Genomic DNA, 288358 nt, shown 5'->3' with positions numbered 1-288358 from the left:
TGATACAAACCCCCCAAAAATCAATTTTAATTCTTTAAGGTTCTGTATTTACGTTCAACCCTGTGTTCTTGAACGTAGCCCTGTTTCTTTGTGTTCTTGAACGTAGCCCTGTCTTTCATTTTTGTTCATTGATTTCACCTGTGTTTGTTACTCACCTGGTCTCATTAGCTCCTTATTTAGTTCAGTTCATTCTGTTTGTGCCTTGTGAGGTATTGTTCATTTTGACTCTACTAAGCCTTTTCCTAGCTCGTTTGTGAGAACCAGTTATAGCCTTCAGTCCTAGTTTTTGATTCTCCTGCCTGTTTGCCTACCTGTGTATGACCATTGCCTGCCTTTGACCACGATTCCTGCCTTTTGCGAAGGAGAAATAAACACCTGCCGCGCTCTGCGCGTGACTCTACACCTATTCATTACAAATTCCAGGTTGTAAGGCAACAAAATAGGAAAAATGCCAAGGGGGTTGAATACTTTCGCAAACCACTGTAGATTTGTAGGAAAAATAATAATTTGAATCCCTTTTTAGATGTAACTTTAAGTCAGCAAAATGTGAAAAAAATTAAAGCCAGACTACGGTTTGCAACTGCACATGGGGGCAAAGATCGTACTTTTTGGAGAAATGTCCTCTGGTCTGATGAAACAGAAATAGAACTGTTTGGCCATAATGACCATCGTTAAGTTTGGAGGAAAAAGGGGGATGCTTGCAAGCCGAAGAACACCATCCCAACCGTGAAGCACGGGGTGGCAGCATCATGCTGTGGGGGTGCTTTGCTGCAGGAGGGACTGGTGCACTTCACAAATTTGATGGCATCATGAGGAAGGAAAATTATGTGGATATATTGAAGCAACATCTCAAGACATCAGTCAGGTTCTTAAAGCTTGGTCGCAAATGGGTCTTCCAAATGGATAATGACCCCAAGCATACTTCCAAAGTTGTGGCAAAATAGCTTAAGGACAACAAATTCAAGGTATTGGAGTGGCCATCACAAAGCCCTGACCTCAATCCTATAGAAAATGTGTGGTCATAACTGAAAAAGCGTGTGCGAGCAAGGAGGCCCACAAAACTGATTCAGTTACACCAGCTCTGTCAGGAGGAATGGGAAAAAATTCACCCAACTTATTGTGGGAAGCTTGTGGAAGGCTACCCGAAATGTTTGACCCAAGTTAAACAATTTAAAGTCAATGCTACCAAATACTAATGTTGTGTATATAAACTTCTGACCCACTGGGAATGTGATGAAAGAAATAAAAGCTGAAATAAATAATTCTCTCTACTATTATTCTGACATTTCACATTCTTAAAATAAAGTGGTGATCCTCACTGACCTAAGACAGGGACGTTTTACTAGGATTAAATGTCAGGAATTGTGAAAAACTGAGTTTAAATGTATTTGGCTAAGGTGTATGTAAACTTCCGACTTCAACTGTAGATATTCTATAGGCACTGTATGGGCAGAATGAGGTAGATCTTAGTATAGCTTTAACAGCTCTTCCGCATTACACTTTTAGCCTTAATCGTTCATTAACATGTTTCATATACCATGTGCAGGCCTACTTTCTTTATCATACACACACTTTACCATGGTGCATGTTCATGTCACGTGTGCTCATTGTGTCTTCAGGAATCTGTTACTGTTTGACAAGATAATATATAATCTACATTATAATCTATGCAAATCTATTATCAAATCAACCTATCTGATTCATAATATAACCATTATCTTTCACAGAACCAATATCTGGTGCTACCCAGATGCACTGTAATGTGCAGTACTGCTTGTTCATTGTGTGTAGAATTTCTCTCATCTGTGTATGGTTCTCTCCCTGGTCTCTGCAGCGGAGGGCTCTCTTACTCCAGGTCTGTCTGCTGGTGCCATCGCTGGGATTGTGATTGGAGTATTGCTGGTTGTGGGAGTGGCAGTTGGTGTGGCAGTCTACTTCATGAAGAAAAAGAGGTGAGTAAAAAAATTATATTTTGTTGTAAGATAATTTTTCATTCTGAGACAAGACAGTTTGAAATCAGATTATTTTATTTAGGGATAAATAAAGAATGATATTACAGAAAATATTATTTATCAACTGTTTGAATGGAAAAGATTTACAATGGAATTCATTTCACTAGTGTATTCTTAATTTTTGGCATTTATCCTTGCTCTGTATGGTGTATTTGGGTTAAATTGATTGGGTAAGCTTTGAAATAGCTTTACTAGCTCAATGCTGTTTTGTCAGACAACCAAATAGTTAGCAGTTCTTTAAGATACAGTAGAGTAAACCAATGAAGTCTAATTTGTTTGTTGCTCAATTCTCTGTAGAATCAACCACCTGTAAATCTATGGCATAAAGCATTTGGTAGCTAAGCTAAGGGCCAAATCTGAGGTGGATCATTTTAGATGCATACTATAACAGTAGTATACATGTACATTGAAAAACAACGCAGGCCCAATAGTATCTGAAGGAGAATCAGTTATAAACGTCATTGCAATTTGCTATCAATCAATCAAATTGTATTTATAAAGCAATTTTTACATCAGCAGATGCCACAAAGTGCTATACAGAAACCTAGCCTAAAACCCCAAACAGCAAGCAATGCATATGTAGAAGTACGGTGGCTAGGAAAAACTCCCTAGAAAGGCAGAAACCTAGAGAGGAACCAGGCTCTGAGGGGTGGCCAGTCCCCTTTTGGCTGTTCCGGGTGGAGATTATAACAGTACATGGCCATTAAGGCCAGATTTTTCTCCAAGATGTTCATACGTTCATGGATGACCAGCAGGGTCAAAATATAATCACAGTGGTTGTAGAGGTTGCAACAGGTGAGTACATCAGGAGTAAATGTCACTTGGCATTTCATAAGCGGGCATTTAGAGGTTGAAATAGCAGGTGCGGTAGAGAGAGAGTTGTGGTTCTCCTTAGCTCAGCTGGTAGAGCACGGCGCTTGTAACGCCAGGGTAGTGGGTTCGATCCCCGGGAACACCCATACACAAAAATGTATGCATGCATGACTGTAAGTCGCTGTGGATAAAAGCGTCTGCTAAATGGCATTATTATTATTATTATTATTATTAAAACAGCAGGTCTGGGACAAGGTCGCACGTCCGGTGAAGAGGTCAGGGTTCCATAGCCGCAGGCAGAAGAGTGGAAACTGGAGCAGTAGCACGATGAGGTGGACTGGGGACAGCAAGGAGTCATCAGGCCAGGTAGTCCTGAGGCATGGTCCTAGGGCTCAGGTCCTCCGGGATGGGAGGGAGAGAGGGAGAGAGAGAATTAGAGGGAGCATACTTAAATTCACACAGGACACCGGATAAGACAGGAGAATAACACCAGATATAACAGACTGACCCTAGCCCCCCGGCACATACACTATTGCAGCATAGATACAGGAGGCTGAGACAGGGGGGGTCGGGAGACACTGTGGCCCTGTCTGATGATACCCCCAGACAGGGCCAACCAGGCAGGATATAACCCCACCTACTTTGCCAAAGCACAGCCCCCACACCACCAGAGGGATAGTCTCCCGAGTGGTGCAGTGGTCTAAGGCACTGCATCGCAGTGCTAGCTGTGCCACTAGAGATCCTGGTTCGAATCCAGGCTCTGTCGTAGCCGGCCGTGACCGGGAGACCCATGGGGCGGTGCACAATTGGCCCAGCGTCGTCCAGGGTAGGGGAGGGAATGGCCGGCAGGGATGTTGGTAGAGCATGGTGTTTGCAATGCCAGGGTTGTGGGTTCGATTCCCGCGGGGGGCCAGTATGTAAAATACATAAAAATATGTGACAAACTGTAAGTCGCTCTGGATAAGAGCGTCTGCTAAATAATGTAAATGTAAATGGATATCAACAGACCACCAACCTACTACCCTGAGACAAGGCTGAGTATAGCCCATGAAGGTCTCCTCCACTGCACAAGCCCGAGGGAGCAACAAACCGGACAGGAAGATCACGTCAGTGACTCAACCCACTCAAGTGATGCACCCCTCCTAGGGACGGCATGGAAAGCACCAGTAAGCCAGTGACTCAGCCCCCGTAATAGGGTCAGAGGCAGAGAATCCCAATGGAGAGACAGGAACTGGCCAGGCAGAGACTGCAAGGGCGGTTTGTCGCTCCAGTGCCTTTCCGTTCACCTTCGCACCCCTGGGCCAGACTACACTCAATCATAGGACCTACTGAAGAGATGAGTCTTCAGTAAAAACTTAAAGGTCGAGACCGAGTCTGCGTCTCTCACATGGATAGGCAGACCATTCCATAAAAATTGAGCTCTATAGGAGAAAGCCCTGCCTCCAGCTGTTTGCTTAGAAATTCTAGGGACAATAAGGAGGCCTGCGTCTTGTGACCGTAGCGTACGTGTAGGTATGTACAGCAGGACCAAATCGGAGAGATAGGTAGGAGCAAACCCATGTAATGCTTTGTAGGTTAGCAGTAAAATCTTGAAGTCAGCCCTAGCCTTAACAGGAAGCCAGAGGCTAGCACTGGAGTAATATGATCACATTTTTTGGTTCTAGTCAAGATTCTAGCAGCCGTGTTTAACACTAACTGAAGTTTATTCAGTGCTTTATCCGGGTAGCCGGAGAGTAGAGCATTACAGTAGTTTAATCTAGAAGTGACAAAAGCATGGATTAGCTTTTCTGCATCATTTTTGGACAAAAGGTTTCTGATTTTTGCAATGTTACAAAGATGGAAAAAAGCTGTCCTTGAAATATTCTTGATATGTTCGTCAAAAGAGAGATCAGGGTCCAGAGTAACGCCGAGGCCCTTCACAGTTTTTTTTTAGACGACTGTACAACCATCAAGATTAATTGTCAGATCAACAGAAGATCTCTTTGTTTCTTGGGACCTAGAACTAGCATCTCTGTTTTGTCCGAGTTTAAAAGTAAAAACTTTGCTGCCATCCACTTCCTTACGTCTGAAACACATGCTTCCAGGGTAGGCAATTTTGGGGCTTCACCATGTTTCATCGAAATGTAGAGCTGTGTGTTGTCCGCATAACAATGAAAGTTAACATTGTGTTTCCGAATGACATCACCAAGAGGTAAAATATATAGTGAAAACAATAGTCCTAAAACGGAACCTTGAGGAACACCGAAACATACAATTGATTTGTCAGAGGACAAACCATCCACAGAGACGAACTGATATCTTTCCGACAGATAAGATCTAAACCAGGCAAGAAGTTGTTCGTGTAGACCAATTAAGGTTTCCAATCTCTCCAAAAGAATGTGGTGATCGTTGGTTTCAAAAGCAGCACTAAGGTCTAGGAGCACGAGGACAGATGCAGAGCCTTGGTCTGATGCCATTAAAAGGTAATTTACCACCTTCACGAGTGCGGTCTCAGTGCTATGATGGGGTCTAAAACCAGACTGGAGCGTTTCGTATTAATTTTTTTTCTTCAGGAAGGCAGTGAGTTGCTGCGCAACAGCTTTTTCTAAAACATTTGAGTGGAATGGGAGATTCGATATAGGCCGATAGGTTTTTACATTTTCTGGGTCAAGGTTTGACTTTTTCAAGAGAGGCTTTATTACTGCCACTTTTAGTGAGTTTGGTACACATCCAGTGGATAGGGAGCCATTTATTATGTTCAACATAGGAGGGCCAAGCACAGGAAGTAGTTATTTCAGTAGTTTAGTTGGAATAGGGTCCAGTATGCAGCTTGAAGGTTTAGAGGCCATGACTATTTTCATGAATGTGTCAAGAGATATAGGATTCAAAAACTTGAGTGTCTCCATTGATCCTAGGTCCTGGCAGTTTTGTGCAGACTCAGGACAGCTGAGCTTTGGAGAAATACGCAGATTCAAAGAGGAGTCCGTAATTTGCTTTCTAATGATCATGATCTTTTCGTCGAATAAGTTTTCGTCATGAATTCATCACTGCTGAAGTGAAAGGCATCCTCTCTTGGGGAATGCTGCTTTTTAGTTAGCTTTGCGACAGTATCAAATAGAAATGTTGGATTGTTCTTATTCTCCTCAAGTATGTTGGAAAAATAGGATGATCGAGCAGCAGTGAGGGCTCTTCGATATTGCTCTGTACTTTCTTTCCAAGCTAGTAGGAAGACTTCCAGTTTGGTGGAGCGCCATTTCCGTTCCAATTTTCTGGAGGCTTGCTTCAGGGCACGGGTATTTTCTGTATACCAGGGAGCTAGTTTCCTGTGACAAATGTTTTTTGTTTTATGGTTTCGCCTGCATCTAGGATATTACGCAAGGTTAAATTTAGATCCTCAGTTCGGTCGTAAACTGATTTTTGTACTCCGACGTCCTTGAGCAATTGGAGGGGGGTCTGGAAGGGCCTCTAGGAATCTTTGGGTTGTCCGAGAATTTATAGCACGGCTTTTGATTGTCCTTGGTTGGGGTCTGAGCAGATGATTTGTTGCGTTGGCAAACGTAATAAAATGGTGGTCCGATAGTCCAGGGTTATGAGAAAAAACATTTATATCCACAATATTTATTCCACGGAACAAAACTAGATCCAGGGTATGACTGTGGCAATGAGTAGGTCCATAGACATGTTGGACAAAACCAACTTACTTACTTACTTACTTTATTGTCCCCATGGGGAAATTTTGTTGCAGTGTCATGTACACATTTAAAGTGGCGTTAAATACAAAACAAGATTGACAATACAACTTTCAATAACAGTCACGCACCAATAAAAGTAAGAAATAAGAAATAAAACATTTAAAACATTTAAAACAAAGACTAGCCTGCTGGCCTTACGGGGTCAATGGGAACATTTGCCCGAGCTATTTAAGAGGGATATCACACCTGGCACAAATGATTGTCTCGTTCTATTTTTCCTGCTGAGGGGTGCCCTATACCTACGCCCAGAGGGGAGTAATTCAATGTCCAGGTACAGGGGGTGACTTGGGTCTAAAATTATTTTGTGAGCCTTACGGAGGGCCCTGACCTTAAAGATCTCATCCAGGCCTGTCTGTTTGACTCCAAGTACCTTACTTGCTGTGGTAATAATCCTTCTCAGCATGTTTCTCTGACTGACTGAGTCGATGATGGCTCCGAAAGCCTTTTGGAGTGGGTCTGTGGACTTTTCCATGTGAATATTAAAGTCACCAACAATTTTTATATTATCTGCCATGACTGCAAGGTCCGATGGGAATTCAGGGAACTCAGTGAGGAACTCTGTATACGGCCCAGGATGCCTGTAAACAGTACCTATAAAAAGTGATTGAGTAGGCTGCATAGATTTCATGACTAGAAGCTCAAAATACGAAAACACAGTCATTTTTGGGGGGGGGTAAATTTACATTTGCTATCGTAAATGTTAGCAACACCTCCGCCTTTGCGGGATGCGCGGGGGATATGGTCACTAGTGTAACCAGGAGGAGAGGCCTCATTTAACACAGTAAATTCATCAGGCTTAAGCCATGTTTCAGTCAGGCCAATCACATCAAGATTATGATCAGTGATTAGTTAATTGACCATAACTGCCTTGGAAGTGAGGGATCTAACATTAAGTAGCCCTATTTTGAGATGTGAGAGATCACAATCTCTTTCAATAATGACAGGAATGGAGGAGGTCTTTATTCCAGTGAGATTGCTAAGGCAAACACTGCCATGTTTAGTTTTGCTCAACCTAGATCGAGGCACAGACACGGTCTCAATGGGGATAGCTGAGCTTGCTACACTGACTGTGCTAGTGGCAGACTCCACTAAATTGGCAGGTATGTTCTCTATGTGGTTAACCTCTACGGGATCCGTGTCCCTGTACCGGGACGGTTGCTGCTCAATATGCGATATGTGACTATAATGGTAAACAACGCCAACTTTCCGGGACATAGACATGTCTTATACGGTCAGAAAGCTTAAATTCTTGTTAATCTAACTGCAGTGTCCAATTTACAGTAGCTATTACAGCAAGAAAATACCATGCTATTGTTTGAGGATAGTGCACAACAAAACACTTTTGTCACGGCAACTGGTCTGGTACATTCACCTCTGAAGGTAAATAATGTACATTCACTAATCTTGCTCTTATTTGTCATCCTGAGGGTCCCAAAGAAAAAATGTAGCACAGTTTTGTTTGATAAAATCTATTTTTATATTCAAATGTAGGAACTGGGTTCTACAGTTTGATCCCCTGCTGTCTCTGGCTCTGAACAATTCTGAAAATGTGGGAAAACTCCTGGCATACATGATACAAAATATTGTGTAGTATTGTAATTCTTCACTAGATCAGTCTTAAACTTTGCACACATAATGCTGCCATCTTGTGGACAAAATCAAAATTACACAGATTCCTTCATCACTGTCTCAAATCAAATAAAATCAAATTGTATTGGTCACATGCGCCGAATACAACAGGTGCAGACATTACAGTGAAATGCTTACTTACAGCCCTTAACCAACAGTGCATTTATTTTTAACAAAAAAAGTAAAAATAAAACAACAACAAAAAAAGTGTTGAGAAAAAAAAGAGCAGAAGTAAAATAAAATAACAGTAGGGAGGCTATATATACAGGGGGGTACCGTTGCAGAGTCAATGTGCTGGGGCACCGGCTAGTTGAGGTAGTTGAGGTAATATGTACATGTGGGTAGAGTTAAAGTGACTATGCATAAATAATTAACAGAGTAGCAGCAGCGTAAAAAGGATGGGGTGGGGGGCAGTGCAAATAGTCTGGGTAGCCATGATTAGCTGTTCAGGAGTCTTATGGCTTGGGGGTAGAAGCTGTTGAGAAGTCTTTTGGACCTAGACTTGGCACTCCGGTACCGCTTGCCGTGCGGTAGCAGAGAGAACAGTCTATGACTAGGGTGGCTGGAGTCTTTGACAATTTTGAGGGCCTTCCTCTGACACCGCCTGGTATAGAGGTCCTGGATGGCAGGAAGCTTGCCTTGCGGTCAGAGGCCAAGCAGTTGCCATACCAGGCGGTGATGCAACCAGTCAGGATGCTCTCGATGGTGCAGCTGTATAATTTTTTGAGGATCTGAGGACCCATGCCAAATCTTTTCAGTCTCCTGAGGGGGAATAGGCTTTGTCGTGCCCTCTTCACGACTGTCTTGGTGTGTTTGGACCATGATAGTTCGTTGGTGATGTGGACACCAAGGAACTTGAAGCTCTCAACCTGTTCCACTACAGCCCCGTCGATGAGAATGGGGGCGTGCTCAGTCCTCTTTTTTTTCCTGTAGTCCACAATCATCTCCTTTGTCTTGGTCACGTTGAGGGAGAGGTTGTTGTCCTGGCACCACACGGCCAGGTCTCTGACCTCCTCCCTATAGGCTGTCTCATCATTGTCGTCGGCAAACTTAATGATGGTGTTGGAGTCGTGCCTGGCCATGCAGTCATGGGTGAACAGAGAGTACAGGAGGGGACTGAGCACGCACCCCTGAGGGGCCCCCGTGTTGAGGATCAGTGTGGCAGATGTGTTGTCTGGCCTTTCTCTTGCATTTCAAAGATGATGTAAAAAAATAAACAAAAATTGTTGGTTTGTATTGTCTTTTACCAGATCTAATGTGTTATATTCTTCTACATTCATTTCTCATTTCCACAAACTTCAAAGTGTGTCCTTTCAAATGGTACCAAGAATATGCATATCCTTGCTTCAGGTCCTGAGCTAAAGGCAGTTAGATTTGGGTATGTCATTTTAGGCAAACATTTTCAAGTAACCAAACACACATTAATGGAATCAGGTAAGTATTGTTTACGGCGGAGCCCGGCGAAGCACGAGGCTAGCTAGCTAGCGGGTAGCTACTGGTAACGTTTATTGGTAATTATCTGTTTAGTGCAACGGTGGAGAGTTGTTTCCAATGTTAATGTGCCAGCTAGCCAACGTTTAATTTTTGCTGCGTTATGAAAGGAACTAGACACGGACATGAATTATCTGTTTAGTGTGTTAACACACTCTTGGTAGTTTGTTGTAACCAAGTATTGGTGCTAAACTGTGTGTTATTGGATGCTAGCATGCTAGTTAGCTATGGCGTCATAGCTAGGCATCGTGGGCTGTTGTGGGTAGTTACTGTAGGTTGGCATTGTTTTTCGGCGGTGCCGGGAGTAGCACGAAGCTAGCTAGCTAGCCGTTCTTCAAACAAAGTCAACACAGTGGCCATTGCTAGCTAGCCAACACGACCAGCTAGCTGTACTGTAGTAGCTAAAATACAATATATCTGTGCTAGCTAGCCAACGTTTAATTATTGCTGCGTTATGATAGGAACTAGACACGGACACGAATTATCTGCTTAGTGTGTTAACACACTATTGGTGGTTTGTTGTGACCAAGTGTTGGTGCGAAACGGTGTGTTATTGGATGCTAGCATGCTAGTTAGCTATGGTGTCATAGTTAGCTAGCTGAATAAAGTGGGTTGAGTCTATTCCTTTAAACATTGAACCGCTGTGGTTCACAACAATTCTGATTTCTAAAGGTGGAAGTTGGTAGAGTTTTTGTTCGGGTGGTTCAGTGAAACAATTATAGTTTCTGAGGTAGAAGTTTTTGGTGAGAGGGCCCTGCTCTCTCCTCTCCCTGATGTTTAGCTCATTTCATTCCGATCTCCTCTGCATTATTGTAGCCATTTGCTACAGCCTGTCAACTATGCCTCTGCCTATCCCTGTTCTCTCTTCTCTGCACAGGCTACACAAACGCCCCACACCGCGTGGCTGCTGCCTCTCTAACCTGGTGGTCCCTGCACGCACCCCACACCTGGAGTTCCAGGTCTCAGGCAGCCTCTGGAACTGCCGTTCTGCTGCCAACAAAGCTGACTTCATCCCAGCCTATGCTAACCTCCAGTCCCTCGACTTCCTGGCGCTGACGGAAACATGGATTACCACTGAAAACACTGCTACTCCTACTGCTCTCTCCTCGTCTGACCATGTGTTCTCGCATACCCCGAGAGCATCTGGTCAGAGGGGTGGTGGCACAGGAATCCTCATCTCTCCCAAGTGGACATTCTCAATTTTTCCCCTAACCCATCTGTCTATCTCCTCATTTGAATTCCATGCTGTCACAGTCACTAGCCCATTTAAGCTTAATATCCTTGTCATCTATCGCCCTCCAGGTTCCCTTGGAGAGTTCATCAATGAGCTTGACGCCTTGATAAGTTCCTTTCCTGAGGATGGCTCACCCCTCACAGTTTTGGGGGATTTCAACCTCCCTATGTCCACATTTGACTCATTTCTCTCTGCCTCCTTCTTTCCACTTCTCTCCTCTTTTGACCTCACCCTCTCACCGTCCCCCCTACTCACAAGGCAGGCAATACGCTTGACCTCATCTTTACTAGATGCTGCTCTTCTACTAATCTCACTGCAACTCCCCTCCATGTCTCCGACCACTACTTTGTTTCCTTTTCTCTCTCGCTCTCCTCCCACACTACTCACTCTGCCCCTACACAGATGGTAATGCGACGCCGCAACCTTCGCTCTCTCTCTCCCACTACTCTCTCCTCTTCCATCCTATCATCTCTTCCCTCTGCTCAATCCTTCTCCCTCCAATCTCCTGATTCTGCCTCCTCAACCCTCCTCTCCTCCCTTTCTGCATCCTTTGACTCTCTGTGTCCCCTATCCTCCCGGCCGGCTCGGTCCTCCCCTCCAGCTCCGTGGCTTGATGACTCATTGCGAGCTCACAGAACAGAGCTCCGGGCAGGCGGAGCGGAAATAGAAGAAAACTAAACTCCCTGCCGACCTGGCATCTTTTCACTCCCTCCTCTCTACATTTTCTTCATCTGTTTCTGCTGCTAAGGCCACTTTCTACCACTCTAAATTCCAAGCATCTGCCTCTAACCCTAGGAAGCTCTTTGCCACTTTTTCCTCCCTGCTGAATCTGTGGATGACTTCGTCAACCACTTTGAAAAGAAGGTTGACGACATCCGATCCTCGTTTGTTAAGTCTAATGACACTGCTGGTCCTACTCACACTGCCCTACCCTATGCTTTGACTTCTTTCTCCCCTCTCTCTCCAGATAAAATCCTGCGACTTGTGACTGCAGGCCGCCCAACAACCTGCCCGCTTGACCCCATCCCCTCCTCTCTTCTCCAGACCATCTCCGGTGACCTTCTCCCCTACCTCACCTCGCTGATCAACTCATCCTTGACCGCTGGCCATGTCCCTTCCGTCTTCAAGAGAGCGAGAGTTGCTCCCCTTCTCAAAAAACCAACACTCGATCCCACTGATGTCAACAACTACAGACCAGTATCCCTTCTTTCTTTTCTATCCAAAACTATTGAGCGTGCCGTCTTTAGCCAACTCTCTTGTTATCTCTCTCAGAATGACCTTCTTGAAACCAGTCAGGTTTCAGGACTGGTCATTCAACTGAGACTGCTCTTCTCTGTGTCACGGAGGCTCTCCTCACTGCTAAAGCAAACTCTCTCTCCTCTGCTCTTGTCCTTCTAGACCTGTCTGCTGCCTTTGATACTGTGAACCATCAGATCCTCCTCTCCACCCTCTCCGAGCTGGGCATCTCCGGCGCGGCTCACTCCTGGATTGCGTCCTACCTGACCGGTCGCTCCTACCAAGTGGCGTGGCGAGAAGCTGTCTCCGCACCACGTGCTCTCACCACTGGTGTCCCCCAGGGCTCAGTTCTAGGCCCTCTCCTTTTCTCCCTATACACCAAGTCACTTGGCTCTGTCATATCCTCACATGGCCTCTCCTATCATTGCTACGCTGACGATACACAACTAATCTTCTCCTTTCCCCCTTCTGATAACCAGGTGGCGAATCGCATCTCTGCATGTCTGGCAGACATATCAGTATGGATGACGGATCACCACCTCAAGCTGAACCCTGGCAAGACGGAGCTGCTCTTCCTCCCGGGGAAGGACTGCCCGTTCCATGATCTCGCCATCACGGTTGACAACTCCGTTGTGTCCTCCTCCCAGAGTGCGAAGAGCCTTGGCGTGACCCTGGACAACACCCTGTCGTTCTCCGCTAACATCAAGGCGGTGACCCGCTCCTGCAGGTTCATGCTCTACAACATTCGGAGAGTACGACCCTGCCTTACACAGGAAGCGGCACAGGTCCTAATCCAGGCACTTGTCATCTCCCATCTGGACTACTGCAACTCGCTGTTGGCTGGCCTCCCTGCCTGTGCCATTAAACCCCTACAACTCATCCAGAATGCCGCAGCCCGTCTGGTGTTCAACCTTCCCAAGTTCTCTCACGTCACCCCCCTCCTCCGCACACTCCACTGGCTTCCAGTTGAAGCTCGCATCCGTAACAAGACCATGGTGCTTGCCTATGGAGCAGTGAGGGGAACGGCACCTCTGTACCTTCGGGCTCTGATCAGTCCCTACACCCAAACGAGGGCATTGCGTTCATCCACCTCTGGCCTGCTGGCTCCCCTTCCTCTGCGGAAGCATAGTTCCCGCTCAGCCCAGTCAAAACTGTTCGCTGCTCTGGCACCCCAATGGTGGAACAAGCTCCCTCACGACGCCAGGACAGCGGAGTCACTCACCACCTTCCGGAGACATTTGAAACCCCCACCTCTTTAAGGATTACCTGGGATAGGATAAAGTAATCCTTCTCCCCCCCCCCCCCCCACCCCCAAAAAAAAATTGTGAAGTGGTTTTCCCACTGGCTATAGGGTGAATGCACCAATTTGTGAGTCGCTCTGGATTAGAGCGTCTGCTAAATGACGTAAATGTGCCCTTGAGCAAGGCACTTAACCCTAATTGCTCCTGTAAGTCGCTCTGGATAAGAGCGTCTGCTAAATGACTAAAATGTAATGTAATGAATCAGATATGCAGTCATGAGTCATAATAAGAGAGGGTTTCAAAATAAATAGTAATTAACAATGTGTGAAGGCAGTGGAAAGGTCAATTGAAGGGCAGTTGTCCATTTCCTATAGGTCATTGTAGACAGATAACAACCAAAGTATTGCTCCGCCGCATGAAGGGGAGATATAGTGAGTATAGTTTACAGCAAACAGAGTTTAGAATCTGAAAACAGATTGGCCCTCACTGTATTTGGCTGGCAGGGCTGGTTGTCAATGGTTGTTATGAACAAATATAATTCTACAGAATTTGTTGGTGGTTCAATGGTGTGCACTTGCCTCATCTAAAGTAGGCTTACATGTGTCTCTGCAAATAACAATAATAATTTCTCAAAGATACTGACTGCTCCCTAATTTACATTAGTTTCTTCAAGAAAGAATCCTCCAGTGGAAGGAGTGTTGGCAACAGTAAGTATGAGTTCTGTGTCTCACATGCATCCATTGATTTAGTAAATTAATAATTGATGTACACTACCTGTCAAACGTTTGGACACACCTACTCATTCAAGGCTTTTTCTTTATTTTTACTATTTTTTACATTGTAAAATAATAGTGAAGACATCAAAACTATGAAATAACACATATGGAATCATGTAGTAAACAAAAACGTGTTAAACCAATCAAATTATATTTTATATTTGAGATTCTTCAAATAGCCACCCTTTGCCTTGATGACAGCTTTGCACACTCTTGGCATTCTCTCAACCAACTTCACCTGGAATGCTTTTCCAACAGTCTTGAAGGAGTTCCCACATATGCTGAACACTTGTTGGCTGCTTTTCATTCACTCTGCGGTCCCACTCATCCCAAACCATCTCAACTGGGTTGAGGTTGGGGGATAGTGGAGGCCAGGTCATCTGATGCAGCACTCCATCACTCTCCTTCTTGGTAAAATAGCCCTTATACAGCCTGGAGGTGTGTTGGGTCATTGTCCTGTTGAAAAACAAATGATAGTCCCACTAAGCCCAAACCGTATCGCTGCAGAATGCTGTGGTTGCCATGCTGGTTAAGTATGCCTTGAATTCTAAATAAATCACAGACAGTGTCGCCAGCAAAGCACCCCCACACCATAACACCTCCTACTCCATGCTTTATGGTGGGAAATACACATGCAGAGATCATCCGTTCACCCACACCGCGTCTCACAAAGACATGGCGGTCGGAACCAAAAATCTCAAATTTGGATTCCAGACCAAAGGACAAATTTCCACCGGTCTAATGTCCATTGCTCGTGTTTCTTGGCCCAAGCAGGTCTGTTCTTCTTATTGGTGTCCTTTAGCAGTGGTTTCTTTGCAGAAATTCTACCATGAAGGCGTGATTCACACAGTCCCCTCTGAACAGTTGATGTTGCGATGTGTCTGTTACTTGAACTCTGTGAAGCATTTATTTGGGCTGCAGTTTCTGAGGCTGGTACAGTGGGGGAAAAAAGTATTTAGTCAGCCACCAATTGTGCAAGTTCTCCCACTTAAAAAGATGAGAGAGGCCTGTAATTTTCATCATAGGTACACGTCAACTATGACAGACAAAATGAGAAAAAAAATCCAGAAAATCAGATTGTAGGATTTTTTATGAATTTATTTGCAAATTATGGTGGAAAATAAGTATTTGGTCAATAACAAAAGTTTCTCAATACTTTGTTATATACTCTTTGTTGGCAATGACACAGGTCAAACGTTTTCTGTATGTCTTTACAAGGTTTTCACACACTGTTGCTGGTATTTTGGCCCATTCCTCCATGCAGATCTCCTCTAGAGCAGTGATGTTTTGGGGCTGTCGCTGGGCAACACAGACTTTCAACTCCCTCCAAAGATTTTCTATGGGGTTGAGATCTGGAGACTGGCTAGGCCACTCCAGGACCTTGAAATGCTTCTTACGAAGCCACTCCCTCGTTGCCCGGGCGGTGTGTTTGGGATCATTGTCATGCTGAAAGACCCAGCCACGTTTCATCTTCAATGCCCTTGCTGATGGAAGGAGGTTTTCAATCAAAATCTCACGATACATGGCCCCATTCATTCTTTCCTTTACATGGATCAGTCGTCCTGGTCCCTTTGCAGAAAAACAGCCCCAAAGCATGATGTTTCCACCCCCATGCTTCACAGTAGGTATGGTGTTCTTTGGATGCAACTCAGCATTCTTTGTCCTCCAAACACGACGAGTTGAGTTTTTACCAAAAAGTTATATTTTGGTTTCATCTGACCATATGACATTCTCCCAATCCTCTTCTGGATCATCCAAATGCACTCTAGCAAACTTCAGACGGGCCTGGACATGTACTGGCTTAAGCAGGGGGACACGTCTGCACTGCAGGATTTGAGTCCCTGGCGGCGTAGTGTGTTACTGATGATAGGCTTTGTTACTTTGGTCCCAGCTCTCTGCAGGTCATTCACTAGGTCCCCCCGTGTGGTTCTGTGATTTTTGCTCACCATTCTTGTGATCATTTTGACCCCACGGGGTGAGATCTTACGTGGAGCCCCAGATCGAGGGAGATTATCAGTGGTCTTGTATGTCTTCCATTTCCTAATAATTGCTCCCACAGTTGATTTCTTCAAACCAAGCTGCTTACCTATTGCAGATTCAGTCTTCCCAGCCTGGTGCAGGTCTACAATTTTGTTTCTGGTGTCCTTTGACAGCTCTTTGGTCTTGGCCATAGTGGAGTTTGGAGTGTGACTGTTTGAGGTTGTGGACAGGTGTCTTTTATACTAATAACAAGTTCAAACAGGTGCCATTAATACAGGTAACGAGTGGAGGACAGAGGAGCCTCTTAAAGAAGAAGTTACAGGTCTGTGAGAGCCAGAAATCTTGCTTGTTTGTTGGTGACCAAATACTTATTTTACACCATAATTTGCAAATAAATTCATTAAAAATCCTACAATGTGATTTTCTGGATTTCCTTTTCTCAATTTGTCTGTCATAGTTGACGTGTACCTATGATGAAAATTACAGGCATCTCTCATCTTTTTAAGTGGGAGAACTTGCACAATTGGTGGCTGACTAAATACTTTTTTCCCCCACTGTAACTCTAATGAACTTCTCCTCTGCAGCAGAGGTAACTCTGGGTCTTCCATTCCTGTGGCGGTCCTCATTATAGCCAGTTTCATGATAGCGCTTGATGGTTTTTGCGACTGCACATGAAGAAACTTTAAACGTTCTTAATTTTCCGTATTGACTGACCTTCATGTCTTAAAGTAATGATGGACTGTTGTTTCTCTTTCCTTATGTGAGCTGTTCTTGCCATAATATGGACTTGGTCTTTTACCAAATAGGGCTATCTTCTGTATACCCGCCCTACCTTGTCACAACACAACTGATTGGCTCAAACGCATTAAGAAGGAAAGAAATTCCACAAATTAACTTTTAAGAAGGCACACCTGTTAATTGAAATGCATTCCAGGTGACTACCTTATGTAGCTGGTTGAGAGAATGCCAAGAGTGTGCAAAGCTGTCATCAAGGCAAAGGGTGGCTACTTTGAAGAATCTCAAATATAAAACATATTTTGATTTGTTTAACACTTAATTGGTTACTACACGATTCCACGTGTTATTTCATAGTTTTGATGTCTTCACTATTATTCTACAATGTTGAAAATAGTAAAAAATAAAGAAAAACCCTTGAATGAGTAGGTGTGTCCAAACTGTTTACTGGTACTGTATATGCCCACCTGATGACCTTCTGGCCTACATTTACTTCTGCTCTATCTACTACCACTCTCTAATAGTAAATGGATCTCCATATCTCTACCCACTGGGCACACACTGGTTGAATCAACGTTGTTTCCACGTCATTTCAATGAAATTACGTTGAATCAATGCGGAATAGATGTTGAATTGACATATGTGCCCAATGGGTAGTTCCCAGCTCTCTAAATAAATAATTTCCTCTGTCTACGTGGGCAAACAATCTCTCTGCTCCTGCTTACCATAATTTTCTACACAGACACACAAAATATTAACAAATGATAACCTACTAATGTTAAGCATCATGCCTGTAATCTAAGGCAATGCTTTCAATGAAGGTGTGAGTATAGACACTCAAAGTTAATCAGCGCTTCAGGACTGTGAAGCCTAAATACTGTAAACTACAGCCCCATCTCTAACTGCAGTTTGTGTGTCATTTAAACAGGTACAAGCTCTGCTAACGGAGGGGGACCAGGAGGAAACCAGGTACTATGCACTGTCATGTCATGTATTTCGGTTTTCATAGCTTCCATAGTACATTTGTGTATCTCTCCCAAGTGGACATTCTACATTTTTCCCCTAACCCATCTGTCTATCTCCTCATTTGAATTCCATGCTGTCACAGTCACTAGCCCATTTAAGCTTAATATCCTTGTCATCTATTGCCCTCCAGGTTCCCTTGGAGAGTTCATCAATGAGCTTGACGCCTTGATAAGTTCCTTTCCTGAGGATGGCTCACCCCTCACAGTTCTGGGGGATTTCAACCTTTCCACTCCTCTCCTCTTTTGACCTCACCCTCTCACCGTCCCCCCCTACTCACAAGGCAGGCAATACGCTTGACCTCATCTTTACTAGATGCTGTTCTTCTACTAATCTCAAATGCAACTCCCCTCCATGTCTCCGACCACTACTTTGTATCCTTTTCTCTCTCGCTCTCCTCCAACACTACTCACTCTTCCCCTACACAGATGGTAATGCGCCGTCGCAACCTTCACTCTCTCTCTCCCGCTACTCTCTCCTCTTCCATCCTATCATCTCTTCCCTCTGCTCAATCCTTCTCCCTCCAATCTCCTGATTCTGCCTCCTCAACCCTCCTCTCCTCCCTTTCTGCATCCTTTGACTGTCTATGTCCCCTATCCTCCCGGCCGGCTCGGTCCTCCCCTCCAGCTCCGTGGCTTGATGACTCATTGCGAGCTCACAGAACAGAGCTCCGGGCAGCTGAGCAGAAATGGAAGAAAACTAGACTCCCTGCGGACCTGGCATCTTTTCACTCCCTCCTCTCTACATTTTCTTCATCTGTTTCTGCTGCTAAGGCCACATTCTACCACGCTAAATTCCAAGCATCTGCCTCTAACCCTAGGAAGCTCTTTGCCACATTCTCCTCCCTGCTGAATCCCCCCCCTCCTCCCTCTCTGTGGATGACTTCGTCAACCACTTTGAAAAGAAGGTTGACGACATCCGATCCTCGTTTGTTAAGTCAAATGACACTGCTGGTCCTGCTCACACTGCCCTACCCTATGCTTTGACTTCTTTCTCCCCTCTCTCTCCAGATAAAATCTTGCGATTTGTGACTGCAGGTCGCCCAACAACCTGCCCGCTTGACCCTATCCCCTCCTCTCTTCTCCAGACCATGTCCGGTGACCTTCTCCCCTACCTCACCTCGCTGATCAACTCATCCTTGACCGCTGGCTATGTCTCTTCCGTCTTCAAGAGAGCGAGAGTTGCACCCCTTCTCAAAAAACCAACACTCGATCCCTCTGATGTCAACAACTACAGACCAGTATCCCTTCTTTCTTTTCTCTCCAAAACTATTGAGCGTGCCGTCTTTAGCCAACTCTCTTGCTATCTCTCTCAGAATTACCTTCTTGATCCAAACCAGTCAGGTTTCAAGACTGGTCATTCAACTGAGACTGCTCTTCTCTGTGTCACGGAGGCTCTCCGCATTGCTAAAGCTAACTCTCTCTCCTCTGCTCTTGTCCTTCTAGACCTGTCTGCTGCCTTTGATACTGTGAACCATCAGATCCTCCTCTCCACCCTCTCCGAGCTGGGCATCTCTGGCGCGGCTCACTCTTGGATTGCGTCCTACCTGACCGGTCGCTCCCTACCAAGTGGCGTGGCGAAGCTGTCTCCGCACCACGTGCTCTCACCACTGGTGTCCCCCAGGGCTCAGTTCTAGGCCCTCTCCTATTCTCGCTATACACCAAGTCACTTGGCTCTGTCATATCCTCACATGGCCTCTCCTATCATTGCTACGCTGACGACACACAACTAATCTTCTCCTTTCCCCCTTCTGATAACCAGGTGGCGAATCGCATCTCTGCATGTCTGGCAGACATAACAGTATGGATGACGGATCACCACCTCAAGCTGAACCTTGGCAAGACGGAGCTGCTCTTCCTCCCGGGGAAGGACTGCCTGTTCCATGATCTCGCCATCACGGTTGACAACTCCGTTGTGTCCTCCTCCCAGAGTGCGAAGAGCCTTGGCGTGACCCTGGACAACACCCTGTCGTTCTCCGCTAACATCAAGGCTGTGACCCGATCCTGTAGGTTCATGCTCTACAACATTCGGAGCGTACGACCCTGCCTTACACAGGAAGTGGCACAGGTCCTAATCCAGGCACTTGTCATATCCCGTCTGCATTACAGCAACTCGCTGTTGGCTGGGCTCCCTGCCTGTGCCATTAAACCCCTACAACTCATCCAGAATGCCGCAGCCCGTCTGGTGTTCAACCTTCCCAAGTTCTCTCACGTCACCTCCCACCTCCGCACACTCCACTGGCTTCCAGTTGAAGCTCGCATCCGTTACAAGACCATGGTGCTTGCCTATGGAGCAGTGAGGGGAACGGCACCTCTGTACCTTCGGGCTCTGATCAGTCCCTACACCCAAACGAGGGCATTGCGTTCATCCACCTCTGGCCTGCTGGCTCCCCTTCCTCTGCGGAAGCATAGTTCCCGCTCAGCCCAGTCAAAACTGTTCGCTGCTCTGGCACCCCAATGGTGGAACAAGCTCCCTCACGACGCCAGGACAGCGGAGTCACTCACCACCTTCCGGAGACATTTGAAACCCCACCTCTTTAAGGATTACCTGGGATAGGATAAAGTAATCCTTCTACCCCCCCCAAAAAAAATTGTGAAGTGGTTTTCCCACTGGCTATAGGGTGAATGCACCAATTTGTGACTCGCTCTGGATTAGAGCGTCTGCTAAATGACGTAAATGTGCCCTTGAGCAAGGCACTTAACCCTAATTGCTCCTGTAAGTCGCTCTGGATAAGAGCGTCTGCCAAATGACTAAAATGTAATGTAAATGTTCTCTCACGTCACCCCCCTCCTCCACACACTCCACTGGCTTCCAGTTGAAGCTCGCATCTGTTACAAGACCATGGTGCTTGCCTATGGAGCTGTGAGGGGAACGGCACCTCCGTACCTTCAGGCTCTGATCAGTCCCTACACCCAAACGAGGGCATTGCGTTCATCCACCTCTGGCCTGCTGGCTCCCCTTCCTCTGCGGAAGCATAGTTCCCGCTCAGCCCAGTCAAAACTGTTCGCTGCTCTGGCACCCCAATGGTGGAACAAGCTCCCTCACGACGCCAGGAAAGCGGAGTCACTCACCACCTTCCGGAGACATTTGAAACCCCATCTCTTTAAGGAATACCTGGGATAGGATAAAGTAATCCTTCTACCCCTCCCTTACCCCAACCCACCCCCCCTCAAAAAAATAAATAATAATAATAATAACACATTGTAAAGTGGTTATCCCACTGGCTATAGGGTGAATGCACCAATTTGTAAGTCGCTCTGGATAAGAGTGTCTGCTAAATGACGAAAATGTAAATGTAAATGTATCTGATATGGATGTAGGCTAATATGTAATACCAATGTATAGCACATTCGTTATTGACAATATTGACATACTGCAGGTTCACAGATAAGCAACTGGCCTGCTTTTATTCCTTTGATTCTGCCATTTTGAGTAAAAAGAGCTGCACACTGGGCTACTTGTATTGTATCATAGCTTGTCTGGCTATCAGAGATCCTGATCACTTTAGTAAATATCAGCGTTGTGTAAGACTGAAGAGAATAATGATAATAATTGCAAATAGCCTCGTCACAGTGTAGATAAAGATGGGTCAATATAATAGTTATAATAACAATATGATAATATAATAGTTGACATACACTAGGTTACCAAAAGTATGTGGACACCTGCTCGTCGAACATCTCATTCCAAAATCATGGGCATTAATATGGAGTTGGTCCCCCCTTTGCTGCTATAACAGCTTCCACTTTTCTGGGAAAGCTTTCCACTAGATGTTGGAACATTGCTGCGGGGACTTGCTTCCTTTCAGCCACAAGAGCATTAGTGAGGTTGGGCACTTATGTTGGGCGATTAGGCCTGGCTTGCAGTTGGCGTTCCAAAGGTGTTCGATGGGGTTGAGGTCAGGGCTCTGTGCAGTCCAGTCAAGTTCTTCCACAATGATCTCGACAAACAATTTCTGTATGGACCTTGCTTTGTGCACAGGGGCATTGTAATACAGAAACAGGAAAGAAAGGGCCTTCCCCAAACTGTTGTCACAAAGTTGGAAGCACAGAATTGTCTAGAATGTCATTGTATGTTGTAGCATTAAGATTTCCCTTCACTGGAACTAAGGGGCCTAGCCCGAACCATGAAAAACAGCCCCAGACCATTATTCCTCCTCCACCAAACTTTACAGTTGGCACTATTCATTGGGGCAGGTAGTGTTCTTAGGCTTGTGTGCGGCTGCTCGGCAACATAAACCAATTTCATGAAGCTCCCGACGAACAGTTCTTGTGCTGAAGTTGCTTCCAGAGGCAGTTTGGAACTCTGTAGTGAGTGTTGCAACCGAGGACAGACGATATTTACGCGCTACACGCTTCAGCACTCGCCGGTCCCATTCTGTGAGCTGTGTCTGTTTGTCAATAACTGCTGGTGCGCAATGTCTAATATTAAAGAAGTCTCGAGGTATTGCTCTCCTGAGTTAGAATACCTCATGATAAGCTGTAAACCACACTATCTACCAAGAGAGTTCTCATCTATATTATTCGTAGCCGTCTATTTACCACCACAAACCGATGCTTGCACTAAGACCGCACTTAACGAGCTGTATAAGGCCATAAGCAAACAATAAAATGCTCATCCTAGTGGCCGGGGACTTTAATGCAGGCAAACTTAAATCTGTTTTACTTCAATTCTACCAGCATGTCACATGTGCAACCAGAAAAAAAAAACTCTAGACCACCTTTACTCCACACACAGAGATACATACAAAGCTCTCCCTCGCCCTCCATTTGGCAAATCTGACCATAATTCTATCCTCCCGATTCCTGCTTACCAGCAAACACTAAAGCAGGAAGTACCAGTGACTCGCTCAATATGGAAGTGGTCAGATGACGCAGATGCTACGTTACAGGACTGTTTTGCTAGCACAGACTGGAATATGCTCCGGGATTCATCCAATGGCATTCAGGAGTATACCACCTCATTCACCGGCTTCATCAATAAGTGCATCGACGAAGTCGTCCCCACAGTGACCGTACATATATTTCCCAACCAGAAGCCATGGATTATAGGGAACATCCGCACCGAGCTAAAGGCTAGAGCTGCCGCTTTCAAGGAGCGGGACACTAATCCAGACATTTATAAGAAATCAAGCTATGCCCTCAGACGAACCATTAAACAGGCAAAGCGTCAATTCAGGACTAAGTTGAATCATACTACACCGTCTCTGATGCTCGTCGGATGTGGCAGGGCTTGAAAAATATTACGGACTACAAAGGGAAACCCAGCTGGAAGCTGCCCAGTGACACAATCCTACCAAACAAGCTAAATGCCTTTTGTGTTCGCTTCGAGGCAAGCAACACTGAAGCATGCATGAGAGCACCAGCTGTGTGATCACGCTCTCCGTAGCCGATGTGAGCAAGACCTTTAAACAGGTCAACATACCCAAAGCTGCGGGACCAGACGGATAACAGGACGTGTACTCGAAAAATGTACGGACCAACTGGCAAGTGTCTTCAATGACACTTTCAACCTCTCCTTGACTGAGTCTGTAATACCTACATGTTTCAAACAGACCACCATAGTCCCTGTGCCCAAGAAAGTGAAGGTAACCTGCTTAAAGGATTACTGCCCCGTAGCCCTCACGTTGGTAGCCATGAAGTGCTTTGAAAGGCTGGTCATGGCTCACATCAACACCATCATGCCGGAAACCCTAGACCCACTCCAATTCGCATACCGCCCCAACAGATCCACATATGACGCAATCTCAATCGCACTCCACACTGCCCTTTCCCACCTGGACAAAAGGAACACCTATGTGAGAATGCTGTTCATTGACTACAGCTCAGCGTTCAACACCATAGTGCCCAAAAAGCTCATCACTAAGCTAAGGACCCTGGGACTAAACACCTCCCTCTGCAACTGGATCCTGGACTTCCTGACGGACCTCCCCCAGGTGGTAAGGGTAGGCAACAACACATCTGCCATGCTGATCCTCAACACTGGGGCCCCTCAGTGGTGCGTGTTAGTCCCCTCCTGTACTCCCTGTTCACCCACGACTGTGTGGCCAAGCACGACTCTAACACCATCATCAAGTTTGCTGACGACACAACAGTGGTAGGCCTGATCACCGACAATGATGAGACAGTCTATTGGGAGGAGGTCAGAGACCTGGCAGTGTGGTGCCAGGACAACAACCTCTCCCTCAATGTGAGCAAGACATAGGAGCTGAATGTGGAATATAGCAATAGGAGGTCCGAATAGGCCCCCATTAACATCGACGGGGCTGAAGTGGAGCTGGTCAAGAGTTTTTCAAGTTCCTTGGTGTCCACATCACCAACAAACTGTCATGGTCCAAACACACCAAGACAGTTGTGAAGAGGGCACGACAACACCTTTTCCCCATCAGGAGACTGAAAAGATTTGGCATGGGTCCCCAGATCCTCAAAAAGGTATACAGCTGCACCATCGAGAGCATCCAGACCGGTTGCATCCCCACCTAGTATGGCAATTGCTCGCATCTGACCATAAGGCACTACAGAGGGTAGTACGTACGGCCCAGTACATCACTGGGGCCAAGCTTCCTGACATCCATTACCTACATAAGGGACCGAAACGGCGGGGCCTGTATGATTGGTGGGACTCACCATATGGCAAACGGACGGCCCCTTACTAGACGTCCGCGACGGCCCCAGGTCGAGCCCCCGGGCCCCGCCCCTCGCGAAGTCGCGAAACGAAGTCTCCAGGACCTTCGCTTTCCGGGATATGAATTGTTCTTTTTTTGGGGCAAATTCCTGCAGTACCGGACAGTTCCACAATGTGGCGATGAGCGTCATATTGCAAATGGACGTTTCATCAGCCAAATGGACTTGGCTGTTTCTCGTAAACGGTACCGGCTTTGAAAGCGAAACTCGGTGAGCGGGGGGGCGGCCAGATGTGCTTTTAGCCTGAAGACAAGATGGCGTCGAGGACGCGACGCTCTTCGAGTTAATGCACATTTTCTGGGAGTAGATGTCAAAAACGGTCATGCAGCGCTAATTTGACCGCTGCGCGTCAAAGTACACGACCCTACGGAGTAAGGAAAAATGGAACCAGCAATTTAACTGTCGTCATTTACGAGAGATCGTAAAACGTCACATTGACGATGAAAAAACTATTTTTTTTTTGGTAGAAAACACTTATAGGCCCATTTGAGGCGTGTTAAGGCGCATCCGTTAAGGCAGGTTTCGGAGCTCTACGTGATTTCTTTGATTTTATGTGATTTTCTGGGTAAAATTTGTCCATCTTTAACTAGTTATGTACATTTGCAACACTGATATGTATGTGTCCATTTGCCATTACGTATATTGCCAGTGCCAATATGTTGTAATGGAATTGGACAGTGCCAATATGTTGTAATGCAATTGGACAGTGCCAATATGTTGTAATGCAATTGGACAGTGCCAATATGTTGTAATGCAATTGGACAAACTAACACAAGTACTCTTTTGAGACCCAAATAACCACCCCAGAAGCCCAGGACACAGAGAAAGCACCCATAGAGACATGCTGTAGCCTGACAAGCGCTCACACTAGCCATCAGACCTCCGAAAAAAACTCACACGCACAGCCAAGCTGGAGTGATACGGTGTGGGGCTTACAGACGCACAGAGCCTGCAATAGTTACCTGAATTGGAACCGTCAAAGAACCGTCAGACCTAGAGCTCTGAAACTTAAAAAAACGGTTCTAGAGCTTAAGCCGGTTCTGCACAGTGAGTTTCGTGGCTCTAGGAGGTTCTCCGGCCGAGAAACAGCCTCGTACATTTGCAATAAGTTCCATTCATTTTTATCATCAAGAATATTACGACATTTAGAAAAGTCCCAGAATCACAAGGCTGGGTGCATTGAAACAGGCCCGGCCCATAGAAACGGAACATAAAAGTCTCTGGCCGATAGCTCGTTCAGGGACCCCGTAGCGACCCCTGAAATAAGTGATTTTTCAGCACTAATTAAGGTCGCTGCGCGGGCTCCGAATGACCTATCAAGCCGAATCTCTGGATTCTGGTTCGCCTCAGCTGGGCCTACACATAATGTCAGAATCGGACCCGCAGGTTGAACGTAACTACGTGTTTTATGGTTTTTTATGGTTTTGAACAGAAAGCGCTATGTGTTTTGGTCCGGTTCTGACATATGTGATAGGTGGCTTCTAAACGAGTTGAACAAAGTGAGTTTGGTGTCAGATTGTATCCGTTTGGTGTCAGTATGACATTTTTTTGGAGTGATGGCTGAGTTGATGGCTGACTGTCCAATTGCAGTAGAAAGTATTGGCAGTGGCAATATGTCATTTGGCAAATGGACACTCTCCATCACCCAAACAGGGAGTTACCATCACCAAGTTGTCATGCTGAAACCATCACTGAAAGGCAAATGGATGGCATCACTGTAGTCTCTAGGCCGTTCCGAGTTCAACAAGGTGCCTCACTTGACCGTAGCTCGCTCGGGCTGACCGCAGCGTCAGTGCAAATAAGTAGGCCCGGAGTGAAGCCTGACTAGTAGTGATTTCAACATGATTGGACATTTTGCGGCCTCTGGGTCTCACAGAGACGCGCCGTTTTCGACTATCTCATCGGGGGGAGGTTGGGGTGGCCAAGCCGCAGAGTTATTCTAGCTGCGTGCAGCGGTTCATTCAGTCTGACCCATCCAAGTTGTTCCCCCACAGGATAACATGGGTATACATGTAATGCTCTAACTCTGCTCCTGTTTATGCGATTTGCAAAATTCCCTTTGCCACGTGATCAGGGTCACCTGTAGCTCCTCTGATATGAATATGAATACAGTACATGGTCCCCTTCATATACTAAAACAGAAGTATGTCCTGGGGTGAAATAAAAAAAACGGGCTTTCTGAAATCAACACTGAGAGGCAAATGGATGGCATCACTGTAATCTCGAGGCCGCTCCGAGTTCAACGAGGTGCTCCACTTGACCGTAGGTCGCTCGGGCTGACCGCAGTGACTGTGCAAAGAAAAAAGGCCCAAAATGAAGCCTTGACCTCAATTTATATGCTTTTGGGCCACAGCGAGAGAACCGTTGAGGCTAGAAACACAATTCAACCACAGGAACGCTCCTAAGGTCCTCCCGATCCGCGCAAGCCTACCCGTGACCATGTGGAATTAACCCTTAACAGTGACAACAGCGTGCATTTATTCACACTCATTTCCCCCCATAGAATTACATTGCCTGCTGCCCTAACTTCAACTTGATGCCTATGTGGGTTTTGATTGCCATATCAAACTGTCTTATTTGTCAACCCATCAGGCCACTATAAGGATTACCTGTGTTGAGTTTAAGCTTCCTGGAGCAACCGGAAGTGTTAAGATTGACCCTAAACATGGTTTAGATTGACCCAACCTGCAGATTATGAAAACACTACATTCAACCCTCTGTAAAAAATGCAGTTTTTCTCGGATTGACCATGAAATATTGCCAATGCCAGTATAACATATTGGCATTGGCAATTTTTCATATGGCAAACGTACAAGTACATTTGGAATATGTTTGAATGGGCCTTTATTATGAGCCAAATGGACATGCTGAAATCAACACCTATGACTAAGGGAGAGGTTCCACTGTCATTTGTTGGCCAGCCCGAGTTCAATAATCTTGAAAGTTTGGCTTTTAAGCTTTGTAAGAGCATGTTACAGCATGTCCAATTGGTGGTTATAAATGCCCATTGTAGATATTGCTATTGGACAGTGTCCATTACACATCATTCATTACCAGTCATATTATGATGGAGACTGTCCATTAGTCATATGTTTAAGCAGTGACTGACCATTACCAAATGGACATGCTGAAATCAACACCAATGAGTAATGGAGAGGATACACTATCATTTCTTGGCCAGCCCCAGTTGAGTAAGCTTTACATTTGTGCATTTCAGCTTTGTAAGAGCATATTACAGCATGTCCATTTGGCTCATAATAAAGGCCCATTCAAACTTATTGCAAATGTACTTGTACGTTTGCCATATGAAACATTGCCAATGCCAATATGTTATACTGGCATTGGCAATGTTTCATATGGCAAATGGACATTGTACATTTGCCATATGAAACATTGCCAATGCCAACATGTTATACTGACATTGGCAATATTTCATATGGCAAACGTACAAGTACATTTGGAATATGTTTGAATGGGCCTTTATTATGAGCCAAATGGACATGCTGAAATCAACACCAATGACTAAGGGAGAGGACCCACTATCACTTCTAGGCCATCACGAGTTCAGTGAGCTTTACATTTGGGCAATTCAGCTTTGTAATAGCAAATTACAGCATGTCCAATTCATGATCCATTGTAAGATATTGCTATTACCCATAATTCATTGCCAGTCTTAACATGTTATACTGCTATTGGACAGTGTCCATTTGTTATGTGATGTATTGCCAGTGCCAACATATCCAGTATAACAGGGATATGAGGGGATTGAGGGAGTGGAACCTAACATACTGATATATATATATATATATATATATATATATACCATTTTGTCATTATACAGGCCATTTGGACATGGTTCACTTACTTTGGCTTTGGAACTGACTTCCTATGATCATATCTGGCAAATGGACATGACACTGATTTGGTACTTTCAAGACTTACATATGCCATTTAACCCTCCCGTTGTCCTAGGGTCAAAATGACCCGCCACTGTGTTGAACCAACTTTATTTAATTTTTATATTTTTTGGATCATTTGTGAGAAGGAGGCAGTGATACTTTCTTTAAATTTCTACGAAGTTTTTAGGAACACTCATTTCCACCCTCAAATTTGACTTAAAAGTACATTTGTAATATGCTCACAAAATATTAATATCGCTTGCCCCCTTCAGGATTTTTGAGTTACTACACTGGCATTTGTCATATGAAATTCGCAATAAGTTATACGGCAAATGGCGGCATTTGAGTGGTATTTTTAATTGTCTGTATTTTTCGCCCATTGCCAATAAGTTCCCATGTTATTTTGTCCAAAAAACAGGTGTTTTCCCTTCTTTGTCACGCACCTTCCCCCCTCACAGGGGAACACCACGATCTTGGTCGTTGTGGATCGGTTTTCGAAGGCCTGCCGTCTAATTCCTATGCCAGGTCTCCCTACAGCCCTACAAACTGCTGACGCCCTGTTCACACACGCCTTCCGGCACTACGGGGTACCTGAGGATATAGTGTCAGATCGGGGTCCCCAGTTCACCTCTAGAGTCTGGAGGGCGTTCATGGAACGTCTGGGGGTCTCGATTAGCCTTACCTCAGGATTTCACCACGAGAGTAATGGGCAGGTGGAGAGAGTAAACCAGGATGTGGGTAGGTTTCTGAGGTCCTATTGCCAGGACCAGCAGGGGGAGTGGTCGGGTTATATCCCCTGGGCAGAGATAGCCCAGAACTCACTTCGCCACTCCTCTACTAACCTTACCCCTTTTCAGTGTGTGTTAGGTTATCAGCCGGTCCTGGCACCTTGGCATCAGAGCCAGATCGAAGCTCCTGCGGTGGATGAGTGGTTTCGGTGCTTGGAAGAGACCTTGAATGCTGCTCATGTACACCTGCAGCGGGCTATCAGGCGACAAAAGGCGAGCGCCGATCGCCACCGCAGTGAGGCTCCGGTGTATGCACCGAGGGATCGGGTCTGGCTCTCGACCCGAAACCTGCCCCTTCGCCTGCCCTGCCGGAAGCTGGGTCGGCGGTTTGTGGGGCCATTTAAAGTCCTGAGGAGATTGAACAAGGTTTGTTATAGGTTACAACGTCCTATTAATTACCGTATTAACCCCTCGTTCCATGGGTCTCTCCTCAGGCCGGTAGTAGCTGGTCCACTCCAGGAGTCTGAGGAACGGGAGGTTTCTCTGCCCCCACTGGACATCGAGGGGGCTACAGCGTACTCGGTCAGTTCCATCTTGGATTCGAGGCGTCGGGTGGGGGGCCTGCAGTATCTCGTGGAGTGGGAGGGGTACGGAACGGTGCTGGGTCCCTAGGAGGGACATCCTAGATCCCTCCATGTTGAGGGATTTCCACCAGAGTCATCTGACCCACCCTGCTCCGAGTCCTCCGAGGCCGGGGTCGGCGCACGGCTGGAGCCGCGCGTCAAGGGGGGGGGGGTACTGTCACGGATTCAGCCGAGGCTGCCCCTCCTCCTTGCTCGGGCAGGCTTTGGCGTTCGTCGTCACCGGAGTACTAGCTGCTACCAATCCATGTTTCCATGTTCGACTTGTTACAGTTAGGGAAAAAAGTATTTGATCCCCTGCTGATTTTGTACGTTTGCCCACTGACAAAGATATGATCAGTCTATAATTTTAATGGTAGGTTTATTTGAAGAGTGAGAGACAGAATAACAACAAAACAATCCAGAAAAACACATGTCAAAAATGTTATGAATTGATTTGTATTTTAATGAGGGAAATAAGTATTTGACCCCTCTGCAAAACATGACTTAGTACTTGGTGGCAAAACCCTTGTTGGCAATCACAGAGGTCAGACGTTTCTTGTAGTTGGCCACCAGGTTTGCACACATCTCAGGAGGGATTTTGTCCCACTCCTCTTTATAGATCTTCTCCAAGTCATTAAAGTTTCGAGGCTGACGTTTGGCAACTCGAACCTTCAGCTCCCTCCACAGATTTTCTATGGGATTAAGGTCTGGAGACTGGCTAAGCCACTTCAGGACCTTAATGTGCTTCTTCTTGAGCCACTCCTTTGTTGCCTTGGCCGTGTGTTTAGGGTCAATGTCATGCTGGAACACCCAACCTCGACCGATTTTCAATGCCCTTGCTGATGGAAGGAGGTTCTCACCCAAGATTTGACGGTACATGGCCCCGTCCATCGTCCCTTTGATGCAGTGAAGTTGTCCTGTCCCCTTAGCAGAAAAACATCCCCAAAGCATAATGTTTCTACCTCCATGTTTGACGGTGGGGATGGTGTTCTTAGGGTCATAGGCAGCATTCCTCATCCTCCAAACACAGCGAGTTGAGTTGATGCCAAAGAGCTCGATTTTGGTCTCTTCTGACCACAACACTTTCACCCAGTTCTCCTCTGAATCATTCAGATGTTCATTGGCAAACTTCAGACAGTATATATGCTTTCTTGAGCAGGGGGACCTTGCGGGCGCTGCAGGATTTCAGTCCTTCACGGCGTAGTGTGTTACCAATTGTTTTCTTGGTGACTATGGTCCCAGCTGCCTTGAGATCATTGACAAGATCCTCCCGTGTAGTTCTGGGCTGATTCCTCACCGTTCTCATGATCATTGCAACTCCACGAGGTGAGATCTTGCATGGAGCCCCTGGCCGAGGGAGATTGACAGTTATTTTGTGTTTCTTCCATTTGCGAATAATCGCACCAACTGTTGTCACCTTCTCACGAAGCTGCTTGGCGATAGTCTTGTAGCCCATTCCAGCCTTGTGTAGGTCTACAATCTTGTCCCTGAGATCCTTGGAGAGCTCTTTGGTCTTGGCCATGGTGGAGAGTTTGGAATCTGATTGATTGATTGCTTCTGTGGACAGATGTCATTCATACAGGTAACAATCTGAGATTAGGAGCACTCCCATTAAGAGTGTGCTCCTAATCTCAGCTCGCTACCTTTATAAAAGACACCTGGGAGCCAGAAATCTTTCCGATTGAGAGGGGGTCATATATTTATTTCCCTCATTAAAATGCAAATCAATTTATAACATTTTTGACATGCGTTTTTCTGAATTGTTGTGTTGTTATTCTGTCTCTCACTGTTCAAATAAACCTACCATTAAAATTATAGACTGATCATTTCTTTGTCAGTGGGCAATCGTACAAAATCAGCAGGGGATCAAATACTTTTTTCCCTCACTGTATGTCTTTATTGTGTACACCTGTTTCCCATTATGTAGTATTGTCTTCCCTATTTAACCCTCTGTTTTACACTGTGTGTTGTGTGTGATTGTTATTGTTATCGGCAGTCTTTAGTGTGCGGGTAATTTCCTCCATGTGTGGAGATTGTGTATTCTCAGATTACTTTCTAGTAAAGTGCGTTTTCTGATCAGCTCTGTGTCCTGCGTTTGACTTCGCCCACCGCATTTCACTGACGCCTTTTGACATTCCCACAATAAGTTGGGTGAATTTTGGCCCATTCCTCCTGACAGAGCTGGTGTAACTGAGTCAGGTTTGTAGGCTTCCTTGCTCAAACACACTTTTCAAATCAAATCAAATCAAATTTTATTGGCCATATGCGCCGAATACAACAGGTGCAGACATTACAGTGAAATGCTTACTTACAGCCCTTAACCAACAGTGCATTTATTTTAAATAAAAAAGTAAAATAAAACTAAAAAGTGTTGAGAAAAAAAGAGCAGAAGACAAATTAAATAACAGTAGGGAGGCTATACAGTCGGGAGAACAAGTATTTGATACACTGTCAATTTTGCAGGTTTTCCTACTTACAAAGCATGTAGAGGTCTGTAATTTTTTTATCATAGGTACACTTCAACTGTGAGAGACGGAATCTAAAACAAAAATCCAGAAAATCACATTGTATGATTTTTAAGTAATTAATTTGCATTTTATTGCATGACATAAGTATTTGATACATCAGAAAAGCAGAACTTAATATTTTGTACAGAAACCTTTGTTTGCAATTACAGAGATCATACGTTTCCTGTAGGTCTTGACCAGGTTTGCACACACTGCAGCAGGGATTTTGGCCCACTCCTCCATACAGACCTTCTCCAGATCCTTCAGGTTTCGGGGCTGTTGCTGGGCAATACAGACTTTCAGCTCCCTCCAAAGATGTTCTATTGGGTTCAGGTCTGGAGACTGGCTAGGCCACTCCAGGACCTTGAGATGCTTCTTACGGAGCCACTCCTTAGTTGCCCTGGCTGTGTGTTTCGGGTCGTTGTCATGCTGGAAGACCCAGCCACGACCCATCTTCAATGCTCTTACTGAGGGAAGGAGGTTGTTGGCCAAGATCTCGCGATACATGGCCCCATCCATCCTCCCCTCAATACGGTGCAGTCGTCCTGTCCCCTTTGCAGAAAAGCATCCCCAAAGAATGATGTTTCCACCTCATGCTTCATGGTTGGGATGGTGTTCTTGGGGTTGTACTCATCCTTCTTCTTCCTCCAAACACGGCGAGTGGAGTTTAGACCAAAAAGCTCTATTTTTGTCTCATCAGACCACATGACCTTCTCCCATTCCTCCTCTGGATCATCCAGATGGTCATTGGCAAACTTCAGACGGGCCTGGACATGCGCTGGCTTGAGCAGGGGGACCTTGCGTGCGCTGCAGGATTTTAATCAATGACGGCGTAGTGTGTTACTAATGGTTTTCTTTGAGACTGTGGTCCCAGCTCTCTTCAGGTCATTGACCAGGTCCTGCCGTGTAGTTCTGGGCTGATCCCTCACCTTCCTCATGATCCTTGATGCCCCACAAGGTGAGATCTTGCATGGAGCCCCAGACCGAGGGTGATTGACCGTCATCTTGAACTTTTTCCATTTTCTAATAATTGCGCCAACAGTTGTTGCCTTCTCACCAAGCTGCTTGCCTATTGTCCTGTAGCCTATCCCAGCCTTGTGCAGGTCTACAATTTTATTCCTGATGTCCTTACACAGCTCTCTGGTCTTGGCCATTGTGGAGAGGTTGGAGTCTGTTTGATTGAGTGTGTGGACAGGTGTCTTTTATACAGGTAACGAGTTCAAACAGGTGCAGTTAATACAGGTAATGAGTGGAGAACAGGAGGGCTTTTTAAAGAAAAACGAACAGTTCTGTGAGAGCCGGAATTCTTACAGGTTGGTAGGTGATCAAATACCTATGTCATGCAATAAAATGCAAATGCTACTTAAAAATCATACAATGTGATTTTCTGGATTTTTGTTTTAGATTCCGTCTCTCACAGTTGAAGTGTACCTATGATAAAAATTACAGACCTCTACATGCTTTGTAAGTAGGAAAACCTGCAAAATGTATCAAATACTTGTTCTCCCCACTGTATATACAGGGGGGTACCGGTGCAGAGTCAATGTGTGGGGGCACCGGCTAGTTGAGGTAGTTGAAGTAATATGTACATGTGGGTAGGGTTAGTGACTATGCATAAATCATTAATAGAGTAGTAGCAGCGTAAAAAGATGGGATGGGGGGTGGGGGTGGGGGGGCAGTGCAAATAGTCTGGGTAGCCATGATTAGCTGTTCAGGAGTCTTATGGCTTGGGGGTAGAAGCTGTTGAGAAGTCTTTTGGACCTAGAATTGGCACTCCGGTACCACTTGCCGTGCAGTAGCAGAGAGAACAGTCTATGACTAGGGTGGCTGGAGTCTTTGACAATTTTGAGGGCCTTCCTCTGACAACGCCTGGTATAGAGGTCCTGGATGGCAGGAAGCTTGGCCCCAGTGATGTACTGGGCCGTACACACTACCCTCTGTAGTGCCTTGCGGTCGGAGGCCAAGCAGTTGCCATACCAGGCGGTGATGCAACCAGTCAGGATGCTCTCGATGGTGCAGCTGTATAATTTTTTGAGGATCTGAGGACCCATGCCAAATCTTTTCAGTCTCCTGAGGTGGAATAGGCTTTGTCGTGCCCTCTTCACGACTGTCTTGGTGTGTTTGGACCATGATAGTTCGTTGGTGATTTGGACACCAAGGAACTTGAAGCTCTCAACCTGTTCCACTACAGCCCTGTCGATGAGAATGGGGGCGTGCGCAGTCCTCTTTTTTTTCTGTAGTCCACAATCATCTCCTTTGTCTTGGTCACGTTGAGGGAGAGGTTGTTATCCTGGCACCACACGGCCAGATCTCTGACCTCTTCCCTATAGGCTGTCTCATCGTTGTCGGTGATCAGGCCTACCACTGTTGTGTCGTCGGCAAACTTAATGATGGTGTTGGAGTCGTGCCTGGCCATGCAGTCATGGGTGAACAGGGAGTACAGAAGGGGACTGAGCACGCACCCCTGAGGGGCCCCCGTGTTGAGGATTAGTGTGGCAGATGTGTTGTTACCTACCCTTACCACCTGGGGGCGGCCCGTCAGGAAGTCCAGGATCCAGTTGCAGAGGGAGGTGTTTAGTCCCAGGATCCTTAGCTTAGTGATGAGCTTTGAGGGCACTATGGTGTTGAATGCTGAGCTGTAGTAAATTAATAGCATTCTCACATAGGTGTTCCTCTTGTCCAGGTGGGAAAGGGCAGTGTGGAGTGCAATAGAGATTGCATCATCTGTGGTTCTGTTGGGGCGGTATGGCAAATTGGAGTGGGTCTAGGGTTTCTGGGATAATGGTGTTGATGTGAGCCATGACCAGCCTTTCAAAGCACTTCATGGCTACAGACGTCAGTGCTACGGGTCGGTAGTCATTTAGGCAGGTTATCTTAGTTTCCTTGGGCACTGGGACTATGGTGGTCTGCTTGAAACATGTTGGTATTACAGACTCAGTCAGGGACATGTTGAAAATGTCAGTGAAGACACTTGCCAGTTGGTCAGCACATGCTCGGAGTACACGTCCTGTGAATGTTGACCTGCTTAAAAGTCTTACTCACATCGGCTACGGAGAGCGTGATCACATAGTCATCCGGAACAGCTGATGCTCTCATGCATGCTTAAATGTTGCTTGCCTCGAAGCGAGCATAGAAGTGGTTTAGCTCGTCTGGAAGTCTTGTGTCACTGGGTAGCTCACGGCTGTGCTTCCCTTTGTAGTCTGTAATAGTTTTCAAGCCCTGACACATCCGACGAGCGTCAGAGCCGGTGTAGTACGATTCAATCTTAGTCCTGTATTGACTCTTTGCCTGTTTGATTGTTCGTCGGAGGGCATAGCGGGATTTCTTATAAGCGTCCGGGTTAGAGTCCCGCTCCTTGAAAGCGGCAGCTCTACCCTTTAGCTCAGTGCGGATGTTTCTTGTAATCCATGGCTTCTGGTTGGGGTATGTACGTACGGTCACTGTGGGGACGACATTATCGATGCACTTATTGATGAAGCCTGTGACTGATGTGATGTACTCCTCAATGCTATCGGAAGAATCCCCGAACATATTCCAGTCTGTGCTAGCAAAACAGTCCTGTAGCTTAGCATCTGCGTCATCTGGCCACTTTTTTATTAACCGAGTCACTGTTGCTTCCTGCTTTAGTTTTTGCTTATAAATAGGAATCAGGAAGATAGAGTTATATTCAGATTTGCCAAATTGAGGGCGAGGGAGAGCTTTGTACGCGTCTCTGTGTGTGGAGTAAAGCGGGCCGCTGTCCCGTCGTCTTCCCTCGGTCGCGACAGGTGAATAACTCTGGGCGCTGGGGTTTGGGTGGCTGGATCCGGTCGCTCAGCTGGTTCAGCAGGGTCGGGTCCTCTCCTCTCCAGGCGCTGGATGACCTGGAGAACCCGATCCATTGCTTCGCCCAAGCTGGCTAACATGTGGGAATGCTCCCGGAATCGCTCAACGACTCCAGGCATATTCCCCACTCCTGCTGACACCATGCTGTTGGGTGTGTGATTCTGTAGCGGGTGATTTGGACGGAGTCAGGCGCAGGAGGGGTAAATCACATAATAAATGGTTTATTCGGCAAATACAGCGGTACACAGCAATGCGTAAAACACTACAGTGTGGTATTGTTTTATTTATTTTTATTTATTTTACCTTATTTAACTAGGAAAGTCAGTTAAGAACAAATTCTTATTTACAATGACGGCCTACACCAGCCAAACCCGGACGACGCTGGGCCAATTGTGGTATAACGGTTCACTGGAGAAAACAAAACACACGGGTGAATATCCCGGCGATACAATACATAAAGCTCTACCGAGCTATCGTCACCTCCACAATAAACAATCACACACAAAGACATGGGGGGCAGAGGGAATACTTATACAGGTACTGATGAGGGGAAATGAACCAGGTGTGTCTAAAAACAAGACAAATCAAATGGAATGATGAGATGAGGAGCGGAAGTGGCTAGAAGGCCGGTGATGATGAATGCCGAAGCCTGCCCGAACAAAGAGAGGAGGCAGCTTCAGAGGAAGTCGTGACACTTACTCACTCTCAGCGGTAGAGTAGGAGATTTTCTTTTTTTTTTTTTGTGTGTTTTCATACACAGTGTCACGCCCTGGCTCTGGGACTCTGTTATGTTGAGCCAGGGTGGGTTGTTTCTATGTGTTTTGTGTGCTAGGTTGTTTATCTAGTTCATTTGTTTCTATGTTGGCCGGTGTGGTTCTCAATCAGAGGCAACGTGAATCAGCTGTTGCTTGTTGTCTCTGATTGGGAACCATACTTAGGTAGCCTGTTTTGCCACAGTGTTTGTGGGATCTTGTTCCGTGTTTGGTTAGTGTCTATTGCCAAGGACGTCACGTATCGTTTTGTTGTTTTGTTCGTGTGATCATTAAAAATAAAAGTATGTTCACTCATCACGCTGCGCATTGGTCCACTTCCTCCAGCGATCGTGACAGAAGATCCCACCATAACTGGACCAAGCAGCGTGTCCAGGAGCCAACGCCAGAGGTGACTCTGATGGATATCCACTTCGACTGGGTCAAGCAGCGTGAGGAGGAGAGAGGCTGGACTTGGGAGCAGAGGAGCGAGAGTCTGGCGAGAGCCATGGAGGCCTGGCCCACGGGGAGGAGAGACGCCCAGACATTTTTTAGGGGGGGGCTCACGCCGTGGACGACGGGGCAGCAGGAGGCCGGGATAGAGTGGTTCAGCGGGTTGGCAAAGGAGGCCGCCAGGTTACGGGAGTCACTGGTCACCAGGGGGAAGGAGAATGTAGAGGCATGGCGAGAGGTACTGGGGTGTGTTGCCAGTCCGGTCCGGCCCGTTCCTGATCCCCGCGTAGGGCCAGTGGTGTGTGTCCCCAGTACGGTCTGGCTTGTTCCTGTCCCTCGCACCGAGCCTGTGGTGCGCGTTGCCAGCCCGGTCCGGCATGTTCCTGCCCCTCGCACCAAGCCTGTGGTGCGCGTCGCCAGCCCGGTCCGGCCTGTTCCTGCCCCTTGCACCAAGCCAGTGGTGCGCGTCGCCAGCCCGGTCCGGCCCGTTCCTGCTTCCCGCACCAAGCCAGTGGTGCGCGTCGTCAGCCCGTTTTGGTCCGTTCCTGCTCCCCGCACCAAGCCAGTGGTGCGCTTCGTCAGCCCGGTTCGGACCGGGCTGACGACGCGCACCACAGGCTTGGCCTGTTCTTGCTCCCCGCACCAAGCCAGTGGTGCGCTTCGTCAGCCCGGTTCGGCCCGTCCCTGCTCCCCGCACCAAGCCAATGTTGCGCGTCGTCAGCCCGGTCCGGCCTATTCCTGCTCCCCGCACCAAGCCTGTGGTGTGCGTCATCAGTCCGGCACAGCCCGTGCCTGGGTCACTGGTGCCTGGTCAGGTACCGGTTAGCTGCTCCACATCGGAGCCTGAGCGATCCACTCCACCGATGTCCAGTCCAGATCCAGCCAGCAGGGCCAGACCGGACCAGGGGCGCTATGGGGGGTTTGTTGGAGGGTGGGGGTCAAGCCCGGAGCCGGAACCGCCTCCGAGGAGGAATGCCCACCCGGCCCTCCCCTGTTCGGTTTATGTTGGCCGGTGTGGTTCTCAATCAGAGGCAACGTGAATCAGCTGTTGCTTGTTGTCTCTGATTGAAAACCATACTTAGGTAGCCTGTTTTGCCACAGTGTTTGTGGGATCTTGTTCCGTGTTTGGTTAGTGTCTATTGCCAAGGACGTCACGTATCGTTTTGTTCGTGTTATCATTAAAAATAAAAGTATGTTCGCATTCCACGCTGCGCCTTGGTCCTCTGTGTTCGACGATCGTGACACACAGGTAACGGGTTCTTGTACACAGGTGATGAGTCCTCATATACAGGTTGTTGAGAGCCTGGAAGAGATCCACTAATAGAAACGGTTGTATAGAGCTGCTGTTTTGTCTTCTACATGAGCAGCAACAGTATTTAGAATTACCTTAAACCTTCTTACAATCAATTATCATATTATGAATAAAGCTGTAACTATTGCATATTATTTGTCTGCAGTTTGACTGTCTTTGCATTTCTCAGAGGATGGAAGAAAAACGTACAATACATTCTTATATACAGTGCCTTCAGAAAGACACCTTGACTTTTTCCACATTTTGTTACGTTACAGCCTTATTCTAAAATTGTTTAAATTGTTTTTTTCCCCTCATTAATCTACACACAATACCCCATAATGTCAAAGCAAAAACAGGTTTTTAGAAATTAAAAACGGAAATATAACATTTACTAAATGTATTCACACCCTTTACTCAGTACTTTATTGAAGTTCCTTTGGCAGTGATTACAGCCTCAAGTCTTCTTGGGTATGACGCTACAAGCTTGTCACACCTGTATTTGGGGAGTTTCTCCCATTCTTCTCTGCAGATCCTCTCAAGCTCTGTCAGGTTGGATGGGGAGCGTTGTTGCACAGCTATTTTCAGGTCTCTCCAGAGATGTTTGATCGGGTTCAAGGACATTCAGAGACTTGTCCCAAAGCCACTCCTAAATTGTCTTGGCTTTGTGCTTAGGGTCGTTGACCTGTTGGAAGGTGAACCTTCGCCCCAGTCTGAGGTCCTGAGCACTCCGGAGCAGGTTTTCATCAAGGATCCCTCTGTACCTTGCTCCGTTCATCTTTGCCTCAATCCTGACTAGTCTCCCAGTCCCTGCCGCTGAAAAACACCCCACAGCATGATGCTGACACCACTGTGTTTCACCGTAAGGATGGTGCCAGGTTTCCTCCAGAGATGATGCTTGGCGGACAGTTCTAGGAAGTGGTTCCAAACCTCTTCCATTTAAGATTGATGGAGACCAATGTGTTCTTAGGGACCTTCAATGCTGCAGACATTTTTTGGTACCCTTCCCCAGATCTGTGCCTCGACACAATCCTGTCTCGGAGCTCTACGGACAATTCCTTTGACATCATGGCTTTGTTTTTGCTCTGACATGTACTGTCAACTGTGGGACTTTATATAGATAGGTGTGTGCCTTTCCAAATCATGTCCAATCAATTGAATTTACCACAGGTGGACTCCAATCAAGTTGTAGAAACATTTCAAGGATGATCAATGGAAACAGGATGCACCTGAGCTCAATTTCGAGTCTCACATCAAAGGGTCTGAATACTTATGTAAATAAGGTATTTCCGTTTTTTATTTTTAATACAATTGCAAAAAATTCTAAAAACCTGTTTTCACTTTGTCATTATAGGGTATTGTGTGTAGATTAATTAGGAAAATTGTTTATTTAATCAATTTTAGAATAAGACTGTAAGGTAACAAAATGTGGAAAAGGGAAGGGGTCTAAATGCATAGATTGTATCTGATACATTCTTTCTATCGATTTATGACATTATTCTGGTTAGCAAGGCTTTATTATTTAGTGGTTCCTCAATTAAAAGTTTCAAGTTTCTGCCATGACCATTTGTGGTAGATTGTGGCAAATTGTGGCAATTTGTGTCATTCTGTCATTGCACCACACCATCACAAGGGGGAGTTAGAACGCTGATCTATCGGTAGTCTGAACTGTGGCACAATTTGACTATCTTTTCATAAATTAATGGAGGTGTGAATGTTTCAGTCCTGCATCAGGCAACAACAAAAAATAGCTGCCGGGTGGTCCCGGAGTTGAGAGAGAACTTGAGTAAATACAATGGCGCAATTACACTGACGATTTTCAAAAAATAGGCATGGTGTGCTTTTGGTTTCTCTCCCTCTAAAAACAGACAGAAATAATTATAAATAACAAACTGGCTTTATTTACCACAGTGTGAAAGAGTGATAGCTCCTCTATATCCTTCTTTGCTGACTACAGACAATAGGCTTTTATTCAGATTTTCCTGCATTCATTAATTTGTCTGCATGTCTATTCAACACTTGGATAAAAAGAAACCATGCCATGATTTAAGAACAAATATTATTATTTTTCACAATGCAATGCGTCACATTGACAACTCAAATCGCTTTAAAGAGCCTTCTAATATTAAACAACAAATAAATATACTAAAACAATAAACTTCAAAAATAGTCCATTCATCACTGGAAAAGGATGTCATCCACCATGCCTGGTTGCAGGCTCACAGCTGGCTTCTCTCTGAAACCACACATCCATCTGAAGGAGAAGCTTTATCCTTTGGAACCACACAACTACCAGGTGGACAGTAGGCCTCTTGAAGCGATAGAGGAAATCAACAAGATCCACAAGTATTCTTTCACAATAGCTGGCCTTATGTTATCTGCAGTTTGAGATGCACTGTTCCACTCTGTGGTGGATAACATCCACTTTTCGTTTATGTAATGGGCTGTAAGGCACAAGTATCATATTTTTCTAAAATCGTCAGTCCACATGTCATGTGTAATTGCGCCATTGTATTTACCCAAGTTCTCTCTCAACTCCCGGACCACCCGCCAGCTGATTTGTTTTGTCTGATGCAGGACTCTAGTGCGATAGGAGAGAGACTGACTGAAACATTCACGCCTCCATTAATTTACAAAATTATATCGGTGGTTCGATCCCCGGGACCACCCATACACAAAAAATGTATGCACGCATGACTGTAAGTCGCTTTGGATAAAAGCGTCTGCTAAATGGCATATTATATTATATTATATTATAGTCTAATAGCTGGGCTAGGCGTGAAAAATCCCCCAATTTGTGCCACAGTTTAGACTACCGATAGATGCTGCGGTCAGTCAGAGTTGAGTCCTATTGTAAAGTGTAGGCTAATGGCCAATAAAGGGCAAACTTGCAATGTATTCGATGCTTAAGTACTCTAAAGTTTAACATTTCTAAGTCAATATTACAGACCAGATTTACCCTAATGAAAAATGCATCAACCCCTACATATATTAATTTATTATAATTCACATAATAATTCAAACGAAATTAGCTGTAGTGAGAGGAGAGACTGCATGCTAAAGACAATCAGAAATAATGTGTCTTTAACCCTGCATTATAATATAACCTATTTTGAACGAAAGCCAGGAATGAGTGAGTCACTCATTTACATTACATTACATTTACGTCATTTAGCAGACGCTCTTATCCAGAGCGACTTACAAATAGGTGCATTGACCTTATAGCCAGTGGGATAACCACTTTACAATATGTTTTTTTTTTTTGTGGGGGGGTGGGGTAAGGGGGGGTAGAAGGATTACTTCATCCTATCCCAAGTATTCCTTAAAGAGGTGGGGTTTCAACTGTCACTCAGCCTTATGCTGTTCCTGCTTCTGTTGCTTATTTTAGTGTTTGTTTAATATCAATCTGATTCTGTGATCACCAAGCCTCAAGCAACAGCAAAATGTCGGATAAAGCAATTTCACAAATCCGTCTGTTCTTAAACTTTGCTATGCTGTATTAAAGGCATTAAAATTTTGTTTCATTAGAACAGACTCTCTGGAATTACTTATACTTTATTTAGTATTGTTTACACTGTTCCAAACTGGCAGATCAATTATATTGTAATCTAACAGCACCTGTTTGTCATGCAACAGTATCTCTTGCGCTTTTGACAATTACTTTTCCTCTGTCCCGTGCGCACACTCAAAAACAGACACTTTTTTCCTACTTTGTCACAAGAAGCTGTAACTGGACCGTATTACTTACTAAAACTGTTGTTACACTTTAAGGTTTTTATTCTAAGAGAAACGAAAATGGTCTGTTATATTCCATTATATTCTTAAAATATATGTGTTGACTGAATATACACAAGTGATGTGTGCTAACTTAACAAGTTGATGGCGAAGCCATAAGGCCTCCGCTACTAAGCACAGATTTAAAAAAAGAATTAAAAAAAGGTTTAACATATTTTCAAGTCCTGAGCTATTTTTAATGTAGGTGTTTTATTTATTACATTTACTTGTGGAATGTTACCGAATAGATAACAACAAGAGAATCAGGCAGAGAATGGAGTGAAAGTGCACTGTACTGTAAGTATGCAACAACGCAGTGGGCCAGGTGCAAATGGTTTAGCAGCCTTTCCAATAAATTGGAAGACAAAAGAAGCCATCCACCCTTGATGGGCTATCAGCAGAACATTTACATTTAAGTCATTTAGCAAACGCTCTTATCCAGAGCGACTTACAGTTAGTGAATGCATACGTTTTCTTTTATCATACTGGCCTCCCGTGGGAAACAAACCCACATCCCTGCTGGCCAAACCCTCCACTACCTTGGACGACGCTGGACCAATTTTGCGCCGCCCATGGGTCTCCCGGTTGCGGCCGGCTGCGACAGAGCCTGGCCTCGAACCAGGATCTCTAGTGGCACAGCTAGCACTGCGATGCAGTGCCTTAGACAATAGTCTCTTGCCGAGTTTAGGGACTTTAATTGTATTATATATGTTTCCCATGCCAATAAAGCCCCTTAAATTGAAATTGAAATTGTTTTAATGGATGTTTGCGAGGCAGAGCCATATTTTACAGAGCCATATTTTCCTAACGGAAACCCTGAGGCCTACATAGGCTACTGTAAAATGCATTTTCATTTTTCTTGGAATAGAAACACCATAATATTAATCAATTTAATTGAGCTACATTTCTAACAGTATAAACAGCACAACACATAAAATAATAATGTACAAACAAATTATATTCAATCCCATATAGTCTTTTCTAACAAAAAAAATGTTTTACAGTCTCTAGTACAGCAATATTAAAAACAGTCCAATGCATTCGTGAATTAAATCTCTTTAGCCGACGTTATGGTTTATTCATTGATTAATTATTCAAGGCTCACTTTGTTATTTCGTTTTATAACTAAAATGCTTGACTGTATTTGATTGATTGATATACTGTATATTGAAGTAGGCCTTTACGCCAAAAAGTAAGTTATACTAAAACAGCTACAGTAAACAGGACTTTTAGGCCTACAGCTCCATGACATTCCAATAACTTAGCTTCTCAAAGATGCCCTCTGGTGGTCAAAATAGCATTATGGCAACAATGGCTGACAGTAAAATACTATGATGTCATGCACTCCAACATGCCATACGATTCTGCAGCACACTGCAAGCGGTGCTGCAGTATGACGCAACTTTTAAAGGAAGAACCATTGTACCAAACATTAGGAACACCTTCCTAATATTGAGTTGCCCCCCAATGTTGAATTCAGTGCTTCGCACAGTTGTGTCATGTTTGTTGGATGTCCTTTGGGTGGTGGACCATTATTAATACACACGGGAAACTGTTGAGCGTGAAAAACCAGCGTTGCAGTTCTTGGCACAATCCGGTGCACCTGGAACCTACTACCATACCCTGTTCAAAGGCACTTAAATCGTTTGTCTTGCCCATTCCCCCTCTGAATGGCACACATACACAATCTATGTCTCAGTTTTCTCAAGGCTCCTACCCTACATCTACACTGGCTGCCTGTGAGTTTTATAATTAATTTTAAGATTATTCTATTGGTTTTTAAATTAATCCATGATTGTGCACCCCAATACATGTCAGACATGCTTTTAAGTTATGTACCCAGTAGGTCCCTCAGGTCCTCTGGCAATGGCCTTTTAACTATCCCAAAGCCTAGGACCAAGATGCATGGAGAGGCAGCATATAGTTTTTATGCCCCAGCATCTGGAATAGCCTGCCAGAGAACCTAACGGGGGCTGAAACAGTGGACATACTGTATTTAAAAGAGATCTTAAAACACATATTTTTAGGTTTGCTTTTCCTTAGGGTGCTTTTTAGTTGTTCAGTTTGTGTCATTCTTTTGTTTTTTATCTTATGTTTGTTGTGTAGTAAATATTTCAGCTTTTATTTTAATAGTTTTTTTGTTATTTTTTCTGTAAAGCACATTGTGTTGCATTCCATGTCTGAAATGTGCTGTATAAATAAAGCTTGATTTGATTTGATTTACACTGATTGAAGTGGATATAACAAGTGACATCAATAAGGGATCATAGCTTTCACCTGGATTCACCTGGTCAGTCCATGTCATGGAAAGAGCAAGTGTTCTTAATGTTTTGTATACTCAGTGTAGATCTAGTTGAGTTACCCCCTCACCAGCATCTGCCATCAAAAGTAGGCAGTCTTGATTCATTAGAAATGTAATCCACATAAAGAGAACAACTATTCCAAAGCAAATGAATGACAGAACCATATCCAATACCAGAGTATAATTAAGCAATAAGGCACCTCGGGGGTTTGTGATATATGGAAAATATACCACGGCTAAGGGCTGTTCTTAGGGACACTGCAACATGGAGTGCCTGGATACAGCCTTTAGCCGTGGTATATTGCCCATATACCACAAACCCCCGAGGTGCCTTATTGCTATTATAAACTGGTTACCAATTTAATCAGAGCAGTAAAAATAAATGTTTTGTCATCAGTATTCAGGGCTTGAACCACCCAGTTATGATGGGTTATATGGTATTGAATCTTGTTATTTCTAAGCAGATGAAGCTTCCAGTAGCAGGCAGGCACTACAGGAAGCACTATCAAGATGACTACAGGAACTACATGGTGAAAGGTCAACAACCAGACCGGGCTCACTGGACAGATGTTGGCGATTTTACATACATTTGTGCACCTTCATCTACAGCTAGAATCCTTAGTTGCTACATAAATTTTTGGACTTATAAATTAATGATATGTACCTATTGATTGTTTGTAAACAAAGTAAATGTAAACTGAATAGCCTCATTACATGGTTAAAATCATACATTTGATATCATGGATGGTCAGTCTTTGAATCCATAGCTCTGTTTATGAATTTCAGAGTGGTTGCATTTCTCCAGCGCTATCCCTCAGCTTTTCATCAAAATAGGGGCGGGGTTAGCACTGTTGTTGTTTCAACTGCTCATTGCCCCTTTAAATCTCTCTTGAGAGTATTGCAATGGTGAGCGAAATTACTGCAGCGTGTTCCATCTCTTCTGACTTTTTTAAATGTCTGTGATTCAGACTGAAGGCCTGTCTCCACAATAAGTTTAGAAGACAAGGCTACAATAAGAGTGGTCTACAGTAACACCTGATATGAGGAATAAATATTACATGTATTCATGAGTTACACTGCATGGAGGAACAAATGACCAATCTTCCCTATTTGTATCACAAACTCCACCTCCACTAACACTAATAAGGAAGCTGTGTGGGGTTTTACCTTTACTGAGCATGATAACAATGTTGCCCTCTATTGCTTTGCAGGCTTTGACTGATAAACATAGTGGACTTTGGTCTTGGGGTATTTTCCAATAGTAAATTAAGCACAATTTACATTAATTTGAGATGATATATTATATATAATACACATCTGCGCTCTATAATCCTTCTCTAACGCTGACATCAATGTAGGATCTTTTAGAACCATCACCCAGCATTGTAGGAATGAATGAACTGTCATTAGGTCATATCAACATATTACTGGTCACACTTGACACAAAGAACAACAAAGTTGATGTAGAAATAGATGTCAATCTTTATTATTCTGTTTATACATCATTTAAAGCATTTAAGTATACAGCTTCTGTGCGTTTTTGGCACTATAATTGACAATACAATACAGTACACAAAAAAAGGTTAATTTACTATTTACAGTACAGTCCCCACCCCTACCACCAGAGGACAACCTTATCATTATGCTTTAATTTATTAAGTTACAGTACAGTATTGTGTTATCTACTTTTTATTAGCATGTTTTTTGTTACTAAAAGTACACAATAAAGCAGACAATCAAACGTAGCATGAAGGTATTGATTATGCACATTATATTACAGATCCACACTGGGTGTTATCATGCAGGTTTTACATGTGTTGATGATGGAACTCATTAGATAATGGTGGTTGAATGAAGGTATTTTCCATTGACTTCTTTTACTGTTAGATTGAAGATGAGGGAGAAAAGAAAGGAACATTAACTTCCATTTATCAGCTATAATACAGAATGAATACCATTTCACAAATAAGACATAAATCAATTGTTTTTACAGTATTACAGTCACATGGTGCCATGTGGTCTAGTACAAACTTACCATTATCCCAGTATCATAGGTACTCTTGAAGTCCTGCATTTCATAATTTGGGATAAAGCTTAAATTAAAAAGGCATTACATAGAAGTCAACAGCCACACCAACAGTTGCCATGACAACATATGAAACCTCAAAGTCCTAAACAAACTTTTACAGCGATCATATGTTAATGAATCATCTGAATAGGCCAGAGACTGAATAGCTGTCATTGAGCCAAAATGATTTAAAAAAAAAACATTTTTAGACGCTCTTATCCAGAGCGACTTACAGTTAGTGAGTGCATACATTTTTATATTTTTTTCATACTGGCCCCCCATGGGAATCAAATCCACAACCCTGGCGTTGCAAACGCCATGCTCTACCAACTGAGCTACATCCCTGCCGGCCATTCCCTTCCCTACCTTGGACGACGCTGGACCAATTGTGCGCCGCCCATGTGTCTCCCAGTCGCGGCCGGCTGCGACAGAGCCTGGACTCAAACCAGGATCTCTAGTGGCACAGCTAGCACTGCGATGCAGTGCCTTTGTCACGGTTTCGGCCGAGGCTGCTCCTTCTCCTTGTTCGGGCAGGCTTCGGCGGTCGTCGTCTCCGGAGTACTAGCTGCCACCGTTCGTTGTTTCTGTGTTTGTTTGGTTTGGTCTGTTTTGGTACACCTGTTTCTCATTTTGTCTTGATTATGTGTCCTTTAAGTTCTCGTTGTTTCTGTCTTGTGGTTGTGTGTAGTTGTTCCTTTGTCAGCTGGTGCTTCCAGTCAGTTAGTGCTCTATTTTGTATTGGATAGAGAGTCCGCACTTGTTGTGCGTGTTTGCTGTGTTTTGCATTTATACGCTGTGTGTGTTATTTTTCTCGTGCCTCCGGCTCTGTTTGTAGCCGTTCATTTTGTGGACTTTACTTAAGTATTTTTGACTAGCATCTGCGTCCTGCATCTGATTCCTACACCACACCTACGCCCGCTCTGACAGCCTTAGACCACTGCTCCACTCGGGAGTCATTGATGCATTGGCTCTGCATTGGTTCTACATAAAACAAGAAATACACATTGAAAAGTTGCTGTTTAGAAAATTACAAGAACATAGTATTACAGTGGTTTGACAGTTTACAGTGCTTTTGAAATACAACCAGGCCTTCATTGTGACCTGTTTTAATCAATGTGAAACAGAGCCTACATTTTCTATCAACTGCAGTGAATTTTATTTTACTCACCCATTTTTCCTGATGAAGAACACTGCAACACCAACTGCCCCTCCCACATCCATTAGTACTCCAATCACAATCCCAACGATGGCACCAGCAGGCAGACCTGGTGATAAAGAGTCCTCCACTGCAGAGACCAGAGAAAGAACCATGCAGAGATGAAAGGCTACACAGTGAACAGGAAGTACTGCACAATACAGTACATCTGGGTAACAATTACAACACAACAACGACAACTAAAGGACTTATTTTAAAGCAAGTTTGAATTGCTAAAATAATATACGAGTAAATCATCTTGCATTAAAAAATGTAATTACTATCTATTTACTATAACATATTGTCTTTAAAACTTTGGCTAACCTTACCTTTTACTGACAGTTTATGGACCACGTATATTTAGATTCCAGTGACATAATTACAAATCAAATCAAATCAATCCTTGCTTCCCACGGGGGGCCATTATGAAAATGTATGCACTCACTAAAACTTTAATTTGCTCTGGATAAGAGTGTCTGCTAAATGACCAGGGGCGGTGTGTTCATTAGGGCGATATGGGCGACGCACTGCCAAACGGGAAAAGCAAGGGATTTTTTTTCTAATCAATTATATCACGGCAACAGTAGTTATCAGTGTTCTAATCTAGACGTCTGATCTGCCACTAAATGTCCAATCAGGCTAAAGTCGTGCTTCAAATGGCCCCGCCCGTTTTGGGGCGATTTCAGTCAGGTTGAAAATCGCCCAGAAGTCTCTCATAGCCTCTCATGTAAAATCTTTTTTTTCAAATATCAGAGCTTTCAATACAATCTCTATGGGTTTCTGAGGGCTTGCACTTACGCGCTTTCGTCATACGTAACATAACCATGAACATAACTAAGAAAAGAGCGGGTAGCAGCGTCAATCAATTCACGTACTACTATCAAGATGGCTATAGCGTTCAGTGCAACTCGATTGTCTCTTTGAAAGAAGTTCACATCAAAGACCATTCAAAACGAGCTACTGGAGTGTATGCTAGCGGTCATGAGGGAACATATTGTGGAGGAGGTGAAGTCGGCGAACTTCGTAGCTATCCAAGCTGACGAGACCACGGACGTTTCTACACATACACAGCTGGTGCTGAGGTACATAGATAGCAACCACAGAGTGCAGGAGCGCTTTTTTGAGTTCCTTCCCATCTCGGAATCAACCTCAGTCTCAATCGCCAGTGTGCTTTTGGAGAGACTGAAACTGAGAGTCAAACTCATTGCGCAAGCTTACGATGGAGCCAGTGTGATGAGGGGAGAGAAGGCTGGTGTGCAGCAAAAGGTACGTGAGCATTTCAAGAATGCCCATTACGTGCATTGCTATGTGCATCAGCTGAATTTTATGCCTGATTTCAATGAGAAAGTCATTGACCGCTTTGCTGCATTGAAAGAGAGAAGAGAACAGTTTCAGTACAAGTAATGTAGCCTCTCTCTCTCTTTGTCCCTCCCTGTCTGTCTCTTTAACACACACACGCCCAAATCAGTTCACAGTTGATGTTGTTTAAAATAGTTATTTTTCATTTAAAAAAAAGTAAAACTTTTTTTTTACAAATCTATACAATTGGCCAGAATATGGTTGTTCATATTTACAAATCTATACAATTGGCCAGAATATGGTTGTTCATTTTTACAAAGCCATACAGATAGCTGTGTTTACCTTTTCTAGAAATTATTTTCAAATTCTGTTTTCAGGCAAAATGTCTATCACTGTTCATTTTCACAAATCTATACAAGAGGGCAGAATATGGAAGTGTATAAACATTTCCTATTACCAATAACTTGCATCAATGTTTTCAGTAGCCTCTATCAAAAGCTCCTGCTTGCTTGTTGTGAATTATGCTCAGGTGCACATATTTCCAATTCAACCATGAGGCCTTTTTGAAGCAAGTAATGTGTATATCAGTATTGACTAATATGCTGCCCCTGTCTTCATGTTGTTGCTGGACTTATCTTTTTTAAAATGTGTGTAGGTCACCTAAATCATCAGAAAAATTGCCCCCCCTGAGAATTTTTTCAGGAGCCGCCACTGTAAATGACTAAAATGTAATGTATAAATGTACCTATATCCACAGTAAAACGAGTCCCATATCGACATAACCTGAAAGGCCGCTCAGCAAGGAAGAAGCCACTGCTCCAAAACCGCCATAAAAAAGCCAGACTACGGTTTGCAACTGCACATGGGGACAAAGATCGTACTTTTTGGAGAAATGTATTTTGGTCTGATGAAACAAAAATAGAACTGTTTGGCCATAATGACCATTGTTATGTTTGGAGGAAAAGGGGGGTTGCTTGCAAGCCGAAGAACACCTCAATCCTATAGAATATTTGTGGGCAGAACTGAAAAAGCGTATGCGAGCAAGGAGGCCTACAAACCTGACTCAGTTACACCAGCTCTGTCAGGAGGAATGGGCCAAAATTCACCCAACTTATTGTGGGAAGCTTGTGGAAGGCTACCCGAAACGTTTGACCCAAGTTAAACAATTTAAAGGCAATGCTACCAAATACTAATTGAGTGTATGTAAACTTCTGACCCACTGGGAATGTGATGAAAGAAATAAAAGCTTAAATAAATAATTCTCTCTACTATTATTCTGACATTTCATTCTTAAAACAAAGTGGTGATCCTAACTGACCTAAGACAGGTAATTTTTACTAGGATTACATGTCAGGAATTGTCAAAAATTTAGTTTAAATTTATTTGGCTAAGGTGTATGTAAACTTCCGACTTCAACTGTATTTGGCTAAGGTGCATGTAAACTTCCGACTTCAACTGTAGGTATTCCTCTTGTCCAGGTGGGAAACGGCAGTGTGGAGTGCAATAGAGATTGCATCATCTGTGGATCTGTTGGGGCAGTATGCAAATTGGAGTGGGTCCAGGGTTTCTGGAATAATTGTGTTGATGTGAGCCATGACCAGCCTTTCAAAGCACTTCAGGGCTACAGATGTGAGTGCTACGAGTTGGTAGTAATTTAGGTAGGTTACCTTAGTGTTCTTGGGCACAGGGACTGTCGTGGTCTGCTTGAAACATGTTGGTATTACAGACTCATGTCAAAAATGTTATACATTGATTTGCGTTTTAATTAGGGAAATAAGTATTTGACCCCATCTCAATCAGAGTGATTTCTGGCTCCCAGGTGTCTTTTATACAGGTAACGAGCTGAGATTAGGAGCACACTCTTAAAGGGAGTGCTCCTAATCTCAGCTTTTTACCTGTATAAAAGACACCTGTCCACAGAAGCAATCAATCAATTAGATTCCAAACTCTCCACCATGGCCAAGACCAAAGAGCTCTCCAAGGATGTCAGGGACAAGATTGTAGACCTACACAAGGCTGGAATGGGCTACAAGACCATAACCAAGCAGCTTGGTGAGAAGGTGACAACAGTTGGTGCTATTATTTGCAAATGGAAGAAATACAAAAGGACTGTCAATCTCCCTCGACTTTGGGCTCCATGCAAGATCTCACCTCGTGGAGTTGCAATGATCATGAGAACGGTGAGGAATCAGCCCAGAACTACACGGGAGGATCTTGTCAATGATCTCAAGGCAGCCGGGACCATAGTCACCAAGAAAACAATTGGCAACACACTACGCCGTGAAGGACTGAAATCCTTCAGCACCCGCAAGGTCCCCCAGCTCAAGAAAGCACATATACATGCCGGTCTGAAGTTTGCCAATGAACATCTGAATGATTGAGAGGAGAACTGGGTGAAAGTGTTGTGGTCAGATGAGACCAAAATGGAGCTCTTTGGCATCAACTCAACTCGCCGTGTTTGGAGGAGGAGGAATGCTGCCTATGACCCCAAGAACACCATCCCCACCGTCAAACATGGAGGTGGAAACATTATGCTTTGGGGGTGTTTTTCTGCTAAGGGGACAGGACAACTTCACCGCATCAAAGGGACGATGGACGGGGCCATGTACTGTCAAATCTTGGGTGAGAACCTCCTTCCCTCAGCCAGGGCATTGAAAATGGGTCGTGGATGGGTATTCCAGCATGACAATAAACCAAAACACACGGCCAAGGCAACAAAGGAGTGGTTCAAGAAGAAGCACATTAAGGTCCTGGAGTGGCCTAGCCAGTCTCCAGACCTTAATCCCATAGAAAATCTGTGGAGGGAGCTGAAGGTTCGAGTTGCCAAACATCAGTCTCAAAACCTTAATGACTTGGAGAAGATCTGCAAAGAGGAGTGGGACAAAATCCCTCCTGAGATGTGTGCAAACCTGGTGGCCAACTACAAGAAACGTCTGACCTCTGTGATTGCCAACAAGGGTTTTGCCACCAAGTACTAAGTCATGTTTTGCAGAGGGGTCAAATACTTATTTCCCTCATTAAAATGCAAATCAATGTATAACATTTTTGACATGCGTTTTTCTGGATTTTGTTGTTGTTATTCTGTCTCCCACTGTTCAAATAAACCTACCATTAAAATTATAGACTTATCATTTCTTTGTCAGTGGGAAAACGTACAAAATCAGCAGTGGATCAAATACATTTTTTCCTTCACTGTACATATGAGATGAGTAGTGCAAGATATGTAAACATTATTAAAGTGACTAGTGTTCCATTTCTTAAATTGGCCAGTGATTTCAATAGGCAGCAGCAGCCTCGAATGTGCTAGTGATGGCTATTTAACAGTCTGATGGCCTTGAGATAGAAGCTGTTTTTCATTCTCTCGGTCCCAGCTTTGATGCACCTGTACTGACCTCTCCTTCTGGATGATAGCGGGGTGAACAGGCAGTGGCTCGCGTGGTTGATGTCCTTGATGATCTTTTTGGCCTTCCTGTGACATCGGGTGCTGTAGGTGTCCTGGAGTGCGGATAGTTTGCCCCCGGTAATGCGTTCGGCAGACCGCACCACCCTCTGGAGAGCCCTGCGGCTGCGGGCGGTGCAGTTGCCGTACCAGGCGGTACCGACAACCTCTCCGTGGACGGGATAGGTTGTCGGGAGAGGTCGTGTTTTTCTCTAGCTGGAGGTAAGCAGGAGGTAAGCTTCTCATATGGTGTTGAGTAAAGCTTAACCATGTATTAGATCGTAGGTAGGTAGTTAGCTGTAGTTAGGTATTGTATTTATTATAGGTTAGTATTGTTGTTATTGTAGGTTTCCGTAGGTAATTGTAGGTTAGTATCGAAGCACGAGGCTAGCTAGCTAGCGGGTAGCTACTGGTATCGATTAGCAACGCTGGAGAGCTGTTTCCAATGTTAATGTAGTCCTAGCCAACGTTTAATTTTTGCTGCGTTATGCGTTATGAAAGGAACTAGACACGGACTTGAATTATCTGTTTAGTGTGCTAACACACTCTTGGCAGTTTGTTGTAACCAAGTATTGATGCTAAATTGTGTGTTAATGGATGCTAGCTTGCAAGTTAGCTACGGCGTCATAGCTAGGCATCGTGGGTTGTTGTGGGTAGTTACTGTGTCTTGGCAGTGCCGGCTGTAGCACGAAGCGAGCTACCTAGCCGTTTTTTCGAACAGAGTCAGAGTCAACACAATAGCCATTGTGTGCCGGGTGTAGCACGAAGCTAGCTAGCTAGCCGTTCTTCAAACAAAGTCAACACAGTGGCCATTGCTAGCTAGCCAACACGACCAGCTAACTGTACGGTAGTAGCTAAATACAATATACTTGTCCTAGCTAGCCAACGTCTAATCATTGCTGCGTCATGAAAGGAACTTGACACAGACACGAATGATCTGTTTAGTGTGTTATCACACTATTGGTGGTTTGTTGTGACCAAGTGTTGGTGCTATACGGTGTGTTATTGTTATTGGATGCTAGCTTGCTAGTTAGCTATGGTGTCATAGTTGAATAAAGTGGGTTGAGTCTATTCCTTTAAACATTGAACCGCTGTGGTTCACAACAATTCTGATTTCCTAAAGGTGGAAGTTGGGAGAGTTTTTGTTCGGGTGGTTCAGTGAAACAATTTTAGTTTCTGAGGTAGAAGTTTTTGGTGAGGGGAGGCCCTGCTCTCTCCGCTCCCAGATGCTTAGCTCATTTCATTCCGATCTCCTCTGCATTTTTGTAGCCATTTGCTACAGCCTGTCAACTATGCCTCTGCCTATCCCTGTTCTCTCCTCTCTGCACAGGCTACACAAACGCACCACACCGCGTGGCTGCTGCCTCTCTAACCTGGTGGTCCCTGCACGCACCACCCACGTGGAGTTCCAGGTCGCAGGCAGCCTCTGGAACTGCCGTTCTGCTGCCAACAAAGCTGACTTCATCCCAGCCTATGCCAACCTCCAGTCCCTCGACTTCCTGGCGCTGACGGAAACATGGATCACCACTGAAAACATTGCTACTCCTACTGCTCTCTCCTCGTCTGACCATGTGTTCTCGCATACCCCGAGAGCATCTGGTCAGAGGGGTGGTGGTACAGGAATCCTCATCTCTCCCAAGTGGACATTCTCAATTTTTCCCCTAACCCATCTGTCTATCTCCTCATTTGAATTCCATGCTGTCACAGTCACTAGCCCATTTAAGCTTAATATCCTTGTCATCTATCGCCCTCCAGGTTCCCTTGGAGAGTTCATCAATGAGCTTGACGCCTTGATAAGTTCCTTCCCTGAGGATGGCTCACCCCTCACAGTTTTGGGGGATTTCAACCTCCCTATGTCCACATTTGACTCATTTCTCTCTGCCTCCTTCTTTCCACTCCTCTCCTCTTTTGACCTCACCCTCTCACCGTCCCCCCTACTCACAAGGCAGGCAATACGCTTGACCTCATCTTCACTAGATGCTGCTCCTCTACTAATCTCACTGCAACTCCCCTCCATGTCTCCGACCACTACTTTGTTTCCTTTTCTCTCTCGCTCTCCTCCCACACTACTCACTCTGCCCCTACACAGATGGTAATGCGCCGCCGCAACCTTCGCTCTCTCTCTCCCACTACTCTCTCCTCTTCCATCCTATCATCTCTTCCCTCTGCTCAATCCTTCTCCCTCCAATCTCCTGATTCTGCCTCCTCAACCCTCCTCTCCTCCCTTTCTGCATCCTTTGACTCTCTGTGTCCCCTATCCTCCCGGCCGGCTCGGTCCTCCCCTCCAGCTCCGTGGCTTGATGACTCATTGCGAGCTCACAAAACAGAGCTCCGGGCAGCGGAGCGGAAATGGAAGAAAACTAAACTCCCTGCCGACCTGGCATCTTTTCACTCCCTCCTCTCTACATTTTCTTCATCTGTTTCTGCTGCTAAGGCCACCTTCTACCACTCTAAATTCCAAGCATCTGTCTCTAACCCTAGGAAGCTCTTGGCCACATTTTCCTCCCTCCTGAATCCTCCTCCCCCCCCCCTCCTCTCTCTCTGTGGATGACTCCGTCAACCACTTTGAAAAGAAGGTTGACGACATCCGATCCTCGTTTGTTAAGTCTAATGACACTGCTGGTCCTGCTCACACTGCCCTACCCTATGCTTTGACTTCTTTCTCCCCTCTCTCTCCAGATAAAATCTTGCGACTTGTGACTGCAGGCCGCCCAACAACCTGCCCGCTTGACCCCATCCCCTCCTCCCTTCTCCAGACCATCTCCGGTGACCTTCTCCCCTACCTCACCTCGCTGATCAACTCATCCTTGACCGCTGGCCATGTCCCTTCCGTCTTCAAGAGAGCGAGAGTTGCTCCCCTTCTCAAAAAACCAACACTCGACCCCACTGATGTCAACAACTACAGACCAGTATCCCTTCTTTCTTTTCTTTCCAAAACTATTGAGCGTGCCGTCTTTAGCCAACTCTCTTGCTATCTCTCTCAGAATGACCTTCTTGATCCAAACCAATCAGGTTTCAGGACTGGTCATTCAACTGAGACTGCTCTTCTCTGTGTCACGGAGACTCTCCGCACTGCTAAAGCTAACTCTCTCTCCTCTGCTCTTGTCCTTCTAGACCTGTCTGCTGCCTTTGATACTGTGAACCATCAGATCCTCCTCTCCACCCTCTCCGAGCTGGGCATCTCCGGCGCGGCTCACTCCTGGATTGCGTCCTACCTGACCGGTCGCTCCTACCAAGTGGCGTGGCGAGAAGCTGTCTCCGCACCACGTGCTCTCACCACTGGTGTCCCCCAGGGCTCAGTTCTAGGCCCTCTCCTTTTCTCCCTATACACCAAGTCACTTGGCTCTGTCATATCCTCACATGGCCTTTCATATCATTGCTACGCTGACGACACACAACTAATCTTCTCCTTTCCCCCTTCTGATAACCAGGTGGCGAATCGCATCTCTGCATGTCTGGCAGACATATCAGTATGGATGACGGATCACCACCTCAAGCTGAACCCCTGGCAAGACGGAGCTGCTCTTCCTCCCGGGAAGGACTGCCCGTTCCATGATCTCGCCATCACGGTTGACAACTCCGCTGTGTCCTCCTCCCAGAGTGCGAAGAGCCTAGGCGTGACCCTGGACAACACCCTGTCGTTCTCCGCCAACATCAAGGCGGTGACCCGCTCCTGCAGGTTCATGCTCTACAACATTCGGAGAGTACGACCCTGCCTTACACAGGAAGCGGCACAGGTCCTAATCCAGGCACTTGTCATCTCCCCGTCTGGACTACTGCAACTCGCTGTTGGCTGGCCTCCCTGCCTGTGCCATTAAACCCCAACAACTCATCCAGAATGCCGCAGCCCGTCTGGTGTTCAACCTTCCCAAGTTCTCTCACGTCACCCCCTCCTCCGCACACTCCACTGGCTTCCAGTTGAAGCTCGCATCCGCTACAAGACCATGGTGCTTGCCTATGGAGCAGTGAGGGGAACGGCACCTCTGTACCTTCAGGCTCTGATCAGTCCCTACACCCAAACGAGGGCATTGCGTTCATCCACCTCTGGCCTGCTGGCTCCCTTCCTCTGCGGAAGCATAGCTCCCGCTCAGCCCAGTCAAAACTGTTCGCTGCTCTGGCACCCCAATGGTGGAACAAGCTCCCTCACGACGCCAGGACAGCGGAGTCACTCACCACCTTCCGGAGACATTTGAAACCCCACCTCTTTAAGGAATACCTGGGATAGGATAAAGTAATCCTTCTCACCCCCCCAAATTGTAAAGTGGTTATCCCACTGGCTATAGGGTGAACGCACCAATTTGTGAGTCGCTCTGGCTAAGAGCGTCTGCTAAATGACGTTAATGTGCCCTTGAGCAAGGCACTTAACCCTAATTGCTCCTGTAAGTCGCTCTGGAAAAGAGCGTCTGCTAAATGACTAAAATGTAAATGTAATACAGCCCGACAGGATGCTCTCAATTGTGCATCTGTAAAAGTTTGTAAGGGTTTTAGGTGCCAAGCCAAATTTCTTCACCTGAGGTTGAAGAGGCTCTGTTGCACCTTCTTCACCACACTGTCTGCGTAGGTGGACCATTTCAGTTTGTCAGTGATGTGTAAGCCAAGGAGCTTGAAGCTTTCCACCTTCTCCACTGTGGTCCTGTCGATGTGGATAGGGGGGTGCACCCCCTGCTGTTTCCTGAAGTCCACGATCTTCTCCTTTGTTTTGTTGACGTTGAGTGAGAGGTTATCTTCCTGGCACCACACTCCCAGAGCCCTCACCTCCTCCCTGTAGCCTGTCTTGTCATTGTTGGTAATCAAGCCTACTACTATTGTGTCGTCTGCAAACTTGATAATTGAGTTGGAGGCGTGCTTGGCCACGCAGTCATGGGTGAACAGGGAGTACAGGAGGGGACTGAGCACGCACCCTTGTCTGGTTCATCCTTGGGAGCAATTTCCAAACGCCTGAAGGTACCACGTTCACCTGTACACACAATAGTACGCAAGTATAAACACCATGGGACCACGCAGCCGTCATACCGCTCAGGAAGGAGATGGGTTCTGTCTCCTAGAGATGAACGTACTTTGGTGTGAAAAGTTTAAATCAATCCCAGAACAACAGCAAAGGACCTTGTGAAGATGCTAGAGGAAACAGTATCTATATCCACAGTAAAACGAGTCCTATATCGACATAACCTGAAAGACGGCTCAGCAAGGAAGAAGCCACTGCTCCAAAAATGCCATAGAAAAGCCAGACTACGGTTTGCAACTTCACAAGGGGACAAAGATCGTACTTTTTGGAGAAATGTCTTCTGGTCTGATGAAACAAAAATAAAACTGTTTGACCATAATGACCATCGTTATGTTTGGAGGAAAAAGGGTGTTGCTTGCAAGTGTCGTAGAAATATTTGACTCAAAAGTAGTCAACTCAAAAATATCTCTCAAGAAACTGGAGCCTGTGAATCCAAAAATTTGACTTTTATTATCTAATAACGAAAGCCGAGCAGTTCCATGGAATGGCTGCCTTCCTTTGGCTTAGAGATCCTTTTTATACACACACAAATGCACAAACATACTTCCATGGCATATTCAGTTACCCCCTTATAGCTAATTCCTAACTTATTTTAGTTCTGCACCACCCTTCTTTTCCAACGTCCAGCTGTCACACAATGTCCACTCCAAAAGGTCATGAATGCTTTTTTCTATATGAAGCCTCTCATTCTATCATTCTATTGGCTGCGTGGCCTAGGCCCCTTCTTAAAAAATAACTAATGTAATGCATACAATGTGTCCATAATAAGCCCATGGGCCACAGTTTGAGAGCCCCTGTGACAGAGCACATTCATTTAAACATAGTCATATACCACAAGGCTCATTAAAGCATGCATCTGGATTATAAAATATCAAACATGTTTATTATATTTTACCTTTGGCATCTCCCTACATTTGCCTTAATGACACATAAAATAATTCTATATAATCCCCCCTTTGGGACTTTATATAGTCCCAACAATACATAGATTAATTGTAAAAATGAATATAAGCATGTGCATTTACTTATTCCTAACCTTGCCATATGTGGTTACATTTTACGTGCATATATTTAAACCAATATATCTTCCTCATTACTTGACCCATCCTGATGAGGACCCAGAGCCCAGTCAGGTATTGATTACAAGTCTGGAAGGTTTTCCTCTAAATTAACCTCCACATTTTTCTATTGGGCTTTGTAACCATGGCAAGCCCATCCACCCCCAGGAACAACTCCATACAAACATTCAGAATTCCCAAATGGACAGTACATTGGTCCTCCTTTAACATTTACACAATTTCCCATATTAATTTACATATTGTCCTGGAGCTCCCTGAACTGGGTGTATTTCTTTGGCTGAACTAGTAACAATGATCTATACAGTCATTTGTTTTACTGTGGTTTGGATCAACAAACAATTTTAACAGAGGTAGTATACAGCAAAATACCATTCCCATTACTACAAGTGCTATGCCTATCATGATTGCCATCTTTGTAAACATTGCTCCTCACTTCTGTTTAGTTGTAGCATTTCCCATATATGTATTAGTATCCTAACACATCAAAATATGCAACTCTATCTTAACAATAATATCTAGGACATGTTAATGTCACGCCCTGGCTCTGGGACTCTGTTATGTTGAGCCAGGGTGTGTAGTTTCTATGTGTTTTGTGTTCTAGGTTCATTATCTAGCTCATGTGTTTCTGTGTTGGCCAGGGTGGTTCTCAATCAGAGGCAACGAGTATCAGCTGTTGCTTGTTGTCTCTGATTGGGAACCATACTTAGGCAGCCTGTTTTCCACAGTGTTTTGTGGGATCTTGTTCCGTGTTGGTTTTGTGTATGTAACCAAGGACTTCACGTATCGTTTTGTTGTTTTTGTTCGTGTGGTACTTTAAATAAATAAGTATGTTCGCATTCCATGCTGCGCCTTGGTCTACTATTTATAACGACCGTGACAGAAGATCCCACCAATACAGGACCAAGCAGCGTGCCCAGGAGCAGACAGCCTGGACGTGGGAGTAGATATTGGACAGGCAGGGGTCCTGGACTTGGGAGGAAATCCAGGCCGGGATGGATCGCCGTCCGTGGGAGGAGACGGTGGAGGCGCGCCGGAGAAAGGAGCAGCGGCGCCAACCGGGCCATCGTCGGACAGGCGAGAGGCACCCCCAATAAATTTTTAGGGGGGGCACATGGCATGGACGACGGGGCTGCTGGAGGGAGATAAGGGGCGAGTTAGTGGACGAGGAGAGAAGGCCACCGGGTTACGGGAGCCATTGGCGAGTAGAGGGAAGGAAGATGTAGAGGCACGGCGAGAGGTACTGAGGTGTGTTGCCAGTCCGGTCCGGCCCGTTCCTGATCCCCGTGTAAGGCCAGTGGTGTGTGTTCCCAGTACGGCCCGGCCTGTTCCTGCTCCCCGCACCAAGCCAATGGTGCGCGTCGTCAGCCCGGTCCGGCCCATTCCTGCTCCCCGCACCAAGCCTGTGGTGCGCATCGTCAGCCCGGTCCGGCCCGTTCCTGCTCCCCGCACCAAGCCAGGGGTGCGCGTCGTCAGCCTGGTCCGGCCCGTTCCTGCTCCCCGCACCAAGCCTGTGGTGCGCTTCGTCAGCCCGGTTCGGCCCGTCCCTGCTCCCTGAACCAAGCCTGTGGTGCGCGTCGTCAGTCCGGCACAGCCCGTGCCTGGGTCACCGGTGCCTGGTCAGGTACCGGTCAGCTGCTCCACATCGGAGCCTAAGCAATCCGCTCCACCGATGTCCAGTCCAGCTCCAGCCAGCGGGGCCAGACCGGACCAGGGGCGCTACGGGGGGATTGTTGGAGGGTGGTGGTCAAGCCTGGAGCCGGAACCGCCTCCGAGGAGGAATGCCCACCCGGCCCCCCCCTGTTCGGTTTTTGTTTGGTGCGGTCACAGTCCGCGCCTTTGGGGGGGGGTACTGTCACGCCCTGGCTCTGGGACTCTGTTATGTTGAGCCAGGGTGTGTAGTTTCTATGTGTTTTGTGTTCTAGGTTCATTATCTAGCTCATGTGTTTCTGTGTTGGCCGGGGTGGTTCTCAATCAGAGGCAACGAGTATCAGCTGTTGCTTGTTGTCTCTGATTGGGACCATACTTAGGCAGCCTGTTTTCCACAGTGTTTTGTGGGATCTTGTTCCGTGTTGGTTTTGTGTATGTAACCAAGGACTTCACAAATCGTTTTGTTGTTTTTGTTCGTGTGGTACTTTAAATACATAAGTATGTTCGCATTCCACGCTGCGCCTTGGTCTACTATTTATAACGATCGTGACAGTTAAGAATGGTGTCAATATCTTTAGCTTACATAACCTTTTTCACCCATATCACAAGTATTATAACAATCAAAATTATCAATATCTAATCCATTAATTGCAATGTCAACATCACTAGGCATTAATATTAATAACTTATTCAGATCAATCAGTCCACTTATAATTTATAATCATAATCAAATTAATTACCCAAAACAACTTTAGAATGACAATTCTTAATTAGTCACCTTGGTTCCATCACTCAAAGTTTTCACCTTGGCACATATTGACACTGGCGAAATGTATATTTATATTATCATAATTCTAGCATTAACTTCCTCATAACAAGAATTACAACAGATCAGTATCTTAATGCATTCCTAGTATAAATTACTATACATTTAGCAGTGTATAATACCTCCTTAATCAACATACTACCTCAACTAACACTCCCTTCCTCTACTGGCACTCAATCTTCTGGCGTCTTCATTATGTTCTTCAGATAGCTTCATAGTTCATCTTGGAATGCCCATGGCAATGTCCCAATTCCAATGTCACACCTGAATCACCTCACCTCTACCCCCATTCTGTTTTGTCCATTTGCAAACCAGTATACCCAAACTACGAAGAACGATGCATTTGCATAGACCTCTCTCCTCCTGCTCACTCCACATGGACTCCTGTCACATTCTTGAGAGAAAAGGCACAAAAGAGAAGGCAATTGATTGTTTTGATTTGATGCTGGATTCAGGTCTCCTGACAGAGGTGGTGTCAGACAGGAACTTCTTCAACGCCTTTGTTGTTCCTTTTCAGCCGGGTAGAGGGTTTTTGGTTTTTATTGAGGTTTACACCGTTCTGGACCGAATTATCTCTGCTTATGCATTACGACACCAGCCGTAGTAACCTCAGGAAAGGACAGATCATAACAGTTTAGTTTAGTTAATTTCCAATCCAAAACATCCCTATTAACATTGTCTACATGACAAATCATTATGTTTCATCACTCATTCTTAATACCCATTTCTATCTAATGCCTGATAGATTTTCCTTTGAGGGGTCCCTGTATTCCAAAGGCTATCTGTTTAAACACCCCCTAGTTTCACATTCTTCCTTGAATTCTCCCAAATTATATAACCCAATTGTTTTATTGTAACATTCCTATATTTTTGCTCATACTCTATTTGACATTACTCTGGTGTTTCCCTTTCCTTGTTCCTATTCTAACAATTGCTTACACTTCTCTCCTCATCCTGGTTGATCATAAAATTGTTTATATCTAGGATTTCCTAAATATTACAAACATTCTGCTGGCCAATATGGTCTTTCCGAGTTCCTTATATGACAAAAGTTGTAGTTGAATCATAACACAGTCCTAGTAACTGTGAAGATTTTGAACTACTGTTAATTCTTTAAACGGAGATGTGATGCATATTATACTATTTTCTTTATTTAATTGTAATATAATATATTGTACTCATCTTTATCAATCATTGTTTAACGGCTCCTTCAATTCCCTTTCTTCTGTATTTGTTATAGCTCTAACATGTACAGGGTTTAGTGCACTTTCCCAAGGAATAACTACTCCAATAACACTTCCCCCTGGAAATCTAACACCAAATACTACATCAAATTGTTTATCTAAGTCTTGGACTGTTCTCCTTATGTCTATGATTCACCTGTCTCTTTCTTTCATTATCTTATGGTCACACTACCCCATGTGACTTCCCCATACTCTTTGTGCTGGTTCCTCACACACCAATAATATTTTAACCCTTGTATTTTAATAGTGATCCCTTCCTGCATTTTAGTTATGGTTCCTGCCTGTGCAAGAATATACATTCTAATCCTGTCTATATCCCTTCTATGTCTTGTTCTTCTGCTCTTTATTATTATCAGTACTCCATTCCCCTTATTCTCAGAGAACTAGTCAAGTGCAGAGAAATCATGATAAGGACATCTGGTGCGTCTTGGAGGTCTGGAATCTCTCGGCGGTCTGGAATCTCTCGGCGGTCTGGAAGGTCTTGAAAGTCTCTTAATCATCAGTTCCCTCACTCTGGTACAATGGTTTAGATAATACCCGATCACGCTCCCCTCTATCCGTACTGCCGTTGGTGAAACCTGGACAACGATGTATGGTCACTTTAGCTGTTAACCTTCCTCCGTCACTAGGGTCTCCGGATCAGCCAGAGTCCCTCTCAATCTATCGACATCGGTCTGCGAAGAGTGTCCTTCTACCAGCTAACCCATAGGGAAGCTCGGAGTTACTGCTGCAAAGACACACAAGCACAGACACACACAAAAGACAACAATGCTACCCAATGGCTGAGATTGGAACACTCCTATAGTGGGAAACATGGATCTAAGTATCTGTCTCCACCACTTTTACCATCATTAAGGTAGCCAACAACACCTGGTACAGGCCCCTCCACATAGGGTCTTTTCAGCTCTTTCTTCTGTAGTCTTTTGCTATCACATAGTCTCCATGGCGCAGAGAATGCTCAGACTCTCCTACTCAGTTGGGCAAAGTTATCTTCACCCATGAAAAGAAAATCTTAAGAGCATTGTTAGGTTAGGTGAGACACACTATGCTACTTATGTCCTCATCATCCGTCAAGAGAAGCCTTGAGATTATGAAGCACACCTGCTTCCAGCTAATTTCATAGACAGACCTCCTCTACACCCTGCCTCCTATCACAAAAACAAACTAGATTTAACCTAACCCATAACACATTATTACTACTGCTCATATCCTTAATACAATTTGCATATCTTACCACAAAAACATTAAAACCATTAAACCATTAAAACTCCTGTAAGCCCAAAAACCATTAAAACCCCTGTAAAACCCCTGTAAGCCCAAAAAAACAAAAATCGTAACACCTTCCCCCCTTTGGACACATGCATCACATCGTGATTCATGTGTTCAAAAAACAAAACAACAACAATATTGCTTGTTAAACCAAAAATAATAACTTAACTTAAAATGACAACCCTTGATGATATCTTACCCAATTGCATTCAATAACATTATTCAAGGATATCTCTCCCTCAATACTAACTCTCCCACTTCATCTTTGTCCTGTTTGGGATGATATATAGGATTAATGCAAAACAATATACTTATTTTATAATTCCTTATTATAAACAACCCCTAATTCAGCATTCCTCCAAGGGTTACAGTGTGGATGATCAGGCCACACCATGAAGCCAGGACAGACTGCAGAGGTCATTGAAATCATTCAATGAATTGTTTCATCCAATAGTATACTACTCTTAACAACCATCAAAACATTTAATAAATGTTGCATCCCGAGTGTACAGTAAGTCCTTAGTACAGCTCTTTTCAAAATAAATCACACATATTTACTTATCCCTCAGTAAATAAAAACCCAAATTACATGTGTATGCCCCTTTAAGATATTTTACTTCCATCCCGTCAAAAAACCCCAAATAGAAATAAAAATCCTATACAGCTAACATTTCATACTAAGTAGTTTGTTTGTGGTCATTCGAACACCATATAGTAAAACAATAAACAAACAAAAAATGGCCAGGCCTTATTTATAGTCTCAGAAATTATTTCAAAGAAAAGAGAATCACTTCCCCCTTTTTTCTGGAAGAAAAAGTACAAATTTAGTTGGTTTCCATTTTGATACCTCTTAATCAGTCCACACAATCTAAATTCGAAATTCTCACTCTCTTGCCACATCTCCTGATCCCTCCTTTCCGACATCCCTCCAGAACATCACTTGTGACTACTCCCTTCTCCGGTGTATTCCACAATTCAGCGCACATAAAACGAAATAAAATCCCATAAGATTTAAACCCCTAGGCTTTTCCTTAGCCGCACTGCTACCACTCAATCACTCCATGTCACAGATTCTGCCGAGGCTGCCCCTCCTCCTTGCTCGGGCAGGTTTCGGCGTTCGTCGTCACTGGAGTACTAGCTGCTGCCGATCTATGTTCCATGTTCTATGTCTACCTGTTGTTGTCAGACTAACCCAGAGCTCCCTGTTGCTAATATGTGTATTGACATTATGTTTCCAGAATTTTCTCCCCATTCCCAGCATAAGACGCTAGTAGATTCAGGCGCGTCTGGGAATTTTATTGATCGCCAGTATGCACGTAGCCTAGGGATTCCCATAGTGTCTGTTGATAAACCTTTCCCTGTTCACGCATTAGATAGTCACCCGTTAGGGTCAGGCATAATCAGGGAGGTCACCGCTCCACTGCTGATGATGACGCAGGGGGGTCATGAGGAGAGGATTAGCCTCTATCTGATTGATTCTCCTGCGCATCCTGTGGTGTTGGGACTTCCCTAGTTAGCCATTCATGACCCCACAATTTCATGGCAACAGAGGGCTCTCAAGGGATGGTCCGGTCAGTGTTCAGGGAGGTGTTTAGGAGTTTCCTTGGGGGCAACTTCGGTGGAAAGTCCAAACCAGGTTTCCACCATGCACATTCCATCCGAGTATGCCGATTTGGCCATCGCCTTCAGTAAAAAGAGGGCGACTAAATTACCACCCCATCGTCCGGTGGATTGTGCGATAAATCTCCAGGTAGGAGCTGCACTTCCCTGGAGTCACGTGTATCCTTTGTCTCAGGAGGAGAAGGCAGCTATGGAGACATATGTCACCGAATCTCTGAGGCAGGGATACATTCGGCCATCCACTTCACCCGTTTCCTCAAGTTTCTTTTTTGTGAAGAAGAAAGATGGTGGGTTACGCCCGTGCATTGATTACCGTGGCCTAAATAAGATTACCATCAAGTACAGCTATCCATTACCTCTGATAGCTAGTATGACGGAATCATTGCACGGGGCACGCTTCTTCACAAAATTGGATCTCAGGAGCGCGTACAACCTAGTGCGTATCTGCGAGGGAGATGAGTGGAAGACGGCATTTAGTACCACCTCTGGACATTTTGAGTATCTGGTCATGCCATACGGGTTAATGAATGCTCCCTCAGTTTTCCAATCATTTGTGGATGAGATTTTCAGGAACCTGCACGGACAAGGGGTAGTGGTGTATATTGATGACATCCTTATATACTCCGCTACACGGGCCGAGCATGTGTCCCTGGTGCGTAAGGTGCTTGGAAGACTGTTGGAGCATGACCTGTATGCTAAGGCAGAGAAATGCCTGTTCTTCCAGGAGTCCATCTCTTTCTTGGGGTACCATATGTCCGCATCAGGGGTGAGGATGGAGAGTTACCACATTTCGGCCGTGCGTAATTGGGCGACTCCTACCACGGTAAAGGAGGTGCAGCGATTTTTGGGTTTTGCCAATTACTACCGGAGATTTATCCGGGGCTTTGGTCAGGTAGCAGCTCCCATTACCTCGTTACTGAAGGGGGGGCCGGTGCGTCTGCGGTGGTCAGCTGAGGCGGACAGGGCTTTTAGTCGTCTGAAGGACCTGTTTACCTCGGCTCCAGTGCTGGCTCATCCGGACCCCTCCTTAGCCTTCACGGTTGAGGTGGATGCGTCCGAGGCTGGAATAGGCGCTGTACTGTCTCAGCGCTCGGGTATGCCACCTAAACTCCGCCCCTGTGCCTTCTTTTCGAAGAAGCTCAGCCCGGCGGTGCGCAACTATGATGTGGGGGACCGGGAGCTGTTGGCTGTGGTCGAAGCTCTGAAAGCGTGGCGACATTGGCTTGAGGGGGCTAAACACCCTTTTCTCATTTTGACTGACCACCGCAATCTGGAGTACATCCGGGCAGCGAGGAGATTAAACCCTCGCCAGGCAAGGTGGTCCATGTTTCTCACCTGTTTTGTTTTCACCCTTTCTTACAGGCCAGGTTCCCAGAACGCTAAGGCAGATGCTCTGTCCCGACTGTATGACACGGAAGGGAGTTCCGTGGAGCCCACTCCCATACTTCCGGCGTCGTGTCTGGTGGCACCGGTGGTGTGGGAGGTTGACGCGGAGATCGAGCGGGCGTTGCGTAACGAACCCACTCCTCCCCAGTGTCCAGAGTGTCGTGTGTACGTACCGCTGGATGTCCGCGATCGGTTGCTCTATTGGGCTCACACGTCACCCTCCTCTGGGCATCCTGGCATAGGTCGGACAGTGCACTGTCTTAGTGAGAAGTACTGGTGGCCCACCTTAGCTAAGGACGTGAGGGTTTATGTTTCCTCCTGCTCGGTGTGCGCCCAGTGTAAGGCTCCTAGACACCTGCCCAGAGGGAAATTGCAACCTCTACCCGTTCCACAACGACCATGGTCCCACCAATCGGTGGACTTCCAGGAGTCTGAGATACGGGAGGTTCCTCCGCTCCCGCTGGACATCGAGGGGGCACCGGCATACTCGGTTCGTTCCATATTGGATTCGAGGCGTCTGGTGGGGGGCCTGCAGTATCTCGTGGAGTGGGAGGGGTACGGTCCGGAGGAACGGTGCTGGGTTCCTAGGAGGGATATCCTCGATCCCTCCATGTTGAGGGATTTCCACCGCAATCATCCCACTCGCCCCGCGCCGCGTCCTCCTGGCCGTCCCCGAGGCCGGTGTCGACGCACGGCTGGAGCCGCGCGTCAGGGGGGGTACTGTCACGGATTCTGCCGAGGCTGCCCCTCCTCCTTGTTCGGGAAGGTTTCGGCGTTCGTCGTCACCGGAGTACTAGCTGCTGCCGATCTATGTTCCATGTTCTATGTCTACCTGTTGTTGTCAGATTGTATCACACCTGTTGCCCATCTTGTAATTACTCCGCCCCTATTTAACCCTGTGGCTCCCATTGTGTTCTGTGCGTGTTTGTTGTTTTGTTTTCGGATGTCGTTTGGTGAGCGGGTTTATTCCTCCCTGCATGGAGGTTTATTTTTTCTTTACGTGTGTTAGTAAAGATACGTTTTCTTTGAGCTCTGTGTCCTGCGTCTGACTTCGTCTACCGCATTACACTGACACCGTGACACTCCAACATGCTTCGTGACATCGAAAACTCAAATATGCTATCCCTTGCCTCGTTGGTTGTACTTTCCCACATGCCTGTGACCCCCCTTTTACCAAAATAGTTTACTAATGTGATGTTGGTTTCCCCATTACCTTCTGTGGACATACCCCTTCCTTAACTATTATTTGTCCCTCTGATCTGCATTTAATCTGGACCCCCATTCTACACAGTGTATCTCTTCCTACTAAATTAACTGGAATTTGTTCTGACACTATATGTACACATGGAGCTTTTTCCTGCTTCTTATTCTACTGGAACTGTCATATGTATTAACTACGTTTGTCATGAAAATTCTACTGGCTCTGCATCTTTGCCTGACATGGGGTTGGTGAGAGGCATAATTTGGATTTACACATGAGTAAGTTGCTCCAGTATCTATCATCATTGGGGTGCCTCTATTCTTCACCTGAACCTTTAGCATAGGTTCTTCATCAGCCTGCATAGTTACTGCCGCTAGCTGACCCTCCCCTTTAGGATTCTCTGGGCACCCCTAGTATCCATTATTTTTCTGGGTTTTTTATTGTCCTTCTGTGTCTTAATTTTGCTTTTTACAGATAATAATAATAATAATAATAATAATAATAATAATAATAATAATAATAATAATAATAATAATAATAATAATAATAAAATGCCATTTAGCAGACGCTTTTATCCAAAGCGACCTACAGTCATGCGTGCATACATTTTTGTATATGGGTGGTCCCGGGGATCGAACCCAATACCCTGGCGTTACAAGCACCATTCTCTACCAGCTGAGCTACAGAGGACCACAGATGAGCGTATAGTGCCTTTTTCTGATAATGTTATAATTGTAGCCTATTGCATTACTTTAGTTTAAAATATAAGTTGGTTTATTCAACAAATCTAGAACCCACTATAAATTGGTGCTATTCCCTCAGCATAATAGCCAAAGCTCCTTGCATCCCCTGGTTCACGTAACGAAAATAAATTATCGTTCTAGAATTCACCAACTATTCACATACATCACTGGTGTCACGCAAACTATAGAATAAAGTAATAACAATTAGAATTTGTCACATAAATGTTTTCCATCCAACTATTCAAACTTGCTTCAAATATCTCTTTCAGCTCGATACAGTCAAGCAAGTACGACTCTCTTTTACCCGAGAACTAGATCATGGCATTAGTAAAGTCTATTCACAACCCAACAATAACTAATAGTATATTTATATTCATATTATTAAAATACCTTACTTTCATTCCAGTCTACCTAAACAATTCAAATTATGGCCACAACTCTATCGCAATTGCCAGTCCGCTATTCAAATGTATGTAACTGTCCTTTCTGATTAGACTATAGTCACTCCTCCTTCTTTCCCATTGAATAAGTGAGTCCTTCAGTCTGAAAAGACGCAGGCTGCTAAATCGTCCAGTCTTATCCTGAATGTTCCGTCAATCTAAACAACCCACAACCATAGTTGAACTATACTTATAAAACCTAGACTCTAATCAGCGATGCAGAATCTATGCTTTATTGAAATGACAAGTTAATCCTCCTTTATTCCAATGATAATGGTCAGTAGTTTTAGTATCTGGCACATACCACACTTTGTCAGAAAATGGCTTTGAAGGACACAGATCTCACACGCTCAACGTAAACAACTTAGCAGTCAACGAGTCAAACCCACATTCATTGATTTGGAAACAGATCTAATAACCTAACCAAATGAATTATATTTTCTCCCTAATATACTAAAATTCCTTGACTATATCACCTCTGCTTCTGAAATAATAGATAGCTTATTATAATGTTTAATTCTACCACATGCCCTATGTACTTTCTCCCATCCCCACGTACGTCTACGTGTTTGGGCGTACAAGTCAACACCTATAATTTTATCCAATCCCTCGTAATAAATTACACTCCCATAAAATTCATTCTATTCTAATATATTCACATCTACCAAACCATTCATGTTTCTAATGATTCTTTATTGCCACAAATCAATTAATCACAATCTAGTTTCAGCGGAACGAACAACAAATTACCCAAATCCTTCCTCTCAGTCATAGAATCCTCCCAGAATCATATAGGCTGGTCACTATTCACTGATCTTACAAAATTATATGACAGGCATTGTTGTACGAAACTCCAAGATATCATTTACAAGAAAAGCTTATTATTCCAACGTATATATAATTATCATACACACCTCTATATCTCATCATTCAAACTTCAGAGTGTGACTCATTTCCACCATTTTTTACCACTCTCATTCCATATTTATACAATGTTGTTCTCAAACGCGCTTAATTACTGTTTGTATAACCTACAGGAATATTTTATTCTATCAAAGGGCCCAAATTTGGAATGTTAACCCTATCCCAGTTATTATTTTACTGTAGTCAATTTATCATAATACTACATCACCTCTAAAGTTTCTAAATATAATGTCAGAAACATACCCTAAAAGATTGATCAAAATACAATGCATAGACTTCATATGATCACACCGGTACACGTGACCTGTTCCTCCAACAGGATTCCTCATGTAATGTGAATTTTCCACTCAGTTGGTAAACATATATCCACATCCATATTCTTATTTTTCCTATTGCGAGATTAGGCATGCCCTTTCTCCACCAGGCAGAAGCCCTCTTTCTCTGATTCACTTCCTCGACACAGAGAAAGAGCGATACTTGTACAGGATTTTGCCTACCTAAGCAGTCCTAAAAAACGATTCACTTCCTCGACACGTTTTATAGCGGTATTCGTAGGGCTTTCTAACATGTTATTGTTTGATCGCTCAACCATCTGGACAGCCGCCCGCGCAGAAATGACCCAGACAAAGTGATCAGCAAGATGAATCAAGTGAATCGACCGAATCGAACAGACGCATCAGATGAGCAGCCGAGTGACCCCGATGATTGAATGCACGAATTGAGCAATCGAATCAAACAGATCGATCAGATTGTCCAGATGAGCAACCTGAATGAGACAGATGAATCATCCAACTTGATCACAACCAATCAAATCACAATCGATCAAACAAAATGACCAGCAGGACGAACAATTGAATCAAATGATTTGAACAAATGGTTCAGACGAATAACCGAGTGACATCGACATGTATTTTTAAATTCAAAAGCTCCCAGTCTCTAATTTTCTGGTTCTTAAATTTGGAGAAACCTACTTGGTTTTCTGCAGCTGAGGCCGTGCCCCGGATCGAACCACACAAACTTCATACTATATAAGTAAGAACTTGGCTTACCTTTTAAAAGCGGCCGCTTTTGTTTGTATGGTCCGTCCAAACCGTTTCATAACTGCAGATGTACACCGTCTCTGGCCCCTGTTTTCAATTCCTGGCAAAACTCGCCAAATATGTCGTAGAAATATTTTACTCAAAAGTAGTCAACTCAAAAATATCTCTCAAGAAACTGGAGCCTGTGAATCCAAAAATTAGACTTGTATTGTCTAATAACGAAAGCAGAGCAGTTCCATGGAACGGCTGCCTTCCTTTGGCTTAGAGCTCCTTTTTATACACACACAAATGCACAAACATACTTCCATGGCATATTCAGTTACCCAATTATGGCAAATTCCTATCTTATTTTAGTTCTGCACCACCCTTATTTTCCAACGTCCAGCTATCACACAATGTCCACTCCAAAAGGTCATGAATGCTTTTTTCTATATGATGCCTCTCATTCTATCATTCTATTGGCTGCGTGGCCTAGGCCCCTTCTTAAAAAAGAACTAATGTAATGCATACAATGTGTCCATACTAAGCCCATGGGCCACAGTTTGAGAGCCCCTGTGACAGAGCACATTCATTTAAACATAGTCATATACCACAAGGCTCATTAAAGCATGCATCTGGATTATAAAATATCAAACATGTTTATTATATTTTACCTTTGGCATCTCCCTACATTTGCCTTAATGATACATAAAATAATTCTATACAAGCCGAAGAACACCATCGAACCGTGAAGCACAGGGGTGGCAGCATCATGCTGTGGGGGTGCTTTGCTGCAGGAGGGACTGGTGCACGTCACAAAATAGATGGCATCATGAGGAAGGAAAATTATGTGGATATATTGAAGCAACATCTCAAGACATCAGTCAGGAAGTTAAAGCTTGGTCGCAAATGGGTCTTCCAAATGGACAATGACCCCAAGCATACTTCCAAAGTTGTGGCAAAATGGCTTAAGGAAAACAAAGTCAAGGTATTGGAGTGGCCATCACAAAGCCCTGACCTCAATCCTATAGAACATTTGTGGGCAGAACTGAAAAAGCGTGTACGAGCAAGGAGGCCTACAAACCTGACTCAGTTACACCAGCTCTGTCAGGAGGAATGGGCCAAAATTCAACCAACTTATTGTGGGAAGCTTGTGGAAAGCTACCCGAAACGTTTGACCCAAGTTAAACAATTTAAAGGCAATGCTACCAAATACTAATTGAGTGTTTGACCCACTGGGAATGTGATGAAAGAAATAAAAGCTGAAATAAATAATTCTCTCTACTATTATTCTGACATTTCATTCTTAAAAATAAGTGGTGATCCTAACTGACCTAAAACAGGGAATTTTTACTAGGATTAAATGTAAGGAATTCTCAAAAACTGAGTTTAAATGTATTTGGCTAAGATGTATGTAAACTTCCGACTTCAACTGTAGGTATTCAAATCAAATCAAATCGAATTTCATTGGCCACATGCGCCGAATACAACAGGTGCAGACATTACAGTGAAATGCTTACATACAGCCCTTAACCAACAGTGCATTTATTAAATAAAAAAAAGTTGAATAAAACAACAAAAAAGTGTTGAGAAAAAAAGAGCAGAAGTAAAATAAAATAACAGTAGGGAGGCTATATATACAGGGGGGGTACCGGTGCAGAGTCAATGTGCGGGGGCACCGGCTAGTTGAGGTAGTTTAAGTAATATGTACATGTGGGTAGAGTTAAAGTGACTATGCATAAATAATTAACAGAGTAGCAGCAGCATAAAAAGATGGGGTGGGGGGGGCAGTGCAAAAAGTCCGGGTAGCCATGATTAGCTGTTCAGGAGTCTTATGGCTTGGGGGTAGAAGCTGTTGAGAAGTCTTTTCGACCTAGACTTGGCACTCTGGTACCACTTGCCGTGCGGTAGCAGAGAGAACAGTCTATGACTAGGGTGGCTGGAGTCTTTGACAATTTTGAGGGCCTTACTCTGACACCGCCTGGTAGAGAGGTCCTGGATGGCAGGAAGCTTGGCCCCATTGATGTACTGGGCCGTACGCACTACCCTCTGTAGTGCCTTGCGGTCGGAGGCCAAGCAGTTGCCATACCAGGCGGTGATGCAACCAGTCAGGATGCTCTCGATGGTGCAGCTGTAGAACTTTTTGAGGATCTGAGGACCCATGCCAAATCTTTTCAGTCTCCTGAGGGGGAATAGGCTTTGTCGTGCCCTCTTCACGACTCTTGGTGTGTTTGGACCATGATAGTTCGTTGGTGAGAGCTTCAAGGAACTTGAAGCTCTCAACCTGTTCAACTACAGCCCCGTCGATGAGAATGAGGGCGTGCTCAGTCCTCTTTGTTTTCCTGTAGTCCACAATTATCCCCTTTGTCTTGGTCACGTTGAGGGAGAGGTTGTTATCCTGGCACCACACGGCCAGGTCTCTAACCTCCTCCCTATAGGCTGTCTCATCGTTGTCTTTGATCAGGCCTACCACTGTTGTGTCGTCAGCAAACGTAATGATGGTGTTGGAGTCGTTCCTGGCCATGCAGTCATGAGTGAACAGGGAGTACAGGAGGGGACTGAGCACGCACCCCTGAGAGGCCCCCGTGTAGAGGATCAGTGTGGCAGATATGTTGTTACCTACCCTTACCACCTGGGGGCGGCCCGTCAGGAAGTCCAGGATCCAGTTGCAGAGGGAGGTGTTTAGTCCCAGGATCCTTACCTTAGTGATGAGCTTTGAGGGCACTATGGTGTTGAATGCTGAGCTGTAGTCAATGAATAGCATTCTCACGTAGGTGTTCCTCTTGTCCAGGTGGGAAAGGGCAGTGTGGAGTGCAATAGAGATTGCATCATCTGTGGATCTGTTGGGGCGGTATGCAAATTGGAGTGTGTCTAGGGTTTCTGGGATAATGGTGTTGATGTGAGCCATGACCAGCCTTTCAAAGCACTTCATGGCTACAGACGTCAGTGCTACGGGTCAGTAGTCATTTAGGCAGGTTATCTTAGAGTCCTTGGGCACAGGGACTATGGTGGTCTGCTTGAAACATGTTGGTATTACAGACTCAGTCAGGGACATGTTGAAAATGTCAGTGAAGACACTTGCCAGTTGGTCAGCACATGCTCAGAGTACACGTCCTGGTAATCCGTCTGGCCCTGCGGCCTTGTGAATGTTGACCTGCTTAAAAGCCTTGCCACGTCCGACGAGCGTCGGAGCCGGTGTAGTACGATTCAATTTTAGTCCTGTATTGACGCTTTGCTTGTTTGATATTTCGTCGGAGGGCATAGTTGGATTTCTTATAAGCGTCCGGATTAGTGTCCCACTCCTTGAAAGCGGCAGCTCTACCCTTTAGCTTAGTGCGGATGTTGCCTGTAATACATGGCTTCTGGTTGGGGTATGTACATACGGTCACTGTGGAGACGACGTCATCAATGCACTTATTGATGAAGCCAGTGACTGATGTGGTGTACTCCTCAATGCCATCGGAAGAATCCCGGAACATATTCCAGTCTGTGCTAGCAAAACAGTCCTGTAGCGTAGTTTCCGCGTCATCTGACCACTTCCATATTGAGGGAGTCACTGGTACTCCCTGCTTTAGTTTTTGCTCGTATGCAGGAATCAGGAGGATGGAATTATGGCCAGATTAGCCAAATGGAGGGCGAGGGAGAGCTTTGTACGCGTCTCTGTGTGTGGAGTAAAGTTGGTCTAGAGGTTTATTTCCTCTGGTTGCACATGTGACATGCTGGTAGAAATGAGGTAAAACGGATTTAAGTTTGCCTGCCGCTTCTGGATGAGCAAAACACCATTTGTAGACACGTCTGAAATTGTGGACTCAATCAGAATGAGGGCAAGATCAGGAAACAGGATACATGTTAGAACCAGGTATAAACAAGGCTTTAGAACCAACACCCAGCTTTCTAGGAATGAATTACCTGAATATCATTAGCTCATATAAACATCACACTTGACACAAACAACAGAGTTGATGGAGAAATAGATGGCAATCTTTATTAATCATTCTGTTTTACTTCATATAAAGCAATAAAGTACTCCAGCTTCTTTGCCTTTTTGGATCCACACTCCACAATACAGTGTACAATAAATAATTATATTTACTATTTAAATTAGATTGTGAACATTTACCAACCCCCCCCCCCCACACACACACACACACACACTTTCATAAGAAGCTAAAGCAGACAATAAAACCACATAAATGTATTGATTATTTACATGATATTACAGATCCACACTGGGTGTTATCATGCAGGTTTTACATGTGTTGATGATGGAATTCACTAGAGAATGGTGGTTGAATGGAGGTACTGTATTTTCCAATGACTTCTTTTAGATTTCTTACATTTTTAGTAATTTAGCAGATGCTCTTATCCAGAGCTACTTACAGTTAGTGAGTGCATACATTTTTGGAATCGAACCCACAACCCTGGCGTTGCAAATGCCATGCTCTACCAACTGAGCTACATCCCTGCCGGCCATTCCCTCCCCTACCCTGGACGACGCTGGGCCAATTGTGCACCGCCCCATGCGTCTCCCGGTCGCGGCCGTCTACGACAGAGCCTTTACTGTTAGATTGGTGAGGGAGAAAAGAAAGGAACATTAACTTCCATTTATCAGCAGTGACACAGCATGAAGACCTTACAAACAACACATAAATACATTTTTTACAGTATTGCAGTCACATGGTACCTTGTGGTCTAACATAAAACTTACCATTATCCTAGTATCATAGATATTCTTGGAGTCCTGTATTTCATAATTAGAGATAAACAAATGGCATTACATAAAAGGCAACAGCCACACCAACAGTTGCCATGACAAAATATGAAACCAAAGTCCTAAAAACTTTGATAGTGATCATATGTTAATGAATAACATGAAAGGGCCAGAGACTGAAGTGCCATAACAAAAACTTCCTGGAGAAGACTGTCATAACCAAACAGTCTTGGCATACAGTATTTTTTAACACTGTACATCAGCAAAGTTATCCTGGTTATTACAGTAAGTCTGTAGTAGACACATCCCAGGTGACCAGGTCTTACTTACTGTCAGGGGTAAAGGTGGAGATTGATTTTGTCTTGTGTTCTCATACACAGGTGATGGGTTCGCATATACATGTTGCTGAGAGCCTGTAGAAGATGCACAAGTAAAGCGGGTTGCACAGATGCTGATAGTTTGTTATAATTAGGAAGGTGTCCTTAATTAACTCAGTCAGTGAGTGTACAAAACATGGTGTTACTAGATCATGTAATTTGTCTGAATTCATTTTTCTGTGGAAACTGTAAATTGCTCTGGTTAAGAGTGTGTGCTAAATGATTAAGGGCTCCATTCAATCAGATCTGCTTTAGCCAACATCCGCATTATGGTTGGTTTAAGCGGTGTCGGGTTGGAACTGCATTAGAGCTGTCAAATCCACAAGCGGCTCCTCGCATTATACCTAAAGCGAACATTGCCATTGGCTGCACGGAGTCGCATTAAGAGAAATACCATGCAGCCTTCTTTACAAATTTGAGCACTGGAATGGGAGATGTAATCTACACCCGGATTAGGCTGATAAAAATCCTCATTATTTTAATGATTTTCAATTTGAGTCATTATTTCTATATAGCCTACACTTTCTCGTTCTGAACTTCTAACGTGAGTGGGATGAGTGTGGCTTTGTGACAATGATCACAAGAGCAGCTGCTTACCAATTTCACAGCTCCAATGCAGTTACACCTCCAACCTGCCAAAACATCAGCTAGGCGGGTGTTGGCTATCACCGGTTAATGCTTCATCTGATTGAATCTAGGCCTAAAATGTCAATGTAAATGTGGAGTAAACAAACATAAATACACTGCTCGAAAAAATAAAGGGAACACTAAAATAACACATCCTAGATCTGAATGAAACAAATAATCTTATTAAATACTTTTTTCTTTACATAGTTGAATGTGCTGACAACAAAATCACACTGGATTTGGAGTCACCCTCAAAATTAAAGTGGAAAACCACACTACAGGCTGATCCAACTTTGATGTAATGTCCTTAAACAAATCAAAATGAGGCTCAGTAGTGTGTGTGGCCTCCACGTGCCTGTATGACCTCCCTACAACGCCTGGGCATGCTCCTGATGAGGTGGCGGATGGTCTCCTGAGGGATCTCCTCCCAGACCTGGACTAAAGCATCCGCCAACTCCTGGACAGTCTGTGGTGCAACGTGGCGTTGGTGGATGGAGCGAGACATGATGTCCCAGATGTGCTCAATTGGATTCAGGTCTGGGGAACGGGCGGGCCAGTCCATAGCATCAATGCCTTCCTCTTGCAGGAACTGCTGACACACTCCAGCCACATGAGGTCTAGCATTGTCTTGCATTAGGAGGAACCCAGGGCCAACCGCACAAGCATATGGTCTCACAAGGGGTCTGAGGATCTCATCTCGGTACCTAATGGCAGTCAGGCTACCTCTGGTGAGCACATGGAGGGCTGTGCAGCCCCCCAAGGAAATGCCACCCCACATCATGACTGACCCACCGCCAAACCGGTCATGCTGGAGGATGTTGCAGGCAGCAGAACGTTCTCCACGGCATCTCCAGACTCTGTCACGTCTGTCACATGTGCTCAGTGTGAACCTGCTTTCATCTGTGAAGAGCACAGGGCGCCAGTGGCGAATTTGCCAATCTTGGTGTTCTCTGGCAAATGCCAAACGTCCTGCACGGTGTTGGGCTGTATGCACAATCCCCACCTGTGGACGTCGGGCCCTCATACCACCCTCATGGAGTCTGTTTCTGACCATTTGAGCAGACACATGTACATTTGTGGCCTGCTGGAGGTCATTTTGCAGGGCTCTGGCAGTGCTCCTCCTGCTCCTCCTTGCACAAAGGCGGAGGTAGCAGTCCTGCTGCTGGGTTGTTGCCCTCCTACGGCCTCCTCCACGTCTCCTGATGTACTGGCCTGTCTCCTGGTAGCGCCTCCATGCTCTGGACACTACGCTGACAGACACAGCAAACCTTCTTGCCACAGCTCGCATTGATGTGCCATCCTGGATGAGCTGCACTACCTGAGCCACTTGTGTGGGTTGTAAACTCCGTCTCATGCTACCACTAGAGTGAAAGCACCACCAGCATTCAAAAGTGACCAAAACATCAGCCAGTAAGCATAGGAACTGAGAAGTGGTCTGTGGTCACCATCTCAAAACCATTCCTTTATTGGGGGTGTCTTGCTAATTGCCTATAATTTCCACCTGTTGTCTATTCCATTTGCACAACAGCATGTGAAATGTATTGTCAATCAGTGTTGCTTCCTAAGTGGACAGTTTGATTTCACAGAAGTGTGATTGACTTGGAGTTACATTGTGTTGTTTAAGTGTTCCCTTTATTTTTTTGAGCAGTGTATATATATATTATTAGACATAGCCGCGGGAAGTAGTTTGGGGCGGGGGTACAGAATAAAAAATGGTGCCCGTGCTGAAAGGTCTATATTCGTCCGCTAATACAGGACTAGTAAATGCCCAGTGCACTACTTTTGTGATAAAAAAAATAATAATGTTTTTGAGTTTTTACCAGCATTTGTAACTTGAGTCTGATAATTATCTGTACAAAACAGTTAATCTAATAATACCTGTCGAATATAAAAATACTTGCTTGATATATATTTTCTAGTTTCTTGAAATACTTTGCAAAGGCAACTTATTTTATGTGAAAACTGAAATGATCTATTCATTCCTTTTAGTAGATGCTCTTAACCAGAGCAACCTACAGCAGTGAGTGCATACATTTTCATACTGGTCCCCCGAGGGAATCAAACCCACAACCCTAGCACTGCAAGCGACATGCTCTACCAACTGAGCCATATCATCACATCACATCATCACAAACCACTTGATGTCCTTTGATTCCCTTGGAGAGTTCATCAATGAGCTTGACGCCTTGATAAGTTCCTTTCCTGAGGATGGCTCACAGTTCTGGGTGACTTTAACCTCCCTACATATACCTTTGACTCATTTCTCTCTGCCTCCTTCTTTCCACTCCTTTCCTCTTTTGACCTCACCCTCACACCGTTCCCCCCCCTACTCACAAGGCAGGCAATATGCTTGAACTCATCTTTACTAGATGCTGTTCTTCTACTAATCCGTCGCAACCTTCGCTCTCTCTCTCCCGCTACTCTCTCCTCTTCCATCCTATCATCTCTTCCCTCTGCTAAATCCTTCTCCCTCCAATCTCCTGATTCTGCCTCCTCAACCCTCCTCCCTCTCTGAATCTTTTGACTCTCTATGTCCCCTATCCTCCCGGCCGGCTCGGTCCTCCCCTCCTGCTCCGTGGCTTGACGATTCATTGTGAGCTCACAGAACAGGGCTCCCGGCAGCCGAGCGGAAATGGAGGAAAACTAGACTCCCTGCGGACCTGTCATCTTTCCACTCCCTCCTCTCTACATTCTCTTCCTCCTTTTCTGCTGCTAAAGCCACTTTCTACCACTCTATATTTCAAGCCTCTGCCTCTAACCCTAGGAAGCTCTTTGCCACCTTCTCCTCCCTGCTGAATCCTCCTCCTCCCCCTCCCTCCTCCCTCTCTGTGGATGACTTCGTCAACCACTTTGAAAAGAAGGTTGACGACATCCGATCCTCGTTTAATAAGTCAAATGACACCGCTGGTCCTGCTCACACTGCCCTACCCTATGCTTTGACTTCTTTCTCCCCTCTCTCTCCAGATGAAATCTTGCGACTTGTGACGGCCGGCCGCCCAACAACCTGCCCGCTTGACCCTATTCCCTCCTCTCTTCTCCAGACCATTTCCGGAGACCTTCTCCCTAACCTCATCTCACTCATCAACTCATCCTGTCCGCTGGCTATGTCCCTTCCATCTTCAAGAAAGCGAGAGTTGCACCCCTCCTCAAAAAACCTACACTCGATCCCTCCGATGTCAACAACTACAGACCAGTATCCCTTCTTTCTTTTCTCTCCAAAACTCTTGAGTGTGCCGTCTATAGCCAACTCTCCTGCTATCTCTCTCAGAATGACCTTCTTGATCCAAACCAGTCAGGTTTCAAGACTGGTCATTCAACTGAGACTGCTCTTCTCTGTGTCACGGAGACTCTCCACACTGCTAAAGCTAACTCTCTCTCCTCTGCTCTCATCCTTCTAGACCTATCTGCTGCCTTTGATACTGTGAACCATCAGATCCTCCTCTCCACCCTCTCCGAGTTGGGCATCTCCGGCGCGGCTCACTCTTGGATTGCATCCTACCTGACCGGTCGCTCCTACCAGGTGGCGTGGTGAGAATCTGTTTCCGCACCATAAAAAAACAATTTGTAAAGTGGTTGTCCCACTGGCTATCATAAGGTGAATGCACCAATTTGTAAGTCGCTCTGGATAAGAGCATCTGCTAAATGACGTAAATGTAAATGTAAATGTCTCAATGTACTCAATTACTGTGCATTGTTTTTCTTCATGGTGATGGAAAGTCTACACGTACAAACTTCGATGACCAGGCTATGTACAATACAGTAATGTACATTTACATTAAGTGGTTCGTAAGCATGGTAAATTAATACTTCACAAAAAGTGGTTGTTTTCCATGTTATTTGATCAAGAAGAATATTTAATTTGATGTGGATGTTTGGTGTCTTTGCCCATTACTTTGCACCTTTTGATGTACCTTTTGAAGTAAATGTTTGAGGACAGGATTTTGTTCTTTCTGGATTCCATTAGAATGATAATCACAGAGAAAGGGACAGGGCAACAACTCTTACAAGTCCAACTATTGAATCCTGCAAGATACTGTTCTTAATTATAAAACTACCTTTTCTGCCAAAGCAGAGATGCTGAAAACATTTTTTTGCCGGCGATACCGACATCTATATTGGTTTGCTAATACTAGTAAAGGGCCAGTGGAATACTTTTGTGATTAAAAAATATATAATATTTTTTTGTATTTATTCTGATTTTTCAGGGGGTGATGCAGCACCCTCAGCACCCCTACTTCCCACGGCTATGTAGTTAGATATGCCTGTAAGATTTAATATACAGTACAGTATGCGGTTACCTCCTTGATGGACTGGGTCAGCATTGGTTCTGAATGCAACAAGAAATAAACAATGAAAGGTTACTGTTTAGAAAATTAAAATAACATAATATTACAGTGCGTTTAACAGTTTACAGTGCTTTTGAAATACATACAGGTCATATTTGTGACCAGTTTTGTTCAATGTGAACAGTGAGCCTAAATGTTCTACTAACTGCAGGGAAGTTTCTTAACTCACCCGTTTTTCCTGAGGAAGAAGACTGAAACACCAACTGCCACTCCCACAACCAGCAACCCTCCAAACACAATCCCAGCGATGGCACCAGAAGACAGTCCATCTGGTGATAAAGAGCCCTCCACTGAAGAGACCAGAGAGAGAATCATGTAGAGACGAGAGAAAGGCTACAGACAACAAGCAGTACTACACAATACAGTGCAAATGGGTGACATCTGCTAAATGATTAAAATGTAAATGTAAAGACCCTAGTTGAAAACAACTTTGAAATGCAAAACTTCATAAGTAGAACTTTAACTATATATTTATTATGTAAATTATTGTCTTTAAAGCTTCAGGTAACTTTACCTTTTACTGACAGTTTATGAACCTCAGATGTTTTGATTCTAGTGACATCATTTGTTGCTGTACAGGTGTAATCCCCACTGTCAGAGTATTCACTCTTCTCTTTAGGGAACTCAGGTGAATGTCCAGGTATCTCTGTTCCATTGAGCATCCAGGTGTAGTTGGCAGGTGGGTTGGAGTCAGCAGAGCAGGTCAATGTAAACTTCTGTCCTACTTCTATTTCAGTTGGACCCTTGATTTCCATACCATCAGGTCCATCTGTAACACAGAGATCACCTGTTAGTCATAGCTACAAGTGTATTAGTTTGTAATCAGTGTGACGTTGGAGTCATAATGGTTGGTGTAAAGTTTGTGTTCATTCATTGTTACATTTTTTTAATGTGCACCTATTGATGGTACAGTTGATACATTTATCTGGTACATTTATCCCCAGGCTTATAGGGAAGTACTTACAGATTACATTCACAGTGTCACTGGCATTTTTAGAGCTGACAGGGTTGCTGACTCCACACAGGTATTCTCCACTGTCTGTTCTATTCGCAGAGTTTATAAACAGCACTCTGTTATTCTCAGAGAAGATGATATTGTCACCAGAATACAGAGGCTGACCAACCATCATCCACTCTCTGCTGATGATGGAGCCAGAAGCATCACATGTTAAGGTGACAGAATTCCCCTCGATGATTGGAGGATTTGGGGAAGTTGTTATGGTAGCACCAGATATTGGTTCTGTGAAGGATAATGGTTATATTATGAATCAGATAGGTTGGTTTGATAATACAGATTGTAGTCTAGATTATAATGTAGATGATATATAAACACAACCAGTCATGATGTTTTCATCTTAATCTTACTGCGAGGAACACTTAATTCTGCAGAACTTAATATTACAACAGCCTACATGTGAGAAATACAGTCAGTGTCCAGACTACAGTTACAATTCCAACCAGGGCCGGCGCCAGAACGAATCAGTTGGACGGGCCTTTGATTTCCATAGGCGGGCACGTATTTTCACAGGACCTCCTATGTGTGTGCGTGCTTGCACGTTGACAGTTTTGTTAATGGGTGTAATAGTAAAGACCATAGGCAGGCTCGCGGGTTTCAAGTTTGGGGAAGTTTATAATTTATCCTACCATTTCTACCATCTGCGTGCCAGTTATGATTATTTTTATATGCTCATTTTCATGGAACAGTTTCATTTAAATAATAACGTTTTTGTATCTCAAAATCATTTTCAACTGGTTAATCATAAAAATCTGAAGTAAAATTATAAAAATCTAAAAGTTAAAATTCAACAATGGCGAGAGCACCATCCTCTGCAATATGGACACATTGATACACTGGGATTCATTGGCGGCTAAAGAAATGTTGCAACAGTGCATGAGAGCATAGAACTCAGAGATAGTTTATAGGCCAATGCAGCAGTAGGCCTATAACTTCCCTCAATCGTCAACTAAGTAAAATACATAGGCCTAAAGCCGACAAATAAAAACAGTGGAAAATATCCGTATTAAAATTCTGGTTCTTTCAATCACATTCATCTCTCTACTCTTCCTGTCTGCCTCCCTTTCTATCTGTCTTGACTTGAGCTATTGCTAGTGAAATGCAACATTGTATCAAATCATCACTGGGTCCGGCCAGAAGCTGTCACTAGCGAACTTGTAACATTGTATCAACTAGATCATCAGATCATCAGATCATTATACAGTGGGGAAAAAAAGTATTTAGTCAGCCACCAATTGTGAAAGTTCTCCCACTTAAAAAGATGAGAGAGGCCTTTAATTTTTATCATAGGTACACGTCAACTATGACAGACAAAATGAGAAAAAAAAATCCAGAAAATCACATTGTAGGATTTTTTATGAATTTATTTGCAAATTATGGTGGAAAATAAGTATTTGGTCAATAACAAAAGTTTCTCAATACTTTGTTATATACCCTTTGTTGGCAATGACACAGGTCAAACGTTTTCTGTAAGTCTTCACAAGGTTTTCACACACTATTTTGGCCCATTCCTCCATGCAGATCTCCTCTAGAGCAGTGATGTTTTGGGGCTGTCGCTGGGCAACACGGACTTTCAACTCCCTCAAAGATTTTCTATGGGGTTGAGATCTGGAGACTGGCTAGGCCACTCCAGGACCTTGAAATGCTTCTTACGAAGCCACTCCTTCATTGCCCGGGCGGTGTGTTTGGGATCATTGTCATGCTGAAAGACCCAGCCACGTTTCATCTTCAATGCCCTTGCTGATGGAAGGAGGTTTTCACTCAAAATCTCACGATACATGGCCCCATTCATTCTTTCCTTTACACGGATCAGTCGTCCTGGTCCCTTTGCAGAAAAACAGCCCCAAAGCATGATGTTTACACCCCCATGCTTCACAGTAGGTATGGTGTTCTTTGGATGCAACTCAGCATTCTTTGTCCTCCAAACACGACGAGTTGAGTTTTTACCAAAAAGTTATATTTTGGTTTCATCTGACCATATGACATTCTCCCAATCCTCTTCTGGATCATCCAAATGCACTCTAGCAAACTTCAGACGGGCCTGGACATGTACTGGCTTAAGCAGGGGGACACGTCTGGCACTGCAGGATTTGAGTCCCTGGCGGCGTAGTGTGTTACTGATGGTAGGCTTTGTTACTTTGGTCCCAGCTCTCTGCAGGTCATTCACTAGGTCCCCCTGTGTGGTTCTGGGATTTTTGCTCACCGTTCTTGTGATCATTTTGACCCCACCGGGTGAGATCTTGCGTGGAGCCCCAGATCGAGGGAGATTATCAGTGGTCTTGTATGTCTTCCATTTCCTAATAATTGCTCCCACAGTTGATTTCTTCAAACCAAGCTGCTTACCTATTGCAGATTCAGTCTTCCCAGCCTGGTGCAGGTCTACAATTTTGCTTCTGGTGTCCTTTGGTCTTGGCCATAGTGGAGTTTGGAGTGTGACTGTTTGAGGTTGTGGACAGGTGTCCTGTGATTTTGTCTGTCATAGTTGACGTGTACCTATGATGAAAATTACAGGCCTCTCTCATCTTTTTAAGTGGGAGAACTTGCACAATTGGTGGCTGACTAAATACTTTTTTCCCCCACTGTATTTTGCTCTTTCAAACCGAGGCTTGGTGATTATCGAAGCCGGGAGTGCTGGAAAGATCTTTCAAATATTGAGGAACTATCATTCGCAATAGATGTTCAAAAAACAGACTTTGTTGACTTGTGTGAGGTGAAGAAAAAATGACTGAGAAGCTCAGTTTATTAGTGGTGTACATGGTGAATTAATACAATCAGAAATCAGGCATTGCCAAATGGGCACTCTCCTACATTTGCATTCATTCTGGAGAGAGACGCTGCATATCTTCGCCACACACCCCTCCCCTTCTTCTTGATGCAACATTTTAAATTATACTCAAGACACATTATCTTCACACATATTTTAGACGCTTTTCACTGACAGCCACAACTCAGTCAGCTAGGCCTATTGCCATGCGCACTACCCAAATTGCGGCCTTCCCAAATATTCATAGGCCTACACACTTGTACAGAAATACCTTATTTACATAAGTATTCAGACCCTTTCGAAAATGAGCTCAGGTGCATCCTGTTTCTATTGATCATCCTTGAGATGTTTCTACAACTTGATTGGAGTCCACCTGTTGTAAGTTAAATTGATTGGACATGATTTGGAAAGGCACACAGCTGTCTATATAAGGTCCCACAGTTGACAGGGCATGTCAGAGCAAAAACCAAGCCATGAGGTCTGGGAGAAAATATTTACTAAATAAACTAAAGTTTAAAAAAATAACAATAACGAGGCTATATTCTGTACAGGGGTTAAAGGTACCAATTCAATGTGCGGGGGTACAGGTTAGTCGAGGTAATTTAGGTAATTTGTACATGTAGGCAGTGGTAAAGTGACTATGCATGGATAATAAACAGCGAGTAGCAGCAGTGAAAAAAACAAATAGGGGGGCGGGAGACTAGTCAGGATCAAGGCAAAAATGAACGAAGCAAAGTACAGAGAGATCATTGATGAAAACCTGCTCCAGAGTGCTCAGGACCTCAGACTGGGGTGAAGGTTCACCTTCCAACAGGACAACGACTCTAAGCACACAGCCAAGACAACGCAAAAATAATTCATCAATTTTCAAATAAGGCTGTAATGTAACAAAATGTGGAAAGATCAAGGGGTCTGAATACTTTCCGAATGCACTGTATATATATATTTTTATTTATTTATATTACAATTGTCTCAGAACATGGCAGCACGGAGGGCTGTACACGGAGGGCTACAATCTCTCATGGCTCAAAGTGGAAGAGAGATTGACTTCATCACTACTTGTTTTTGTAAGAAGTGTTGACATGATGAATGCACCAAGTTTTCTGTTTAAACTACTAGCACATAGCTCGGACACCCATATATACTCCACAAGACTTGCCTGAACAAAGGGGCTGAATGTAAAAAAATAGTATTTCAAGTATTTATTTTGTTGATGATTTCTTTTGTTTTTCATACTGGCCCCCCGTGGGAATCGAACCCACAACCCTGGCGTTGCAAACGCCATGCTCTACCAACTGAGCTACATCCCTGCCGGCCATTCCCTCCCCTACCCTGGACGACGCTGGGCCAATTGTGCGCCACCCCATGGGTCTCCCGGTCGCGGCCGGCTACGACAGAGCCTGGATTTTAATCACACTTTGTAACATAATACAATTTGAAGAAATCCAAGGGATATGAATACTTTTGCAAGGCACTGTAATATCTAGGGGGTTACAATTAGTTAAAATATGCCACCAGAGGGGAGGGATCGACGAGCTCTATCCTTCAAAACCCAATGTGCAAACTATTGGCAGTCTCACAAGAATATGTACTAATCAATAAATAAAAAACATCTTAAACATTGTGACTATATGACTGTAAGAGTACTGTAGGCTATGAGGTGCAGCTGCTACAACACAACAGAAAGTACTCACCATACACCTTCACTGTTGTGTCTCCAGTTAGTAAATCTCCCACAGCTGGTGTAATGGTCAGTCTGTACTCTCCAGTGTCATGCAGGGAGAGATTCCTGAGCTCCAGAGATCCAGTGGATCTGTTCAGAAAGATCCTGTGTTTGTATCCAGACCCTATAGTATCACTACCAGGTAGAGGCCTGGTCGATATTATAGTGGTGGACACATTTAATATCCAGGCTATTGTTATAAATGGCAGGTCTGGTGGATCAATGGTTGTAGTAAATATCACACTCTTTCCTAATGCTCCTTTCAGGGGGCCGTCTGGTAACACTCCTGCTCCATAACAAAACCCTGAGGAGACAGGGTTAGGTAAGAAGACTGACAGTAGATTAATATTTCAACTAATTACATTTAAAAATCAAGATATAATATTTAGAATGTAGGCGCTGATCCTAGTCATAAATTGTAGACAACAAAGGAAATAGCCTATAGCCTATAAGAGCATGTTTTCATTTGGAATTTCTGAAACATTTTACAAGCAGCATCATCCAACTAGTAGGCTAGTCACATTCACAGAGACAATAGTATGTATCTCCACACATCACATAATTGAGTTAATCGTTCTTACCTAAAACAGCCAGAATACATGATATAAGTAAAAACATAGACTTGGGAGAATCCATTCGAACCGCAGAATATGAGATATGCTGAAGTTGAACACACCCAGTTGTAAAACCTCCCAGCTACACAGGCACTCTCTGGGATATTTCCAGCAGCTTAAGTACAATGATCATTTCAATGATATGGTCATTTACCTAACCCAAACTATAGGCTGAAGTTGTAGCCCTAGTTCATTACTTTTGTTGCTGTTATCTTTTGTAAACAAACACGTTTAAAACTAATGTCGATCTCATGGAGTCTCAGCCCAACACGGCTTTGTCTACGAGAGAGTGGTGAGAGTGAGAGTGTAGCTCTGTCTGACCCAATGATTTGTATAAACCCACAATGTTTGTCTGGTGGACGAGGTTGACATCTGCTGTTTGAAACAGGGTGACTGCACCAACAATTTCAGACTTTCTCCGCCCCCTTTTCATTTAATGGCCTAGTGCAGTCAAAATGCAGTTTTCCTGTGTTTTGTGTCATATTTGTACAACAGCTGATGAAACTAACACTGTAAAAGTGTGAAAACTATAACTTCTGGTTGAAAATACAATCTACACAGGACCCTTTAATCAGCATGTTTTGCATGGGTGGTTATGTCCTGCCTGGTGACAGCAGTTAAAGGAGCTCAAAGTTACAGGAGCTCTATGTATTATTTTGCATTGTAATTTCCCTCCACTGAGACTGACTATCAATCCAGTGAAAGAAAAAGTTATTTCAATTTATGCTCCGATGTGCCTCGCAAGTAATAGACTATAACAATGGACCTATTACCAATGTTATCATATACAGTGAGGGAAAAAAGTATTTGATCCCCTGTTGATTTTGTACGTTTGCCCACTGACAAAGAAATGATCAGTCTATGATTTTAATGGTAGGTTTATTTGAACAGTGAGAGACAGAATAACAACAAAAAAATCCAGAAAAACGCATGTCAAAAATGTTATAAATTGATTTGCATTTTAATGAGGGAAATAAGTATTTGACCCCTCTGCAAAACATGACTTAGTACTTTGGGGCAAAACCCTTGTTGGCAATCACAGAGGTCAGACGTTTCTTGTAGTTGCGTTACGAAAGAAACTAGACACGGACATGAATTATCTGTTTAGTGTGTTAACACACTCTTGGTGGTTTGTTGTAACCAAGTATTGGTGCTAAACTGTGTGTTATTGGATGCTAGCATGCTAGTTAGCTATGGCGTCATAGCTAGGCATCGTGGGCTGTTGTGGTTAGTTACTGTGGGTTGGCACTGTTGTTCGGCGGTGCCGGGGGTAGCACGAAGCTAGCTGGCTAGCCGTTCTTCAAACAAGGTCAACACAGTGGCCATTGCTAGCTAGCCAACAGACACGGACACGAATTATCTGCTTAGTGTGTTAACACACTATTGGTGGTTTGTTGTGACCAAGTGTTGGCGCTAAACTGTGTGTTTTTGGATGCAAGTGTTGGTGCTAAACTGTGTGTTTTTGGATGCTAGCATGCTAGTTAGCTATGGTGTCATAGTTAGCTAGCTGAATAAAGTGGGTTGAGTCTATTCCTTTAAACATTGAACCGCTGTGGTTCACAACAATTCTGATTTCTAAAGGTGGAAGTTGGTAGAGTTTTTGTTCGGGTGGTTCAGTGAAACAATTATAGTTGTTAGAAGTAGAAGTTCTTGGTGAGGGAGGCCCTGCTCTCTACTGTCCCAGATGTTTAGTTCATTTCATTCCGATCTCCTCTGCATTATTCTAGCCATTTGCTACAGCCTGTCAACTATGCCTCTGCCTATCCCTGTTCTCTCCTCTCTGCACAGGCTACACAAACGCCCCACACCGCGTGGCTGCTGCCTCTCTAACCTGGTGGTCCCTGCACGCACCCCACACCTGGAGTTCCAGGTCTCAGGCAGCCTCTGGAACTGCCGTTCTGCTGCCAACAAAGCTGACTTCATCCCAGCCTATGCTAATCTCCAGTCCCTCGACTTCCTGGCGCTGACGGAAACATGGATTACCACTGAAAACACTGCTACTCCTACTGCTCTCTCCTCGTCTGACCATGTGTTCTCGCATACCCCGAGAGCATCTGGTCAGAGGGGTGGTGGCACAGGAATCCTCATCTCTCCCAAGTGGACATTCTCAATTTTTCCCCTAACCCATCTGTCTATCTCCTCATTTGAATTCCATGCTGTCACAGTCACTAGCCCATTTAAGCTTAATATCCTTGTCATCTATCGCCCTCCAGGTTCCCTTGGAGAGTTCATCAATGAGCTTGACGCCTTGATAAGTTCCTTTCCTGAGGATGGCTCACCCCTCACAGTTTTGGGGGATTTCAACCTCCCTATGTCCACATTTGACTCATTTCTCTCTGCCTCCTTCTTTCCACTTCTCTCCTCTTTTGACCTCACCCTCTCACCGTCCCCCCCTACTCACAAGGCAGGCAATACGCTTGACCTCATCTTCACTAGATGCTGCTCTTCTACTCTCCTCCCACACTACTCACTCTGCCCCTACACAGATGGTAATGCGCCGCCGCAACCTTCGCTCTCTCTCTCCCACTACTCTCTCCTCTTCCATCCTATCATCTCTTCCCTCTGCTCAATCCTTCTCCCTCCAATCTCCTGATTCTGCCTCCTCAACCCTCCTCTCCTCCCATTCTGCATCCTTTGACTCTCTGTGTCCCCTATCCTCCCGGCCGGCTCGGTCCTCCCCTCCAGCTCCGTGGCTTGACGACTCATTGCGAGCTCACAGAACAGAGCTCCGGGCAGCGGAGCGGAAATGGAAGAAAACTAAACTCCCTGCCGACCTGGCTTCTTTTCACTCCCTCCTCTCTACATTTTCTTCATCTGTTTCTGCTGCTAAGGCCACTTTCTACCACTCTAAATTCCAAACATCTGCCTCTAACCCTAGGAAGCTCTTTGCCACATTTTCCTCCCTCCTATATCCTCCCCCCCGCCCCCCTCCTCCTCTCTCTGTGGATGACTTCGTCAACCACTTTGAAAAGAAGGTTGACGACATCCGATCCTCGTTTGTTAAGTCTAATGACACTGCTGGTCCTACTCACACTGCCCTACCCTATGCTTTGACTTCTTTCTCCCCTCTCTCTCTCTGTGTCCCCTATCCTCCCGGCCGGCTCGGTCCTCCCCTCCAGCTCCGTGGCTTGACGACTCATTGCGAGCTCACAGAACAGAGCTCCGGGCAGCGGAGCAGAAATGGAAGAAAACTAAACTCCCTGCCGACCTGGCTTCTTTTCACTCCCTCCTCTCTACATTTTCTTCATCTGTTTCTGCTGCTAAGGCCACTTTCTACCACTCTAAATTCCAAACATCTGCCTCTAACCCTAGGAAGCTCTTTGCCACATTTTCCTCCCTCCTATATCCTCCCCCCCCCCGCCCCCCCCCCTCCTCTCTCTCTGTGGATGACTTCGTCAACCACTTTGAAAAGAAGGTTGACGACATCCGATCCTCGTTTGTTAAGTCTAATGACACTGCTGGTCCTACTCACACTGCCCTACCCTATGCTTTGACTTCTTTCTCCCTCTCTCTCCAGATAAAATCCTGCGACTTGTGACTGCAGGCCGCCCAACAACCTGCCCGCTTGACCCCATCCCCTCCTCTCTTCTCCAGACCATCTCCGGTGACCTTCTCCCCCTACCTCACCTCGCTGATCAACTCATCCTTGACCGCTGGCCATGTCCCTTCCGTCTTCAAGAGAGCGAGAGTTGCTCCCCTTCTCAAGAAACCAACACTCGATCCCACTGATGTCAACAACTACAGACCAGTATCCCTTCTTTCTTTTCTTTCCAAAACTATTGAGCGTGCCGTCTTTAGCCAACTCTCTTGCTATCTCTCTCAGAATGACCTTCTTGATCCAAACCAGTCAGGTTTCAGGACTGGTCATTCAACTGAGACTGCTCTTCTCTGTGTCACGGAGGCTCTCCGCACTGCTAAAGCTAACTCTCTCTCCTCTGCTCTTGTCCTTCTAGACCTGTCTGCTGCCTTTGATACTGTGAACCATCAGATCCTCCTCTCCACCCTCTCCGAGCTGGGCATCTCCGGCGCGGCTCACTCTTGGATTGCGTCCTACCTGACCGGTCGCTCCTACCAAGTGGCGTGGCGAGAAGCTGTCTCCGCACCACGTGCTCTCACCACTGGTGTCCCCCAGGGCTCAGTTCTAGGCCCTCTCCTTTTCTCCCTATACACCAAGTCACTTGGCTCTGTCATATCCTCACATGGCCTCTCCTATCATTGCTACGCTGACGATACACAACTAATCTTCTCCTTTCCCCCTTCTGATAACCAGGTGGCGAATCGCATCTCTGCATGTCTGGCAGACATATCAGTATGGATGACGGATCACCACCTCAAGCTGAACCCTGGCAAGACGGAGCTGCTCTTCCTCCCGGGGAAGGACTGCCCGTTCCATGATCTCGCCATCACGGTTGACAACTCCGCTGTGTCCTCCTCCCAGAGTGCGAAGAGCCTAGGCGTGACCCTGGACAACACCCTGTCGTTCTCCGCCAACATCAAGGCGGTGACCCGCTCCTGCAGGTTCATGCTCTATAACATTCGGAGAGTACGACCCTGCCTTACACAGGAAGCGGCACAGGTCCTAATCCAGGCACTTGTCATCTCCCGTCTGGACTACTGCAACTCGCTGTTGGCTGGCCTCCCTGCCTGTGCCATTAAACCCCTACAACTCATCCAGAATGCCGCAGCCCGTCTGGTGTTCAACCTTCTCAAGATCTCTCACGTCACCCCCCTCCTCCGCACACTCCACTGGCTTCCAGTTGAAGCTCGCATCCGCTACAAGACCATGGTGCTTGCCTATGGAGCAGTGAGGGGAACGGCACCTCTGTACCTTCGGGCTCTGATCAGTCCCTACACCCAAACGAGGGCATTGCGTTCATCCACCTCTGGCCTGCTGGCTCCCTTCCTCTGCGGAAGCATAGTTCCCGCTCAGCCCAGTCAAAACTGTTCGCTGCTCTGGCACCCCAATGGTGGAACAAGCTCCCTCACGACGCCAGGACAGCGGAGTCACTCACCACCTTCCGGAGACATTTGAAACCCCACCTCTTTAAGGAATACCTGGGATAGGATAAAGTAATCCTTCTACCCCCCCAAAAAAAAATTGTAAAGTGGTTATCCCACTGGCTATAGGGTGAACGCACCAATTGGTGAGTCGTTCTGGATAAGAGCGTCTGCTAAATGACGTTAATGTGCCCTTGAGCAAGGCACTTAACCCTAATTGCTCCTGTAAGTCGCTCTGGATAAGAGCGTCTGCTAAATGACTAAAATGTAATGTAATGTAATGTAATGTAATGTAAATGTAGTTGGCCACCAGGTTTGCACACATCTCAGGAGGGATTTTGTCCCACTCCTCTTTGCAGATCTTCTCCAAGTCATTAAGGTTTCGAGCCTGACATTTGGCAACTCGAACCTTCAGCTCCCTCCACAGATTTTCTATGGGATTAAGGTCTGGAGACTGGCTAGGCCACTCCAGGACCTTAATGTGCTTCTTCTTGAGCCAATCCTTTGTTGCCTTGGCCGTGTGTTTTGGGTCATTGTCATGCTGGAATACCCATCCACGACCCATTTTCAATGCCCTGGCTGAGGGAAGGAGGTTCTCACCCAAGATTTGACGGTACATGGCCCCGTCCATCGTGCCTTTGATGCAGTGAAGTTGTCCTGTCCCCTTAGCAGAAAAACACCCCCAAAGCATAATGTTTCCACCTCCATGTTTGACGGTGGGGATGGTGTTCTTGGGGTCATAGGCAGCATTCCTCCTCCTCCAAACACGGCGAGTTGAGTTGATGCCAAAGAGCTCGATTTTGGTCTCATCCGACCACAACACTTTCACCCAGTTCTCCTCTGAATCATTCAGATGTTCATTGGCAAACTTCAGACGGGCCTGTATATGTGCTTTCTTGAGCAGGGGGACCTTGCGGGCGCTGCAAGATTTCAGTCCTTCACGGCGTAGGGTGTTACCAATTGTTTTCTTGGTGACTATGGTCCCAGCTGCCTTGAGATCATTGACAAGATCCTCCCGTGTAGTTCTGGGCTGATTCCTCACCGTTCTCATGATCATTGCAACTCCAGGAGGTGAGATCTTGCATGGAGCCCCAGGCCGAGGGAGATTGACAGTTATTTTGTGTTTCTTCCATTTGCGAATAATCACACCAACTGTTGTCACCTTCTCACCAAGCTGCTTGGCGATGGTCTTGTAGCCCATTCCAGCCTTGTGTAGGTCTACAATCTTGTCCCTAACATCCTTGGAGAGCTCTTTGGTCTTGGCCATGGTGGAGAGTTTGGAATCTGATTGATTGATTGCTTCTTTGGACAGGTGTCTTTTATACAGGTAACAAGCTGAGATTAGGAGCACTCCCTTTAAGGGAGTTTTTGGGAGCCAGAAATCTTTCTGATTGAGAGGGGATCAAATACTTATTTCCCTCATTAAAATGCAAATCAATTTATAACATTGTTGACATGCGTTTTTCTTGATTGTTTTGTTGTTATTCTGTCTCTCACTGTTCAAATAAACCTACCATTAAAATTATAGACTGATCATTTCTTTGTCAGTGGGCAAACGTACAAAATCAGCAGGGAATCAAATACTTTTTTCCCTCACTGTACATGATTGACAAATACTTATGGGAATGTCACTAATATCAGGTGTCATACAAAGGTGAAGAGATATCGTGCCATTCATATGGTACAATTTATTTATTCATTATAAAGACAGCTCTGTAAAAGTGATCCAAACTGAATAACAATTTATTTATGTCAATTGCACTTTTCTCTGCATACTTCTCCTTTTTTACATCCATTATCCGTCTTAAAACTGGCAATCTAAGGTTTCTACATCAATTTTTGGACTTATAAGTTAATGATATGTACCAATTGATTCTTAAAGAATATAACTTATAAATGCCTCATGAGCTTAGTTCAACTGTAGTTCCCCATCAGATCCCAAAAGCTTGTTTTACTCCAATGTTTGTAAACAAATGCAATGTAATTAAACACTATATTGCCTCAAAACATGGTTAGAACTAATCTTTTGATATCATGGATGGTCAGTTCTTGCATCCATAGCTCTGTTTATGAATTTGAGAGTGGATGCATTTCTCCAGCCCCATCCCTCAGCTTTTTATTCAAAATAGGGGTGTAGATTATGCTTAGTTATTGTTTCAACCGCTGATTGCCCCTTTAAATCGGTCCTTAGAATATTGCAATGGTGAGAGAAATTACTGCAGCGTGTTCCATCTCTTCTGATTTATTAAATGTCTGTGATTCAGACTGAAGGTATGTCTCCACAATAAGTATAGAAGACAAGGCTACAATAAGAGTGCTTTACAGTAATATTAAAACCTGTTATGAGGAAGAAATGTTAAATGTATTCATGAATTACATCACTGCATTGAGTATTAAATGACCAAATTTCCCCATTTGTAGCACTAACTCCACCTCCATTACCACTAATAAGGAAGCTGTGTCGGGTTTTACCTTCACTGAGCCTGTTCAACAATGTTGCCCTCTATTGCATTGCAGGCTTTGACTGATAAACATAGTGGACTTTGGTCTTGGGGTATTTTCCGATAGTAATTGAAGCACAATTTACATTCATTTGAGATTATATATTATATATAATAAACATATGTGCTTTATAATCCTTCTCTAACACTAACATATTTTGGAACCATCACCCAGCTTTGTAGGAATTAATTAACTGAATGTCATTAGGTCACATCAACATATTACTTGTCACACTTGACACAAAGAACAACTAATTTGATGGAGAAATAGATGTAAATCTTTATTATTCTGTTTTTACATAATTTAAAACATTTAAGTATACAGCTTCTGTGCCTTTTGCACCATAATTGACAATACAGTACAGCAAAAAAGTGTATTTACAGTACAGTCCCCACCACTACCACCAGAGGACACCCTTATCATTATGCTTACATTTTTGATGTTACAGTATTGTATTATCTACTTTTTATTAGCATGTTATTTTGTTACTAAAAGTACACAATAAAGCAGACAATCAAACATAGCATGAATGTATTGATTATTCACATTATATTACAGATCCACACTGGGTGTTATCATGCAGGTGTTCTATGTGTTGATGATGGAACTCACTGGAGAATGGTGGTTGAATGAAGATCTCTTCCATTGACTTCTTTTACTGTTAGATTGAAGATAAGGGAGAAAAGAAAGGAACTTTAACTTCCATTTATCAGCTATAATAGGGCATGAATACCATTTAACAAATAACACATATATCTATTGTTTTTTACAGTATTACAGTCACATGGTGCCATGTGGTTTAGCACAAACTTCCTATTATTCTAGTATCATAGGTACTCTAGAAGTCATGCACTTTATAATTTGGGATAAAGCTTAAATTAAAAAAGGCATTACATAGAAGTCAACAGCCACACCAACAGTTATCATGACAAAATATGAAACCTCAAAGTCCTAAACAAAATTTTACAGCGATCATATGTTAATGAATAACCTACATAGGCCAGAGACTGAATAGCTGTCATTGATTCGAAACTAAAACTTCCTGGATAACACTTTCATAGGCAAACTTTGCATGCATAACTTTTTCACACTGTACATCTTGTTGAGCAAATTGATCTTGTTTATTACAGTACGACTGTAGTGGAATACAGACATGCAGAGACATCCCAGGTGACCAGGGCTTACTTACTGTCAGGGGTAGATTTGGAGATTGATTTTGTCTTGTGTTCTCATATACAGGTTGTTGTGAGCCTATAAGAGATTCACAAATAGTAGGGGTTGTATAGATGATGCTACAGTATCTTGTCTGCGTTTGTTTGCATAAGCATTGTTACAGTATTAAGCATTAGTGGTTACATTATTAAGTCATAGGTGTGTTGTACTATATCATGTAATTTGTCTGAATCCATGTGTCACGATCGTCTAACAGAGATGAGGACCAAGGCGCAGCGTTGCAGGCAAACATACTCTTTATTAGAGACACGATCAAAAAACAACAAAAACGATAACGTGACAGTTCACGGTCTAACACAACAGACTAGAAACAAGATCCCACAAACTCTGTGGGGAAACAGGCTGCTAAAGTATGGTTCTCAATCAGAGACAACAAGCAACAGCTGAATCACGTTGCCTCTGATTGAGAACCACACTGGCCAACATAGACAAACAATACTAGAATGTGAAACCTAGAACAAAACACATATACTTTACACACCCTGGCTCAACATATCAGAGTCCCCAGAGCCAGGGCGTGACAGTACCCCCCCCCTAAAGGCGCGGACTCCGACCGCGCCCACCAAATACCACAGGGGAGGGACCGGGTGGGCACTCCGCTTAGGCGGCGGATCCGGCTCCGGGCCTGATCCCGCTCCCTCTCCAACCCCCCAAAGTACCCCTGGTCCGGTCTGGCCCCGCTGGCCGGAGCTGGACTGCACACTGGTGGAGCGGATTGCTCTAGCTCCGGCGTGAAGCATCTGACCGGTGCCGGACCAGCAACCAGTGGAACAGGCACGGGCCGTGCCGGACTGACGACGCACAACACTGGCTTGGTGTGGGGAGCAGGAGCGGGCCGAGCCGGCCTGACGAAACGCACCACTGACTTGGTGCGGGGAGCAGGAGCGGGCCAGACCGGGCTGACGAAGCGCACCACTGACTTGGTGCGGGGAGCAGGAACGGGCCGAGCCGGGCTGACGCAAACGCACCACTGACTTGGTGCGGGAGCAGGAGCGGGCCGGACCGGTTGACGGACGCACCACTGACTTGGTGCGGGGAGCAGGAATGGGCCGGACAGGGCTGACGACGCGCACCACTGACTTGGTGCGGGGAGCAGGAATGGGCCGGACCGGGCTGACGACGCGCACCACTGACTTGGTGCGGGGAGCAGGAATGGGCCGGACCGGGCTGATGACGCGCACCACTGACTTGGTGCGGGGAGCAGGAGCGGGCCGGACCGGGCTGACGAAGCGCACCACAGGCTTGGTGCGGGGAGCAGGAACAGGCCGGGCCGAGCTGGCGACGCGCACCGTAGACTTGGTGCGAGTGGCAGGAACAGGCCGGACCGTACTGGGAACACACACCACTGGCCCTACGTGGGGATCAGGAACAGGCCGGACCGGACTGGCAACACACCCCAGTACCTCTCGCCGTGCCTCTACACCTTCCATCCCCTCTTCGACCAGTGGCCCCCGTAACCTGGCGGCCTCTGCCAACCCGCTGGGCCGCTCTACTCGCGGCCTCCTGCTGCCCCGACGTCGTGAGCCCCCCTAAAAATTTTCTGGGAGTCTCTCTTCCCGTGGGCCAGGCCTCTATAGTTCTCGCCCAACTCTCGCTCTTCTGCTTCCAATTCCCGCCATTCAGCTCCTCATTCGGCTTGACCCAGTCGAAACTCTTCCTCCACTGTTCCCAAGTCCACCCTCTCTGCTCCTCACTAGGCTGCTTGGTCCAGTTCTGGTGGGATCTTCTGTCACGATCGTCTAACAGAGATGAGGACCAAGGCGCAGCGTTGCAGGCAAACATACTCTTTATTAGAGACACGATCAAAAAACAACAAAAACGATAACGTGACAGTTCACGGTCTAACACAACAGACTAGAAACAAGATCCCACAAACTCTGTGGGGAAACAGGCTGCTAAAGTATGGTTCTCAATCAGAGACAACAAGCAACAGCTGAATCACGTTGCCTCTGATTGAGAACCACACTGGCAAACATAGACAAACAATACTAGAATGTGAAACCTAGAACAAAACACATATACTTTACACACCCTGGCTCAACATATTAGAGTCCCCAGAGCCAGGGCGTGACACCATGTCATTTCTTTGTGGAAACTGTTGTTTCACTATTGTTTCTGTTTAAAACAAGAAATAAACATTGAAAGGTTGCTGTTTAGAAAATTATAAGAACATAGTATTACAGTGATTTGACAGTTTACAGTGCTTTTGAAATACAACCAATCTTTGTGACCAGTTGTAATCAATGTGAAAACAGAGCCTACATCTTCTACCACAAAATATACTTGATTGACAAATACTTATGGGAATGTCACTAATATCAGGTGTCATACAAAGGTGAAGAGATATCGTGCCATTCATATGGTACAATTTATTTATTCATTATAAAGACAGCTCTGTAAAAGTGATCCAAACTGAATAACAATTTATTTATGTCAATTGCACTTTTCTCTGCATACTTCTCCTTTTTTACATCCATTATCCGTCTTAAAACTGGCAATCTAAGGTTTCTACATCAATTTTTGGACTTATAAGTTAATGATATGTACCAATTGATTCTTAAAGAATATAACTTATAAATGCCTCATGAGCTTAGTTCAACTGTAGTTCCCCATCAGATCCCAAAAGCTTGTTTTACTCCAATGTTTGTAAACAAATGCAATGTAATTAAACACTATATTGCCTCAAAACATGGTTAGAACTAATCTTTTGATATCATGGATGGTCAGTTCTTGCATCCATAGCTCTGTTTATGAATTTGAGAGTGGATGCATTTCTCCAGCCCCATCCCTCAGCTTTTTATTCAAAATAGGGGTGTAGATTATGCTTAGTTATTGTTTCAACCGCTGATTGCCCCTTTAAATCGGTCCTTAGAATATTGCAATGGTGAGAGAAATTACTGCAGCGTGTTCCATCTCTTCTGATTTATTAAATGTCTGTGATTCAGACTGAAGGTATGTCTCCACAATAAGTATAGAAGACAAGGCTACAATAAGAGTGCTTTACAGTAATATTAAAACCTGTTATGAGGAAGAAATGTTAAATGTATTCATGAATTACATCACTGCATTGAGTATTAAATGACCAAATTTCCCCATTTGTAGCACTAACTCCACCTCCATTACCACTAATAAGGAAGCTGTGTCGGGTTTTACCTTCACTGAGCCTGTTCAACAATGTTGCCCTCTATTGCATTGCAGGCTTTGACTGATAAACATAGTGGACTTTGGTCTTGGGGTATTTTCCGATAGTAATTGAAGCACAATTTACATTCATTTGAGATTATATATTATATATAATAAACATATGTGCTTTATAATCCTTCTCTAACACTAACATATTTTGGAACCATCACCCAGCTTTGTAGGAATTAATTAACTGAATGTCATTAGGTCACATCAACATATTACTTGTCACACTTGACACAAAGAACAACTAATTTGATGGAGAAATAGATGTAAATCTTTATTATTCTGTTTTTACATAATTTAAAACATTTAAGTATACAGCTTCTGTGCCTTTTTGCACCATAATTGACAATACAGTACAGCAAAAAAGTGTATTTACAGTACAGTCCCCACCACTACCACCAGAGGACACCCTTATCATTATGCTTACATTTTTGATGTTACAGTATTGTATTATCTACTTTTTATTAGCATGTTATTTTGTTACTAAAAGTACACAATAAAGCAGACAATCAAACATAGCATGAATGTATTGATTATTCACATTATATTACAGATCCACACTGGGTGTTATCATGCAGGTGTTCTATGTGTTGATGATGGAACTCACTGGAGAATGGTGGTTGAATGAAGATCTCTTCCATTGACTTCTTTTACTGTTAGATTGAAGATAAGGGAGAAAAGAAAGGAACTTTAACTTCCATTTATCAGCTATAATAGGGCATGAATACCATTTAACAAATAACACATATATCTATTGTTTTTTACAGTATTACAGTCACATGGTGCCATGTGGTTTAGCACAAACTTCCTATTATTCTAGTATCATAGGTACTCTAGAAGTCATGCACTTTATAATTTGGGATAAAGCTTAAATTAAAAAAGGCATTACATAGAAGTCAACAGCCACACCAACAGTTATCATGACAAAATATGAAACCTCAAAGTCCTAAACAAAATTTTACAGCGATCATATGTTAATGAATAACCTACATAGGCCAGAGACTGAATAGCTGTCATTGATTCGAAACTAAAACTTCCTGGATAACACTTTCATAGGCAAACTTTGCATGCATAACTTTTTCACACTGTACATCTTGTTGAGCAAATTGATCTTGTTTATTACAGTACGACTGTAGTGGAATACAGACATGCAGAGACATCCCAGGTGACCAGGGCTTACTTACTGTCAGGGGTAGATTTGGAGATTGATTTTGTCTTGTGTTCTCATATACAGGTTGTTGTGAGCCTATAAGAGATTCACAAATAGTAGGGGTTGTATAGATGATGCTACAGTATCTTGTCTGCGTTTGTTTGCATAAGCATTGTTACAGTATTAAGCATTAGTGGTTACATTATTAAGTCATAGGTGTGTTGTACTATATCATGTAATTTGTCTGAATCCATGTGTCACGATCGTCTAACAGAGATGAGGACCAAGGCGCAGCGTTGCAGGCAAACATACTCTTTATTAGAGACACGATCAAAAAACAACAAAAACGATAACGTGACAGTTCACGGTCTAACACAACAGACTAGAAACAAGATCCCACAAACTCTGTGGGGAAACAGGCTGCTAAAGTATGGTTCTCAATCAGAGACAACAAGCAACAGCTGAATCACGTTGCCTCTGATTGAGAACCACACTGGCCAACATAGACAAACAATACTAGAATGTGAAACCTAGAACAAAACACATATACTTTACACACCCTGGCTCAACATATCAGAGTCCCCAGAGCCAGGGCGTGACAGTACCCCCCTAAAGGCGCGGACTCCGACCGCGCCCACCAATACTACAGGGAGGGACCGGGTGGGCACTCCGCTTAGGCGGCGGATCCGGCTCGGGCCTGATCCCGCTCCCTCTCCAACCCCCAAAGTACCCTGGTCTGGTCTGGCCCCGCTGGCCGGAGCTGGACTGCACACTGGTGGAGCGGATTGCTCTAGCTCCGGCGTGAAGCATCTGACCGGTGCCGGACCAGCAACCAGTGGAACAGGCACGGGCCGTGCCGGACTGACGACGCACAACACTGGCTTGGTGTGGGGAGCAGGAGCGGGCCGAGCCGGCCTGACGAAACGCACCACTGACTTGGTGCGGGGAGCAGGAGCGGGCCAGACCGGGCTGACGAAGCGCACCACTGACTTGGTGCGGGGAGCAGGAACGGGCCGAGCCGGGCTGACGAAACGCACCACTGACTTGGTGCGGGGAGCAGGAGCGGGCCGGACCGGGCTGACGAAGCGCACCACTGACTTGGTGCGGGGAGCAGGAATGGGCCGGACAGGGCTGACGACGCGCACCACTGACTTGGTGCGGGGAGCAGGAATGGGCCGGACCGGGCTGACGACGCGCACCACTGACTTGGTGCGGGGAGCAGGAATGGGCCGGACCGGGCTGATGACGCGCACCACTGACTTGGTGCGGGGAGCAGGAGCGGGCCGGACCGGGCTGACGAAGCGCACCACAGGCTTGGTGCGGGGAGCAGGAACAGGCCGGGCCGAGCTGGCGACGCGCACCGTAGACTTGGTGCGAGTGGCAGGAACAGGCCGGACCGTACTGGGAACACACACCACTGGCCCTACGTGGGGATCAGGAACAGGCCGGACCGGACTGGCAACACACCCCAGTACCTCTCGCCGTGCCTCTACACCTTCCATCCCCTCTTCGACCAGTGGCCCCCGTAACCTGGCGGCCTCTGCCAACCCGCTGGGCCGCTCTATCGCGGCCTCCTGCTGCCCCGACGTCGTGAGCCCCCCCCTAAAAATTTTCTGGGAGTCTCTCTTCCCCGTGGGCCAGGCCTCTATAGTTCTCGCCCAACTCTCGCTCTTCTGCTTCCAATTCCCGCCATTCAGCTCCTCATTCGGCTTGACCCAGTCGAAACTCTTCCTCCACTGTTCCCAAGTCCACCCTCTCTGCTCCTCACTAGGCTGCTTGGTCCAGTTCTGGTGGGATCTTCTGTCACGATCGTCTAACAGAGATGAGGACCAAGGCGCAGCGTTGCAGGCAAACATACTCTTTATTAGAGACACGATCAAAAAACAACAAAAACGATAACGTGACAGTTCACGGTCTAACACAACAGACTAGAAACAAGATCCCACAAACTCTGTGGGGAAACAGGCTGCTAAAGTATGGTTCTCAATCAGAGACAACAAGCAACAGCTGAATCACGTTGCCTCTGATTGAGAACCACACTGGCAAACATAGACAAACAATACTAGAATGTGAAACCTAGAACAAAACACATATACTTTACACACCCTGGCTCAACATATTAGAGTCCCCAGAGCCAGGGCGTGACACCATGTCATTTCTTTGTGGAAACTGTTGTTTCACTATTGTTTCTGTTTAAAACAAGAAATAAACATTGAAAGGTTGCTGTTTAGAAAATTATAAGAACATAGTATTACAGTGATTTGACAGTTTACAGTGCTTTTGAAATACAACCAATCTTTGTGACCAGTTGTAATCAATGTGAAAACAGAGCCTACATCTTCTACCACAAAATATACTTGATTGACAAATACTTATGGGAATGTCACTAATATCAGGCGTCATACAAAGGTGAAGAGATATCAATGCCATTCATAAGGTACATTTGTGAATATTGAAGAATACTGAAAATGTTTATTTATTTTTTATAAAGATAGCTCTATAAAAGTGATCCACAACTGAATAACAATTTATTTATATCCATTGCACTTTTCTCTGCGTACTTCTCCTTTTTTAGATCAATTATCCCTCTTAAAACGGGCAATCTAAGGTTTCTACATCCATTTTTGGTCTGTCTCCACAATAAAGGTCTGTCTCCACAATAAATATAGAAGACAAGGCTGAAATAAGAGCGCTTTACAGTAACACCAAAACCTGTTATGAGGAAGAAATATTAAATGTATTCATCACTGCAAAAATGAATAAATGACCAAACTTCCCCATTTGCAGCACAAACTCCACCTCCAAAACCACTAATAAGGAAGCTGTGTCTGGTTTTACATTCACTGAGCCTGTTCAACAATGTTGCCCTCTATTGGTTTGCAGGCTTTGACTGATAAACATAGTGGACTTTGGTCTTGGGATATTTTCCGATAGTAAATGAAGCACAATTTACATTCATTTGAGATTATACAGTGGGGAAAAAAAGTATTTAGTCAGCCACCAATTGTGCAAGTTCTCCCACTTAAAAAGATGAGAGAGGCCTGTAAGTTTCATCATAGGTACACGTCAACTATGACAGACAAAATGAGATTTTTTTTCTCCAGAAAATCACATTGTAGGATTTTTAATGAATTGATTTGCAAATTATGGTGGAAAATAAGTATTTGGTCAATAACAAAAGTTTCTCAAGACTTTGTTATATACCCTTTGTTGGCAATGACACAGGTCAAACGTTTTCTGTAAGTCTTCACAAGGTTTTCACACACTGTTGCTGGTATTTTGGCCCATTCCTCCATGCAGATCTCCTCTAGAGCAGTGATGTTTTGGGGCTGTCGCTGGAAAACACAGACTTTCAACTCCCTCCAAAGATTTTCTATGGGGTTGAGATCTGGAGACTGGCTAGGCCACTCCAGGACCTTGAAATGCTTCTTACGAAGCCACTCCTTCATTGCCCGGGCGGTGTGTTTGGGATCATTGTCATGCTGAAAGACCCAGCCACGTTTCATCTTCAATGCCCTTGCTGATGGAAGGAGGTTTTCACTCAAAATCTCACGATACATGGCCCCATTCATTCTTTCCTTTACACGGATCAGTCGTCCTGGTCCCTTTGCAGAAAAACAGCCCCAAAGCATGATGTTTCCACCCCCATGCTTCACAGTAGGTATGGTGTTCTTTGGATGCAACTCAGCATTCTTTGTCCTCCAAACACGACGAGTTGAGTTTTTACCAAAAAGTTCTATTTTGGTTTCATCTGACCATATGACATTCTCCCAATCCTCTTCTGGATCATCCAAATGCACTCTAGCAAACTTCAGATGGGCCTGGACATGTACTGGCTTAAGCAGGGGGACACGTCTCGCACTGCAGGATTTGAGTCCCTGGCGGCGTAGTGTGTTACTGATGGTAGGCTTTGTTACTTTGGTCCCAGCTCTCTACAGGTCATCCACTAGGTCCCCCCGTGTGGTTCTGGGATTTTTGCTCACCGTTCTTGTGATCATTTTGACCCCACGGGGTGAGATCTTGCGTGGAGCCCCAGATCGAGGGAGATTATCAGTGGTCTTGTATGTCTTCCATTTCCTAATAATTGCTCCCACAGTTGATTTCTTCAAACCAAGCTGCTTACCTATTGCAGATTCAGTCTTCCCAGCCTGGTGCAGGTCTACAGTTTTGTTTCTGGTGTCCTTTGACAGCTCTTTGGTCTTGGCCATAGTGGAGTTTGGAGTGTGACTGTTTGAGGTTGTGGACAGGTGTCTTTTATACTGATAACAAGTTCAAACAGGTGCCATTAATACAGGTAACGAGTGGAGGACAGAGGAGCCTCTTAAAGAAGAAGTTACAGGTCTGTGAGAGCCAGAAATCTTGCTTGTTTGTAGGTGACCAAATACTTATTTTCCACCATAATTTGCAAATAAATTCATAAAAAATCCTACAATGTGATTTTCTGCATTTTTTTTCTCAATTTGTCTGTCATAGTTGACGTGTACCTATTATGAAAATTACAGGCCTCTCTCATCTTTTTAAGTGGGAGAACTTGCACAATTGGTGGCTGACTAAATGCTTTTTTCCCCCACTGTATATTATATGTAATAAACATCTGTGCTTAATAATCCTTCTCTAACACTGACATCACTGTAGGATCTTTTAGAACTATCACCCAGCTTTGTAGGAATGAATTAACTGAATGTCATCAGGTCATATCAACATATTCAACTCACACTTGACACAATGAACAACAAAGTTGATGGAGAAATAGATGTCAATCTTTATTATTCTGTTTTTACATCATTTAAAGCATTTAAGTATCCAGCTTCTGTGCCTTTTTGCACCATAATTGACAATACAGTACACCAAAAAAGTGTATTTACAGTACAGTCCCCACCACTACCAAAAGAGGACAACCTTATCATTATGCTTTAATGTATTAAGTTACAGTATTGTGTTATCTACTTTTTATGAACATGTTATTGTTTTACTAAAAGTACACAATAGAGCAGACAATCAAACGTAGCATGAATGTAATGATTATGTACACGATACTACAGATCCACACTGGGTGTTACCATGCAGGTGTTCTATGTGTTGATGATGGAACTCACTAGAGAATGATGGTTGAATGAAGATCTCTTCCATTGACTTCTTTTACTGTTAGATTGAAGGTGAGGTTGAAAAAAATGACCTTTAACTTCCATTTATCAGCTATAATACAGCATGAATACCATTTTACAAATCACACATGAATCAATTGTTTTTACAGTATTAAGCAGGTGTCGTTTACAGGGCGCTTAATCAAGAGATGACTACATTAACTACATGAATGGTCATTATCAACGTTGACCTAAATGGCTCAATCAAAATGCAGATAATTAAGAAGAGGTAGACATGCAGATATAAAGTAAGAGACTCACAGCTGATGTTAGGGTTAGTGTCTAGTTGTCACTGTTGATGTCGTTGGACACAATACACATGAACAGCACCTTGTCATACCGGGTCACACTGACTATGGTGAGAATACATCTTCCATCACCAAACTGAACTCCATCACTGGCTGTGACTTCAGAGCTGCCATTCAGCCAGCGGTAAGATAAGGGGGAGGAGCCAGAGGAAGAGCAGGACAGACTCACAGAGCTATTGAACTCCACTAAATCTGTGTTGTTGGGAGTTATTGTGACGTTGGATTATTTGCACTGGGGGTTACATTTTAGCAGACAGTCTTATCCAGAGCAACTACAGTTAAGTGCTTTGCTCAAGGGCACATCGACAGATTTTTCACCTAGTCTTCTCAGGGATTCAAACCAGCACACCTTTTGGTTACTGGCCCAACGCTCTTAACCGCTTGGCTACCTGCCACCCATTTAAAAACATAACAACTTTCTCTTTCCTTGGTAGCCTATTTCATCCAAAGCCATACAATATTCAGGGCTTGGCTTCAGTATCACACATTTTCATCAACACAGCAGAATGGAACACCTAAAAATACCTGTAAGTGTCATTCAGAAGAGCTCAACAGTGGTATTAATAACAAATAGACTTGGAACCAACAGGACCTAACTGCTCCATATCTCAAACAAATGTTCAATAAAGCAGTTATCATAACTTGGGAGCCAAGTAGGTCATCACAAGTTGACCATGACTATCTTCATTCTGAGTGATGCTGAATTTGTCTATTAGAAAATGTACCTAACACACCTTTACTTCATCAATGATGCTGACATTAATAAAAAGATTTGTGCACAACGCATAAAAATAACATATTTGGGAATTGGAAGAGATGGACAGAAGTAATGGTTCACACTGAGTTTTTTAAAGTTTTTTTATTTCACCTTTATTTAACCAGGTAAGCCAGTTGAGAACAAGTTCTCATTTACAACTGCGACCTGGCCAAGATAAAGCCAAGCAGTGCGATAAAAACAACAACAACACAGAGTTACATATGGAATAAACAAAACGTACAGTCAATAACACAATAGAAAATATATATACAGTGTGTGCAAATGTAGTAAGTTATGGAGGTAAGGCAATAAATAGGCCACAGTGCAAAATAATTACAATTTAGTATTAACACTGGAGTGATAGATGTGCAGAAGATGATGTGCATATTGAGATACTGGGGTGCAAATTAGCAAAATAAATAACAATGTAAATAACAATATGGGGATGAGGTAGTTGGGTGGGCTAATTACAGATGGGCTGTGTACAGGTGCAGTGATCGGTAAGCTGCTCTGACAACTTATGCTTCAAGTTAGTGAGGGAGATAAGTGTCTCCAGCTTCAGAGATTTTTGCAGTTCGTTTCAGTCATTTGCAGCAGAGAACTGGAAGGAATGGCGCCCAAAGGAGGTGTTGGCTTTGGGGATGACCAGTGAGATATACCTGCTGGAACGCATAATACGGGTGGGTGTTGCTATGGTGACCAATGAGCTATGATAAGGCGGGGATTTGCCTAGAAGTGATTTATAGATGACATGGAGCCAGTGGGTTTGGCGACGAATATGTAGTGAGGGCCAGCCAATGAGAGCCTACAGGTCACAATGGTGGGTTGTATATGGGGCTTTGGTGACAAAACGGATGGCACTGTGATAGACTACATCCAATTTGCTGAGTAGAGTGTTGGAAGCTATTTTGTAAATGACATCGCCGAAGTCAAGGATCGGTAGGATAGTCAGTTTTACGAGGGCCTGTTTAGCAGCATGAATGAAGGAGGCTTTGTTGCGAAATAGGAAGCCGATTCTAGATTTAACTTTGGATTTGAGATGCTTAATGTGAGTCTGGAAGGAGAGTTTACGGTCTAACCAGAAACCTAGGTATTTGTAGTTGTCCACATATTCTAAGTCAGACCCGCCTAGAGTAGTGATTCTAGTCGAGCGGGCGGGTGCAAGCAGCGTTCGATTGAAAAGCATGCATTTAGTTTTACTAGGGTTTAAGAGAAGTTGGAGGCTACGGAAGGAGTGTTGTATGGCATTGAATCTCGTTTGGAGTTTTGTTAACACAGTGTCTAATGAAGGGCCAGATGTATACAAAATGGTGTCGTCTGCGTAGAGGTGGATATGAGAGTTACCAGCAGCAAGAGCGACATCATTGATATACACAGAGAATAGAGTCGGGCCGAGAATTGAACCCTGTGGCACCCCCATAGAGACTGCCAGAGGTCCAGACAACAGGCCCTCCGATTTGACACATTGAACTCTATCTGAGAAGTAGTTGGTGAACCAGGCGAGGCAGTCATTTGAGAAACCAAGGCTATTTAGTCTGCCAATAAGAATGCGGTGATTGACAGAGTCAAAAGCCTTGGCCAGGTCGATGAAGACGGCTGCACAGTACTGTCTTTTATCGATTCCGTTTATTATATCGTTTAGGACCTTGAGCGAGGCTGAGGTGCACCCATGACCAGCTCGGAAACCAGATTGCATAGCGGAGAAGGTACGGTGGGATTCGAAATGGTCGGTGATCTGTTTGTTAACTTGGCTTTCAAATACTTTTGAAAGGCAGGGCAGGATGGATATAGGTCTGTAACAGTTTGGATCTAGAGTATCACCCCCTTTGAAGAGGGGGATGACCGCGGCAGCTTTCCAATCTCTGGGGATCTCAGATGATACGAAAGAGAGGATAAACAATCTAGTAATAGGGGTTGCGACAATTTTGGCGGCTAATTTTAGAAAGAAAGGGTCCAGATTGTCTAGCCCAGCTGATTTGTAGGGGTCCAAATTTTGCAGCTCTTTCAGGACATCAGCTATCTGAATTTGGGTGAAGGAGAAGCGGGGGGGACATGGGCAAGTTGCAGCGGAGGGTGCAGAGCTGGTGGCCGGGGTAGGGGTAGTCAGGTGGAAAGCATGGCCAGCCGTAGCAAAATGCTTATTGAAATTCTCGATTATCGTAGATTTATCGGTGGTTTTGACAGTGTTTCCTAGCCTCAGTAAAGTGGGTAGCTGGGAGGAGGTGCTCTTATTCTCCATGGACTTGACAGTGTCCCAATTTTTTTGGGAGTTAGTGCAACAGGATGCAAATTTCTGTTTGAAAAAGCTAGCCTTTGCTTTCCTAACTGATTGTGTATATTGGTTCCTGACTTCCCTGAAAAGTTGCATATCGCGGGGCTGTTCGATGCTAATGCAGTATGCCACAGGATGTTTTTGTGCTGGTCAAGGGCAGTTAAGTCTGGGGTGAACCAGGGGCTATATCTGTTCTTAGTTCTGAATTTTTTGAATGGGGCATGCTTATTTAAGATGGAGAGGAAAGCACTTTTAAAGAACATCCAGGCATCCTCTACTGACGGAATGAGGTCAATATCCATCCAGGAAACCCGGGCCAGGTCAATTAGAAAGGCCTGCTCGCTGAAGTGTTTTAGGGAGCGTTTGACAGTGATGAGGGGTGGTCGTTTGACCGCGGACCCATTACGGATGCAGGCAATGAGGCAGTGATCGCTGAGATCCTGGTTGAAGACAACAGATGTGTATTTAGAGGGTAAATTAGTCAGGATGATATCTATGAGGGAAATAAGTATTTAACAACCTCTCAATCAGAAAGATTTCTGGCTCCCAGGTGTCTTTTATACAGGTAACGAGCTGAGATTAGGAGCACACACTTAAAAGGAGTGCTACTAATCTCAGCTTGTTACCTGTATAAAAGACACCTGTCCACAGAAGCAATCAATCAATCAGATTCCAAACTCTCCACCATGGCCAAGACCAAAGAGCTCTCCAAGGATGTCAGGGACAAGATTGTAGACCTACACAAGGCTGGAACGGGCTACAAGACCATCGCCAAGCAGCTTGGTGAGAAGGTGACAAAAGTTGATGCGATTATTCGCAAATGAAAGAAACACAAAATAACTGTCAATCTCCCTCGGCCTGGGGCTCCATGCAAGATCTCACCTCGTGGAGTTGCAATGATGATGAGACGGTGTGGAATCAGCCCAGAACTACACGGGAGGATCTTGTCAATGATCTCAAGGCAGCTGGGACCATAGTCACCAAGAAAACAATTGGTAACACACTACGCCGTGAAGGACTGAAATCCTGCAGCGCCCGCAAGGTCCCCCTGCTCGAGAAAGCACATTCAGTGAGGAAAAAAAGTATTTGATCCCCTGCTGATTTTGTATGTTTGCCCACTGACAAAGACATGATCAGTCTATAATTTTAATGGTAGGTTTATTTGAACAGTGAGAGACAGAATAACAACAAATAAATTCAGAAAAACACATGTCAAAAATGTTATAAATTGATTTGCATTTTAATGAGGGAAATAAGTATTTGACCCCTCTGCAAAACATGACTTAGTACTTGGTGGCAAAACCCTTGTTGGCAATCACAGAGGTCAGACGTTTCTTGTAGTTGGCCACCAGGTTTGCACATATCTCAGGAGGGATTTTGTTCCACTCCTCTTTGCAGATAGAACTGGGTGAAAGTGTTGTGGTCAGATGAGACCAAAATCGAGCTCTTTGGCAGTGGGACAAAATCCCTCCTGAGATGTGTGCAAACCTGGTGGCCAACTACAAGATTGAGAGAATGCCAAGAGTGTGCAAAGCTGTCATCAAGGCAAAGGGTCGCTATTTTGAAGAATCTAAAATCTAAAATATATTTTGATTTGTTTAACACTTTTTTGGTTACTACATGATTCCATATGTGTTATTTCATAGTTTTGATGTCTTCACTATTATTCTACAATGTAGAAAATAGTGAAAATAAAGAAAAACCCTTGAATGAGTAGGTGTGTCCAAACCTTTGACTGGTACTGTATATACTGAACAAACACTTTACATACTGACCAAGACTTTACACTATATATAGGGGCAGTACTCAGTGACATTACTTCCTGAAACAGGAGGTAAAAATATATAACATATGTTCACAATATTTACATTCAAAGTCTCAAAATATATGATCATACACAAAGAATGTGGTCAATATTTACAGTAATATATATGCACACAATATTCAATTAGGATTAAAAAACACAATAAGATCCCAGAAAAGCTAATTTCTTAAAATGTTGTGCACAAATTTGTTTACAGCCCTGTTAGTGAGCATTTCTCCTTTGCCAAGATAATCCATCCTCCTGACAGGTGTGGCATATCAAGAAGCTGATTAAACGGCATGATCATTACACATGTGCACCTTGTGCTGGGGACAATAGAAGGCCACTCTAAAATGTGCAGTTTTGTCACACAACACATTGCCACAGATGTCTCATGTTTTGAGGGAGTGTGCAATTGGCATGCTGACTGCAGGAATGTCCACCAGAGCTGTTTTCAGATAATTGAATGTTCATTTCTCTACCATAAGCTGCCTCCAACTTCGTTTTAGTGAATTTGGCAGTACGTCCAACCGGCCTCACAACCGCAGACCACGTGTAACCACGCCAGCCCAGGACCTCCACATCCGGCTTCTTCACTTGCGAGATCATCTGAGACCAGTCACCTGGACAGCTGAGTGAAACTGTGGGTTTGCACAACCAAATAATTTCTGCACAAAATGTCAGAAACCGTCTCAGGGAAGCTCATCTGCGTGCTCGCCATCCTCACCAGGGTCTTGACATGAATGCAGTTCGGTGTCGCAACCGACTTCAGTGGGCAAATGCTCACCTTCGATGGCCACTGGCACACTTAAGAAGTGTGCGCTTCACGGATGAATCCCAGTTTCAACTGTACCGGGCAGATGGCAGACGTATGGCATTGTGTGGGAGAGCGGTTTGCTGATGTCAGCGTTGTGAACAGAGTGCCCCATGGTGGCGGTGGGGTTATGTTATGGGCTGGCTACGGACAACGAACACAATTGCATTTTATCGATAGCAAGTTGAATGCACAGAGATACCCTGACGAGATCCTGAGGCCCATTGTCGTGCCATTCATCTGCCGCCATCACCTCATCTTTCAGCATGATAATAGACGGCCCCATGTCGCAAGGATCTGTACAAAATTCCTGGAAGCTGAAAATGTCCCAGTTCTTCCATGGCCTGCATACTCTCCAGACATGTCACTCATTGAGCATATTTGGGATGCTCTGGATCGATGTGTATGACAGCATGTTTCAGGTCCCGATGATATCCAGCAACTTCGCCAAGCCATTGAAGAGGAGTGGGACAACATTCCACAAGCAACAATCAACAGCCTAATCAACTCTATGCGAAGGAGATGTGTCACTCTGCATGAATCAAATGGTGGTCACTGCTTTTCTGATCCACGCCCCTACTTTCTTTAATGTATCTGTGACCAAAAGATGCATATCTGTAATCCCAGTCATGTCTTTAAAGCTTACTTTACCTTTTTCTGAAAGTTTATGGACCACAGATCCTTTGATTCCAGTGATATCAGGTGTAAACTTGATGTGGAAAATTATCACTATACTTATTAAAAATCAAAGTTCTTCCAAAGTTTTTGTAGAATCAAGATAGACTTTATTACATAGAGTAACGGAAGCCAAGCTGGTCTGCAGAGCACCTCTCGTCTACCTCCCAGCTCTCCGTTTACATAGTCATATTCACATACAGTGAGGGAAAAAAGTATTTGATCGCCTGCTGATTTTCTACGTTTGCCCACTGACAAAGAAATGATCAGTCTATAATTTTAATGGTAGGTTTATTTGAACAGTGAGAGACAGAATAACAACAAAAAAATCCAGAAAAACGCATGTCAAAAATGTTATAAATTGATTTGCATTTTAATGAGGGAAATAAGTATTTGACCCACTCTCAATCTGAAAGATTTTGGATCCCAGGTGTCTTTTATACAAGTAACAAACTGAGATTAGGAGCACTCCCTTTAAGAGTGTGCTCCTAATCTCAGTTTATTACCAGGACTGAAATCCTGCTGCGCCAGCAAGGTCCCCCTGCTCAAGAAAGCACATATACAGGCCTGTCTGAAGTTTGCCAATGAACATCTGAATGATTCAGAGGAGAACTGGGTGAAAGTGTTGTGGTCAGATGAGACCAAAATCGAGCTCTTTGGCATCAACTCAACTCGCCGTGTTTGGAGGAGGAGTAATGCTGCCTATGACCCCAAGAACACCATCCCCACCGTCAAACATGGAGGTGGCAACATTATGCTTTGGGGGTGTTTTTCAGCTAAGGGGACAGGACAACTTCACCGCATCAAAGGGACGATGGACAGGGCCATGTACTGTCAAATATTGGGTGAGAACCTCCTTCCCTCAGCCAGGGCATTGAAAATGGGTCGTGGATGGGTATTCCAGCATGACAATGACCCAAAACACATGGCCACGGCAACAAAGGAGTGGCTCAAGAAGAAGCACATTAAGGTCCTGGAGTGGCCTAGCCAGTCTCCAGACCTTAATCCCATAGAAAATCTGTGTAGGGAGCTGAAGGTTTGAGTTGCCAAACGTCAGCCTCGAAACCTTAATGACTTGAAGAAGATCTGCAAAGAGGAGTGGGACAAAATTCCTCCTGAGATGTGTGCAAAACTGGTGGCCAACTACAAGAAACGTCTGACCTCTGTGATTGTCAACAAGGGTTCTGCCACCAAGTACAAAATCATGTTTTGCAGAGGGGTCAAATACTTACAGTGGGGAAAAAAAGTATTTAGTCAGCCACCAATTGTGTAAGTTCTCCCACTTAAAAAGATGAGAGAGGCCTGTAATTTTCATCATAGGTACACGTCAACTATGACAGACAAATTGAGAAAAGAAAATCCAGAAAATCACATTGTAGGATTTTTAATGAATTTATTTGCAAATTATGGTGGAAAATAAGTATTTGTTCACCTACAAACAAGCAATATTTCTGGCTCTCACAGACCTGTAACTTCTTCTTTAAGAGGCTCCTCTGTCCTCCACTCGTTACCTGTATAAATGGCACCTGTTTGAACTTGTTATCAGTATAAAAGACACCTGTCCACAACCTCAAACAGTCACACTCAAAACTCCACTATGGCCAAGACCAAAGAGCTGTCAAAGGACACCAGAAACAAAATTGTAGACCTGCACCAGGCTGGGAAGACTGAATCTGCAATAGGTAAGCAGCTTGATTTGAAGAAATCAACTGTGGAATCAATTATTAGGAAATGGAAGACATACAAGACCACTGATAATCTCCCTCGATCTGGGGCTCCACGCAAGATCTCACCCCGTGGGGTCAAAATGATCACAAGAACGGTGAGCAAAAATCCCAGAACCACACGGGGGGGACCTAGTGAATGACCTGCAGAGAGCTGGGACCAAAGTAACAAAGCCTACCATCAGTAAAACACTACGCTGCCAGGGACTCAAATCCTGCAGTGCCAGACGTGTCCCCCTGCTTAAGCCAGTAAATGTCCAGGCCTGTCTGAAGTTTGCTGGAGTGCATTTGGATGATCCAGAAGAGGATTGGGAGAATGTCATATGGTCAGATGAAACCAAAATATAACTTTTTGGTAAAGACTCAACTCGTCGTGTTTGGAGGACAAAGAATGCTGAGTTGCATCCAAAGAACACCATACCTACTGTGAAGCATGGGGGTGGAAACATCATGCTTTGGGGCTGTTTTTCTGCAAAGGGACCAGGACGACTGATCCGTGTAAAGGAAAGAATGAATGGGGCCATGTATCGTGAGATTTTGAGTGAAAACCTCCTTCCATCAGCAAGGGCATTGAAGATGAAACATGGCTGGGTCTTTCAGCATGACAATGATCCCAAACATACCGCCCGGGCAACGAAGGAGTGTCTTCGTAAGAAGCATTTCAAGGTCCTGAAGTGGCCTAGCCAGTCTCCAGATCTCAACCCCATAGAAAATCTTTGGAGGGAGTTGAAAGTCTGTGTTGCCCAGCGACAGCCCCAAAACATCACTGCTCTAGAGGAGATCTGCATGGAGGAATGGGCCAAAATACCAGCAACAGTGTGTGAAAACCTTGTGAAGACTTACAGAAAACGTTTGACCTGTGTCATTGCCAACAAAGGGTGTAGTGTATTGAGATTATGACGTTGTTAATGTTTTAAGTGGAACCAGAGAGAATGTTGATTTTAGTATCAAGAGGGAATGTTTTAGTGTAACGCCACATACAACAGACAGGAAGTATGTTGTAGACAGGGGAGACTGGTGATTGGCCAGAAGAGGGAGCATCTTTTTGCATTGTTTATAAATAGGGGGAAAAACGAAGGAGAAGGCAGAGCAGCCATTCTGAGGCGTCGCTCTCCGGGTGTCATGTCACCTGTCACTTATGCTGAAGCTTGTGATCTGAATAAACTTATGATCAAGGATTCAGTATGAGCAGACTCCTTTGTTTATCAGCAATAATTGCCACCACTCACTCGATACGACAAATGGCGCCCAACGTGGGGCTGGTCTGCACCTCTCCTTTGTTTCAGTCAGCCGCCAGGCTAACTCGCTTTGAAGCATGGCCAGACAAGGGTGAGTTTTTCTTACCGCTTCGGAGCTTGTTGGATTGGATACGACTTGTGTACACTGGAGAGATGTACCATTACGACCGTGCCTCGGGTGGCGTTATTGCTGTTGACTAGGAGGCTGAAGTAAAATATTCTAAATTTGGTTGATGTGTAAACGGTAAAGTCTAGAACAAATGGATTGGTAGAGAATAAAGGCTGGAATACGTATGCATATTTAGGGCACCGTGAATCTGGTAAAGACCTCGAAGCGAGGCGATTCTTTAGGAATGGGCCATAAAATCCTTGCAACGCGTTCGGTGGGGTAAGGTTGATTCTGGGAATTATAAACTGGACGGATTATATGTATGTTATGCTCATTTTATAGTTGACGAAGTATATGTGTGGGATAACCTCTCTATGATTATCCAGAACTTACGGCAGCATAAAGTTAGACGGGGATAATTGGACAATGATTTGGCCATGGTGCAGGTTACTTAGGGCTGGGTAGGCCGCAGTTAGCTAAAGGCTAAGGCTAATGTTAATGCTAAATGCTGAATTGGGTTTCATGCTACATGGTACATAGTGGCTAATGCTAAGGCTAATTGTGTTGTGTGCTACATGCTAACGTATCCTTAGAGACCCCATTGCGATGGATTAAAGTCTCTTAAAATATGTCTGTGTGTGTGGAAGTCAAAGTTCTGCGCAAATGTGAGCTCTGTTATGTGTAATTGTGTGAGTATAAGGTATAAAATAGTGAAGCTGTAGCGTAATGCTATCGTTCTATTGTCCGGGAATCGTATCATTGAATGCATTTGCGCATGCGTTTAATTTTGCGACACTACACTACAGAAAGGGGGAGTTTATGGCACGAGATTAGGACACGTTTTGGTTTACGGCACTAAACTACACCACGAGGGGATGCTAAAACTACAACAAAGGGGATTGTGGGTACAGGGTCATATCTCTGTGGGGCCTGCGTGTCGCAGGGAGAGAAATAGACACAGACGAGGAAACAACGAGAAGATATATTTTGACACGAGTATTCTAGTTTAAACGGCGGATGGTTAAAGATGAAACTTGTTTTGTGACCTATTGAATTGATAAATTATATATATGTTGACGGAGTATAATGAATTAAATTAAATGACGGATTAAAATAAAATAAAAATGTTTTTGAGCGATCTATTTAGTTCTGAGTTTAGTCTTAGAGTGAATAATGTAGAACGAACGAATATTGAATGGTTGGAAATACTCAGTGATTGCATTAACTACTAAAGTCTTTTTCTGTGTATGTTCTTCTGTCATATGAGAGGAGCAATAGGACTAGACAACAGACGAGAGAGAGAGGAGATACATGAAGTGCTGACGTGCGTCACGTGACAAGGTGTGACGCAGGCAGAGGATCAGATATCAGGCTAGTTCACAAAATCATCCCTTACAAAATCTTCTTTGATGTTTTGACAATTTTACATAGGCTTGGCAAATACTATTTCATTAAAAATTGCATTTTGGAGGCTATGTGCATCACTTGGGTTAATTACAGATGTGTTGGGAATCGAGGACTGACATTATTCTGTAAATTTAAGATAATTAGGGGTATAGAGCAAGGCGTTACAGGCTTTGTTTTTGGGATTGCTTTGAAGTTGACTAACTTACATTTACTTGCATTTGATGGGTTGTGGTAAGATAGCCAACACTAATTGATAAATTGGTGACATAGGATATAGGAATAAAAATTGGTTTTAATTATTCATGATTTTTAATTGATTTATTTAAAATTAAATTAAAATAAAAGTTTTTTTTTTTTTTAGGAGTTGTTTGGTTATATTAATAATTAGAGGGGGGAAGCCATAGGCTATATAGTCTAAAATAAGATAATTCATAATAAAGGAATATAAAAGAGTAGTTACAATGGGGAGAAAGGACAGCAAGGCTATATGAAGGTGATTACACCGATTGATATAGTACAAAATAGTGACCCTTTAACTAAAGTATTGCGAGGTTATCCGGCAAGTGAAACAAAAGTTGCCCTTCATTCTCAAACAAAAACTGATAAAAGATTCCAGCGATAAGATAACCAAAGCTATAGAGATAAGGCTAAAAAGTAGAGCTTAGGGATGTTTATCCTCAGCTTCCAGTGATCATCCAGGAGGGTGATTATTGCATCAGAGATGAAGATGAACGAATAATAGATAGAGGGCAAGCAGAAACGACGATGAAGATGAATCAAAACTCCAGAAGGAAGAAAATGAGATGTCTGGAAGAGAAGATTGAGGTCAAGAAAAGGCCACTAGTAAGAAGATGATGGAAGATGATATTTCGAGGACAGAACTTAGAATGTAAGCTGTTGAAGAATACTGATATGTCAACGACGAGAAGGAACAGGACCAAGAAACTCTCTGAAAACTCAATCAAATACAACTTACAACTGGAGAAGAAGGAGAAGAGAAGCTTTGGTTATGAAGAATCAGAGTGAACCAAATCAACAATCACTGTTACAACTTCAACTGAACAAGATCAAACGCAATTGTACCAGTCACCAAGGGGGTACCAGGTGTTCCATATCCACAGCCAGTTTCTGGACAGACACAGAATTGGAGAGGAAGAGGACGAGAAGGCTTAGAAGGAGGAGGAAGATTTCAGCTGCACTTCTGGCAACTTTCAGAAGACTGTTATAATTGTGGACAGATTGGGTACTTTACCTGTGAGTGCAACAAGTCAGGAGGAAAAACAGAGAACATTTTTAAGGAAGATACAGGGGCAATTCAAGATCACCTGTTCTCCAGGTGAACCCTAAAGATTCTAGAGTGCCTAGAAGATCCGGAAGGGGGGTGTCAGCTGATAGCATCGATTAGAGAAGAAGAGAAAATAGCTAACAATTGAAGTATAACCAGAGGACTATGAGAAGTGATAGTGAATAGTGTAAAAACGTATCTGTGTTGAGCCTAAAGAGGTTAAACATCTCACTATGTAAAATTAACTAATTAGGATAGGGATTTGAGGTAGTAAAACAGTTAATTACTCTTAAGATACTAATATTAGTGCATATACCTATTGCATTATTGGAAAGAGATGCATTGTGTAAATTGAACTGTACAATAGGATGTACACTAAACGGCTGTCTGGTAGAACATTTTAAAAAGTAGGGTTTTTGGGAATCGTATTTGCTTAAAAAGATAATATCATAGGAAGGATGATAATATATTAGACTGCCTATTAGACAATCTGTCTGAAAATAAACTTAAAAGGGGTGACTGTTATTCGGGGTTACATTCTTACACCAAGAGATTTCAGGCTAGGCTAAAAGGTGTTTAGTCGTTTGCCAAGACTGTGTGTAAAAAAAGTCAGAAGCAGGTGGGGACTTTCCCAATCACATATTCTAAAATTTGGTGGTAAAGGGATTTTGTGAATAAATCAGTGGAAAAGGGTTTTAAAGGTTAGGAGGAAAATATTAGATTAAAATAAGTTAGGAGAACTAGGTTGAAGGAACTCTAAGACAGTAAGCTAAGTTTCAAAGTTAGTAGTAAGAGAGAGAGAACAGTAATGAAGGACATTTTAGAGTTTAGTGGGAAGATATGGTAGGAGTTTAGATCTGTTAGGAGCAGATGCATTGAGAAAGTATGTGTTGCTGAATGATAAGAGAAGATTGAGGGTGATTGAGTATCTATATTTACAGTTCCAGCAGGGAGATCAAGGTAATTATAGGTGTATTTTTTTTATAATCAAAAGTTTGAAAGTCAGGGATTAGAGATAGGACTGAGATTTGGGAAAAAGTGACACTAGTGGTGATAGATGGAAGTACAATTAAAGACAACTTTTCTTTGGGGAAACTAGAAATAACTAAGGACATTAACACTTCAGTCTATTAAAACAAAAGTGAGAAGCAATTTAACTCTTTCAACATTGATAGTTATTAAAGCCATAAATATATCGCATTTGATTATAAGGGAACCAATAGCTCCAGCACCCATTTTAGGGGAACGCTGTTTTTAGGGTTAGGATGGGGACGTTCCTCCCACATGGAGAGATAATTATGGAGAAGACGTATACTTATCTAGTGCAAGCATTAGAATTTGTTCCGGTTAAGAATTATTGGTTAAAAGGCTATGTAATTCATAAAGTAACGCTTATGATGGAAGATTTGAGGTCTGTTGTAGCCTCCACAGTCATTGAGGGAGTTCAGGAGGAGTAGATTACAGTAGCCACTCCAACAGTAGATAATACACAGAGGATAACGGGAACTTTCGCACTAGAAATAATTAAGGTTAATACATCAACTACTTTAATGGTAACTTTGGAAGGGATTAATGATACGATGGCAATAAGCAAATGTAGGAAGTATGACATCGACAACAACTTTTCTGAAATTAAAGGGGGTAGCAAGACGAATAGGGTTAAAATAGGAGAACAGATAGTAGTAGAGAGAATATAGATTCATCATGGAGGACAGGATGAGGTCTTTGATTTTAATGACAGACAAGGAGAGGTATCTGATCAGTACCGCTCGTTAGGGAAGAGAGAAACTATATGCATGTGGTTTGATTCTTCTGTTGTGAAAGTTAGAGATAGATGGCAGGTAGGAATCTTTGGTTCCAGCGGTTAACTCATTCTGTAATATCAGTGAGGAATCTTGAGGGTCCATGTCTGGTGAGAATTCCACCACCAAACATGTTAGAGACGGTCGCTCGACCTCTATCAAGTATGTGTCAATCTTATGCTTTGTCATGACTGTGGTATCAGCAACAATCAGTAACCGATAAAATAATGTCATTGTCAAAACATTTGTTTAAGTCTAGGTTTAGGTGGTATTGGGTTAAGTGAATTAACTTGGGTGCATTTGTTAGATGGAAAGTAAAATCAGGTAACAGCAAACACTGAAGTAGTGGAGGTGAAACCAGTGAGGGCTAAAAGTTGTTTGTTCTAATAAAACATATGATATAAGGGGTATGTTTATGGGAATATCAGATTGTGATGTTATATGATAACTTTGGGTATGCATGACCTTAAGGGTAATAATGAGAAATATGTAACTTTTTATGTTCCAGGTAGTAGGAACAGCAGGACTTTGATGGTTAAAAGATTAGCTTTTGCCTGACAATGTGACTATGGGGAATTTTAGAGATATTTGGAGGGTTTGTGGTGATAAAGCATATATATTCTTACCCTATGGATAGACAGGATGTTGTTACATGTCAACGTTGAAGCTTCCATATGAGGTTTCTACCATTATAAGAGGGGTAGCACCGGACACAGAAATCTGAAGCTAGGTTTGAAATTGGATGAAAAGAGACATGGCTACATGTCATAGTCTTCAAGCCTTATTATTGAAGGATAAATCTAAGGGAGAAGGGGGGACTTTTTCCATGGTATGGTGTAACATTTGGGAAGATCATATTGATAATATTAGGTATACTTTGAGTCCAGATAGTTCCGATAATATCACGAGTGTTATATATGCATTGAAGAATATAAGGGATGCGTTTGGGAGATCTGAGAAGACTTGGTTGCAAGATCAGGTAGGCCAGTAGGGGCAGTGATGGGTTACATTTAATGGCAGCTTTGATAACACTGTGATGTTTGTAATTTGTTACTGACCTTTGAGAAAGCTATGATATTGAGATAGGTTGGAGAGTGATGCCTGGAGACAACACTCAGATGCCGGTGTTGACTGTTCCTGATCTGGATAAAGATGGACAAGTGGAACTGAATGGATAAATATCATTTTTGATGTTTTGATCATTTTTCCCCAATTTTATTTTTTTCCAATATTGGTGTGATTTGTAGTATGATTTATGAATCAAAGGGGGGAATGGGTTTATGTGATTCATACATCATTTATATATCATTTTTATATTCTTAGTTGATATTGATGGTCAATTTGAAAGTGTTGTTTTGCAAAAGATACTGTTTGGTCTTTTTCTTTTCTTTCAGAAGCATTTGGGGAACATATGGAGATTGAAATACTCAAACAACGACATGGGAAGGGACAATATGACTGGAGGAGATGAAACAAGGAGGGTGTGGCCGATTCCATCATCAACAGTCCATTGGAAGAGGAGACTACGGGGAGATGAAGTGTAGTGGACTACATTCCAGTGTCTGCAATGAAATATAGACATGTATAATACATAATTGTGTCATATTCTTAGGTATTAATTTTTGTAGAATGATGTTTGATGTTATTGAATACATGTGAGGATCTTAGATGTTTTTGTTTATTTCGTGAATGTTTAGGGACAGGGAATTTAGGCAGGGAGAGGTTCACTGTAGGGTCCAATGGGTTGACCAGCCTTACAATGGATATTTATTGGATAGGATTTTGTTTGCAGGTGCTTACATGTGTATTTAATTGCATCATAGTTTCAAATGCATTTACATGGTTTATGAGTTTATCTGGAGTACCGAAGGTGGTTGCCTGGGGCAGAGGGACCGTGAGAGAATTTTACTGTCTTGATTGATGGATGGAAGGTTGCCGGACAGTTTTTCGCTCTTACACTCCATAAAGATTTGTTCATATTTCATAGTAATGTATTCATACTTCATAAACAGTTGTTCATATTTCATAGAAAGGTATTTACACTCTAGAGGAGAATGGTTTTTGGTTTAATGTTAAAGATACTCAACAAGATAAATTGTTACTGGTCATAATCCTATTCTGTTTGTTTTCGAGACTTAGTTCGTCTCGAAGGGGGGAATATGTAGTGTATTGAGATTATGACGTTGTTAATGTTTTAAGTGGAACCAGAGAGAATGTTGATTTTAGTATCAAGAGGGAATGTTTTAGTGTAACGCCACATACAACAGACAGGAAGTGTGTTGTAGACAGGGGAGACTGGTGATTGGCCAGAAGAGGGAGCATCTTTTTGCATTGTTTATAAATAGGGGGAAAAACGAAGGAGAAGGCAGAGCAGCCATTCTGAGGCGTCGCTCTCCGGGTGTCATGTCACCTGTCACTTATGCTGAAGCTTGTGATCTGAATAAACTTATGATCAAGGATTCAGTATGAGCGGACTCCTTTGTTTATCAGCAATAATTGCCACCACTCACTCGATACGACAAGGGTATATAACAAAGTATTGAGAAACTTTTGTTATTGACCAAATACTTATTTTCCACCATAATTTGCTAATATATTCATTAAAAATCCTACAATGTGATTTTCTGGATTCTTTTTTCTCATTTTTCTCATTTCAATTACAGGCCTCTCTCATCTTTTTAAGTGGGAGAACTCGCACAATTGGTGGCTGACTAAATACTTTTTTCCCCCACTGTATTTCCCTCATTAAAATGCAAATCAATTTATAACATTTTTGACATGCGTCTTTCTGGATTTTTTTGTTGTTATTCTGTCTCTTACTGTTCAAATAAACCTACCATTAAAATTATAGACTAATCATGTCTTTTTCAGTGGGCAAACGTACAAAATCAGCAGGGGATCAAATACTTTTTTCCCTCACTGTACATCTTAGCTTAAAGCCCCTTCCTCTTGGGTTCCCCCACCACCATCCTCAGTTTCCCCCTCTCGACCGCTCCGCCCACTTCCTTTGTCTATGATAGCGGCTAAATTAGACTTTTATTCAGTTTAGAATCAATAGTAGTACCATCAAACAAGCCCTTATCATGCACAAATAATCATGTTCAGTTTAAACTCTGTTCAACCCCGGCTCACCCTGGCTTGACCTGAAGATTGATTGTTGGACATGACAGGTCCACACTCAATCTTTCAAACATACCCAAACCCACTCCTCTCTTCCCTACCATCATGCTGTAATTACACATGATTAGTCTAAACTCTGTTCAACTCTGGCTCCACTCTCAGGACTTTGTTTTGAGGAGAGAGGCACAAGGCAACAGTCTGGTTTCAGTCTCTGATAAGGTTGGACAGCCATGGATTAGGTAAGAGCGAGGAATTCGACCCGAGGTCAGATCCCCACTTCACACACACACAAACCCAGCAAAAGGAACCAATCATGTTCCTGCCCAGCAACAGAGAGTACCCATGTCTAATTTTGACTCCATGTTTGTCATGTCTGTAATTAACTTTGTTTATCTCATAGTTTACAGAAAAATCTTCATCAATCTCCACTGTCAGAGTGTTCACTCTTCTCTTTAGTGAACTCAGGTGAATGTCCATGAATCTCTGTTCCATTGAGCATCCAGGTGTAGTTGAAAGGTGGGTTGGAGTCAACAGAGCAGGTCAATGTAAACTTCTGTCCTACTTCTATTTCATTTTGACCTTTGATTTCTATACCATCAGGTCCATCTGTAACACAGAGATCACCTGTTAGTCATAGCTAGAGGTTTATCAGTTTGTGTGCACCTGTTGATGGTACAGTTGGTACATTTATCTGGTACATTTATCCCCAGGCTTATAGGGAAGTACTTACAGATTACATTCACTGTGTCACTGGCATTTTCAGAGATGACAGGGTTGCTGACTCTGCACAGGTATTCTCCACTGTCTGTTCTCTTCACAGGGTTTATGGACAGCACTCTGTTATTCTCAGAGAAGATGATATTGTCACCGGAAGACAGAGGCTGACAATCCTTCATCCACTCTCTGGTGATGTTGAAGCCAGCAGCATCGCAGGTTAAGGTGACAGAGCCACCCCCCCCCCCGATGATTAGTAGGTTTGGGGTAATTGTGATAGTAGCACCAGATACTGTTTCAGTGAAAAGTGTACAAAATGAGATAATACTAATTATTGTGGTTTGGAAAAAAGAACATGAGAAACAGGTTAGTTTTATGTTCATGTTACATTACCATGGACAGACGTGGAGCTCGAGAACCAGCACCGTTGGGGCAGGGCCCTCTCGAGGGGTCCTAAGCAAATCTTTTAAAATTAATAGCTGATATGCCCCGTCATAAAAGCTAATTAGGCTGTTAGTAGGTTATTTCATCATCTAACTTATTTATAATACGCGCTAACGCATACAGAGCCAAGTTTGAGCGAAGTATGTAGAAGTTGTGCAACATTTCTTCATGCAATCGTGTGTGAAAACAGAGTTTTACTTCATAGCCTATTATGAGGCATGTCTTACCTTGCTTCAAAGTAGCCTATAGCCAAAATCCGACCATAGAAACATTTAGGGAATTATTTTATAAATATTCCTCATATGCAATTGAAACCAGCATTTCTCTCTTGTTCTTTAACTTTTTGTGTAATTTTTCTTTTGTTGTCCAGAAGCCAAAGGCACAATCCTACACTCTTAGAAAAAAGTGTTCCAAAAGGGTTCTACGGCTGTCCCCATAGGATAACCCTTTTTGGTTCCAGGTAGAACTCATTTTGGTTCCAGGTAAAACGGTTTCTACATGGAACCCAAAAGGGTTCTACCTGGAACCAAAAAGGGTTCTTCATAGGGTTTTCCCATCTCTAACAGAGTTGCATCACTAACATAGTTGTTGCATTTTTCACAGAGATTTTCACCTCTGTCACATGAAACCGCTGGCATCAGTTGCCCATTAGAATGTTGTTTTCCCGCTTACTGCCTATTACATTGCCTGCTTCATTATAGTAGCTGTATGTTTAAAAATGGCCTATAGCCTCTTGGCTGTGAGACGATTGAAAAAATGCACTATGAATATTGAAAAGGCTTGGCTAAACAATCTGTTTTCATTATTGTAGAATAATTTTCTTGAAAAATAATTTTCATGTTGTTTTGGTGCTGTATGAAGTAGACTGTTAGTAGTTTTAAACTAACAAACCATACTAAATACATACATTAGGGGTGTAACGATTCGTTTTAACAACGATTCGATTTGTATCACGATTCGTGGTTGTCGATACGATTCAAGGACGATATTGGTTCATTTAGAACGATACGATCCGAAACGATTCAGTGACTTGAAATCGATTCAGTAACCTTTTAGCCAAAAATTCAACCAGTGTGACTGAAATAAATACCTGGTAACCAGTTGCATTTTAATGGCTGGCAATAGTCTTGATATTTTTAACAGTGTTTCATGACTCCATGCAGACCATCTGGTATTATGAAACTTACCAAAAGTCTCACAAGTCCGTCTGTTATGGCCTGTGCGGTTCGGTCAGCACCCAATTCAATCAGTCCAATAAAGTCCGAAGTAAACTCTCCGTTGCTGGACACAGACACAATGTAAACTATTTCCTGCTCAGTTTTTGTGATGTCCTCAGATCCATCAAAAAGCATTCAGTAAATGAACATCCTCAGAATAGGAAGACATGGGACGTGCGTGTTTAGCTTTATGGAAAGAGAAAAATATTAAACAGAGCTTGCCGCTGTTCGCCATCTGGAACGTAGGCGACTGGACATTTATTCTCGGCTAGCTTTTAGCAATGGCTTGCGCCACATTCGTGTGCTCCTTGCTCTTTTCATGTTTGTCAAATAAAGGATGGTTGAAATTCTTTGAGCCTTTATAAAATGCACCTGTTTTGTCTGCTAGATGTGGATTTGAGCGGCAAATCTTGCACCACATTTCAGTGCGCTCATCGTTAGCTTCAAGCCACTTTTCCGAAAAAAGTATTTTCTTCGGCTCTGGCTCCAGTTGGCGTTTCTTTGTAGGTGGCGAAACGCCAAAGAAGCTTCTTAATGTCTGTTGCTTTTTGGACATCCCTGACAGTAGTTGACAAGCAACATGTCATGTGTAAGGTTAGATGAGAAGATCGGTCAAGTACGCAAAGGCGCGTAGTAACACAAGTGGCATTACGCATTCCTGATTTTTGTCGCGCTTGCGTATCTGCGTACCAGTTATGTGCACCCCTGCATATAAAGTCTGACGTGCTTAAATCCAATGGGTTATTTCCTAGTATCGATACAATCGATTTATTACATTTTAAAACGATGTTAGATCGATATATGTTGTCCAAAACGCCAACTCGCCGAGCACAGATCGATGTAGTTGGATCATATGAATATAAATCGATACATCGATGTAGTAGATGGATCGTTACACCCCTAATATACATAAATAAATTAATAATCATTTTGAAGACCCTGGTCCTCCCAGCAGCAGCCAGCCAGCAGCCCAGGCAGCTGCCAGTCCCAGGCCAGGGGGGACCTCAAGGGGGTACAGCGACAGACAGCTGTACATTGCTTTATAAAATAAGCAACACCAGCTCAGACCAATTCCAGGATTTAATGAAATCGTATAACATATTGTCTATATATACATTTGCCATGTTTTACAGTGTCAAATAATGTTTTTTGGTACATCATCGTTGAAAACGTTTATTAAATATTTATATGCAGGAACAGGGGGCCCCTAGGTGCGTGGGCCCTGGGGTGGTCACCAGGGTTGCGGTCAATTCCATTTAAGATCTAGTAAATTCAGGAAGTACACTTAATTTCATGGTTTTCAATTAGTAAAAATGTAAATTTGAATTGGAGTTTGGTTCACTTTTTGAATTGACTGGAATCTAAATGGAATTGACCCCAACCCTGGTGGTAACACCCATGGCCCTCGCACTAGCTCTGCTTCTGACCATGGATCATGTATGTAGTAGAGTGTCAAGAGATATCCATCAAATAAATTGTAACTGCACCATTAAAGACTAGAGTAACTGCATTTCAACAAGCACATTGTGTTTTTTGTTTTGTATTGTTTTTATGAATGGAAGTACGTTAAATTCACATTAGTTGACAACTCAATACAATATCAATGCACATTTAACATTCAGTGACATCTTTTGGAACTCAGGGTGTACTCACCATAGACATTCAGTGAAGTATCTGCTAACTGCATAAAATCAGACTCTCCTACCATCACTCTGTATTCTCCACTGTCAGCCAGGGTCAGTTTCCTGAGCTCCAGAGATCCAGTGCTATTGTCCAGACTGATCCTACCAAAATATCCCGCTCTGGTCACAGGACCTTCAGAACTGAAAAAGTCAACAATGGTGACAGCGGGATCACCAAATGTCCAAGTGTGGTTGGATTGATGGTGGTTTTGAAAATCACATTTCCTCCCAATGTTCCATTCACAGGTCCAGGTGGAAGCACTTCTAGACCAGCACCATATCCTGAGGAAATGACAACAGGGTTTGATTATAATGTCTCCAAAACAAACACAAAATGCTGTAATCAAAGACATAAGTGGAACGTTTTCAAATAAGTTCTTTAACGATCTTATAAAATAATTATTTTATCAAGAACATTTTTGAAGCCACTATGTTAGCCACTGTGCCTAGTGGAATAACTATTTTTTGTGAGAGAAAATATTAAGCAGCATTTGTCACCACCTGAAAGGGATAGTTCACCCAAATTACAAAATTACATATTGGATTCTTTACAATGTAAGCCATCTATGGACAAGGTCTGACAGCAATCCGTTAAACATTTAATTAAATGTGTATGGCCTTAGAGATGGATATGAACATCATCGAAACTACGTCTATGACTATTGACAAAGAACCTGCTATTTATTGAAGGACAATTCCTACTGTCATGGGAGAGGACAAGAATATATTACATTAACACAGAATTGATGGTCCTAAAATTTCAGAAGGATCAAGAAAGGGTTTGGAAATTATGAAATGTTTTACCCCTTGGTGTCAAAATTGACCCCATGTTGGTGCTTTTAGGGTTAACCTATGTGTGGCTGTATTTTATTGAGTGCAGCAGATAAGGTCTCACCTGAGAGTATTGCCATGGTAAGAAAGACAACAGCAGATGCCACCATCTCTTCTGATGTAACAAATGTCTGTGATTCAGACTAGTTATATCCCTACAAATAAGTACTACATTGGAGACAGGGCTTCAATAAAAGCGGTCTACAGTAACACCAAAACCTGATATGAGGAAGAAATATTGAGATAAAATGTTTTGATGAGTTACATCACTGCATGAAGGAACAAGTGACCAAACTCCACTATTGGAACACTACAATCCACCTCCACTAATACTAATAAGGAAGCTGTGGGGGGTTTTACATTCACTGAGTCTGTTGCCCTCTATTGCTTTGCAGGCTTTGACTGATAAAGATAGTGGACTTTGGTCTTGAGGTATTTTCTGATAATAGATGATATTTCTATATCTAATAAAAGTTAGTGCTTTATACTCCTTCTCTAACACTGACATCACTGTAGGATCACTTAGAACCAACACCCAGCTGTGTATGAATGAATGAACTGAATGTAATTAGGCCATATCAACATTATACTGGTCACACTTGACACGAAGAACAACAACGTTGATGGAGAAAAGTAACCGTTATTATTAATTCTGATTTTTACATCATGTAAAGCAATACATTACTCCAGCTTCTTTGCCTTTTTGACTCCACACTTCACAATACAGTGTTCTATAAATACTTGTATTGACTATTTACATTATATTGTTAACATTACATCCTCCACATGCTTTGATCAGTTACTGTAATGTTTTATATACTTTACTTAACAAGGTTCTGGTTTTCAATATGAATAAAGTAAACAATAAAGCAGATTATCAAACATAAGATATATTTATTGATTATGTGCATTATATTACAGATCCACACTGGGTGTTATCATGCAGGTTTTCTATGTGTTGATGATGGATTTGACTTGATTGCTGGAGGTGGTGTGGAAGACCAAACTAAATGAAACATATATTATATATATAGAAATGTTTGACCATACTGGTTCTAGATATGTGCCAAAATGCTGATCAATTTTACAAATGTGTGTAAACTATCCCTTTAATGAACTCTGCAATAAAACAATAAAAACAGAACTAAAGTCAAGGTTGGGCATTTGTCATCTCTAGTGTGTGGTTTTTACACTAGTGTGTGGTTTTGGATAGTGAAGTTTTGACACGTTCTGGCTTGCACTCTGTAACTGGCCACTTACGGCCATATAGGGGCCTTTTCCTATGTATGCAGTGGTGGTTGACATTAGTGTGAGAGTTATTCAAATCAAATCAAATTTTATTGGTCACATGCGCCGAATACAACAGGTGCAGACATTGCAGTGAAATGCTTACTTACAGCCCTTAACCAACAGTGCATTTATTTTAAACAAAAAAAGTAAGAATAAAACAACAACAAAAAAAGTGTTGAGAAAAAAAGAGCAGAAGTAAAAATAAAGTGACAGTAGGGAGGCTATATATACAGTAAAATAAAGTGACAGTAGGGAGGCTATATATACAGGGGGGTACCGTTGCAGAGTCAATGTGCGGGGGCACCGGCTAGTTGAGGTAGTTGAGGTAATATGTACATGTGGGTAGAGTTAAAGTGACTATGCATAAATACTTAACAGAGTAGCAGCAGCGTAAAAAGCATGGGGTGGGGGGCAGTGCAAATAGTCCGGGTAGCCATGATTAGCTGTTCAGGAGTCTTATGGCTTGGGGTAGAAGCTGTTGAGAAGTCTTTTGGACCTAGACTTGGCACTCCGGTACCGCTTGCCGTGCGGTAGCAGAGAGAACAGTCTATGACTAGGGTGGCTGGAGTCTTTGACAATTTTGAGGGCCTTCCTCTGACACCGCCTGGTATAGAGGTCCTGGATGGCAGGGAGCTTTGCCCCAGTGATGTACTGGGCCGTCCGCACTACCCTCTGTAGTGCCTTGCGGTCAGAGGCCAAGCAGTTGCCATACCAGGCGGTGATGCAAACAGTCAGGATGCTCTCGATGGTGCAGCTGTAGAATTTTTTGAGGATCTGAGGACCCATGCCAAATCTTTTTAGTCTCCTGAGGGGGAATAAGCTTTGTCGTGCCCTCTTCACGACTGTCTTGGTGTGTTTGGACCATGATAGTTCGTTGGTGATGTGGACACCAAGGAACTTGAAGCTCTCAACCTGTTCCACTACAGCCCCGTCGATGAGAATTGGGGCGTGCTCAGTCCTCTTTTTTTTCCTGTAGTCCACAATCATCTCCTTTGTCTTGGTCACGTTGAGGGAGAGGTTGTTGTCCTGGCACCACACGGCCAGATCTCTGACCTCCTCCCTATAGGCTGTCTCATCGTTGTCGGTGATCAGGCCTACCACTGTTGTGTCGTCGGCAAACTTAATGATGGTGTTGGAGTCGTGCCTGGCCATGCAGTCATGGGTGAACAGAGAGTACAGGAGGGGACTGAGCATGCACCCTGAGGGGCCCCCGTGTTGAGGATCAGTGTGGCAGATGTGTTGTTACCTACCCCTTACCACCTGGGGCGGCCCGTCAGGAAGTCCAGGATCCAGTTGCAGAGGGAGGTGTTTAGTCCCAGGATCCTTAGCTTAGTGATGAGCTTAGAGGGCACTATGGTGTTGAATGCTGAGCTGTAGTCAATGAATAGCATTGTCACGTAGGTGTTCCTCTTGTCCAGGTGGGAAAGGGCAGTGTGGAGTGCGATAGAGATTGCATCATCTGTGGATCTGTTGGGGCGGTATGCAAATTGGAGTGGGTCTAGGGTTTCTGGGATTATGCTGTTGATGTGAGCCATGACCAGTCTTTCAAAGCACTTCATGGCTACAGACGTCAGTGCTACGGGTCGGTAGTCATTTAGGCAGGTTATCTTAGAGTTCTTGGGCACGGGGACTATGGTGGTCTGCTTGAAACATGTTAGTATTACAGACTCAGTCAGGGACATGTTGAAAATGTCAGTGAAGACACTTGCCAGCTGGTCAGCACATGCTCGGAGTACACGTCCTGGTAATCCGTCTGGCCCTGCGGCCTTGTGAATGTTGACCTGCTTAAAAGTCTTACTCACATCGGCTACGGAGAGCGTGATCACATAGTCATCCGGAACAGCTGGTGCTCTCATGCATGCTTCAGTGTTGCTTGCATCGAAGCGAGCATAGAGGTGGTTTAGCTCGTCTGGTAGGCTTGTGTCACTGGGCAGCTCGCGGCTGTGCTTCCCTTTGTAGTCTGTAATAGTTTTCAAGCCCTGCCACATCCGATGAGCGTCAGAGCCAGTGTAGTATGATTCAATCTTAGACCTGTATTGACTCTTTGCCTGTTTGATGGTTCGTCAGAGGTCATAGCGGGATTTCTTATAAGCGTCCGGGTTAGAGTCCCGTTCGTTGAAAGCGGCAGCTCTACCCTTTAGCTCAGTGCAGATGTTTCCTGTAATCCATGGCTTCTGGTTGGGGTATGTACGTACGGTCACTGTGGGGACGACATCATCGATGCACTTATTGATGAAGCCAGTGACTGATGTGGTGTACTCCTCAATGCTGTCTGAAGAATCCCGGAACATGTTCCAGTCTGTGCTAGCAAAACAGTCCTGTAGCTTAGCATCTGCGTCATCTGACCACTTTTTTATTAACCGAATCACTGGTGCTTCCTGCTTCAGTTTTTGCTTATAAGCAGGAATCAGGAGGATAGAGTTATGGTCAGATTTGCCAAATGGAGGGCGAGGGAGAGCTTTGTATGCGTCTCTGTGTGTGGAGTAAAGGTGGTCTAGAGTTTTTTTCCCTCTGGTTGCACATTTAACATGCTGGTAGAAATTAGGTAGAACGGATTTAAGTTTCCCTGCATTAAAGTCCCCGGCCACTAGGAGCGCTGCATCTGGATGAGCGTTTTCCTGTTGATTAATGGCCTTGTACAACTCATTCAGTGCAATCTTAATGCCAGCATTGGTTTGTGGTGGTAAATAGACAGCTATGAAAAATATAGATGAAAACTCTCTTGGTAAATAGTGTGGTCTACAGCTTATCATAAGATACTCTACCTCAGGCGAGCAAAACCTCGAGACTTCCTTAGTATTTGATTTTGTGCACCAGCTGTTGTTTACAAATATACAGAGACCGCCTCCCCTTGTCTTACCAGAGTCAGACGTTCTGTCCTGCCGATGTAGCGTATAGCCTGCTAGCTGAATGTTATCATTGTTGTCGTTCAGCCACGACTCCGTGAAACATAAGATATTACAGTTTTTAATGTCCCGTTGGTAGGATAACCGTAATCTTAAATCGTCCATTTTATTCTCAAAAGCTTGAACGTTGGCTAATAGGATTGATGGGAGAGGCAGTTTACTCGCTCGCCGTCGGATCCTTACAAGGCACCCGGATCTGCGTCCCGCGATATCTCCGTCTCTTCCTCACGCGAATGACGGGGATCTGGGCCTTGTCGGGTGTCTGTAGGATATCCATCGCGACCGCCTCGTTGAAGAAAAAATCTTCGTCCAATGCGAGGTGAGTAATCGCTGTCCTGATATCCAGAAGCTCTTTTTGGTTATAAGAGACGATGGCAGAAACATTATGTACAAAATAAATTACAAATAACGCGGAAAAACACACATAATAGTACAATTGGTTAGAGGGCTGTAAAACGGCAGCCATCTTCTCCGGCGCTGGATCTGCAGAGAAGATCAGAGATGTGTGTGGGAATTGTATGTCTGCATCTTTCTCAAAGGCTTTTCAAGTATGTTATTCACACCATGAGAAGCTAGCGATCCCTTATTGCAGGGTTTCCCAAACTCAGTCCTGGGGCACCCCCTGGGTGCATGTTTTGGTTTTTACCCTGGCACTACACAGCTGATTCAAATAATCAAACTTGATGGTGAGCTGGGCAGGAGGACTGAACTCTGTTGAGCAGGAAATAGTGAGGTCTGACCAGAGACATTAGAGAAAGCAAGACACCCCACTACCTCATTTTTTTTAGGTCAGGGTGGGGCCACTCCGGTCTACTTATGCCCCCGCCACACTGGCGCACGCAAGAGAGGGAAACACCCAATTACACAGACAGGAACCTTGACAATTTTTTCCAATGGTAAACTGCCTGAGTAAGACATCTTCATTTACCCACCATGTTTGTTCTGACCCTGATCCATACAGTACATCTACATTTAAGTTATCGACCTTTCGACCTTTTGGCCCTACGCTCTTAACCGCTAGCCTACCTGCCGCCCTAAAGGGGTCTAGAAGGGTTATCTAGAGGGGTCACCTTCATTGTGGTGTTTTCTGAACCTTCTGCGACACGTTTGAAAACCATTGTAAGCCCATTAAAACATCAAATGTCCAATCAATATCATGGTCAAGTCCAAGAGGCAAAATTCAACCAGCTAGAGTGTTCAACAAGTGTAGGTCATATGAGCCTGTAGAATAACTTGAGGAGTAATTGGATAAAACATACAGTTGCATACAGTTTGTTAATGAAAATGGACTCACAGCTGATAGTGAGGGTTAGAGGCTGGCTGGTTCTATTACTGACAGGGTCGAACCAATTATATGTATTAATCCTAGATGACTGACAAGGGGGCCGCTGTTTTGAAACCATTGCGCAGGCATTTTGGTAATCCTCCATAGTTAAACATATTCTGAAAGCTATAGAAATCCATTTATTATTGTCTACATTAATTTTTGACAAGTATATTCTATTTCAGACACCTTAATGCACTTTTAAATTCAATTTTGTGAACTGAATTTTTTTTAAAGTAATTTTTTGGGAGAGTAATAAGGTTACTGTCTCCACTACAACAAATAAATACTTAAGTACATGTAATTTTGTCCTTGAAACATTTTATTGAATACTGTAGAATTCCATTCATTCCTATGGAGGACTGTTCCTTCTGAGGAGTACCAATATGGTGGCAGGTGGATTCAAAGCCTCTCATTGGCCAGCGACTTACAGTTAGTGCATACATTATTATTTTCATACTTGCCCCCCGTGGGAATCGAACCCACAACCCTCGCGTTGCAAACGCCATGCTCTATCAACTGAGCTACCTTCCTGCCTGCCATTCCCTCCCCTACCCTGGACGACGCTGGGCCAATTGTGCGCCGCCCCATTGGTCTCCCGAGTGGCGCAGTGGTCTAAGGCACTGCATCGCAGTGCTAGCTGTGCCACTAGAGATCCTGGTTCGAATCCAGGCTCTGCTGTAGCTGGCGCAACCGGGAGACCAATGGGGCGGCGCACAATTGGCCCAGCGTCGTCCAGGGTAGGGGAGGGAATGGCAGGCAGGGAGGTAGCTCAGTTGATAGAGCATGGCGTTTGCAACGCCAGGGTTGTGGGTTCGATTCCCACGGGGGGCCAGTATGAAAATAATAATGTATGCACTAACTGTAAGTCGCTCTGGATAAGAGCGTCTGCTAAATGACGTAAATGTAAATGTAAATCAGCAATCCAGGGTTTATACACATCATTGGGTTGAACACAGTACAGCTGAATGGTCCCGGGTCATACGAGGTCACACTGACTATGGCGAGAGTGCTGTTTCCATCAACAAGCTGAACTCCATCACTGGCTGTGACCTCAGAGCTGCCATTCAGTCAGCGGTAAGAGAGGGAGGAGGCAGAGGAGGAGCAGGACAAACTGACAGAGCTGTTGAACTCCACTAAATCTGTGTTGTAGGGAGTTATTGTCACATTGTAGACTCGCTCTGTGGGTTAAAAACAGAATAACTACTTTATCTTTGCTTAGAAGACAATTTCTGAAGAATGTACAATTTCTGAACACATTGTTTCATCATACACTACTAACTAAAATACATGAGATCATTAGAAACAAATGAAGTGGAGAAATGGCACTGTGCCCAGACAACTGACTGGATTTGAGAAACAGCAGCTCATTAAACTGTAAATGACAAACAGCTACACCCTCACATGGCCTGAACATATACAATCTATACAGATTCTTGGATGTTTCTTATTTCACCACAGAGGGAAAGTGTACTTTATGTCAAAACCATTTCCTACATTTCCTAGATCTAAATCAGTAGTACTCACCATATACCTCCAGTCTTGTTTCCCCACTCAGCTCTGATCCTTCTTTAAGAAAAGGCTTACTTTGTATTTCGTACCCGTCAACAGGGCCAGGTCCCTGAGTTCCAGAGATCCAGTGGTTTTGTCCAGAGTGATCCTGTCTTCATATCCAGGCCGGATGTTGTCACGAGTGATGGTAGCGATGATTACGTTGAGGACACATTCTCCTCTGGATCAACCGTTGTGGTGAATGTGACATTTTCTCCTACCTCAGCAACCAGGGGGCCATCTGGTAACATACGTAATCCATAGCAAAACCCTGGAGATTCAACAACAGAACAGATTTGGGTATTTCTTCATAATGTATGTTACATGCACATTACAGGAGTGATCCTGTCACTGTATCCCAGTTCACTGGTGTCAGAGGACAGGTTATTACATTGGTACCAATAACTTTTAAGGCTACTGATGTAAATGGATGAGATGTTAGCATATTGTGGTTTACATTCTCTCCTACAGCTCAACGTACAGCTTCAGAGGGAAACATGTTGGCTTGCCTGAATAATGGCAATTATAAATAATTAATTGAATGTCCTTTTTATTATGAGTCAAACAGCAGTCCATAAAGTCAGTCAATTAAAAGATGACATTATGCAGAAGCAAATTGTTAGATCAAGGTTATCAACAGTTGAACAGGAAATTCCTAGAAGATGTAGATGATAGCCCTGACACCTTACTCTCCCCTGTCATTATGTAAACAATTCAATGTCCCTCTTTGACTTCCTTCTTTCTGTAATTTGCTGAGAACAGCAGGTAAAAAGTCACCCGAGAGTATTGCCATGGTGAAAATGATTACTGCAGCTGCTTCCGTGTCAAGTGTCTCTGAAAAAAGAGTGAATCTGCCCATAATTTACCATGGCGAGGATGAAGGGTCATTCAGTACAGGGACACATAAATAATTGGGTTATTTGATGGTTACGTCACTGTAGATTCTACAGTGATGTAACCATCAAATAACCCAACTCTTTAGGAGTCCCTGTACTGAATGAACGGCAGTGTAGAACGCCAGCTCTGTAGTAATTTATTAACTGAATGTCAGAAGGTCATTTCCACATGATGTATGGCAACAAAGAATTAGTCTCTTATCAGAAGAAGCTCTCCACATAGAAAAGCCTAAATATCATAAACTAACAATATATGAATAATCTTACAGCCATATACATTTACAATGTCAGAATTGTAGGTGTTCTTAACAATAAAGTGTTGGTATACTAATATTTATGTAAATAAATAGGGAATCTTTAGTTTATGTTTTAGGCTGGTAATTACACTTCACAGTACATTATTGGTCACACTTGACACCGAGAATGAAATAATTCATGGAAAATATCTGCCAATGTTAATTAATGAGTTGCACCCCCCCTCTTTCCCTCAGAACAGCCTCAATTCATTGGGGCTTGGACTCTACAAGGTGTCAAAAGCGTTCCACGGGGATGCTGGTCCATGTTGACTCCAATTTTTCCCACGGTTGTGTCAAATTGGCTGGATGTCCTTTGGGTGGTGGACCATTCTTATTTTTTAGGGGGTAGATCAGCTTTAATATTGCAGATAGATTGTGGCTTCTATTAATGTAATTGTCTGCATCATTTCCTATCCCCCATATATATATATATATATTATTTTTGTAAAAATTCCCCTAACCCTACCACCCCTCCATAATTGGAGTAAACTAATGGACAACAATACTTAGGCTTCCACTTCCAGCTTATACATACTACATACATTTCACGGACAGTATATTTTACATTAGTCATATTTTGTTTGTTTTTGGCCAAGTCTTCAGCTACCCTCAACCTTTCCCATCTATCTCTGAAGACCATCCAGTTTTGATTTCTAACTGCCATATATTTTTCCACTGTGCTGTGATGTTTTACAAAAGTTCTGAACCTTTCTATTCTCATATTTTCTACAGATTGTAAATTAAAGATAAACACCTTTGCTTAGAGTATTATTATATTATTGATCGATTGACTATGACTTATCAAATCACCAAGCACTGCATTCTTGATATTTGTATTTGTATTTATTAAGGATCCAGCAACATTAAGGCAGTTATATACAATTTAAAATATTACATGACATTACATTTCATAACACGTTTCACAACACATTAAGTGTGTTCCCTCAGGCCACTACTCTACTATCACATATCTACAATACAAAATCCATGTGTACGTGTGTGTAGACTGCATGTCTTATCATGTGTATCTCTGCCTGTGTGTGTGTCTCTTCACAGTCCCAGCTGTTCCGTAAGGTGTATTTTTATCTGTTTTATCTGTTTTTACTGCTTGCACCTGATGTGGAATAGAGTTCAGTGTAGCCATGGCTCTATGTAGTACTGTGCGCATCCCATAGTCTGTTCTTGACTTGGGGATTGTGAAGAGACCTTTGGTGGCATGTCTTGTGGGGCATGCATGGGTGTCCGAGCTGTGTGATAGTAGTTTAAACAGACAGCTCGTTAAATTCAGCATGTCAACACTTCTTACAAAAACAAGTAGTGATGAAGTCAATCTCTCCTCCACTTTGAGCCATGAGAGATTTACATACATATTATTAATGTTAGCGCTCCGTTTATATTTGAGGGCCAGCCGTGCTGCCCTGTTCTGAGACATTTGTCATTTTCCATGGTCCCTCTTTGTGGCACCTGACCAGATGACAAAACTAGTGAAAGATTTGTCCCAAATACAATGCTTTTAGTTTTAGAAATATTTAGGACTAACTTATTCCTTTTTGATATACACGGGAAACTGTTGAGCGTGAAAACCCCAGCAGTGTTGCAGTTCTTGACACAAATCAGTCCGCCTGGCACCTACTACCATACAACATTTAATGGCACTTAAATATTTTGTCTTGCTCATTCACGCTCTAAATGGCACACATACACAATCCATGTCTCAATTGTCTCAAGGCTTAAAAATCCTTCTTTAACCTCTATGGGATCGATGTCCCATATACAGGATGGTTGAGCTAACGTGCGCTAATGTGAATAGCATGACTGTTGTAAGTAACAGCCTTATATGGGCAGAAAGTTTAAATTCTTGTAAATCTAACTGCACTGTCCAATTTACAGTAGCTATTACAGTGAAAAAATACCATTGCTATTGTTTGAGGAGAGTGCACAACAACAAAAAACTTATCAGGGCAACTGGTTTGATACATTCACCTCGGAAGGTAAATAATGTACTTACATTCAGTAATCTTGCTCTGATTTGTCATCCTGAGGGTCCCAGAGATAAAACATAGCATAGTTTTGTTTGATAAAATCACATTTTATATTCAAATGTATGAACTAGGTTCTACAGTTTGAACCCCTGCTGTCTGGCTCCACACCCACCCCGCCCGTCCATCTAGATGTGTGAAAGTTAGTGTATAAGCTAATGATCCATCATGTATGACATTCCTGGGAGTATGTAAACTTACATTTTGTATTACCATATAATTTTTGTATGTTCTCTATAGTTATGTACTTGAAAATGTATCAATTGACCAATTCGGCACATTTGGGCAGACTTGATACAAAATAGTCCAGTATTGCGATGCTTCACTGGATCAATCTACAACTTTGTGCACACACTGCTGCCATCTAGTGGCCAAAATCTAAATAGTTCCTAAACTCATTTATGATATTATGGCCTTTCTCTTGCATTTCAAAGGTGATTTAACAAAAAAATAAATAGAAAACGCATGTTTTTTTGTTTGTATTATTTTTTACCAGATCTAATGTGTTATATTCTCCTACATTAATTTCACATTTCCACAAACTTCAAAGTGTTTCCTTTCAAATATATCAAGAATATGCCTATACTTGCTTCAGGTCCTGCGCTACAGGCAGTTAGATTTGTGTATGTCATTTTAGGCGACAATGGAAAAAAAGAGTACGATCCTTAAGAGGTTAACCTGTTTCTTCCCCTTCATCTATACTGATTGAAGTGGATTTAGCAAGTGACATCAATAAGGGATCATAGCTTTCAGCTGGATTCACATGGTCAATTAGTCATGGTAAAAAGCAGGTGTCCATAATGTTTTGTGAACTCAGTGTATATGTGACTTATCACCTGAATTCGGTCTTATGTAGCAAAAATTTGAAATTGTGTTTTTTACATTGGATAAAAGTAGAGACTCAGAGCTAGAAAATTGTATATCATAAACTGCAGTTTAGGAACAATGGGAAAGTAATTCTGCTTTGAATGTTGCTAAACTTATAAACCCACTTTTGAAAAAATTTCCCTTGAATGTTTTGGTACACCTACTGTAGAGCTCTTCTTTGCCTACACACCCATTTAGCATCGTTCGCACCCTCTTAAGCCTTTGCCCCACCCATCTCTTTAAGGATTCACATGGGAAGCCATGTGCTAAACAGAGTGAGTAGTGTAGTAAACAACCAAAGATTTCAAGACTAAAAGTGATAAAAGTAGTAGCCTACAATAAGGAAAAACACCAGGTAAAAATACACTTTATCTAGTCCTTGGCCTATATCCTAATCTGACTTTGGTGCAGGTTGTTCTTCACATTACCGTCTCTGGTAAACACATTCTATATCAAATAAAAACAATGTGTATTTGTCACATGCACAGAATACAGAAGGTGTAAACGGTACAGTGAAATTGTTACTTGCATATTTGCACAGTAGCAATATCAAAAACAGAAAGTCAATCAATCAATCAATTTTATTTTATATAGCCCTTCTTACATCAGCTAATATCTCGAAGTGCTGTACAGAAACCCAGCCTAAAACCCCAAACAGCTAGTAATGCAGGTGTAGAAGCACGGTGGCTAGGAAAAACTCCCTAGAAAGGCGAAAACCTAGGAAGAAACCTAGAGAGGAACCAGGCTATGAGGGGTGGCCAGTCCTCTTCTGGCTGTGCCGGGTGGAGTATATAACAGAACCATGCCAAGATGTTCAAAAATGTTCATAAGTGACAAGCATGGTCAAATAATAATCAGGAATAAATCTCAGTTGGCTTTTCATAGCCGATCATTAAGAGTTGAAAACAGCAGGTCTGGGACAGGTAGGGGTTCCATAACCGCAGGCAGAACAGTTGAAACTGGAATAGCAGCAAGGCCAGGCGGACTGGGGACAGCAAGGAGTCACCACGGCCGGTAGTCCCGACGTATGGTCCTAGGGCTCAGGTCTCTCAGTTGGCTTTTCATAGCCGATCATTAAGAGTTGAAAACAGCAGGTCTGGGACAGGTAGGGGTTTCGTAGCCGCAGGCAGAACAGTTGAAACTGGAATAGCAGCAAGGCCAGGCGGACTGGGGACAGCAAGGTGTCATCATGCCCGGTAGTCCTGACGTATGGTCCTAGGGCTCAGGTTCTCAGAGAGAAAGAGAGAACGAGAGAATTAGAGAGAGCATACTTAAATTCACACAGGACACTGGATAAGACAGGAGAAGTACTCCAGGTATAACCAACTAACCCCAGCCCCCCGACACATAAACTACTGCAGCATAAATACTGGAGGCTGAGACAGGAGCGGTCCGGAGACACTGTGGCCCCATCCGAAGAAACCCCGGACAGGGCCAAACAGGAAGGATATAACCCCACCCACTCCGCCAAAGCACAGCCCCCGCACCACTAGAGGGATATCCCCAACCACCAACTTACAATCCTGAGACAAGGCCGAGTATAGCCCACAGAGGTCTCCACCACAGCACAAACCAAGGGGGGCGCCAACCCAGACAGGAAGATCACGTCAGTAACTCAACCCACTCAAGTGACGCACCCCTCCCAGGGACGGCATGAAAGAGCACCAGCAAGCCAGTGACTCAGCCCCTGCAACAGGGTTAGAGGCAGAGAACCCCAGTGGAGAGGGGAACCGGCCCGGCAGAGACAGCAAGGGCTGTTCGTTGCTCCAGCCTTTCCGTTCACCTTCACACTCCTGGGCCAGACTACACTCAATCATATGACCTACTGAAGAGATAAGTCTTCAGTAAAGACTTAAAGGTTGAGACCAAGTCTGCGTCTCTCACATGGGTAGGCAGACTGTTCCATAAAAATGGAGATCTATAGGAGAAAGCCCTGCCTCCCGCTGTTTGCTTAGAAATTCTAGGGACAATTAGGAGGCCTGCGTCTTGTGACCGTAGCGTACGTATTGGTATGTACGGCAGGACCAACTCGGAAAGATAGGTAGGAGCAAGCCCATGTAACGCTTTATAGGTTAACAGTAAAACCTTGAAATCAGCCCTTGCCTTAACAGGAAGCCAGTGTAGGGAAGCTAGCACTGGAGTAATATGATCAAATTTCTTGGTTCTAGTCAGGATTCTAGCAGCCGTATTTAGCACTAACTGAAGTTTATTTAGTGCTTTATCCGGGTAGCCGGAAAATAGAGCATTGCAGTAGTCTAACCTAGAAGTAACAAATGCATGGATTAATTTTTCTGCATCATTTTTGGACAGAAAATTTCTGATTTTTGCAATGTTACGTAGATGGAAAAAAGCTGTCCTTGAAACAGTCTTGATATGTTCGTCAAAAGAGAGATCAGGGTCAAGAGTAACGCCTAGGTCCTTCACAGTTTTATTTGAGACGACTTTACAACCATCAAGATGAATTGTCAGATTTAACAGAAGATCTCTTTGTTTCTTGGGACCTAGAACAAGCATCTCTGTTTTGTCCGAGTTTAAAAGTAAAAAGTTTTCAGCCATCCACTTCCTTATGTCTGAAACACAGGCTTCTAGCGAGGGCAATTTTGGGGCTTCACCATGTTTCATTGAAATGTACAGCTGTGTGTCATCCGCATAGCAGTGAAAGTTAACATTATGTTTTCGAATAACATCCCCAAGAGGTAAAATATATAGTGAAAACAATAGTGGTCCTAAAACGGAACCTTGAGGAACACCGAAATGTACAGTTGATTTGTCGGAGGACAGACCATTCACAGAGACAAACTGATATCTTTCCGACAGGTAGGATCTAAACCAGGCCAGAACTTGTCCGTGTAGACCAATTTGGGTTTCCAGTCTCTCCAAAAGAATGTGGTGATCGATGGTGTCAAAGGCAGCACTAAGGTCTAGTAGCACGAGGACAGATGCAGAGCCTCGGTCTGACGCCATTAAAAGGTCATTTACCACCTTCACAAGTGCAGTCTCAGTGCTATGATGGGGTCTAAAACCAGACTGAAGCATTTCGTATACATTGTTTGTCTTCAGAAAGGCAGTGAGTTGCTGCGCAACAGCTTTTTCTAAAATTTTTGAGAGGAATGGAAGATTCGATATAGGCCGATAGTTTTTTATATTTTCCGGGTCAAGGTTTGGCTTTTTCAAGAGAGGCTTTATCACTGCCACTTTTAGTGAGTTTGGTACACATCCGGTGGATAGAGAGGTGTTTATTATGTTCAACATAGAAGGGCCAAGCACAGGAAGCAGCTCCTTCAGCAGTTTAGTAGGAATAGGATCCAGTATGCAGCTTGAAGGTTTAGAGGCCATGATTATTTTCATCATTGTGTCAAGAGATATAGTACTAAAACACTTGTGTCTCTCCCGATCCCAGGCCCTCACAGAGCTGTGCAGATCCAGGACAGCTAAGCCCTGGAGGAATACGCAGATTCAAAGAGGAGTCCGTAATTTGCTTTCTAATGGTCATGATCTTTTCCTCAAAGAAGTTCATGAATTTATCACTGCTGAAGTGAAAGCCATCCTCTCTTGGGGAATGCTGCTTTTTAGTTAGCTTTGCAACAGTATCAAAAAGAAATTTTGGATTGTTCTTATTTTCCTCGATTAAGTTGGAAAAGTAGGATGATCGAGCAGCAGTGAGGGCTCTTCGGTACTGCACGGTACTGTCTTTCCAAGCTAGTCGGAAGACTTCCAGTTTGGTGTGGCGCCATTTCCGTTCCAATTTCCTGGAAGCTTGCTTCAAAGCTCGGGTATTTTCTGTATACCAGGGAGCTAGTTTCTTATGACAAATGTTTTTCGTTTTTAGGGGTGCAACTGCATCTAGGGTATTGCGCAAGGTTAAATTGAGTTCCTCAGTTAAGTGGTTAACTGATTTTTGTCCTCTGACGTCCTTGGGTAGGCAGAAGGAGTCTGGAAGGGCATCAATGAATTTTTGTGTTGTCTGAGAATTTATAGCACGACTTTTGATGCTCCTTGGTTGGGGTCTGAGCAGATTATTTGTTGCGATTGCAAACGTAATAAAATGGTGGTCCGATAGTCCAGGATTTTGTGGAAAAACATTAAGATCTACAACATTTATTCCATGGGACAAAACTAGGTCCAGAGTATGACTGTGGCAGTGAGTAGGTCCAGAGACATGTTGGACAAAACCCACTGAGTCGATAATGGCTCCGAAAGACTTTTGGAGTGGGTCTGTGGACTTCTCCATGTGAATATTAAAATCACCAAAAATTAGAATATGATCTGCTATGACTACAAGGTCTGATAGGAATTCAGGAAACTCAGAGAGGAACGCTGTATATGGCCCAGGAGGCCTGTAAACAGTAGCTATAAAAAGTGATTGAGTAGGCTGCATAGATTTCATGACTAGAAGCTCAAAAGATGAAAACGCCATTTTTTTTTGTAAATTGAAATTTGCTATCGTAAATGTTAGCAACACCTCCGCCTTTGCGGGATGCACGGGGAATATGGTCACTAGTGTAACCAGGAGGTGAGGCCTCATTTAACACAGCAAATTCATCAGGCTTAAGCCATGTTTCAGTCAGGCCAATCACATCAAGATTATGATCAGTGATTAGTTCATTGACTATGACTGCCTTTGAAGTGAGGGATCTAACATTAAGTAACCCTATTTTGAGATGTGAGGTATCACGATCTCTTTCAATAATGGCAGGAATGGAGGAGGTCTTTATCCTAATAAGATTGCTAGGGTGAACACCGCCATGTTTAGTTTTGCCCAACCTAGGTCGAGGCACAGACACAGTCTCAATGGGTATGGCTGAGCTGACTACACTGACTGTGCTATTGGCAGACTCCACTAAGCTGGCAGGTTGGCTAACAGCCTGCTGCCTGGCCTGCACCCTATTTCACTGTGGGGCTAGAGGAGTTAGAGCCCTATCTATGTTGGTAGATAAGAGGAGAGCACCCCTCCAGCTAGGATGGAGTCCGTCACTCCTCAGCAGGTCAGGCTTGGTCCTGTTTGTGGGTGAGTCCCAGAAAGAGGGCCAATTATCCACAAATGTTATCTTTTGGGAGGGGCAGAAAACAGTTTTCAACCAGCGATTAAGTGCTGAGACTCTGCTGTAGAGCTCGTCACTTCCCCCTAACTGGGAGGGGGGCCAGAGACAATTACTCGATGCCGACACATCTTTCTAGCTGATTTACACGCTGAAGCTATGTTGCATTTGGTGACCTCTGACTGTTTCATCCTAACATCGTTGGTGCCGACGTGGATAACAATATCTCTATACTCTCTACACTCGCCAGTTTTAGCTTTAGCCAGCACCATCTTTAGATTAGCCTTAACGTCGGTAGCCCTGCCCCCTGGTAAACAGTGTATGATCGCTGGGTGATTCGTTTTAAGTCTAATACTGCGGGTAATGGAGTCGCCAATGACTAGGGTTTTCAATTTGTCAGAGCTAATGGTGGGAGCCTTCGGCGTCTCAGACCCCGTAACGGGAGGAGTAGAGACTAGAGAAGACTCAGACTCAGACTCCGACTCGCTACATAATGGGGAAAACCGGTTGAAGGTTTCTGTCGGCTGAATGAGCGACACCGGTTGAGCATTCCAACAGTATTTCCCTCCAGAAGCCATGAGAAAGTTGTCCGGCTGCGGGGACTGTGCGGGGGGGATTTATACTAACGTTACTGTCTGTACTTACTGGTGGCACAGACGCTGTTTCTTCCTTTCCTACACTGAAATTACCCTTGCCTAACGATTGCGTCTGAAGCTGGGCTTGTAGCACAGCTATTCTCGCCGTAAGGCGATCGTTCTCCTGTATATTATGAGTACAGCGACTGCAATTAGAAGACATCAGGTTAATGTTACTACTTAGCTTCGGCTGTTGAAGATGTTGATGAACCATGTCCAGATAAAGCGTCCGGAGTGAAAAAGTTGAATAAGGGAAAAAAGTTGCGATGGAAAAAAGGAAAATAACGTAAAGTTGGCAGCTAAAACGCACAGGAAAATGACTCTTCTGTCTCGGGATAAACGTCCGGGGTGAAAAAGTTTAACGAAAAAAGATGAGTGAGGACAAAACTAAAAAGTTGGTAAATTTGTTGAACACAGAGATTGATTAAACGTTTATTAAAAGTAAAACGTGAATAGTTTGGCAGGTAGCCAAGTAGCAACAAACAGCACAGCAGCACGGAGACAATGCGGAAGCGAGACGGAAGTCACGTAGTGAGGACCAGCCAACAAGGGATTGTATTGTATTGGAAAGTGTCCAGATATTTTATAAACATTAGATGACGCTTACCTAAACACTTGTCTAAATTGATGGGTCATGTGAAATAAATGCTATAACACCCAGCCACATCTTTGTAAGTGCATCAACAACACTGTTGATCACTGTATCTTCCCCATCACTGTCATCAGAAAACTCTATAATGTCTGTAATGATGAAATGTCATAGTATTGTGAGGAAAGAGGTAGAGTTACTAGATACTGTAATTAGTTTGGGGCCATGAAGTCTACATTCCATATGTCAAAGTAGATTAGTGAGGTTTAGGGTAGTGTGATTGATGGACAGGATGTAGTGACCAGGGGGCAAAGGGTAATAATAACAGAGAAAGGGAGGCCTATGATGGTTTCCAGATGTATGTGAAAGGAAGATGACCAAGGGTATATGAATGAGAGTGTTTCCTTTGTTAGGTAGTTGGAAACAGCAAACGGCAAAGCTCTGTCCTTTGGTGTCTCTAACCCGGTACCGATCATTAAACATTTGCATTAACTGTCTACAAATTGTCTAAGTACATCCTTACATTCGTAATCACTTGATACATAGAAACTCATCATAACAGATTGGCGTCTTAACGAACAGGATGCGGTTTGCAGCTCAACTAACAGGTAAGCAGACTTTCATTTTATCATTATGTTAAAATCTGCTTATCTGTGGTAGAGCTGAACTGTAACGAATGTTTAAAATTCAATATTTTTAAAGGGGGACGATGAGTTGTATTGAGTTATGTAATGAGATGTAAGGAGTTAATTAAATTTGACGATAATAGGCTGCTATTATTCTAAACAGGGTTTGGTCTGAGTAAAAGACCAAACATAAAACAGAAGTAGTAGAATGGGTTTTAACAACATTGGGTGTAGGCTCTTTTATTATGATAAGTTAGATTTGTGTCCTAAAGTAAGGTAGATGGGTTATGTCAGTCCTGTGACAACAGGATAGACATTAGAGTCCTCAGCGATAAACGTCTTTGGTAGACTAACGTAGAAAGATGTGAGGTTCGAGTCCTCAGCGATAAACGTCTTTGGTAGACAAACTTAGAAAGATGCGAGGTTTGTGTCCTCAACATGACGAGATTATGGAGTGTACGACATTATAAAATAGAATCAGAGGTTCAAGTCCTTGGTAGTAGGTTCGAGGCCTACAGTTGAAGTTTAAAAAATACTTAATAGAAGGTTATAAAGGCCCTATCAGGTATTTTGGTGTAGGTTTGAGGCCTACAGTTGAAGGTTACAGTCCTTAGTGCAGAGTTGTGAGGTTCGAGGCCCCAACAGAGCAGGAATCCTTTATTGTGATGTTTAATTCATAAATGGTAAAAAAAAAAACATTATGAATGAGTGGGTTTAAGGCTCTTTTTGAATTAACATTTTAATGAATTACTCAAAATGGCTAGGAGAGGGAGCCAATGACATGTAACATATTGAATCATAGCGCCAAAAAAACGACAAATAGGAACTACATTTTAATACATTTTCAGAAGTGGATTGTGTTTAATTACTAACATTGAATGTTACTAACATTGCATTAAATAATAATAGTGATAGGTAAGCATAGAGGTGAAAATGAATATCCTCAGGAGAGTAGTTAAAAGGGGTAAATAGAGCTTGATGTTATTTTAGAAAGTAGTGGAAGAGTCTGTGTTTTCTGGGACAGGCATGGCAGTGTCCTTGGAAATTACCGTATGTTTTTTTTTTGGTTCCGCTGAGAGAATGAATGGGAGGCTGATTTGGGTTGAATGAGGATTGTTAAACTAACTGAAGTATTCTTTGATGTGAGTATCTATACGTTTCTAACGGTCTATATCGAGTTCATGACAAATGTGAAGATATGATCCATTTTATGTATGGGTAGGTGATTATTAGAGGTTTCATAAAATAATAATTGGAATAATAATTATATATTGGCTAATTAGGATTTTACTAGTTGACTGCTAATTTATTTATTTTGAGCACGTGAGAGATTTGCAAAGAAACACTTGAAATAATTTTTTAAGGTTATTTTCTTGTAATTTTGTCGTTATTATGTACCAGAGGTTAAGACTACAAACCATTGTAGTTGGGCTATTTGGGGGACTTATTGTCTTTTCGAAAGGCATCGGTTCCATGGTACTGACTAAAATCTGGGTTTTGGAGTGTAATTCACATGATTGTATGTGATGCTTGAGCGGATAATACAAAGTATTTGGTTTGGTATTACTTGTAGCCTAAGTAGAAAGGATAGTTACCTACATCTGCTATATTCTGATAATGGAGAAGTGAACGTCTTATATCGTAATAAATAAACTGAACCAAACATGATGTTACTACGGCAATTTAGGATGGTTAATGTTGTGACGTTAGTTTTTAAACCCTATGATAGAGGTAAATGTAGAACGCTGTTTGAAAATGTGTTATTTGGTCTGCTAGTAAAAAAAAAAGGTAGAATTTCCATGTTTTGTCTGCGAGTGTTAGCAACTGGGTCTCGCTGAAACATGAGAAGGTTGTAAGGGACATAATGGGTTAAGTTAAGTCATAGGAAGTTGAATGTTTGGTGTCAAAGGGCTAGCTAGTTAGCGGTGAGAGCTAGTGCGGTTTTCATTAAGTGACGTCACTTGCTATGCGACATGGAGGTCGTTGTTTAAACTTTACATTTACGTCATTTGGTGGACGCTCTTGTCCGGAGCAAATTGCAGTTGGTGAGTGCATGCATACTTTTTTCAAACTGGCCTCCATGGGAATCGAACACACAACCCTGGCGTTGCAAGCGTAGTGCTATACCAAATGAGCTACACTGGGTTTTTGCTTTGAAAGGAACGCAGATTTTGTATGGTGTTTTGATGGTAAATGTTGTCTATGTGTAGAGGGTCCCTGGTTCGAGCCCAGGGAGGGACAGAAAGCAAAACTATTATATTGATGATATTGACCTAGATCACAAGGTGAATTGATTGTTTTAACACCTCATAGCGAATAGTTTAACATAGTAATTAAAAGTTGCATATAGGTGAATAGATGTTTTATTTGTTTTGACTATAACTTTAAAATAATTTGTCATCTGTTGAGGTACCGTTATTTGGAAAGTTAACAATAGAGTATGATAGATATTGTAGAGGGTTTACAAAGTAAGTAAGTTCATTGGGTGATGAGACATGGGGAAAGGTTGAATTGGATTGTTTGAAGAAGGGAAGTAGGTTAATTGGGAGATGAGAAATGTTGAATTGGATGGTTTAAGTAGAGTGGTATTAAAATAATGCTTTCTAGTTAGGTGAATGAAAATATGTTTATAAGTAGTAGAGGTTTGTGGATGGAATTTACTAATGACATAATTTGGTAAGAGGATGAAAAAGAAAGTGGTGCTAGTTGGGCTATATTGAGATGTACAGGACGCAGAGGGTAATGTGAAGAACATGTCTAGATAGTTAAATATAGAACGCTCTTTGACACATTTTAATTATTATTAGTAAATTCTATAGTTTGTTTAGAGAACAATGAGTTATGCAGACAGTTAATTAATTCTAGAAACGATAATATGTTTCTGGTACGTTGAACAATGGGAGATAGTTTTTACTATTTGGCAGATAGAGTAGTAAACATTTTTTGTATGTTCTGAAGTTATTAAACAATACGTTTTTGTTTTAAGACATCAATGCAACAAGTGGAGGAGATTACATTACTGAAAAGGGGTTATAGGTTTATATTAGAAGGTGTGGTGTTGTCACGGTTTACTAGGCCAGAACCCAGAAGCAGACCAGGACAAGGTAAATTGAAACAAAGGTGAGTGTTTATTTAATAGACCCACGAGTGAGGCTGAATAATCCAGGGAACAGAGCGGGTGGCGTGGATGGGTTGTCGAGGGTGCAGTGGTAGGTCCAGTAATGGCTCGGCAGCCGCCGACCATCAGGCAGAGGTTGGGTGAAGGTTCCGGGTGAGTGACTGCAGATAGAACAAAACGGAGGTAAGTATACAGCAAGTCAAAAAGGTGCAAAACAACAAAACTAACGCTAGAAGTTCCAAGGCTGATACACGGACAAACATACTGTTCATGGCTAACGATCCGGCAGGGAATGGACGTTAGGACAGAGCCTAAGAAGGGTGATGATCAGGACCAGGTGTGCAGATTGCTGATGGGATGCAGGTGCGGGAATCAAGAGAGCTCCCGCCTGGCAACGTTGCCCGGCAACCAGGCAGGGAGCGTTCCAGAACCCTCGGGAAACTGGAGATCCCGAGCAGAAAAACTAGTACACAGACAGGAACCGACTCAGACTGCCGGGATCGTTACAGGTGTACTTAATGAAACGTGTTATTATCTAGTGTCTTCTAAGCGGGAGTTTTTTTTTCAGGATTGATGGAAGTCTCCTATAGTATTATGTTAGGGGTAAAGTAGGACACAACATATCAAACAATTTTTTAATCGATGCTGGGTATAAGATATCTAGTCTTACTTAAGAGGAGTACGTGATTGTATTGGATAATGTATGAAATTTGACATTTAGAGGGAAGTTAGGAACAATAAAAGGGGTAACTGATATTTCCTAGGTTGTTGATACAGTAAACAATAATGCATTATTTGATATGGGATCACAAGGAGCAGAGTTAAGGGTTCAATAATCATTGGGAGATTTAAAGAGGATGAAGTCTGAAGAGTAATCAATTAAACATCATCATGATAAACTCAGAGGAATTTTGAGTGGTTTACATTTTTTGAGAGGTTTTATATAGTCTTTTTATGGAGTAGTTATGAGGAATTAGATTGATAAAAATGATTATTGATGAGATAGGACTGTGGATATATGTATCATGTTTTGTGTGTAGTTACTATCTTTGGATTGTTGATTATAGGTTAACGAAATGTATACTTTCTCTTCCAGGAACATGGGGATTTCTTTATATCTCATTGGGATGTTTCAAAAGTCTGTAGGCTAGGGAACTAGTTAGTTAAATTAAGTAGTCTTATTTTTAGGTTGTAATAGGGAGCTACCAAATTATATAAGGCCTGGCCATGTTTGTTTTATTTGTTTTTCAAATGGGTTTTTCAAATAAACACACAACACACCTAGTATGATGTTATAAAGGGTTGTTATTTTAATTTAAGGGGGGTTTCAACAGGTCAAAGGTGATAAGTCTTAAAGGAGCACACACAGTGAATTTTATGACGTTTTTTTCTTTTTGACTGAGTTTTAGGTATACATGATTTCTTATGAGAATAAATGTCATGAGGATTTAATGTACACTTGGGGTACATAACATTTATTAGATGTTTTGAATGTTGGTAATGATTAGTATACTATTTGATGGAACAATTTGTTGAATGATTTCAATAACCTCTGAACTTTGTTCTGACTTTCTGGTGTGATCTGATCATCCACACTAGTAATCCTAGAAACAAGGGCTGAGGAATTTAAGATAGTTAATTTTACTGAGTTGAGGGTAATTTATTAAAACTTACTATTGTGAAGTGGTTTATAATTTCATTTTAATATATATGATTTGGGCTATATAATAACAAGGGAGAGAGAGAGCCATCCTGAATGAGGGATACCTGTTGATAGTTAATTATACTAATCTTGGATTATTTTACGGGATAGAAGTAAATTGAGGTATTATCAAAGGTTGTCTTTTTAATTTAATTTTCATTATGATTTAATAAACAATGTTGGTGATTTGTTTTTGAAAGCATGAATCACGTTGTGACTCATGTGTTCAAAAAAGGGGGTAGTAATTGTCACGGTTTCGGCCGAGGCTGCTCCTCCTCCTGGTTTGGGCAGGCTTCGGCGGTCGTCGTCCCCGGAGTACTAAATGCCACCGATCTATGTTTCATGTTCGTTTGGTTTTGTCTTGATGTTGTACACCTGTGTCTAGTTAGTCCTCGTTAGTGTCCTATTTAGTTCTCGTTGTGTGTGTCTGTGTTTGTGTGTGATTGCTCTTCTGTTTTGGTGTTTGAGCTACGTACTTCCCTCCAGTGTTTGGAGAGGTTTTCGCACATGTTAGTGCGCCGTTTGTTTGACGCCTGTGTGCGCCGTTATTTCGCCTCCGGGCTTATTGTGCTCATTTACTACGTGAATATTTCACTAAAGTCTTTTGGACTGAGCTTCTGCATCCTGCGCTTGATTCCTGCACCACACCCACCTTCAGCACCCCTTGACAGAATCACACACCAATTGAATGGAATCAGCAGGATCAACAGTCACGCCTGAGTTGCTCGAGGAGCATGTCCGCGGCCAGGATGACCAGATACGACAACTGGGGACCGCTCTACAGGACGTCATCAACACCCTGCACCGATGGGAGGCCAGAGGGGTACCCACACCTCCACCTACCCTGCCAACCCCATCGGCCGGTCCACCAGTCCCAGGTCCGGAACCCAGGGGGATTCGGCTCTCGCTCCCGAGGGCGTATGACGGAACAGCTGCCGGGTGTCAGGGGTTCCTCCTGCAGGTGGAGCTCTACCTGGCCACTGTACACCCGGTGCCCTCGGGACACGAGAGCGTTTCCGCCCTCATCTCCTGTCTCACGGGCAAGGCGTTGGAATGGGCCAACGCCGAGTGGAGGACGATGGACGCCACCACCATCTCCTACGCCGAGTTCTCCCGTCGCTTCAAGGCCATGTTCGACCATCCACCTGAGGGCAAAGCGGCGGGGGAGCGTCTAGTCCACCTGAGACAGGGGAGGAGGAGCGCACAGGCGTTTGCGCTGGAGTTCCGGACTCTAGCGGCGGACGCAGTGTGGAATGAACGGGCCCTCATCGACCATTTTCGATGTAGCCTACGGGAGGACGTTCAACGTGAGTTGGCCTGCAGGGATACCAATCTCACCTTCGACCAGTTGGTCGATATGTCCATCCGTCTGGACACCCTGCTGGCCACCCGTGGACGTCCCGAGGGGGGTCCGTCCATTCCGCCCTCCGGCACCGCCGAGCCCTATGGAGCTCGGGGGTGCCGGCGCTAGAGAAAGGAGGAGGAGGAGCCCGAGGGGGCCTGTCTCCTGCACCAAGTGCGGTCGTGGAGGGCACACTGCGGCCAGGTGCTGGGGAGGGTTCTCCGGGGGAGAAGACAACAGGCCACGCACTGGGGAGCCCTCCCAGGTGAGTAGACGCCCCACTTACCCAGAGCTCTCTGTTGCGCACTTTTGTATACCTGTTTGTTTTCCACAGGTTGCACCTCCTTCCCAGCATAAGGCGCTAGTAGATTCAGGCGCAGCTGGGAATTTTGTTGATCGGAAGTTTTGTTTAGATTTAGGGATCCCTCTCCTACCTGTTGACAAACCTTTTCCCGTTCATGCCTTAGATAGCCGCCCGTTGGGGTCGGGGTTGATTAGGGGAGATCACAGCACCACTTAGGATGTGTGCGCAGGGGGGGTCATGAAGAGACTATACAGCTGTATCTGATCGACTCTCCTGCGTACCCAGTGGTGCTGGGAATTCCCTGGTTAAGCACCCATAACCCTGCTATTTCGTGGCAACAGAGGGCTCTCGATGGGTGGTCTGCTCAGTGCGAGGGGCGATGTCTGGGTGTTTCCGTGGGGCGACTTCGGTGGAAAGTCCAAACCAAGTGCCCGCACTGCACATTCCGCCTGAATATGGTGATTTAGCTCTCGTGTTTAGTAAAACTAGGGCGACGCAGTTGCCTCCTCATAGACAGGGGGATTGTGCGATTGATCTCCAGGCAGGAGCAGCGCTCCCACGGAGCCACGTGTATCCTTTGTCTCAAGAGGAGAGAAAAGCTATGGAGACTTACATAGCCGAATCTTTGAGACAGGGATACATTCGGCCCTCCACTTCTCCCGCCTCCTCGAGCTTCTTTTTTGTGAAGAAAAAAGATGGAGGGTTGCGCCCGTGCATTGATTACCGTGGTCTCAATCAGATTACAGTGAAATAAAGTTATCCACTCCCTCTGATTGCGACCATGACGGAGTCATTGCATGGAGCGCGGTTTTTCACAAAACTGGATCTCAGGAGCGCGTATAACTTGGTGCGCATTAGGGAGGGCGCGAATGGAAAACAGCGTTTAGTACCACGTCAGGTCATTTCGAGTATCTCGTCATGCCATATGGGTTGATGAATGCTCCATCAGTCTTCCAATCCTTCGTAGATTACATTTTCCGGGATATGCAGGGGCAAGGGGTGGTCGTGTACATTGATGACATTCTGGTGTACTCGTCTACCCGAGCCGAGCATATAACCCTGGTGCGTCGTGTATTGAGGAGGCTGTTGGAGCACGACCTATATGTCAAGGAAGAGAAATGTCTGTTTTTCCAGGAGTCGGTCTCCTTTTTGGGTTATCGGTTGTCCGCGTCAGGGGTGAGAATGGAGGTGGATCGTGTGTCCGCTGTGCGTAATTGGCAAACCCCAACCACTGTCAAAGAGGTGCAGCAGTTCTTGGGCTTTGCGAATTACTACCGGAGGTTTATCCGGGGCTTTGGACAGGTGGCAGCTCCCATCACGTCCCTTCTGAAAGGGGGTCCGGTGCGCCTGCAGTGGTCAGCTGATGCGGACAGGGCCTTTAGGAGACTGAAGTACCTGTTTACGTCGGCTCCGGTGCTGGCGCATCCGGATCCCGCATTACCCTTTCAGGTTGAGGTGGACGCGTCTGAGGCTGGTATAGGGGCCGTTCTCTCTCAACGGTCCGGCACGCCACCTAAACTCCGCCCCTGTGCTTTTTACTCAAAAAAGCTCAGCCCGGCGGAGCGTAATTATGACGTCGGGGACAGGGAGCTGTTAGCTGTAGTTCAGGCCCTTAAGGTGTGGAGGCATTGGCTTGAGGGGGCTCAACACCCTTTCCTCATTTTGACGGACCATCGGAACCTGGAGTACATCCGGGCAGCGAGGAAACTGAACCCTCGCCAGGCTCGATGGAGTATGTTTCTCACCAGGTTCGTATTTAAAATCACGTACATCCCTGGGTCCCAGAATGGTAAGGCAGATGCGCTGTCCCGGCGGTATGACACGGAGGAGAGGTCCGTTGAGCCTACTCCCATACTACCGGAGTCTTGTCTTGTGGCACCGGTGGTGTGGGAGGTCGATGCCGAAATCGAGCGAGCGTTGCGTACCGACCCCAGCCCTCCACAGTGTCCTGAGGGTCGGAAGTACGTTCCGCTCGAGATTCAGGATCGACTCATTTACTGGGCTCACACGTCACCCTCCTCTGGACATCCGGGTATTGGCCGGACAGTGCATTGTCTTAGCACTAAATACTGGTGGCCCACGTTAGCCAGGGATGTGAGGGTTTATGTCTCCTCCTGCTCGGTGCCCAGTGTAAGGCGCCCAGACACCTGCCCAGGGGTAAGTTACAACCCCTGCCCGTTCCACAACGACCATGGTCCCACCTCTCGGTGGATTTTGTGACAGACCTTCCCCTCTCTCAGGGGAATACCACCATCCTGGTCGTTGTGGACCGGTTCTCTAAGGCCTGTCGTCTTCTCCCTATGTCGGGTCTGCCTACTGCCCTAAAATCGCAGAGGCCCTATTTACCCACGTCTTCCAGCATTACGGGGTACCCGAGGATATAGTGTCTGATCGAGGCCCCCAGTTTACCTCCCGAGTATGGAGAGGGTTCATGGAGCATTTGGGGGTCTCGGTTAGCCTTACCTCAGGGTACCACCCGGAGAGTAATGGGCAGGTAGAACGTGTCAACCAGGATGTGGGTAGGTTTCTGAGGTCGTATTGCCAGGACCGGCCTGAGGAGTGGTCTCAGTACATTCCCTGGGCCGAGATGGCCCAGAACTCTCTCCGCCACTCCTCTACCAACCTAACCCCCTTCCAATGTGTGTTAGGTTACCAGCCGGTTCTGGCACCTTGGCAGCAGAGCCAGCTCGAGGCCCCTGCGGTGGATGATTGGATGAGGCGCTCGGAGGAGACGTGGAACGCTGCCCACGTCCATCTGCAGCGGGCCATCCGTTTTCACAAGGCGAGCGCCGATCTCCACCGCAGTGAGGGGCCGGTGTATGCACCCGGAGATCGAGTCTGGCTCTCTACCAGAAACCTACCCCTCCGCCTGCCCTGCCGGAAGCTGGGTCGGCGGTTTGTGGGGCGTTTTAAAGTCCTGAGAAGATTGAACGAGGTGTGTTATAGGTTACATCTACCTGTTGAATATAAGAATATTAACCCCTCGTTCCATGTGTCTCTTCTCAGGCCGGTGGTAGCTGGTCCACTCCAGGAAGGTGAGATAGTAGAGACTCCTCCGCCCCCACTGGACATCGAGGGGGCTCCGGCGTACACCGTTTGGTCCATCTTGGACTCAAGACGCCGGATGGGGGGTCTCCAGTGTCTCGTGGAGTGGGAGGGGTACGGCCCGGAGGAGCGGTGCTGGGTGCCGCGGAGGGACATCCTAGACCCATCTCTCCTGTCGGAGTTCCACCGGGACCATCCCGCGCGCCCTGCTCCGCGTCCTCCTGGTCGTCCCCGAGGCCGGGGTCAAGGGGGGGGTACTGTCACGGTTTCGGCCGAGGCTGCTCCTCCTCCTGGTTCGGGCAGGCTTCGGCGGTCGTCGTCCCCGGAGTACTAGCTGCCACCGATCTATGTTTCATGTTCGTTTGGTTTTGTCTTGATGTTGTACAACTGTGTCTAGTTAGTCCTCGTTAGTGTCCTATTTAGTTCTCGTTGTGTGTGTCTGTGTTTGTGTGTGATTGCTCTTCTGTTTTGGTGTTTGAGCTACGTACTTCCCTACAGTGTTTGGAGAGGTTTTCGCACATGTTAGTGCGCCGTTTGTTTGACGCCTGTGTGCGCCGTTATTTCGCCTCCGGGCTTATTGTGCTCATTTACTACGTGAATATTTCACTAAAGTCTTTTGGACTGAGCTTCTGCGTCCTGCGCTTGATTCCTGCACCACACCCACCTTCAGCACCCCTTGACAGTAATGATGGTAATAGGATTTATTGGTACATTTGCGTATAGTATTAAGAATATGAGCAGTAGTAATTAATGTGTTATGGGTTAGATTAAATGTTTTAGGGGAAAATGTATTTGTGGTAGAAGGAAGAATTTATAGGAGGCCTTTCTATGACATTAGTAGACTGCAACAAGCTGCAAGAATGTGCACTTCCTAATGTAAAAGGCTTATCAGGACTGATAAGAAGACAGGATGAAGTAGCATGCTGTGTCTCAACTAACAATTTTATGAAGATTTTCTTTCAAAAGATGAAGGATTTTTGGCTAGACCTACCAGAAGAATCTGTACATTTTCTGCGACTTGGAGACTATGTGGTGGTAAAGGATTAAGGAAGTCAGAGATGGACAACGCCCAAGTGGGAAGGTTAGTAATAGGTGTTGATGGCTACCTTGATGGAGGGGCAAGTAAGAGAGAGAGATTCCTAGATCTATATGTACCATTGTAGGACTTTTCTAACGCAAAGGAGGAAGATGGCACCGCTTCGGCGGAGCATTGTTTTGTTTTGTCTGTGTGTTTTTGCAGCAGAGACTATTGGTATGCTGATAGAAGGACACACTCCACAGAGAACTAGTGAAGGAAGAACGTTCATGCATCATCACACAGTCTACACCAACGGAGGTATGGATAGAGGGGAGATTGAACAGGTATCATGTCAACCAATGCTACAGATGGCTACGAGGAAGCTGCTGATCTAGAGATGAGGATACGGTTGATGACAATTATCAGGTGATGGAGGACGATGTCAGAGGAAGGATACTGATGAGCTGTGGGTTATGGCTGATTACCTCAGTGGAGGCACAGAGCTATAGACCTCCAATAATTTCAAGATTTCCAGATTTTCAGGAATGAACTGGTTGTCATTCCATTCGGTTATATGTATTTAAAGGGTTTATATAATAGAAATTGGGAAGTATATAAAAAATGGGTATTAGGAATAATTGTTCAAACATAATAATTTGTCATAAGGTAAATGTTTATAGGGATTTATTAGTTTAGAAATGAAATCAATTAAACTGTTGTGTTTTTGTCTTCTAGTGAGGTAAATACAGATGGTATCTTGATGCATAATAAGGGATAATTTGGCATAGAATGGTGTGTACCTATATAATAAATAAAAGTAGCAACATATGAACCGGCTGAATATGAATATCAGAGGCGTTGAAGACGTTTTTGTAAAATACAATTTCTACATGCAACTGGTCTACAATAACCAATCGAAGATATCAAAGGATTTTCTCATGTTTTATATTAAAGGAGTGGGAAAGGAGTCCACCATTGAGTGAGAATGGAGAAAGATCTGTTCAAATGCAACATTGCTCATGTTGTTGGTATACTGGTTGGCAAATGGAGTAGACAATGAGGTTATGGAGTTGGTGGTGAATCGAATGAGACATTGTAGTTGTGACTTTGTAATGGGAAAGTCATTTTTGAACTATGAAGCTGTCTGAAGAACATAATGAAGAGACGCCAGAATATTTAAGTGCCGGTGGAGAAAAAGGGGTTGCTTAGCTGTATTGATAATAAAATTGGATTTATCTAAATTTGATAATTTGGGTAGTAGGTATATACACTGCTAAATTGATAGTATTAAGAATGCACTGAGATAATGATCTGTATTTATTTTCAGGATGAGGAAAGTCATAATTGAAGTATGAATGTTTATAATGTATGTTAATATAAGTAGACATTCTGAAAATTGTAATGGGTGATTAAGTTGAGAGTTTTAATTTTCAGTGATAAGGATAAAGTGAATAAGGATTGTCATTTTAAATTTGGTTGAGTTAAGTAATTTGGTTGGTTATAAGTTATAAGATCCATCTACAAGCATTCGGACTGTTGAACTGGACTGACCAGGTGCTCTGATTCTCCGCACCTTAGCACACAGACATATACAGTGGGGAAAAAAAGTATTTAGTCAGCCACCAATTGTGCATGTTCTCCCACTTAAAAAGATGAAAGAGGCCTGTAATTTTCATCATAGGTACACGTCAACTATGACAGACAAAATGAGAAAAAAAATCCAGAAAATCACATTGTAGGATTTTTAATGAAGTTATTTGCAAATTATGGTGGAAAATAAGTATTTGGTCAATAACAAAAGTTTCTCAATACTTTGTTATATACCTCTTTGTTGGCAATGACACTGGTCAAACGTTTTATGTAAGTCTTCACAAGGTTTTCACACACTGTTGCTGGTATTTTGACCCATTCCTCCATGCAGATGTCCTCTAGAGCAGTGATGATTTGGGGCTGTCACTGGGCAACACGGACTTTCAACTCCCTCCAAAGATTTTCTATGGGGTTGAGATCTGGAGACTGGCTAGGCCACTCCAGGACCTTGAAATGCTTCTTACGAAGCCACTCCTTCGTTGCCCGGGCGGTGTGTTTGGGATCATTGTCATGCTGAAAGACCCAGCCACGTTTCATCTTCAATGCCCTTGCTGATGGAAGGAGATTTTCACTCAAAATCTCACGATACATGGCCCCATTCATTCTTTCCTTTACACGGATCAGTCGTCCTGGTCCCTTTGCAGAAAAACAGCCCCAAAGCATGATGTTTCCACCCCCATGCTTCACAGTAGGTATGGTGTTCTTTGGATGCAACTCAGCATTATTTGTCCTCCAAACACGACGATTTGAGTTTTTACCAAAAAGTTCTCTTTTGGTTTCATCTGACCATATGACATTCTCCCAATCCTCTTCTGGATCATCCAAATGCACTCTAGCAAACTTCAGACGGGCCTGGACATGTACTGGCTTAAGCAGGGGGACACGTCTGGCACAGCAGGATTTGAGTCCCTGGCGGTGTAGTGTGTTACTGATGGTAGGCTTTGTTACTTTAGTCCCAGCTCTCTGCAGGTCATTCACTAGGTCCCCCCGTGTGGTTCTGGGATTTTTGCTCACCGTTCTTGTGATCATTTTGACCACAAGGGGTGAGATCTTGCGTGGAGACCCAGATCGAGGGAGATTATCAGTGGTCTTGTATGTCTTCCATTTCCTAATAATTGCTCCCACAGTTGATTTCTTCAAACCAAGCTGCTTACCTATTGCAGATTCAGTCTTCCCAGCCTGGTGCAGGTCTACAATTTTGTTTCTGGTGTCCTTTGACAGCTCTTTGGTCTTGGCCATAGTGGAGTTTGGAGTGTGACTGTTTGAAGTTGTGGACAGGTGACTTTTATACTGATAACAAGTTCAAACAGGTGCCATTAATACAGGTAACGAGTGGAGGACAGAGGAGCCTCTTAAAGAAGAAGTTACAGGTCTGTGAGAGCCAGAAATCTTGCTTGTTGTAGGTGACCAAATACTTATTTTCCACCATAATTTGCAAATAAATTCATTGAAAATCCTACAATGTGATTTTCTGGAAAAAATATTCTCAATTTGTCTGTCATAGTTGACGTGTACCTATGATGAAAATTACAGGCCTCTCTCATCTTTTTAAGTTGGAGAACTTGCACAATTGGTGGCTGACTAAATACTTTTTTTCCCCACTGTACATGCACGCTACACATGTATCACAACTGCTGCTACCAGACTTATTTTACTGCTCAATTTATACACTCCATCCATGAATGATTGTATATTCTATATGTGTATATTCTATAATAACCGTTTGTGTTTTATACTCCCTAACACTGACATCACTGTAGGATAATTTAGAACTGGATTGTGACGGTCATGGCATTTTGGATGACGGTACAGTGGCTTGCGAAAGTATTCACCCCCCTTGGCATTTTTTTTAAGGGGGGGGGGGGTTTGTATCGTTTGATTTACACAACATGCCTACCACTTTGAAGATGCAAAATATTTGTTCTTGTGAAACAAACAAGAAATAAGACCAGAAAACTTGAGCTTGCATAACTATTCATCTCGGGGTAATGAGAGGTGTTGGGTTTGCACCAGACATAGCATTTTCCTTAATGGCCAAAAAGCTCAATTTTAGTCTCATCTGACCAGAGTACCTTCTTCCATATGTTTGGGGAGTCTCCCACATGCCTTTTGGTGAACACCAAACATGTTTGCTTATTTTTTTCTTTAACCTCTTAAGGATCGGACCCTTTTTTTCCATTTCCGCCTAAAATGACATACCCAAATCTAACTGCCTCTAGCTCAGAACCTGAAGCAAGGATATGCATATTCTTGATACCATTTGAAAGGAAACACTTTGAAGTTTGTGGAAATGTGAAATTAATGTAGGAGAATATAACACATTGGATATGGTAAAAGATAATACAAACAAAAAAACATGAGTTGTCCCAAAAAAAATCATAATCTTTGAAATGCAAGAGAAAGGCCTCAATATAATATTGCAGTTTAGGCGCAATTTAGATGATGGCCACTAGATGGCTGCAGTGTGTACAAAGTTTCAGATTGAACCAGTGAAGCATTGCAATATGGGACTATTTTGTTTAAAGTCTGCCCAAATGTGCCGAATTGGTCAATTGATACATTTTCAAGTACATAACCATAGAGAACATACAAAAATCATATGGTAATACAAATGTAAATTTACACACTCCCAGGAATGTCATACATGATGGATCATTAGCTTATACACTAACTTTCACACATCTAGATGGCCTGGCGGGATGAGGGTGAAGCCAGAGACAGCAGGTGTTCAAACTGTAGAACCCAGTTCATACATTTGAATATAAAAATTGATTTTATCAAACAAAACTAAGCTACAAGTTTTTTGTTGTTGTGCACTCTCCTCAAACAATAGCATGGTATTTTTTCACTGTAATAGCTCCTGAGTGGCGCAGTGGTCTAAGGCACTGCATCGCAGTGCTAACTGTGCCACTAGAGATCCTGGTTCGAATCCAGGCTCTGTCGCACCCGGCTGCGACTGGGAGACTCATGGGCGGCGCACAATTGGCCCAGCGTCATCCAGGGTAGGGGAGGGAATGGCCGGCAGGGATGTAGCTCAGTTGATAGAGCATGGTGTTTGCAACGCCAGGGTTGTGGGTTCAATTCCCATCGGGGGCCAGTATAAAAATATATATAAAAATATATATGTATTCACTAACTGTAAGTCGATCTGGATAAGAGCATCTGCTAAATGACAAAAATGTAAATTGGACAGTGCAGATAGATTAACAATAATTTAAGCTTTCTGCCCATATATGTCCTGGAAAGTTTGTTGTTACTTACAACAGTCATGCTATTCACATTAGCGCACGTTAGCTCAACCGTCCCATATACGGGACACCGATCCCGTAGAGGTTAAGCAATGGCTTTTTTCTGGCCACTCTTCCGTAAAGCTCTGTGGAGTGTACGGTTTGAAGTGGTCCTACGGACAGATAATCCAATCTCCGCTGTGGAGCTTTGCAGCGCCTTTAGGGTTATCTTTGGTCTCTTTGTTGCCTCTCTGATTAATGCTCTCCTTGCCTGGGCCGTGAGTTTTGGTGGGCGGCCCTCTCTTGGCAGGTTTGTTGTGGTGCCATATTCTTTCCATTTTTAATAATGGATTTAAATGGTGCTCCGTGGGATGTTCATAGTTTCTGATATTTTTTAAAAACCCAACCCTGATCTGTACTTCTCCACAACTTTGTCGCTGACCTGTTTGGAGAGCTCCTTGGTCTTCATGGAGCCGCTTGCTTGGTGGTGCCCCTTGCTTAGTGGTGTTGCAGACTCTGGGGCCTTTCAGAACAGGTGTATATATACTGAGATCATGTGAGAGATCATGTGACACTTAGATTGCACACAGGTGGACTTTATTTAACAAATTATGTGACTTCTGAAGGTAATTGGTTGCACCAGATCTTATTTAGGGGCTTCATAGCAAAGGGGGTGAATACATATGCACGCACTACTTTTTCATTATTTATTTTTTTGAATTTTTTGAAACAAGTTATTTTTTTCATTTCACTTCACCAATTTGGACTATTTTGTGTATATCCATTACATGAAATCCAAATGCAAATCCATTTAAATTACAGGTTGTAATGCAACAAAATAGGAAAACGCCAAGGGGGATGAATACTTTTGCAAGGCACTATAATATCATGATATGTAGCTATTGATTCTTTAAGAATATAACTTATAAATGCCTCATGAGCTTAGTTCAACTTTCGTTCCCCATCAGAACCCAAAATCTTGTTTTACTCCAATGTTTGTAAACAAAGTAAACGTAAACAAACACTATATAGCCTCAAAATATGATGAAAACTATACTTTTGATATCGTGGATGGTCAGTCCTTGCAGTCATAGCTCTTTTTATGAGTTTGATACCGGTTGCATTTCTCCAGTCCCATCCCTCATCTTTTTATCAAAATAGGGGCGGGGATTACACTTTGTTATTGTTTCAACTGCTGATTTCCCCTTTAAGTCTCTCCTGAGAGTATTGCAATGGTGAGAGACATTACTGCAGTGTCTTTCATATCTTCTGATGTTTGAAAAGTCTGTGATTCAGACTGTAGGTTATAGAAGTCAAGACTACAATAAGAGTGTTCTAAAGTAACACCTGATATGAGGAAGAAAAATTACATTTATTCATGAGTTACATCACTGCATGGAGGAACAAATGACCAAACTTCTCTATTTGTAGCACAAACTCCACCTCCACTAACTCTAATAAGGTAGTTGTATGCGGTTTTACATTCACTTAGTCTGTTTGACAATGTTGCCCTCTGTTGCTTTGCAGGCTTTGACTGATAAACACAGTGGACTTTGATCTTGGGGTATTTTCCGATAGTAAATGAAGCACAATTTACATTCATTTGAGATTATATACAATAAACATCTTCGCTTTATAATCCTTCTCTAACACTGAAATCACTGTAGGATCTTTTAGAACCATCACCCAGCTTTGTAGGAATGAATTAACTGAATGTCATCAGGTCATATCAACATATTACTGGTCACACTTGACACAAAGAACAACAAAGTTGATGGAGAAATAGATGTAAATCTTTATTATTCTGTTTTTTTACATCATTAAAAGCATTTAAGTATCCAGCTTCTGTGCCTGTTTGGCACCATAATTGACAATACAGTACACAAAAAAAGTGTATTTACTATTTACACTATAGTCCCTACCACTTCCAGAGGACAACCTTATCATTATACTTTAATTTATGAAGTTACAGTACAGTATTGTATTATCTACTTTTTATCAGCATGTTATTTTGTTATTAAAAGTACACAATAAAGCAAACTAACATAAATGTATTGATTATGTACATTACATTTCAGATCCACACTGGGCATTATCATAGGGGTTTTCTCTGTGTTGATGGTGAAACTCACAGGAGAATGGTGATTGAATGGAGGTCTTTTGCATTGACTTCTCTTACTGTTAGATTGAAGGTAAGCAAGAACAGAAAGCAACATTAACTTCCATTTATCAGCAGTGACACAACAAGAAGACCACTTTACAAATATCACATAAATCAATGGTTTTGATGGTGTCACATGGTGCTGTGTGGTCTAACTCAAACTTACCATTATCTTCGTATCATAGGTACTTCTAAAGTCCTGCATTTCCTAATTTGTGATGAAGCTTAAATTAAAAAAGATTACACAGAAGGAACAGCCACAACAACAGTTGCCATGACAAAAAAATGAAACCTCACAGTCCTGAAGAAACCTTTATAGTGATCATACGCTAATGCATATTGTAAATGGCTGTTATTGAGTCAAAAATGGAAACTTCCTGGATAACACTATCATAGGTAAACAGTCATCGCATACTGAATTTCTTGTTAAGCAAAGTCATCTTTATTACAGTGAGACTGTAGTAGAATACAAACATGCACGGACACATCCCAGGTAACCAGGTCTTACTTACTGTCAGGGGTCTGGGCAGAGATTTATTTGGTTGTGGGTTCTCACATAAAGCTGATGGGTTCTCATATACAGGTTGTTGAGAGCCTGTAAGAGATACACAAATCAAGGGGTTGTATAAATGCTTATATCTTGTTTGCATTTGTCTGCATACGCATTGTTACATTATAAAGCAATGTCATAGTGGTGTTGTGCTATATCATGTAATTTATCTGAATCCATTTAATTATTTTGTGGAAACTGTAAGTTGCTCTTGATAATAGTTTCTGCTAATTCACTAAACATAAATGTGGAGTACACAAACATTTTAAAACATTATTAATTAGATATGACATAACGACCCGTAAGATTAGAGATACAGTATGCGTACCTCCTCGATGCATTGGCTCAGCATTGGTTCTATATACAACAAGAAATAAACGTGGAAAGGTTGCTGTTTAGAAAGTTATTAGAACATAATATTACAGTGCTTTTGACAGTTTACAGTGAAGTAATAAGAACATAATATTACAGTGCTTTTGACAGTTCACAGTGAAGTAATAAGAACATAATATTACAGTGCTTTTGACAGTTCACAGTGAAGTAATAAGAACATAATATTACAGTGCTTTTGACAGTTTACAGTGCTTTTTAAATACAACCAGGCCCTGTTGGTGACCAGTTTTAATCAATGTGTAAACTGAGCCAACATGTTCTACAAACTGCAGTGATAGAAAATACGCTTGTTTGACTGAAACATATTTTTTTACTCACGCATATTTCCTGATGAAGAACACTGCAACACCAACAGCTCCTCCCGCAACCAGCAATATTCCAATCACAATCCCAACGATGGCACCAGCAGGCAGACCTGGTGATAAAGAGTCCTCCACTGCAGAGACCAGAGAAAGAACCAGAGATGCAGAGATGGCGAAAGAACCAGAGATGCAGAGATGAGAGAGAGGCTACCCAGTGAATAGGCAGTACTCCACAATATACTACATCTGGGTGACACCACAACAAAGAAAACTAAAGGAATGATTTCAAAACAAGTTTGAATTGCTAAAATAATATATGAGTAAATCATCTTATATCAAACCATTTAATAACTATCTCATATTGTTTTTACAGCTTCTGATAACTTTACCTTTTACTGACAGTTTAAGGACCACAGATGTTTTGGTCACAGTGACATAATTTGTTGCTGTACAGGTGTAATTCCCACGGTCAGAGTATTCACTATTTTCCTTAGTGAACTCATGTGAATGTCCAGGTATCTCTGTTTCATTGAGCATCCAGGTGTAACGAGCAGGCGGGTTGGAGTCAGCAGAGCAGGTCAATGTTAACTTCTGTCCTAGTTCTATTTCAGTTGGACCCTTGATTTCCATACCATCAGGTCCATCTGTAACACAGATCACCATTCCAATTAGAGGTAGCCATGTGTTTGTTATTTGGTAATCAGTGTGATGTTACACACTCAAACTGTTATACAGTGGGGAAAAAAAGTATTTAGTCAGCCACCAATTGTGCAAGTTCTCCCACTTAAAAAGATGAGAGAGTAATGTAATTTTCATCATAGGTACACGTCAACTATGACAGACAAAATGAGAAAAATAAATCCAGAAAATCACATTGTAGAATGGATCCTCAAATAACCTTTTGGGGTTAATTTTTGAACTAAAAATGCAAAAAAATATATATATAGGTTAAAACACAGTAATTGTAACCCCAGGCTTATAGCAGAGTAGACCTACTTACAGTTTACAATGAGAATGTGTTTAGCATCAGCGGTGCTGATGGGGTTGCTGACTCTACACAGGTATTGTCCACTGTCTGTTCTCTTCACAGGGTTTATGGACAGCACTCTATTATCCTCAGAGATTATTATGTTGCCACCAGCAGACAGAAGCTGACCATCCTTCATCCACTCTCTGGTGGTGATGGAGCCAGAAGCATCACAGGTTGAGGTGACAGAACTCCCCTCGATGATTGGAGGATTTGGGTAAGTTGTTATGGTAGCAACAGATATTGGTTCGGTGAAGGATAATGGTTATATGAATCAGAGAGGTTGGTTTGATAATACAGATTGTAGCCTAGATTATAATGTATACCGAACAAAAATATAAACGCAACTTTTAAAGTGTTGATCCCATGTTTCATGAGCTGAAATAAAAAATCCCAGAAATGTTCCAAAAATGTATTTCTCTCAAATTGTGTGCACAAATTTGTTTACATCTGTCACGCCTACTCCCGCTCCCTCTCCCTCTCTCCAGCGCTCGACGTCGCCGGTCTACTAACCACCGGCACTGGCAACCATTATTACGCACACCTGGACTTCATCATCACCTTGATTACCTTCCCTTTATTTAGCCCTCAGTAGCCTCAATCATCAGGCAGTATTGGTTTGTTTTCATGTTCAGTATGCATCTCCTGTTTTGTTCATTTGCCTGGCATCATTGTTATTAAACTCTCCTTCTGCACATGCTTCTACTCCCTGCGTATACGTGACAACATCCATGTTAGTGAGCATTTCTCCTTTGCCAAGATAATCCATCCAGCTGACATGTGTGGCATATCAAGAAGCTGATTAAACAGCATGATCATTACTATTCTGTAGTATTTTTGTCTGTAATGAAGCCCTTTTGTGGGGAAAAACTCATTCTGATTAGCTGCGCCTGGCTATGACCTTCCAGGCACACCCATTGCTGCGCCCCTGCCCAGTCATGTGAAATCCATAGATTAGGGCCTAATGAATGTATTTCAATTGACTGATTTCCTTCTATGAACTTTAACTCAGTCAAATCTTTGAAACTGTTGCATGTTGCTTTTATATTTTTGTTCAGTATAGATGATATATTATCTTGTCAAACAGTAACAGTTTCCTGAAGACACGATGAGCACACGTGAAATAATCAATGACATGCAACACTGTAAAGGTTGTGATAAAGAAAGTAAGCCTGTACATGGTACAGTATATGGAAAATGTGAATAAATTATTAAGGTTAGAAGTGTAATCGATGCGGAAGAGCTCTCAAAGCTATGACAACACCTCCTTGATTATCTGTTCATCCTCCTCATATGGATACTATTCAGGCCATTGGTAACAAAGAGGTGATCATGTTGGGTGGTTTGCTTTTTCCTCATTGTGCTTGCAATGCCAGGGTTGTGGGTTCGATTCCTACGTGGGACCAGTACGAAAAAGTACCAAAACGTATGCACTCACTACTGTAAGTCGCTCTGGATAAGAGCATCTGCTAAATGACTAGAATGTTTTTTTAAAAGAGCAATGGTCAGTTACTACATACAATGCTCACACAGAAAATGTCCTCACAACCAGAGCAACCAACCCCGCTTGGAATAACCCATATACAGTATTCAGTACAGTATCAGCTAATAATCCAATGCCATCTGCTTTGTCTCACGTGCCACTCATAGGTCTCTCTTTTCATATGTAGGTTCTCTGTTGAAAGAGACTATCTGTTCTACTACATGGAGAACAAGGCTACCCGCCAAATGTACACATTGGAAGGAAAAGGACAAAGGTGTCTCTAGGACTGGAGCACAAACCTCAAACATTTCAGTCAGTTCAGCCATGACTCCCCAGAACCAGTCTCTCTCTTTCCTCCCATGACTTTCTCCATCTCCTCTCTGTCACTTACCCAGCACAGTGATGTCAGAGGGCTCAGATGTCTGGTACCTCAGGGTTCTGGTATTATGGGCACAGCAGCTGTAGCTACCACTCTGATTGGCCTGGATGTTCTCCAGCCTGAGTTCTGGTCCCATATTGGACAGCAGTGTTCCATTCAGAGCCCACTGAAACTGGGCTGGAGGACTGGACTCAGAGGAGCAGGACAGAGTGAGGTCTGACCCTGATCCATACAGTACATCTAGACGGTCACCTTCATTCTTGTGTTTTCTGGACCAACTGTAATGAATGGTCCATGTTTAACACCAGCATTAAAGAGGGGAGGTTGTTGTTCAAATGACCCATTTAAGATGTCATGTTATCATTAGTGTATCTATCTAGCTAGCTTCAGTGTTCCATCACCAGCAATCATCCACCCAACACATACAGTAGGCAGGATGGATTCAACAGAAATATAAGCAACATCTTAGGGGCAAAAGGATGAAGTGATAAAATAAAAGCATAAAACATTAATTCATGCCACAGGACTGTTTTCCTAAGCAGGTGTTGGTGATATACACGGGGACCAGTATGAAAAAAGTTTGAAAATGTATGCACTCACTACTGTAAATCGCTCTGGATTACTAAAATGGAAATGTAATGTAAAAATGCAATAAGGTTTTAACCTAAGCATCGGACATTATTGGCAATATGTGCAGATATTCTTCAGCAGTTAGAGTTAAGCAGACAGGTACTGCAGGAAGCAAAATCAAGAGATGACTACAGTACTGTACGTGAACTATATGGTGAAAGGGAAACTACGTTTAAATACAGTGCCCTCCGTAAGTATTGGGACAGTGACACATTTTTTGTTGTTTTGGCGCTGTACTCCAGCACTTTGGATTTGAATGATACAATGACTATGAGGTTAAAGTGCACACTTCCAGCTTTTATTTTAGGGTATTTTTATCCATATCGGGTGAACTGTTTAGAAATTACAGCACAAATATTATACCCATCCAAAAATGCTAACCTCCCTGTTTTTTAATGGTGAGAGGTTAGCATGTCTTGGGAGTATGATATGTGCGTCAGTGACTTTCTCACTCATCATGATTCCCGATTCATTCAGGACTATCCGTAATCATGGTAGCATCCACATTAAGGTAGAAGTGTTTAGAAACATATTATTTTCTTATTTACAATAAAAGTGACTCCAAAATGACAAAATACATTATTTACCATTCATTTCTATTCAAATCAAATCAAATCAAATCAAATCAAATTTTATTGGTCACATGCGCCGAATACAACAAGTGCAGACATTACAGTGAAATGCTTACTTACAGCCCTTAACCAACAGTGCGTTTATTTTAAACAAAAAAAGTAAGAATAAAACAACAACAAAAAAAAAGTGTTGAGAAAAACAAAGAGCAGAAGTAAAATAAAGTGACAGTAGGGAGGCTATATATACAGGGGGGTAACGGTGCAGAGTCAATGTGCGGGGGGCACCGGCTAGTTGAGGTAGTTGAGGTAATATGTACATGTGGGTAGAGTTAAAGTGACTATGCATAAATACTTAACAGAGTAGCAGCAGCGTAAAAGGATGGGGTGGGGGGCAGTGCAAATAGTCCGGGTAGCCATGATTAGCTGTTCAGGAGTCTTATGGCTTGTGGGTAGAAGCTGTTGAGAAGTCTTTTGGACCTAGACTTGGCACTCCGGTACCGCTTGCCGTGCGGTAGCAGAGAGAACAGTCTATGACTAGGGTGGCTGGAGTCTTTGACAATTTTGAGGGCCTTCCTCTGACACCGCCTGGTATAGAGGTCTTGGATGGCAGGGAGCTTTGCCCCAGTGATGTACTGGGCCGTACGCACTACCCTCTGTAGTGCCTTGCGGTCAGAGGCCAAGCAGTTGCCATACCAGGCGGTGATGCAACCAGTCAGGATGCTCTCGATGGTGCAGCTGTAGAATTTTTTTGAGGATCTGAGGACCCATGCCAAATCTTTTTAGTCTCCTGAGGGGGAATAGGCTTTGTCGTGCCCTCTTCACGACTGTCTTGGTGTGCTTGGACCATGATAGTTCGTTGGTGATGTGGACACCAAGGAACTTGAAGCTCTCAACCTGTTCCACTACAGCCCCGTCGATGAGAATGGGGGCGTGCTCAGTCCTCTTTTTTTCCTGTAGTCCACAATCATCTCCTTTGTCTTGGTCACGTTGAGGGAGAGGTTGTTGTCCTGGCACCACACGGCCAGATCTCTGACCTCCTCCCTATAGGCTGTCTCATCGTTGTCGGTGATCAGGCCTACCACTGTTGTGTCGTCGGCAAACTTAATGATGGTGTTGGAGTCGTGCCTGGCCATGCAGTCATGGGTGAACAGAGAGTACAGGAGGGGACTGAGCACGCACCCCTGAGGGGCCCCCGTGTTGAGGATCAGTGTGGCAGATGTGTTGTTACCTACCCTTACCACCTGGGGGGCGGCCCGTCAGGAAGTCCAGGATCCAGTTGCAGAGGGAGGTGTTTAGTCCCAGGATCCTTAGCTTAGTGATGAGCTTAGAGGGCACTATGGTGTTGAATGCTGAGCTGTAGTCAATGAATAGCATTCTCACGTAGGTGTTCCTCTTGTCCAGGTGGGAAAGGGCAGTGTGGAGTGCGATAGAGATTGCATCATCTGTGGATCTGTTGGGGCGGTATGCAAATTGGAGTGGGTCTAGGGTTTCTGGGATTATGCTGTTGATGTGAGCCATGACCAGTCTTTCAAAGCACTTCATGGCTACAGACGTCAGTGCCACGGGTCGGTAGTCATTTAGGCAGGTTATCTTAGAGTTCTTGGGCACGGGGACTATGGTGGTCTGCTTGAAACATGTTGGTATTACAGACTCGGTCAGGGACATGTTGAAAATGTCAGTGAAGACACTTGCCAGTTGGTCAGCACATGCTCGGAGTACACGCCCTGGTAATCCGTCTGGCCCAGCGGCCTTGTGAATGTTGACTTGCTTAAAAGTCTTACTCACATCGGCTACGGAGAGCGTGATCACATAGTCGTCCGGAACAGCTGGTGCTCTCATGCATGCTTCAGTGTTGCTTGCCTCGAAGCGAGCATAGAAGTGGTTTAGCTCGTCTGGTAGGCTTGTGTCACTGGGCAGCTCGCGGCTGTGCTTCCCTTTGTAGTCTGTAATAGTTTTCAAGCCCTGCCACATCCGACGAGCGTCAGAGCCAGTGTAGTATGATTCAATCTTAGACCTGTATTGACTCTTTGCCTGTTTGATGGTTCGTCGGAGGTCATAGCGGGATTTCTTATAAGCTTCCGGGTTAGAGTCCCGTTCCTTGAAAGCGGCAGCTCTACCCTTTAGCTCAGTGCGGATGTTGCCTGTAATCCATGGCTTCTGGTTGGGGTATGTACGTACGGTCACTGTGGGGACGACATCATCGATGCACTTATTGATGAAGCCAGTGACTGATGTGGTGTACTCCTCAATGCTGTCTGAAGAATCCCGGAACATGTTCCAGTCTGTGCTAGCAAAACAGTCCTGTAGCTTGGCATCTGCGTCATCTGACCACTTTTTTATTAACCGAATCACTGGTGCTTCCTGCTTCAGTTTTTGCTTATAAGCAGGAATCAGGAGGATAGAGTTATGGTCAGATTTGCCAAATGGAGGGCGAGGGAGAGCTTTGTATGCGTCTCTGTGTGTGGAGTAAAGGTGGTCTAGAGTTTTTTTCCCTCTGGTTGCACATTTGACATGCTGGTAGAAATTAGGTAGAACGGATTTAAGTTTCCCTGCATTAAAGTCCCCGGCCACTAGGAGCGCTGCATCTGGATGAGCGTTTTCCTGTTGATTAATGGCCTTGTACAACTCATTCAGTGCAATCTTAATGCCAGCATTGGTTTGTGGTGGTAAATAGACAGCTATGAAAAATATAGCTGAAAACTCTCTTGGTAAATAGTGTGGTCTACAGCTTATCATAAGATACTCTACCTCAGGCGAGCAAAACCTCGAGACTTCCTTAGTATTTGATTTTGTACACCAGCTGTTGTTTACAAATATACAGAGACCGCCACCCTTTGTCTTACCGGAGCCAGCCGTTCTGTCCTGCCGATGTAGCGTGTAGCCTGCTAGCTGAATGGTATCATTGTTGTCGTTCAGCCACGACTCCGTGAAACATAAGATATTACAGTTTTTAATGTCCCGTTGGTAGGATAACCGTAATCTTAAATCGTCAATTTTATTCTCAAAAGATTGAACGTTGGCTAATAGTATTGATGGGAGAGGCAGTTTACTCGCTCGCCGTCGGATCCTTACAAGGCACCCCCGACCTACGTCCACGATATCTCCGTCTCTTCCTCAGGCGAATGACGGGGATCTGGGCCTTGCCGGGTGTCTGTAGAATATCCTTCGCGTCCGACTCGTTGAAGAAAAAGTCTTCGTCCAATGCGAGGTGAGTAATCGCTGTCCTGATATCCAGAAGCTCTTTTTGGTTATAAGAGACGATGGCATAAACATTATGTACAAAATAAATTACAAATAACGCGGAAAAACACACATAATAGTACAATTGGTTAGAGGGCTGTAAAACGGCAGCCATCTTCTCCGGCGCTGTTAACTATCGATCATTTTATTGGGCATAAAATAATGTGAAACAGTCAAATCAAACAGCAAATGAATCCAACAAGTTTGTAATCATTGCGTGCTAGGAATATGGGAACAAATACTACACTTTTGACTACTTTACACAAGTGAATTTGTTCCAATACTTTTTGTCCCCTAAAATGGGGGACTATGTACAAAAAGTGCTGTAATTTCTAAACGGTTCAACCAATATGCATTGTAATAACCTCATGGTAATTGTATCATTTAAAATTAAATGTGCTGAAGTACAGAGCCAAAGGAAGAAAATATTTTACGCTGTCATATTACATTGTTTTAAGATGGTCATACTATGGATCATTTAGCTATTTGATGTAGAATTGTAGGACCTTTTAGGTTAAAAAAAATAAAGATGTAATATTGATTTTGGCCTTAGAAACGCATTGAATAACACTTTCATTAACGGCAAAAAGGACAGTCAAAAAATGTATAATAAGAAACAAGGTGTTGATATAAGAAAGCTCAGGAAATATATATACAGTGGGGAAAAAAAGTATTTAGTCAGCCACCAACTGTGCATGTTCTCCCACTTAAAAAGATGAGAGAGGCCTGTAATTTTCATCAAAGGTACACGTCAACTCTGACAGACAAAATGAGGAAAAGAAATCCAGAAAATCACATTGTAGGATTTTTTATGAATTTATTTGCAAATTATGGTGGAAAATAAGTATTTGGTCAATAACAAAAGTTTCTCAATACTTTGTTATATACCCTTTGTTGGCAATGACACAGGTCAAACGTTTTCTGTAAGTCTTCACAAGGTTTTCACACACTGTTGCTGGTATTTTGGCCCATTCCTCCATGCAGATCTCCTCTAGAGCAGTGATGTTTTGGGGCTGTCGCTGGGCAACACAGACTTTCAACTCCCTCCAAAGATTTTCTATGGGGTTGAGATCTGGAGACTGGCTAGGCCACTCCAGGACCTTGAAATGCTTCTTACGAAGCCACTCCTTCGTTGCCCGGGCGGTGTGTTTGGGATCATTGTCATGCTGAAAGACCCAGCCACGTTTCATCTTCAATGCCCTTGCTGATGGAAGGAGGTTTTCACTCAAAATCTCACGATACATGGCCCCATTCATTCTTTCCTTTACACGGATCAGTCGTCCTGGTCCCTTTGCAGAAAAACAGCCCCAAAGCATGATGTTTCCACCCCCATGCTTCACAGTAGGTATGGTGTTCTTTGGATGCAACTCAGCATTCTTTGTCCTCCAAACACGACGAGTTGAGTTTTTACCAAAAAGTTCTATTTTGGTTTCATCTGACCATATGACATTCTCCCAATCCTCTTCTGGATCATCCAAATGCACTCTAGCAAACTTCAGACGGGCCTGGACATGTACTGGCTTAAGCAGGGGGACACGTCTGGCACTGCAGGATTTGAGTCCCTGGCGGCGTAGTGTGTTACTGATGGTAGGCTTTGTTACTTTGGTCCCAGCTCTCTGCAGGTCATTCACTAGGTCCCCCCGTGTGGTTCTGGGATTTTTGCTCACCGTTCTTGTGATCATTTTAACCCCACGGGGTGAGATCTTGCGTGGAGACCCAGATCGAGGGAGATTATCAGTGGTCTTGTATGTCTTCCATTTCCTAATAATTGCTCCCACAGTTGATTTCTTCAAACCAAGCTGCTTACCTATTGCAGATTCAGTCTTCCCAGCCTGGTGCAGGTCTACAATTTTGTTTCTGGTGTCCTTTGACAGCTCTTTGGTCTTGGCCATAGTGGAGTTTGGAGTGTGACTGTTTGAGGTTGTGGACAGGTGTCTTTTATACTGATAACAAGTTCAAACAGGTGCCATTAATACAGGTAACGAGTGGAGGACAGAGGAGCCTCTTAAAGAAGAAGTTACAGGTCTGTGAGAGCCAGAAATCTTGCTTGTTTGTAGGTGACCAAATACTTATTTTCCACCATAATTTGCAAATAAATTCATAAAAAATCCTACAATGTGATTTTCTGATTTTTTTTTCTCAATTTGTCTGTCATAGTTGACGTGTACCTATGATGAAAATTACAGGCCTCTCTCATCTTTTTAAGTGGGAGAACTTGCAAAATTGGTGGCTGACTACATACTTTTTTTCCCCACTGTATATATATGTATGTACAGTGCCTTCGGAAAGTATTCAGACCCCTTAACCTTTTCCACTTTGTTACAGCGTTATTCTAAAATGGCTTTAAAAAAGTACAAAATCCTCAGCAATCTACACACAATACCCCATAGTGACAAAGCAAAAACAGGTTTTGAGAATTTCTTTGCAAATTTATAAAAAATAAAAAACAGAAAGCTTATTTAAATAAGTATTCAGACCCTTTGCTTTTAGACTCGAAATTGAGCTCAGGTGCATCCTGTTTCCATTGATCATCCTTGAGATGTTTCTACAATTTGATTGGAGTCCACATGTGGTAAATTCAATTGATTTGTCACGATTTGGAAAGCCACACACCTGTCTATATAAGGTCTCACAGTTGTCAAAGTCCTGAGTAATTCCACGTAATGACAAAGTGAAAACAGGTTTTTATACATTTTTGCAAAAGTATTACAAATAAAAAACTGAACTGTCTCACATACATAACTATTCAGACCCTTTACTCAGTACTTTGTTGAAGTACCTTTGGCAGTAATTACAGCCTCAAGTCTTCTTCGGTATGACGCTCCAAGCTTGGCACACCTGTATTTGCGGAGTTTCTCCCATTCTTCTCTGCAGATCCTCTCAAGTTCTGTCAGGTTGGATGGGGAGCGTCGCTGCACAGCTATTTTCAGGTCTCTCCAGAGATGTTCGATCGGGTTCAAGTCCGGGCTCTGGCTAGCCCACTCAAGGACATTCCAAGACTTGTCCTTAAGCCACTCCTGCGTTGTCTTGGCTGTGTGCTTAGGGTTGTTGTCCTGTTGGAAGGTGAACCTTCGCCCTAGTCTGAGGTCCTGAGCACTCTTGAGCAGGTTTTCATCAAGGATTTCTCTGTACATTTCTCCGTTAATCATTCCCAATGCCATGTGTTTCCCCTATTGTATGATGTGCTAATACCTTTCAGTCAACGTTTATTTTCAGGGATAGATTTTATTTTAACGTTACCACCCACCAGCATGGCATTGTTCATTAATCAGATACACCTGAAAAGTTTTTCCTCTTTGCGCGACGCAACTGAGCAAAACATCGTTTCACCTAGCCTATACGTTTCAGCAAATTTGTGTTTTTACACCTCCACTTTTTTTTTTACCAGAAAATTAACAATCCATTGAATAATTTGTCAATTTTAATTAATTGAGATTGTCTCCATTAAAATATACACTGATCAAAAATATAAAATGCAACATGCAACAATTTCAATACTAGTTCATGTAAGGAAATCAGACATGCATCTGTTGGTGAGAGACAGATACATACAGTGGGGGAAAAAAGTATTTAGTCAGCCACCAATTGTGCAAGTTCTCCCACTTAAAAAGATGAGAGAGGCCTGTAATTTTCATCATAGGTACACGTCAACTATGACAGACAAAATGAGAAAAAAATAAATCCAGAAAATCACATTGTAGGATTTTTTATGAATTTATTTGCAAATTATGGTGGAAAATAAGTATTTGGTCAATAACAAAAGTTTCTCAATACTTTGTTATATACCCTTTGTTGGCAATGACACAGGTCAAACGTTTTCTGTAAGTCTTCACAAGGTTTTCACACACTGTTGCTGGTATTTTGGCCCATTCCTCCATGCAGATCTCCTCTAGAGCGATGATGTTTTGGGGCTGTCGCTGGGCAACACAGACTTTCAACTCCCTCCCAAGATTTTCTATGGGGTTGAGATCTGCAGACTGGCTAGGCCACTCCAGGACCTTGAAATGCTTCTTACGAAGCCACTCCTTCGTTGCCCGGGCAGTGTGTTTGGGATCATTGTCATGCTGAAAGACCCAGCCACGTTTCATCTTCAATGCCCTTACTGATGGAAGGAGGTTTTCACTCAAAATCTCACGATACATGGCCCCATTCATTCTTTCCTTTACACGGATCAGTCGTCCTGGTCCCTTTGCAGAAAAACAGCCCCAAAGCATGATGTTTCCACCCCCATGCTTCACAGTAGATATGGTGTTCTTTGGATGCAACTCAGCATTTGTCCTCCAAACACGACGAGTTGAGTTTTTACCAAAAAGTTATATTTTGGTTTCATCTGACCATATGACATTCTCCCAATCCTCTTCTGGATCATCCAAATGCACTCTAGCAAACTTCAGACGGGCCTGGACATGTACTGGCTTAAGCAGGGGGACACGTCTGGCACTGCAGGATTTACCTGGCATTTTGCAACCCTGCTCCCCCCATCGCCCAAAGATAAATGGCTTTGACTACTAAAATCTTGCTTCACTACATGCTTCACTGCTTTGATTGGTTCAGCAAAACCACAAGTGTCTACCCTATAATGAACAGGCACCCTTGAAAGACAATTTTAAAAACGTGTTTATTTTGTTGTGCTGTTACATTTGTATTGGTATTTTGTGTCCGATGCGCTCAGGGTGTTACATGCCATTTGTGACGTGCGTCATGAGCAAAGTCATTGCATCATATAATTTTACTTCCCATTTTACATTTTAGTCATTTAACAGACACTCTTATCCAGAGCGACTTACAGTTAGTGAGTGCATACATTTTCATACTCTTTTCATACTTCCCCTGTGAGAACCATGAGCACAGGCTGACTTGGATTTGCTGTACCGCAGCCGGCGCATGCCAGCATTCTACCTACCAAAGTGTGCTCTGTCTCTATAACAATGTAGAAAAATGCATGTCTCTTATGGAACTTATGGAAGAAGCCAAAACTTGAGATAATGTTATGTTTCCCAGCAAGAAAACCAAAAATGTTGCTCACACAGAAGGGGGAACTAACAAAGAGTCACTGACAATGACCAAAACGCGACCGATGGGGTTCTAAGAGTTCTGATAGACACTCATGGGGATGTCCACTGAAAGTTGACTAGCAACAACAACTGGGACCTAAAAGACACCCACCATGAGCACCCACTAAATTTGCCCAAGAAGAGGCAAACAAAATAAAAACCCACACCAAATTCAAAGACCGAAAGCAAACCAAAAAGTGGAGCAAAACAAAAAACGTGAATATCAGATAAAGGATATTAAATTTTTTATCAAATAGTGCACGCCAACTAAAAGTCTAAACTAAAGGTGGTCACCACCAACAGAAAACAACTTCCATTTCAAAACATGATCAACTTAAATGCGTCACAACTTAAATGCATCACCTTCTCATTTTAAATTTACATTTACGTAATTTAGCAGACGCTCTTATCCAGAGCGACTTACAAATTGGTGCATTCACCTTATAGCCAGTTGGATAACCACTTTACAATATGTTTTTTCTTTTTTTCTTTTGGGGGGTGGGGTAAGGGGGGGTAGAAGGATTACTTTATCATATCCCAGGTATTCCTTAAAGAGGTGGGGTTTCAAGTGTCTCCGGAAGGTGGTGAGTGACTCCGCTGTCCTAGCGTCGTGAGGGAGCTTGTTCCACCATTGGGGTGCCAGAGCAGCGAACAGTTTTGACTGGGCTGAGTGGGAACTGTGCTTCCGCAGAGGTAGGGGGGCCAGCAGGCCAGATGTGGGTGAACGCAATGCCCTCGTTTGGGTGTAGGGACTGATCAGAGCCTGAAGGTACAGAGGTGCCGTTCCCCTCACAGCTCCGTAGGCAAGCACCATGGTCTTGTAGCAGATGCGAGCTTCAACTGGAAGCCAGTGGAGTGTGCGGAGGAGCGGGGTGACGTGAGAGAACTTGGGAAGGTTGAACACCAGACGGGCTGCGGCATTCTGGATGAGTTGTAGGGGTTTAATGGCACAGACAGGGAGGCCAGCCAACAGCGAGTTGCAGTAATCCAGACGGGAGATGACAAGTGCCTGGATTAGGACCTGTGCCGCTTCCTGTGTAAGGCAGGGTCATACTCTCCGAATGTTGTAGAGCATGAACAACCTACAGAATCGGGTCACCGCCTTGATGTTAGCGGAGAACGACAGGGTGTTGTCCAGGGTCACGCCAAGGCTCTTCGCACTCTGGGAGGAAGACACAACGGAGCTGTCAACCGTGATGACGAGATCATGGAACGGGCAGTCCTTCCCCGGGAGGAAGATCAGCTCCGTCTTGCCGAGGTTCAGCTTGAGGTGGTGATCCGTCATCCACACTGATATGTCTGCCAGACATGCAGAGATGCGATTCGCCACCTGGTTATCAGAAGGGGGAAAGGATAAGATTAGTTGTGTGTCGTCTGCGTAGCAATGATAGGAGAGGCCATGTGGGGATATGACAGAGCCAAGTGACTTGGTGTATAGCGAGAATAGGAGAGGGCCTAGAACTGAGACCTGGGGGACACCAGTGGTGAGAGCACGTGGTGCAGTGACAGATTCTCGCCACGCCACTTGTTAGGAGCGACCGGTCAGGTAGGACGCAATCCAAGAGTGAGCCGTGCCGGAGATGCCCAAGTCGGAGAGTGTGGAGAGGAGGATCTGATGGTTCACAGTATCAAAGGCAGCAGACAGGTCTAGAAGGACAAGAGCAGAGGAGAGAGAGTTAGCTTTAGCAGTGCGGAGAGCCTCCGTGACACAGAGAAGAGCAGTCTCAGTTGAATGACCAGTCTTGAAACCTGACTGGTTTGGATCAAGAAGGTCATTCTGAGAGAGATAGCAAGAGAGTTGGCTAGAGACGGCACGCTCAAGAGTTTTGGAGAGAAAAGAAAGAAGGGATACTGGTCTGTAGTTGTTGACATCAGAGGGATCGAGTGTTGGTTTTTTGAGAAGGGGTGCAACTCTCGCTCTCTTGAAGACGGAAGGGACATAGCCAGCGGTCAAGGATGAGTTGATGAGCGAGGTGAGGTAAGGGAGAAGGTCACCGGAGATGGTCTGGAGAAGAGAGGAGGGGATAGGGTCAAGCGGGCAGGTTGTTGGGCGGCCGGCCGTCACAAGTCGCAAGATTTCATCTGGAGAGAGAGGGGAGAAAGAAGTCAAAGCATAGGGTAGGGCAGTGTGAGCAGGACCAGCAGTGTCATTTGACTTAACAAACGAGGATCGGATGTCGTCAACCTTCTTTTCAAAATGGTTGATGAAGTCATCCACAGAGAGGGAGAGGGGGGGGGAGAGGGAGGAGGATTCAGCAGGGAGGAGAAGGTGGCAAAGAGCTTCCTAGGGTTAGAGGCAGATGCTTGGAATTTAGAGTGGTAGAAAGTGGCTTTAGCAGCAGAAACAGATGAAGAAAATGTAGAGAGGAGGGAGTGAAAAGATGCCAGGTCCGCTTGGCTGCCCGGAGCCCTGTTCTGTGAGCTCGCAATGAGTCGTCAAGCCACGGAGCAGGAGGGGAGGACCGAGCCGGCCGGGAGGATAGGGGACATAGAGAGTCAAAGGATGCAGAAAGTGAGGAGAGGAGGGTTGAGGAGGCAGAATCAGGAGATTGGAGGGAGAAGGATTGAGCAGAGGGAAGAGATGATATGATGGAAAAGGAGAGAGTAGCGGGAGAGAGAGAGCGAAGGTTGCGACGGCGCATTACCATCTGAGTAGGGGCAGAGTGAGTAGTGTTGGAGGAGAGCGAGAGAGAAAAGGATACAAAGTAGTGGTCTGAGACATGGAGGGGAGTTGCAGTGAGATTAGTAGAAGAACAGCATCTAGTAAAGATGAGGTCAAGCGTATTGCCTGCCTTGTGAGTAGGGGGGGACGGTGAGAGGGTGAGGTCAAAAGAGGAGAGGAGTGGAAAGAAGGAGGCAGAGAGAAATTAGTCAAAGGTAGACGTAGGGAGGTTGAAGTCACCCAGAACTGTGAGGGGTGAGCCATCCTCAGGAAAGGAACTTATCAAGGTGTCAAGCTCATTGATGAACTCTCCAAGGGAACCTGGAGGGCGATAAATGACAAGGATGTTAAGCTTGAATGGGCTAGTGACTGTGACAGCATGGAATTCAAATGAGGAGATAGACAGATGGGTCAGTGGAAAAAGAGAGAATATCCACTTGGGAGAGATGAGGATTCCAGTGCCACCACCCCGCTCACCAGATGCTCTCGGGGTATGCGAGAACACATGGTCAGACGAGGAGAGAGCAGTAGAAGTAGCAGTGTTTTCAGTGGTAATCCATGTTTCCGTCAGTGCCAAGAAGTCGAGGGACTGGAGGGTAGCATAGGCTGAGATGAACTCTGCCTTGTTGGCCGCAGAACGGCAGTTCCAGAGGCTGCCGGAGACCTGGAAATCCACGTGGGTCGTGCGTGCAGGGACCACCAGGTTAGAGAGGCAGCAGCCACGCGGTGTGAGGCGTTTGTATAGCCTGTGCTCCAATATAAACATGGTGTCTACTGGCTGTCAACAATGAAATACAAGACAAAACAGCCACCCTTTAAAAAATAATTTATACTGTATCTATATTTCTTCACAATCATATATATATTTTTTAAGGTACAATCACATACGTTTCTATGACTCTCATCCCCTTGGAAAGAACCCAACCAAAACAAAACTCCTCTCCAAAACATGCATTCAAAATAAAATGTGTGCCAGGGCTACACACTGGCTAAATACAAAACACACAACTTATTGACTGACAGAAGACAATCAGCAATGAAGTTGTCCTTACCACGGACATCTCTGATATCAAGGGGAAACTCCTTCAATATGAAATTCCAGCGAAGGAGTCGGTGATACATGGAGCTCGTCTTTGGCAGGAAAACGAGAGAATTATGATCGGTATAGACCACCAGAGGTGTAGAAACCAATACATAAACCTCCAAGTGCTGAAGAGCCAGTACCAAAGCGAGCGTCTCCTTCTCGATAGTCGAGTAGTGTTTTTGATATGAGGCCAATTTCTTTGAGAAGTACCCCACAGGGCGCTCAACATTGTTTTTCGCTGGCATCGGTGTACGAAGCAAATGGACGACGGAAATCCGGAGCAGCTAGAACCAATGCAGAGACCAAAATGGTCTTTGTCTTTTCAAAAGCCCAACCGAAGACAAGGGTAGAAAAACAAACCATCAGGAGTGACAAAAGCAGACAGCTAATTAGCGCGCTCAGCTAGAGGGACACGCAAATATTACATTTACATTTACATTTAAGTCATTTAGCAGACGCTCTTATCCAGAGCGACTTACAAATTGGTGCATTCACCTTATGATAGCCAGTGGGACAACCACTTTATAATGTTATTTTTTATTTTTGGGGTGGGGGTAGAAGGATTACGTTTCAAGTGTCTCCGGAAGGTGGTGAGTGACTCCGCTGTCCTGGTGTCGTGAGGGAGCTTGTTCCACCATTGGGGTGCCAGAGCAGCGAACAGTTTTGACTGGGCTGAGCGGGAACTGTGCTTCCGCAGAGGTAGGGGGGCCAGCAGGCCAGAGGTGGATGAACGCAATGCCCTCGTTTGGGTGTAGGGACTGATCAGAGCCTGAAGGTACGGAGGTGCCGTAACCCTCACAGCTCCGTAGGCAAGCACCATGGTCTTGTAGCAGATGCGAACTTCAACTGGAAGCCAGTGGAGTGTGCGGAGGAGCAGGGTGATGTGAGAGAACTTGTTAAGGTTGAACACCAAACGTGCTGCAGCGTTCTGGATGAGTTGTAGGGGTTTAATGGCACAGGCAGGGAGCCCAGCCAACAGCGAGTTGCAGTAATCCAGACGGGAGATTACAAGTGCCTGGATTAGGACCTGTGCCGCTTCCTGTGTAAGGCAGGGTCGTACTCTCCGAATGTTGTAGAGCATGAACCTACAGGATCGGGTCACCGCATTGATGTTAGCGGAGAACGACAGGGTGTTGTCCAGGGTCACGCCAAGGCTCTTTGCACTCTGGGAGGAGGACACAACGGAGTTGTCAACCGTGATGGCGAGATCATGGAATGGGCTGTCCTTCCCCGGAAGGAAGAGCAGCTCCGTCTTGCCGAGGTTCAGCTTGAGGTGGTGATCCGTCATCCACACTGATATGTCTGCCAGACATGCAGAGATGCGATTCGCCACCTGGTAGGAGCGACCTATTTCGAATATCTCCTCAACAGATCGAACTGTCTAACGTATGCCACATCTGTCAGGTGGATGGATTATCTTGGCAAAGGAGAAATGCTCACTAACAGGGATGTAAACAAATTTGTGCACAACATTTGAGAGAAATAAGCTTTTATTTCAGCTCATGAAACATGAGACCAACACTTTACATGTTGCGTTTATATTTTGGTTGAGTATATATTCAGTTCTGTTATGTAGAATAATATAATTATGTGATCTTGCAGACATCGATTCCGCTTTGATCTAACTTTATTAAATGAGCACCATTCTCCATTCATCTCTGACATTTGCCATGAGTAGCCTGTTTTCTGGGCAGCTGAACGAGTAGAACAGAGACTGTGCATAAAGTAGAGAATCACACACATGCGTAGAAGTGCAGACTTTTAGCTGTCAGAAGAGGGTTCCAGAGAATTTGGATCCGCAGCCACTCTGTTCTAAAATTACTCAGAACACCATGGCCTTTATTTACAAAACACTGCACTGTTGCTCACTACAAAAGCACAGACACATATTAATACTGATTCGAGCATAGTTAAATGATTCCTTGCAGACTCACTGTGTATTTGCACATAATGTGTTTTTGTACATATTTAGTTTAAGCATGCTAGCAAGTGATTAAGGTTAAGGTCAGGGTTAGGGTAAAGTTAGGTTAAGGCATTGTCATGTTTAGGCATGCTAGTAATTATCCCAACCAGGTACCTGGCTCGCGCTTTGCTCTATTGACTCTTTCCACTCTACAGCACATGAGGTAGCAGAGTCCACATTGTTGGCACACTGCATACATTATGAGCATATACACATGTAATGAATCCGGCATGAGATGTCTCTTGTCTGTCATTGTCTGCCAGATTGGAAGATAAGGGACTGTAGTGATCTTAGCTAATAAGCCACATTACATTTCCCACTGGGGAAACCCTATTGGCACAATGTGTAGGGTGTTTTCCTATCCTGCCAGTGACCCGGGTTCACGCCCCTGTCCATTCGTCCGCTACAATACCTTGTTCACAACAGCCCCCACCTGACCAGTGATAACAAGCCAGCTAATGTAAAACCTCCTCTTACTGCACCACCCTATTGCAAAAGAGTTTAGGTTTACCAATTGAGAGTAAATTGCAACATTATTTTAGGGTACTTTGGCCTGTCACATTCAATGTTTCATTGCCAGAAATGCCTGGACGTTTCATAAAGAATGAGTAAATAAAAATGTATTCTCAAAGTAGAAGCCTACGTTCAAAAGTAGATAACCTAGGTACAACCTAAGAACAATCCTCTCATGACATGGGAAAAACTAAAACATACCATTTCAAAAGGTAAATTGTAAAATTATAGAATATTCTGTTCAGCCTATGTTGCAATAATGCTCAAAACCATTTAAAACGCCAAGTGTTGACCCAGAATTGGTAGTTGACCTAAATGAGTGAGCGGTTGTTTTCATACGGTATCTCAACCTTAGGGACCTCAGCCAGCCTTGCTTAGATCGTCTTAACTAGTTTGACACTTGATCAAAGAAAACACTGACGGTGCAGTTAACCACGCATTGTGACAATTGTTCTCAAAATATTGCCCTGCGTGAACGTAACGTTAGTGAACGTAACTTTATGTACATAGCTTACCCTGCAACATTTGGAACTCACCATAAACATTCAGTGACGTAGATCCCAGATTGATAACACCAGCCTTTCTTAGGCTCACTCTGAATGTTCCACTGTCATTCAGGGTCAGTTTCCTGAGCTCCAGAGATCCAGTGCTATTGTCCAGACTGATCCTACCAACATATCCCTCTCCAGTCAAAGTACCATCAGAGCTGGCAAAGTTAACAATGGAAACAGGGGGAGCACCAAAGGTCCAGGCAATGAAAATAAGTGTGGTTGGATTGATGGTGGTTTTGAAAATCACATTTCCTCCCAATGTTCCATTCACGGGTCCAGGTGGAAGCACTCCTAGACCAGCACAATATCCTGAGGAAACAATAACAGGGCATGATTATCATGTCTCCAAAACAAACACAAAATGCTGTAATCAAAGACATATCAGATTTCAGAAGAGCAAAGTTCAGCTGGTTCAAACATGAGTGTTTTCTGAATATGGGTATACTCACTGTAAGAGGGACACCACATTTCTGCAGACAAAGATTGTAGTGGAAAGTTTTCAAATGGGTTTTTATAGTTCTTACAGAATAATTATTTTACCAAGGCAATTTTGGAAGTCACTGTAGAAGCCATTGTGCCCAGTAGAATAATTATATTTTGTGCAAGCAAATATTAAGAAGGACTAACGAGAATACGTGTCACCACCTTAAAGGGATAGTTCACCCAAATTACAAAATGACATTAATTTATTTACCTTGTAAGCAGTCTATGGACAAGGTGTGACAGCAATTTAATTAAATGTGTATGGCCTTAGAGATGGATATGAACATAATTGAAACTACGTCTATGACTATTGACAAAGAACCTGCTATTGATTGAAGAACAATTCCTACTGTCATGGAAGCGGAGTAGAATTTATTACATTAACACAGAAATCATGGTCCTAAAATTTCAGAAGAATCCAAAAAGGGTTTAGAAATTATGAAATGTTTTACCCCTTGGTGTCAAAATTAACCTCATGTTGGTGCTTTTAGTGAACCTATGTGTGGCTGTATTTTATTGAGTGCAGCAGATAAGGTCTCACCTGAGAGTATTGCCATGGTAAGAAAGACGACTGCAGCTGCCACCATCTCTTCTGTATCAAATGTCTGTGATTCAGAATGTAGCTCTGTCTCTACAAATAAGTATTATGTAGAAGATAGGGCTGCAATAAAAGCGGTCTACAGTAACTTGATATGAGGAAGAAATATTGAGATAAAATATTTTAATGAGTTACATCGTTGCATGAAGGAACAAATTAACATACTACACTCCACCTCAACTAAAACAAATAAGGAAGCAGTGTGGGGTTTTCCATTTACTGAGCCTGGTAACAATGTTGCCCTCTCTTGCTTTGCATGCTTTGACTGATAAACATAGTGGACTTTGGTCCCCACCAATCAAACCTACTCCAGAGCACCTTGGACCCCTTGGACTGGGGCGAAGGTTCACCTTCCAACAGGACAATGACCCTAAGCACACAGGCAAGACAATGCAGAAGTGGCTTCGGGACAAGTCTCTGAATTTCCTTGAGTGGCCCAGACAGAGCCCGGACTTGAACACAATCTAACATCTCTGGAGAGACTTGAAAATAGTTGTGCGGCGACGCTACCCATCCAACCTGACAGAGCTTGAGAGGATCTGCAGAGAACAATGGGAAAAACTCCCCAAATACAGGTGTGCCAAGCTTGTCGCGTCATACCCAAGAAGACTCTAGGCTGTAATGGCTGCCAAAGGTGTTTCAATAAAGTACTGAGTAAAGGGTCTGAATACTTATGTAAATGTGATATTTCATTTTTTCATTTTTTATAAATGGGCAAAAATTCATAAAAACCTGTTTTTGCTTCGTCATTATGGGATATTGTGTGTAGATTGATGAGGGGAAAAAACGATTTAATACATTTTAGAATAAGGCTGTAACGTAACAAAATGTGGAAAAAGTCAAGGGGTCTGAATACTTTCTGAATGCACTGTATACTCCTTCTCTAACACTGACATCACTGTAGGATCACTTAGAACCAACACCCAGTTTTGTATGAATGAATTATCTGAAATCAACATCCCATTTGACACAAAGGACAGCAAAGTTAATGGGGCTAAAGATGGCAATCGTTATTATTAATTGTGTTTTTAAATCATGTAAAGCAATAAAAAACTCAAGCATCTTTGCATTTTTGACTCCACACTTCACAATACAGTGTTCTATAAATACTTGTGTTGACTATTTACATTATATTGTTAACATTACATCCTCCACATGCTTTGATCAGTTACTGTATTGTTGTTATCTACTTTACTTAACAAGGTTTTGTTTTTCAATATGAATAAAGTACACAATAAAGCAGATTATCAAACATAAGATATATTTATTGATTATGTGCATTATATTACAGATACACACTGGGTGTTATCATGCAGGTTTTCTATGTGTTGATGATGGAACTGGAGAATGATGGTTGAATGGAGGTATTTTCCATTGACTTCTCTTAATGTTCCATTGAAGGTGAAGGAGAAAAGAAAGGAACATTAACTTCCATTTATCAGCAATGACACAACATAAAGACTTTACAAACAACACATACAATTTTGGACAGCATTTCAAACAAATGGTGCCGCCATATGGTATATCCAATGCAAAGTTACCATTTTCTTAGTATCATAGTTACTCTTGAAGTCCTGCATTTCATAATTTGGGATAAAAGATTAAATTAAAAAAGGCATTACATAGAAGGAACAGTCACTTCAACAGTTGCCATGACAAAATATAAAACCTCAGTGTCCTGAACAAATGTTTAAAGCGATCATATGTTAATGAATAAGGTCAATATTCCAAAGACTGAATCGCTGTCATTCAGTCAAAAGTAAAACTTCCTGGATTACACTATCATAGGCAAACAGTCTTTGCATACAGTATTTTTTCACACTGTACTGATATTACATCTTTTATACAGGATTTGTTCATGTTTGATATTGTGAGCTGCATAGGATTTTGAGGATGAGGACATTCCATGTATTTATTTCTGTAACTGGTGGTTGCCAGAAGATATGCATGCCAAGATAGCTGGGGGGCCACTGGTGCTAATCTTAGAAGGAGTACGTGATGGAATGTCCTGACTAGCAACATGATACCATATACAGTGAGGGAAAAAAGTATTTGATCCCCTGCTGATTTTGTACGTTTGCCCACTGACAAAGACATGATCAGTCTATAATTTTAATGGTAGGTTTATTTGAACAGTGAGAGACAGAATAACAAAACAAAAATCCAGAAAAACGCATGTAAAAAATGTTAAAATAAATTGATTTGCATTTTAATGAGGGAAATAAGTATTTGACCCCTCTGCAAAACATGACTTATTACTTGGTGGCAAAACCCTTGTTGGCAATCACAGAGGTCAGACGTTTCTTGTAGTTGGCCACCAGGTTTGCACACATCTCAGGAGGGATTTTGTTCCACTCCTCTTTGCAGATCATCTCCAAGTCATTAAGGTTTTGAGGCTGACGTTTGGCAACTCGAACCTTCAGCTCCCTCCACAGATTTTCTATGGGATTAAGGTCTGGAGACTGGCTAGGCCACTCCAGGACCTTAATGTGCTTCTTCTTGAGCCACTCCTTTGTTGCCTTGGCCGTGTGTTTTGGGTCATTGTCATGCTGGAATACCCATCCACAACCAATTTTCAATGCCCTGGCTGAGGGAAGGAGGTTCTCACCCAAGATTTGACGGTACCTGGCCCCGTCCATCGTCCCTTTGATGTGGTGAAGTTGTCCTGTCCCCTTAGCAGAAAAACACCCCCAAAGCATAATGTTTCCACCTCCATGTTTGACGGTGGGGATGGTGTTCTTGGGGTCATAGGCAGCATTCCTCCTCCTCCAAACACGGCGAGTTGAGTTGATGCCAAAGAGCTCCATTTTGGTCTCATCTGACCACAACACTTTCACCCAGTTCTCCTCTGAATCATTCAGATGTTCATTGGCAAACTACAGACGGCCCTGTATATGTGCTTTCTTGAGCAGGGGGACCTTGCGGGCGCTGCAGGATTTCAGTCCTTCACGGCGTAGTGTGTTACCAATTGTTTTCTTGGTGACTATGGTCCCAGCTGCCTTGAGATCATTGACAAGATCCTCCCGTGTAGTTCTGGGCTGATTCCTCACCATTCTCATGATCACTGCAACTCCACGAGGTGAGATCTTGCATGGAGCCCCAGGCCGAGGGAGATTGACATTATTTTGTGTTTCTTCCATTTGCGAATAATCGTTCCAACTGTTGTCACCTTCTCACCAAGCTGCTTGGCGATGGTCTTGTAGCCCATTCAAGCCTTGTGTAGGTCTACAATCCTGTCCCTGACATCCTTGGAGAGCTCTTTGGTCTTGGCCATGGTGGAGAGTTTGGAATCTGATTGATTGATTGCTTCTGTGGACAGGTGTCTTTTATACAGGTAACAAGCTGAGATTAGAGCACTCCCTTTCAGAGTGTGCTCCTAATCTCAGCTCGCTACCTGTATAAAAGACACCTAGGAGCCAGAAATCTTTCTGATTGAGAGGGGGTCAAATACTTATTTCCCTCATTAAAATGCAAATCAATTTATAACATTTTTGACATGTGTTTTTCTGGATTTTTGTTGTTGTTATTCTGTCGCTCACTGTTCAAATAAACCTACCATTAAAATTATAGACTGATCATTTCTTTGTCAGTGGGCAAACGTACAAAATCAGCAGGGGATCAAATACTTTTTTCCCTCACTGTAGGGTGATACTATTTTGGTGAGGAGTGACACTCAATAATGTTTGGCAACTGTTGGATAGAATTAGCTTGCAAAGCAGTATATAAACAGAGATATTTTGTATGCCTTTCATTCAGATAACGAGGGGCAACTCAAGTGCCGTTCGTTATGCTGAATCCGGTACCGTGTATTAAATACATTGTATCAACTCTCCATCTAAGTGTTTACCTATCTTCTTGCATACTGAATTACTTAATGCCAGAGAAACTCATCATAACATGTACATCCTGTTAAGCAAAGTAATCTTGTTTTTTACAGTAAGACTGTAGTAGAATAAAAAATGTCCACAGACACATCAAAGGTGAACTGCCTCTCCCGAGTGGCGCAGTGGTCTAAGGCACTCCAGGCTCTGTTGTAGCCGGCCGCGACCGGGAGACCCATGGGGCGGCGCACAATTGGCCCAGTGTCGTCCAGGGTAGGGGAGGGAAAGGCTGGCAGGGATGTAGCTCAGTTGGTAGAGGATGGCGTTTGCAATGCCAGGGTTGTTTGTTTGATTCCCACGGGGGGCCAGTACTGTAAGTCGCTCTGGATAAGAGCGTCTGCTAAATGACTAAAATGTAAATGTCATATTTACTGTCAGGGGTAGAGGTGGAGATTGATGGGTTCTCATATACAGGTGATGGGTTCTAATACACAGTTGATATGTTCTCATACACAGGTGATGGCTTCTCATATACAGGAGATGGGTTCTTATACACAGGTGATGGGTTCTCATGTACAGGTGATGGGTTCTCATATACAGGTTGTTGAGAGCCTGTAAGAGATACACAAATAGAGGGGTTCTATAAATGCTGATATCTTGTCTGCATTTTTCTGCATAAGCATTATTACAGTATTAAGCATTAGTGGTTACATTATTAAGACATAGTGGTGTTGTACTATATCATGTCATTTGTCTGAATCCATTTAAATTATTTGTGGAAACTGTTAGTAGATCTGGATAATAGTGTCTGCTAATTGACTAAAATTCAAATGTAAATGTTTAGAAAATCAACATTTAAAAAACATGATTCATTAGATTTCCCATAATGACCTGTAAGATTGGAGATACAGTCTGCTCACCACCTTGATGCATTGGCTCAGCATTGGTTCTATATAAAACAAAAAATAAACATAGAAAGGTTGCTGTCTAGAAAATTATAAGAAGATAATATTACAGTGCTTTTAACAGTTTACAGTGAAGTTATAAGAACATAATATACAGTGCTTTTGAAATACACAGGCCCTCTTTGTGACCAGTTTTGATCAATGTAAAAATAGAACCTACATTTTCTACTAACTATAGTGATAGAAGAGACACTTGTTTGAATTAAAAGTTTCTTAACTCACCCAGTTTTCCTGATGAAGAACATTGCAACACCAACTGCCACTCCTGCAACCAGCAACACTCCAATGACAAGAGAAAGAACCATGCAGAGATGAAAGGCTACACAGTGAACAGGCAGTACTGCACAATACAGTACAAATGGGTAACAATTACAACATAACAAAGACAACTAAAGGCACTATTTCAAAAAAGGTTTGAAATGCAAAATTAATATGACTGAATCATCTTGTACAGTGGGGAAAAAAAGTATTTAGTCAGCCACCAATTGTGCAAGTTCTCCCACTTAAAAAGATGAGAGAGGCCAGTAATTTTCATCATAGGTACAGGTCAACTATGACAGACAAAATGAGGAAAAAAAATCCAGAAAATCACATTGTAGGATTTTTTATGAATTTATTTGCAAATTATGGTGGAAAATAAGTATTTGGTCAATAACAAAAGATTCTCAATACTTTGTTATATACCCTTTGTTGGCAATGACACAGGTCAAACGTTTTCTGTAAGTCTTCACAAGGTTTTCACACACTGTTGCTGGTATTTTGGCCCATTCCTCCATGCAGATCTCCTCTAGAGCAGTGATGTTTTGGGGCTGTCGCTGGGCAACACAGACTTTCAACTCCCTCCAAAGATTTTCTATGGGTTGAGATCTGGAGACTGGCTAGGCCACTCCAGGACCTTGAAATGCTTCTTACGAAGCCACTCCTTCGTTGCCCAGGTGGTGTGTTTGGGATCATTGTCATGCTGAAAGACCCAGCCACGTTTCATCTTCAATACCCTTGCTGATGGAAGGAGGTTTTCACTCAAAATCTCACGTTACATGGCCCCATTCATTCTTTCCTTTACACGGATCAGTCGTCCTGGTCCCTTTGCAGAAAAACAGCCCCAAAGCATGATGTTTCCACCCCAATGCTTCACAGTAGGTATGGTGTTCTTTGGATGCAACTCAGCATTCTTTGTCCTCCAAACACGACAAGTTGAGTTTTTACCAAAAAGTTATATTTTGGTTTCATCTGACCATATGACATTCTCCCAATCCTCTTCTGGATCATACAAATGCACTCTAGCAAACTTCAGACGGGCCTGGACATGTACTGGCTTAAGCAGGGGGACATGTCTGGCTCTGCAGGATTTTAGTCCCTGGCGGCGTAGTGTGTTACTGATGGTAGGCTTTGTTACTTTGGTCCCAGCTCTCTGCAGGTCATTCACTAGGTCCCCCCGTGTGGTTCTGGGATTTTTGCTCACCGTTCTTGTGATCATCTTGACCCCACGGGGTGAGATCTTGCGTGGAGCCCCAGATCGAGGGAGATTATCAGTGGTCTTGTATGTCTTCCATTTCCTAATAATTGCTCCCACAGTTGATTTCTTCAAACCAAGCTGCTTACCTATTGCAGATTCAGTCTTCCCAGCCTGGTGCAGGTCTACAATTTTGTTTCTGGTGTCCTTTGACAGCTCTTTGGTCTTGGCCATAGTGGAGTTTGGAGTGTGACTGTTTGAGGTTGTGGACAGGTGTCTTTTATACTGATAACAAGTTCAAACAGGTGCCATTAATACAGGTATCGAGTGGAGGACAGAGGAGCCTCTTAAAGAAAAAGTTACAGGTCTGTGAGAGCCAGAAATCTTGCTTGTTTGTAGGTGACCAAATACTTATTTTCCACCATAATTTGCAAATAAATTCATTAAAAATACTACAATGTGATTTTCTGGAATTTTTTTCCGCAATTTGTCTGTCATAGTTGACGTGTACCTATGATGAAAATTACAGGCCTCTCTCATATTTTTAAGTGGGAGAACTTGCACAATTGGTGGCTGACTAAATACTTTTTTTCCCCACTGTATCAAGTTTCCCAAAAATGTAAATGCTATCAACTTACTATCTTCATATTTTCTCTACAGCCTCTGCTAACTTGACCTTTTATTGATAATTTATGGACTGGAGATTTTGTTTCAATTCCAGTTAAATAATTTGTTGCTGTACATGTGTAATCCCCACTGTCAGAGTATTCACTCTTCTCCTTAGTGAACTGGTGACTCAGGTGAATGTCCAGGTATTTCTGTTCCATTGTGCATCCAGGTGTAACTAGCAGTGGGTATGGGGTCAGCAGAGCAGGTCAATGTAAACTTCTGTCCTACTTCTATTTCATTTGGGCTGTTGATGATACCTACCTTCTCAGGTCCATCTGTAACACAGAGATCAGCAGGAAGACATGACTATGTCTTTATTAGCTGGTAATCAGTGTGAAGTTGGGATCAGGATGGTTGTCAGTAGATGAAATGTCTTCTTGAAATATTGTGTTTCATAAACACAATATAACAACAACTATAACAAGAACACACAGGTACATTTATCCACATAACAATGGAATGCATTCTTACATGTCCAATTACCCTCTATAATATCTTTCTTTCCACAACATTTTCTGTGATGGTCAGATTGTAACACATAAATAGTGAAAATGCAGTATGAACTTAACCTCAGGCTTATAGCAGACTAATTACAGTTTACAGTCAGACTGTATTCAGCCTCAGCAGAGCTGACTGGGTTGGGGAGTTTACACAGGTATTTCTCAGCATCACCTTTATTCACAGGATTGATAGATGAGGTCTTATTATCCTCAGAGATGGTTATGTTGCCACCAGCAGACAGAGGCTGACTATCCTTCATCCACTCTCTGTTGATGATGAAGCCAGAAGCATCACAGGTTAAGGTGATAGAACTCCCCTTGAAGATTGGAGGGTTTGGGGTAGTGGTGATGGTAGCACCAGATATTATTTCTGTGAAGGAGAATGGTTATATGAATCAGATAGGTTGATTTGATAATGCAGATTGCAACTTCCCAGCAAACATGACCCCATTGGCCCGATGTGGGTATTCGGTGGGCAAGGTGGGTACGGGCTAGCCCACACCAAGCCCACAACAGCCCAACACAGGCAGGCCCAGCATGGGATAGCCCACACCAAGCCCACTCCAGCCCGACATGGGCTAGCCTACAACAGCCTAACACAGGCTATCCCACACCAATCCCAGCACAGGCTAGCCCACACCAGGCCCAGCACGGGCTAGCCCACACCAGCCTGACACAGGCAAGCCCATAACAAGCCCAACATTAGAATATTTGGGGGTGTGGTTTGCACACAGTTCTTTTCGTGAAACCGTTACTGAGTGTCATTCTAGTTTAAGGTTTCTGTTGTGTGATGCTCAATTGTTTTATTTTTCTTGTACACTGCCAATTATGAAGTCTTTAAAAAATATTTAAATAAGTGCATGTGACATATGAGAAACATAACAGTTTCTCTTATAGAAAATATATCTTGGCTACAAGGCCCTTCCTTCTGCAAATCAGATCACGACTACATTCTGCTCCTCCCTTCCTATAGACAGAAACTCAAATAGGAAGTAATCATACTAAGGTCTATTCAACGCTGGTCTGATCAATTGGAATACATGTTTCACGATTGCTTTGATCACACGGACTGGGATATGTTCCGGAGTAAAAATGTGCTTAATAACAAGTTACATAATACGTTTCATGGACTCATTCTGTGTTCAATAATAGTTGTTAACATGATTATTGAATGGCTACCCCATCTCTGTACCTCACACATACGATTATCTGTAAGGTCCCTCAATCCAGTAGTGAATTTCAAGCACAGATTCAACCACAAAGACCAGGGGGGTTTTTCAAAGCCTCGCTAAGAAGAGCACCGATTGGTAGATTAATCAAAATAAGAAAAGCAGATGCTGAATATCCCTTTGAGCAAGGTGAAGTTCTTTAGTACACTTTGGATGGTGTCTCAAGACACCCAGTCACTACAAAGATATAGGCGTCCTTGGCCTTGTTTAACACCATAACTATACAGTGCATTCGGAAAGTATTCAGACCCCTTTACTTTTTCCACATTTTGTTACGTTACATTCTAAAATGGATAAAACAAAATAAATCCTCATCAATCTACACACAATACAACATAATGACAAACCAAAAACAAGTTTTTAGAAAACATTTGCATAAGTATTCAGACCCTTTACTGAGTACTTTGTTGACGCACCTTTGGCAAGGATTACAGACTCGAGTCTTCTTGGGTATGAAGCTACAAGCTTGGCACACCTGTATTTGGGGAGTTTCTCCCATTCTTCTCTGCAGATCCTCTCAAGCTCTGTCAAGTTGGATGGGAAGCGTTGCTGCACAGCTATTTTCAGAGATGTTCGAGCGGGTTCAAGTCCGGGCTCTGGCTGGGCAACTCAAGGACATTCATTACATTTACATTTTAGTCATTTAGCAGACGCTTTTATCCAGAGCGACTTACAGGAACAATTAGGGTTAAGTGCCTTGCTCAAGGGCAAAGACAGATTTTTCACCTAGTCGGCTCAGCGATTAGAACCAGCGACCTTTCGTTTACTGGCACAACGCTCTTAACCACTAAGCTACCTGCCGCCTTATTCATCAGGGATCTCTCTGTACTTTTCTCCATTCATCTTTCCCTCGATCCTGACTAGCCTCCCAGTCCCTGCCGCTGAAAAACATCCCCACAGCATGCTGCCACCACCATGCTTCACTGTAGGGATGGTGCCAGGTTTCCTCCAGATGTGACGCTTCGCATTCAGGCCAAAGAGTTCAATGTTGGTTTCGTCAGACCAGAGAATCTTGTTTCTCATGGTCTGAGAGTCCTTTAGATGCCTTTTGGCAAACTCCAAGTGGGCAGTCATGTGCCTTTTACTGAGGAGTGGCTTCCGTTTGGCCACTCTACCATAAATGCCTGATTGGTGGAGTTCTGCAGAGATGGTTGTTCTTCTGGATGGTTCTCCCATCTCCACAGAGGAACTCTGGAGCTCTGTCAGAGTAACCATCGGGTTCTTGGTCACCTCCCTGACCAAGGCCCTTCTCCCCCGATTGCTCAGTTTGGCCGGGCGGTCAGCTCTAAGAAGAGTCTTGGTGGTTCCAAACTTCTTCCATTTAAGAATGATGGTGGCCACTGTGTTCTTGGGGACCTTCAATGCTGCATAATTTTTTTGGTACCCTTCCCCAGATCTGTGCCTCGACACAATCCTGTCTCGGAGCTCTACGGACAATTCCTTCGACCTCATGGCTTGGTTTTTGCTCTGACCAGCACTGTCAACTGTGGGACCTTATATAGACAACGGCTCAGCCGCGAAGTGGTAGGCCACAGAAGCTCACAGAACGGGACCTGCGAGTGCTGAAGCGCGTAGCGTCTGTCCTCGGTTGCAACACTCACTACCGAGTTCCAAACTACCTCTGGAAGCAACATCAGCACAATAACATTTTGTCGGGAGCTTCATGAAATGGGTTTTCATGGCTGAGCAGCCGCACGCAATGCCAAGAGTTGGCTGGAGTGGTGTAAAGCTTGCCGGCAGTTCTCTGGAGTGATGAATCACGCTTGGTGTATTTCTGTCTTTAATAAAGCCCTTTTGTGGGGAAAAACGTATTCTGATTGGCTGGGCCTGGCTCCCCAGTGGGTGGGCCAGGCTGCCAAGTCTGCCCTCCAAGGCCCACCTGTTGGCTGCACCACTGTCCAGTCATGTGAAATCTATAGATTGGGGCCTAATTTGTTTATTTTGAATTGACTGATTTCCTTATATGAACTGTAACTCAGTAAATCTTTGAAATTATTGCATGTTGCGTTTATATTTTTGTTTAGTATAAAATATGTGTTATGGTATAGTAGTATACAGTGCATTCGGAAAGAATTTTAGACCCCTTGACTTTTCCACATTTTGTTACGTTACAGGCTTATTCTATTAATTTTTTTATCCTCATCAATCTACACAGAATACCCCATAATGACAGAGCAAAAACAGGTTTTAGAAATGTTTGCAAATTTAATAAAGTAAATAAATACATAAATACCTTATTTACTTAAGTATTCAGATCCTTTGCTATGAGACCCTAAAGTTGAGCTCAGTTGCATCCTGTTTTCATTGATCATTCTTAAGATATTTCTACAACTTGATTGGAGTCCACCTGTGGTATATTCAATTGATTGGACATGATTTGGAAAGGTACACACCTGTTTATACAAGGTCCCACAGTTGACAGTGCATGTCAGAGCAGAAACCAAGCCATGAGGTCGAAGGAATTGTCTGTAGAGATCCGAGACAGGATTGTGTTGAGGCACAAATCTGGGGAAATATACCAGAACATTTCTGCAGCATTGAAGGTCCCCAAGAACACAGTGGCCCCCATCATTCTTAAATGGAAGAAGTTTGGAACCACCAAGACTCTTCCTATAGGTTATTTATTATTGAATTTGACCTTTACTACTATAGTCCATAGAAACGCATTGAATAACACATTCATAAATGGCAAAAAGGTCAGTCCAAAACTAAATCTTAAGAAACAAGGTTTTTAAGTGTCTCCTATATCTACCTCAGTAAATATTTTTGTTTAGTTTTTTACACATATCTAACCCCTGTGTCTGAAATGGTCCACCCACACAGACCGTGTGGTGAAGAAGGCAGAACAGCGCCTCTTCAACCTCAGGAGGCTAAAGAAATGTGGCTTGGCACCTAAAACCCTCACAACCTTTTACAGATGCACAATTGATAGCATCCTGTCCGGCTGTATCACCGCCTGGTATGGCAACTGCACCGCCCTCAACCGCAGGGCTCTCCAAATGGGGGTGCGGTCTGCCCAACGCATCACCGGGGGAAAACAACCTGCCCTCCAGGACACCTACAGCATCCAATGTCATAGGATGGCCAAAAAGATAATCAAGGACGACAACAACCCCCCGAGCCACTGCCTGTTCACCCCGCTATCATTCAGAAGGCAAAGTCAGTACAGGTGCTGGGACCGAGAGTCTGAAAAACAGCTTCTATCTCAAGGCCATCAGACTGTTAAATAGCCATCACTAGGCGGCTTTCACCCGGTTACATAACCCTGCACCTTAGAGGCTGCTGTTAAGGGAGAGGTTATTTTCCTGGACCACTCCACCAGGGACCTCACCTCCTCCCTGGAGGGTGTCTCGTCATTATTAGTGTGGGGATCTATTTTCTTATAACTGGATGTGATGCCTAGCTTAGAAATAATGCATTAATGATTAAACATAATAGGTTTGTACTGTACTGATATAAATTGTTTAACATAACAAGCTGTGATTCATGTGAGGAATGTTAGGGAGTAGGGTGAGACAGACTTGTATTTCTCACAGACACATACACACTGCCTCTTTGTTAAACCGCGCTCAAGGACGTGTACTGCAAAAAGGTGCTGACTCTACAAGTTGTGATGATTACAACTTATGCCTGGCAACAGTGTGCAACAGTGAAGCGCCAAGGGACTGGGACCAGCCTGTGCGCCAACGATAGGCTGAGTAAGTCTAAACCGCGCTCAGTCTCTACTCTGATTGGCCAGCAGGGAGCGGGAACTATCTCTGTCAGAGTATTTGAAGAAGAACTTAGAACAATGGATCAGTTCTCTGAGTGCCCTGCGTGGTATTTCAGTGGACCCGTATATACGAACATCATATTTACCATTGAAGTGGTTTGCATTAATTAAAATTCTAGTCTATTTTAGAAGACGTGTATTGACCTCTTTTGTTCCTAATACCAGATTTGAATTGACGCAACTTAACATTAGTAATCAGGCCTACTACTGTTGTGTCGTCTGCAACCTTGATGACTGAGTTGGAGGCGTGCGTGTCCACGCAGTCATGGGTGAACAGGGAGTACAGGAGGGGGCTGAGCATGCACCCTTGTGGGGCCCCTGTATTGAGGTTCAGCAAAGTGTAGATGTTGTTTCCTACCTTCACCACCTGGGGGCAGCACGTCAGGAAGTCCAGGACCCAGTTACACAGGGCGGGGTTCAGACCCAGGGACCCAAGCTTAATGATGAGCTTGGAGGGTACTATGGTGATGAAGGCTCTGAGGATGCGGCTAGGGATGCCGTCTAGGCTGGCAGCCTTGCAAGGTTTAACACGCTTAAATGTCTTACTCACTTCGGCCACTGAGAACGAGAGCCCTCAGTCCTTGGGAGCGGGCCGCGTTGGTGGCACTGTGTTATCCTCAAAGCTAGCGAAGAAGGTGTTTAGCTTGTCCGGGACCAAGACGTCGGTGTCCACGACATGGCTGGTTTTCTCTTCCCCTGCCACAAACGTCTCGTGTCTGAGTCATTGAATTGTGACTCCACTGTCTCTGTACTGACGTTTTGCCTGTTTGATTGCCTTACGGAGGGAATAACTATGCTGTTTGTATTCGACCATATTCCCAGTCACCTTGCCATGGTTACATGCTGTGGTTCGCGCTTTCAGTTTTGCGCGAATGCTGCCAACTATCCACGGTTTCTGGTTTGGGTAGGTTTTAATAGTCACAGTGGGAACAACATCCCCTATACACTTCCTGCTGAACTCAGTCACACTGTCCGTGTATACGTCAATGTTATTCTCAGAGGCTATCCGGAACATATCCCAGTCCGCGTGATCAAAACAATCTTGAAGCATGGATTCCGGTTGGTCAGACCATAGTTTAACAGACCTTAGCATGGGTACTTCCTGTTTGAGTTTCTGCCTATAGGAAGGGAGGAGCAAAATGGAGTCATGATCTGATTAGCCGAAGGGAGGGCGGGGGAGGGCCTTGTAGGCATCTTGAAAGGGGAGTAGCACTGGTCAAGTGTTTTTCCAGAGAGAATACCTCAGTCAATGTGTTGATAGAACTTTGGTAGCGTTTTCCTCAAATTTGCTTTGTTAAAATCCCCAGCTATGATAAATGCAGCCTCAGGATATGTGGTTTCCAGTTTGCATAAAGTCCAGTGTAGTTCCTTGAGGGCCGTCGTGGTATCGGCTTGAGGAGGAATATACACGGCTGTGACTATAATCGAAGAGAATTCTCTTGGTAGGTAATACGGTCGGCATTTGATTGTGAGGTATTCTAGGTCGGGTGAACAAAAGGACTAGAGTTTCTGCATGTTATCACAATCACACCATGAGTAGTTAATCATGTAACATACACCTTCTTCTTCCCGGAGAGTTATTTATTCCTGTCTGTGCGATGTACTGAGAACCCAGCTGGCTGTATGGATGGGGACAGTATATCCCGAGAGAGCCATAATTCCGTATAACAGAGTATGTTAAAGTCCCTGATGTGTCTCTGGAAGGAGATCGTCGCCCTGAGTTCGTCTACTTTATTGTCCAGAGACTGAACATTAGCGAGTAATATACTCGGAAGCGTTGGATGGTGTGCATGTCTCCTGAGTCGGACTAGAAGTCCACTCCGAATACCTCTTCTCCGGTGGTGTCTTGGAGCAGCCTCTGGGATAAGTTCAATTGCCCTGGGGGGTACGAACAAAGTATCCAATTCGGGAAAGTCGTATTCCTGGTAATCCCGGTTTGATAAAGGCAAAAAAAAACAACCACAACAAAAAACAAATCCACCATTACAAATGATGTCTCAAACTACCCCTTGGGCTGGTTTCAGTAGCCGGTTACTTCCCTAGTTTGGGAAACTATGGGTAAAATAATTTCCAGTAAGCGGTGGTGTCCCTCCACTAAAAATAAATAGGCTTAACAGGTCACTGCGCTACCAGGATGGAGCTAGCATGCCATGTTTTTTTAAACTTATTCACAGCTGTTCATTTTAGTCTATTCAAACCGACCCCATTTCAAAGGAACAAGCACTCATTAAGAGCAGGTGTGGCCAATTAATGGGCATGGCCAACATACCTGAACACACTCAACAAGATAGATAGAGTTTTGTTGATGCTGCGAATGTGTTTAAAATAACATTCTTAGAACATTACTAATGTTTTCTTGTGCTTTTTACTGAAATTCTCACAGATAAACGTTGTTTAATGTTCTCTGAACATTCTGACATTACTTTAAATGAACTGTTTGAGAACATTCCCAATGTCAAACCAGTTGGAGAAAGCACCTAGAACATTACCAAAAATTATAATTAAAAATAACCATGATTGGCCTTTAAATGTAACCATTATTGAGCATTTACCAAGAAAGTAATGTTATTTTGTCAAGTGCTGAGAATGTTCCAAAGCCAAGCAACTATCCTGCACCATTCCCAGAACTTTGTGTGAAGGTTGTATGCAAAATAACCATAGGACAACCACTCTCTCACCAAGTTCTAAGAAACATATGGTTCTCAGAACGTTGTGGGCTAGCTAGATTATGTATTAGCTAACCACATCATACACTGGGTGTGTTCGTAAATTCCCTCTGGAGTGCCAGAGTGGGCTCAGAGTGCGCTCTGGACATTCGTAAATTCTGAGCGTTGTCAGATTGCCCGTTCATAAATTCAGAGTGTTTCACTCTTGGAGCATTCAGAGCACACACTGGATGCTCTGGCCAAGGAGTAGGGTTGATCAGAGTGTTCTGACCTCACAACGGCAGTCAAGCACCCAAGCTAACTGGCTAAAGTTGACTAACTTGCTAGCTAGCTACTTCCAGACACAAATGAGAGAACACCTCACTCTGACCATTTTACTCGCCCTAGCTGAGCTAGTTAGGCTGTTTTCATGTTATCTAGAGCGTTGTGAATATTGTTAAGTTGCGTCAATTCAAATCTGGTATTAGGAACAAAAGAGGTCAATACACGTCTTCTAAAATAGACTAGTATTTTAATTAATGCAAACCACTTCAATGGTAAATATGATGTTCGTATATACGGGTCCACTGAAATACCACGCAGAGCACTCAGAGAACTAAGCCATTGTTATGAGTTCTTCTTAAAATACTCTGACAGAGATAGTTCCCATTCCCTGCTGGCCAATCAGAGTAGAGGTTGAGCGTGGTTTAGACTTGCCCAACCTATTGCTGGCGCTCAGGCTGGTCCCAGCCCCTTGGCGCTCCCTTGTTGCCAGGTGTCTAGTTGTTTTGTAACTTATCCAGAAAGTCAGCACTTTTGCAGTGCACGTCCTTGGACGGTTCACAGATCACAAAGAGGCAGCGTTCGGGTATTGTGAGACACAATTTCTTATCTCCCCCTACTCCCTAAAACAGCTCCTCACATTAATCACAGCTTGTTAGGTTAAACAATTTATATCAGTACAGTACAAACCTTTTATGCTTAATCATTAATGCATTCTTTCTAAGCTAGGTATCACATCCAGATCCCCACAATCCCCCTTTTCACACCCACTGGGTGTGAACCCAAAATAAGAAAACACAGGGTGTCACTCATTAAAATACAATACAAACAAAAATAATCACACTTTTATTAATAGGCAATAATGATAATAAAAAGGCCTTCAGTCATTCCATCTACACCTAACTTGTACTAGATTGGCTACCAGCCACCCAGGAACTTCAAACCTTCACATAAGGAAAGACAAACATTCACAATGGTTAACTTGATTAATAAAGCATAAAACACAGGATTAATAGAACACAAAACACAAGATTATTAAAACATAAAACACAAACAGGGAAGTACATTTTGGCCCCCTTTAGACACCCTCTAGGGTGTCACTCCTCCAAGCCTGGTAGGTCATATCCTTCATTCCTTAGGTCGGAGTCCGGGATTGGGCCGTATCTCACCATCTGTTGGAAAACCGCCTTCTCCATCTCCTTTCTCACCAACCCTCAGACACAGGGAATAAGACAACATCCACAAAGAACAAGTATACCCGTAGAAGCTATAACTTCACCCAGAATAGTTACAACAATATTTTTCCATTTACCAAATATGTTATCAAACCAACCGTTTAGGGAGCTATCAATACCAGAGTTCTCAGCCAGTTCGTTCGCCAGCGTGGTGAGTCCCTGAAGCGCTTTGGTCACGGACCCGTCCGGTGCTATATTGTTGGAGATGAAAGTACAGCACATAGATCCAAACAGAACACAAACTCTGCCCCGCTCATCCAAAAGCATATCTAAAGCTATTCTATTCTATCATGCCATTAAGCTAGTTGCCGCTGTCTGCTCAGCCAATCCCTTTATTGCATCACGAGTGTGGTTTATAAATCTTTGCTGGTTATAGTAAATATAATTTATCCAATCTACGTTTTTATTAATTGTTGACCACCAGAAAAGACTTGATTCAAACCCAGCTGCGATCTGATTCCTAGCTTTGAATTCTTCTGGAACCCCTCGAGGTACTCCTATCCCGTCAATATATATCCTTTCATCAAAGGATCCCGGGAGGAGGTCCCTCTTTCTACGTGACAACTCACCAGTCTCTGAAAGGTTTGATTGTTTGCGTATGTAGGTGAGTTCACAATCTGTTATCACCACACAACCATCAGATGTAAGCACGGGCCTGGTTTTGGTTCCTAAAATCCTCTGGCTGCAACAAAGAGGAGAGATTAGTCATGGTCTATTTAGTTGTGACATTCTCTGTGTGGGAGCAGGAGCTAAGATGCCCTACCCTGTATCCTATCTTACTAGTCCTAGAAAAACAATGAGAATCCCCTGAGGCTTCAAACGGAGGCAACCTAGGTCGGGGTAACTTTGTTATCGGGGGGATACAGATAGTGCAAGTTACTACAAGACTCCTTCACCACATTCCCAGGTGGCTTGAACAATTTAATCATGGAGGATAAACCTGACAGAGTTAAAGCCTGTCAAGGGGAACGGAGTAGTTGTTAACCTTGGTTTGGCTGTCCCACAGGCATAACAGTCCTCTTTAGTTATAGTTCTTGCCGTATACTGAATCCATTCCAGCCACAGGTTAAGATTTATTTACCCCGTTTCCACCTGTACTACTTCCTTCAGGTCTATAGTTTGCACTATCTTCACCACAGCCCCGGTCTCACTACCTCCCTCAGAGAGGTTTACTCTATAGGGTGCCCCAGTTGAAGAGGATATCTCACTTGTCAGGTCTGTAACCTGTTTTAGCGTAATTCAGACTTTCAGACAGTACCTACCCTTATATGGGTCGCACTGCCATTTTCTGGTAATTCCCTACTTTCACAATACTACACCTGTCCTTAAACTGTGTATGGAGATTGACATATCCCCCCCCCCGCTTGGTATGAGCAACTACATAGTCCCAGGATGTACATGGTGATATACATATGGTGATGTCCTTCCCTACAGTCCCTAGTACTTCCCCTTTCCCTACGTCTAGCTGTCTCCTATGCCTTCGTAGACTGTGCTCAGGTATTATTTTATCAACTTGTGTTAGGTTAACTACTACTTCTGGCTGATCAGGAGGGTTTGAGTGTGTTAGGAATATGGCCCCCACAATCAGACAGCTACCTACCGTCCGGAGACCAATAGGACTTGGTAGGGCCTTTCCCAACAGGCCTGCTTCCAGTTGTTCTTCTTTAGGGACTGGATGCTCACCAGTCTCCTGGTTAGATAGTGGGTGTCACGGTTTCGGCCGAGGCTGCTCCTCCTCCTGGTTCGGGCAGGCTTCGGCGGTCGTCGTCCCCGGAGTACTAGCTGCCACCGATCTATGTTTCATGTTCGTTTGGTTTTGTCTTGATGTTGTACACCTGTGTCTAGTTAGTCCTCGTTAGTGTTCTATTTAGTTCTCGTTGTGTGTGTCTGTGTTTGTGTGTGATTGCCCATTTCTGTTTTTGTGTTGGAGCTTTGTTCCTCCCTCCAGTGTTTTGGAGAGGTTTGTTTGCACATGTTTGTGCGCCGTTTATTTGACGCCTGTGTGCGCCGTGATTTTCGCCTTCGGGCTATTATGTGCTTTTCTCTTGTGGATATTGCACTAAAGTCTTTTGGACTGTACCTTTGCCTCCTGCGCTTGATTCATTCACCAAACCCACCTTCAGCACCCCTGACAGAATCACACACCATCTTATGGAATCAGCAGGAGCACCCGTACCCACTCAGATCATGGAGGAGCGCCTTCGTAGTCAGGAGATTCGAATCAACCAAATCGGGCACGCCCTGGACCGAGTGATGAACACCCTCCATAGATGGGAGACCAGCGGGGTACCCACACCCCCACCTACCGCACCATCACCATCGGTCAGCCCGCACGTCCAACTACCGGAACCCAGTGGGATTCGGCTCTCGCTCCCGAGGGCATACGACGGCACCGCTGCCGGGTGTCAGGGGTTCCTTTTACAAGTGGAACTCTACCTTGCCACCGTACACCCGGCGCCCTCGGGACACGAGAGCATTTCCGCCCTCATCTCCTGTCTCACCGGTAAGGCGTTGGAGTGGGCTAATGCGGAGTGGAGGAAGATGGACGCCAACACCATCTCCTACGCCGAGTTCTCCCGCCGCTTCAAGGCCGTGTTTGACCATCCACCTGAGGGCAAAGCGGCGGGGGAGCGGCTAGTCCACTTAAGACAGGGGAGGAGGAGCGCACAGGCGTTTGCTTTGGAGTACCGGACTCTAGCGGCGGATGCAGGGTGGAATGAACGGGCTCTCATCGACCATTTTCGGTGTAGCCTCCAGGAGGACGTTCAACGGGAGTTGGCCTGCAGGGATACCCATCTGACTTTCGACCAGTTGGTCGATATGTCCATCCGTTTAGACACCCTGCTGGCCACCCGTGGACGTCCCGAGGGGGGTCCGTCCATTCCGCCCTCCGGCATCTCCGAGCCGAGCCCTATGGAGCTCGTGGGTGCCGGCGCTAGAGAACGGAGGAGGAAGAGCCCGAGGGGGCCTGTCTCCTGCACCAAGTGCGGTCGTGGAGGGCACACTGCGGCCAGGTGCTGGGGAGGGTTCTCCGGGGGAGAAGACAACAGGCCACGCACTGGGGGGGCCTCCCAGGTGAGTAGACGCCCCACTTACCCAGAGCTTTCTGTTGCGCACTTTTGTATACCTGTTGGTTTTCCACAGGTCGCACCTCATTCCCAGCATAAGGCGCTAGTAGATTCAGGCGCAGCTGGGAATTTTGTTGATCGAAAGTTTTGTTTAGAGTTAGGGATCCCTCTCCTACCTGTTGACAAACCTTTTCCCGTTCATGCCTTAGATAGCCGCCCGTTGGGGTCGGGGTTGATCAGGGAAGTCACAGCGCCACTTAAGATGTGTGCGCAGGGGGGTCATGAAGAGACTATACAGCTGTATCTGATCGACTCCCCTGCGTACCCAGTGGTGCTGGGAATTCCCTGGTTAAGCACCCATAACCCTGCTATTTCGTGGCAACAGAGGGCTCTCGATGGGTGGTCTGCTCAGTGTGAGGGGCGATGTCTGGGTGTTTCCGTGGGGGCGACTTCGGTGGAAAGTCCAAACCAAGTGCCCGCACTGCACATTCCGCCTGAATATGGGGATTTAGCTCTCGTGTTTAGCAAGACTAGGGCGACGCAGTTACCTCCCCATAGACAGGGGGATTGTGCGATTGATCTCCAGGCAGGAGCAGCGCTCCCACGGAGCCATGTGTATCCTTTGTCTCAAGAGGAGAGAAAAGCTATGGAGACGTACATAGCCGAATCTTTGAGACAGGGATACATTCGGCCTTCCACTTCCCCCGCCTCTTCGAGTTTCTTTTTTGTGAAAAAGAAAGATGGAGGGTTGCGCCCGTGCATTGATTACCGTGGTCTCAATCAGATTACTGTGAAATACAGTTATCCACTCCCTCTGATTGCGACCATGACGGAGTCATTGCATGGAGCGCGTTTTTTCACAAAATTGGATCTCAGGAGCGCGTATAACTTGGTGCGCATTAGGGAGGGCGATGAATGGAAAACAGCGTTTAGTACCACGTCGGGACATTTCGAGTATTTTGTCATGCCATATGGGTTGATGAATGCTCCATCCGTCTTCCAATCCTTCGTAGACGACATTTTCCGGGATATGCAGGGACAAGGGGTGGTCGTGTACATTGATGATATTCTGGTGTACTCGTCTTCCCGAGCCGAGCATGTAACCCTGGTGCGACGTGTATTGAGGAGGCTGTTGGAGCACGACCTATATGTCAAGGCAGAGAAATGTCTGTTTTTCCAGGAGTCGGTCTCCTTTTTGGGGTATCGGTTGTCCGCATCAGGGGTGAGAATGGAGGTGGATCGTGTGTCCGCTGTGCGTAATTGGCAAACTCCAACCACTGTAAAAGAGGTGCAGCAGTTCTTGGGCTTTGCGAATTACTACCGGAGGTTTATCCGGGGGTTTTGGACAGGTGGCAGCTCCCATCACGTCACTTCTGAAGGGGGGTCGGTGCGCCTGCAGTGGTCAGCTGATGCGGACAGGGCCTTTGGGAGACTGAAGGACCTGTTTACGTCGGCTCCGGTGCTGGCGCATCCGGATCCCACAATTCCCTTTCAGGTTGAGGTGGACGCGTCTGAGGCTGGTATAGGGGCCGTTCTCTCTCAACGGTCCGGCTCGCCACCTAAACTCCGCCCCTGTGCTTTTTACTCCAAAAGCTCAGCCCGGCGGAGCGTAACTATGACGTTGGGGACAGGGAGCTGTTAGCTGTAGTTCAAGCCCTTAAGGTGTGGAGGCATTGGCTTGAGGGGGCTCAACACCCTTTCCTCATTTTGACTGACCATCGAAACCTGGAGTACATCCGGGCAGCGAGGAGACTGAACCCTCGCCAGGCTCGATGGAGTATGTTTCTCACCAGGTTCGTATTTAAAATCACGTACATCCCTGGGTCCCAGAATGGTAAGGCAGATGCACTGTCCCGGCGGTATGACACGGAGGAGAGGTCCGTTGAGCCTACTCCCATACTACCGGAGTCTTGCCTGGTGGCACCGGTGGTGTGGGAGGTCGATGCCGAGATCAAGCGAGCGTTGCGTACCGACCCCAGCCCTCCACAATGTCCTGAGGGTCGGAGGTACGTTCCGCTCGAGATTCGGGATCGACTCATTTACTGGGCTCACACGTCACCCTCCTCTGGACATCCGGGTATTGGCCGCACAGTGCATTGCCTTAGCACTAAATACTGGTGGCCTACTTTGGCTAGGGATGTGAGGGTTTACGTCTCCTCCTGCTCGGTGTGCGCCCAGTGTAAGGCGCCCCGACATCTGCCCAGGGGTAAGTTACAGCCCCTACCCGTTCCACAACGACCATGGTCCCACCTCTCGGTGGATTTTGTAACAGACCTTCCCCTCTCTCAGAGGAATACCACCATCCTGGTCGTTGTGGACCGGTTCTCTAAGGCCTGTCGTCTTCTCCCTATGTCGGGTCTTCCTACTGCCCTACAGACCGCTGAGGCCCTATTTACCCACGTCTTCCGGCATTACGGGGTCCCCGAGGATATAGTGTCTGATCGAGGCCCCCAGTTTACCTCCCGGGTGTGGAGAGCGTTTATGGAGCGTTTGGGGGTCTCGGTTAGCCTTACCTCGGGGTACCACCCGGAGAGTAACGGGCAGGTAGAACGTGTCAACCAGGATGTGGGTAGGTTTCTGAGGTCGTATTGCCAGGACCGGCCTGAGGAGTGGGCGCGTTACATTCCCTGGGCCGAGATGGCCCAGAACTCTCTCCGCCACTCCTCTACCAACCTAACCCCTTTCCAATGTGTATTAGGTTACCAGCCGGTTCTGGCACCGTGGCAGCAGAGCCAGATCGAGGCCCCTGCGGTGGATGATTGGATGAGGCGCTCGGAAGAGACGTGGAACGCTGCCCACGTCCACCTGCTGCGGGCCGTCCTTAGTCACAAGGCGAGCGCCGATCTCCACCGCAGTGAGGGGCCGGTGTACGCACCCGGAGATCGAGTCTGGCTCTCTACCAGAAACCTACCCCTCCGCCTGCCCTTTCGGAAGCTGGGTCGGCGGTTTGTGGGGCCCTTTAAAGTCCTGAGAAGATTGAACGAGGTGTGTTATAAGTTACATCTACCTGTTGAATATAAGAATATTAACCCCTCGTTCCATGTGTCTCTTCTCATGCCGGTGGTAGCTGGTCTACTCCAGGACAACGAGATAGGAGAGACTCCTCCGCCCCCATTGGACATCGAGGGGGCTCCGGCGTACACCGTTCGGTCCATCTTGGACTCCAGACGCCGGATGGGGGGTCTCCAGTATCTCGTGGAGTGGGAGGGGTACGGCCCGGAGGAGCGGTGCTGGGTGCCGAGGAGGGACATCCTAGACCCATCTCTCCTGTCGGATTTCCACCGGGACCATCCCGCGCGCCCTGCTCCGCGTCCTCCTGGTCGTCCCCGAGGCCGGGGTCGGCGCACGGCTGGAGCCGCGCGTCAAGGGGGGGGTACTGTCACGGTTTCGGCCGAGGCTGCTCCTCCTCCTGGTTCGGGCAGGCTTCGGCGGTCGTCGTCCCCGGAGTACTAGCTGCCACCGATCTATGTTTCATGTTCGTTTGGTTTTGTCTTGATGTTGTACACCTGTGTCTAGTTAGTCCTCGTTAGTGTTCTATTTAGTTCTCGTTGTGTGTGTCTGTGTTTGTGTGTGATTGCCCATTTCTGTTTTCGTGTTGGAGCTTTGTTCCTCCCTCCAGTGTTTTGGAGAGGTTTGTTTGCACATGTTTGTGCGCCGTTTATTTGACGCCTGTGTGCACCGTGATTTTCGCCTTCGGGCTATTATGTGCTTTTCTCTTGTGGATATTGCACTAAAGTCTTTTGGACTGTACCTTTGCCTCCTGCGCTTGATTCATTCACCACACCCACCTTCAGCACCCCTGACATAGGGTCACCTTCTCCTTTAGTTCACCTGTGGGGCACAAAACCTCTGACATACGGGTGTGGTTAATAAACTATCTTCACACATACATGTTCAGCTCTCAATTTCTATTCTTGTTTTTTTTTAAAGTATTTTGTCCTCTCCTTCGTATATATTTATTATTTAATCCTACCATCCCCCTTTTGACACATGATTTGCCCATGTGTCAATATTACCACCTACCTAAACAATTACTTAGATAATATCGGTAATTCATTATCCAATTGCCATCCCTCCACTCTCTCTTCTGTTATTTTATGGTTCAAATCATATATATTATTACCAAATTATAATCTTCTTGTCAGAACGCTGAGTGTGGATGTGGTGCAGGGAATCAGGCGCAGGCACAAAAGTGTTCGTCAACAGTCTTTAGTGATGAAAAACTACTCCAAAACAGGAGAAATAGCCAACCCAATGGGGAGGCAAGAGCGACAAAACGCACACAACACAGTGCGTAAAAACAAGAAAAAGCGCACGCAGTGCGGACTCTCAAACAACCAGAATGAGAGCAAAACACCATCAACATGAACAGCTGACACAAACAATCACACATAACACCTGACCAAATTACGAAACTTAAATAGGGAACACAATCAAACACTAACAAGGGACAGGTGTACAACCAGACAAAACCAAACAAACATGAAACATCGAACGGTGGCAGCTAGTACTCCGGGGACGACGACCGCCGAAGCCTGCCCGAACAAGGAGGAGGAGCAGCCTCGGCCGAAACCGTGACAGTACCCCCCCCTTGACGTGCGGCTCCAGCCGTGCGCCGACCCCGGCCTCGGGGACGACCAGGACGACGCGGAGCAGGGCGCGTAGGATGACCCCGATGGAACTCGGTCAGCAGGGACTGGTCTAATATGTCCCTCCTCGGCACCCAGCACCGCTCCTCCGGGCCGTACCCCTCCCACTCCACGAGATATTGAAGACCCCCCATCCGGCGTCTCGAATCAAGGATGGACCTCACAGTGTACGCCGGAGCCCCCTCGATGTCCAACGGGGCGGAGGAGTCTCCTCTATCTCATACTCCTGGAGTGGACCAGCTACCACCGGCCTGAGGAGAGACACATGGAACGAGGGGTTAATATTCCTATAGTCAATAGGCAGTTCTAACCTGTAACACACCTCGTTCAACCTCCTCAGGACTTTGAATGGCCCCACAAACCGCCGACCCAGCTTCCGGTAGGGCAGGCGGAGGGGCAGGTTTCTGGTCGAGAGCCAGACTCGATCTCCAGGTGCGTACACAGGCCCCTCACTGCGGTGGAGATCGGCGCTCGTTTTCTGCCGACGGATGGCCCGCTGCAGATGTACGTGGGCAGCGTTCCATGTCTCCTCAGAGCGCCGCACCCATTCATCCACCGCAGGGGCCTCGATCTGGCTCTCGTGCCAAGGTGCCAGAACCGGCTGGTACCCTAACACACACTGGAAAGGGGTTAGTTGGGTGGAGGAGTGGCGGAGAGAGTTCTGTGCCATCTCGGCCCAAGGAACGTATCTCGCCCACTCCTCCGGCCGGCCCTGGCAATAGGACCTCAGAAACCTACCCACATCCTGGTTAACACGTTCAACCTGCCCATTACTCTCCGGATGGTAACCCGAGGTAAGGCTTACCGAAACCCCCAACCGTTCCATAAACGCTCTCCACACTCTGGAGGTGAACTGGGGGCCTCGATCAGACACTATATCCTCGGGTACCCCGTAATGCCGGAAGACATGGGTAAACAGAGCCTCAGCGGTCTGTAGGGCAGTGGGTAGACCCGGCATGGGAAGGAGACGACAGGCCTTCGAGAACCGATCCACAACGACCAGGATGGTAGTATTCCCCTGTGAGGGGGGAAGGTCGGTAACAAAATCCACCGAGAGGTGGGACCAGGGTCGTTGTGGAACGGGCAGGGGTTGTAGCTTACCCCTGGGTAAATGTCTGGGCGCCTTACACTGGGCACACACCGAACAGGAGGAGACATAAATCCTCACATCCCTGGCTAACGTTGGCCACCAGTACTTAGTGCTAAGGCAGTGAACTGTCCGGCCGATACCCGGATGTCCAGAGGAGGGGGACGTATGAGCCCAATAAATGAGGCGATCGCGTACCTCGAGCGGAACGTACGTCCGACCCACTGGACACTGTGGAGGACTTGGGTCGGTGCGTAACGCCCGCTCGATCTCGGCATCAACCTCCCACACCACCGGTGCAACCAGACAAGACTCTGGTAGTATGGGAGTGGGCTCAACGGACCTCTCCTCCGCGTCATACCGCCGAGACAGAGCATCTGCCTTCCCGTTCTGGGTCCCAGGGATGTAAGTGATTTTAAACACAAACCGGGCTAGAAACATAGTCCAGCGGGCCTGGCGAGGATTCAGTCTCCTAGCTGCCCGGATGTATTCCAGGTTACGGTGGTCAGTTAGAATGAGGAAAGGGTGTTGAGCCCCCTCAAGCCAATGCCGCCACACCTTTAGGGCCTGTACCACGGCTAACAGCTCCCTGTCTCCAACGTCATAATTCCGCTCCGCCGGACTGAGCTTTTTAGAATAAAAAGCACAGGGACGGAGTTTAGGTGGTGTGCCAGACCGTTGGGAGAGAACGGCCCCTATACCGGCCTCTGACGCGTCTACCTCTACCTGGAAAGGTAAAGAGGGATCCGGATGTGCCAACACCGGCGCCGAGGTAAACAGGTCCTTCAGTTTCCCAAAAGCCCTGTCCGCCTCAGCTGACCACCGCAAGCGCACCGGACCCCCCTTCAACAGAGACGTGATGGGAGCTGCCACCTGTCCAAAACCCCGGATAAACCTCCGGTAATAATTTGCAAAACCCAAGAACTGCTGCACCTCCTTCACAGTGGTTGGGGTCTGCCAATTACGCACAGCTGACACCCGGTCCACCTCCATCTTCACCCCTGACGCAGATAACTGATAACCCAGAAAGGAGACCGACTTCTGAAAGAACAGACATTTCTCTGCCTTGACATATAGGTCATGCTCCAACAGCCTCCTCAATACTCGGCGCACCAGGGCTACATGCTCTGTACGGGTAGGACTGTACACCAGAATATCGTCTATGTACACGACTACTCCCTGTCCCTGCATGTCCCGGAAAATCTCATCGACGAAGGATTGGAAGACTGATGGAGCATTCATCAACCCATATGGCATGACTAGATACTCGTAATGGCCGGAAGTCGTGCTAAACGCTGTCTTCCATTCATCGCCCTCTCTAATGCGCACCAAGTTATATGCGCTCCTGAGATCCAATTTTGTGAAGAACTGAGCACCGTGTAATGACTCCGTCATAGTCGCAATCAGAGGAAGTGGATAGCTGTACTTCACCGTAATCTGATTGAGACCGCGGTAATTAATACACGGGCGCAGACCTCCATCCTTTTTCTTCACAAAAAAGAAACTCGAGGAAGCGGGTGAAGTGGAGGCCCGTATGTATCCCTGTCTCAGAGACTCAGCGATGTACGTCTCCATGGCCTTCCTCTCCTCTTGAGACAAGGGATACACATGGCTCCGCGGGAGAGCTGCTCCTGACTGGAGATCTATCGCACAATCCCCCAGTCTATGAGGTGGCAGCTGCGCCGCCCTAGTTTTACTAAACACCAGTTTCAAATCCTCATACTCGGGGGGAATATGCAGTGCCGGCATTAGATTCAGACTTTCCACCGAGGTCGCCCCTATGGAAACACCCAGACACCGCCCCTCACACTGGGCAGACCACCCTTTAAGAGCTTTCTCTCGCCACAAAATAGTAGGGTCATGGGTCATCAACCAGGGAAGGCCCAGCACCACCGGATACGCAGGAGAGTCAATCAGATAGAGCTGAATCGTCTCCTCATGACCCTCCTGCGCCATCATCTTAAGGGGTGCCGTGACCTCCCTAATCCACCCAGATCCTAACGGACGGCTATCTAGGGCATGAACAGGGAAAGGCTTATCAACGGGAAGGAGAGGAATCCCTAACTCTACACAGAACTGGCGATCTACAAAATTCCCAGCTGCGCCTGAATCTACCAGCGCCTTATGCTGGGAACGAGGTGCAACCTGTGGAAAACAAACAGGCAAGGTTAGGTGAACGACAGAAAGCTCTGGGTAAGTAGGGCGCCTACTCACCTGGGGGGACCCCCCAATGCGTGGCCTGCCTTCTCCTCCACCGGGGGACCCTCCCCAACACCTAGCCGCGGTGTGCCCTCCACGGCCACAGTTAGTGCAAGGAACGGCCCCCCTCGGGTTCCTACTCCTCCGTTCTCTAGCGCCAGCACCCCCGAGCTCCATAGGGCTCGGCTCGGAGGTGCTGGAGGGTGAAATGGGCGAACCCCACCCGGGATGTCCACGGGTGGCGAGCAGGGTATCCAGCCGAATGGCCATGTCGACAAGTTGGTCAAACGTCAACGAGGTGTCCCTGCACGCCAACTCTCTCTGGACGTCCTCCCGGAGGCTGCAACGGAAGTGGTCTATGAGGGCCCGCTCATTCCACCCTGCATCTGCCGCTAGAGTCCGGAATTCCAGAGCAAAGTCCTGGGCGCTCCTCATCCCCTGTCGGAGGTAGAACAGACGCTCCCCCGCCGCCTTCCCTTCCGGTGGATGGTCAAACACAGCACGGAAGCGGCGGGAGAACTCCGCATAGGTAGTGGTAGCAGCGTCCATTCTCCTCCATTCGGCGTTGGCCCACTCCAACGCCTTGCCGGTGAGACAGGAGATGAGGGCGGAGACGCTCTCGTGTCCCGAGGGCGCCGGGTGTACGGTGGCGAGGTAGAGCTCCACTTGCAGCAGGAACCCTTGACACCCGGCAGCGGAGCCGTCGTACGCCCTCGGGAGCGAGAGCCGAATCCCACTGGGTTCCGGAAGTTGGACAGGAGGACTGACCGATGGGGATGGTCCGGTAGGTGGGGCCGTGGGTACCCCGCTGGTCTCCCATCGGTGGAGAGTGTTCATCACCCCCTCCAGGGCATGACAGACCTGGTTAATCCGGTCCTCCTGACCCCGAAGACGGTCTTCCATGCTCGCTGTTGGCGCGGTTGCTCCTGCTGATTCCATGGGTGATGTGTGATTCTGTCAGAACGCTGAGTGTGGATGTGGTGCAGGGAATCAGGCGCAGGCACAAAAGTGTTCGTCAACAGTCTTTAGTGATGAAAAACAACTCCAAAAAAGGAGAAATAGCCAACCCAATGGGGAGGCAAGAGCGACAAAACGCACACAACACAGTGCGTAAAAACAAGAAAAAGCGCACGCAGTGCGGACTCTCAAACAACCAGAATGAGAGCAAAACACCATCAACATGAACAGCTGACACAAACAATCACACATAACACCTGACCAAATTACGAAACTTAAATAGGGAACACAATCAAACACTAACAAGGGACAGGTGTACAACCAGACAAAACCAAACAAACATGAAACATCGAACGGTGGCAGCTAGTACTCCGGGGACGACGACCGCCGAAGCCTGCCCGAACAAGGAGGAGGAGCAGCCTCGGCCGAAACCGTGACACTTCTTCACACTTTTCACAGTATTATAAATTACCCTCAACTTAGTTTATTTTACTATCTTAAAGTCCTCCTCTCATGCCTTTAGAATTTACTAGTGTGGATGATTAATTAACACCAGAAAGTTAAAACAGAGTTCAGAGGCCATTGAAATCATTCAACCAACTGTTCCATCCCATAGTATACTAAACATTACCATTATTCTAAAATTTCATAAATGTTAGTTATCCCAAGTGTTCATTAAGTCCTCATGACATTCATTCTCATAAGAAATCATATATACCCCAAACTCAGCCAAAACCTAAAAAACTCCATAAAATTCACTGTGCGTGCTCCTCTAAGACCTATCACCCTTGACCTGCTGAAAACCCCACAAAATTGAAACAACAAGGCTTTATAAACATCATACTAGGTGTGTTGTTTTTTTGTTTGAAAAACCCAATTTGAAAAACAACAACCACAAATAGCCAGGCCTCACTTAATTTGGTTGCTCACTTTTATTACCTAAATACTGCCTAACTTCACTACTGCTCCCCCTAGCCCTTTGCAACATTCCAATGAGATGAGCTAATCTCTTTCTCCTGGTTATAATCAAAAGATGGTAGTACACACAAAACATGATACAGATATCCCCAATCCTAACCCATCAATAAATGTTTGTATCAATCTAATTCCTCATAACTAATCCATAAAACCACTCAAAATTCCTCGAGTATACAATGATTATTTAATTGATTACCCTAACTCTGCTACATGTGATCTCATCTCAAATGATCCATTATCAATTATTTGATCAACCCCCTAGGAAAATCTGTCTCCCCTTCTATTGTTCCTGTCCCCCCTGTAAATGTCATATTTCAGTTTTTAGCCAATACAATCACGGTTACATCAAATGTTCCCTCAGTTAATGGCATTTTCTCCCTAATATTTCATACTCTTCTTATTTCCCTAAATGAGATTTAATCCCTTGCCTTTCCTCTACTATCCTTCTATCATTACTGGATCAATGATACTAACTGTAATAACTATTAATAATAATTGTAATAACTATTTCACATTAAATTGTGCCTTTTTTTCTGATAATGTTATAATTGTAGCCTATTCCATCACTTTAGTTTAAAATATAAGTTTGTTTATAACAAATCCAGAACCCACCACAGGCAGGCGCTATTCCCCCAACACTTGCTTCCTCGTAACGAAAATAAATTATTGTTCTAAAATTTACCAACTATTTGTATTTTCCCGCTAACCCATTTCAGTTTCTTTAACTGTTCTCTCTGATTAGGCCCTAATTAATTAAACAAATACTTGCTATCGTTGATAAGCATACATTTAATGATGTTCCTAACATTTGAACTTTCTCTCACCCCTCCCCTTGCTCCTTTCTATCCAACGGGGAAGGGGCGGGGACCTAGTAACATATTTTCATAGACCTTTCTAGAATACTTCTACTTAAGCTATCTAATTCAACCTTTCACATTTCCCAATCCACATAGTAATCTAGGTCTATAGCCCCAATGCGAAAGCTTTACCTACTGTCCCTACCTGTGTTCGAACCAGGGACCCTCTACATACATTGCTAGTCACTCCACACCATCTGCGATTCTCTTAAAGCAACTACTTCCAGTTCATAGAGCAAGTGACGTCACCAAATGAAAATCACACTAGCTTTCACCTCAGCAAAAAACTCTCTCTCCCTTCACCCATTCCCTATTGAATAAGTGAGTTTTTCTATTTAACCCCAAAACACGCTACAAATCGTCCATTCAACATTACCAAACCAAATACTCAGTAGCATCCGGTCACCACCCACACCAGCCATTGAATTCACTCATACACACAGACTTCACCTCATGCCACCGAAATGCCAAATAAACCATAATAGTTCAATGGAGCCCCCTATTGGGTCTCCACTATCTATACATTACTTCCATAACCACATTAGTTATGGTCTGATTACCCATTAAACCTTATCACATGATCAAACAACGGCACAACCTTAAACTCATATGGGGCGGCAGGCAGCTTAGTGACCAATAGTGCCGCGCCAACAACCGAGAGGTCGCCGGTTCCAATCCCTGAACCGACCAGGTGAAAAATCTGCCGATGTGCCCCTGAGCAAGGCACTCAACCCTAATCACTCCCATAAGTCGCTCTGTACCAGAGCGTCTGCCGAATTACCGCAAATGTAAATATTCTCTACTTTCTCACCCATGATGTACGTCTACGTTCGGGTGAGCAAGTTCATACGTATATATCGTCAGAAACCCACAGGCACCTCTCAAACAATCGCTTCGTGGTGTTTTTAGCCAATTCTCAATCGACACAAATCACCCCCCTTTTCTCTCCTGACTCTTCAAAAGCCACACTCTCGCTGTCTCCAGCCCCTCCCCTCGCAACTCTCCCTTCTGGGAACAGGCTTTGTCTGTTTTTCGTTTTAGCGTTTCCAATATTCTGCCGTTATTTAAAGTACTTCAGTCTAATTATTTAACCAGTATTTTGCAGGGTCAAACATCAAACGTTAAATCAAATAATAAACCAAATAGCCTCAACCCAAGCACCTAAAACCAGTATTGTGCTATGTTGAACATCAAACATTAAATCAAATAATAAACCGAATTGCTTCGACACAACTATTCAAAACCAGTATTATGCTATGTCAAACATCAAACGCCACAGTTCAATCATGTCAGCTCAAACGTTTCAGTTCAGTCACACTAGCCATTCATCGCTATACCTTTATGTTCCCAATTGTTATTAACGGGTTATACGGTTTAAGCAACCACAAACCCAACAGTTATTCACAAATTATACAGTTTGGACAGCCACAGACGTATTTAATTCCCAATTAGTTTTCTATCAAGGTATACAGGTTTATCATTCACACTCTCATGCATACGACAACACTCTGATCTTAGCCGTACCTAGCCTTTGCTGATACGTGTCAATAGCGTTGCACTGCCTATCTATTTAATGTACCTCCTATGGGTGTCTTTTGTTAACGTTTGCACAATTTAAACTTTATTTCCTAATTGTAATTCTAATTATTTACTGTTTTAAAATATTATTTGTATTCACAGCCAAAAATGGTACACAGTTATTACACAGTTAAACGTAGTATACAGTTATCACACAGCAAAAATTGTACACAGTTATAGCATTCACTCACAATACACAGTCATACTCCTATCATACAGTCAAATATGTCACACAGTCATAAAAGGTATACTCACATTCGACACACAATCGTAATTCTTTGTCACACAACTAAAGTTTCTTAGGACTCACAGATAACAAAGGTATACAATGGGGCACACAGCCTCCTCTATTACAGGGCACACAGCCTCCTCTACTATGGGGCACACAGCCTCCTTCTACTATGGAGCACACAGCCTCCTATTATCCCATGGGTTTAACCATCAGAATTATCAAACATTTGCATGGTATCTTATAAAATCGAATTAGTAATCTATAATCGTTATTTATAGAGTAATAGAGTTCACTTACATCAAACAGGTGCTTCACAAAATTAATTTCGATAAAGCCAATGTGCAGAACTTTAGTTACATAACAATAGGTGTCTGCTTACCTGTTTTTAGAAGCCCGGGCACTTGGTGAATCACACCGTTCGACGACAGCGATGTCCAATGGGCTGGATGAATTCCAGCGAAGTTCCGCTACCAGATCACGTTGGGGTCACCAATTGTTAGAAATTGCGTAATTCAAATCTGGTATTGGAATAAGAGAAAATCAAGAGATATTCAATCCAAGCTAAATTTATTAAATGCAAAATGTATGTATGATAAGTATGATGGTTCGTATACGGGCTCACTGAAATACCACGCAGGGCAGACAGAGAACTGATCCATTGTTACAGGCTGTTCTTTTAAATACCCTGACAGTGATAGTTACCGCTCCTTGCTGGGCCTATCAGGGTAGAGGTTGGGCGTGGTTTAGACTTGCCCAACCTATCGCTGGCGCTCAGGCTGGTCCCAGCCTCTTGGCGCTCCACTGTTGCACACTGTTGCCAGGCATCTAGTTGTTTTGCAACTTATCCAGAAAGTCAGCACTTTTTTGCAGTACCCATGTCCTTGGACGGTTCACAGATCACAAAGAAGCAGTGTAGTCTAGTATTTTGAGACACAAGTTCTTATCTCATCCTACCCCCTAACGTTCCTCACATGAATCACAGCTTGTTATGTGAAACAATTTATATCAGTACAGTACAAACCTTCTATGTTTAATCACCATTGCATTCCTTCTAAGCTATTCATCCCATCCAGCTATGAGAAACAAATCCCCACAATTGCTAGCCAACGTTGAATTACTGTATGTATCCTTAGCTAACCTAGCTAGATAGCTGGCTAACGTTTGCTTGCTAGCTAGCTAGCTAACTTAGCTCAAGTTGACAAAAGCCATTTCGGTCTGCTCTAAATTGCTCGTAAATCTCTAGCTCTAGTATGTGGTCCTCTGTAGCTCAATTGGTAGAGCATGGCACTTGTAACGCCAGGGTAGTGGGTTCGATCCCCGGGACCACCCATACTTAAAAATGTATACACACATGACTGTAAGTCGCTTTGGATAAAAGCGTCTGCTAAATGGCATATTATTATTATTATTAGCTGTCGGTGGTGGAAACTAGTAACATGGTGAATTTTCCCCTCCCAGAATTATACAGTATTTCAAGTAGGATAGCAGCCTACACAATAAATAACTAATATTGGTAGCTATCTAGATGTCACCGTGATATATTCCCCTCAATGAGAAGAGCATAAATGGCAAAAACACTGGGACAGTGTCCTCCTTAGCTGTCACAACCCTGTGTGATTCGGTTCACTTGGCTCTCAACTGCGCAACATAAATCATTGTTTTGTAGGCCAGGATTGTCCATATTGCCTCTTCCGCTAACCGTTTTTTTGTTTAATTTAAAAAACATTCTACCATAATGTTACGGTATTAGCTAAACCTGTTCACTTTACCAGTAGTTCGCAAACATTTGGTGGCACAGCTAGAAAGGAAAATGTTGTGAGTCTGTGATATTGTGTAGGCAATAGCAATGTTGTATTAGTTTGCCAGGGTTTGAAGTAGGTGTATCTGGCTGTCTTATTTGTATTTGTTCAATGCCTCAATTGATTTCATAAACTATATTGGATATATGCTGTAGTTTCAAATCAACCCAAGATGATGAATCCTGAAGATGGAACAAAGTGCATGACATGTTGGCCCAGAGGAAGCCAGCTTTTTGTTCTCAATCCCTACATTGCCTCATTCTTCCAAGAACTCACTGAGTTTGAGACTTCTAGTGAGGTAAGTACACATACACATGACACCAGCTTGATATGTCCCTTGTCCCCTGTCTTTTTACCCACAGAGTAACAGCCCTGGTGCTCTCTGTCTCTCATTCTATTATTTCTATGCTTGTCCTAGGGGTGAGAAGAGCTGACAAATCACAATTGAGGAGGTTTGTTACTGAGCCCCATGAGGAACAACTGATGCTGCGCTGACTTCTCTCTCCTGGATGCTCGCTGGCCAAAACTGTCCTGATGTGTGTTTCACCTCCTCTGGACCCCCTTACGCCAAACAGAGTTGCTCCTGATCATAGTTCGGGCTGCATCACAGCCTGGTATGGCAACTCCACCGCCGCGGAACACAAGGCGCTTCAGAGGGTGATACACGCAGCCGACGGCACCATTGAGTGCACACTACCTGTCCTCCAGGACACCTACAACACCAGGTGTCGCAGGAAGGCCAGGAAGAACATCAGGGACCTCAGCCATCCGAGCCATGGCATGTTCTTCCCGTTTCCATTACTCAGATGCAGGTGGCACAGGAGCATTATGGCGAAAACTGGAAGACTGGCCAATCATTTCTACCCCCAGACCATCAGGCTGTTGAATAGCCACCTCTACCTTTATTTCACTTAGTCCTGCATGTTGGAGCTCTGACTCGGAAGAGCTCTGAATCCAATTTTAACTCTGTCTCCCTCTCTCTCTTTGTCTCTCTCTCCCCCACAGCCCACACGCACAGGCACACAATATAGTTTTTACATTAGTGTTGTAATGATTATCTTATTTGGTTACACACAGTGAGGGAAAAAGTATTTGATCCCCTGCTGATTTTGTACGTTTGCCCACTGACAAAGAAATGATCAGTCTATAATTTTAATGGTAGGTTTATTTGAACTGTGAGAGACAGAATAACAACAAAAAAATCCAGAAAAACGCATGTCAAAAATGTTATAAATTGATTTGCATTTTAATGAGGGAAATAAGTATTTGATCCCCTGCTGATTTTGTACGTTTGCCCACTGACAAAGAAATGATCAGTTTATAATTGTCACGCCCTGGCTCTAGGAACTCTTTTATGTTGAGCCAGGGTGTGTAGAGTTTTGTGCTCTTTGTTTCTGTTCTAGTTCTTGTGTTTCTATGTTGGCCAGAGTGGTTCTCAATCAGAGGCAACGAGTGTCAGCTGTTGCTGGTTGTCTCTGATTGGGAACCATATTTAGACAGGCTGTTTTTCCACAGTGTTTTGTGGGATCTTGTTCCGTGTTGGTTTATGTGTGTTAACGAAGGACTTCACGTTATCGTTTGTTGTTTTGTTCGTGTCATTCTTTCTAATAAATAAAATATGTTCGCTTTCAACGCTGCGCGTTGGTCCTCCTCCTTCGACGATCGTGACAATTTTAATGGTAGGTTTATTTGAACAGTGAGAGACAGAATTACAACAACAACAAATCCAGAAAAACGCATGTCAAAAATGCTATAAATTGATTTGCATTTTAATGAGGGAAATAAGTATTTGACCCCTCTGCAAAACATGACTTAGTACTTGGTGGCAAAACCCTTGTTGGCAATCACAGAGGTCAGATATTTCTTGTAGTTGGCCACCAGGTTTGCACACATCTCAGGAGGGATTTTGTCCCACTCCTCTTTGCAGATCTTCTCCAAGTCATTAAGGTTTCGAGGCTAACGTTTGGCAACTCGAACCTTCAGCTCCCTCCACAAATTTTATATGGGATTAAGGTCTGGAGACTGGCTAGGCCACTCAAGAACATTAATGTGCTTCTTCTTGAGCCACTCCTTTGTTGCCTTGGCCGTGTGTTTTGGGTCATTGTCATGCTGGAATACCCATCCACGACCCATTTTAATGCCCTGGCTGAGGGAAGGAGGTTCTCACCCAAGATTTGATGGTACGTGGCCCCGTCCATCGTCCCTTTGATGCGGTGAAGTTGTCCTGTCCCCTTAGCAGAAAAACATAATGTTTCCACCTCCATGTTTGATGGTGGGGATGGTGTTCTTGGGGTCATAGGCAGCATTCCTCCTCCTCCAAACACGGCGAGTTGAGTTGATGCCAAAGAGCTCCATTTTGGACTCATCTGACTACAACACTTTCACCCAGTTCTCCTCTGAATCGTTCAGATGTTCATTGGCAAACTTCAGACGGGCATGTATATGTGCTTTCTTGAGCAGGGGGACCTTGCGGGCGCTGCAGGATTTCAGTCCTTCACGGCGTAGTGTGTTACCAATTGTTTTCTTGGTGACTATGGTCCCAGCTGCCTTGAGATCATTGACAAGATCCTCCCGTGTAGTTCTGGGCTGATTCCTCTCCGCTCTCATGATCATTGCAACTCCACGAGGTGAGATCTTGCATGGAGCCCCAGGCCGAGGGAGATTGACAGTTCTTTTTTGTTTCTTCCATTTGTGAATAATCGCACCAACTGTTGTCACCTTCTCACCAAGCTGCTTGGCGATGGTCTTGTAGCCCATTCCAGCCTTGTGTAGGTCTACAATCTTGTCCCTGACATCCTTGGAGAGCTCGTTGGTCTTGCTTCTGTGGACAGGTGTCTTTTATACAGGTAACAAGCTGGGATTAGGGGCACTCCCTTTAAGAGTCTAATCTCAGCTCGTTACCTGTATAAAAGACACCTGGGAGCCAGAAATCTTTCTGATTGAGAGGGGGTCAAATACTTATTTCCCTCATTAATATGCAAATCAATTTATAACATTTTTGACATGCGTTTTCTGGATTTTTGTTGTTGTTATTCTGTCTCTCACTGTTCAAATAAACCTACCATTAAAATTATAGACTGATAATTTTTTTGTCAGTGGGCAAATGTACAAAATCAGCAGGGGATCAAATACTTTTTTTCCCTCACTGTATGTGTTAACTTCTTGTTACTTCTATTGTCAATTATGTTGTTAATTCGTTTTTAATGTTTTTACCAATTTGAATAAATGTATTTTAAGTACAAATGTATTGTTTTTCTTACATTTAGATTTTAGGTAGAATTTCACTGTAAATGTACAACATTATTCTGGCACCAGAGGTGCCATCTTAATACTGTAATTTTGCTTTACAGTACTATTTTCCTTACTGTAAAACATTACAGCATCCCTGTAAAAAAAAATAACAATTACTGCGTCTCTGCTGTAAAGCAAAATTACATTTTTAAGCTGGCCACTGTGGCCACAGGGAAAAGTTTTACAGTATACAGCATATGGCTGCTACTCAGCAGATTGTTTCTCCAACATAACCACCGGCGCCGGTGCCACAGTTGGTTGGTGTACATAAATGCACATATTCTCAACAATCTGAGCCCGTTGCAGACTCACAATGATGGAGCAGAAATACAGGGTCCCACGAGAGGAGATACTCAGACTGCTCTACCTTTTCTCTCTCAATCAGCCGACCAACCCGCTGCAACTTTGTGCTGAGTGCTGAGGTGTAGCTTCTAACAGCCTTGTGCTTTTACCCAGTGGGGAGTTTTTACCAGGTCCTTATGGATGGGCATGTCCTCAGATCATAAAAAAAGATACAATTAAAATAATAATGTGTGAGCAGTAGAGGGTTAGTTACTGTATAAACACTGTATATACAAAAGCATGTGGACACCCCTTCAAATTAGTGGATTCGGCTATTTCAGCCACATCCGTTTGTTGGGATCTATTTTCTTATAATTAGATGTGATGCCTAGCTAAAAAGAATACATTAATGATTAAACATAATAGGTTTGTGCTGTACTGATATAGATTGTTTAACATAACAAGCTATGACTAATGTGAGGAACCGTTAGGGGGGAGGCTGAGATAGACTTGTGACACACACACACACACACTGCCTCTTTGTTAAACCGCTCAAGGACATGTGTACTGCAACAATGAAGAAGAAGAAACTATGTCTGTGGGTGCTGACTCTCGAGACAAGTTGCAAAAACAACTAATGCCCGGCAACAGTGAAGCGCCAAGGGGCTGGGACCAGCCTGTGCGCCAACGATAGGCTGGGTAAGTTTAAACCACACCCAGCCTCTACTCTGACAGGCCCAGCAAGGAGCGGGAACTATCTCTGTCTGGAGTATGTAAAGAAGAACTTGTGATGCAGTTCTCAGTTCCCTGTCTGCCCTGCGTGGTGTTTCAGAGAGCCCGTATATACGAACATCATATTTATCATTCAAGTGTTTGCATTAATTAAAATACTAGTATATCTTAGATGTGTGTTGACCTCTTTTGTTCCAATACCAGATTCGAATGGACGCAACCTAACAATTGGTGACCACCGACGTGATCTGGTAGAGGGACTTCGCTGGAAATTGTCCGGCTGATTGGACATTGCTGTCATTGGACGGCGTGTTTCACAAAGAGTCCGGACAACTAAAAACAGGTAAGCAGACACCTATTGTTATATAACTAAAGTTCTGCACATTGGCTTCATCCAAATTAATTTTGTGAAACACCAGTTTGATGTAAGTGAACTAAATTATGAATTATTATGAGTAGATAAGAAATATTGTGACATGCAAACCTGTGGTGAATGTGAATGTTAAACCATGGTACCATAGAGTATTGTTCTACCGGTGAGGTCCGTAACTACGAGGGTACGGCTAGGTTCGGGAAAATACTGAAATCTCTCGGCGAGGTCCGTAACTACGAGGGTACGGCTAGGTTCGAAGATATAGGGAATAATTGAATTAGTAATTGCTATCGGCGTGGTCCGTAACTACGAGGGTACGGCTAGGTTCGAAGAATTACACTGGCGAGGTCTGTAACTACGAGGGTACGGCTAGGTTCAGGAAATGTTTGATAAAAACTAGTGACCGGCAAGGTCCGTAACTGCGAGGGTGCGGCTAGGTTCGGTGGAGTATTTTGTAGATAGGAGGGGGAATAGGAGGCGAGGTTGGAAGGAGTATAAAGGTACAAATAACTAGTATGACTAAACTGAAACATTTGAACTGATATAACTGAACTGTAACGTTTGATGTTTGACATAGCATAATACTGGTTTTAAATAATTAAGTTGAAGCAATTTGGTTTATTATTTGATTTAACGTTTGATTTTTGACACTGTAAAATACTGGTTTTAAATAATTAGGCTGAAAAAATTTGGTTTATCGTTGAAATATAAATATGTACCGAGTTTAACTAATTAGGTGGGAATAATTTGATTTAAATAAATAGATTAACGTACTTTAAATAATGGACGAATATTACAAATTAAAACGAAAAACATGACTACCAGTGGAGAAGCGGAAAGAACATTGAAGGTTTTAAAATCCACACTTGAAATTAATGGAGGAAAGGACAGGAAGGAATGGAAGAGGCGAGGAGAGAAACTATATAAGGAATGGATAAAAGATGGTAGTATTAATTAACCCGATGGACTCCCGGTTGACGGGGAGCCCTGCAGAATATTGGATACTTTAAAACGAAAAACAGACAAAACCTCTTCTGGTTGTATAGAGGAGGGAGAACCCATTCCTGAGACTGTCAGGAATTATCAAGATTACGTTGTGGGGATAAACTCCTCCGTAGAGTAGGAGATAATTCTGGGGGACTAGTCAAGAATACCTTTACAGGGAGGGGTGATTCCAGGTGTTGTGGTGTGAAGCTGTTTTGAATTACCTGTTATATTGACTTGTTATATAGAAGAGGTGGCTAAGGGATTTTTAACAGTACCAACCATGGGGGGCAAATCCTCACAAGAGGTCCCAGAATTTACTGGGGACGAGAAATACTTGATGTAATTAAAATGGAATCCAGGGATGGAAGAAATCTCCATTATGTAACCAGGTGGAGGGAGAGGTATGGTTTTGAGGGACGTCTGGACGCAGATAAACTCGAATCCATGCTTAAACAGATACATAAGGTGTGTAAAGGAGAAAGAAGCAGTGAGAGAGAGAGAGAGAGAGTAGGAGGGGGCCAGTACCCACTGATAGCCTTACCTAATCTATTGGCGGGGAATGAAAGAGGCCCCAGCAACCTTAGATGTATACAGTAATAATAATAATAATATGCCATTTAGCAGACAGGCCATGAACATAGAGGACGTGGCCAGAGCGGTAGAAGGAATGACCCACCCCAAAACAGGAATAGTAAGGTTTGGGCTGCCGTTAGAGGGCAATGGGTTTCAGGGGATGCCCAGAGGACACTTTTGCCATGGGCCAATCACGGAGAGTATGTTGGGAAAATAACTGAATTGTGTAATAGCCTCAGAGAGACATGCAATCCATCATGAGCAGAATAACAGACAGGACAGAGCCAAAAAAAGAGCAGAAAGGAGCAGAGTACCTAATGGCCACTCTTGGGGAAATAGCGGGTAAAGGCAGGGAAAAGTGAAGGCTACAGCGGGGGAGGTCGATGCTTCAACTGTAACAAAGGAGGGCATTTCGCCAGAGAGTGTGAGGCCCCATGCAGATACTGTGGTAAGACAGGCCATAACTATTTTCAATGCAAACCCAAAGGAAAAGGAAAGAAAGAAAAAAGAGGGAAGCCTTACAGAAGTCTATTTTCCAGCTTTGAATGTGAGGAAGAGGAAGATAAGGCATGACTTTAGTCCTTGAGGGAGAAAGAGTAGACTCTAGTGAGGGGAAGACTAAGGAACCCTTTGATCCAAATTGTGAGGTGTTTGAATTGGCTGCTATTGACTTAGCACTTCAACAGGAACATAAACCTTATTTGACATTGACAGTAATGGGTAAGAACATTTAATTCCTTTGTGATACGGGAGCCTGCAGGACAGCAATCTGTGCAACAGACAAGCCAGATGGAGTCAGGATTGATGGGGAGAAAATCATGGCCTCTGGTCATCAATTTATTGAAAGGTTATCAGCCCCAATAACCCTAAAACATGACCAATGAGGAGGAGAGGCAACCATACCCATCCTGATATCTAAGCTGTGTCCGGTAAATTTACTAGGACGTGATGTAATGACTAAATTGAATGTGGCCGTCATTTCCACTGAGAGGGGAATGAAAGTACATATAGTCAGAGACAATATGGTGGTCTGTGGGGAAGGGGAGCCATGTTATTGGTATAGTCAAGATTTGTTAAGGGGGGAATAACTGATATTCCCCGAACCTTGATGGAACTTGCTGATGATGTAGTACCAGGCCCCACTAAAATGTCCCCTGATGACCTACACTGTACTCTCTGGTATAACCAACACCCAGGTCCAGATGCAATCTATGAGGAAGCATTATTTAAAACCACAGAAAGGACTATAGCCTTGAAATGGTTTCACTATGACAACACCCACGCAGCAGTGGAGGTGGAACTAGGGCCCCCAAAGTTCAGGGAAAGATGGAGCCCACATGTGTCCCTAGCAAAGGAGCCAGCAGAGGACTGGAAAGACATGGGCCAGTGGGTATCCAAGGGTAAGAGGATCACTGATTGGGTCAATATTGTGAGTGGAGATCAACACAGCCCATCCACAGATAGGTATCGTCGGAAATTGAATTGGAGAGCCAATTCAGTTCCCGAAGTACATTTAGATGAGAATAGCAGATGCTGAGGAGAGGAATACCTGTTGACAGAACAACAGGAGTCAGACTTAAAAGAAGTTCCAGATCATTTGTGGTCCCAGGGTCCAGCAGACGTAGGATTAATAAAAGGGGTAATTCCAGTACAGGTGATACCCAAATCTAATCATAGGCCATATCAGAAGCAATACCCTATGAAACCAGAAGCAATAAAAGGTTTGCAGTTTACCAAGAGCAGATTGGGAGGGACCTTGAGGGAGGGCCAATTCTCGGGGAGATAGTGAGGCCAGAAACAAAGGTGCAGTGTCCTGGAAATCACAGTCTGTTTTTTTTTATTTTTAGTTCTGCTGGGAGTACATTTGATGATGGGGTTTTGTGTTGAATTAGAGGCTAGAGACTTCATAAAATAGTAATTGGAATAATAATTATGTATTAACTTGCTCACCCAAACGTAGACATACAGTAGGTCATGGGTGAGACATAATTAATATAATATTGTACCATTAAGGAACGTCAATCACTACATTGGATATTAATACTATGGAGATAAATTGGCACAACTCTGTGATAATCTGAGAGAATATTATCACAGACATGCCGACTTCTCCAAAGTCCACGAGTGTAAGCAGGGAGACAGTGAGACTATTAGTCAATACCTAGAGAGACTGAGAGATGTGTTCAATGCAAACATCGGATTTATTAAACAGTAGGTGAACACACGCAGAGTTAGAGAGAAGAACTAGACCAATAGGGTCTGGGGATCACCTCTGTTAACGAAGATCTCCTACCCCGACCTATCATCACTGTAGTGTGTTCTCAAGGTGTGAGTATGGGGTAGTACCAAGCAGAAAGACTGAGGACAGGAGAAGGTTGGCGGTTTTTGGGAATATGGGTGACATGAGCTGCATCATAGTCTCGGCAATGGTCTTGATATGTCAAGATCCACCACTAATTACGCTATGCCCTTAACATTGTTAAGAAGTAAAAGAGAAGAGAAGCAACCCGACATACTGACCGTCAAGGACGAGTGGCCTACAAAATGGGAGTCAGAGAAGGGCAGACTGTCAGATTCAAAATAAGGGTTAGGGACGTAGCCAACGGGTGGGGTACATGTCAATAAGCAAATTTGGATTATAAAATCCCATTATATTCGTGTTCAGCCCCCACGGCGGATTGTTCCTAGACTCAAGTGTTTAAACACACTTGGGGACGGGGATATGAGACCGGGCGGGACTGAACATCCAGATGGGGGGTAAAGAGAAACAAAGACATCACCAATTATCAATTGAAGATAGTAGTAATGTGACAGACTTAAGTTCGGAAGCACAGGAGAGAATTCTTAACCTTACAGCCCCTGTAACCGATGTGTGGTGGGCGTGTGCCAGTAAAGGCAGTATAAGGTAGAGAATTCAAAAAGGATGGCTAGATACGTGCGCCCTGGTTCTACTGGTTCCGCTAGTTAGAATTAGTCACCAGGAACCAAGGATTAAACAGATGTAGGAGGAGTTTTAACAAGAAGGAGAATAGCCCTATTTAGATGGATGCGATTGGGATACCAAGGGGGGTATCGGATGGATACCGAGCTATGAAACAATTAGGGGAAGGGTTTACTACCACATTCTTTTGGTGGGTGACAAACAAAATTGTGGATTGGATTAATTATATCTATTACGACCAACAACGATTTATTGGCTAGACTAGGGATGCAGCAAAAGGGATCTCTGAACAATTATCCGCCATCTCACTCATGACTTAGTAAAAGAGGTTGGCTCTAGATTAGGCAGAAAGGGGCGGTGTCTATAGAATGGTAAGCCATTGTTGTACGTTTATCCCAAACAATACCAGTCCTGACGGGAGTATCTCTAAAGCCCTAGTTGGTTTAGATAAACTATCAGCTGAAATGAAGAGCATGGCTAGAGTGGAGGAAAACTGACTGTTTTCCTGGTTGGGGGAGTGGTTTGGTAAGTATGCTGCACTGGTGGTTACTGGATTTCTGACCCTAATCGTTATGTTTTTAATTTTGATGTGTTGCGCTGCCTGTATTATCCCTTGTCTAAGAAAGTCTGTTACAGATGTCGTGGACGCTGCTGGTATGATGCCCTTGCTGGAGGCACAAGAAGGAGATGCAGACACTGAGTCTAACTTTCAAAGGAAACTGGGGTTGACAAAAGATTACCCTTGGTTTGCTATTGGTGAGGTGGTGGAGTGACACCCTAGTGGGTGTCTAAAGTGAGAATCAAAATTCCCTGTTTGTGTTTTTATGTTTTATAAATCCATTTTAACTATTGTGAATGTTTGTCTTTCCTTATGTGAAGGTTTGAAGTTCCTGGGTGGCTGGTAGCCAACCTAGTACAAGTTAAGTGTAGATGGAAGGACTTAAGGCCTTTTTATTATCATTATTGCCTATTAATAAAAGTGTGATTATTTTTGTTTGTATTGTATTTTAATAAGTGACACCCTAGTGGGTGTCAAAAGGGGGAATCCTAAATTTCCCTGAAATTTCTTATTTTGGGTTCACACCCAGCGGGTGTGAAAAGGGGGATTGTTGGGATCTATTTTCTTATAATTAGATGTGATGCCTAGCTTAAAAAGAATACATTAATGATTAAACATAATAGGTTTGTGCTGTACTGATTGTTTAACATAACAAGCTGTGACTAATGTGAGGAACCGTTAGGGGGGAGGCTGAGATAGACTTGTGACACACACACACACACTGCCTCTTTGTTAAACCGCTCAAGGACATGTGTACTGCAACAATGAAGAAGAAGAAACTATGTCTGTGGGTGCTGACTCTCGAGACAAGTTGCAAAAACAACTAATGCCCGGCAACAGTGAAGCGCCAAGGGGCTGGGACCAGCCTGTGCACCAACAATAGGCTGGGTAAGTTTAAACCACACCCAGCCTCTACTCTGACAGGCCCAGCAAGGAGCGGGAACTATCTCTGTCTGGAGAATGTAAAGAAGAACTTGTGATGCAGTTCTCAGTTCCCTGTCTGCCCTGCGTGGTGTTTCAGTGAGCCCGTATATACGAACATCATATTTATCATTCAAGTGTTTGCATTAATTAAAATACTAGTATATCTTTGAAGACGTGTGTTGACCTCTTCTGTTCCAATACCAGATTCGAATGGACGCAACCTAACAATTGGTGACCACCGACGTGATCTGGTAGAGGGACTTCGCTGGAAATTGTCCGGCTGATTGGACATCGCTGTCATTGGACGGTGTGTTTCACAAAGAGTCCGGACAACTAAAAACAGGTAAGCAGACACCTATTGTTATATAACTAAAGTTCTGCACATTGGCTTCATCCAAATTAATTTTGTGAAACACCAGTTTGATGTAAGTGAACTAAATTCTGAATGATTATGAGTAGATAAGAAATATTGTGACATGCAAACCTGTGGTGAATGTGAAACCATGGTACCATAGAGTATTGTTCTACCGGTGAGGTCCGTAACTACGAGGGTACGGCTAGGTTCGGGGAAAATACTGAAATCTCTCGGCGTGGTCCGTAACTAGGCCCCTTAGTTCCAGTGAAGGGAAATCTTAACCTTACAGCATACCATGACATTCTAGATGATTCGGTGCTTCCAACTTAGTGGCAACAGTTTGGGGAAGGCCCTTTCCTATTTTAGCATGACAATGCCCCCGTGCGCAAAGCGAGGTCCATAAAGAAATGGTTTGTCGAGATCGGTGTGGAAGAACTTAACTGGCCTGCACAGAGCCCTGACCTCAACTCCATCGAACACCTTTGGGATGAATTGGAATGCCGACTGCGAGCCAGGCCTAATCGCCGAACATCCGGGCCCGACCTCACTAATGCTCTTGTGGCTAAATGGAAGCGACTCGCCGCAGCAATGTTCCAACACCTAGTGGAAAGCCTTTCCAGAAGAGTGGAGGCTGTCATCGCAGCAAAGGGTCCCCAACTCCATATTAATGCCCATGATTTTGGAATGAGATGTTCAACGAGCACTGTAGTGCACTATTATTCTGTCTCTCACTGTTCAAATAAACCTACCATTAAAATTATAGACTGATCATTTCTTTGTCAGTGGGCAAACGTACAAAATCTGCAGGGGATCAAATACTTTTTTCCCTCACTGTAGGTTCGGAAATGACCATGTCTCAACAGCAGAGATGAAGAGCTTTGTATCCTGTAGCCTCTCATCTCCCGCCTGGGCTTGGGGCAGCGGTCATGTTTCTCCTCCCTGGAGTTGCATGGCTCTGTTTCGAAATGCCGCCTTTTAATGCAGGTAACCAGCCAATGTAGAAATGCCAGGTGGAGGTCTGCTGACAACACACTACATGACCAAAAGTATGTCGAACATCTCATTCAAAAAATCACAACCTTTTACATATGAGTTAGCTTACTTGTACACTTTGAAATATGAAATTGTGTTGAATCTTTGAAATTAAGTGTTAACTATTATTCAAGGTGAACTAGTGTCGATGTTGATTAATCACAGATCACAATCCTGCAGTGAAGAGGGAAAGGGAATCTGTCTCTAATTGGTCTGTTTCTGTGTTGTATTCTAAAATGAACAGTTCCTTTTTGTTCAGTCATAAGCTCTCCGGTTAGTTTTATTTGGCTGTCACTATTTTAAGGATATCAGCCATGTGAACCCATTTTGCAGCTGATAATGACTTGCAACACCAATGCAGCCATAGGCCTACAGCAGTGGTTCCCAAGTCCAGACCTTGAGTACCCCCAACAGCAAACATTTTTGTTGTAGCCTCGGACAAACATATAGTGGCTTGCAAAAGTATTCACCCCCTTTGGCATTTTTCCTATTTTGTAGCCTTACAACATGAAATTAAAATTTATTTTTTGGGGGTTTGTATCATTTGATTTACACAACATGCCAACCACTTTGAAGATGCAAAATAGTTTTTTGGTGAAACAAACAAGAAATAAGACAAGAAAACAGAATACTTGAGCGTGATAACTATTCACCCCCCCCAAAGTCAATACTTTGTAGAGCCACCTTTTGCAGCAATTACAGCTGTCTCTTGGGGTATGTCTCTATAAGCTTGGCACAACTAGCCACTGGGATTTTTGCCCATTCTTCAAGGCAAAACTCCAGCTCCTTCAAGTTGGATGGGTTCCACTGGTGTACAGCAATCTTTAAGTCATAACACAGATTCTCAATTGGATTGAGGTCTGGGCTTTGACTAGGCCATTCCAAGACATTTAAATGTTTCCCCTTAAACCACTTGATTTTTGCTTTAGCAGTATCCTTATGGCAATTGTCCTGCTGGAAGGTGAACCGCCGTCCCAGTCTCACATCTCTGGAAGACTTAAACAGGTTTCCCTCAAGAATTTCCTTGTATTTAGTGCCAACCATCATTCCTTCAATTCTGACCAGTTTCCCAGTCCCTGCCGATGAAAAACATCCACACAGCATGATGCTGCCACCACCATGCTTCACTGTGGGGATGGTGTTCTCAGGGTGATGAGAGGTGTTGGGTTTGCGCCAGACATAGCGTTGTCCTTGATGGCCAAAAAGCTCAATTTTAGTCTCATCTCACCAGAGTACCTTGTTCCATATGTTTGGGGAGTCTCCCACATGCCTTTTGGCGAACACCAAATGTGTTTACTTGTTTATTTATTCAAGCAATGGCTTTTTTTCTGGCCACTCTTCCGTAAAGCCAAGCTCTGTGGAGTGTACGGTTTAAAGTGGTCCTATGGACAGATACTCCAATCTCCGCTGTGGAGCTTTGCAGCTCCTTCAGGGTTATCTTTGGTCTCTTTGTTGCCTCTCTGATTAATGCCCTTCTTGCCTGGTCCGTGAGTTTTGGTGGACGGCCCTCTCTCTGGCAGGTTTGTTGTGGTGCCATATTCTTTCCATTTTTTAAATAATGGATTTAATGGTGTTCCGTGGGATGTTCAAAGTTTCTGATATTTTTTTATAACCCAACTCTGATCTGTACTTCTTTACAACTTTGTCCCTGACCTGATTGGAGAGCTCCTTGGTCTTCTTGGTGCCGCTTGCTTGGTGGTGCCCTTTGCTTAGTGGTGTTGCAGACTCTGGGGCCTTTCAGAACAGGTGTATATATACTGAGATCATGTGACAGATCATATGACACTTAGATTGCACACAGGTGGACTTTATTTAACTAATTATGTGACTTCTGAAGGTAATTGGTTGCACCAGATATTATTTAGGGGCTTCGTAGCAAAGGGGGTGAATACATATTCACGCACCACATTTCAGTTATAATTTTTTTTGAATGTTTTGAAAAAAGTTTTTTTTTTAATTTCACTTCACCAATTTGGACTATTTTGTGTATGTCCATTACATGAAATCCAAATAAAAATAAATTTAAATTCCAGGTTGCAATGCAACAAAATAGGAAAAATGCCAAGGGGGCTGAATACGTTAGCTAGGCACTGTAACAAATTAAAGCATAATGATAAGGGGGACCTCTGGTGGTAGGTGTGGGGACTGTACTGTAAATAGTAAATACACGTTTTTTTGTGCACTGTATTGTCAATTATGCTGCAAAAATACACCGAAGCTCGATACTTAAATGTTTTAAATTATGTAAAAACAGAGTAATAAAGATTGACATTTATTTCTCCATCAACTTTGTTGTTCTTTGTGTCAAGTGTGACCAGAAATATGTTGATATGACATTCAGTTAATTCATTTCTACAAAGCTGGATGATGGTTCTAAAATATCCTACAGTGATTTCAGTGCTAGAGAAGGATTAGGATTAAGCACAGGTGTTTATTATATATAATATATCATTCCAAATGAATGTAAATTGTGCTTCATTTACTATCGGAAAATACCCCAAGACCAAAGTCCACTATGTTTATCAGTCAAAGCCTGCAAACCAATAGAGGGCAACATTGTTGAACAGGCTCAGTTAATGTAAAACCAGACACAGCTTCCTTATTAGTGGTTGTGGAGGTGGAGTTTGTGGTACAAATAGGGAAGTTTGTTCCTTTTTGAAGTGATGAATACATTTAACATTTCTTCCTCATAACAGGTTTTAATATTACTGTAAAGTGCTCTTATTCTAGCCTTGTCTTCTATACTTATTGTGGAGACATACCTTCAGTCTGAATCACAGACATTTAAAAAATCAGAAGAGATGGAACACGCTGCAGTAATTTCTCTCACTATTGCAATACTCTCAGGAGCGATTTAAAGGGACAATCAGCAGTTGAAACAATAACAAAGCATTATCCTCACCCTTATTTTGATAAAAGCTGAGGGATGGGGCTGGAGAAATGCTACCACTCTCAATTTCATAATCCGAGCTATGGATGTAAGGACTGACCATCCATGATATCAAAAGTATAGTTTTAACCATGTTTTGAGACTTAATAGTGTTTAATTACATTTTGATTATAAATATTGGAGTAAAACAAGCTTTTGGGATCTGATGGGGAACTACAGTTGAACTAAGCTCATGAAGCATGTATAAGTTATATTCTTTAAGAATCAATAGGTACATATCATTAACTTATAAGTCCAAAAATGGATGTAGAAGCTGTAGATTGCCCCTTTTAAGAGGGACAATTGATCTAAAAAAGGAGAAGTAAGTAGAGAAAAGTGCAATGGACATAAATTGTTATTCAGTTTTGGATCACTTTTATGGAGCTACCTTTATAAAAAATAAAAGAAATAAATTTTCATTATTCTTCAATATTCACAAATGTACCATTTGAATGGCATTATCTATTCACCTTTGTATGACGCCTGATATTAGTGACAATCCTTTAAGTATTTGTCAATAATGTATATTTTGTATCTATGTTATATTAAGAATAATTGAGACAATATTGATTCCTGATGGTGGTGGTTAGTTATAGGATATGTAGTCCCTCCTACTGAGGAAGCATCTTAAACTAACCTATTTTCTATCTAAAGGTACAAACTTCTATTTCGACAGCCTGAACCTGACACTGTTGGTTGGGCTGGAGAAATGTCATCACTGTCAAATTCAGGGTTTGAAAGTTCTGTTTTAACAATGATGGATTATCAAACTGTTGCTTTACTAAATACCTCAACACCAAAGTCCAGTATTGTTGTCTATATAATCAGCATACTATTATACCAGTAGAGGGCAACACTGTATGACAGGGAAAACCTCACACAGCTTCCTTATTGAAGCGTCATTGCAGTTATTCATTTGTTCCGTTGTGCTGCAGTATCACTTATGAAGACATTTTAAACCAATTTTATATAATATTATGATCACAAAGCAAAGAGTCTGGTATTACTGAATACCCTTATTATTTGTTTGGACATATTCAATCGGAATCACCAACACTTGTTACATCAGGAGAGATGGAAGCAGCTACTGTAGTTTCTCTCACCATGGCAGTACTTTCAGGTAAGTCTTTACCTGCCGTTCTCCACAGACACAGACACAGACACACAAAGGTAAAACAGGGATGTTAACTGCATAGTGGAGAGAGGTGCAAGAGAAGTGTTTAGCTTTTAGTTATTAGTTTACCTTCATTGTTATTTTTCTTCTCCCTACCCAGCTACCAAAATTACTTTCCAGGACGTGACCACAAAGTTATTTTAGTCACTACATAAGTCATGATAACATTATTGTGAAACTTACAGACAATGTTCCAAAATGCTTTTCTATCATTCCGATTGTAACGTCATATGAAGACAAACCATAGCTCTAAATGTAACGTCATGAAATGTTCCTAGGATATCTCCAAAATAACATGACATTCAGAACCTTTCATGGACTACCAAGGAACGTTTTTAATGTTCCCATGATGTCTGTATAGCGACCTGATATTTATAACCTCTATAATACTTATTAGAAATATCATGAATGTGCCTATAGTGTCCCAAACGGGCTATGGTACCTCTGGAAGACTGAAGGGGAATGTTACAAATGTCTCAGTTATGTTCCTTGTTAGCTGGGTAGTTTGCAAAGAAGTGTGAGATCAACCTTTCTTGTATGTTCTTCTTTGGTAACACTGTACATTAAGTTGCACATATTACTATGTAACTACACACATTGGAACGACTGTGTAATTACAAATCCACTTGCTGAAGCTTATTCCACATGTGTAATTATTCATTATATATTTTGTTGTTACACATTTTCTTGTTCCGCTATGAAACTAATACGTTTTGTAATTACATGTTTGAAAGTCACTTGTGAATTACCATGTTAATAATTCCAACCAAAATGTGACATTGTTACACGTAACTATCATAGACATTAAAACCAGAAGATAATGATAACGCTGACGTCATCCACGTATTCCTAAGTGATATTCCTGATGGCACATGAAGCCATCAGGAATATAACTCCCCTTGGCATATGACTGTAAGTCGCTTTGGAGAAATGCGTCTGCTAAATGGCATATTATTATTATTATTATTTGTCCTTTTTTGTTGCCTTACAACCTGGATGTAAATAGATTTTTTCGGGGTTTGTATCTTTTGATTTACACAACATGCCTACCACTTTGAAGATGCAAAATATGTTTTATTGTGAAACAAACAAGAAATAAGAAAACTGAAATCTTGAACGTGCATAACTATTCACCCCCCCATAGTCAATATTTTGTAGAGCCACCTTTTGCAGCAATTACAGCTGCAAGTCTCTTGGGGTGCAAAACTGCACCAGCTCCTTCAAGTTGGATGGGTTCCGCTGGTGTACAGCAATCTTTAAGTCATAACACAGATTCTCAATTGGATTGAGGTCTGGGCTTTGACTAGACCCTTCCAAGACATTTAAATGTTTCCCATTAAACCACTCAAGTGTTGCTTTAGCAGAATGCTTAGGGTCATTGTCCTGCTGGAAGGTGAACCTCCGTCCCCAGTCTCAAATCTCTGGACGACTGAAACAGGTTTCCCTCAAGAATTTCCATGTATTTAGGGCCATCCATCATTCCTTCAATTCTGACCAGTTTCCCAGTCCCTGCAGATGAAAAACATCCCCACTGCATGATGCTGCCACCACCATACTTCACTGTGGGGATGATGTTCTCGGGGTGATGAGAGGTGTTGGGTTTGCGCCAGACAAAGCATTTTCCTTGATGCCCAAAAAGCTCAATTCTAGTCTCATCTGACCAGAGTACCTTCTTCCATATGTTTGAGGAGTCTCCCACATGCTTTTTGGCGAACACCAAACATGTTTGCTTATTTTTTTCTTTAAACAATGCCTTTTTTCTGACCTCTCTTCCGTAAAGCCCAGCTCTGTGGAGTGTACGGCTTAATGTGGTCCTACGGACAGAGACTCCAATCTCCGCTGTGGAGCTTTGCAGCTCCTTCAGGGTTATCTTTGGTCTCTTTGTTGCCTCTCTGATGAATGCCCTCCTTGCCTGGTCCGTGAGTTTTGGTGGGCGGCCCTCTCTGGCTGGTTTGTTGTGGTGCCATATTCTTTCAATTTTTTAACAATGGATTTAATGGTGTTCCGTGGGATGTTCAAAGTTTCTGATATTTTTTTATAACCCAACCCTGATCTGTACTTCTCCCCAACTTTGTCCCTGACCTGTTTGGAGAGCTCCTTGGTTTTCATTGTGCCGCTTGCTTAGTGGTGCCCCTTGTTTAGTGGTGTTGCAGACTCTGGGGCCTTTCAGAACAGGTGTATATATATTGAGATCATGTGACACTTAGATCGCACACAGGTGGACTTTATTTAACTAATTATGTGACTTCTGAAGGTAATTGGTTGCACCCGATCTTATTTACGGGCTTCATAGCAAAGGGGGTGAATACATATGCACGCACCACTTTTCCGTTATTTATTGTTTTGGAATTTTTTGAAACAAGTAATGTTTTTATTTCACTTCACCAATTTGGACTATTTTGTGTATGTCCATTACATGAAATCCAAATAAAAATCCATTTAAATTACAGGTTGTAATGCAACAAAATAGGAAAAATGCCAAGGGGGATGAATACTTTTGCAAGGCACTGTATTTGAATTTGAAGCGTGCCATATTGCTGAATGATCATGGTGATAGTGTCTGTAACTATCAAAGGATCATGGTCGATGTATTCATTTTCATCCTGTCTGAAACAGTCAACTTTAATGTCTATGGCCCCTCCTCGCTGCCTGCTGGCCCGTGATTGGTCTGTGGCAGCAAGTGGTCCTGTTTGACGACAAATGTAATAGTCAGAATGGATCACTATTTAATTAAATATCTTGTTTTGTAGTTAACTTTAAAATAATTCACAGTGGGAATCGAACTTGATCATTATAAACACATTTTAGAGCCCAAAATGGGTGTATATGTTTTGGGGGATTTGTCTGTTCTGGCGATCGTAATTTAAATAGGCTTTCTAGGGCAGACCAGGGCTTTTGGCACCGCTAGGTTGCTACACAGTAGCCGAGCAGTAGAGCTCGTGACTTCACGCTCCAGACCGGACACTGGGGGCCTGGTAACTACACATGGCCAGTATAACCAAAAATCCAGGTATTCAAAGGGTTGATATGGTCTTGATATGTTGATCTTAATAGACTAGGACCTGTTAACAACTCTTGTAACAAGGCACGCGCACACCTTGCCATTAAAACCCCTTAGAGTCGATTGACGCACATTTGCCTCAATCTAAGTAACATAATAAAAAAATCCCCATCAAAATCCTTCATTATAAGCTAGATATATATTTTTGCATTGGATGCGTCTCAATTCACCATATCCGCCAATCTTGCACTTTTGCAACTGCAGTGAAAGGTGGCAGAGCTAGAGCGATGTTTGTCAGACCATGAGACATCCCTAAAATCGGTCTTTTCAAAAGCGTCAGAACTATTATTACTCTATGGAAAGGGGAGACTCTCGTGAAGAAGATGGTGTTCTCCGTTTTGCTCTATGACCCCCAAAAGTGTCAGAATACTCTTCTGGAGTCGGTACCATCGATGTCCCAACATTCCTTTTGTAGCGTCCAAATCGTTTGGGCTACAAACTAATCTGACCCCCACAAGTGTCACAGGATTCGTCTGAAGGTAACCGGTGCCGGTTGAAAAAAATATATAGAAGTATGAAGGTACAGTGGCTTTGTGCCTACCCGAAAAAGGGATTAAATATGTGTCCCAAAAAAATATATACATATTTCCTGAGCTTTCTTATATCTCCGAGATATAGGACAGACACTTCAAAACCTTGTTTCTTAAGATGTATTTTTGGACTGTCCTTTTTGCCATATCTGAATGTGTTATTCAAGGTGTTTCTATGGGCTGCAGTGGTAAAGGCCAAATTCAATATTTTTTCATAAATAGATATGAAGCAGAGGCAAACAACAAAAATTACATATTTTAAGGCATGGTTTTCATCACAGTTTGAGTACATTTAGCTTCCCCATTCATTTAAATTCATTTATTTCCATATTTTATTCCGTAAACATAATTATCTTACGTTTAACTTTAAAAACCATGCTAGTTCAAATCATACAAAACATACAAACCAAACAATACAAAAAGGGGCACAGTAAGTGATGCAGCCCAGGAGGCAGGCATCCATTTTTTCCAGTTCTCCATTAAAGCTCAAACTTCATTGGGAAGGCTGTACGGATACGCTTGGTGCCCAAATTGATTACGTATGTCGCGCAGCTGAGAGTCGAGTGTAGACGAACAGATTCAGTTCAGTCAGATGTTCTGGGGTGTATTCATTACGGAAACCATTTACCATTTACAGCACATTCGGAATGTATTCAAACCCCTTGACTTTTTCCTAATTTTGTTACGTTACAGCCTTATTCTAAAATTGATTAAATGAAAACATGTCCTCATCAATCTACACACAATACCACATAATGACAAAGTGAAAACAGGTGTTTAGAAATGTTTGCAAATGTATAAAAAACAACAACATAAGAGTGTTGGTGGTTCCAAAATTCTTCCATTTAAGCATTATGGAGGCCACTGTGTTCTTCAATGCTGCAGACATTTTTTGATACCCTTTCCCAGATCTGTGTCTCGACACGATCCTATCTCAGAGCTCTACGGACAATTCCTTCGACCTTACGGCTTGGTTTTTGCTCTGACATGCACTGTCAACTGTGTGTGCCTTTCCAAATCATTTCCAATCAATTGAATTTACCACAGGTGGACTCCAATCAAGTTGTAGAAACATCTCAAGGATGATCAATGGAAACAGGATGCACCTGAGCGCAATTTTGAGTCTCATAGCAAAGGGTCTGAATACTTATGTAAATAAGGTATTTATGTTTTTTAAATTTTTAATACATTTGCAAAGATGTCTCAAAACCTGTTTTCGCTTTGTCATTATGGGGTATTGTGTGTAGATTGATGAGGGAGAAAACATTTTAATCAATTTTAGAATAAGGCTGTAACGTAACAAAATGTGGAAAAAGTCAAGGGGTCTGAATACTTTCTGAATGCACTGTAAAAACCAAAGGAAGGCAAACAGCAAAACAAAAGTCTCTACGGGACAAATGTTGCTCCGTTTGCATCCGTTTTGCAACAAAATCAGCGGAATGAATACATCCCAGACAGTGGCGTAGCACAGACTCACGACCACCCTGCAAGGTCTGAGTAAGCTACAGTTTTAGCACTACTTCCCTCTCCTTACTGCGGAAAGACTGTATCATGGTGACATCCAGATGGTTACTACCAATGTTACAAGTTATCTATTTTGTAGGCTGCTATTCTACTCTAAATAAAATCAAGTAGGATGGAACAAATTGGCCATATTAGCTACCGCTAGCGACATGTGATATAGCTTTCCGGTGGGAAGCAACTGCTGCCCAGTGGGTATGAAGCAACTCACGTCGGCAACCATCTCAATACAACACCGTTGTACTGGTCATTCGCACCGGCTTCTCGTAACTTTAGCTAATTGGCATGTCACGGTGACATCCAGATGGTGACAAATACTACAAGTTATTTCTCCCTCGCCCATTGAAATAAACTTTATTTTACACATTTTAACTAAAGCCATGCTGCTGTTGTTGCCAGCTAGCAAGCATAAACTTTCTAGCTAAGGCTCATCAGAAGGACTTACTAAACTAACTGAACCGAATCCATTAATTTTCCATTTGGGCACCAGGCTTGTCCGTGTTGCCTCCCCCAGCTCTCTGCACACTCAGACGCACCATGCCTCCGGACTGCATTCACTTCCTGCACCATGCCTCCGGACTGCATTCACTTCCTGTGGGCGGCCGCTAGAAAAAACAAAACAGGAGTTTAAATATGCACAGTTCAAATCACATGATAAGTCAATCAATCAATAGGAATGCTAGTTATATTAAACATGCAAATAAGTCACACATGTAACATTCTCACCCACTTCAAATGAGTGTGTCCTCGCACTGGTTGTGAAAAACACTGCACAATGGCACACGTGCAAAAATACGTTTTACACTGGTTAGAAAAAGCCAATATACACACATAAATAAATAAACCCTGAATATTTCAAAAAACAAACAACGTCTCCTTGAAAATACAGTCCCCCAATGCCATAAGCAGCTCACCCACATGGTGTCCTGGGGCAGCCAGGCCATTTGTCTTCTCCATCCCCTGCTTCCTCTTTTCCTGGGCATCAGGCTTCCGGTGACCCTGGGTGACATCCTGACTGTGAGGTAACGATGGGTGTGAAATACAGAACTCTGCCCATCTCCAGTCACCTCAAGCCCATCGGTCACCCACTTTGAGACACTCTATCTGGCTGTCCGCGGACCCCCTTAGCAGTGCTGCCTTGTCCTCTTGCTGGCACATTCCCCTCAGCTCAGCAGGTCACACACCTCCAGCCATGTTGTTTGAACTGCTTAGGCTTCACCCATAGAGCACCTTAATTCCCCCCAGGCCAGTTAGGTCACACATAGTCCCTCAGTCCAGCAGGGGATGGTTTCCTCTTCTATCCCAGCTACCTCCAGAACCACCCAATGGGGAGACTGCAGAACCTGGGAGCACAGAAACACAGAACAGTAAAAGGCAAAACAAAACTGGCCCCTGCTCCACAACTGGCCACTCATTGGCCCAGATCCTGCTGACTACACCACACGTGTCACAAGTTGGAAAGTGACAGGTTCCAAGTCTGGAGTCAATTAACCAATTGGAATGCTAGTTAGATTAAACAGGCAAATAAGTCACACCTGTGACAGGTACATTGAATCAAATGATATGTAATTACAACGTTGTTACAAAGAATACACTTGTAATTATAATCAAGCAATGTAATTACCATCAAGCAACATAATGTAAAGTGAAACACAGTAGGAATGACTTTTTAATTACTATGTAATTACAATGCAACAACCTTTGCAGACAATAGGCTAACCAGTAGGTGACCTTCAAACATGTAATTACAAAACGCCATAGTGGACCTTTGAACGCCTGTTGATCTTGTTGTTTATAGTTGCAGCAGACAAAGACGTTTCTACAACAGGCCTTTCACCATAAAGTAGCACATATGCAGAAGGTACGATTGTTTAGCTATTCGGAAGAGGCATCCAGAGAATCCGGCCATTCAGCCACTCCGTAACATAAAATAGGTAATTAGTAATTACACATTTGGAATAACCTTCAGCAAGTGGATTTGTAATTACACAGTCCTTGTTCCAATGGTCTTATAACCGATACAGCTAAACCCTATTACCATGTAAATAGGGCTACATAGCAAATCCTATGTAACTACTATGATGTTACTAGTCATTACTGTGTAGTTACATGGTAATAGGGGAAACTTAATGTACAGCGTTACCATTCGACCCAAAATTAAACATAAGGATGCTCCCGAGTGGCGCAGTGGTCTAAGGCACTGCATCGCAGTGCTAGCTGTGCCACTAGAGATCCTGGTTCGAATCCAGGCTCTGTCGTAGCCGGCCGCGACCGGGAGACGCATGGGGCGGCGCACAATTGGCCCAGTGTCGTCCAGGGTAGGGGAGGGAATGGCTGGCAGGGATGTAGCTCAGTTGGTAGAGCATGGCATTTGCAACCCCAGGGTTGTGGGTTCGATTCCCATGGGGGGCCAGTATAATTTTTTTTTTTATGTATGCACTCACTAACTGTAAGTCGCTCTGGATAAGAGCGTCTGCTAAATGACTTAAATGTAAATGTAAATATGATATAAACTCAGGCAAGTGCTGCTGTGATCGCTGCCTCATACGTTTTAATTTACTATATCAAGAGTCGTTGATTTAGCCAATATAAAGCTAGGCACGATTAGGTGGCATTTTTTTCTCCTATCCAGCTACATCATTGACATCAGTGGCCAGGTGTGTTACACAATAATTTTGTGGAAGTGATATCATTCAACTGACATACAGAGACAGGATCACTTGAGTACTACAGTAAAGTCGACACACATTGTTACTCAAACCTGTTCTTGCCTTCCCAGGGTTTTGTCATGGATCAGGTGTGTTACCAGACGGGTCCCTGGTTGGGGGGATAGGAGGGAGTGTTACATTTAACAGAGCATCAGCCCAGCCATTTCTAACATTACAATGGAAAGTTAATGGTACAACTAATATACAACTAATAATGTAGGCCGTCATTGTAAAATAAGAATTTGTTCTTAACTGACTTGCCTAGTTAAATAAAGGTTAAATAAAATAAAATAAATAAATATATATATATATATATATATATGTTCAACTATATAAGCAGTTCTGACACTTTAAACTCTGAAGATAGATACAGAGACAGAATCACATTTTCACAACCCCTGTCCCAAGACAGGTGCATGATAATGGTCCATTCTAAATCAAAACAAATGTCACACATATATTATTTAGTATATGTAAAGACAAGATTAAATCAAGAATAGTGTGATGGGTGACAATATTAGCCTACCACTTGTGAATTATATATTATCACTTGTGAATGATGCCCAGCATAAGAAACAAAGCCTTTTTTTTGCGACATGTTCGAATCATAGTCGCACACCTCATGTAGCCTAGCCCATAGGCCTATATGTTTTAATACGATTTGTATCACAACTAAAGTGGCCAAATAACTTCTTAAAATTAAGCATATTAATCCACTTTACAAGGGGTGTTGAGCCTAACTGGCATATACAGTGGGGAGAACAAGCATTTGATACACTGCCGATTTTGCAGGTTTTACTACTTACAAAGCATGTAGAGGTCTGTAATTTTTATCATAGGTACACTTCAACTGTGAGAGACGGAATCTAAAACAAAAATCCAGAAAATCACATTGTATGATTTTTAAGTAATTCATTTGCATTTTATTGCATGACATAAGTATTTGATACATCAGAAAAGCAGAACTTAATATTTGGTACAGAAACCTTTGTTTGCAATTACAGAGATCATACTTTTCCTGTAGGTCTTGACCAGGTTTGCATACACTGCAGCAGGGATTTTGGCCCATTCCTCCATGCAGACCTTCTCCAGATCCTTTAGGTTTCGGGGCTGTCGCTGGGCAAAACGGACTTTCAGCTCCCTCCAAAGATTTTCTATTGGGTTCAGGTCTGGAGACTGGCTAGGCCACTCCAGGACCTTGAGATGCTTCTTACGGAGCCACTCCTTAGTTGCACTGGCTGTGTGTTTCGGGTCATTGTCATGCTGGAAGACTCAGCCACGACCCATCTTCAATGCTCTTACTGAGGGAAGGAGGTTGTTGGCCAAGATCTCGCGATACATGGCCCCATCCATCCTCCCCTCAATACGGTGCAGTCGTCCTGTCCCCTTTGCAGAAAAGCATCCCCAAAGAATGATGTTTCAACCTCCATGCTTCACGGTTGGGATGGTGTTCTTGGGGTTGTACTCATCCTTCTTCTTCCTCCAAACACGGCGAGTGGAGTTTAGACCAAAAGCTCTATTTTTGTCTCATCAGACCACATGACCTTCTCCCATTCCTCCTCTGGATCATCCAGATGGTCATTGGCAAACTTCAGACGGGCCTGGACATGCGCTGGCTTGAGCAGGGGGACCTTGCGTGCGCTGCAGGATTTTAATCCATGACGGCGTAGTGTGTTACTAATGGTTTTATTTGAGACTGTGGTCCCAGCTCTCTTCAGGTCATTGACCAGGTCCTGCCGTGTAGTTCTGGGCTTATCCCTCACCTTCCTCATGATCATTGATGCCCCACGAGGTGAGATCTTACATGGAGCCCCAGACCGAGGGTGATTGACCGTCATCTTGAACTTTTTCAATTTTCTAATAATTGCGCCAACAGTTGTTGCCTTCTCACCAAGCTGCTTGCCTATTGTCCTGTAGCCCATCCCAGCCTTGTGCAGGTCTACAATTTTATCCCTGATGTCCTTACACTGCTCTCTGTTCTTGGCTATTGTGGAGAGGTTGGAGTCTGTTTGATTGAGTGTGTGGACAGGTGTCTTTTATACAGGTAACGAGTTCAAACAGGTGCAGTTAATACAGGTAATGAGTGGAGAACAGGAGGGCTTCTTAAAGAAAAACGAACAGGTCTGTGAGAGCCGGAATTCTTACTGGTTGGTAGGTGATCAAATACTTATGTCATGCAATAAAATGCAAATTAATTACTTAAAAATCATACAATGTGATGTTCTGGATTTTGAAGTGTACCTATGATAAAAATTACAGACCTCTACATGCTTTGTAAGTAGGAAAACCTGCAAAATCGGCAGTGTATCAAATACTTGTTCTCCCCACTGTATAAGCAGCGCGTGAGTTTCAAGTTTGGGGAAGATAATCTTCACCATAAAATGCACCTTTATAATAAAAGCATTACATGCATAATTGCATTTGCGGTCACTTTTGATAATGGTGTTTTTTGCTAATAGACCATTCACGCTTATAGCCTACTACCATGTGCACATTGATGCGCTTATAATGTGAAGAAATAACCTAATAGTTTATCAACATTTTAAGCTAAACATTCTGATCTGTTGCGTCAGCCAAATTGCATAAAAAGTTGTTTTGATGCTAGAGGTTGTATTAATTTGGGATCTATCTCATCCCACAACTGTTCCAGACTATGTTTGGAATATTTATTTCCTGCACAGAATAGAATAGGTTGACCTTTGTACTATGTATACTCCCGAGTGGTGCAGTGGTCTAAGGCACTGCATTGCAGTGCTAGCTGTGCCACTAGAGATCCTGGTTCAAAGCCAGGCTCTGTCGTAGCCGGCCGTGACCGGGAGACCCATGGGGCGGCGCACAATTGGCCCAGCGTCGTCCAGGGTAGGGGAGGGAATGGCCGGCAGGGATGTAGCTCAGTTGGTAGAGCATGGCGTTTGCAATGCCAGGGTTGAGGGTTCAATTCCCACGGGGGGACAGTATATAATAATGTATGTACTCACTAACTGTAAGTCGCTCTGGATAAGAGCGTCTGCTAAATGACTAAAATGTAAAAAAAATGTAGATTGACATAGGCTAGTGCTTTTGCTGTTCGTTAGGCCTACTCATCTTGTTGGCTGACGAAAAGTACATGTGGACAGTTCTTCCAATATCTTCAATATGCACCTCAGAATTGGATAAGGACGCGCACAGTTGCGTCCCCGATGTGTCTGTCTTAACTTGTAGCCTGTGAGTGAGTGAGAGATGCTTCAGATTGCGCAGCACACTCAGGGAGGCCGCAAAAGGCATGGATTTGTTTAGGGTGTATTACGACCACATAGGGGATATCGCCGTGAAATTCGAGGCATTATCAAGTGCTTGTCAAATTGTGAATGAGAGACTATTGGAGTGTGTACAGCCTGCGCAAAAAACAAAGCAGAGCTCATGCCTTTCAAGTGCCTTTTTTCAAATCATCATTAGAGTCTCATCATGCAGCCTTACAATGTATTAAAAATCTAAACATATAGCCCAAACTTTGTAGAACAACTAAAGTTTCATTAATAACTCTAAATTAAGCATATAGGACTACCTATTTCTTTGTTAATCGCTCAACACAGAATAGCCGCATGTGCACACTCCCTCAAATCGTTTGGAGAAAATATGTATATTTTATTCAGCTTTGTTCAATTGTATTCTTCATACTATAAAATAATATAAAATAATGACACGGAATTATAAGCAAATCTTGTCTGCTAAATGAACTAGTGTAGCACACAGCCATTTGGCATAGACACATCAGAACCTAACATTAGGACAACTCTGAGTATGCTATTCTTTTCTTCTGAAATAGACTACATTTTCTTCATATCATGCTTCTTTAGACCTGTCTAAAATAAATAATGAATTTATTGTGAAGGTGTAGGCTATATTACATGGATTTATTAGACTTTTTAAAATGGCTTGTAGGCTATGTGTGGAAGCCAGGAGATGCTAAATGTGTTTATGTTAGTTAACGGTCAATTACCGTGAGACTGACAGTTATTTGCTTGACAATCACCGGCTGACTAAATCTTGTGACCTCCACAGCCCTAGTAGTGAGTGGAAACACCAACTGTATGCTTCACAGTTATACATCAGTTGAAATATCTGGCTCATTGTTCTATCTGTGACAGAAGCGAGGGAGTTCTATAACTAACATTTCAAAATATCCACTCCAGCAGCCCCTGAGACCAAGAACTGAGAATGCATAAAACACTTGATACCGTTTCCATAAGCAAAGTCGACATTAGAATGAAGTTTAAACCACCTCCAAGCGATTTATCTAATGTGCTCTAGTGCACCCAAAGTTGTTTTCCAGTACTTTGTCAACATTTTTTATTGATGTTCATCCGTTCTAGCGTGATAATATGTTTTATGGAAAAAGGGTTGGAAAAAAATAGGTGTCTCCATAATGACAATCTAAATAGCCTACCTACAACTGGAAAAAAATAAAGAAAAACCTTGAATGAGTAGGTGTGTCCAAACTTTAGACTAGTACTACCAGTCTAAAGTTTAGACACACCTACTCATTAAACGGTTTTCCTTTATTTTTACAGTTTTTTACATTGTAGAATAATAGTGAAGACATCAAAACTATGAAATAACACATATGGAATCATGTAGTAACCAAAAAAGTGTTAAACAAATCAAATTATATTTTATATTTGAGATTCTTGAAATAGCCACCATTTGTTTTGATGACAGCTTTGCACACTCTTGAAATTCTCTCATCCAGCTTCATGAGGTAGTCACCTGGAAAGCATTTCAATTAACAGGTGTGCCATCTTAAAAGTTAATTTGTGGAATTTATTTCCTTCTTAATGCGTTTGAGCATATATGGTTGTGTTGTGACAAGGTAGGGGGGTATACAGAAGATAGCCCTATTTGGTAAAAGACCAAGTCCATATTATGGCAAGAACAGCTCAAATAAGTAAAGAGATACGACAGTCCATCATTATTTTAAGACATGAAGGTCAGTCAATACTGAACATTTCAAGAACTTTGAAAGTTTCTTCAAGTGAGGTCGCAAAAACCATCAAGCGCTATGATGAAACTGGCTCTCAAGAAGACCGCCACAGGAATGAAAGACCCGGCGTTACCTCTGCTGCAGAGGATAAGTTCATTAGAGTTACCAAATTGCAGCCCAAATAAATGCTTCACAGAGTTCAAGTAACAGACACATCTCAACATCAACTGTTCAGAGGGGACTTTGTGAATCAGGCCTTCATGGTCGAATTGCTGCAAAGAAACCACTAACAAAGGATACCAATAAGAAGAAGAGACCTGCTTGGGCCAAGAAACACGAGCAATGGACATTAGACCAGTGGAAATCTGTCCTTTTGGTCTGATGAGTCCAAATGTGAGATTTTTGGTTCCAACTGCCGTGTCTTTGTGAGATGCGGTGTGGGTGAACGGATGATCTCCGCATGTGTTTTTCCCACCGTAAAGCATGGAGGAGGAGGTGTTATGGTGTGGGGCTGCTTTGCTGGTGACACTGTCTGTGATTTATTTAGAATTCAAGGCACACTTAACCAGCATGGCTACCACAGCATTCTGCAGCGATACGCCATCCCATCTGGTTTGGACTTAGTGGGACTATCATTTGTTTTCAACAGGACAATGACCCAACACACCTCCAGACTGTGTAAGGGCTATTTTACCAAGAAGGAGATTGATGGAGTGCTGCAACAGATGACCTGGCCTCCACAATCCCTCGACCTCAACCCAATTGAGATGGTTTGGGATGAGTCGGACGGCAGAGTGAAGGAAAAGCAGCCAACAAGTGCTCAGCATATGTCGGACCTCCTTCAAGACTGTTGGAAAAGCATTTCAGTTGAAGCTGGTTGAGAGAATGCCAAGAGTGTGCAAAGCTGTCATCAAGGCAAGGGTGGCTATTTGAAGAATCTCAAATATAAAATATATTTTGATTGGTTTAACCCTTGGTTACTACATGATTCCATATGTGTTATTTCAAAGTTTTGATGTCTTCACTATTATTCTACAATGTAAAAAATATTAAAAATAAAGAAAAACCTTTGAATGAGTAGGTGTGTCCAAACTTTTGACTGGTACTTTATATATAACATATATACCATGTTTTTTGGACAAATGCCATACTTTTTCAAGTTAATTTAAGTCAAAACTGTAACTCGGCAACTCAGGAACATTCACTGTCTTCTTGGTATGCAACTCCAGTGTAGATTTGGCCTTGTGTTTCAGGTTATTGTCTTGCTGAAAGGTGAATTCATCTCCAAGTGTCTGTTGGAAAGCAGACTGAAACAGGTTTTCCTCTAGGATTTTGCCTGTGCTTAGCTCCATTCCATACATTTTTTACCCTGTAAAACTCCCCAGTCCTTTACGATTTAAAGCATACCTGTCACAACTTCGGCTGAGGCTGCCTCCCCTCCTTGTTCGGGCAGGCTTTCGTTCGTTCGTCGTCACCGGAGTACTAACCACTGCTGCCCCAATCATCATCACAATAGTCTTGTCTCGTTATCACACACACCTGGTTCTAATCCCTAATTAGTCTGTGTATAAGTGTTCCCTCTGCCCCTTGTCCTTGTGGGTGATTGTTTATGAAGGTTAGTGAAGCTCGGTGGAGCTCGTGTATTTTGTTAGACGGGAGTATTTTCCTGTGTGCCTTGTATTTTCCAGTGCACCTGTTTTGTGCCCTGGAGTGTGTTTGACGCAGTTCTGCGTAAACCTGTATTTTGCGGATTAAAGCCTGTTATTCTGTGATTTACCCTCCTGCGCCTGACTCCTTCAACACCACCTCATCACAATACCCATAACATGATGCAGCCACCACTATGCTTGAAAATATGGAGAGTGGTACTCTGTAATGTGTTTTATTGGATTTGCCCCAAACATAACATAAACAAACATATTCAGGACAAAAAGGTAATTGCTTTGCCACTTTTTTTACAGTATTACTTTAGTGCCAGGATGCATGTTTTGAATATGTTTTATTCTGTACAGGCTTCCTTTCAATTAGGTTAGTTGTTGAGTAACTACAATGTTGTTGACACATCCTCAGTTTACTATCACATCCATTAAATTCTGTAACTGTTTAAGAGTCACCATTAGCCTCATGGTGAAATACCTGAGCGGTTTCATTCCTCTCCGGCAACTGAGTTAGGAAGGATGCCTGTATCTACTGTATGTACTGACTTGGTGTATTGGTGTACACCATCCAAAGTGTAATTAATAACTTCACCATGCTCAAAGGGATATTCAATTTCTGATCTTTTTTTTTTTTTACCCATCTTTGCGAGGCATTGGAAAACCTCCCTGGTCTTTGTTGTTGAATCTATTTGAAAATCACTGCTCGACTGAGGGACCTTACAGATAATTGTGTGTGGGGTACACAGACATGAGGTATTCATAAAAAAGCATGTTAAACACTGTTGATGCACACAGTCCATGCAACTTATGTGACTTGTTAAGCAAATGTTTACTCCTGAACTTACATACTTATTGACTCAAGACATTTCAGCTTTTCGTATTTAAAAACTTTTTTTAAATTTCGAAAAACATAATTCTACTTTAATATTATGGGGGATTGTGTGTAGGCCAGTGACACAAAATCTAAATGTAATCAATTTTAAATTCAGGCTGTAACACACAACAAAATTAGGAAAAAGTCAAGGGGTGTGAATACTTTCTGAAGGCACTGTATATATTTTTTTGAAAATAAGGCGTATATACATATTTCAACCCTTTTCCATCCCAAAAATTTGGAAGAAGCAAAGGCTTTGATTTCTGGTCGAACAGATGGAAAAGGGGGTCTTAGAAAACATCTAGCAGAAAAAATCTTAAGGTATTAGACCAAATAACAACAACAATAATGTTGAAGTAAATACCACTGCCAACTAATATCAACATTTTATATTGTCAGGCGTCAGTGTGTAGCGGTTGGACAGAGTCAGGCGCAGGACACAGAGCTAGTAGACAACGTACTTTACTCGTAAATAACAAATGAACATAAACTCCACGCAGGGAGGGCAATCCTGCTCACCAGTCGATAACACCAAACATAGAACAAACACGCACACAACACAGTGGGAGCCAGAGGGTTAAATAGGGACCAAATCATAGACATAAAGGAACCAGGTGTGTACAATGAAGACAAAACAAGTAGAACACAGAAAAATAGATAGGTAGCAGCTAGTACTCCGGTGACGACGAACGCCGAAGCCTGCCCGAGCAAGGAGGAGGAGCAGCCACGGCTGAATCCGTGACAGTACCCCCGACGCGCGGCTCCAGCATCGGCCTCGGGGACGGCCAGGAGGACGCGGCACAGGGCGAGTCGAATGACGACGGTGGATATCCCTCAACATGGAGGGATCGAGGATGTCCCTCCTAGGGACCCAGCACCGTTCCTCCGGACCGTACCCCTCCCACTCCACGAGATACTGCAGGCCCCCGACCCAACGCCTCGAATCCAGGATGGAACGGACCGAGTACGCCGGTGCCCCCTCGATGTCCAGTGGGGGGGGAGGAACCTCCCGTACCTCAGACTCCTGGAGTGGACCAGCTACCACCGGCCTGAGGAGAGACACATGGAATGAGGTGTTAATACGATACTCAGGAGGAAGCTGTAACCTATAACAAACCTCGTTCAATCTCCTCAGGACTTTAAATGACCCCACAAACCACCGACCCAGCTTCCGGCAGGGCAGGCGAAGGGGCAGGTTTCGGGTCGAGAGCCTCACTGCGGTGGCGGTCGGCGCTCGCCTTTAGTCGCCTGATGGCCCGTTGCAGGCGTACATGGGCAGTGTTCCAGGTGTCCTCCGAGCGCCGAAACCATTCATCCACCGCAGGTTCCTCGATCTGGCTCGGATGCCATGACCGGCTGATAATCTAATACACACTGAAATGGAGAAAGGTTAGTGGAGGAGTGGCGGAGGGCGTTTTGGGCCTCTGCCTCTGCCCAGGGCATGAAAACCGACCACTCCCCCGGCCCGTCCTGGCAATATGACCACAGAAACCTATTCACATCCTGGTTTACTCTTTCCACCTGCCCATTACTCTCGGGGTCAGACCCTTGAGGTGAACTGGGAACCCCGATCAGACACTATATCCTCAGGTACCCCGTAGTGCCGGAAGACGTGTGTACATAGGGCCTCCGCAGTCGACGGCAGGACTTAGAAAACCAATCCACAACGACCAGGATCGTGGTGTTCCCTTGTGACGGGGGAAGGTCCGTAATGAAATCCACCGATAGGTGGGACCACGGCCGTTGTGGAATTGGTAGGGCTTGTAATTTCCCTCTGGGCAGGTGTCTAGGTGCCTTACACTGGGCGCACACCGAGCAGGAGGAAACATAAACCCTCACGTCCTTAGCTAAAGTGGGCCACCAGTACTTCCCACTAAGACAGTGCACTGTCCGACCGATGCCAGGATGACCAGAGGAGGGTGACGTGTGAGCCCAATAGATCAATCGATCGCGGACATCTAACGGCACATACATAAGACCCTCTGGACACTGGGGGGAGTGGGCTCTATACATAACGCCCGCTCGATGTCCGCGTCAACCTCCCACACCACCGGTGCCACCAGACACGAAGCCGGAAGTATGGGAGTGGGCTCCATGGACCTCTCCTCTGTGTCATACAGCCGGGACAGAGCGTCTGCCTTAGCGTTCTGGGATCCTGGTCTGTAGGAAAGGGTGAACACACAACGGGTGAAAACCATGGCCCACCTTGCCTGGCGAGGGTTCAGTCTCCTTGCCGCCCGGATGTACTCCAGATTGCGGTGTTCAGTCAAAATGAGGAAAGGGTGTTTAGCCCCCTCAAGCCAATGCCTCCACGCTTTCAGAGCCTTAACCACAGCTAACAGCTCCCGGTCCCCCACATCATAGTTACGCTCCGCCGGGCTGAGCTTCTTCGAAAAGAAAGCACAGGGGCGGAGCTTTGGTGGCGTACCCGAGCGCTGAGACAGTACAGCTCCTATCCCAGCCTCGGACGCGTCCACCTCTACTGTGAATGCCAAGGAGGGATCCGGATGAGCCAGCACTGGAGCCGAGGTAAACAGGTCCTTCAGGTGACCAAAAGCCCTGTCCGCCTCAGCTGACCACTGCAGTCGCACCGGTCCCCCCTTCAGCAAGGAGGTAATGGGAGCCGCTACCTGACCAAAGCCCCGGATAAACCTCCGGTAGTAGTTGGCAAACCCTAAGAATCGCTGCACCTCCTTAACCGTGGTTGGAGTCTGCCAATTACACACGGCCGAAATGCGGTCAATCTCCATCTCCACCCCTGACGCGGACAGGTGGTGCCCTAGGAAGGAGACAGACTTTTGAAAGAACAGACATTTCTCCGCCTTGACGTACAGGTCATGTTCCAACAGTCGACCAAGCACCTTGCGCACCAGGGACACATGCTCGGCTCGTGTAGCGGAGTATATGAGAATGTCATCTATATACACCACTACACCCTGTCCGTGCAGGTCCCTGAAAATCTCATCAACAAAGGATTGGAAGACTGATGGAGCATTCATCAACCCGTACAGCATGACGAGGTACTCATAGTGCCCAGATGTGGTACTAAATGCCGTCTTCCACTCATCCCCCTCCCGGAAACGCACCAGGTTGTACGCGCTCCTGAGATCCAATTTGGTGAAGAAGCGCGCCCCGTGCAATGACTCCGTCATACTAGCAATGAGAGGTAGTGGATAACTGTACTTAACAGTGAACTGATTTAGACCACGGTAGTCAATGCACGGGCGTGAAGTGGAAGGCCGAATGTATCCCTGTCCCAGAGAGTCGGAGACATATGTTTCCATAGCAGCCGTCTCTTCCTGTGACAGAGGATACACGTGACTCCGGGGAAGTGCAGCGCCTACCTGGAGATTTATCGCACAATCCCCCTGTCGATGGTGTGGTAATTGAGTCGCCTTCTTTTTACAGAAGGCGAGAGCCAAATCGGCATATTCGGGGGGAATGTGCATAGTGGAGACCTGGTTTGGACATTCCACCGTAGTTGCATCTATGGAAACACCTACACACCTCCCCGAGCACTGACGTGACCATCCCTTGAGAGCCCTCTGTTGCCATGAAATCGTGGGGTCATGAGAGGTTAACCAGGGAAGCACCAACACCACTGGAAACGCAGGAGAATCAATCAGAAAGAGATTAATTCTCTCCTCATGACCCTCCTGCGTTTTCATCCAGAGTGGAGCTGTGACCTCCCTAATCAGGCCTGACCCTAAAGGGTGACTATCTAAGGCATGAACAGGGAAGGGCACATCAACAGGAACAATAGGAATCCCTAATCTACGGGAAAATGTACGATCAATAAAGTTCCCAGCTGCGCCTGAATCTACGAGCGCCTTATGCTGGGAATGCGGGGAAAACTCCGGAAATTCGATGTCAATACACATGTGCGCAACAGGGAGCTCTGGGTGAGTCGGGTGCCTACTCACCTGGGACGGTCCACCAGTGCTCTGCCTGCCGCCTTGACTCCCTGAGGACCCTCCCCAGCACCGACCAGCAGTGTGTCCTTTGCGGCCACAGTTGGTGCAGGAGACGGCCCCCCTTCCGGTCTCCCTGAGAGTAGCACCTCCAAGCTCCATCGGTGTAGGGTCGGAGGTGCTGGGGGATGGAATGGACGGACCCTGATCCGGACATCCGCGGGTCACCAACAGGTTATCCAGCCTTATCGACATATCCACCAGCTGGTCCAGGTTAAGGGTGGTGTCCCTGCAGGCCAGCTCCCGACGAACGTCTTCCCATAGGCTGCATCGGTAGTGGTCAATCAGGGCCCTCTCATTCCATCCCGCGCTGGCAGCCAGGGTCCTGAAGTCCAGTGCGAAGTCCTGTGCGCTCCTCTTCCCCTGTCTGAGGTGGAACAGACGTTCTTACTGACACCTACCCATGAGACCCCTCTCTTTCCATTTATTGTAACCCTCATCCACTGAGCACCGACCGACACCGGACGTGCATGGACGTTGAACATTTGTTCAGTCCAAAATCGAACAAATCATAGACAGCACAGTACAGTAAGGATATAGGTCTGTACAATACAGTACTGCACTGTACAGTAAAGTTTCGTACAGTAGAGCACACTATAGTAGAGTGCAGTGTAATTTACTGTATTGTACTGTACTGAACTCTTTTACTCTACTGAACTGAACTATACTCAACTGTATTGTGTTGTAGTGTATTGAACTGTACTCTGTACTGTATGTGATGTCCAAACTTGTGAAACATAGACGTCTATGATTGGTACAGATTTGGTCTTGTTTGGGGGCGGAGCTCATTTGAATAATAGCCAGTGTGTAGAACAGGGGTAGGCAACCCTGTTCCTTGAGTGTCGCATGTACTGCAATATTTTGTTCCAACTAGGCACCACACCTGACCAACTGAGCTAATTGATCAGTTCAGTGATTTCCTAAATTCAACATAGTGCCTGCGGGCACTCCAGGAACAGGGTTGCCTACCCCTGGCGTAGAATAATACTCAAACATGCAAAGGGGGATATTACATTTTTCTATCTTTGTGTACAAATTCAGGATACATCACAATGAGAATGACATTCATAATTATGATTTTCGGTATTGTACAGATCAGGGACCCCTGGTGTAATTCTGTTACCATCATTCTTTTACCGGGTATTAATCCACTTCACTTACTGTAGTTCAATAACTAGAAGATATGTTTTCAAACTATAAAATGTGTTATATAACTGACACCCCATTCTTTCTGCAGTTATCTTTGAATCTTAATTCGGAGTAGATATTTAACAGAGCTTTGGGAAAACTTGGTCACATTCTGTTACCCAACTTTACATCTGCACTGTTCTTCGATTAAAGGTATTTTTGTAAAATGTTCAGTGGAAATTGTTAAAAGTAGTCATAGAGTTTTATGGCATGTTTAATTTTGCAATCAATTGTTTTTATTTGGCATACTTTTAAAGTGAATTTTTTTTTGTCTCAGCGTCATTCTGTTACCGTGGAGTTGCCCTAAATCATTCAAAAAATAGAATTAAAGGGGTCCCGAGTAGCACAGCGGTCTAAGGCACTGCATCACAGTGCTGAGGCACCACTACAGGTTTGATCCCAAGCTGTGTCACAGACGGCCATGACTGGAAGCCCCATAGGGAAGCGCCAACCGGGTTATGGGAGGGGTTGGCTGTGACACCTTGGGGAGGGCCGGGCGCCTGCAACCTGACTTTGGTCGTCAGTCGAGCTGTGTTTCCTCTGAGACATTGGTGCGGCTTACTTCATGGTTAAGTGAGCAGTGTCTTAAGAAGTACCGCGGCTAGGCGGGTCATGTTTCGGTCATGTCTCAACCTCCGCCTCTCCCAAGCCCATAGAGGAGATGTAGCAATGAGACAAGGTTGTAACTACCAATCGGGGAGAAAATGGGGTAAAAAAATCATTACAATATACAAAATATTTAAAAAAGGGAATGAATGTATCATAGTAGGCTAACATAGGCTGTGATGGCTTTAAAAAAAGAATGGAAATGCTCTGATTAGAGGAAGCAGAGTTAATGGGGTCACTCCTACGCGACGCTCGTCCCTCAACCAACAGTGCAGGAGGAATCAATGCGCTATCTGACGTAAGACAATGAAGTCCAACAGTGATTTTGAAGTTGGAACAATTATAATAATAATAATATGCCATTTAGCAGACGCTTTTATCCAAAGCGACTTACAGTCATGCGTGCATACATTTTTGTGTATGGGTGGTCCTGGGGATCGAACCCACTACCTTGGCGTTACAAGCGCCGTGCTCTACCAGTTGAGCTACAGAGGACCACAATTCTTCAACCAATAAGATTTTTACTAGCTTGTTAGGCTAGCTAACATGACTAATAATAAAGTTAGCTAGATTGCTTAACCTTGACAATGTGGTCTACATTATCCATATTGAAAAGGTTGTAGTTGTCAGATGGTGTTACAACATTTTCTCAGAGTTTCCCACTTATAGACCCCCCAACTTGGAGGGTCGTTCAAGTGAAATGTCCCACTTGGAACTAGGAGCTACCGACAACTCCTATACAGGAGCACTTGAACACAGCATAAGTAGGCCTAGTTGGGCTTGATAAGGTGACGCCATAATGTCAATAAAGACGCCTTACATTCAACAAATCCAATTAGCTCTTCATAAGGCCTATAATAATTATAACGTTTGATGTAGCTAATGTAATGATGATGATGATGATGATGATGTGCAAGCTGAAATGGGTAATCTGCGATTGCTCCATACATTTCTGGACTTTTAAATTGATGAGATACTGTATAGCCATTGATTCTAGAAGAATATAACTTACAAATGCCTCATGAGTTTAGTTCAACTGTCTAACCCCATCAGAGCCCAAAATATAAGCTTGTTTTACTCAATTGTTTGTCAATTGTAAACCAACATATCTACAAACATACATTTGGGGTGTGGTGAGTGTGAGGGGTTGCTGCATAACACTACTCCCATAGCTTTGGGGACCCTCTTACAGTGAGTGGACCCATATTCAGAAAACACTCATGTTTGAACCAGCTGAACTTTGCTCTTCTGAAATCTGATATGTCTTTGATTACAGCATTTTGTGTTTGTTTTGGAGACATGATAATCATGCCCTATTATTGTTTCCTCAGGATATTGTGCTGGTCTAGAAGTGCTTCCACCTGGACCCGTGAATGGATCATTGGGAGGAAATGTGATTTTCAAAACCACCATCAATCCAACCACACTTATTTCAATTGCCTGGGACTTTGGTGATCCCCCTGTTTCCATTGTTAACTTTGTCAACTCTGCAGGTCCTTTGACCGGAGAGGGATATGTTGGTAGGATCAGTCTGGAAAATAGCACTGGATCTCTGGAGCTCAGGAAACTGACCCTGAATGACAATGGAACATTCCGAGTGACCATAAGAAAGGCTGATGTTGTCTCTCTGGGATATACGTCACTGAATGTTTATGGTGAGTTCCAAATGTTGCAGGGTAAGCTATGTACATAAAGTTACGTTCACTAACGTTACGTTCACGCAGGGCAATATTTTGAGAACAATTGTCACAATGCGTCAGTGTTTTCTTTGATCAAGTGTCAAACTAGTTAAGACGATCTAAGCAAGGCTGGCTGAGGTCCCTAAGGTTGAGATACCGTATGAAAACAACCGCTCACTCATTTAGGTCAACTACCAATTCTGGGTTAACACTTGGCGTTTTAAATGGTTTTGAGCATTATTGCAACATGGGCTGAACACAATATTCTATAATTTTACAAATTACCTTTTGAAATGGTATGTTCTCGTTTTTCCCAATTTATGAGAGGATTGTTCTTAGGTTGTACCTAGGTTATCTACTTTTGAACGTAGACTTCTACTTTGAGAATACATTTTTATTTACACATTATTTTTTAAACGTCCAGGCATTTCTGGCAATGAAACATTGAATGTGACAGGCCAAAGTACCCTAAATTAATGTTGCAATTTACTATCAATTGGTAAACCTACACTCTTTTGCAATAGGGTGGTGCAGTAAGAGGAGGTCTTTCATTAGCTGGCTTGTCATCACTGGTCAGGTGGGGGCTGTTGTGAGCAAGGTATTGTAGCGGACGAATGGACAGGGGCGTGAACCTGGGTCACTGGCAGGATAGGAAAACACCCTACACATTGTGCCAATAGGGTTTCCCCAGTGGGAAATGTAATGTGGCTTATTAGCAAAGATCACTACAGTACCTTATCTTCCAATCTGGCAGACATTGACAGACAAGAAACATCTAATTCATTACATGTATATTTTCTCATAATGTATGCAGTGTGCCAACAATGTGGACTCTGCTACCTCATGTGCTGTAGCGTGGAAAGAGTCAATAGAGCAAAGCGCAAGCCAGGTACCTGGTTGGGGTAAATACTAGTATGCCTAAACATGACAATGCCTTAACTTAACTTTACCCTAACCCTAACCTTAACCACCTGCTAGCATGCTTCAACTAAATATGTAAAAAAAAAAACATTATGTGCAAATACACAGTGAGTCTGCAAGGAATCGTTTAACTATACTCGAAACAGTATTATTATGTGTCTGTGCTTTTGTAGTGAGCAACAGTGCAGTGTTTTGTAAATAAAGGCCATGGTGTTCTGAGTAATTTTATAAGAGTGGCTGCGGATCCGAATTCTCTGGAACCCTCTTCAGAAAAGCTAATGGTCTGCGGCTCCTACGCATGTGTGTGATTCTCGACTTTATGCACAGTCTCTGTTCTACTCGTTCTGTTGCCCAGAGAACAGGCTACTCGTGGCACATTTCAGTGATGAATGGAGAATGGTGCTTGTTTAATAAAGTTAGATCAAAGCTGAATCAATGTCTGCAAGAACACATAATGATCTTATTCTACATATCAAAACCGAATATAAAAGCATTGTATAACTTTTTACTGTAAGACAAAAAACACCACCGCATTTCTTACAATATTTTAGGATGCAGCCAAAACTCAACAGCGTGCCCCACTTGGCAAGATATATGCTTTGAAGAATGAAGAATGGCACCGGAGGAGATGGCTGCCATTTTACGGGCTCCTAACCAATTGTGCTATTGTGTGTGTTTTTTTGCGTTATTTGTAACTAATTTTGTACATAATCTTCCACCGATTCTGCCACCGTCTCTTATGACCGAAAAGAGCTTCCAGGTATCAGGACAACGATTACTCACCTTGTACTGGACGAATATTTTTTCTTTAATGAGTCGGACACGAAGAGTTTTCTTCAGACACCAAACAAGGCCCAAATCCCAGTAATTCGCATGAGAAAGTGACAGAGATATCAGGCACGTAGGTCGGGGTGCCTTGTAAGGATCCGACGGCGAGTGGGTAATCTGCCTCTACCATCAGTAATATTAGCCAACGTACAATCATTGGATAACAAAATAGACAAACCACGATCTCGGATATCCTACCTACGGGACATTAATAACTGTAATATCTTATGTTTCACCGAGTCGTTGAACGACAACATGGATAACATACAGCTGGTGGGATATACGCTGCATAGGCAAGATAGAACAGCTGCCTCCGGTAAGACAAGGGGTGGTGGTCTGTGTATATTTGTAAACAACAGCTGGTGCACGAAATCTAATATTAAGGAAGTCTCAATGTTTTGCTCGCCTGAGGTAGAGTATCTCATGATAAGCTGTAGACTATATTATTTACCAAGAGAGTTTTCATCTATATTTTTTGTAGCTGTCTATTTACCACCACAAACCGATGCTGGCACTAAGACCGCACTCAATGAGCTGTATAAGGCCATAAGCAAACAGGAAAACGCTCATCCAAAGGCGGCGCTGCTAGTGGCCGGGGACTTTGATGCAGGGAAACTTAAATCCGTTTTACCTCATTTCTACCAGCATGTTAAATGTGCAACCAGAGGGAAAAAACTCTAGACCACCTTTACTCCACACATAGAGACACGTACAAAGCTCTCCCTCGCCCTCCATTTGGCAAATCTGACCATAACTCCATCCTCCTGATTCCTGCTTACAAGCAAAAACTAAAGTAGGAAGCACCAGTGACTCGGTCAATAAAGAAGTGTTCAGATGCTAAGCTACAGGTCTGTTTTGCTAGCACAGACTGGAATATGTTCCGGGATTCTTCCGATGGCATTGAGGAGTACACCACATCAGTCACTGGCTTCATCAATAAGTGCATCGATGACATCGTCCCCACAGTGACCGTATGTACATACCCCAACCAAAAGCCATGGATTACACGCAACATCCACACTGAGCTAAAGGGTAGAGCTGCCACTTTCAAGGAGCGGGACTCTAACCCGGATGCTTATAAGAAATCCTGCTATGCCCTCCGACGAACCATCAAACAGGCAAAGCGTCAATACAGGACTAAGATTAAATCGTACTACACCGGCTCCGATGCTCGTCAGATGTGGCAGGGCTTGCAAACTATTACAGACTACAAGGGGAAGCACAGCCTCGAGCTGCCTAATGACACGAGCTAAATTACTTCTATGCTCGCTTCGAGGCAACCAACACTGAAGCATGCATGAGAGCATCAGCTGTTCTGGACGACCGTGTGATCACGCTCTCCATAGCCGATGTGAGTAAGACCTTTAAACAGGTCAACATTCACAAGGCTGCAGGGCCAGATGGATTACCAGGACGTGTACTCCGAGCATGCGCTGACCAACTGGCAAGCGTCTTCATTGACATTTTCAACCTGTCCCTGACTGAGTCTGTAATACCAACATGTTTCAAGCAGACCACCATAGTCCCTGTGCCCAAGAACACTAAGGTAACCTGCCTAAATGACCACCGACCCGTAGCACTCACGTCTGTAGCCATGAAGTGCTTTGAAAGGCTGGTCATGGCTCATATCAACACCATTATCCCAGAAACCCTAGACCCACTCCAATTTGCATACCGCCCTAACAGATCCACAGATGATCTCTATTGCACTCCACACTACCCTCAACACCGGGGCCCCTCAGGGATGCGTGCTCAGTCCCCTCCTGTACTCCCTGTTTACTCTGTACCCATACCCCGTGTATATAGCCTTGCTACTGTTATTTTACTGCTGCTCTTTAATTCATTATGTTTTATTTTTTACTTAACACTTATTTTTCTTAAAACTGCATTGTTGGTTAAGGGCTTGTACGGAATCATTTAACTGAAAGGTCTACACATAAATATGCCATTTAGCAGACGCTTTTATCCAAAGCGACTTACAGTCATGCGTGCATACATTTTTGTGTGTGGGTGGTCCCGGGGATTGAACTCACTACAAGCGCCGGATCGAACCCATTACAAGCGCCGTGCTCTACCAGCTGAGCTACAGAGGACCACATGTTGTATTCGGCGCATGTGACAAATAAGATTTGATTTTTGATTTGATTTGATTGAAACAAAACACACATACGCTACCGTTTAACACCATCTGCTCTAAAATTCACTCACTGTACTTAAGGGTCTTTCTTTAAATAATGGGGCCAATGTGTGACATTGGGATAAGAATTTCAAAATGGTTTGAATCAAAAATAAAAAGGATTTTCCTGCTGTTCCACATGTGGACTTAGATGAGTAAAAGTTAATATATGCTAATTGGCCCATAACTCCGCCTAGGACTACACAGCCTTTAAGCAGGGTTCATACAGACATTGGCAAGTCGAATTCAATAACTTTTTCAAGCACTTCACTGTAATTTTTAAGGACCTCAATGTTATACAATTCTATAATTTATATACAGTGTATTCGGAAAGTATTCAGACCCATTGACTTTTTCCACAATTTGTTACATTACAGTCTTATTCTAAAATGTATTAAATTGTTTTTTCCACTCATCAATCTACACACAACACCCCATAATGACAAACTGAAATATTACATTTCCATAAGTATTCAAACCCTTTACTCAGTACTTTGTTGAAGCCCCTTTGGCAGCGATTACAGCCTCAAGTCTTCTTGGGTATGACGCTATAAACTTGGCCCACCTGTATTGGGGGAGTTTCTCCCATTCTTCCCTGCAGATCCTCTCAAGCTCTGTCAGGCTGGATGGGTAGCGTCGGTTCACAGCTATTTTCAGGTCTCTCCAGAGATGTGCGATCGGGTGCAAGTCCGGGCTTTGGCTGGGCCACTCAAGGACATTCAGAGACTTGTCCCAAAGCCACTCCTGCGTTGTCTTGGCTGTGTGCTCAGGGACTTTCCCTCGATCCTGACTACTCTCCCAGTCCCTGCCGCTGAAAAACATCCCCACAGCATGATGCTGCCACCCCCATGCTTCACCTTAGGGATGGTGCCAGGTTTCCTCCAGACGTAATGCTTGGCATTCAGGCCAAAGTGCCTCGATACAATCCTATCTCGGAGCTCTACAGACAATTCCTTCAACCTCATGGCTTGTTATTTGCTCTGACGTACTGTCAACTGTGGGACCTTATATAGACAAGTGTGTGCCTTTCCAAATCATGTCCAATCAATTGAATTTACCACAGGTGGACTCCAATCAAGCTGTAGAAACATCTCAAGGATGATCAATGGAAACAGGATGCACCTAGCAAAGGGTCTGGTGTTTTATTTTGAATTAATTTGCAAAAATTAAAAACAAAAACTGTTGTGTGTAGATTGATGAGGAAAATGTTTCATTTAGGCTGTAACGTAACAAAATGTGAAAAAGTCAAGGGGTCTGAATACTTTCCGAATGCACTGTAATAATTGTACATGTAATAATACATAAAGTTACATACACAAAGTGTTTTTAAAAAAGTAGGCCATTACCCACTTTAAGAATAATTACTTTTTTTTAGGCCTTGCCAATGCATTGATATTCCAATTATTATTACATTCTAAAATCTGTGAGAATAATGTGGACATTGCCTGACTAAATAGATTGGATGCATGCATGGTGATTTTTCTGTAGGCTATGTGGCCGATGCAGGCACACATAATAAAGCCATGAATAGCGGTAGCATTAAGCTCACCATTTGAATCTCACCATCTCTGTTTTTATGAGAAAGTGACCGAAAACCAGGTAGATTTTTTCATGGAAGGATTTCCCGTGTAGCTCAGTTGGTAGAGCATGGCGTTTGCAACGCCAGGGTTGTGGGTTTGATTCCCACGGGGGGTCAGTATGGAAAAAAAAAGACTAAAATGTAAAAATGTAACATTAGATGTTGTTGTCCTCATAATAACCACATGTGGTTTTACTGTGCAACACCCTTCAATTGAAGCAGTGGGAAACAAATGGAAGTGGCCACATATCTCACAAAAACAGATCAAAAATGAAATCACTGATAATAATAAGGGAGCAGGAGAACTTGTAAATTGGCTACATTAATTAAAAGGAATTTTCAAGCACCAAATTGAGGAAATGTCTGATTTTTTTATTTATTTTTTTGCTCCAAATTCAAGATCAATTATGCTACTTCAAGGCCCTTGCATTGTAAAAAAATAAAATAATAATGTTTATTGATGCAATGATGTGTCAATATAAGTAACATAATAAAAAAATCCCTGGAGCTAGAGATATCTGTTTTTTAGCATGGGCTGCACCTCAATCCAACGTATCCGCCTATGGTGGCCTTCCGCATCTGCTATTGCAGCATCATGGCTTTAGACACCTTGGAACACCTTGCTTTAGACACATGCATTTGTACACAAACACCTTGACAGATGTCATCTACTCTCACCCACAGAGACCATTTCAAACGTGACTCTGAGGGCCAACGTCATTGATCTAGTGGAACTGAATGACACTGCCATTTTCACCTGCTCTGTGTCCTCTGGCTCCTCCCCCCTTTCTTACCACTGGCTGAATGGCAGCTCTGAGGTCACAGCCAGAGATGGAATTCAGCTTGGTGATGGAGGCCGTACTCTCACCATAGCCAATGTGACCCAGTATGACCAGGGTCCATACAGGTGTATTGTGTCCAACCCCGTCAGCAGAGAACCCAGCCAGAATCTAACCCTCACCATCAGCTGTGAGTCTCTAACCTGCATATCTAACTTATCTGCATGCAGAGAAAGTCAATTTATGTAAACTTTGTTTATCTTTCACCATGTAGTTCACGTACAGTACTGTAGCCATCTCTTGATTTTGCTTGCAGCAGTACCTGTCTGCTTAACTCTAACTGCTTAAGTATAACTACGTATATTGCATATAATGTCAGATGCTTCGGTTACAACGTTATTGCCTGTTCTGTATATCACTAAGACCTGCTTAGGAAAACAGTCTTGTGGCAGGTCTTAATGTTTTTTTCTTTTCTTTTATCACTTCATCCTTTTGCCCCTAAGATGTAGCTTATATTTCTGTTGAATCCAGCCTGCCTACTGTATGTGTTGGGTGGCTGATTGCTGGTGATGGGACACTGAAGCTAGCTAGATAGATACACTAATGATAACAATAACCATCTTAAATGGGTCATTTGAAGATGGTCTAAAAAGTATCATTACATCACTGTTGGTGAACCTCCCCTCTTTAATGCTGGGGTTAAACATGGACCATTCATTACAGATGGTCCAGAAAACACAAGAATGAAGGTGACCCCTCCAGATGTACTGTATGGATCAGGGTCAAACCTCACTCTGTCCTGCTCCTCTGAGTCCAGACCTCCTGCCCAGTTTCAGTGGGCTCTGAATGGAACACTGCTGTCCAATATAGGACCAGAACTCAGGCTGGAGAACATCCAGGCCAAGCAGAGTGGTAGCTACAGCTGCTGGGCCCATAATACCAGAACCCTGAGGTACCAGACATCTGAGCCCTCTGCCATCACTGTGCTGGGTAAGTGGCAGAGAGGAGAGGAGATGGAGACAGTCATGGGAGGAAAGAGAGAGACTGGCTCTGGGGTGTCATGGCTGAACTAACTGAAATGTTTGTAAGGTTTGTTCTCAAGACCTTTGCAAGGTCTTTGAGTACACCATCTTCCTCGATGTGCAGGGGTACGAGCCCTGGTGTACTTCATAAACCGTTTCAATTTCCATATCTACTAGGAAGCTAAATGTTTGTTTCTTGGGCTTCAGGAATGTGACTGAAAAAGTGCCTCACGTCTTGAAAAATAAAAAAATTAACTGATTGAAAGTATAAGGGGCGAACAAATGCCATGGACAAGGCTACAATGGCGCCAGTGCAATGAGAGGAGCTTACTCAGGTGTTCAATAGCTCATATCAGACCAAGAGCCTAATGCTTTTTATATACTGTAGTTCACTATGAGTTTTAGTTTAGAAAACGATCTCTTGGCAGAAGCAACAGTCACAGGGATGGTAAAAACAGCTTGATTGCCGTAGCAACATCAGGGAATCTGGGCAGTAGGGAGGAGTGCTTCAAATACAGCAGTTCTGCAACATCTTTAATTGAGCCTCTCATTCTCCTTAATTGCCTGCCTCAAAACATTATGGAGAGATTGGATACTGCAAAGCCAATAAATTGGCAGATACAAACAGATTATAATATTTAGCGGACAACAGTTCTTGAGGGCTTGAAAAAGGAAACAGTTAGCGATTTTTTTTCATACTGGTGAACCGGCGTTTGAGTTGTGGGGTTGCAGTATCAACAGTCCCTTATCTATGGTATATCTTGGCATGACTGTATTACTTGGCATTAATAGACTGGTTTTACGCACAACAACATTCTCTCCAAGCTGGGAGAGAACGCGAGGACGGCTCATGCAGGTTCAGGTAGCCTATACAGGACAGCTGTACATTTAAAAAAATTAATTGGTATCTGATTAGTATTCTGTTGTATCGAACATTTTATTTTACAATCTGCAATTACTGAAAAAGTAATTACATAATTGCCACCAGCCAGCAGTTTAAAAATGGCAGCATTGCGACACCGTGTAAGCCCTATAGCTTCATGAAATATTAGGCTTAACCTGAGAAAATTACGACCAAATAGACCTACCAATAAACAGTTATCCATTAGCTAAAGCAAAGCTATGCCCTGGCACCATAGAAGCCCAACATCGATTCGATAGGCATGCAGCCGCATAGACGTTGCAATTTCAGCAACAACGACACCGATCGGTAGTCGGTAGCCTTTCTTGCGGGCCCAAGAAACTGTGTTACGCCAGTGCGAGGTAATTAAGCAGATATGTACATATAACTAGGAATAAAGTGACGTATAATAAACAGTAACAGTAGCAGCAGCGTATATGATGAGTCAAAAGTTAGCGCAAGAAGGGTCAATGTAGATATTCCGGGTAGCTATTTGTTTAACTAACTACAGTGGCTTGCGAAAGTATTCACCCCCCATGGCATTTTTCCTAAAATAGATTTTTTGGGGGGGATTGTATCATTTGATTTACACAACATGCCTACCACTTTGAAGATGCAAAATATTTTTTCTTGTGAAACAAACAAGAAATAAGACAAAAAAACTGAAAACTTGAGCGTGCATAACTATTCACCCCCCCCCCCCCATTGTCCTGCTGGAAGGTGAATCTCCGTCCCAGTCTCCAATCTCTGGAAGACTGAAACAGGTTTCCCTCGAGAATTTCCCTGTATTTAGCGCCATCCATCATTCCTTCAATTCTGACCAATTTCCCAGTCCCTGCCGATGAACAATATCCCCACAGCATGATGCTGCCACCACCATGCTTCACTGTGGGGATGGTGTTCTCAGGGTGATGAGAGGTGTTGATTTCTGAGCCAGACATAGCGTTTTCTTGATGGCCAAAAAGCTCAATTCTAGTCTCATCTGACCAGAGTAACTCTTCCATATGTTTGGGGAGTCTCCCACATGCCTTTTAGCGAACACCAAACGTGTTTGCTTATTTTTTTCTTTAAGCAATGGCTTTTTTCTTGCCCCTCTTCCGTAAAGTCCAGCTCTGTGGAGTGTATGGCTTAAAGTGGTCCTATGGACAGATACTCCAATCTCCGCTGTGGAGATTTGCAGCTCCTTCAGGGTTATCTTTGGTCTCTTTGTTGCCTCTCTGATTAATGCCCTCCTTGCCTGGTCTGTGAGTTTTGGTGGGCGGCCCTTTCTTGGCAGGTTTGTTGTGGTGCCATATTATTTCAATTTTTTAATAATGGATTTAATGGTGCTCCGTGGGATGTTCAAAGTTTCTGATATTTTTTTATAACCCAACCCTGATCTGTACTTCTCCACAACTTGGTCCCTGACCTGTTTGGAGAGCTCCTTGGTCTTCATGGTGCCGCTTGCTTGGTGGTGCCCCTTGCTTAGAGGTGTTGCAGACTCTGGGGCCTTTCAGAACAGGTGTATATACAGTGGGGGAAAAAGTATTTAGTAAGCCACCAATTGTGCAAGTTCTCCCACTTAAAAAGATGAGAGAGGCCTGTAATTTTCATCATAGGTACACGTCAACTATGACAGACAAATTGAGGGAAAAAAATCCAGAAAAACACATTGTAGGATTTTTTATGATTTTTTTTGCAAATTATGGTGGAAAATAAGTATTTGGTCACCTACAAACAAGCAAGATTTCTGGCTCTCACAGACCTGTAACTTCTTCTTTAAGAGGCACCTCTGTCCTCCACTCGTTACCTGTATTAATGGCACCTGTTTGAACTTGTTATCAGTATAAAAGACACCTGTCCACAACCTCAAACAGTCACACTCCAAACTCCACTATGGCCAAGACCAAAGAGCTGTCAAAGGACACCAGAAACACAATTGTAGACTTGCACCAGGCTGGGAAGACTGAATCTGCAATAGGTAAGCAGCTTGGTTTGAAGAAATCAACTGTGGGAGCAATTATTAGGAAATGGAAGACATACAAGAGCACTGATAATCTCCCTCGATCTGGGGCTCCACGCAAGATCTCACCCCGTGGGGTCAAAATGATCACAAGAACCACACGGGGGGACCTAGTGAATGACCTGCAGAGAGCTGGGACCAAAGTAACAAAGCCTACCATCAGTAACACACTACGCCGCCAGGGACTCAAATCCTGCAGTGCCAGACGTGTCCCCCTGCTTAAGCCAGTACATGTCCAGGCCCGTCTGAAGTTTGCTAGAGTGCATTTGGATGATCCAGAAGAGGATTGGGAGAATGTCATATGGTCAGATGAAACCAAAATAGAACTTTTTGGTAAAAACTCAACTCGTCGTGTTTGGAGGACAAAGAATGCTGAGTTGCATCCAAAGAACACCATACCTACTGTGAAGCATGGGGGTGGAAACATCATGCTTTGGGGCTGTTTTTCTGCAAAGGGACCAGGATGACTGATCCGTGTAAAGGAAAGAATGAATGGGGCCATATATCGTGTGATTTTGAGTGAAAACCTACTTCCATCAGCAAGGGCATTGAAGATGAAACGTGGCTGGGTCTTTCAGCATGACAATGATCCCAAACACACCGCCCGGGCAACGAAGGAGTGGCTTCGTAAGAAGCATTTCAAGGTCCTGGAGTGGACTAGCCAGTCTCCAGATCTCAACCCCATAGAAAATCTTTGGAGGGAGTTGAAAGTCCGTGTTGCCCAGCGACAGCCCCAAAACATCACTGCTCTAGAGGAGATCTGCATGGAGGAATGGGCCAAAATACCAGCAACAGTTTGTGAAAACCTTGTGAAGACTTACAGAAAACGTTTGACCTGTGTCATTGCCAACAAAGGGTATATATCAAAGTATTGAGAAACTTTTGTTATTGACCAAATACTTATTTTCCACCATCATTTGCAAATAAATTCATTAAAAATCCTACAATGTGGGCCAAAATTCCTCCACAGCGACGTGAGAGACTGATCAACAACTACAGGAAGCATTTGGTTGGAGTCATTGCAGCTAAAGGTGGCACAACCAGTTATTGAGTGTAAGGGGGCAATTACTTTTTCACACAGGGGAATTGGGTGTTGCATAACTTTGTTTATGAAATAAATATGTAATTGTTGTGTTATTTGTTAACTTATGTTCCCTTTATCTAATATTAGGTTTTGGTTGAAGATCTGATAACATTCAGTATCAGAAACATGCAAAAGTAGAGAAAATTAGAAAGGTGGCAAATACTTTTTCATAGCACTGTATCCTAACCAGCTGCCACTTTGAAGGAGTGGGACAATAATCCCGGTGCTTATAAGAAAACCCGCTACGTCCTCCGACAAACCATCAAACAGGCAAAGCGTCAATACAGGACTAATATCGAATCCTACTACACTGGCTCTGACGCTCGTTGGATGTGGCAGGGCTTGCAAACTATCAAGCGTTACAAAGGGAAACCCAGCGCGAGCTGCCCAGTGACACGAGCCAACCAGAATTAAGATGTTGTCATAGATTTGAGAGCTCTTCTGCACCTATTACACTACTAAACTTAATAATTTATTTTATTTATGTTTTATATACCATGTGTGGGCCTTTACTTTCTTTATCATACACAACATTTACCATGTTGCATTTTCATTTCACTTGTGCTTTGTGTTTTCAGGCAACTGTTACTGTTTGACAAAATAATATATAATCTACATTATAAACTGGGTGGTTTGAGCTCTGAATGCTGATTGGCTGACAGCCGTGGTATATCAGACCATATACCACGGGTATGACAAAACATTTATTTTTACTGCTCTAATTATGTTGGTAACCCGTTTATCATAGCAATAGGGCACCTCTGGGGTTTGTGGTATATGGCCTAAGAATTTAACCATGGTATATTGGCCCCCTCGTGCCTTATTGCTTAATTATAATCTAGGCTACAATCTGTATTATCAATTCAATTCTGATTGATATACCATTGTCCTTCACAGAACCAATATCTGGTGCTATCATAACAACTTCCCCAAATCCTCCAATCATCGAGGGGAATTCTGTCACCTTAACCTGTGATGCTTCTGGCTCCATCACCACCAGAGAGTGGATGAAGGATGGTCAGCTTCTGTCTGCTGGTGGCAACATGATCATCTCTGAGGATAAGAGAGTGCTGTCCATAAACCCTGTGAAGAGAACAGACAGTGGAGAATACCTGTGTAGAGTCAGCAACCCCATCAGCACCGCTGATGCTAAACACGATCTCATTGTAAACTGTAAGTAGGCCTACTCTGCTATAAACTTGGGTTTACAATGACTGTTTTTTAACCTTTTTTTGTTGCATTTAATATCTGACAGTTATAGTGTAAATGCTGGATATGCAAGAGTATGCAAAGCTGTCATCAAGGCAAAGGTGGCTACTTTGAAGAATCTCAAATATATTTTATTTGTTTAACACTTTTTTGGTTACTACATGATTCCATGTGTTATTTAATAGTTTTGATGTCTTCGCTATTATTCTACAATGTAGAAAATAGTAAAAATAAAGAAAACCCCTTGAATGTATCACGTTTCAGGTGAAGACCCAGATGCAGAGTGTCGAAGTAACAAAAGTTTATTACAAAAACAGGGGGCAGCAAACAACAGATCAAGGGCAGGCAGAGGTCAGTAATCCAGATCAGCATCCAAAAGGTACAGAACGGCAGGCAGTCTTAAGGTCAGGGCAGGCAGAGGTCAATAATCCAGGGTGGTGTGACAAGGTACAAAATGGCAGGCAGGCTCAGGCCAGACAGAATGGTCAAAACCGGGAAACTAGAAAACAGGAACTTGAGATAGACAAGCAAGGGGAAAACCGCTGGTAGGCTTGACAAGACAAAACGAACTGGCAACAGAGATACAGAGAACACAGGTATAAATGGGGAAGATGGGCGACACCTGGAGGGGGGTGGAGACAATCAAAAAGACAGGTGAAACAGATCAGGGTGTGACAGAATGAGTAGGTGTGTCCAAACTTTTGACTGGTAGTGTATATATTTATATAACAATTTGAGTGTATAACATCACACTGATTACCAACTAACAAACACATGGCTACCTCTAATTGGAATGGTAATCTGTGTTACAGATGGACCTGATGGTATGGAAATCAAGGGCCCAACTGAAATAGATGTAGAACAGAAGTTTACATTGACCTGCTCTGCTGACTCCAACCCCCCTGCTAGTTACACCTGGATGCTCAATGGAACAGAGATACCTGGACATTCACCTGAGTTCACTAAAGAGAAGAGTGAATACTCTGACAGTGGGGATTACACCTGTACAGCAACAAATGATGTCACTAGAAACAAAACATATGTGGTCCATAAACTGTCAGTAAAAGGTAAAGTTAGCTGAAGCTTTAAAGACAATATGAGCATAGTAAATCGATAGTAATTACATTTTTAAGAATCTCCAGCTTGCATAGCATACAGTAGGCTATTTCACTTTGTACATATGTAAACTGCAGTAGTTTTTACGCCATAGTGATATCTATTTTAAAACCTGCTGCTGATATGCTATGTAAGAATGTTCCATTTAGAAAACTTGCTGCAAGATGATTCATTTGTATTAGTTTTGCATTTCAAACTTGTTTTGAAATAATGCCACTAGGTGTATTTGTTGTGTTGTAACTGTCACCCAGATGCACTGTAATGTGCAGTACTGATTGATCATTGTGTGTAGCCTTTCTCTCATCTCTCTATGGGTCTCTCCCTGGTCTCTGCAGCGGAGGGCTCTCTATCTCCTGGTGCCATCGCTGGGATTGTGATTGGAGTACTGCTGGTTGTGGGAGGGGCAGTTGGTGTGGCAGTCTACTTCACGAAGAAAAAGGGGTGAGAAAAAAAAATGTTGGTTGTAAAATTATTTTTCATTCCGAGATGAGACAGTTTGAAATCAGATGTGTTTTATTTAGTGATAAAGAATATTACATCAAATATTATTTATCAACTTTTTGTTTGAAGAAGTTTAACAATGGAATCCATTTCACTTAAGTATATCACTTACTGTATTCTTTGTTTTTGTCTTGGCGCTTTAGCTTGTCTCCCATGCCAACAGCCTGAATTGTGGGTCTGTGCATACTTACTTACTATCTGTCCCACGTATCCTTGCTCTATATGGTGCCTTTGGGTTAAATTGATTGGGTTAGCTTTGAAATAGCTTTTATAGCTCAATGCAGTTTTGAGAGACAACCAAATACTTAGAAGTACTTTAAGATACCAATGAAGCCCCATTTTGTTGTAGTATCACACACCTGTAAATCAGTCTACCTGCCAAATAAAATAAAATTGTATTTCTCACATGTGCCGAATACAACATGTGTAGTAGACCTTACTGTGAAATGCTTACTTACAGGCCCTTAACCAACAACACAGTTAAAAAAATAGAGTTAATAAAATATTTACTAAATAAACTAAAGTAAAAAATTAAAAGTAACACAATAAAATTACATAACAATTGTCACGCTCGTTTACAGACGGGACGGACCAAGGCGCAGCGTGATATGCCAACATGTTTATTTAACGAATAAACAAACGAAACGTGACGTCCAAGGTAGCACACAAACAACATACCTTACACAGAACAAGATCCCACAACCCACTAGTGCCAATAGGCTACCTAAGTATGGACCCCAATCAGAGACAACGAGCTACAGCTGCCTCTGATTGGGAACCACACCGGCCAACATAGATCTACACAATCTAGATCTAAACATAGAAAATGCAACATAGAACATACCACACAGAAAATACACACCCTGACTCAACAAATACGAGTCCCCAGAGTCAGGGCGTGACAACAATAAAGAGGCTATATACAGGGGGTACCGGTACCGAGTCAATGTGTGGGGGTACAGGTTAGTCGAGGTAGTTTGTACATGTAGGTTTGGGTAATCTGTAAAGGAGCTTTTTGGACCTAGACTTGGCGCTCCGTTACCGCTTGCTGTGCGGTAGCAGACAGAACAGTCTATGACTTGGGTGACTGGAGTCTTTGACAATTTTTTGGGACTTCCTCTGACACCTTCTAGTATATAGGTCCTGGATGGCAGGAAGCTTGGTCATGTACTGGGCTGTACGCACTACCCTCTGTAGCGCCTTATGGTCGGATGCCGAGCAGTTGCCATACCAGGCGGTGATGCAACTGGTCAGGATGCTCTCGATGGTACAGCTGTATAACTTTTTGAGGATCTGGGGACCCATACCAAATCTATTCAGTCTCCTGAGGGGGAAAAGGTGTTGTCCTGCCCTCTTCCCGACTGTCTTGGTGTGTTTGGACAATGATAGTTTGTTGGTGATGTGGACACTAATGAACTTAACTCTCGACACGCTCCACTACAGTCCTGTCGATGTTAATGGGGGCCTGTTGGGCCCTCCTTTTCCTGTAGTCCACGATCATCTCCTTTGTCTTGCTCACATTGAGGGAGAGGTTGTTGTCCTGGCACCACACCTCATCCCTATAGGCTGTCTCATCGTTGTCGGTGATCAGGCCTACCACTGTTGTGTCGTCAGCAAACTTAATGATGGAGTTGGAGTCGTGCTTGGCCACGCAGTCGTGGGTGAACAGGGAATACAGGAGGGGACTAAGCACGCACCCCTGAGGGGCCCCGGTGTTGAGGATCAGCGTGGCAGATGTGTTGTTGCCTTCCCTTACCACCTGGGGGTGGCCCGTCAGGAAGTCCAGGATCCAGTTGCAGAGGGAGGTGTTTAGTCCCAGGGTCCTTAGCTTTGTGGGTGTTGAACGCTGAGCTGTAGTCAATGAACAGCAGTCTCACATAGGTGTTCCTTTTGTCCAGGTGGGAAAGGGCAGTGTGGAGTGCGATTGAGATTGCGTCATCTGTGGATCTGTTGGGGCGGTATGCGAATTGGAGTGGGTCTAGGGTTTCCGGGATGATGGTGTTGATGTGAGCAATGACCAGCCATTCAAAGCACTTCATGGCTACCGACGTGAGTGCTACGGGGCGGTTGTCATTTAGGCAGGTTACCTTGGGCACAGGGACTATGGTGGTCTGCTTGAAACATGTGGGTGTTACAGACTCGGTCAAGGAGAGGTTGAAAATGTCAGTGAAGACACTTGCCAGTTGGTCAGCGCATGCTCTGAGTACACGCCCTGGTAATTCATCTGGCCCCGCGTCCTTGTGAATGTTTTTTTTTTAAAGTGTTAAGTAAAAAAAATAAAAGCAAATAACTAAAGAGAAGCAGTAAAATAAAATAACATTAGGGAGGCTATATACAGGGGGGTACCGGTGCAGAGTCAATGTGCGGGGGCACCGGCTAGTCAAGGTAATATGTACATGTGGGTAGAGTTAAAGTGAATATGCATAAATAATAGACAGAGTAGCAGCAGCGTAAAAGAGGGGGGTGGGGGTGAGGGGGCAGTGCAAATAGTCCGGGTAGCAATGATTAGCTGTTCAGGAGTCTTATGGCTTGGGGGTAGAAGCTGTTGAGAAGCCTTTTGGACCTAGACTTGGCGCTCCGGTACCGCTTGCCGTGCGGTAGCAGAGAGAACAGTCTATGACTAGGGTGGCTGGAGTCTTTGACAATTTTGAGGGCCTTCCTCTGACACCGCCTGGTATAGAGGTCCTGGATGGCAGGAAGCTTGGCCCCAGTGATGTACTGGGCCGTACGCACTACCCTCTGTAGTGCCTTGCGGTCGGAGGCCGAGCAGTTGCCATACCAGGCGGTCACAACCCACAGAGGAAAACCACAACTGTATGCAGTATAAACAGGAAGAAAGGGGGAAAGTATTAGCTTTGTGGCATATCTCCCTGACCTCTGACCCTCAGGTTTATGTGTCTCTCTGACCAATAGCTGAAACTAAAACAGATGTTTGTCAATGATGTGGTTGCCTGATTCCTAACAGACTTTAACTCATGGAACTTATAAGGTTAGAGGCCATGGAGAGATATTTCTAAAGTTCGGTAGTCAATTATGAATTCCTATGTTGTCACCATTTGTTTAGAGACCATTTACTGTGATAGAGCCCTATCATAAGTTGTCTCTGTGTTTTAACTCCAAGGTATGGCTTTTCAAGTAACCAAACACACATTTCTGGAATCAGATACGCAATCATCAGTTATAATAAGAGAGGGTTTCAAAATAAAAAGTAATAAACAATGTGTGAAGGCTGTGGAAATGTCAATTGAAGGGCAGTTGACCATTTCCTATAGGTCATTATAGACGGATAACAACCAAAGTATTGCGCCGCCGCGTGAAGAGGAGATACATTGAGTATACTGTAGTTTACAGTAAAATGAGTTTATAATCTGATAACAGGTTAACCCTCCCTGTATTTGGCTGGCAGGGCTGATTGTCAATGGTTGTTAGGAAGAAATATAATTGTACAGAATTTGTTGGTGGTTCACAATGCATTTTCCTCATCTAAATTAAGCCTACATGTGTCTCTGCAAATAACAATAATAATTTCCCAAAGATACTGACTGCTCCCTAATTTACATTAGTTTCTTCATGAAAGAATCCTCCAGTGGAAATGGTGTTGGCAACAGTAAGTATGAGTTATGTGTCTCACATGCGTCCATTGATTTAGTAAATAATGTATATGACCACTTAATGACCTTATGGTCTACATCTACTTCTGCTCTGTCTACTACCACTCTAGTAGTAAATTGATCTCCATATATCTATCCACTGGGCACATACTGGTTGAATCAACGTTGTTTCCACGTCATTTCAATGAAATAACGTTGAACCAACGTGGAATAAATGTTGAATTGACGTCTGTGTCCAGTGGGTCTGTTCCCAGCTCTCTGAATACCTAAATTCCTCTGTCTACGTGGGCAAACAATCTCTGCTCCCGCTTACCATAATCTTCTGCACAGACACACAAAATATGAACTAATGATAACCTACTAATGTTAAGCCTCATGCCTGTAATCTAAGGCAATGCTTTCAATTAAGGTGTGAATATAGACACTCAAAGTGGATCAGGGTTTCATAATTGGGAAGCCTATATACTGTAAGCTACAGCTCCATCTCTAACTGCAGTTTGTGTGTCATCTCAACAGGTACAAGCTCTGCTAACGGTGGGGGACCAGGAGGAAACCAGGTACTATGCACTGTCATGTCATGCATTTAACTGTCATGTATTCTGTTTTCATAGCTTCCATAGTACATTGGTTTATCTGATATGCTTTTATTCCTTTGATTCTGCCATTTTGAGTAAAAAGAGCTGCACACTGGGCTTCATGTACAGTATCATATCTTATCTGGCTATCAGAGATCCTGATCAGTATAGTAAATATCAGTGTTGTGTAAGACCGAAGAGAATAATGTAATGATAATAATCACAGATAGCCTCGTCACAGTGTAGAGAAAGATGGGTCAATATAATAGTTATAATAATTATATAACTATATGACTATAATAGTTAACATAGCCTACCTAGAGCTTGGCTCTGGTGCTATATCTCCTGGCGTCTCTGCTAAGCAACAGTCTGGCCTTTGACCAGGTTTATAACCTCACATCATTATAGTGATGAGCACACTTCCAGGCAGGGGCAGTATGCATGGCCTGTTTACTGTAAGGCTGAGGGACTTTGCTCCAGGAAGATAATATTATATTGAGCTTATACAACTTTTATTGTGAAGTATTTCAAATAGATGAAACTGTTTCCTCAGTTCAGACAAATGTATTTCTGTCAAGTGCCACAAGCCTTAATGTATCCAATTTGGCTGCAATTTAATCTTTCCTGAAACTTAACCGAAATATATATGAAAGCTATGAGGAACTACCTTTGTAATCAACACCACTGACCTCTTTCAAGATGACAATAGAAACATGCCAACCTGCTCATAATGAGCTAGTCTGGTAACTGGTTCACTAGCCGTGTGACACACCTTCACGCCTGGCATGCAAGGCTAGTAATGACCACACAGTTTGAGGGGATGTAACAAGCTCCCTGCCCTCAAGAAGTTGTATGAGAAATAACCAAAAACATGTTGACTGAACTAACTCTGTGTTTGCAATTATCCACTGCTCTGGTGCTTATAGCTCTAGATGTCAGGCAGTATAAGTGGGGACCTGAGTTTTTCCATTTCAGGTCATGGTCAGGACTTAACTAGGACATGTCTCTACTCTGTCCTCCTAGGACCTGAACTATGCAGACATCACGCAATTCCAGAAGAGGGACGGTGGGTCAGTTCAGCTGGGGAACCTGGGTACTTCCTCCACAGAGTACGCTCAGGTCCGAGTCAACAACCGGCCCAGTCAGCCTGCCGAACCGCCCACCTACCAAGCCCACCAATCCCAGTATTCCCAGGTGAACAAGCCCGCCCTTAAGACTGCCCCCGATGCTGCATCCACCATCTACTCAGATGTCCGAAGGAACTGACCACGCCTCCCTGTCAATCATCTGGACCAGCTGGGGTCAGTCAGGGCGACCAGGCCTGTTCAGACATGGTCAGTGAAGCCCCACAACCTTCTGTGTCTACAGTATGTGCCAACCAAACCTTTTCTAATACCTTATTAGGCCTTACAGATCCCTGGACAAACAAAAATGTCAGTTGACCCCTTAGCTATTATCAATACATTGGGTGCTCATTTGTTTTATCATTTATACTCAACTAATAGTAAATAAATTATATTTCATTGACAATGTCGTAATAGATCTTGATGGTCGTGAGTATTTTGATATACACAAAAAATACAGCTACATACACAATTAAAGATAGTCTCTCTTACTGCTCTATTCAGTTCTCATACATACTGTGGAGGTAACTGTACTGTACCACTTATTGGGAAAAGCATTAGCATGCGTCCCATGGTTTAGCATAATAGCAACATAGAGGAACACCATCTCTCAGGGTGACGTGGGTACCATTACATTTACGTCATTTAGCAGACGCTCTTATCCAGAGCGACTTACAGGAGCAATTAGGGTTAAGTGCCTTTCTCAAGGGCACATCGACAGATTTTTCACCTAGTCGGCTCGGGGATTAGAACCAGCGACCTTTCGGTTACTGGCACAACGCTCTTAACCACTAAGCTACCTGCCGCCCCCATGACCATTGCCCTGGTCATTTGCATGTACGGTGTACATGATACCTTATGTACTGTTAGATACAGTATCATAAAAGGGAAATGAAATAGCCCTGTGCGCAGTATGTGTAAATGATCAATACTTTGTTTGTTTTGTTTATTAGCAATAGATGGCTCTCACTGTTGCTTTGTTTCTCTTGTAAAAAAAATTATTGAGTGTACAGGATGTGCATTCAGGAATTATTTTTATCAATAATTTCCCTATTGCTATTTGATTATTAAAACACCAATAACAAGATATAATATTTTGCTTATTATTTCTAAGAATATCTTTGTAAGTTGAAATGAACGAAACCAACAATGGTTATGTCGGTGACAAGGTTCAGTACCACACACATCTAGCATAGAACTTTAGCATAGAACTTCCTGCATTGTTGTTTGTGGACAACAAAGTCCGAACCATGCAATGGGAAGTTGTTAAACATTGCACTACCCCTTTAGCTTTAATAACAAAGCTGTATTTATTATTTGGGACATTTTCGACAATGATGCTTGTACCGCAAACTTATATTACTATATTTTAAATGATTCAATGAATTTACAATGTGAGAAAGTAGGCTTGACTTACAGTGAGATACATTTGATCATTGTTTTGATTGCCAGCTTTATTCTGGTTTATTGTGGTTCCAAGCATTTTTGTTATTTGTGAATCCACCTATGTTTGAGTTATGATGTATTTTGCAGCAAAAATAGAAGTGCCTGTATGCTTAAGAATTGTTTATTTAATGTCAAATGTGCTGTACATGATTTAGTGCCACATCTACTCCCAAACCAAACCAAACATTCCAGTCTATCTACTCCCAAACCAATCATAGAGTTGTTATGTACAAACACAGGGGAAGGAACAGCATGTGTAATGCTATACTCCAATTTCAAAGGCCCTCTTGTTCAACCCTCTCAATACACTTAGTATTTCCTTTATACTCATATGAATCCATTGGTTCCTATGATGTGAATGTGGGCCTGTCATTAAAGTTTAACTTTCTAACCTGTATACTGCTACTGTACACTGCACATGATCATAATGCATAATGAATCTTAGACTTGTCTGCCTTAAAAAAAAAGGAATACAACTATTTGTTTTGAAATAATTGCACTTTTATGGAAGAATTAGAATTTGAATGCCAATAAATTATATTTGCTGTAACATGGCCAAAGTTTCTGTCTTGGAGTGGCAGGGAATAAGCATACAGGGTTCTGTTTTCAAATTACTGTGTAGTACAGAAAAAGTACATCTGAGACAAACTATTTGGGGGTTTGAATGGTTTAAACTAAAGAATCTGGCAGTAACATATTCTTAATTTTAATAATGAACTGTAATGAGTGAAGTCCACGTATAATATTAAAGCACTTCTCTCTTTTAACAGTGTAATATTTCTGGAACTTCCTTGTTGAATATTTTAAAGCGCTTCCCTCTTTTAAAGGGCAGTTACGCCACTTTTCAATCTCAGCTGTAAGTTATTCATGTCGTCATTCAGCCACGACTCGGTGAAACATAAGATATTACAGTTTTTAATGTCCCGTTGGTAGGATATACGTGCTTGTAGTTTGTCCACTTTATTATCCAGCGATTGTACGTTGGCAAATAGTACCGAAGGCAAAGGCAGATTAGCCACTCATCCCCGGCTCCTTACAAGGCACCCCAATCTCCTTACGCGATATCTCCATCTCTTTCTCCTGCGAATGACAGAGATGAGGGCCCTGTCGGGTGTCCTGAGCACATCCCTCTCGTCCGACTCATTAAAGAAAAAGTATTTGTCCAGTGCAAGGTGAGTAATCACTGTTCTGATGCCCTGAAGCTCTTTTCGGTCATAAGAGACGGTAGCAGCAACATTATATACAAAATAAGTTACAAAGAATGCGAAAATACAAACAAAATAGCACGGTTGGTTAAGAGCCCATAAAATGGTAGCCATCCCCTCCGGCGCCATTTATCATAAGTTGGCTCTGTGTTTTTCCTCCAAGGCATGGCTTTTCAAGTAGCCAAACACATATTTCTGGAATCAGATATACAATTATGAGTTATAATAAGAGAGGGTTTCAAAATAAATAGTAATACACAATATGTGAAGGCTGTGGAAAGGTCAATTGTTGGGCAGTTAACCATTTCCTATAGGTCATTATAGACATATAACAACCAAAGTATTGCTCCGCCGTGTGAAGGGGCGATATATTGAGTATAGTTTACAGGAAAAGGAGTTTATAATATGATAACAGATTGACCCTCCCTGTATTTGGCTGGCAGGGCTGGTTGTCAATGGTTGTTATCAACAAATGTAATTCTACAGAATTTGTTGGTGGTTTAATGTTGTGAACTTGCCGCTTCTAAATTAGGCCTACATGTGTCTCTGCAAATTTGTATTTTGTATTTTTATTTAACCTTTATTTAACTAGGCAAGTCAGTTAAGAACAAATACTTATTTACAATGACGGACTACCCCGGCCAAACCCGGACGATGCTGGGTTTAATTTCCCAAAATACTGACTGCTCCCGAATTTACATTCGTTTCTTCAAGAAAGAATCCTCCAGTGGAAGGAGTGTTGGCAACAGTAAGTATGAGTTATGTGTCTCAAATGCATCCATTGATTTAGCAAATGAATAATTGATGTACACTACCGGTCAAAGGTTTTAGAACACCTACTCATTCAAGGGTTTTTCTTTATTTTTACTATTTTCTACATCGTAGAATAATAGTGAAGACATCAAAACTATGAAATAACACATATGGAATCATGTAGTAACCAAAAAAGTGTTAATATATTTTATATTTGAAATTCTTCAAATAGCCACCCTTTGCCTTGATGACAGCTTAGCACACTCTTGGCATTCTCTCAACAAGCTTCATGAGGTAGTCACCTGGAATGTATTTCAATTAACAGGTGTGCCTTCTTAAAAGTTAATTTGTGGAATTTCTTTCCTTCTTAATGCGTTTGAGCCAATCAGTTGTGTTGTGACAAGGTAGGGGGGTATACAAAAGTTAGCCCTATTTGGTAAAAGACCAAGTCCATATTATGGCAGGAACAGCTCAAATAAGCAAAGAGAAACGACAGTCCATCATTACTTTAAGACATGAAAGTCAGTCAATACGGAAGATGTCAAGAACTTTTAAAGTTTCTTCAAGTGCAGTCGCAAAAACCATCAAGCGCTATGATGAAACTGGCTCTCATGAGGACCGCCACAGGAATGGAAGACCCAGAGTTACCTCTGCTGCAGAGGATAAGATAATTTGTTACCAGCCTCAGAAATTGCAGCACAAATAAATGTAACAGACACATCTCAACATCAACTGTTCAGAGGAGACTGCGTGAATCAGGCCTTCATGGTCGAATTTCTGCAAAGAAACTACTACTAAAGGACACCAATAAGAAGAAGAGACTTGCTTGGGCCAAGAAACACGAGCAATGGACATTACACCGGTGGAAATGTGTCCTTTGGTCTGGAGTCCAAATTGGAGATTTTTGGTTCCAACAGCCGTGTCTTTGTGATACGCAGAGTAGGTGAACGGATGATCTCTGCATGTGTATTTCCCACCATAAGGCACGGAGTGCGAAGTGTGATTGTATGGGGGTGCTTTGCTTGTGACACTGTCTGTGATTTATTTAGAATTCAAGGCACACTTAACCAGCATGGCCACGACAGCATTCTGCAGCGATACGCCATCCCATCTGGTTTGAGCTTAGTGGGACTAGCATTTGTTTTTCAACAGGACAATGACCCAACACACCTCCAGGCTGTGTAAGGGCTATTTTACCAAGAAGGAGAGTGATGGAGTGCTGCATCAGATGACCTGGCCTCCACAATCCCCCGACCTCAACCAAATTGAGATGGTTTAGGATGAGTCGGACCGCAGAGTGAAGGAAAAGCAGCCAACAAGTGCTCGGCATATGTGGGAACTCCTTCAAGACTGTTGGAAAAGCATTCCAGGTGAAGCTGGTTGAGAGAATGCCAAGAGTGTGCAAAGCTGTCATCAAGACAAAGGGTGGCTATTTGAAAAATCTCAAAAATAAAATATAATTTGATTTGTTTAACACTTTTTTGGTTACTACATGGTTCCATATGTGTTATTTCATAGTTTTGATGTCTTCACTATTATTCTACAATGTAGAAAATAGTAAAAATAAAGAAAAACCCTTGAATGAGTAGGTGTTCTAAAACGTTTGACCGGTAGTGTATATGCCAACCTAATGACTTTCTGGTCTACATCTACCTCTGCTCTGTCTACAACCACTCTCTAATAGTAAATGGATCTCCATATCTCTACCCACTGGGCACACACTGGTTGAATCAACGTTGTTTCAAATCAAATCAACCAAATTGTATTTGTCACATGCGCCGAATACAACAGTGAAATGTCTTCTTACAAGCCCTTAACCAACAATGCAGTTTTAAGAAAGAATACCAAAAAATATTACAAAAAAAATACAATCTAAAATAATACGAAATAAATTTTACAAATAATTAAAGAGCAGCAGTAAATATAACAATAGCAAGGTTATATACAGGGGGTACCGGTACCGAGTCAATGTGCGGGGGCACCGGTTATTCAAGGTAATTGGGGTAATATGTACATTTAGGTAGAGTTATTAAAGTGACTATGCATAGATAATAAAAAGACAGTAGCAACAGCGTAAAAGAGTGGTGGGGGGGCAATGCAAATAGTCTGGGTAGCCATTTGATTAGATGTTTAGGAGTCTTATGGCTTGGAGGTAGAAGCTGTTTAGAAGCCTGTTGGACCTAGACTTGGCACTCCGGTACCGCTTGCCGTGCGGTAGCAGAGAGCACAGTCTATGACTAGGGTGGCTGGAGTCTTTGACAACTTTTAGGGCCTTCCTCTGACACTGCCTGGTATAGAGGTCCTGGATGGCAGGAAGCTTGGCCCCAGTGATGTACTGGGCCGTACGCACTACCCTCTGTAGGTCCTTGCGGTCAGAGGCCGAGCAGTTCCCATACCAGGCAGTGATGCAACCAGTCAGGATGCTCTCGATGGTGCAGCTGTAGAACCATTTGAGGATCTGAGGACCCATGCCAAATATTTTCAGTCTCCTGGAGGGTAATAGGTTTTGTCGCGCCCTCATCACGACTGTCTTGGTGTGCTTGGACCATGTTAGTTTGTTGGGTTCCTTAGATATCGTGCACCAGCTGTTGTCTTACCAGAGGCTTACCAGAGGCTGCTGTTCTATCCTGCCGATACAGTGTATAACCTGCCAGCTGTATGTTATTCATGTCATCGTTCAGCCACGACTCGGTGAAACATAAGATATTACAGTTGGCAATGCTTTCAATGAAGGTGTACGTATAGTAGATTAGTGCTTCATAATTGTGAAGCCTAAATACTGTAAACTACAGCCCCATCTCTAACTGCTGTTTGTTTTTCTTCTGCTCTGCTAACGGAGGGGGACCAGGAGGAAACCAGGTACTATGCACTGTCATGTCATACATTTAACTGTCATGAATTTCTGTTTTCATAGCTTCCATAGTACATTTGTTTATCAGATATGGATGTAGGCTAATATGTAATACCAATGTATAGTACATCCATTATTGACAATATTGACATACTGCAGGTTCACAGAGAAGTGACTGGCCTGCTTTTATTCCTTTGATTCTGCCATTTTGAGTAAAAAGAGCTGCACACTGGGCTACTTGTACAGTATCATAGCTTGTCTGCCTATCAGAGATCCTGATCCGAATAGTAAATATCAGCATTGTATAAGACTGAAGATAATAATCACAGATAGTCTCATCACAGTGTGGATAAAGATGGGTCAATATAATAGTTATAATAACTATATGATTATAATAGTTAACATAGCACCAGAGCCAAGGTAGGCTATATCTCCTGGCATCTCTGCTAAGCAACAGTCTGGCCTTTGACCAGGTTTATAACCTCATGTCATTATAGTGACGAGTACACTTCCAAGCAGGGTCAGTATGCATGGCCTGTTTACTGTAAGGCTGAGGGACTTTGCTCCAGGAAGAGAATATTATATTGGTTGCACACCTTTTATTGTAAAGTTTTAAAAATAGATTAAACTGTTTCCTTGGCTACTCAGCGATGACAAATGCCTTTCTGTCAAGTGTCACGAGCCCTAATGTGTCCATTTGGCTGCAATTTAATCTCTCCTGAAATTCAACCGAAAGAAATATGAAAGATATGAGGAACTACCTTTGTAATCAACACCACTGACCTCTTTCAAGATAACAATAGAAACACACCAACACGCCCATAATGGCCTAGTCTGGTAACTGGTTCAATAGCTGTGTGACACACCTTCACTCCTGGCATGCAAGGCTAGTGATGACCACACAGTTTGAGGGCTAGCAATGACCACACAGTTTGAGGGGATGTAACAAGCTCCCTGCCCTCAAGAAGTTGTACGAGAAATAACCAAAAGCAAGTTGACTGAACTAACTCTGTGTTTGCAATTATCCACTGTTCTGGTGCTTACAGCTCTAGATGTCAGGCAGTATAAGTAGGGACCTGAGTTTTTCCTTGTCAGGTCATGGTCAGGACTTAACTAGGACATGTCTCTACTCTGTCCTCCTAGGAGCTGAACTATGCAGACATCACGCAATTCCAGAAGAGGGACGGTGGGTCAGTTCAGCTGGGGAACCTGGGTACTTCCTCCACAGAGTACGCTCAGGTCCGAGTCAACAACCGGCCTGGTCAGCCTGCCAAACCGCCCACCTACCAAGCCCACCAATCCCAGTATTCCCAGGTGAAAAAGCCTGCCCTTAAGACTGCCCCTGATGCTGCATCCACCATCTACTCAGATGTCCGAAGGAACTGACCACGCCTCCCTGTCAATCATCTGGACCAGTTGGGGTCAGTCTGGGCGATCAGGCCTGTTCAAACATGGTCAGTGAAGCCCCCACAACCTTCTGTGTCTACAGTATGTGCCAACCAAACTTTTTCTAATACCTTATTAGGCCTTACAAAAATGTCAGTTGACCCCTTAGCTGTTATCAATACATTGGGCGCTCATTTGTTTTATCATTTATACTCAACTAATAGTAAAGAAATGATATTTTATTGACAATGTCGTAATAGATCATCAGATCTTGATGGTCGTGAGTATTTTGATATACACAAAAAATACAGCTACATACACAATTAAAGATAGTCTCCCTTACTGCTCTTTTCAGTTTTTATACATACTGTGTAGGTAACTGTACTGTACCACAAATTGGGAAATGCATTCGCATGCATCCCATGGTTTAGCAGAATAGCAACATAGAGGAACACCATCTCTGATGTGGGTACCATTGCCCTGGTCATTTACATGTACGGTGTACATGATACCTTCTGTACTGTTAGATACAGTATCATAAAAGGGAAATGAAATAGCCCTGTGCGCAGTGTGTGTAAATGATCAATACTTTGTTTGTTTTGTTTATTAGCAATAGATGGCTCTCTCACTGTTGCTTTGTTTCTCTTGTTTATTTTTTTTATTGAGTGTACAGGATGTGCATTCAGGAATTATTTTTATCAATCATTTCCCTATTGCTATTTGATTATTAAAACACCAATTACAAGATAGGGAATTAAAAATAATATTTTGCTTATTATTTCTAAGAATATCTTTGTAAGTTGAAATGAACGAAACCAACAATGGTTATGTCGGTGACAAGGTTCAGTACCACACACATCTAGCATAGAACTTTAGCATAGAACTTCCTGCATTGTTGTTTGTGGACAACAAAGTCCGAACCATGCAATGGGAAGTTGTTAAACATTGCACTACCCCTTTAGCTTTAATAACAAAGCTGTATTTATTATTTGGGACATTTTCTACAATGATGCTTGTACCTCAAACTTATTTCAATAACTTATATTACTATATTTTAAATGATTCAATTAATTTACAATGTGAGAAAGTAGGCTTGACTTACAGTGAGATACATTTGATCATCTTTTTGATTGCCAGCTTTATTCTGGTTTATTGTGGTTCCAAGCATTTTTGTTATTTGTGAATCCACCTATGTTTGAGTTATGATGTATTTTTCAGCAAAAATAGAAGTGCCTGTATGCTTAAGAGTTGTTTATTTAATGTCAAATGTGCTGTACATTATTTAGTGCCATATCTACTCCCAAACCAAAGCAAACATTCCAGTCTATCTACTCCCAAACCAATCATAGAGTTGTTATGTACAAACACAGGGGAAGGAACAGCACGTGTAATGCTATACTCCAATTTCAAAGGCCCTCTCGTTCAACCCTCTCAATACACTTAGTATTTCCTTTATACTCATATGAATCCATTGGATCCTATGATGTGAATGTGGGCCTGTCATTAAAGTTTAACTTTCTAACCTGTATACTGCTACTGTACACACTGCACGTGATTATAATGCATAATGAATCTTAGACTTGTCTGCCTTAAAAAAAAAAAGAGGAATACAACTATTTGTTTTGAAATAATTGCACTTTTATGGAAGAATTATAATTTGAATGCCAATAAATTATATTTGCTGTAACATGGCCAAAGTTTCTGTCTTGGAGTGGCAGGGAATAAGCATACAGGGTTCTGTTTTCAAATTGCTGTGTAGTACAGAAAAAGTACATCTGAGACAAACTATTTGGGGGTTTGAATTGTTTAAACTAAAGAATCTGGCAGTAACATATTCTTAATTTTAATAATGAACTGTAATGAGTGAAGTCCACATATAATATTAAAGCACTTCTCTCTTTTAACAGTGTAATATTTCTGGAACTTCCTTGTTGAATATTTTAAAGCGCTTCCCTCTTTTAAAGGGCAGTTACGCCACTTTTCAATCTCATATTCATTATCTCCAGTACCAAACCAGTGTCGACATATGTGAAAACAGCGTGTTTCTATGAAAGGTCCTAAAAAATGCTTCTTTGTGACACCACTGGGTATGATAATTTTTTAAACAAAAACAGTGATTTTTCAAACCCTGCAACCCGTTTCTAGCCATAGGGAGGGTATTTTCTTGCTCCCCACATCACCGCGAATTTCAGTGTTTGAAAATCACTCTTTGAGGATGTAATCGGGTAGAACTTTTTAACTTTACATATTTTTCTACAAAATGTAGAAATGTGCCATTTTCACATATGTAGAAACTGGTATTGTGCTGGAGATAATGAAAATGAGGTTGAAAAGTGGTGGAGTTGCCCTTTAACAGTATGATGCTTCTGGAATTTCCTAGTTGAAAATACACAGGCACACACGCTCTCTTTCTCTTACTTTCTTTCCCTCTTGCATGAGTTTGGATATGTTTTACATTCATTAGTAAAGTGAATAAACATCTGTCTCTGAAGCACAAATATGCAGTTATACGGTACATCACATTTGACATTGGGTTTCACAGAGTGCAAATAAGAGGACGGACCTGTGACAGTCAGGGGAAACAGCTCATTAACTATTTTGAAAGGGAGACAAAATGCTAATGATTTAGTGTTTGTTTTTTACCATATATATGTTGACTCATACAGGTTGTCACCTTAGCAGAGTGTTTGTTTATTTTTTATTGCACTATCAGAGCCCAATAAATCCATCGGAAAAATTGAATTATGCAAATAGAGTTAATTCATTCAGGGCCTGCAAAACACACCAGCCACCCATGGACTGATATAACACTGAACTGTCGAATCAACCTCATCTAACTCTTCATTTAACAGAATCTCCTACAGCAATATTTGTTTATACATTTAATCCTTTATTTATAGACGTGATGCCGTTGAGATAACAAGTCTCTTTTACCTACTTCAAGAAGGCAGCCATTTCTTTATATACACTACCAGTCAAAAGTTTAGACACACCTTTCATAATTTTTACTATTTTCTACATTGCAGAATAATAGTGAAGACATCAAAACTATGAAATAACACATATGTAATCATGTAGCAAACAAAAAAGTGTTAAACAAATCAGAATATATTTTATGTTTGAGATTCTTCAAACAGCCACCCTTTGCCTTGATGAGAGCTTTGCACACCCTTGGCATTCTCTCAACCAGCTTCATGAGGTAGTCACCTGGAATGCATTTCAATTAACAGATGTGCCTTGTTAAAGGTTAATTTGTGGAATTTATTTCCTTCTTAATGCATTTGTGCCAATCAGTTGTGTTGTGACAAGGTAGGGGGGCATACAGAAGATAGCCCTATTTGGTAAAAGATCAGGTCCATATTATGGCAAGAAAAACTAAAATAAGCAAAGAGAAATGACAGTCCATCATTACTTTAAGACATGAAGGTCAGTCAATATGGAACATTTCAAGAACTTTGAAAGTTTCTTCAAGTGCAGTCACAAAAACCATCAAGTGCTATGATGAAACTGGCTCTCATGAGGACCTCCACATGAAAGGAAGACCCAGAGTTACCTCTGCTGCAGAGGATAAATTCATTAGAGTTAGCTGCACCTCAGATTGCAGCCCAAATAAATGCTTCAC

General features: G+C 43.6%; 2 protein-coding genes across 9 annotated transcripts; one reads left to right on the top strand and one right to left on the bottom strand.

Moving 5' to 3' along the window:
* Nucleotides 1–75607: 75607 nt before the first annotated feature.
* Nucleotides 75608–184969, bottom strand: LOC121542881 (carcinoembryonic antigen-related cell adhesion molecule 1-like). 4 transcript variants are annotated; one of them, XM_045208389.1, is made up of 9 exons: nucleotides 184728–184969; nucleotides 183689–184012; nucleotides 82165–82440; nucleotides 81715–81969; nucleotides 81370–81490; nucleotides 81153–81181; nucleotides 76181–76263; nucleotides 75848–75880; nucleotides 75608–75699 (listed from the first exon to the last, which is right to left on the bottom strand). In XM_045208389.1, the coding sequence occupies exons 1-9, from the start codon at nucleotides 184771–184773 to the stop codon at nucleotides 75697–75699; spliced, it is 1170 nt and encodes a 389-aa protein (XP_045064324.1). In that variant the 5' UTR covers nucleotides 184774–184969; the 3' UTR covers nucleotides 75608–75696. The 4 variants fall into 4 exon arrangements, with proteins under 4 accessions (XP_045064324.1, XP_045064323.1, XP_045064325.1 ...); XM_045208388.1 differs by having other exon boundaries at nucleotides 75621–75880; XM_045208390.1 differs by lacking the exons at nucleotides 183689–184012; nucleotides 184728–184969 and adding an exon at nucleotides 167447–167596 and having other exon boundaries at nucleotides 75621–75880.
* A 49652-nt stretch (nucleotides 184970–234621) lies between these two features.
* LOC121542877 (carcinoembryonic antigen-related cell adhesion molecule 2-like) lies at nucleotides 234622–277798 on the top strand. 5 transcript variants are annotated; one of them, XR_006657559.1, is made up of 11 exons: nucleotides 234622–234857; nucleotides 257320–257643; nucleotides 263856–264140; nucleotides 264674–264940; nucleotides 269857–270132; nucleotides 270981–271235; nucleotides 271620–271725; nucleotides 271929–271992; nucleotides 275279–275392; nucleotides 275913–275953; nucleotides 276995–277008. XR_006657559.1 is itself a non-coding variant. In XM_045208627.1 (10 exons), exons 1-10 carry the CDS (start codon nucleotides 234812–234814, stop codon nucleotides 277235–277237), a joined length of 1887 nt encoding a protein of 628 aa, XP_045064562.1. In that variant the 5' UTR covers nucleotides 234622–234811; the 3' UTR covers nucleotides 277238–277798. The 5 variants fall into 5 exon arrangements, 2 of the variants coding, with proteins under 2 accessions (XP_045064562.1, XP_045064563.1); XR_006657560.1 differs by lacking the exon at nucleotides 276995–277008 and having other exon boundaries at nucleotides 275349–275392; XR_006657561.1 differs by lacking the exon at nucleotides 276995–277008 and having other exon boundaries at nucleotides 271929–271960; nucleotides 275349–275392; nucleotides 275913–275933.
* The last annotated feature ends 10560 nt before the right edge of the window (nucleotides 277799–288358 follow it).

This window comes from Coregonus clupeaformis, chromosome 28 (genome assembly GCF_020615455.1).
Source record: "Coregonus clupeaformis isolate EN_2021a chromosome 28, ASM2061545v1, whole genome shotgun sequence".
NCBI classification, from domain to species: Eukaryota; Metazoa; Chordata; class Actinopteri; order Salmoniformes; family Salmonidae; genus Coregonus; species Coregonus clupeaformis.
This window is presented reverse-complemented; position numbering and strand designations above follow the sequence as displayed.

Bases quoted from the DNA above. Each gene is read 5' to 3' on its own strand.
- LOC121542877 (XM_045208627.1), top strand. From the start codon at position 234,812: ATGGAAGCAGCTACTGTAGTTTCTCTCACCATGGCAGTACTTTCAG. The intron at 270,133-270,980 runs GTAAGTAGGCCT...TCTGTGTTACAG, and splicing joins ACACGATCTCATTGTAAACT to ATGGACCTGATGGTATGGAA. The intron at 275,954-276,994 runs GTACTATGCACT...CTGTCCTCCTAG, and splicing joins GGGGACCAGGAGGAAACCAG to GACCTGAACTATGCAGACAT.
- LOC121542881 (XM_045208388.1), bottom strand. From the start codon at position 184,773: ATGGTGGCAGCTGCAGTCGTCTTTCTTACCATGGCAATACTCTCAG. The intron at 76,264-81,152 runs GTAACCGCATAC...CATCTTCTACAG, and splicing joins TGACCCAGTCCATCAAGGAG to GCTCTCAGCAACATGTATAT. The intron at 75,881-76,180 runs GTAAGTAAGACC...TATGAAATACAG, and splicing joins CTCCACCTTTACCCCTGACA to GACTCCAAGAATATCTATGA.